At 42.5% G+C, this 277000-nt stretch overlaps 16 protein-coding genes, 1 long non-coding RNA gene and 5 other non-coding genes across 27 annotated transcripts; 9 read left to right on the top strand and 13 right to left on the bottom strand.

Annotated features, from left to right (window-relative positions):
• The first annotated feature begins 23813 nt into the window (after window positions 1-23813).
• On the top strand, window positions 23814-25859 carry ovca2 (OVCA2 serine hydrolase domain containing). Its single transcript, XM_047607057.1, has 2 exons — window positions 23814-24372; window positions 25114-25859. Exons 1-2 carry the CDS (start codon window positions 24216-24218, stop codon window positions 25635-25637), a joined length of 681 nt encoding a protein of 226 aa, XP_047463013.1. The 5' UTR covers window positions 23814-24215; the 3' UTR covers window positions 25638-25859.
• A 5302-nt stretch (window positions 25860-31161) lies between these two features.
• Window positions 31162-35813, bottom strand: LOC125020723. The gene is made up of 2 exons (XR_007114251.1): window positions 35616-35813; window positions 31162-32797 (listed from the first exon to the last, which is right to left on the bottom strand). It is a non-coding gene; the product is annotated as an uncharacterized LOC125020723 (long non-coding RNA).
• An 8509-nt stretch (window positions 35814-44322) lies between these two features.
• smg6 (SMG6 nonsense mediated mRNA decay factor) lies at window positions 44323-58292 on the top strand. 2 transcript variants are annotated; one of them, XR_007114314.1, is made up of 20 exons: window positions 44323-44467; window positions 45581-47912; window positions 48002-48194; window positions 48741-48851; window positions 49094-49200; window positions 49524-49602; window positions 51006-51116; window positions 51216-51431; window positions 52408-52469; window positions 52621-52766; window positions 52942-53055; window positions 53431-53599; window positions 53796-54015; window positions 54138-54317; window positions 54457-54624; window positions 55053-55197; window positions 55799-56061; window positions 56151-56232; window positions 56356-56551; window positions 56589-58292. XR_007114314.1 is itself a non-coding variant. In XM_047607158.1 (19 exons), the coding sequence occupies exons 1-19, from the start codon at window positions 44377-44379 to the stop codon at window positions 56484-56486; spliced, it is 4920 nt and encodes a 1639-aa protein (XP_047463114.1). In that variant the 5' UTR covers window positions 44323-44376; the 3' UTR covers window positions 56487-58292. The 2 variants fall into 2 exon arrangements, 1 of the variants encoding a protein (XP_047463114.1); XM_047607158.1 differs by having other exon boundaries at window positions 56356-58292.
• A 1913-nt stretch (window positions 58293-60205) lies between these two features.
• Window positions 60206-82169, top strand: taok1b (TAO kinase 1b). 3 transcript variants are annotated; one of them, XM_047606803.1, is made up of 22 exons: window positions 60206-60845; window positions 60961-61078; window positions 69277-69535; window positions 69950-70021; window positions 71453-71554; window positions 71638-71683; window positions 71770-71866; window positions 71957-72070; window positions 73080-73171; window positions 73302-73395; window positions 73561-73642; window positions 74555-74722; window positions 74929-75135; window positions 75368-75502; window positions 75655-75891; window positions 75977-76105; window positions 76552-76635; window positions 76839-76958; window positions 77050-77289; window positions 77383-77595; window positions 78013-78195; window positions 78420-82169. In XM_047606803.1, the coding sequence occupies exons 3-22, from the start codon at window positions 69404-69406 to the stop codon at window positions 78930-78932; spliced, it is 3060 nt and encodes a 1019-aa protein (XP_047462759.1). In that variant the 5' UTR covers window positions 60206-60845; window positions 60961-61078; window positions 69277-69403; the 3' UTR covers window positions 78933-82169. The 3 variants fall into 3 exon arrangements, with proteins under 3 accessions (XP_047462759.1, XP_047462758.1, XP_047462760.1); XM_047606802.1 differs by having other exon boundaries at window positions 60206-61078; XM_047606804.1 differs by lacking the exons at window positions 60206-60845; window positions 60961-61078 and adding an exon at window positions 61113-61606.
• Window positions 82170-83144: 975 nt separating this feature from the next.
• On the bottom strand, window positions 83145-86927 carry LOC125021035 (protein ABHD15). Its single transcript, XM_047606805.1, has 3 exons — window positions 85868-86927; window positions 84261-84490; window positions 83145-84170 (listed from the first exon to the last, which is right to left on the bottom strand). Exons 1-3 carry the CDS (start codon window positions 86594-86596, stop codon window positions 83489-83491), a joined length of 1641 nt encoding a protein of 546 aa, XP_047462761.1. The 5' UTR covers window positions 86597-86927; the 3' UTR covers window positions 83145-83488.
• Window positions 86928-91642: 4715 nt separating this feature from the next.
• Window positions 91643-104340, top strand: LOC125021456 (von Willebrand factor A domain-containing protein 7-like). Its single transcript, XM_047607537.1, has 17 exons — window positions 91643-91656; window positions 91946-92047; window positions 94815-94999; window positions 95115-95387; window positions 96077-96170; window positions 96672-96797; window positions 96989-97175; window positions 97268-97437; window positions 97645-97757; window positions 97862-97978; window positions 101630-101842; window positions 101931-102063; window positions 102135-102284; window positions 102453-102545; window positions 102632-102906; window positions 103004-103297; window positions 103383-104340. Exons 3-17 carry the CDS (start codon window positions 94826-94828, stop codon window positions 103821-103823), a joined length of 2853 nt encoding a protein of 950 aa, XP_047463493.1. The 5' UTR covers window positions 91643-91656; window positions 91946-92047; window positions 94815-94825; the 3' UTR covers window positions 103824-104340.
• Window positions 104341-117699: 13359 nt separating this feature from the next.
• Window positions 117700-127487, top strand: LOC125021454 (von Willebrand factor A domain-containing protein 7-like). 2 transcript variants are annotated; one of them, XM_047607535.1, is made up of 17 exons: window positions 117700-117740; window positions 118040-118102; window positions 121231-121415; window positions 121560-121832; window positions 122433-122526; window positions 122977-123102; window positions 123283-123469; window positions 123563-123732; window positions 123935-124047; window positions 124131-124247; window positions 124480-124689; window positions 124778-124910; window positions 125007-125156; window positions 125325-125417; window positions 125504-125778; window positions 125875-126168; window positions 126246-127487. In XM_047607535.1, the coding sequence occupies exons 3-17, from the start codon at window positions 121242-121244 to the stop codon at window positions 126669-126671; spliced, it is 2835 nt and encodes a 944-aa protein (XP_047463491.1). In that variant the 5' UTR covers window positions 117700-117740; window positions 118040-118102; window positions 121231-121241; the 3' UTR covers window positions 126672-127487. The 2 variants fall into 2 exon arrangements, with proteins under 2 accessions (XP_047463491.1, XP_047463492.1); XM_047607536.1 differs by lacking the exon at window positions 117700-117740 and adding an exon at window positions 119749-119921 and having other exon boundaries at window positions 121227-121415.
• Window positions 127488-140087: 12600 nt separating this feature from the next.
• LOC125021461 (von Willebrand factor A domain-containing protein 7-like) lies at window positions 140088-148004 on the top strand. The gene is made up of 15 exons (XM_047607545.1): window positions 140088-140282; window positions 140373-140639; window positions 140733-140826; window positions 140944-141069; window positions 142611-142797; window positions 142882-143054; window positions 143141-143253; window positions 143351-143467; window positions 144639-144839; window positions 144933-145062; window positions 145366-145521; window positions 146307-146399; window positions 146482-146750; window positions 146831-147124; window positions 147239-148004. The coding sequence occupies exons 1-15, from the start codon at window positions 140103-140105 to the stop codon at window positions 147632-147634; spliced, it is 2796 nt and encodes a 931-aa protein (XP_047463501.1). The 5' UTR covers window positions 140088-140102; the 3' UTR covers window positions 147635-148004.
• A 129-nt stretch (window positions 148005-148133) lies between these two features.
• On the bottom strand, window positions 148134-161463 carry coro6 (coronin 6). Its single transcript, XM_047607546.1, has 11 exons — window positions 161244-161463; window positions 159025-159224; window positions 155178-155300; window positions 152590-152719; window positions 152255-152433; window positions 151321-151440; window positions 151120-151224; window positions 150845-150990; window positions 150494-150551; window positions 149413-149640; window positions 148134-149011 (listed from the first exon to the last, which is right to left on the bottom strand). Exons 2-11 carry the CDS (start codon window positions 159220-159222, stop codon window positions 148889-148891), a joined length of 1410 nt encoding a protein of 469 aa, XP_047463502.1. The 5' UTR covers window positions 159223-159224; window positions 161244-161463; the 3' UTR covers window positions 148134-148888.
• A 2765-nt stretch (window positions 161464-164228) lies between these two features.
• Window positions 164229-182643, bottom strand: ssh2b (slingshot protein phosphatase 2b). 2 transcript variants are annotated; one of them, XM_047607202.1, is made up of 16 exons: window positions 182385-182643; window positions 178083-178126; window positions 171356-171468; window positions 171183-171247; window positions 170987-171108; window positions 170832-170897; window positions 170650-170715; window positions 170280-170474; window positions 170020-170113; window positions 169703-169831; window positions 169258-169304; window positions 168915-169061; window positions 168551-168751; window positions 167401-168445; window positions 165809-167083; window positions 164229-165579 (listed from the first exon to the last, which is right to left on the bottom strand). In XM_047607202.1, exons 1-16 carry the CDS (start codon window positions 182445-182447, stop codon window positions 165526-165528), a joined length of 3726 nt encoding a protein of 1241 aa, XP_047463158.1. In that variant the 5' UTR covers window positions 182448-182643; the 3' UTR covers window positions 164229-165525. The 2 variants fall into 2 exon arrangements, with proteins under 2 accessions (XP_047463158.1, XP_047463156.1); XM_047607200.1 differs by lacking the exons at window positions 178083-178126; window positions 182385-182643 and adding an exon at window positions 173612-173852.
• Window positions 182644-185345: 2702 nt separating this feature from the next.
• nsrp1 (nuclear speckle splicing regulatory protein 1) lies at window positions 185346-188522 on the top strand. Its single transcript, XM_047607046.1, has 7 exons — window positions 185346-185406; window positions 186201-186291; window positions 186426-186482; window positions 186589-186717; window positions 186896-187103; window positions 187359-187458; window positions 187545-188522. Exons 1-7 carry the CDS (start codon window positions 185387-185389, stop codon window positions 188386-188388), a joined length of 1449 nt encoding a protein of 482 aa, XP_047463002.1. The 5' UTR covers window positions 185346-185386; the 3' UTR covers window positions 188389-188522.
• Window positions 188523-189209: 687 nt separating this feature from the next.
• Window positions 189210-194717, bottom strand: LOC125021136 (calpain-A-like). The gene is made up of 22 exons (XM_047607045.1): window positions 194613-194717; window positions 194268-194529; window positions 194078-194165; window positions 193844-193959; window positions 193614-193747; window positions 193329-193521; window positions 193167-193241; window positions 192991-193076; window positions 192795-192866; window positions 192285-192442; window positions 192002-192159; window positions 191873-191884; window positions 191548-191750; window positions 191343-191436; window positions 191177-191245; window positions 191028-191085; window positions 190845-190900; window positions 190665-190733; window positions 190484-190562; window positions 190282-190395; window positions 189808-189860; window positions 189210-189373 (listed from the first exon to the last, which is right to left on the bottom strand). Exons 2-22 carry the CDS (start codon window positions 194502-194504, stop codon window positions 189347-189349), a joined length of 2151 nt encoding a protein of 716 aa, XP_047463001.1. The 5' UTR covers window positions 194505-194529; window positions 194613-194717; the 3' UTR covers window positions 189210-189346.
• A 7158-nt stretch (window positions 194718-201875) lies between these two features.
• LOC125020749 (calpain-2 catalytic subunit-like) lies at window positions 201876-210699 on the bottom strand. The gene is made up of 21 exons (XM_047606230.1): window positions 210569-210699; window positions 209851-209926; window positions 209602-209639; window positions 209333-209405; window positions 209146-209217; window positions 208884-208939; window positions 208502-208552; window positions 208253-208310; window positions 207545-208076; window positions 205283-205553; window positions 205143-205212; window positions 204937-205055; window positions 204713-204846; window positions 204417-204591; window positions 203711-203785; window positions 203525-203610; window positions 203358-203432; window positions 202852-203012; window positions 202461-202606; window positions 202359-202370; window positions 201876-202251 (listed from the first exon to the last, which is right to left on the bottom strand). Exons 10-21 carry the CDS (start codon window positions 205508-205510, stop codon window positions 201997-201999), a joined length of 1536 nt encoding a protein of 511 aa, XP_047462186.1. The 5' UTR covers window positions 205511-205553; window positions 207545-208076; window positions 208253-208310; window positions 208502-208552; window positions 208884-208939; window positions 209146-209217; window positions 209333-209405; window positions 209602-209639; window positions 209851-209926; window positions 210569-210699; the 3' UTR covers window positions 201876-201996.
• LOC125021866 lies at window positions 208386-208459 on the bottom strand. The gene has a single exon (XR_007114383.1). It is a non-coding gene; the product is annotated as a small nucleolar RNA SNORD65 (small nucleolar RNA).
• Window positions 208640-208718, bottom strand: LOC125021871. The gene has a single exon (XR_007114389.1). It is a non-coding gene; the product is annotated as a small nucleolar RNA SNORD49 (small nucleolar RNA).
• On the bottom strand, window positions 209027-209100 carry LOC125021865. Its single transcript, XR_007114382.1, has one exon. It is a non-coding gene; the product is annotated as a small nucleolar RNA SNORD65 (small nucleolar RNA).
• On the bottom strand, window positions 209482-209555 carry LOC125021863. The gene has a single exon (XR_007114381.1). It is a non-coding gene; the product is annotated as a small nucleolar RNA SNORD65 (small nucleolar RNA).
• Window positions 209733-209804, bottom strand: LOC125021870. Its single transcript, XR_007114388.1, has one exon. It is a non-coding gene; the product is annotated as a small nucleolar RNA SNORD49 (small nucleolar RNA).
• Window positions 210700-211357: 658 nt separating the features above from the next.
• rab34b (RAB34, member RAS oncogene family b) lies at window positions 211358-218217 on the top strand. Its single transcript, XM_047606438.1, has 11 exons — window positions 211358-211446; window positions 211755-211868; window positions 212162-212253; window positions 213548-213613; window positions 214614-214715; window positions 215036-215100; window positions 215222-215273; window positions 215369-215450; window positions 215897-215987; window positions 216093-216200; window positions 217467-218217. Exons 2-11 carry the CDS (start codon window positions 211821-211823, stop codon window positions 217523-217525), a joined length of 765 nt encoding a protein of 254 aa, XP_047462394.1. The 5' UTR covers window positions 211358-211446; window positions 211755-211820; the 3' UTR covers window positions 217526-218217.
• A 1160-nt stretch (window positions 218218-219377) lies between these two features.
• supt6h (SPT6 homolog, histone chaperone and transcription elongation factor) lies at window positions 219378-233048 on the bottom strand. Its single transcript, XM_047606437.1, has 37 exons — window positions 232904-233048; window positions 231754-231864; window positions 231509-231676; window positions 230627-230700; window positions 230345-230525; window positions 230170-230251; window positions 229806-230061; window positions 229614-229715; window positions 229373-229486; window positions 229143-229232; window positions 228819-228961; window positions 228502-228647; window positions 228296-228403; window positions 227924-228204; window positions 227676-227830; window positions 227037-227232; window positions 226778-226917; window positions 226542-226659; window positions 226382-226458; window positions 226156-226291; window positions 225372-225509; window positions 225028-225195; window positions 224801-224928; window positions 224489-224696; window positions 224252-224399; window positions 223982-224124; window positions 223745-223885; window positions 222749-222944; window positions 222465-222610; window positions 222251-222343; window positions 222030-222143; window positions 221773-221897; window positions 221341-221453; window positions 221182-221259; window positions 220909-221087; window positions 220461-220747; window positions 219378-220276 (listed from the first exon to the last, which is right to left on the bottom strand). The coding sequence occupies exons 2-37, from the start codon at window positions 231851-231853 to the stop codon at window positions 220084-220086; spliced, it is 5265 nt and encodes a 1754-aa protein (XP_047462393.1). The 5' UTR covers window positions 231854-231864; window positions 232904-233048; the 3' UTR covers window positions 219378-220083.
• Window positions 233049-233315: 267 nt separating this feature from the next.
• sdf2 (stromal cell-derived factor 2) lies at window positions 233316-236723 on the top strand. Its single transcript, XM_047606439.1, has 3 exons — window positions 233316-233579; window positions 234739-234935; window positions 235709-236723. Exons 1-3 carry the CDS (start codon window positions 233396-233398, stop codon window positions 236006-236008), a joined length of 681 nt encoding a protein of 226 aa, XP_047462395.1. The 5' UTR covers window positions 233316-233395; the 3' UTR covers window positions 236009-236723.
• A 1456-nt stretch (window positions 236724-238179) lies between these two features.
• On the bottom strand, window positions 238180-267972 carry caln2 (calneuron 2). The gene is made up of 6 exons (XM_047606110.1): window positions 266907-267972; window positions 261883-262007; window positions 255428-255571; window positions 253637-253749; window positions 246661-246814; window positions 238180-241276 (listed from the first exon to the last, which is right to left on the bottom strand). The coding sequence occupies exons 2-6, from the start codon at window positions 261998-262000 to the stop codon at window positions 241149-241151; spliced, it is 657 nt and encodes a 218-aa protein (XP_047462066.1). The 5' UTR covers window positions 262001-262007; window positions 266907-267972; the 3' UTR covers window positions 238180-241148.
• Between the last annotated feature and the right edge of the window lie 9028 nt (window positions 267973-277000).

Raw genomic sequence — 277000 nt, 5'->3', positions numbered from 1 at the left:
AACAGCATTTAAGGGGAAATTCATTTCTTAGTCTAGGTCATGGGAGTTTTTCATATTTTGTATTTGAAATGTCACATAAGCAAGTATTCATTAGTGTACAAGAAGAGGAACATATATAATTTTTGTGTAGTGTTGCGGCCAATTCTCCAGTGCCCCGGGCAATTCTCAAATCTCATTAAACCTATGGCTCTGTTTATTCCTTGAATTTAAACCATTGTAAATGGTGAACCAACGCATCTGATTAATGTGTGGAGAGCAAACACACCGTCTTAGATGCACATGATGCATTAAGTTTGATTCTCCTTCAGTGAGACAAATATGTGTGTTCATTATACAAGTAGATCAATAATACGTGCCCTCCATTATTATAATACGTCTCTGGAATAATAATTTTCAGCGTTATAAGGCCATAAAAAAGTAGCTGCGTAAAGCTCAACTCTCATGTGTCCATGTTATAAAGTTATACAAGTTCAGCGGCTCATCGCGAGCAAATGAGGGAAGGAAAGTGATTTGTATGGGTGCAGGAAACTCGAGTTAATACATCAGTTTTATACTTGAAAGTAATGTCCATTTGGGCCCCATTAGAATAAATCTACATACTTTTATGAAATTAAGATGACTACAGATTTGAGGAATTACTCAAGTAATGCATTTAATGTCTAACGTAGTCAGACTTTTTCTTGGATATTGCGGCTCCGATAACCGGTATTAAATGTGATTAAATGGGGAGCTAATTGTACCTCAGTAGTCTTAATTATATTAAATGTTTTCCATAGATGTTTGAGATCTGGGAAGATGTTCAGGAACGTTATACTGTGTATAATGTATAAACTGTGTAGTAGAAGAAGCACACTGCAGTCAAAAAGCAAATGAACTTGTAATGTTGTAATATTGACTTAGTATCTTAGGATCATGAATGAGAAAAGAGCTTATAATGAAGAGATCCATATCTCCTAACGTTAAGGTGGTTAATAGTCTGTTACACCGAAGACGAGGATGATGACATATGTGATTTAATGCAATATTTAAAAAAAAGCAAATATTATCCTGTTCATACATGATATCATTGTAACATGGACCCTGTTTTATGGCTGTTTTTGTAAAATGGATCGTTTTTTTGTACCACCAGACGTGCTGATAACTATCACTGAATGACTTTGATGCTGAAGAAATATTAAAATGATACCTTGAGGATTCATAGAGAACTTCTGAAGTGTCCTGGAGATGTGCGTCTTAAAACTGCAAACTCTTTCCTCCTAATTAGGAGATAGTTATAATTAGGAGATAAGGTCTCCACTTATTTAGTTATTTTTGTTGAATTACAAATGCCGACTTCCATAGCAGAGAAAATTACCAACTCACCCGAATTTCCAGTTGAGCCTTTGCCTGTTCGTTGAATTGTAAGTAACACAGGGTCCAGGTTTTGACAAAGAAGAACATGTGAAGTTAAAAACAGACGGTGGTTCTGCTGCACTTAAACTAGGGGTGGGTATTGGCAAAGATTTCACGATACGATACGTATCACGATACTTGAGTCACGGTACGATACATTATTGCGATTTTATGATATTGTGATATATTGCAATATTCTACATAGTTCACTGAGAAATTTTAGATGCAGCTTAAAATACAAGTTTCATATATATACATCAGATGACAGTGATAATTAATTGGACAAATTGATTAATTGCCTAATTAGCCTAATTAACAGTAAGCCATTTTTTTGACTTACTGTTACAATATCATTAAAAAATAACAATATGTTTATGTGTTTTTTTTCCAAAAACTTTCAAATATGGCTTAGCCAGTTATGCTAGTAGGCTAACGAAATGTAAAAATGCGTGGAGTTTATCAGGACGTTGGCCGTCACTGTCTTTGTAGCTCGTGACTCTACCGAACTCCAGGCTAATTAAAAAAAATAGGCAACGAGGTGGAACTGAGGCGGACAGCTGATGACTGCTCAGACATCTAGTAACCTGCGAGGCACTCACCTGTCACTCACAATGGTTTCACCCTTAATTTAACAGCACAGCAGCATTAGAATTCACACCTGCACACTCACAAAGAAGGAAATCATCTCTATATATTCATTATTTTCCCACAATTGCTTGTCATCGAGAAGCCTGCAGAGGGGGGGACCTGTCATTGGGTGAAAGACAGGGTTCACCATGGACAGGTCACCAGTCTATCACAGCTCTAAATACCAAAAACTTTTTTTTATGTTTACCAGACGCCGCACGTCTAAATCTTTGCTGTACAGCTTTCAAAGTCACAACTGGTCATTGGAGCGATTGCAGTTTTTACACGTTTGCACTGACTTAAATATTCAACCGCAGACGTTTCCACTTGATTAAAACACAACATAACAACGAGTTTGCGAAGTTATGCATCTTACTCTGATGTGGAAACTCCAACCCTTCATGGCACATAAACTTATGTAGAGAAATATATGTAAAGAGACAGACCTGGTTTTGAAAAGACAAATCTTTGCATATTTATAAATTCACTTTATTTAATAATAATAATACAGGAGAAATGAGTGCACTTAAAGATTTTCAGACCAATTAATTCAAGTTTTCTTGTTAGAAAACTATGCCAGACACTAATTCTTATTCCGAGCAGAATATATATATATTTTTAAATGTCTTACAACAGGCCTGGAGGGAATTATAAAACATCTACTTTTATGCACCTGGTAGTTCAGCCAGTCAACAACCAGATCATCTCATCCATGCATTCATGCAACATTCACACCTGTGGCCCATGGCTGGTTTCATGTCAATAATAGGACCTTATAAAGTGAATAAACGATCTCCAAGCCAGGTTTCACTCCTGTGTGTGAAATCTTTCCTGGCCAAATGTGGTCTTTTTCCCCGGCTTTGAGGTCAGCGCCGGTCGCCCACCATCTGTCCATCCAGTCACTCATCTGCCAAATGTTGTTTAGTATTATCTACTTACCGCTAAGTCTGGCAGGTAACCAGCCATTGTTTAAGGATTGTATTCCGTGATTAAAGCTGATCGGCGGAAAAAACAATCGAAACCTTTAGTAAACACTGTGAGAAATAGCACTCAGCGAAACATCCCGATTATACAAGGCTCACACATGGATCCGGATCTTTAGTAAACACCAGGAAATATCACTTCCTGTGACACAACACAATTATACAAGACTGTACAGAGCAGTGTTTTCCTCACAGGGGTTTACTTGTAGAGGTGAAGTGAGTCATCCGGGATTGTGTTTCGGATTCTACTTGTCCATCTCACGTTAGCTTCTTATTTTTATAAATTTCCATCCAGTTTTACTAATAGGATCCTGATTATCTGTCCTGAGAAACTGAGAGAGTCTTCTGGCTTCCTTAAACTGCAAACATATTTTTCCCCTTCCATCTGTCTTTCCAGCTTTCCTCTGTTGCTTCACTTCTAGTTATCTCTTTTTATGAGGTTAATTTCTGCCTTGACCGGAGGAGCCTTGTCTATTTCCAGTAAATACTGTGTTACCCCCGGCTAAGCAAAACGTATTCAAGGCAGAGACATTAATAACTCCTCTATGTCTTGCTCTCTTGCTCACCTTGCAAGGATAGGTCATTCGCAGAGATGATGGACAGGTGATCTGTGCGGGCTCGCCGTGACCTTTCTAACCTTTCAGCAACCTTTCGCAACCTTCTGACCAGCCGATTAGTGTCCACCCCGTCCCTCTCTGATTAGCCTCAAAATTGGAGCTATTTGGACGACCTTTTCAGCGTAAAGGTCTGCTCCCTATTCTGCTTTCCCTCTTCATACACTCCTTTCCACCGGCTTCATTTGCAGCAGTGCACCAGACACACACACACGCACACACAATCCAACACTCCACCTCAAGCAGCCCGTCTCCCATCTCTCCTTTTTGCTTCTGAAGGGTAACATGATGAGGCTTATCGACCACCGTGTTGTTAACCACAGCAAATTTGTAGTTGCGTTCTCCTACATTTCACCGTGTCCTCGCCGTGGTCTCCGGCCTGCGCGTGTTCTTCAATTACTCCACAGGTCACGTGCCGGCTCTCGCTTACAACCCAAACTCCTTCGCTCACTTTATTTCTTCGTATCTTTTATTAAAATTTTGTTTGTAGCAGAACAGTTTGTAATAGTAAAAAAAGATTTTTTTTTTCTTTTTTTTAATCAAATAGTTGTTTGATAAGATGGTCAGATAGTATCCTCCAAAGATCTCCAACAGAGCTCCCGGTGCAACTTCCTCCTCCGTGGTTAATTGACAGCTCAGTTGGATTTAATTTCAAATGGGAACAATTCCACAGCTGCAGATGGAAATGCTCAATAGATTACATAAAGTGGTTACTATAGACATGACTGTAAAGCATCAGCGGTGCCAGCCCACACACTGCATTTATTCTTCTGAGACCAACTCCAAATGAAGGAGTTCTTTTATCTCTCCAATCCATATCTTTTACTTGTCCTATCATTTATCTCCCTCTCCCCATTGTACTTTATCCCTGCCCATCTTGTTTTACAGGGTTTGGGGAAATGAGATACAGAGAGAGGGAAAGTGCGAGAGGGAGAGACGAAGACAAAGTAGTGTGTTTACTGTGGTGCTTCGCAGCAATGTGCGTCGGCTGCTCCCTATGGGAGAGCCCATTGGCCTTCACCTTGGAGTGTGCACATACCAGCATGCACCTGCCCACACAATGAAAAGCGCACAAGTGGATTTAAGTGGGTGTAGACGTGGCTATAAACAACTGCTATTTTTTTCTGTCATTAACACTGAATTGTTTCTTAAAGTGACTAAAATCTACATGTGTCTGTATCTTACAGGCTGTTTTACAGTTTGCAAAAGAAGCTGTTTGATAATGACACTACAGAGAACTAAGACCTGAAGCTGCACATCTCCCTCTATTTTACAGAACTCCACCTGCTCTCTTAGTTAAATTTCAATCGCAGCAGGAAGCAGCTTTTTTTTTTTTAGTTAAACTGCACCGAAAATTCCACTGTGCATTACCGGCTCAGCACCGAACAGCAGACCGACACATTAAAAGGACTTCCTAGTGAACGTAGCAGGAGAGCATTTAGCAGCTAAGGAGCTAGGTATTTAAGGGGGGATCCAGCTTTTACATTTTATTCGCCACTTCACATTTTATGTTCTTCCACCTGAATGTAACCATGTTTTAAATGATAAAGCTGCTGCATTATGTTCTCATCAACAAATACTACGAACTGAACAAAAGCGTCAGCGTGCTAATTTGTCTGCTTTCCAGTTTACCTGCACGAGTCCATTTGTTCCTTCTGGAAATGTCTTTCAAAAATGGATCACAAATATTTAGCTTCATTCTCTCTTTAAAAAAAAAAAAAAAAAAAATGACATAACAGCCGGGCACTCTTTCAAATACCACTCAAACAGAAGCAAATGACTAATTACATTGAACTATATTCAGTTGCAAATTTGTATGTACTCAGAGCTCTTAGAAGCGTTGCAGCGGGATGGTGCTACACTGTGATTTACTGACATGCTTTTAATTGTTTTTGACAACAGTGGAGGTGTGTGGCACAGAAAAATCAGCATGTGCTGCGCATGTCGACCATTGTGGCGCCGTCTTACTGATAGGAAAACAATGAGAAAACATTCGAAACCAAATTCGAGAAACCATTTGGTCATTCACTGCATTGTTTTTTTTTTTTCTACTCATAAACAGTTGAATATGCCAGACCAAAGCAAACAACCATAACTCACATAACCCCCCCATCCCCCTCCAGTAATTAGCCTCCCCCCTTCCATTTCCTCCTCTGTGAGCGCTTAATTTTTCCACAATGCAGAGCCGTCTCGCTAATTGTTTTAACGGCGCATCTTTTAACATCATAACATTTAACCATTTTACATTATAAGATAATAGTCTTGACTCAAACGCTTTAGCAATTATAGACTTCATGAATAATTCAGTAGATGTATTAATAATGCTGAATAGAACACCAGAGAGAATCCACCAAACACAACACAGTGACCTCCCTGATAACCTCTCTGTATTAGTGTCCATTATTTATTTATTTATTTATTTATTTATTTATTTATGTTTGGTTATTGTGTTAAAATTTGTTATATTTACAAAATTGTACAAGAAATTAAAACAAAAAAATCAGGCTATAGCCAGGAGTTCATTAACTAAGCTTTTCATAAAGACCAGGACCTCATCGACTAATGATATTCGCTGTTGAAGTGCTTGTTGACTTGAAATAATTATCCGTGTTAAAATGGGCGAAACACAATTTAACAAACATTTAGGATGTGTTACTGGTGCACTGCAAAAAAGTTTGAGTCAGTTCAACTTTGAATTGTAGTGAATACGGTGTCATATCGCCAGCTTTAACTGAAAATGGTCCATGTTGCTTTTTTGCCAGTAGTGTGAACACAGTATTATATGGACTCTCTAAGCAGCCATGCATTCACGTATTATTTCTTCTATTTTCCCAAAAGTTAATTTCCCCTGTTTCCTCAAGATCTTGAGTTATTTATCTCATTTTTTATCTTGTTATCTCAGGAATCTCAGAAAATTATAAAATTCGAGAGAGTTCTGTCGTACGTGACCTGCCGTGCTGACTGTTGGATGCCCTTAACACTAATAACGTAGTTATAACAATAATAATAGCCCAGCGTGATATGTCTACTGCCAGGCGAGTTGTTAGTTTTGTGCTTTAATGCTAGATAACAATAAATAACTCAGACCACGAGAAAACAGAGAAAATTAACTCAGTATCATGAGAAAATGCTGGAAATAATATGTGCGAATGTATGATCGCTTAGGGCTTCCGTAGGCATTGATTATTACACAGGATAAGATGTTATAATCCCTTGTGCCAAGATCCGAGGCCCGATCCGAAGCCCGATCCAACTGAAAAACTGACCAGCAGGCTAGCAGTCAGCGCACAAACAGCCAGGGAGACCATCCCAGTCCGAAACCCCACCCCTAGTCTGCTCGCCCTTACAGGTTAAAACTAAGAGGAATAACTGTGCAGTAGAGAAATTGCTAACCCAAGCTAAAGAGGAGAAAAAAAAAAGTCTTGTTTTTATGTAGCACTTTTCTACTTAGTGGTACTCAAAGCACTTCGCAATCACAATGGCATACTTACCCATTAATACACATTAACCCCATAGTTTGTGGACAACTCACTCTACCTCCTGCCACTGACGCCCTCTGAAAAACAAACTATTTGTGCCATATGATATCAAATAGTAAAAGTAAAAAAAAAAAAAACATTAAGTAGGGCTGCAGTGAGATAGAGACAGAGCAGTGAGAAGTACAGTGATAAAATAAGTGTGATGACTCCACGTCAGGAGTAATTAGGTGTGTGGAGACTCTGAGGAAAGGGAGAGGAGTGCTGAGTGAGCTGAAAACACACTCTTTAGTCTTCTCCTTTGTCACTCGTATCGAGCCAGTGGCACTGGCACCAGATCTGTATCACATTTAATGTAATCAACACTTTGTTTTCTGTCCACTGTGACCTGTGATTACAGCTCGACACCGAAAGTGACTCTGGAGATGGCAGGGAAGGTGGCCGAGGGACGAGTCCTCACTGTCGCCATCTCCTTGTTGTTGTCCTTCACTTGATCTTATTTCTGTCTCGGACAAGTGTGTTGTCTCTTTTGAAATAAAAATGAAAAAGCAATTCTGGTGTATTCGCACCAAAGAAAGAACCTGTGGAAAAGAATAAGGAGAAGCGGTGGCTGGGTTATTTGGGTTACTTCAGAGTTGGTAAATTTTGGATTATTTGTGGTTTGTTTTAGGCAGAAAAGAAAAAACTACTCGGTAAGGTACCGTTAAAGGCCACGATTCTCCATGTGTTACAAACCCAGAAAGCTTTTTCCACTAGAAATCCCTGAAGGCAAACTAAACTGTAACATTCAGGTCAGTGCTTTAAAGAGAAGATGAACTCGACTGCAACTTGGCAGGTGAGTGCGTTTCAGGCTGTTCAGTTTTGGCACGCAGTCATGTTGAAGGTTAAAATCAGTTGTGGAAAAAATGCACAAAGCACAAATTGTGTCCACAATTACACCATAATCTCCCTTGAATCATTATCTCATTATCCTGAGAAATCTGGCTTGCACACCTTGTTAATACTCCAGATTTATTAACTGGCTTTGCTTTATCGGGATGATCAAATGAACAATAACAGCAATTAACAGTAACTGCAAACATGGCCTTTTTTGGTTTCCTTCGTACAGTAGGTCTTTAGAGCTCGTCCTCCCAATAAAAAAAAAAAAATGAGGTCAATGGAAACGCTGAGAAAGTGTCTGAAAAACAAAACTATCTGCAAGACAGAAACGTGCCAGCACTCCTTTTCAGTGTGCACATAATATCTTTGTTAACATAAAATATTGATTACTGCAGCTTTAACACAGTGTATGTTGGGGTAACTTTGTAACTATTCAAAAGGTGCGTTTGAGTTTTAGTATTGCACTGTATGGGGTTTATCCATCTGGGAGCCTCTTTTCTCAATTTTTTTTTTTTTTTTTTACCCACGTGGCCCCAAATAATTGCTTGGTTTGCCCGTCCTGATTGTGTGCCCCTGTTCGTAGTGACATCTACACAGCCAAGTCAGCTATTTCCCTGTGAGCTGTGAGAAAAAATGTGTAGCCTACCAATAAATACAAGACAAGCTTAATTCTTGTAACTGAAAGCTCACATTTCCTCTGTGTTGCTGTAAATTACTCCTGTATTTTTTTTTCTTTTCCTCCTCTTTGCCTGTTCCAATATGTTTTCTGCACTGTTGGATAAAGTGAAAATTATTCATGAAAACCAATTCAGCAATATCTCTGCTGCATGCAGTCATACATAATGCACAGTCACTCCAAATACTCCTGCAGCAGCAGCACCAGCAGCACCAGCAGCAGCAGCTATGGACTCTTACTCCTCTCCTCACAGGACCTGAATACAATACAGAAAATACTAGTGAACATTACTGATTCCTAAAAGGAAATAAACATGGTTCGGCTTTTAAATAAACCCCCAGTTTAAGCTTTTTGAAAGGGAAACCATGGACCAACATTAAGATTATCATCCTTTCTGTCAGTTGTAAACATTCATCCAGGTTCACCGTCTGACTTCCTTGCTCAGTGTTTTGAAAATGACATATTATTAATTCTGGGGTGCTTACTTTCTTTTCCCTCTAAAAGAAATTGTTTAGACAACTTGACTAAGCTCGGTTTGTTTACCGCCTGTCTGTGTGATGCCTTGTCAGACTTTGTCGTAGTGTAGGCTCAGCAGCGCGGACCACGAGGGAATGCCATACCTAATGTTCTGTACATTAGAAACAGACCTTTTTGATTTGACTCAGGATGCTAAAGGCTCAAATTTGCTTTCGCTTCAGAATTTATTTTTAGCCCAGCTCTAACGCTGGCATAGCTTTCGAAGTGAATATATTTTCTCCCAATAAGGGAAACTTACATTAAAAGTAATACATTTCTAACATATGAGGTTTCTCTTACTAAGTAAATGACATCACACTTTATAGGTAAGATCCACACAGTTGTCTTTGTGTGTCTGTACTTCATGGGTCCACAACAGTTAGTTTTTACATAGTTTTACATGTCATGTGTGCTCGGTCTGGTCTTTTGTCCAAAGCACGGGGGAGACCAACAACTCATTTGCAACGTCGCATTTGGAGTTGCCCTGTTTTGTGATTAATTTCTTCCTTTGATTGCTCATTTATTTGCTTTTCCAGAATTCTGCTAATTATGGAGAGGAAAGCAATTGTTGGTACTCTGTTTTTTAATCAGTAAGTCTTGTGCTATAAATTGGCTTAGTGGATATAACATGGACCTTATAGCTGAAAGAAAACAGAATACTGGGCATTATTATATACTGGATGTCATTCAATGATCAGTGGAAATAACTGAGATTAGAGTCACTAAGCATCTTTACAACTTCCATCAGTCATTAACTTCTTATGTAGATATAATCCATGTATTTGTTTTATACACTTTGTGATTAAATTCTTGGCATGAATGTATATTTATTTCACCGTTTAATGTTTTAAATACAATTGACCCTCACATGAGCTTTAGTGGAAGCATCTGACAGTGTGTCCCTCTAACTGTGAGTTGTAAACATGTGAAAGAATGACAGATTTAAGGGAAAACGATAATTAACTTTCCCTCTTTAACAGACGAAACTCTCCCAGAGTCAAACGAGCAGTGCATCATTCTGCACAACGAGGGCCAAACACGTTAATTTAATTACATTTGTGGTATTTTTAATCAAAGACACAAGCCCACAGTGGCATCTGTTGTTGGAAAAATCTCCATGGACAACAGAAAGCACTAAATCAGAAAGAGCCTGGTGGGCTTTCATTGATTTACTGTAAAGGCCCTAAAAGACTCTGAACAAAACTCATATTTCCTGTGTCTCGACAAAAAAAAAAAATTGCACTTGAACACACTACAAAAACTTTAGCCAATGACGGTGCTTTGTGTGTGCTGAAAAGGAAATCACTGCTCATTGCAACAGACGGAAGTCGTCTGTAATCATCATTCAAAAGGAGAAAAAAGAAGAGGTATAAGTAGCTGGAAAGGAGCTATAAGCTGGTCTCTCCTTAAGCCGTAATTTGTTGTTCAGTTTATCCACTAGATGGTCATGGTGTTGAGAAAATATTTATGCGTTTGAATTTTCAGATAAGAAGATGAAAATGAGATTAGCCGTCTGTATTCCCTTTGAACTTTGTTGTTTTGTTTACGTCGTTGGTCTGCTAAGCCGAGCAGCCGGTGTCAGAGATCTCTGTAACCGACACGATGAGTTTCAACAGCTCAGCATGCCTCGACTGAAAAGCTGCCAGCGGAGGTCTGACCACTGACGGCTCGAGACACACCTCAGAAATTAGGGTCGCAGGCACTCGGCAACGGCCTGACGGTAGCAAACGGCAGATGGCTTGATGTGGCTCAGTCTTTACATGCAGCCTGAAGCCACGTTCACACGTACCAAAACTATCTTTTTTTTTTTTTGCATGAAGTTCGATCCATTGCAAAACCGCATCTAGTCATAGAAACGCTGCAGTACATATCCCAGGCCTATGTGTCTGCAACAGAAAAAAAAGGAAGAAGAGGCGGAGCATACGCATCAACCCTACGCATATGTACAAACATACACTCTGGATTACAGTCAGTGATCCTTTTTAGCTCATTGTAGCGGTGACGCGACAGTATATAATGGACCTAGTTGTCCAACAAGGGTCAGTATCTGATTCAGCACCGTCACAAGCCTGTGGTCTGCCATTGATGTTGTTGTTATGAGAGGTCGGGGACTAGAGGGTCGAGGGGTGGTGGCGATGACACTGTCGTGTTTGTATCAGGTCGCACAGGCTCCGTCTTTTTCACCCCGGATTCAAAGATGTCACCGGAAAAACCCGCATCCATCGTAATCCATCCTCATCAAAATGAGGAGAAAGATGTCAAGATAACACAACTAGAGAACAGACTGTCTGATTTAGAACAATACACGAGAATGGATGGATTGTCACTGGACTGCCAACAGGGCCTCGCCCAGTTGCTGCCGCAGTAAAAATCTGGGGAAGCGGACCAGAGCCCAGTGACTCTGTGGTATACCATGAGATATTGAAATATAACGGTGTCCCAGCCTGGACTGGTTCCCAGATTTAAATATGATTATGTCCTCTTTGTCTGTCATATGTTTGAAGGTTACTGAGACAGAATGTGAAGCTGTAGTTTCAAACTCAACAGCAGACAATCAAGCGTAATATTTTCACCACCTTCTTAATGTTATGGAAGTCTCCCTTGTACCGCAAGCGGTAGTAGAAGATCCTATGGGTCCTGTGGGTTGACGGGGAGGGGCCTGTGTGTATCTGGTCTGGTGTAGGTGGGTGGTACATGACTAAGCAACATCCACGAATCATCCATGAATGAGCACCAGGTCCAAAAGTTTCCTAGCAGAACCCTGAATCATCACAAAATGGTGACAGTGTCCAGTTTTAATGTTGCGGCCGATCGCTGTACGCCACATATCTCAACAACATCTTCTAAAACTGGCTTTGACAGATCCCTTCACATTCTGCGATATCCTACAAACGAGAAAAAAAAGTAGGGTGGAGCGTGCTTTCCACTCCTCTCCTCTCCACACTTTCTCTTCTGTTTTATAACCATCTAACCCAATCTGATAGCAACTAATGAGTGTGATTACTTTAGAAGCTGCTAATAGCTGTGGCTAATCTCCCCTCTGCCCCCTTTCATTTCATCTCACTCCGCTCCACCCGTATCGCGCCGCGCATCTCTCAGCCGTCTGACTTTTCCCTGGCATCATTACTGGATGTGCTGCCCCTGAATTTCCTCCCTCCTCATCACCTATTATCCATCACTAATGTCAGTAAATGTTGCACTTGAGGCGGGATTAGCCGCGATGTGTTTACGCGCTGTGTCTGAAATGCCGCGCGCCGCGCATGAGCCGCACCCGAGCGGGGCCGGCCGAGCCGCACGTGCCAGTCCGCCCCGTCACCCCGGGGCTGGAAGAAAGTGACATTTCACTCGGTGGGAACATTTTCAAACTTCAGCCAGACTTGAGAAAACACTGTCTCTTGATAACTGCAAACAAGCGAGAGCGGGGCCCAGAGAGCGCAGAGGTAATCACATAACCTTCAGTTATTTCCTAAAAGTTTACGTTGGGGTTTTCAAAAAGTGACAGCTAAAAGGCGGCGCTGGCTTCGGAAAGTCCCCGGAGCAGCTAGCGCAAATGAGCTGCTACGCAATTATGTAGACTCAAAATGGGAACATTGTGCCAAAATGAACGATCGATTGAGCTCACGGTTCTTGGTATTCTCGTTAATTGATATCAGTGGTGGAGTCGCAGGTGTGTACACCAATGTTTATTTTTGAAGTATAATCTATATATATCGGATTGCGTTAAATGAAATCTGGGAAAGGTCACACATTCAGCATACTCCAAGCTGATAAGTAACGTGCATAGGGATAGTGCATCAAACAGCCCTATAGGCAAGACAGGGTATATGAAAACAAGTGTATTTTCTGTCAGGATGGGCTAGGTATGTTTTTGCTGCACGAATGATTGTGATAAGGTTGCGGGAGAGGGGATGCAGAGCAATACTTCAAAGGGGAAAAGCACGAGGAGTCAAATCTCTCAAGGTTATCGCTCGACGCCGTCGTCCCTTTCTCTGCACGCATGTTGCGCTGCGATAAGGATAATTAATGCTACATAATGAGCAATGGATGCATGCAAACTCCACCTATTGTTAAAACAGGAAGTCGCCAAAACTGCAGCTCTCACTCACGACCCTGAGAAGTCGGAGATATTCAAATATGCAGTCTCCATTTTTTTCCCCCCTCCCTGACCTATAAGTGACTGGCGCTCGGGTGCGTGAGGACACCGAGTTGAGTCATCGCTGCAGAAATCCATTAAGAAGACTCTCACCTTTACAGTAGAGGGAGCAAAGCAAATGCATTTAAACCTCCCGGTGTGTTATTACTTGATTTGTATGCGCATGCAGGGAAATGACACAAATGCAGCAAACAGAGGAGGCGTGTAGGTGCAGACTGTACCTCAGGAACAGAATGTGTTTTTCTAAGTGCCGCGTCCACTTGTTGTTTTCGTATGGCTTCATCTCTTCTGTTCTGGTACATTTTGCCCCTGCGCCTGACTTGTTTGTCTAAGACTCACTTTAAGCCTCCTGACTCCCTCCCCCTCTCTCTGATTTGCAGCAGGAATATTACAATATTTCTGTTCCTCATAAATCACTGTGACAGGGAAAGGCCACATTACACCTGAGTATAGGAACTCCCCGCGTTCTTTTTTTGCTTCCTTACCTTTTTATCACGGCCTGTCTTTTTTTTTTTTTGCCCCCTTTCTCTTTTTTTGCCGCCTCTCTTGGGGATTGACACGTATCGCCCCATCAGTGCGGGGAGGACATCAACAACAGCCTCATCCCCTGGGTGTGTTTTTTTAACTCTCCCTAATTGGCGTGTGCATCGCGACAAAACAGCGCACAGCAACAGCAACAACCTTTAGTAAATCTAACTACCGTGGCCTGTGTGTGACACCGATCTAAAACCAGAGCCATGTCCTCAAGTATGAAAAAAAAAAGCAGCCTCAGAAATGCTGAGACGGAGGAGCTGAAAACACACTCTCATTTGGGAGCTGCCTTGCCTTGAAGCAGGTCAACAGACCGCACCTATTAAACAGGCGGCGTTATCCCATGCATCCCCAGCCTAACTACCGGGTCCCAGCTGGGTGATCGCAAACCCATGCAGATGCTCACAAGACTCTGGGTGCCTGCGGGATGCAGCTGTCTAGCCGGTGATGTCTTTCTTCGCGCATACAGGCGTAAACCATCCATTTCTACTATATGTAGTCGGTCAACAATGGACAAATGAGGTGACAAGCATGAGCCATTTAGGGCGGGAGTCTTCAACAGACCAAGGACCACCAAACTGTTGGGAGATGAAGTAGGGCCCCCCCCATTTTGCATTAAATATTAAACTGTAAAAATAATACACAGGTTAAAATATTCATTTATGTATATATAAATACATATAGCTGGCAACTGAATAGGCTCTCGGACAGAGTCAGTGTGTAATATGTGGCCCAGCAGCGATAGGGGCGGGGCCTACTGTGTACAGGAGGCTTAGATTGACAGGTCGGGTGTGGCGCTCTGTTTGAAACACTGCGCTGTCGAGGCAGCTCCTGTATCACTGAATGAGCTAAGTGCTGACTGAAAGATAACGTCTTCTACCTCCATTTATCCCTTTATTAAAATATGTTGGATTCATGTTACTGTGTATTAAAAGAAATTTAAATTTGTGGGGAAAAATTGTGGGAGAAAATTTCAAAAAATATATAAAAAAATGTCTAATCAACCAAAGATTTTGCGGCCCCCCTGCAGTACCTCCTGCAGGACCCCATGTTGAAGACCGGTGATTTAGGGGCTGATTTTCCCTAAAGGACCAGCATTTACCAATCAGGCATAACATTATGACCCCCTGCATAATATTGTGTAGGTCTCCCTTATAGCTCCAAAACAATTGTGAGTCATCAGAGAACGGACATGGGCAGAGGGACTGAACTATGCATACATATACAGTTGCCTTCAAATCAGCACAAAATGTTAAAAGGGGTTTCGAGTTCCGGACACACCGAACTGTCGTCAAAAACCTAACGGCAACAACGGCCAACTCTGACGTCACACCATGTCGCTTGTGTCTGGACCAAAACGTTTGAACACACTACAAAGACTGGACCTCTGGCTGTAATCTGTAGGGAATAACTCTAACCAGCAGGTGACAGTAGCATGAATTCGTCATTCAGAAGCAGAATCCTGTTCAGAGACAGCTGGGATAGGCTCCAGACCCCCCCCCCAGATGTGGGGTGTCTTCACGGCCCTTAGAGCAGCAGTGTTGGAGGGTAACTCTCTGTGGGTCCTTTCATTACCTCCTTCACATGCTTGTAATCATTTGGCTTAATATTAATAGAAAAATATGGATCTAGTTCACATTCACTGCAATGTAGCTCCAAGCCTAATATCCTCGTCTTCTTGATGTTGCTCCAACACCCAAGATTAGGTAGCCTCCTTACACCAGCCTTTTCGCCGCGTCCACGTTTTTCTTTTTGTTTGTCGACCAGGTTTGGATCTTCTGAGGACGTGTAGAAATGCAGAGCACGCTCACAGCTCCAACAGCTTGTGATGAAACCGTTGGCTAAAGAAAAGGTGCTGAAATATTCACAGTGTGCAACCTAGTTCAGGCACAATTCAGGGCTCTCTGCACGCCGACGAGCGTAACAGAACGAACAGAGTGAACGGTGGCTGTGGAACGAGCAGCAGCCACAAGTGAGACAGAGACAGACGAAGAGATGTGTTTGGTGTCAAATTCACTCCGTACGTCCTCACACCTGGTCATCTGTCTCTGTATGCATAGTATTTGCACCTGTATGAGCCTTTGTCCAGAGTTTTCGGGAGAATTTTGATCAAATGTAATCAACTTGTAATAATAGTTGTTACTTGTTCTGGAAAATTGTCTGCAGTTATGTTAAAACATGCACTTGCATTTGTTGTTAACGGGCTTTAACAGCTACCTGTTAATTTGTTTGTGTTTCCTTTAAAACAGTGTGACATCCCGCAGAGGTTTTTACATTTCAGTCTCGAGCTGTTGAAGGCAAAACTCTGCGGGCCGCTGATAAAGTTGGAAGTAAATGTGAGGAAGTACAGGATGTAACTTTCTCTGCGCCTCTTCTGTGAGCCCACATTACGTTTCCCATTTACCCGAGGCAATTGAAATAGCAGTAGACCTTTCAGCAGAAGTTGGACACGGATGTCTTTCTCCATTACATCTCTGTTCCTCTCATCAGTCTTCATCCTCAGCGTCCGCACGTCTGCTCTGCTCCCTCCCTGGACGCTTATGCTGCTGCTGCTGCACTGTTCTCCATCCAACTCCGCCGTTGCAAACTCGTGAAAGTTTTCTAAGCCCAAATGACCCAATATACTATTCTGTGGAAGTTTAGGGTCATTTGTCTCTCTGAATGTTGGGCCCCTGTCCAAAGACGGGCACGCTCGCCTTCTTCTGCAACATCATCCTTGAGCGTTTATGCTTCGCAGAGAACTTGGTTAATGATTTATAACACTTGCATTAACTGGTTGATACCGAAATATCTGTAACATTAAATTAAATAATTGAGCAGCATGTGGAGTGGGTGATGGTGTGAGGGTTAAGAGTGGGATTTCCCATGTTCACTGTTTGATTCCTGTAGCGTCTGATCATAAAATTAAATTTCTGCTGGCGACGTGGTTTATCCCTCCACCCTCTAGACTTTCATCAATTTGATCTCTTTGATCTATATTTTAATGAAAGCCCACAGTGAAAAGCATCAGGACCGCTCGCACTCCACTGTAGTTCTCCGAGCTCCGTGATGCATCAGAGCAACAGCACTGGGCAGCTTCCTACGCTGACAAACATCATCCCTGCTGGCACAGAGATTTTCAAACCCCTGCTTGTTAGGCTGAAATACCAGTCCTGGAGTCACAAGAGACGACAAAATACTAACTAAAATACCACCTCTGTCATTGTTTGTTTTTATAAGTGCGAGGTTCAGGAGTAGTAGAAGAAGAGTGAGTAAATCCTGTACTGAAATACACATATTAACAAGTATTAATTTATTGTATAACAGGGGTCTTTAACGTTTTTCAAGCCAAGGACCCCAAACTTATGGAGAGATTAAGTAGGGACCCCTGACCTACTATATGTGTTCTATATTAAGCTCGCCCTAGTGCTATTTATGAATATACATGATTATTATCATGTATTCAAAAATTACTCAGGCTCAAATATTAATTTCCTTTATTAATATTAATTTCAAACATGTGCAACAGTAGGGTGGCCAGATTCAACATTTAACTTTAAACACAGCTAAAAGTAGTAGGGACAATGAATCAACAAGCCATTTCTGTCTCAGTAGTCGGCTGATGTGAGTGAGCTGCATAGTTAGCTTCTCATCTGCTGATATTTCAGCATGCAGCTGGGATTTCACTGGATTCATGTTAATGGTATTTACAGAAATGTAACTATATGATAGAAAAATTGTGAGGGAAAATAAAACAAATTAACCAAATATTTCCCACATTTTATCACAATTGTCTTTACTTTCTACTCAAACGCAGACTAGTTTGAATGCATCTCTCCATCAATCATCAGTCAAGAGTTACGATTTGATTCGAGGAACCAGTTTCTGCTGAGGCTAAACAAAAGATATTAGCAGTGTGTCCTTGTGCTGATCATGATGCTTCGAGTCGTGTTGCTGACACTGGAACTGATTTAACGTGTGAATGGTTTCGTTTTAACAGTCTTCAGATTGTACAACCATGATGTAAGGTTCACTAAGCTCTGACTGTGACGACTCTCGGTTATCCAGATCATGGTGAAGTTTTAAAGTAGATGCTTCACCATTTATCCAAATGGCTTCTTCAGTTCCAAATGATTCAACCAGTCAAGCGCTCGTTTAGAGCTGAAGAAGCCGTTTGGTTGAGTGGTAAAACATCTTCAAGTTACCTTTTCCTTCAGAATTTCCTTGTAATGCATCTTTACTTTCATAAAAACTTTCCACAGCCTTTACACTGAGATCACAATCAATTTGATCTCAAGTGGGCCGGACCAGTAAGATGAGAGAATAATAATAACTAGCAGACTGTTATTATTTTATTTTATTTATTTATTTATTTAATGCAAAGAAGAACATGTAAATTAGGAGAATGTTTACATTTAATAAGCTATCCTTCAAAAGAAAAGAGAAATTTCTTAAGAAAAATAAGTGAAATTTGGGTACATTCCTGTCTGCTCTGTAGTCCTGGGTCTCAGTGTTGTGTTCTGTCCACTTATCTAAACCACTAAAATTAGGGATCGAAGATATTTTCATTGAAAAAATGCCTTGTCTTCTATGTAATTTTGTCACTTTGGCCGGATCCGACCCTCTGGTGGGCCCCTTTTTGCTCGTGGGCCGTACGTTTGAGACCGGTGCTCAACGCGTCCATGTTTATCACTCACGTCTAATAGAACTACTATTGTCACTGACGTATTTTTATGCCCCGGTCCTCTTGTTTATTCCTCCTAGCTGTAACAAGCTGTAAATTTATGAGCACAGTGAACTAAGCGTTTTTAAAATTAATATTTTGAGTGCCGGCTGGATCCACCCTTCTTACCCACTCTCAATCTCTCATGAATCATGCATCACTTAGTATCATGTTTTCTTTTTTTGCATCGTGTAAATACGGTGTACCCAAATGCATGTACGAATTTATCCGCTCGCCTCTGCGGCCCTCCTTCCCTCCTCTCCTCTAATCTCCTCTGTCCCACCCCTCTATAATTTTTCCATCTCTCTACCTGGACGGGCAGATTTGCTTACTCATAGGTGCTGGGCTCCTTTACCCGGGCAAAGAATTTCCCTCAACGTGTTTACAGAGATATCGCGTTGACGAGAACGGAAGGGGACAGACAGACAACCTGGAAACATAATGACTTGGGCCACGGCCGTCACCGGAGGGGTGCTTCCACAGCTGTAACGAAAGCAAACGTCCATACGATGTCACAGTCCGAGGATGAACAATGATTATCGTTTAAAAGGTAATCCAAATATCTTTGAGCCGCAGTATAAAGGGACATGTAAATCGATGAACACTATGTAGTTACAGATGAGTCGCTTTGATGTATGACGCGATCGATGAAGGCGCCCTGAATCTGAACAAATTTACAGTATGAGTCAGATCAGGGATGCAAAACTTAGAAGATGCAGCCCTGCACTTTAACACGACCTTTCGCTGTTACTCCCATGTGATTCACTGAAGTGGCACATTTCTGTCAATCCTAATGGCTGAGTCAACTGCAATTTTGTTCCCGCGCATTAACAGCTGGGATCTTGAAGACGTCCCTCCCTCCTCTGCTTTAAGATAAATACTTTTTGCCTGTTTCTTTAGTGCACTCATTAACCTAAGTGGGGATGCCACGTTGTCCGTTCTTGGAGCAACGCGACGCCCTCCAGCTCATATGTGACACGTGCAACATGAAATGAAATAAAAATGTGATTCCCTGAATTAAAACGGTCCAAACACGTGCGTGGGAGTGTGAGCGAAATGAAGGTGTCTGCAGACGGGTTTCTGCAGCCAGCGCCTCTGAGGTGGAAGGAATGGTGCCTCAGACTGTTGGCATTATTTGACAAAAGAATGATAATGGCGCCGCACATGGAGTAAGTGACACACTCGGTTACAAGAAATGGCAAGTCTTCAACTTCTGCGGCCTCACCTGTCACCTTTGTCCTACCCCATAATAACAGCTGCCAGCTGTCAACAACAAAACAGCCTTTTATCGCCGCGTCTTTGCGCTGCGCTCGTCTTGATAAGGGCCGTGCTGGCATCTGGCGGAATGGAAGGCGGCACTTGACAAGATAAATGCCTTCAATAAGCATAAAGGAGGCCTTTTTGGATCATCCATCTGCTTTTCTACGAGGACGTTCTCGTTACGTATGGCCTACATTGCCGGGCTCCGGCGAGGATCCAGAGCAGACAGGACATTCGTCATACTCTTCTCTGTCCTCCTTTATGTGCCCACAGACTTCAAGGATCGCATGGCAGAGTGACAGCGCCTCTAATAATGCCACTGCAGAGGACAGCCGCACAGTTTTTTTTTTTTTCTTTTTCTTTCCCGCTGCAGGACACAACCTGCGGGCCGTCTCGACCTCACTGAACGTGACCGCTCCCCCTCTTTGGGGTCGTGGCTCTGGCTGTGATACTTAATCTTTGAGTTCCACGCCACGTCCATGCTGTCCAGTCCTCAGCTGACCAGCTGGTACAGTAAGGATGGACACAAGGTTATCACTTTACAGATATTTTAATTTGTCGTTATGAAAGGTGGTGCTTTTGAATATTACACACGACTCCACTATTGCTCATTATTCTGTGCAGTCACTTGCTGTGGATTTGTTTTCTCTACACTCAGCTTCCTGCTAGCTTGCATCCTGTCTGTCTGTGTGGGGCACCACTGCCCCCCTGTGGACCGCAGTGAAGCGTGAAAGAAAACCTGATTAAGTGTTAAATCTGCTACTGAGACAGATTTATGACTCTGTCTCTCTTTGCCAAAAGCCACTGAACAAATGCTTATGCAAATCACAGATACAGTCACACTTTTGTTCCTTCAGGGAATTAGTTCTACATTTTGGTAATCATAACCTCCCCCCCTTTTTTTTTTTAAATCTAAAGTTGACCTAAATTGAACTATAAACAATTTAGCCACAAGATCTGTCATGGGTAAAACGCGACACTGATGTAAATCACTAAAATCACAAATATGTGTGTGAGCATTTAAAATTGTAAAAAATTTTCTTTTAAACCTCCTTTTTGGAAATAATCCTCACAAACCTGGTATCAGAGTAGAATAAATTACAATGAGGAAAAAAATATATAGCCCCATTAAGCTAATTGCAAACACATTCTGTTCATTACGCGTTCAAACAAAAGGATGTATGTCTTTAATACGATAGTATCATTAAGATAATTACCATTATAATATAAGTTTGTCATTAAATGCTTAAATGATGTCGTTATATTGTAAGTAATCAGATTTTAGTGGTTTATGGTGTTCAGTGTGAGTCTGTTCATTTGGAGCACTGACAGCTTCATCTATAGGAAAAGATTAGAGGCTTTAGAGTAGTAGATTGTACTGTGACGCTTAAAGGAATGATCAGGACATTTCCCAGGAAAGGACACCAGAGGAGATGCAGTCTGTCCACCAGTTGTACACATTACCTCAAACGCCACTGATCAGATTTTAATGAAACTTAAGGGAATTTAATCCGATTTTGCAAAGCAGGAAATGCCTAGTCAAGTGCAGTGGTTACTAATATACGACCAAGTCTGGAAAGACTTAAAAGTAAAAAAAAAATTAAATGAAATCAGTTTGTTTATACTCCAAAATATCCCTCATTCTCTCCCTCCCCGGGGGACCGACACATGTCTCTAACCAGAGCTGGAGAACATCAACAGCAGCCTTGTCCCCTGTGTGTGTGTGTGTGTGTGTGTGTGTGTGTGTGTGTGTGTCTGTGTTTTTTCACTCTTCCTAATTAGCATGTGCGTCACAGCGACGCAAGATGCACGTTTTCTCGGCAACAAAGGGCCTTTACTAAATCTAATTGACGGAGCCCGTGTATGAGATCAATCCAAAAAGTAGGGCATCGTCGTTACAGAAACCCACCTCTTGTTGACAGAGACAGAAGCAGTGAAAACACACTTTCTGAATCAGAAGCTTGCCCTCAGGCCACACCTACAAAGCAGTGGGTATCCCAACATCCCAGATGGATAAGCCCTGAACGCAGAACCCACGGCACAAACATGCTCAAAAGAAAGTATGAAATATTCTTTGTGTGTATGGGTGAGAAGTAGCAAAGACTAGCTAACAGAAATACATCGTTGTGTTTATATTGGATGTCCAGGGATTTTTAATGAAAGTTGGGCCACGCAGTCACACAACCATGCAGGGCAAGTCTCATTCATCTTTCTGCTTTTCCATCTTCTTTTTTTTTTTTGCGCAGCACGCCTTTATGGTTGACATTGCTTTGGGCCATCCCTAAACCCTCAGGAAGCCTGGCTAAATGCCAACGCCCGCATATCACTCTGAAGTGTGGTTTTTGAGATTTTCTGAATTCATATGTTTGTCAAAAGAGAATCTGGATCAAATATAATGCCTGTATGTTTGACAGAATCCTTTGGGACGACTGTGCTGCCACTGAAGTTGAAAGAGACTCTGATAAGTGGGCTTCCTGTGGCCCAGAATTAGCATTTCACTTTTATCTGTGTTGGCAATGAAGTTCTTTGTCTTTTTGTGTGTGTGTGTGTGTGTGTGTGTGTGTGTGTGTGTGTGTGTGTGTGTGTGTGTTGCAGAGACATGTGAAATATTTAAGCACTGAAAGATTGCATGATTTTTAGAGTAGCTGCTCTGTATTACCTGGTTCGTCTGAGGCCTTGCGGCAAAATAAATTCTCATCTCTGTCTTTAGGGGTCAGCCTCACATCAGCTTGCAATGACTCCAACCAACTGCCCCAGAAATGCCAGAGTGTGTCAGATTAAATTGCAGCTGCTGAAAATGTGGAAAGCCCTCTCACCTGGGCTTACTGCCTTCTCTCCAATAATAAATACTGGCTCTGAGGTTTCAGTGGTTTCGCTCAAAAGTATCAACTATCTGTGAGCCTGATTATCTTCAACTAAGCTCATCTCATCATGGAGTACAGTGAAGTAACAGTTACCATAATTCATGATCATTTTTGTCACGAGTCAGTCACGATTCTCACCAGAATTTCTCTTCTTTTATTGTCTGAGTTGTTTCTCAAAGTCAAACTTTAACCCATCACGCATTCAGCTTTGCAGTATTTATTCACAACTGTAACTCTTTATGCTGATTATCTCTAAATTTAATTTACAAGCCTCATGAAGTCCACATAACACTGCGACACACACCATCTAGCTCGCTGGTGTGATGGTGCATAAACTGTAACATCATTGCGCTTGAGCCATATGCTTAACGTGCTGTTTATCGCTTTTAAAAGCAGAGCAATGATTGTTTGATGTGACCGGCCGTCAACGCTTCAGCTGCTCCTACTGTTGACAATGAGATGCTTGCTGCTGCAATAAATATAATACCTTTTATTTACTTTAAACAACTTAAATGTTGTGTCAGATTTCATTGTATCCCAGGCATCATTTGATACACTATATGTGATAAACTTCCTGCTTTGATAAATCTCTTTGTAGCCAACATAGAGACTAAGAGACAGCTTCTTTCCTCGGGCTATCCTTGAGCTGTTTTTGCACCATCCTGCTCATTTAAATATTCATACTTGTATATTGTGTTTACTGTGTTTTAATTTTTTATTTATATCATATGTCTTGCGGTTACCATATGTCTTGCAGTATCATGTGTCAAAAGTTCTTGCCTCACGCCTCATACTTTGGCAACAGGCGCACAGGATCCAAAACTCCTAATTGGAAGCAAAGCAAAACAAAGCAAGAATTCTGCTCATTGGGTGTTTTTAGTTAGGTAACACAAAGCTTTGGTGAAGCCATGAGGCAGAGTACAACCCAACTACACAGGTGTACGTGCCTTTTAAGATATATATTTTTCGTTTTTATCTTCTTACTTTGAGCTTTATTACAGTTATTTTCACACATTTGTGCATCTGATCAATAAGAGCAGAGATTGACGTAATTAAGTTGATGTTACATAGAAATCAGACAGAAGCCTGGGATTATTCATATCAGTAATAGTTGCACTGATATTTATTTATTTATTTAGAGTTTTTATTTTTGGAGCAGATACGCCACGAATATCTAAACGTGCATTTCAAGTATTGAAAAAGAAAATATGATAATTCATTTGTTCTTGTTTTAGAGTTTCTATATTCTTCATTTTAAACCTGCAGCGTCATGTTTATGTTCAGTCACTTTTACTTCCTCTGGGTCTTAGCGGAAGTACTAGTTCACTCACTCCGACTGGTCCAGAAGAGTCTGCTGCAGTTGCTTAAATTTGGTGAATATCAACTTCCGACTAATTCCCTGTCGTCTTCCGGATATCCCATCGTGTATTCGAACAGACCAGTTACGGTAGTACATGAGGACGACTCGTTGTTCGCATATATTTACGTGAATATCCTGCACTTTTGTGGCTAGCTGCGTTGGCTAGCCTAGCCACCGTCTCCATGGCTCCTCCCCTCCGGGTCCTGTGTATCCATGGTTACCGCCAGAACGGCGGCTCGTTCCGTGAAAAGACGGGAGCTCTGCGGAAGCTGCTGAAGAAACAAGTGGAGCTTGTTTACATGAGTGCGCCGCTCAACGTGCAGCAAGCCAGCAAGCAAGGTGGGTCATTACGGTAACATGCCAGAAAAGAGAGAAGCTAGCACTAACATTTATGTTTTGTTAAGTATCGACTTTGGACATGGCATAGATTTAATGTACCTCACAGTTGCTCATCATGCTTGATGATTCTGAAGTAAATAGCTTTTACTATATCATTTTAAAATAATTTAGCAATATTGGTAAACTGATACTTTGAGAACGTTGTTTTGTAACGTGATTATTCATCAAGTGCCTCGTACACAGATTTCATAAATACCAATGCAATCTATATATTTTGATCATGTCTGGCACAAGCATATTCATGGACTGAAGAAGAGACGAGACTGATCATTTTGTAAATTCACTTAGACATAATGATATCACAGTATAAAGTGATTTAGCTTGTATAGCAGTTAATCTGTGGTTTATGATTGTTTCATTGTAAGGAGGGAATTCATTCATTTGAAGTTAGATTTCACCTAAAGTTAGACTTGGTTTGTCTTCATATGTGATGCAGGACAACGTCACAGGCCACTATAGTAAACATGTCTTCTAATAAGTTACTCTTTACATAATAATCATGATTATTTTTGATGCAGTTTACCTATGAAACTATGATCTTTTATGTACAAATTTGATCTTCCTTCCACACATGTGACCAATAGTGTAAATACCTTAGTACCAGGAATTAAACAAATTGTAATTTTGTTGACTCGTCTGTAAACCTGGCAGAATAACCACTTCCTTCTTCTGTCCCTCTAGATGTTCCCGATAAGGAGAATGACTCTGTTCCTGGACCTGGAGGCGATGACGACCCCAGGGGTTGGTGGTTTTCTGACACCCGGGCTCTGAGTTTCAGTGCTCAGCAGGAGTGCGAAGAAAGCCTCGGACTCGACGAGAGCGTGGCGGCCGTGAGAGAAGCTGTGAAGGTCCAAGGTCCTTTCGACGGCATCTTGGGCTTCAGCCAGGGAGCAGCTTTCGTGGCCATGCTGTGCTCTCTCCAGGAGCAAAAACTGGAGCCAGAGTTCAGCTTCCGCTTCGCCGTCCTGGTCGCTGGCTTCCGCAGCGCGTGTAAGCAGCATCAGAAATTCTACAGCGCTCCTCTTCAGATTCCCTCCCTGCATGTGTTCGGACTGGAGGACAGAGTGATCCCCGATAACATGAGCAGAGAACTCCTCCCTTCCTTTCAAGACTCTCAGGTCCTCATACACCCTGGTGGTCATTTTGTTCCTGCTGCATCTGCTCACAGACAAACATACCAGGACTTTCTCAAGAGGTTCCAGTGAGCCCCGAGCACTTACTGTAAATATGGCCGAAGGATGTTTATTATTTAATGTTCATAAACATCTTGTGAGAACATAAATGACTCCAGATGTTGGTTAAAAAAAAATCTGAGTCATTTTTGCCCTGGATACGATGTTTTTTCTCTTTAGAACAAGATATAAAGGCTGCTGTCCTTCTCAGGGAAAATATCTGATAAATAATAAATCAGGTGGAAACGGTTTAAAGTGACAGAGTTTGTGTTTTTATTTCTGAGCTGATAATACATTGCATTGTTAGAATCGATTGAGTTATAGAGCTAAAGACCATGAGACCTGAGCTGGGCATGTTGAGCTGGTCTCACCCTGAGCGACTGATAATACAGCTCATGACGCAAGCACAGAGTTCCCCGAATGCTTACGGGAAGCAAACATCGCCCATGACTTTAGTTTGCTCACAGCTGATAGCGGAGTAGATAGCGGAATGGATGGAGCAGTGGCAACGTTGTTAGTATTTACTTTTTAAATAGTGCGCTAGTTTTGTCTATACGACTATATTTGTCCTCTACTTGTTTTACTTACGGGACGGAAACTATACAAGAGGGTCACCTAGGCAACCACGGCCTGGAACGTCCACTAGCGAACATGTGTCAGTGACGAAGTGATGGACGGAAAACAAATCGCTTTAAATATGGACCAAGCTCTTAAGGTTCTCCCTGCCTGCCATCGCATCAACTCTCTGAATTTCATTTAAATTCTGTGGCCTCTTGCCGCTACACCTCCTCCTGTGTGTGCACCTCATTTACCTGAGGGCAGCTGATACTCGAGATTTGTGATGAAGCAATGCACACCACGATCAACAAAACATCTTGCACATCAGGATAAAACAGACCTAGTTTTCGACCGGCAGGTATACACTGATCAGACATTATATTATGACCGCCTGCCTAATATTGTACAGGTGCAAGGTCCAAAACTTCTCAGCAGAACATTGAATTGTCATAAGAAGGTCAATGATATTAACTTCACCTGTCAGTGGTCATAATGTTATGCCTGATCAGCATAAAAGGTCTGAAGCACATCTTCATTTCAAACACACTTTTCATTGACATAATGCATTCCTTAGCTCCTTACATTAACCCTAACCATAAACTAATAGTAAACCTAACCCTAAAACCCAACACTTGACAGGTTTTAACACTCAGAAAGTTCAATTCAATTGTATTTATATTATATAACAATAATTGTCTCAAGACGCTTTACAAAAACTGGCCTGAAACCTGAAAAAAACCAAAGGGTCAAGCAAAAATGGTCCCCACATCCTGATAAAAACAAGACACACACACTTGACCGTGCTGCCGTATCGAGTTTTGATGTTGAAAAGCACTTTACAGGCTCTGTGAGCTGATCCAATAAGCACTTTAAAGTTTCCTGAGGCCATGAGATAAATATGCCAACGAGAAGAGGATTTATTTTAGCAACTATAATAATCACTTGGATCTAAACAGAAAACTATTATTATAATTCTGAATGTCTCAATCTACAGTAACGCATCTATTTCCCCTCATTAATCTCAGTAGTGAAAGCTAAAACGTGTCCTCCCCTTCGCAAAGACAACACCACATTTTTAGATTCCGGGAACTCTCCACTGCCACTCTGGAGAATTAGGACTGAAGTATTCAGAGGAAGAGTAGAAATCTTGCTTTAATAAACCGAGCGATATTTTACGTAACTTTGTGAACTTTGCTTTACTTAGGTATGGGACTGGGTAAACAGCGGCCAGATAGGGCCTCGGTGCCACAGCAGATTATTCAAACGTGCGAACGAGGACGCATGACATTCACATGTAAAAAAAACGATGAACGCGGCAACAATGTTGGGCTGGGGTCTCCTTGTGTGGTTAGTGAGTCATATTCTCCCATATTTAATTGACGTCGCAGCGTGTGGGCGTGTTGGCTGCGAAGAGCGGCGGAGACTCATTTGAGGAGCCGCGTCTCGATAAGAGGTTTTGTTTGCTTTTCCCTTTATTTTAAAGGATGCGTGAAGGTGTTTCCTGGTGCGTGGGTCGTAATGGACAGGTTTACGCACAAATGCGCAAGGGTTCAAGGACATGTTGTTCTTTTATAGCTGGAGCATGTGCATGTCAGACGGCGCGCTCGTGCAATTGTTTCCAGATGTGCTCTCGCTTTCTCTCTACCTCTCTCCTTTTCTTTCATCTCCCACCTCACTTCAAACGTCCCCCCCTCCCTTCCACATCCTGTGTGTCATCGGCAACATACCCTATCACATGTCTGTTGCGTTTCTGACACGGACAGAAATAGTTTGTCTGGATATCTCAAAAATCCACTCTGGATCCAAAGATCCTAGAGGCGGCCGTGGCTCTGTTGCGCGCTCTTAAGTTTTTTTTGCGCCGAGATGAAATTCCGCAACAAAACGCGCGTATATTCGTCAAGGACCCCCCCCTCTCGCCGAAGCCCACTCTGTCCCAGTCAGTCCGTCTCACGTTTGTAACGTGCCACCTGTTTCAAACGCACACGCTCGCCCCCGCGGGCTCCTTTCGCCTCCCCCAGCCCGCGTATTCTTCCTCTCCCGTGCTCCCCTGTGGCCCTTGTGTCCCTCCAAGACCTCACGGCAGACACACACACAAACACACACACGCACACGCGCGCACACACACACGCTCGTACACATGGTTTTGATAACAAGTAGAGACGAACGGAGAGAGTGAGCGAGCAGGGGAAACAGTAAAAGAAAAACACAGAGGGTCACTCTTGCCAGTAAGTTTTACAACAGAGCCGTGACTCTCTTCTCAGGAATCCGTTCCTCCGGTTGCACAACAACCGGGAAATAATGGAATGAGAGACAGAGACAGATGAGGGTGGAGTTATGTACAGCCATCCACCCTCTCTGCCTCCCCCCTTTTCCTCTCTTTCCTCTCTCTCTCTCTCTTTCTGGGTGTTGTGGTTGAAAAGGGAGAGTTGAGGGCACATTCAAGTTTTCGCCACGATTGAAGTATCACTTTTTCCCCCGGTGGAGCGGAGCGTGGGGGGATGGAGCAGGGGGGGGCAGAGGGGTGTGTCAGAGCACAGATGGGCTCTATTTTGATTATGGAGCGTTTGTTGTTATGGGAGACGGAAGGAGGGGAGGGGCCACGTGGCTCTTGTATATATAAGACTTGCACTTAAACTCCAAAGAGCCTGGTCATCCCATGGCCCGGGCTCATCCAGACACTCACAAAGTTGACCAACCCTGCCTCGTAACTAGAGCCCACACCACTGACATCTTTCGCCTGGGATTATCAGCGGTTACGAGATGTTCTAGAGTGGACTTGACATTTCATCACCTGGCCAACAGCGTCTGGATTTACATGGATTTTCGTTCTGCAACTTTTTGCTATTTCTTCAGCCTTAGCCTTCAGCTAATCTGAAATGATCCCAGGAAAGATGATGCTGAAGACAGAGGGGTTGTTGTATAGTCTGGACGTGGAATCACTATCACTCCATTTACGCCTGTCTGCATGTCTTTAAGCGTGCTTGCATTGTTAAATTGGTATGCGGGTGCAGATGGACGTGATGTAACATCACTTTGGAGGTTGTCCAGCATCACATGGGACTTAGCAAAGTGGCTCTGCTCCCGTTTTGGTTGTGTTAGTCTGTGAATGTGCATGGTTCTGAACTAAGAAAAAAAAAAAGCCACTAGCCTGGTGAGGCGAGAGGTGGCTCGGAATGCGGCGTTTTTGACGAGTGCGATGTGTTTTGACACAAGAAAGTGGGAACGGTATATTTAGAGCCGTCAATTGAATTGCTATTTAAAGAGCGGCAAATGCATCTGATGTCAGCCAGCGACATGAAGCTGCACCGAGGAGATATGTTGTGTGATACCCGGGCCCGAATGACAGGCAGTGGCTGTGTGTGTGTGCACACATGTGGGTGTGTATCTACACCCATTTTTCTTTTTCTTTTTTTATTCCATATGGGTTCAATTTGGTCATTTGTTATTGCTTGTTTTCACTCTCACATACTTCTGGTTTTCTTCCACTTTGTGGTTCCCTTGTTTTTATGGACAAAGTGTTCTTTCGCTGCGGCCAGAACTCGTGTGGTTGTTGTCTCCGTCCAGTCGTACGTCCAGAACTGTGGCACTGAGTCAACAGCGCGCTGAATGCCTGAAATCACTTCGGACGTGATTGTGATTTATTTGTTTAGTAGCTGGATAGTCCATTCACCTGGAAAACCCCTTTAAATAATCAGTCCCAGACTCGAACTCCTCCAGCACGCTCTCCGCGTCTCGTCCGTTCCTTTTGAGTTTCTCTAGTCAAAGCCGCCACTTTGACACCGGTTCCCAGTCAGTTCGGATGTGTAGTTTGAGGCACAGGGGTGACTTGAGGACACCGCCGAGTTAAGGCAGAGTCCATTTGACGCATGATGTCATCTGCAGACGTTTGTCAGCCCGTCTGTTTTTCTGGACTGCTGCAGAGGCCGTGGCCGGGCCCTGGCGAGCAGAGCTGTGGTTTGGCCGTCTTTAAAGGTGCCTTACTGACACTACTAGGGTAAATATTAGTCATTGTGGCTGTGAAGGAGGACTGTGGTAAAGTCAGAATAAGAGGGAGAGAAGGAGAGAGAGGGAGAGAGAGAGAGAGAGAGAGAGAGAGAGAGAGAGGCATGTCTTGGCTCACATATCCAAAAACAACTGTGGACACAGTTGTGCAATCTTGTTTGGCTTCAGACAATGATGAAGTGGTTTGGAGGGAGAAAAGGGACATCGCAATAATGCCATCAAAAGCCACTGCCACTGATATCTGTGGAGACGTGCTATGTAGGTTAAAGTTGTGGACTTTTTTTGGAAAAGTTGGTCATGAAAACAGATTCTTTATACCAGAGTTCATCATCTTTACACTGATGTATAAACAGTACAGGGGATTTTCTGTCGCTTCCAGGCTATGATGCCTAGATTTTGTGAGAAACCCGGTGACGTTTGGGGTGCGCTCCTTTAAATTAGACATAGTCTGACATGCAGTATTTGTAGTGGGTGTGTGTGGTCTTGTTTTTATTAGGCGTGGGGGACAATTTTGAATGAAACACTAATGATGTGGGGTTGGCCCCCCACAACTCAAGACTTGGTTTCAGAATAAAGAATACAGTAAGGATATGGTGAGAGGTGGGGTTAGGTTCGGCACTTTGGTGAGATGGTTAGGGTGAGGGGCTCTGGGACACGTTGTGTCATTGGAGGGTCCTCACAAAGATAGCAAAACGGGTTTGCCTGTGTTTAAAAGATAGATAGAAATATCATTTTACTTCTCAGCCCTGAACAGTAAGAGTTTATGTGCTGCTGCTTAACTATCAGCACATGAGCTTTTACGGTGCAGGGAGGAAGAGGATAAGCAACTGATCCAACTTTACAATTGTTTTATTTTCTTCTCTGTAAATCAGCACGCAACAAATGTAGTCACATTTAAAAAGACTGGAGTCAAACAAAGCGGTAAATGGCAGTAATCCCTCGGCTGAACTCGGTTGCAGTGGAAAAATTCCTGCACATCTTCACTTATTAATGAAAATTATGAGCCTCATATTGTTGCAGCATTCTGCAATTTTAAGTTGCCTTTTTGAAAGAATACGAAGTCCGGTTCTGCCTCTGTGCCTGTTTCGTCTCTTCTCCAAAATGTAATGCTCTCTACATCTTTAATGCGAGAACTAATATGGTGCTGCCCCGCTCTCTGTGCTGACTGTACTCGCATTCAGAATTTCTGCTGCTCCCGCTCTCTAGATATCCAACAGCTGACACTTATAATTTAGATAACAACATTTCTGACATGTCTGTGTCTGGAGTCTCATAAAATATTCATCTTGCTTTAACCAACTTTTCCCCTCTGACTTTTAATAAGCATCCGTCACATCGATTACAAACTAACTGAGACACGTGTTTGATGGAACATCGGAAAGCATCCCCAGAACACTGCGGTGAATGTTTTTAATTTTTATTTCATTAAAATCAGACTCATGTTTTGCTTCAATGCTCCAGCTTAGAAAAAAAAGAAAAAAAAACATTAAGAAGACGACATTGGCAAATCCTGGCCTGTAGAGGGCAGTATAACTTTGAATATCATAGAGATGTGCTTGAGACTGAGTGGACTAAGTACTAATCTTTTGTTGTCAGAATACAGGATGTGTGTGTGTGCGTGTGTGTGTGTGTGTGTGTGTGTGCGCGCGTGCGTGCGTGTGCGTGTGCGTGTGCGTGTGGGTAAGCCCACCTGTGCAGGACCCAGTCTGTGTTTACGTCTGCCTGCAGGTTATAGTGCTGCCCGCTGGGAATTCCTGGCTGTGCTTCTTTGAAGTGAAGCTGCTCTCGTCTGATAAACAGAGAGCGGAACAGGTGTTGGAGCTGGCTGACTCATCCACCACTCTGGATGTGCTCTTTGCATTCATCACTGTACTCAATGTGCAAGCCATAAAGAAACACATTGTTCCTAATAAAGTAAAAGTGAAAAGCAGTGCGTGTTCGACGTGTGTCATTGTACACTTGATTGTTTGGTGCATTAAGAATACACATTAGGTGCGTCATGTCACACAGGATTATAACACTGAGTCAAGCAAATCAATACTTCTGAATGAGTGGCCTTTGACGTCATGTCACTTAGAAATCAAAGGTAAAGTTGAATATTACCAACAACTCAACTTTTTTCCCTCTTTTCTGACGACACCTGCCCCTAACGACCATGGCTGTAGACTGTTACCGTGGTGCCATTGCTAGAGTAACAATCTAAAGCCACGGTCGCCATGGAGACAGCAGGGTGGAGGAGGAACTGGAGTTGGCATGGTAACTAGAAACTGCAAGGTCTCATTGGTTTAAGGGTGGATGTTACGCACTTACATGGTGTAGGACTCTCCCAATGCAAGCCCACACAGGTTTCCTTTCCTGGGAGGAGAGAAGAAAAAAAAAAAAGATAGATCTCTAACACACAGAGTGCGCTCCTGCTACCAGGTCAGCCATTTTAAAAGTATACCACAGTCTGTCCATTGGGAGTTTCTTTTCATGCCTTCACTGTGGTGCTTGATGCATTGCCAGGCTTCAGTAGCCATGACTGTAGACTGTTACTGTACTGTGACACTGTATAAGCAGTAAGCAGTCTAAAGCCAAGGTGCTGATGCTCTGGCAGGAGGAAGGACGAGCACTCTCCTTGTGGAAGCTTGCATCTGTAAAAAGAGGAGAGGGTGAATGTTGATGAAGAGTACTGCAACCTAAAATGTGACACAGTTCTCAAATAGTGGATGGTGGTCGGTTTTTGTGGACCAGGGGACTAACTTTGACCTAAATAATTACCACTGGGAGACGCTGGGAAGATAAAATGTTGAAAAGCTTTGTTTTCTTTTACTATTTTAACCATCATGGGCAGGTCTTAGATTTATTTTCTTCTGTAATAAATTCCGATTCTGACTCTGTCGCATACAAGACAGATGATGCCATTATTTCCAGGCACACTTCAACATTGTAATGTGGAGGAATGTTTCGTTGGTTCAGAAAGTAGCTCAGTAACAAAAATGGTCTGGTATGTAGGCATTTTCCTGTTTTCCTAATCTGTCACTGAAAATTCATGGATTGAAAAAATATGAATTAGATTTCGCAAAGTATCCAAAGTCAAATAACTTTAAGAAGTATTTAAGAAAAAAAAAAACCTCTTGCCGTGGTTGGCATTAAGCCTCATCCACCGACTACTTTCCTGTGTCTGACCTAGTAAGCAAGTGCATCAGAGGGATAGAGTGAGGGACCAATGAGTGGATGGGCTATCGTGACAAGAACAGAGATACCTAGTAAACTGTGTTTCACATAATGAAGTATCTCAGAGGAGAATGACATCATAACAGGGTTTTTCTATTAGGTTGGAGACATGGATTATGACACTGGCTGCTGTCACAGACAAGTCACCCGATGAGGAATTTTAATTTACTGAAAAAAAATATGAAAAACATTCTTTTCTTTTATAGATAGATATATATATAGATAGATAGAGATAGAGAGTGAGAGCATCGAAGACAGACTTAGAAGCCAAGATGTTGCATTTTTATACGACAAAACTTTGCCTCGACTTGTAATTCATTCATTTATCTCTGTTTCAGCACCACAGCGATGGGACAGCGACTCAGCGGCTTCCTCGGAGCTGTCCGCGGTGCTGAACAAGACTGGTACCCTGACAGCCGGGAGGCAACACAAAAGTTTCGTTTTTTTTTTTAAAGGCTGCTTGGACGGTGGGGATCTTAATCTATTGCAAACTGTAGAGGTTTGTATTGTCTTGGCTCACAGCGTGTTTTACAGCCACTGCTCTGCATATTGCAGCCTGCTACCTTTCTACAATTTAAGGAGCTCGCTGCTCCAGTTTTTTCCGAATAAATACTGGTCAGGTGACGGGTATCGTCACGTGTCACCGTGTCGGACAAGCCCGGGGGTGCAGGCGTATGACGTCACACCACAAGCACACCAATCGGCTCTCGCCCCTTCCTGCCGCCTGGCTTATCAGAGCGCGTGGGCAGTCACTTGGTCTGGCTTGGTTTCCATGGCGCCGGGGAGAAACCGCTCGGACCGTATGTGTGTGTGTGTGTCGACGAGACGTGGGCGCGGATTCTTCCGTAAAACGCGAATCTCCACTATGTGTTTTTTTTTTTTTTTTTTTCGAAATAATATGTAAGGTATAAGTGTCTATGACCCTGACTTATTATAAACACGCACCGTTGAAACAGCCGCTATAATGATAATTAAATCGGTGTACGCAACACCTGTTTAATCTGTCCGTAAATTTTCCATTATGATATCACTTCCTATTATTTCGGATGACGTCTCTTTACTGACTCGTATAATTATTGATCAAAGTCGGAGCTACAGTATAAACAGAGACTTGTGAATGAACAACGGCCTTTCATTGATTCGCTCCACCCACTCCTCCCTCGTGTTCGCCGCGCGCGAGCCCCTCTCATTGCGCACTCACATCCCCAGATGATCATCCTGCAGTGTGCGCGCGAGCCTGCCCGCGTGCATGCGCGTGCGCGTGCTTGCTTGCGTGCTTGCTTGCGTGACCGCAATGCCTTTAAAAGGGTTCTAGTGGTTGACTGCGTATCATCTGCAAAGTGCGCAGGAATGACGCAGGGGTGACTTCACCGGCTGACTACGTCACAGAACTGGGAGAAAAAAAAAATGAAAAGAAAAAAGATAAAGGAAACGCCGACCGGAAGTGCACGGAGGGGGTGAAAGATGGGAGGGGGTGGGAGAAGGGTGAGAGAGGCGGAGGCGAGGAGTGTAGGTACAGCCACACCGGAAGAAAGTGATGGCTTTAATGTCATCACTTTCACCGGAAACCTCCCGGTGCCACGCGCTCCCGAGATTAGATAGAGGTGCCGTTTCCTTTCCCCCGCACGCCCTCCCCACAAGATATAGTCACACAACATACATAGAAAAAGGTGCACAGACAGACACGGACAAGAATTGTGACACAAGAGCGCGCCCCTGTGTCTGTGCACGTGTCCGTATTCACTGTACAGTTGCGTTTGCACGTCTTAGTTGCACCGGATGGTCTCCAGAGGATTCGACCTTAAACAGCGCCTTCCTGTTTAATTAGGAACCTGATGCATCCCATATGGCAGGTGAACATAAATAACTAACAGTACCCGGTGGTTTATGTGTTTAAAGTACTTGTACAGCGCGAGGTTGAACCGGAGCCTGATAGAGACACACTTTGGAGACATTTTTTTTTTTTTTTGTCTGCGGCTCGCATTTTCTTCATATCAGAGGTTCTCCTTTTGCAGGTTGCTGCCCACATGGGAGAGAAAATGACTCACACTGCAGCAACTTCCAAGCGGAGAGTTAAGAGGAGAATAATGTCAGTTAACGCAGACTTCAGGGCTTCTTAAAGGGGCGGCATGTCCCGTCTCTTTGCGCTTAAACCTATATCAGAAGTATGTTTTTTATGTCTTTGGATGAAGTAATAGAACATCTATAAAATTAGAAATAAAAAAAGGAACTTACCTGTGTCAAAGTTCCCCGTGTGGCCATGACTGCGGCACTTTGCTGTAGAAATATGTCTATCATATCTCTAAACTCGCCGCCTTCACCAACACGAGACTTGTCAGAACAAATCTGTGCCACGGTGTCTTCGCGCACAGACGCTATGGTCCCTCTTCTTCCAAAGTCGCTTCCCATACAGACCGGGCTCTCCCATCAACCGTAGGCTTTTTATAGAGATCCCGTAGTAACTCGTAGAGGGGACGGGGGAGGGAGGGAGGGAGGAAGAGAGAGGGAGAGCTCATTCAAAGATTCACCTACACATGTACGTGCGTATCCCACGTCACTGAACGGAGTGCAGCTATTTATAAAGGGGAGGAAAAGTATAGCCTGATTCACAGTGCAGTGCTTTAAAAAGGAGAGTGAAAATAGTATGCCTGTTGTGCTCGCGCTCCTTACGCCACGATAATGTCAAATATTTAAAGCTCGAGCTAAATATAAGCCGACTGGATCCTCGGACAGCTCAAAATCTCGTCCCATGTGTATCATCTTTCATTAAATTCCCACAATAACCGATTTATCATATAAACGGCTTGTACATTTTCGCAAGGGAGGCATTTCTCATTCTCATGACCTATCATGAAGACTCTCTAAACATGCTGTAATTACCTCTGTCAGGGGATATTTCTCCAGTGATTGTGTTCAGGTGGATAATTTGAGCCATCAACAAATATTATCTGCTGTACTTAATCAACCTTTTAATCCCAGGTCAATTTCCTCTCGATGCAGACTGTTTATTTGAGGACGATGGAAGAGACTCGTTTCGCGAAGAGAGCAGAAAGCGAGCACTTGATATTCGAATAAACGCGTTCAACTCGTGAACGCAGGGAGCAAATCGTGATGTTTAGACGGGGCGATGAATCACTGCAGCTGCATGACTGCTTAAAATCCCTGAAACTGTTTGGTGCAGCGCTTTTTTTCCTCTCTGCCAGTGTAAGTTTGGAGCAAAAGAAAACACACACACACACACACACACATATATACTGAAATTTCCTGCCTCGATTTCACATCTGTAGAAACCTCACGAGAGGTGTGACTGGCGTCGTGCGTAAATCTATTCAACTCACACATTTAGGGAGATTTGGGGGAGACCCTCGTGCGTAAAGAAGTGTGTCAGACATACGTAGGTGTATGCAGCCAGAGACTCCTCTGAATTAGACGCACTTTGGACGTAGGACCCAGACGGCTATTTGTTTCCCCCCATGAATTGAGAAAAGTTTCAGATTCACGCCAGACAAAAAAAAAAAAAAAAAAAAAAAAGAAAAAGTTGAGAGAAAACTTGATGTCCCCCGAACGCCTCCCAAAACTCTCCATGTGTGCACAATGAGCTCGCCTTTGAACATCAGAGCGATACTGTAGTCTCTCGCGATGATGTGATGTTTGAGGTGCCACTTTTACTGGTTCTTAACCTTCATCTATGGAGATTACTCCAAGGATAAAAATGTCACAAACGACAATAATTTAACAGTTTAATCCAAAGACAACAGCTGAGTCATAATACTCAAGGTTTTCTTCCCTTAGTTTACATGGAAACTTTAACCTGTGGCGTTGTGACATGTGTGTGTAATACTCGGGCTATGGATGCTTTGAATGGATAGCTGGGAAAAAGATAGTCGCAGACCATCCATGAAGCCAATGTTTACAGTCTACCCCAGTTATATAGTCCCATGTTAGGAATGCAGAGTTTCTATTTTTAATGTGTTTAATCAGCCAGCTGCTGATTCTTCCGGCTGGTGTAGAGACACCTTACATCCATAATGTCCTCTATTTGATCTGAGATCCTTGACACAGGTTGAGCTTCTCTCTTTTTTTTTTATTGCGTTCTGTGTTTGTGTCAATGACAGAACATTAGGACACTTCACCATTTGGGTTTCATGTTATCTTAGACTATGGGATTCATGGGCATTTCGAACTAAAAATGGGGTTCAAAACTGCTGTCAGGAGACATACACACTCGCTGGCCGGTTTCCCTGGATACACTGGTCAAAATGAATGCATTCTCATGTAACAGTCCTGCGCTATACACCCCACTCACGACGGTTATAATGTTTATTAATGTTGAAACATATTAGGAAAGGAAGTGATGCACGATCATTTTGAAGATGTTTTGCTGTGCTGTTGTTTCTAGTCTTCACCCTGTTCCACTGACTAAAATGGGGTTGTCAAAAAATAATAGGAACAACAACACAATACAGTTCAGTAATTCTGCAAACCACGGCCTCCATAATCTTCATGAAGCTAAGATTTAGTGCAAGACTGTTACATTAGAACGCATTCATCTCCACTAGTGTACCTAATAACCTGTCCAGTGAGCATATGTGTCCAGAAAGCCATTTCCCCTAGTCTACGATAACATGAACCACAAATAATGAAGTGTCTTAAGGTTCTTTATTGCCACTGTGGTTTTACACTCCTGGAAATTTGACCTTTACATTTACTCATCTGTTTAATTTGTCACTTTCAAACAGATAACGTGTTTTAAAAGTCACATGGCTGTCACACCTCACTTCATAATGCTTAAGATCAAATAGACGCAGTGGGATATGCTGTAAAGAATGTGCAGCTAATCAAAGAGAGCTTTGCTTGTACTGACGTCTGAAGGATTCCACATCATGATGAGATGTACTGATCCTACACCCATAACTTTAAAATCAATATTATATCCCAGTTTTACGTGATCACCACCGTACAGAGGAACGTAATAACCCTCCTTGCGGCACTGTAAGAAACCAGGACAACAACACACCCACAAAGGCAACTACAGCATTCAATTTTATCCTCTCCGTTTGCCCAGTGCTTGTACTTTCTGTTTTTAGAGTAAACTTGTCTCGGAAATAATTGCAGAACAGGAGGAGTGTGAAAGTGTCAGCCTCTAAACTGAAGAATCTCCACTGGCTGCAACCAGCCGGGAGTATCGTGAATGTGCTGACTTGTGCTGTAGGGTGAGTATTGGACAAGTGTGTGTACACAAGCACGCACAATCCCATTTCCTCATACCGAACCCCACATGGATGTGATGAATATGAATATGCACGCGGTGGGTGGGGAGGGTGAATGATTGAAACAGTGTAAATGAAGTCGTTCCTCAAATACTCCCGCTTTGCTCTAAATAAACAGCACTTTTCATTAGCGGCCCGCATCACTGTACATGTATGCGCTGTATGTACATGTTGTCTGTTCTGTTCTTTGTTTTAATAGTTCATCTTCACGACGCTGTGATGATGAAACGTTAACCTTTCGCTTCTGCCTCTGACGCCCGACCGTCAGCCCTCAGGCAGTCGGGCCCGTGTTCGGAGTGCGAGAGGCTTGTGTCTTTAAACTTGATCACGGATCGGGATGCAGATCGTTTCCTGCTCAGAGTCTCTCTCTGTTTTGTCATGCCCAGTTGTTGGGTCTCTTTCCATCTCCTCATCTGTATTCCAAACAGAGTATGCAGTCAGATAAGAGAGAAAGAAAGAAAGAAAGAAAAAAAAACCAACAACTCATCCCTCCCATAGTCTCTTCTCTCTGCTCACAGCCGCCTACCTTGCCTTCCCACCTCCCCTTCTCCCATTCTGACTCATACTGAAATCCCAGTGAGCATTCTCTCCCTTTCTCTCTCGCTCCCTCTCTCTCTCTCCCCCACCCCTCCGCCCTCATTTGTGTTTTCTCTCCCTTTGATTGCCAAGCTGGCTTCAACGCAACGAGCAGGGCAAGAGAGAATGAGCAAATGAAAAAGACGGAGAAGGATTGGAGGGACGGAGACGGAGAGAGAAGGAGGAGGAGGAGGAGGAGGAGGAGGAGGAAGGCTCTGTGCTGCCAAACGTGCTGTATAATGAGGATTCTGTCGAAGAAAAAATGAGGAGGAGTGTGTGAGGGGGCGGTGGTGTGTGTGTCTGTGTGTGTGTGTGTGTTAGATGACGGTTCGGAGAGAGAGTGGGTGTGTGTTTGTTAGTGAAACCCCTCTCGCCCCCACACCGGTCCCTCCGTCGTCTTCGTGCCTACAGCATCTGTGACATCACAAACCCACGCTCGCGCGCCGTGGCAACTCCACGTCCGCCCACTCGCACGCACACCTAAGGAACGACGGATATCTTGAACCCATACGCACTCAGAAACTTTTGTGCGCCTGCTTTCGTAAGCGGGCGGAGGAGCAAACATGCATGTAACGCCACATGTTCCGACTTCCCCTGCGACATGTGTTCCTAAGTGGCGGGGGCCAATTAAATTGCCCCCTCTGAAATTGACTTTCCTGCGATGCCATGACAAGATTATCCCCGTGATTTCATTACACGTACAGAGCATCTGTGGCAAACCGTGCCTAGAAATGATCCGGAGTCGGATGCCGTCCCTTATCATCCTCTGTAACTCCAACTGTGACTCACACAAAACTTCACAACATTATGCCAAAGTCATATGCTGAACGTAATTAACGCGCGATGCCAGCTCTGTGTGTGTGTGTACGCGTGGGCTGTCGTTTGTGCATGTGTTGACGGGGGGTGTCAGTATCAGAGTGAGTGGAGGCATCTGTTTGCTCCTGTTACTGGAATATTTGGTGCAGACCCCGAAGAATATTTATATATGTGTGTATTATGTGTGTCTCGATGTCATGTACACTGACATATGATACGTCTCAAAATTAAGTACAAAAGCACATTTTCTACAGTTTATCTGATGGAATCTACTCATCCATAGCCGGACCAGTCTTTATAAATTCAATCTGCACGATCGCTTTTGTGTTTCAGTGTGAAAAGTGCTTTCTGGAGACGTATGATATGAAAGCAATCCATCAAAATGTGATATTTAAAAGAAGATTCTTTACGGTCCTTATGCACAGAGGGAAACGTGACCTTTTTATAATACCAATCCATTTGTACTCACACATGAAGCAGTGGGCGCACTCTGAGTGGTCTGGGACCTCATGTGGGTAGGTGACTTGCTCAAGGGCACCTTAGCCACGGGTGTTGAGGAGAAACCGCTGGTTATTCAGTATTAAAACTGGCTCATGGAGACGTGCGTCTAAAAACGGTCTGTTCATAAAATAATGTGCTTTATTTCCGAGTCAGCTCCAGTCGTAGGCCCACGTCTCCAGGAGATACACTTTCTGGGATCAATTACACAAACATGTCCCAGATAGCGTGACAATAATACCGAAGGCAGATGCACACCACTTTGCTGTGACCCCCCCCAAAAAAAAAGTTTCATTAAAACAAAACAAGACACAAAACAAGAAATAAAGGACAATTTATCTGAGTGAACGCGGAGCCCCTGAAAACGCTTTGGGTTTGAATGTTTTACCTGGCTTCAGTAAATAACTGGGACACGCCAATACAATATACAGACAGTGTGGGTAAGGGACTGCGAAGTGGTGTGCTTTGTGAGTAATGAAATATGATTAATAACTTTAATTTACCCTGATCGAATGAGGTCATGAAACACAGTCAGTAGCTTCCGCTGCAACAGTCAGTGTTTTATTCTTTCTTAGACTTTGTTTAAAATTCTTCTCTGTTGAGACACCACTCCACGTACTCCATCTCACATTGTCTTTTCACTCAGTCCTCCCCTGTCACTCCCCCCTTTTTGTGAATTATACATTAAAAACCGGTTGAAATGGATATACTCCAAACATCTAGCACAAGCAAATATGCGTCACACAAGCCTCTGGCCTGAGTCTGTCTTTTTCTCTATTTTTTCTCTCTCTCTCTCTCTCTCTCTCTCTCTCTCTCTCTCTCTCTGCCTCTCCTACACGTTCTTTCATTTCGGTCTCTCTCACTACTCGTGGACGTGGATCTAATTTCAGTCGTCTCGCTCCCCGTCTCCCGGCCGTTCACCTTTTGTTATGTGTAACCTGTTTGTCAGTCCCAGCACTGTCATTCTGCTCCATCCTCCACCACAGTGTCCCGCTCCCACTGCCTGTATTCCCCCATCTGTCCTCCTCCTTCTCCACTCCAGTCGTCTCTAAAAGTCATCTCCTCCCACCTCCCCGCGTCCCAGAGGGGGGAGACGGAGAGAGAGAGAGAGGGAAATTAGGGGGCAGGAGAGATTGAGACACGATCGGGCTGGAGAAACCCCCTGGTGTCAGAAATTCACCTGCAAAAACTCGCTGCTTCCCCCGCGTTTCTCATCTGTATTCATAGTCTCTTCTCTCCTCCTGCATCACACCTCCTCACCTCTCCCTACCTCCCTCACTACCTCCCTGCCTCCTACCCCCCCCCCCCCCCCCCCCCCCCCCCCACCCCCCCACTCCCTCCTCTCTGTCCTTCTGTGTCTCTTGTCATCCTGCATTGCTCCACCTGCACTGTGGTGCAGCACTGACAATCAGAACTCTGCACGCATACGCACACATTCGGAGGCGCACACACACACACACACTTACAGGCTCTAACACACACACACACACACACACACACACACACACTGGGAGACACACACCCACCACTTCCGGCGGCCCCCCTCCCTCTCTCCCTCCCTCCTTCCCTCTCTCCCTCCCTTCCTCTCTCTCTCTCACATCTCTCCACTGCAGACACGAAACACTCTACAACCCCTGGTGTGCCAGCGCTTCATCAAGAGACTCTGCTAGCACTACATCTGAGCAGGGTTCTGCATTCACACACGACGTGGCTTATTGTTTATGCCATATGGAAATAGCTGCAGCAACACGATGACAAACAGAGATTAATAACAGGAATAAGCGCGACGATAACAGCGATGATCATAATCGTGATCGAGCCGTCGTAATCTTTATCGTTACTGCAGCGTTACTCCAACCGCTTTAGTGATAATAAGAAAGTATTGTTATTAATTATTATGAATTTTTATCTATAGGCGCCTTTCAAAACTCCCAAGGACACAGTAGAAAGTAAAACAAACAAAAAAAACACTACAAGACACTTAAAAGATAAGATAAAAAGATAAAAGATTTGGTTAAAACAAAAAAAATAATCCAGGGGGAACAGTGACAGTGGGCTGGGTGGGTGGGCTTGTAGTAACAGGTGGGTTATCAGATGGGATTTAAAAATACTCAGTGTGTATAATAAAATAACACAGCATAAAAATAACACATGCTGAAAGAAGTTCCCCCAACGCCTCGGATGAATAATTTATCGAGATGTTGGTGGAACACGCATGAAAATCCAGGAGTTTTGGCTCTGGATGAAGCACCATGGGAGACTATAGGAAGGACAAGAGAGTCTGGCCCTTTAATTTGGTGTTGCTAGGGAAATGAAGCTGTTTACTCTGGCATCAGCCACACAGATGATGTCTGCATGAACTCTCCATGTACCACCTCGACGTTCACGTGCACGCACACACACGCACGCACACGCACTTACACACATAAACCGTGCCCAGTCTTCCTGTCATTGCTGTTGGTGTTGGCATCTTCACGCAGTCTCGACTCAGTCATAGCCATGGACATGAGACTGAAGAGGAGAGATTTTGCACTTCATGAATATAAATGACGAGAAAAGAGATGAGAGAAAGTTTTGCTGTCGGGCCAGTCCAGAGTGTTGGAGGACATGCCAGCCGAGTTAAAAAAGACGACTAAATAATCAATCCTGACATCTAGTGGACATTATCTGGAATGTTGTGAAATGTATGTAGGGACTCTGTCTCTGTTTCTTTACATAATGTGTAGACCTTTAAGCCCCCTTCCCCCAGACCTCATATGTAGGCCAAAGCCTGCGTAAGAATTACGTAACAGCACTTCAAGAATGACATATATTTTGTCAAATTATATATATAAATCAATTTAAATCTTATTTACAACCATTTATTATCATTCTGTTATCAAAGACATATCTTTGTCTGGGTAAAGAGATTCTGTCCTTACTGCTATAATATAATATAAAAAATTTCCAAACCGCCATCGCAAAATGGTACACTTTTTCTACAGTTTATATACTACATATCAAATCATTAAAAGTGTGAGGGAAAAAACACTTGTATATGTGTCGTATTTGTGTAACGAAAGAGAAATTTACATTTATATGGCAGATTATGAGTCATAAAATCCTAAATATAGGACATTTGCTTTTAATGTCATATTTGCAAGTTTTGAATTTGCTTATTTTGTTTAAGTAGATAACAAAACTATATATCTATACACATTAATCAGTAACGGAGGAAATAGAGAAGTCTTTAAACCTTTATAGGGCACTCTTTGAAATACTTGGAAATTCTAATTTTCAACCCTAGTGTTATTAATGTGGGACATCTGAAGACTGTTTTACTTTTGTGAAAACTTTTTTTTAAAACTTTTATTGAAAAATCGAGATTAACAAATTAACGAATTTAACATCCTTCCGTGTCATTAAGTGGTAAACAAATGTAAACATGTATTTAGACCATTAGAACACTGATTCAGGCACTTGTCAACATAACATTATCACATTAGACAACATTAGGTCACTTTTTTGTGCTGCCTAATAATAAAGCAGTTATGCCCAGCGTTCATGCACAGGTGGACCTTGAAGACCACATTAGAAACTGATTTGACCTGAGAATGTTTCCTTGATTTGTTTTTCCTTCTCTGATTGGCTGAGTGAAAACCACATGCTTAGAGGCACAGGGACGCAATTTCAAATGTGTGCCAAAGTGACCATATATGGTTCCTAACCCCATAAAAGGTTTATGACGTTTTACAGGGAGGCCATACTACATTACCCGGCTGCCTTTGCTACATCGTCAGTCGCGTTTGATGCATGTGGGCCACCGTACTTACTTGTTTGTTTGAGTGAAAACAAAGATGGCGGACGAACTGGACCGAGTGCGAATCTCAGCTGCGGAGCTTAGAGCTGAAGCGTCGAATTCAGTCAATACCGTCGACTGTCAGAAAGGTGAGGGGAAGTCAGTTGCATACTTGGAAGGGAAACATTTGCAAAAACCCGAAAGCATTACGCAGAAAGGTACCTTAAGTTATCTTAAAGTGGTCTACGGAGTTGCTAAGTTTGTAACTAGCTAATGTTGTTAGCGAGCTAGCACCGTGCCTGCCCATTCTTCAGTCCCGCGCGGTCCCCTTCAACGGTACCCGCTATATTCACGATTTATTTTATCGTGTTTGAAATTAGATTCTTTTTTTTAATTATTACATATAAATTATCAGACTAAAAACTAATGTCTCAGCCTGAAGTTAAATCAAAAGATTCGACTGTTTACCAAGTTAAAGATAGTGAACAAGCTAACGTTACGAATAACTGAACTTTCCCTTTCCACCGAAACGATCACATTTCTGTTTGAAAAGTGATCAAAACATTAGTAAATGTTTCTTTTATTGTTGTAGGTTTGTTTGTTGCTGCATATTTGTTGTTAATGATTTTTTTTTTTTTTTTTTTTTTTTTTTTTTTTTTACATTTTACATTCATCAATGTTTACCATATGCTTATTGCATTTACCTTCGTGTCTGCAAAACGCCGTTAGATTCGTTGCCTACTTGATTGCATGGTGAACGGATCAGGGTTGTAAATATTAGAAGAAAAAAATATATAATTTTTGTCAATACTGGTTCTCCTTACCTTGTGTGCATACTGTGACAGTTTCATGTTTGAAGGTTCACATTTATTACTATAACTGATTGTGGCTTCCTGCTAACAATGTGTTGTCTACTGGAGAATGTGTTATATGTATTGCATGCAAGAAAAAGTTCTGTGTGTACATGTCAGTCAGTTTAATGTATACATATAGATAATATCTTTCAAACGAGCTTTCTAAATGTTGATAGAGTAAAAATGATGGGACCACCACAGCTAGCTGCACTAAAATGAATGTTTTAACCGATTTGAACTGGCGATTGGTCACCTTGTCACGTTAATTTGACAGATTTTCACATGAGATATTCTTTATTTTACTTAGAGAAAACAAACCATGACAGCTTAGTTATTTAATACTTACACTCCATCTTCTGTTTTTATGATTAATTTTCTTATAAGTCTCTTTATTTCTCTTTTGTGCAGAAGAACTAAAGGAACATCCCAAACAGAAGCAGCATAAGAGGCGCGAAGGAAAACGCCCCGATCTGCAGCGCTACCATCCGCTACCTGGACAGGGACGACATCGCCAAGACAGCGAAGAGGGAGACACTGGTCAAAACGATCCCCAAGCTCCAGATTCACATGATCAAGACCAACCACCATACAGAGAGAAAAAGTTCTCCTCTCAGAATATTTCAGTCAGGCAGGGCTGTACAGACGGCGGGGCAGGTACCAACGCAAGGGAAGAGGACAGAATGAGAGGGGACGGGAGTAACACTCAGAACTCTGGTAAGAGCAGCCACTCGCAGACTAAAACGAATGCACATGGCGAAAAAGGCTCCGTTGAAAATGACAGAGAACACCAGGAATCTGCTGAAGCTGCAAAGCCAACAAAGAAAGCTCGGAAACCTGACAGGGAATTTTATCAACCTGGGAGCCGGAGGAGTACCCAGGGAAAGGACTGTGGTGTTGGAAGGGAACAGGATAAGCCTCCCCCTACGAAGAACGAGCAAAAGCCGGCGCCAGAATCCCAGCAGAGTACAGGTGTAAGAGAGGGAAACAAAAAGAAACCTGTACAGAAACAGGGAGTGAAGGATAAAGAAGTTAAAGGTTTACAGGAAACAGCAAAAGTGTCCAGTTCCAGTGATGCAAACAGGAAACAACAAGGAAGCCAAGATGTGGATACACCTCCATTACCCATTGATAATTTAGTGGAGAAAGCTAAAGAACTCAGCCTGAAAGAAAAGAGCAAAGTAGGTCCTGATAAAGAAAGGAGGGGCAAAGAGGCAGGGCTGAAAAATGAGGAAGATAATGCAGAAAAGAAGAGAGAAAGGGGAAACCGCAGGAGGAGGGGAGCGGAGAAGGAAAAAGAGAAGAATCTGGATTCCAGAAGAGAGGATGAAGTAGATGGAGGAAAGAGCAATCAGAAAAAAACAGAAGAAAGAAGCAAGAGAGCTCCAGAAGCAGATGGGGGGAAAGCAGATAAGGCAGGAGAGACGCACCAAACTAAAAAAAGAGAAAATCGCAGAGAAAACAGAAAAGGAGACAACAACAACAGCAGGGCCAGAGACCCTGAGAAAGATGCAAAGACAGAAAGAAATTTAGGCAGAGGTGACAAAGACAGGTCCAATGCAAATATCACGACGCCAAACTCAAAACGCTATTCCAAATCAGACATTCGGCGCACAAGGAATCGAACTTACAGCAGTAGCTCCGCCAGCAGTGTTACCAGCCTGGATGGTCCTGGACGAGCAATGAACGTGGAGGCTACCAAGTGGCCACGGTCAGACCACAACAACAAAGTGGGAACGGTTACCGGTGGAGAAGGACGCAGAAGCCATTTACAAAGCTGGACCACAAATGAGGAATCATCCACAGAAGGGAGTGAGATGAGTGACAGAACAGAAGATAGGAGGAGGAGCAGAAGAGTTGGGGAGGAAGAGTTGAGTGCAGCGAGACGGAAGGAAGAAAGAAACAGACCAAAGGGAAACAAAGGTGGAAGTCGGGGAATCCTGAGGGTTTCTCTAGAAAACCAGCCAGGTACTTCTTCACAGAGCGGGGATGCCCAACATCGCAAGCCAGGCCCTGTTTCTCGTGGCAGGGGTGGTGGTATTCTGGTGCTTCCGGCCCGCACGGAAATCTCCAATTCACCTCAGGTGGGGCAAAGGCTCCTTTTTGGTGGAACTAGGGGAGGAGCAGCTAGCAGGAGCAGAGGAGGCCGTGGGGGAGGAGTGAGACGGCTCTGGGATCCAAATAACCCCGATCAGAAGCCAGCCCTTACCAGCACTCAACCCTCACAGCACATGTCTCATCAGCAGCCTTTGTATCTTCAGACGGGGACTGGATATGGACAACTTCACTTTCTTGACACAGATGATGAGGTAGCGGGCAGTCCTCCAGTCCACCAGGGTGAGCACTTGCGATCCCAAAAGGCGACTGCCATGGCCTACTACAAATTCCAAAACTCTGACAACCCCTATTGCTACCCCATGTCAGCCACCAACTCACACAGTCCCGGCACCACAAGCAGCGGCCAGCGCTATCCATATTCTTACCACATGGGACCCTACCAAATGGCTCCTCCAAACGGCATGTACCCGAGCCCAGGTGCCGGTCAGTTCTGCGGGAGTTATCGGGGAGCAGTTTATTCCCAGTCAGGCGGAGGAGGGGCTCTGACATATGAGGAGGCAGAACAAGCCAGAGGGGAACTGGGGAGGCTGCTGAGGGCCGCAGACACACAGGAGCTTCAGATCAGTAACTTGCTGTCCAGAGACAGAGTCAGTGCTGAAGGACTGGAACGCATGGGCCAGCTCAGGTGAGCATCTGGTGATGTTACATTCAAAAAGCAGTTAAATTGGGGGTGAAAAGCTCACATTTTATATCGTGTCCTCCTTTTTTTTGTAGAGCGGAGCTTTTGGGGCTGTACGAGCAGGTCATCCTGACAGACATCGAGTTCTCAGACACTCAGAACGTGGATCAGGCTCTGTGGAAGAACGTCTTCTACCAGGTCATTGAGCACTTCCGCCAGCTGCTCAAAGATCCGACCTATGACAACACCCCTCATATCAGGAACATGTTGCTCACGCTGCTGGACGAGGTAAGACGTGTGTGGGGCAATAAGGCCAAGTCAAGGAGGCAATTGAAAAGCAGTCAGTTTAGAAAAACTATTGTCACAACTATTGTCAGGAGTAATGACATGTATTATGTTGGGTCCAGTGTTTGTGTCAGTGTACATATATACAATATCATATATATATATGTGTGTGTGTTAATCATATATTTAGAAACGTTAAACATTGCATGGGGTCAAATTGTCCCCAAAGGTAATAGGAGGGTTAAGTAGCTATGCAACAAACTCAGGGATTGTTTAACCTACAAGTAATAGGATTGCACAAGATAATCCACTGTCTAATTGTGTGTTGCCTACAGAATATCATGGAATATTTGTGTCCGAAACCGTTTCACATGTTTGTTTGTTTCACATTTGTTGTAATGATAACAGGCATCAATAGATGCATCGTGTCTCTCTACCTCAGGATTTATAAATTGGAGACAGCTTGTTAAATATTTGTCCGTGCGTTCTGTGAAGATTACTAATTGTGAGAACCACATCTTTCTCTCCTTCATTGTGCGTGTGTCACAGGGAGCGCTGTTCTTCGACGCGCTGCTTCAGAAGCTGCAGACAGTGTACCAATTCAAATTAGAAGATTACATGGATGGCATGGCAATCAGGGCTCGGCCATTACGCAAGACGGTACAGCATTATTCTTTTTATTCTGTGTTTGAAGCTAAATAACAAGCCTTTAAAACAAAGACATGATTTCAGAATAATACAGAAACTGTAAGACACCGTTTATCATACTAAATGTATTAACCCAGTCAGTAATTAGACATCTTTGTTAAGAGCAATAGAGTTGGTGTTTGTTTTCTTCTTATTAAGTATGTGTACAATTATGTTTTTAATTTTCTTTTCTTATGCTTTTGACTTTGTTTCAGGTTAAGTATGCACTTATAAGTGCTCAGCGCTGCATGATTTGTCAGGGAGATATAGCGCGTTACCGAGAGCAAGCCAGTGACTCTGCCAACTATGGCAAGGCTCGCAGGTAATTCCTTAAACACATTCGATAGGTTAGGAAGTTTATTGACATGATTTTATTTTGACAGGAATACCCTTTTTGTAGTGCAACAATATTTAGACCAGTTTACTACCTTCCAGACAGCTAATTATCTCCAAATGTTTTAGTCTTGGACAAATTGTTCCTTCTGTTTTCATGAAACCTCCTACTTCTATATGACAGAAAATAACTTCATCTCATCTTCTACTACAGACGAGAACTGCATAATTTAAAAAGGATGCTGAAAATGTGTTTCAAAGTTTCTTGTTTTTGGACTCACGTGAATGCTTTTGTTTTTTTTTTTTTCGTAGTTGGTACCTGAAAGCTCAGCAGATTGCCCCGAAAAACGGACGACCATATAACCAGCTGGCCTTGTTGGCCGTCTATACAGTGAGTCATGAAATCCAAAACCATATTTTTTTTTTTTTTACTTCATATTCAGTTTCAAATTAACTAACAGATGTTACATTAAACTGTTGTGTTTTTGCTTTGAAAACATTTACAGTAGTGTTGGAAAAAACTGTGGTGATACTTGGCTGTTAATTGTAGACAAATCGGATTCAATTGATATTTGCCATTTAGATTTAGGTGAAGTTTGGTAGAAGAAAAAAAAACAGAATGAGAGTAACCGGTGGAGTTATGTCGCTGTAGAAATGAAAATCAGCCTCAGTAGAAATGATGAAAAAAAGGAAAGTGTGGAGAAAATAAAGTGAGCAGCTCACTAAAAGTACAGCACATCACCTGTTTACGCCAGTCAAAGTGTCACACTGACATAAACGTGATGATTCTGGAGCTGCTGAATGCAGTAGTATAGTCTCTCTACTCTGCTCAGGTTCAGTGAACTGCACCAGAACTCACTGGACTTTAAGCTTTAGTTGTTGTCATGATATACCCGTATTGACGATAATCGTGGTATTAAAAAATGAAAGTTCATGATCGGGTTTTTATTTCCTGGTGCACTTCTGACCAACAATAACATAATGATGGGAGGGTAGCGCTGTTGAGCTCCTGCCAGCTCAAATACATGACTGTCTTCAGATAGTTCAGAGTGCTTCAAATACTTTTCTTATTTAAAGAAGCCAAGTAGACGTAGAGATGTAGATGATAAATGTGAAGCATAATAACCAGTGTCATTCATTTTTCAAAGTTATTTTGTGATAGTGTTTATTTTGCACATGCATGCAGTACCCATATTTAACTTAATGTACTGCAAAATTAACATTTTGGCCCATGACCCTCCCCCCATATTCAGTTGTGTCCCTCCACTGGGAAGAGTTTGGGCACCTCTGGTGTAAATGATCCAGAGCCACTTGAACACAGTGTTTTACATCTGCCCCTGTTTTCTTCCGTTCTACTGTTAATTTGAGTGTAATTCATCTCCCAAAAGAGAGAAAATGACATAAATCAAGTTAAAGATGCATTTCCTGGATTTCCCATTTACATTTTTGTTGCTATAGTGATAATATCGTTATCGTGACAGCCCTGGTGTTCGTGGTGTTTGACTTCGTGTCTGTTTCTCTGATTACTTACTACACACTTCTTTTGATATTGACGTAGACCCGCTCAAATATGTTGAGTTTCAAATTGAATGGGCGAAAGCATTGCCTGCACATGTGTTGTTATGCACGTACTCTGTAGTCATAGGAGGGGTAGAAAGTTTGGGATTCATTAACTAGCTTTCCTGTCTTTAGAACTACTGAAAAATACAACAGTGTTTTGAGAATGATGATTTGGGAATTATTTGTCTAGTGTGTGTGATGCCCTAACCTCTTACTCTTGTCTCTTTCCCACAGAAGCGGAAGTTAGATGCTGTGTATTATTACATGCGCAGCTTGGCAGCTTCCAACCCCATTCTGACTGCGAAGGAAAGCCTGATGAGTCTCTTTGAGGAGGCCAAGCGAAAGGTGGGACGCACACGTGGAGCTTAGCCGGGCAGGTTTACAAAACGCCAAGATTTGAGGCAGAGCAAGTGCTTCTTGTTCACAGACTTTTTCCTGTTACAGGCGGAGCAGCTTGAACGAAGGAGGAGGCAGGAACACGAAGGAGGCTCCAGGGGCCCGGCGGTAAGAGGAAGAGGAAGAGGGGAAGAGGGAGCGCGTGTGGAGATCTGGATTCGTCCCACCGGACAAGCAGCAACCCCGTCTTCACAGAGAGGAGGCAGCGAGTCCAGCAGAGACTCTGAACAGGACGGAGAGCTGGGAACTCTCAACGCCACTGATGTAAGAACTCTCTCTTTCTCTCATCCTGTTGTACATGCATTGTTGATTTTGATTGGTGCCTCCTGCAAACATCTTCATATTTTCGAATGTTTAATTTCCCCTCTCATCTGTGTAATCTGGTTTATTTTTTCCTCTACTTGAATTCATTTTGTTTCCTTTACTCTGTTAATTTTCAGTGTTTCCTGGACTTTCATTTCACCAATTTATTTTCATTACCGTGAACTCTTTAGCCCGTTCTTGATTTTTTTTTTTTTTTTTTTTCTTAATATTCCGTTTTTCCTTGCAGTGATTCGCCATTTACTTATTCAGTGGAACTATTATTGGGACGTATATGGTGTAATTGGATTATTTGCTGCTGTTTGTTTGCTAATTTGTTTGCTGCTGTCCTGTCAATTATTGCAGTGCCCATTGAGAGGACAGGATGTCTCTACACAGAAGGCATAGCATTAGCAGGGCATTAGCGGCTCCGATGCTCTGTCTGTGACAAAACAGGATGTGTTCATGTTGGAGTGCAGGGGAAGCTAATGTACACTCGCTGTGTAAAACGATAGAAAATAGAGCTTAAAATATTCCCCCGGTTTGCTGGTTTACTGTTACAGATCATTTACAAGCTCTGGGCTCTGGTCTCATTCACATTTCAGACCGTCTACGTTTACATTCCTGTATGAGTTCATATAGAAATAGCAGCTTAAATTTGGCCCGTCTTCTGTTTTTATTATTTTTACGTGTTTAACAAATACATTTGGTTTGTCGGTTAGTTGACGTGTTTTTTGGGAAGAGGCACGTCTCTTTGTTGGCAGCAGCCTTTGCGTTCATTCACTCTCTTGGGTCCATTTTAACATTGAAGTGTTTACCAAACCCATTTTTGTTCCTTCTTCATCGGATGCAGGGTTTTCTTGTCATATGCTGTACGAGTGGAGAGATTACTAATGCTCATCTTTTGGCCTTCTCCTTTTTTTTTTTTTCCCCCCTCCAGCTAAATAAGAGATTCATTCTGAGTTTCCTGCATGCACACGGAAAGCTCTTCACTAAAGTGGGGTGAGTAATGTCCCATGTTTCCAAGCCCCTGTGTTAATGGCCCGTATTTGTTGGAAGGAAGGACAAAATTAGGGGCAATTTTTTATTTTTTTTCTCCCACCAGTTTGACATTGTGTCAGCTCTATATTGTGTTCGTCTCCCGTCTGTGCAGCATGGAGTCGTTCCCTGCAGTGGCGAGCCGCGTCCTACAGGAGTTCAGGACGCTTCTCCAGCACAGCCCCCCCCTCCTGAGCAGCACACACATGCTGCAGATCATCACCATCAACATGTTCACCATACACAATTCCCATAGCAGAGGTAATACTGAACGGACACACAAACGCAAATGTAATCATCTCCAAATGTCGAATAGTATTAAAGTTGATTTATCAGCAAATACACGACTAGTAAAATAGCACATAGTTGACACTTGTTCCACGGTTGCGCACAAATTATTAATGAAGTGCTGCTTCACATCCCTGTCTCCTGCCAGGTGAAGAGGGAGAGGTGCGGTCTGTTTTACAGGAGCAGAGCACGGCACTGGGCCTTGGCATGTTTGCACTGCTGGTGCAGCGCTGCACAGAGCTCCTCAAAGAGATTCCTGCAGGTAACGCGCTCAGTGCGCTCCACAAGTAGTCGATCAAAAGCCCCTTTAAAGGTCCACCTCTACACTCTGCATTAGGATTAAAAGACTTGAGCCGCTGGTCCGTCCCGCGGCGCGTTGGTCGGGATTATTCATCGAGCTGGCGAGCCTTGTGACTCATAGGCGGCTTGTGCGAATTTCAAAAAGTTTTCGTGGCTTTTGACGCCAAAATGAAATGGGGTTCGCCTTTTTAATTAAGCTGAACATTTTAAAAGAAGCGTCCGTGATAAGACTTATTGAATTTTATGTGAGACCCCAAACAGCCTCCTGTTCTTTCCACATAATGTTAATTTTAATTGTTGTTAACACCTCTTTTTTTTCTCTCTTGTTTAAACCCAGTCCCCATGGCAGATGGAGAGGAGGAGGGGAAAGAAGATGAGCTGGAGGGTATTGTGAGAGTCTCTGCCTTCCCATTGGACCTCAGTGAACTACTGCCAAGCATCAAAGTCTGGTCTGATTGGATGTTGGGACAGCCAGACCAGTGGAACCCGCCACCGTGCAGTATAGAGTAAGAGCTACAGAGAAACATTATTATTTGAGTCTTGTTCCTGGTAAATATATATTTAGCTGCCAAATGCACGTCAGTGTCTAATTGCTATGAGCTTTACACACATATTATCACATGAGCTAATTCTCCTACAACTTTCTGTCATTCTTTTAAATACTCTCTCTTCCACATCTCTCGTGACGTTCCCTCTATGAAGTTGCAGCCCTGATGTTTGGCAGTGCCTTGCCGACCTGTGTAACGTGCTGGCCCGCGTGGATCACGAGGAAGTGCTGCTCTACAAAGTTGATACTGATGAGGTGGAAGGAGACGAGGAGCTGACCGTGCTCCAGCTGAAGGAAGACCGGCTGCTTGCCGGCTTCGTACCACTTCTGGCTGCTCCGCAGGAGCCGTGCTACACGGACAGACACACAGACATGGTGAGTGGAAATCAAAGGTGTATTTTGTTAGACAGTAACACAGAGTGCCAGTATTTACTTTCATCTCTAATCATCTGCTTTCCCTGTTTCGCACAAATACTCCCGTCCTCTTTTTTCAATAGGCAATAGCAGCAAATTGTAAAAGAGTGACGGTGCTGAAGTACTTTCTGGAGGCGTTGTGTGGACAGGAAGAGCCTCTGTTGGCCTTCAAGGGAGGCAAATACATCTCTGTGGCAACGTCTCCTCCACCTAACCAGTCAATGGACACAAGGACCAGGCAGGATTCTGTGACGGAGAAAGAGGTGACTGTCTCTGCTACTCGTCCTCTAATAAAATTTATTCTCCGCTTGGTTATTTCAGGCCTTTTCCCCTCCGAGTGTATTTCTCCGCTTACTTGAAAAATTTTATGAAAATGAAAATGTGTTCATTGTCTGATTCCAGGCCGATGACGTGATAGTCGAGGCAGAATCGTCTCTCTCTGCATCAGAAGGAGAGGAGGAGGATGTCGAAGAGGGAGACAGCGAGAGTGACATCAGACAGCTGAAGGCGCGACGCCACGCCCTCGCCAACGAACTGGCGCAGCAACAGAAGCGCAGGGATAAAATACAGGTAAAGCGCAGGCACATAGACCAGTACCAGACAATAAATGAATTCAAATAAGCAAATAAGTTGTTGTAGAGATTGGTCTTTCTGTCCAGCATTTCATAAGATAAGGAATAATGAAAGGGTAATTGGGTGACGAGGAAAATAATTGTTTAATGCGCCCTTTAGCAACGTCTCAGTTGCTTATGCATTTTTCCTGGTAACAATCCATAGATAGACAACAAATTTAATCAAACAAAAGAAAATGACGTCCCCCATTAATTATGGAAAATCCCTGCGAGCTCGTGTTGAAATGTTCAGATCAGGCTTTGTGTGTTCTTTCTGATCGTCGATGTGTCATTCGACGGTAGAGCTTGAATTAAATATGCCAGACGTGCTATAGTGTGATACCACATATATGATTTTTTACATCCAGTTTATGTGTGTTATTTCAGGCGGTGCTGCAGACAGGTGGGCAGCTGGAGCTGGAAGTGAGGCCTCTCTTTTTGGTTCCAGATACCAATGGATTCATTGATCATTTGGGAGGCCTGAAGAAACTTCTTCAGTGCGGAAAATATATAATAGTTGTGCCGCTCATCGGTAAGACTAAAGAAATTAAAGCAATAGAGGGAATGTATTGACGTCACTGCCACCTGGGGTCTCCCTTTAGTGGCAAAAAACACAGTGAAATGTGTCAGTAAATACAGTGAGACCTGGGAAAATGTGGATTATCAGATCAAATTAAGGACAATTGGACTCGACAATGATCCACACAAACTAGTGTGGATTTGGAAAAGTGGATTAGCCTCAGTTTCAGTTATTTTAAGCTAGTTCTAATTCATTTCAGTTAAGATAAATGTAGCTAAATAAGAGATGCGAATGCTAAGAGCTTTACTGAGAAGTAACCAGATTGTTGCTAAAGTCGATCGCAAAACAACTCTTCACCTTTTTTTAAATTAATTTTACAGTTTAGACGCTATTAAAGCCTATAATTCAAACTAATGTGGCTAATCCCCGTGTTCACCAGTCACTTTTTGCCGTAACCACGGAGACTTCGCTGGCTGTGACGCAACATACATACCCTCTATAAATTAAAAGATGAGAACGGAGCAGGAGAACAAAACTGTTGCCTTCAAAATGATCAGAACGCAGGAAATTGTTGCCCGTGTGCGCTCATGGTTTGATTTGTTTCCTTTATCAGTGATCACAGAGTTGGATGGTTTGGCTAAAGGCCAGGACAGTTTTGGTGGAGGACTGGGATCCGGGGGACGCTTCAGCGGCGGTCGTGGCAACTACAACGTCACTGCAGCCCACGTGCGAGCCGTGCAGGAGAAGGCTCGGTCGGCGGTGGCTTTCTTAGAGAGAGGATTCGAAGCAAGGGAACCGTGTCTCAGAGCCCTGACCAGCAGAGGAAATCAGCTCGAGTCTATTGCCTTCCGCAGTGAAGACACCTCTGGACAACAGGTAGGAACCAGACGAAAAGAAATGAGGCTGCAGTGGTCGACTGCAGTATAAAACGTTCTTCAGTGACTCAGTTTTCTATTCTTCTGCAGGGTAACAATGACGACGTGATTCTGTCCTGCTGTCTCCACTACTGCAAAGACAAGGCGAAAGATTTCATGCCTCAACAGAGAAGTATGTAGCATTTAACTCTCATCTTGTTGCGTCATTGTTGATGTATCCTCAAACTCACGCAAACACGTCGATGCAAACAAAGCTAATTTCTCACGTCTCGTCGTCTCCCTGCCTCATTAACAGATGGGACAATAAGGCTTCAGAGGGAGGTGGTGCTCCTCACGGACGACCGCAACCTGCGAGTCAAAGCTTTGACCCGCAACGTCCCCGTGCGAGACATCCCCGCTTTCCTCAGCTGGGCCAAAGTGGGCTGAACCAGGCGAAGCTGGAATCAAAGGAACGCAACTGCTGAAGCCTGCTTGTCACTCAGCCAGGAGAGGAGACACACTTAAGCGGAGAAGGAAGAAGAAGAAGAGGAGATAACAGGGGAGAGGAAATGACAAAGAACGCTAAGAACCACTTCCTATGAAATACAAGCGAGTGTAGGGAGAGCAGGGTGGTTTTAATGAGCCTTTTCCCCTCTTGTGACGACGTGTGTGCGTGTATGTATGTGTTAAGATCAGCGAGCTTCCCCAGAAAGAGACGGCGAGACTCGATAAGTCTCAGGAAGGCTGGAGTAGAAGGGAGGAAGGAGGCAACATGGAGGGATTTGATTTATCCAGCGTCAAAACCTCCGCGCCTGTTTAGTGTGCGCTCTGCGAGCTGAATTAAAATTTGAAGCTGATGATAGGATGAGAGAGGGAGCGCGTCTATGATCATTTCATTGATTAAAGACGGCAGTAGTGACGGCCGTAGACGGCGCTTCCACACCTCTCTGAGGGCCCGGGCTTAGAGGCTGCTCTAAGAGGCAGCGCTCAGAGAGAGGAAGGTGGAAGGTGGAAGGTGGAGAGACGCACCGCTGGATGGTCTGCACCGACGCAGAGAAGAGTGGCTAATTGCAGCGAGGGTTCATCAAGAGCTCTCCTGCGAACTTGGCACATGAAAAGAATCACACGCAGGTGTTTTAATTCCTGCTAACCCAGGAAATGCTGATGCCTGTTCGGTGTCTAGGGCTGTTCCTCCAGCTTGTTTTTTTGGTGTTATAAGATGTCAGCAACCACAAAACATTGTTTATTATTCATTTTTCTTTTGCTTTTTTTTTTGTTGTTGTTGTTCCTTGGAGGCTGTTTCTCCATGTTGTTGACTCCGATAATGAGCCTCTGCAAAGTCTTCCCACAATAGCATTTGTAAATACTTCAGCTAATTTCATTTTTTTTTTTTTTTTTTTTCTTTTTGAGACGTTTAACCAATGTTTTGTTGGTTTGTGTCGAGTTTGGAGTTCCAGAAAATTTGGCTACATTGATATTTTTTTTTTTTTTTAGTGAAATCCCATCTTCTGCCATTTAAAACCCAAATATTTGCAAAAAAAAATCTTCAACCCAGTATTATCTAGGCTCAGTATAAGGACGTGGTCCACGGCTGTGACTTTGCAGGAGCTTTATTATCGAGGAATACCGGTGAATATTTTTACTTTCTATTCATAGCTAGCATCAGTATTTTTTTGTTCCTTCTTAATTTATACCATCAGCAGCTTACCTGCCTTCGGGGTGTAACATTGTCTCTTCTTCAAGCTCAAATATCCACTTTTTTTTTGTTGTTGAAACTAAAATACATGTGGTGTAATAAAAGTTGTAAAATTTCCATCAGATCCACACGACATCTCACTGACACGTTGTCCACAAAGGAAGTGTTTGTGCTTTGGGAAACTGTTCCATGAGATTCCCTCAGTGTGTATTTCTGTGAGCATTTCATAATCTACATGCGTGTCCTCTGTTGTGCTGCATCATGCAGACTTTGTCATATTGATTAAAAAATAATAACAAAAGTAGAGGTGGCTACCCAACCTTCTTTTCATCCTGTACTTTTTCAGCTAGACTTGTACAACTTTAGCAGTTCATCCCGTCATGTTTGTACGAACCGTCCGACTCGTACGTTCGTTTTATTTCAGTCCGTTTTGATGTTGCTTGTCGTATTCGGTGCAGTCTGTTGCGTCAAGTGGCATTGTTGCATTGTGTCGGAGCAATTGCTTAACTCACTTTTTCAATCTTTCATCATCCATAATTAAAACAGTTTCAAAACCATTGTTTTTGCCTCATTGTTAAGCAATTTAAGAATGTGATGTAAGAATGTCCTTTAGTTCAATCTAGATATTTGTCAACAATGCCTCAGCACCAACTTTAATTCTCTTACATAAACCTATGCTTTTCTGTGTCAAAATGTCTCCCTTTTTTATTTTATTTTTTAGAATCACTGGAGTATTTTCTGTTTAAAACAATCGTTGAACTGAGTTGGTGGATATAAACGAAGTCATAGATAATCCCAGGCGATAAATCTAAATGGATATTATCCATGCTCTAAATCACAAACAAACCAAAACCTTCACACGTGTGCCCTCATGTGGTTGCTGAAAACGACACAAGCGGAAATGATGGAGCCGAGGAGTATTATGTATGGAAGGGCACTCTCAAGTATCAACAGCACGAGGTTAATGGAGCCTTGTATTCGCTGCCACATTCATCGTGGACCCTGGTGACAATAAATGCGCATTATTGTAACTAATATCACTAAACCTCAGCTTAATGACGCTTGTCGCCTTCAGCGTTCGTTTAAAATAAGTGAGAAAAATGTTGATTCAAGTTTGAATCTGAAGGCTGTTGTGTTGTTTCTATTATTTTTGACGTTTTAGTCAGGGGACTAGGCTAAATATCAGAAACATTTCAGTGTTTAATTGTTTACCAACAACAACAACCTCCAAAATTAATATATATATATAATATAATTCAGTTACCACTTTTGTCACGCTGTTTCAGCTTAACCTGAACAATATAACTGTCATGAAGGTGGATTCAGTGCAAGCTGTTATATTAGAACAAATTAGTTAGTTCACTAGTTTATCTAATGACCTGATCTACAAACATCTACGGTAATATTTTGGGAGGATTATGTGCGCACATTATGTACATTATATATAAATATATACAGTATATACGTAAGTGTGTGCGTCAGGGACAGAAAGTTCTGTAGCCTATCCATCTGTATCATTTGCTTTAGTGCACTTGTGTGCCTGGATACAGACCACACAGGCAGGACCTGATTCCCATCATCATGACAACAGGGATACCAGGCAACCAATCGGAGACCTCCGAGCTCAGCTCTGGAAGCTGATTGGTCCCCGAGCCTGCAGCCTGTTGTGGAATGTCCATCTTTAACCTCTCTGCTGCCAAGCGCACCGCATGCACTACATCCTATACTTTCTCAATGCAGATTTGTGTAATCCTCCCTCGAAATATAGTGTCATGGCATGCGCCGACGAGGAGTTGTTTTGCACGAGACGTCTGGAACATCTGGATGAAATGTTTTTTTTTTTTTTCTGTGGATACAGAGTGAAGTTGTGTGTGTGTGTGTGCTTGCTTCCCTTATATAAACATAACACAATCAGTGACTGTAAGGAATGAAATGCTTTAGGACAGGAGTGTTGATCAGTCACAGACAGTAAGCATGACTGATCACCTGGCATCTGCACTTATTATTATTTCAGATCACGAGTGTCTAATTATAGCACTGCAATTGTATTTCGGCACACACCCAGACCAGCACAGATTTATGAGAGCAACTTGCCCTGATGTAAATACCGCTCTTCCCATCACGCTGGGGGACAGTGTGGCCCTCGGTCAGCCAAATGCTTCCTGGCATTTTGTCTTCGTAGTCGGATGTATGTATCTATGACAGGTGTGTGTTTTATCTTGTTTCTTTGGGCAGATGGGTCCCTCCATATGAGCTGGGTTCTGCTCAAAGGTTCCTTCCTGGTAAAAGGGAGTTTTATTTCCTTGTCAACAACATCGCCTTCAGGGTTTGCTCTGGAGGTTTGAGGCGGCATTTTTGCAAAGCGTCTTGAGACAGTTTGTATTGTTATTAAAGCTTTATAAATAAAAAAAAAATACAAAAAAATCATTGAACATACAGTTTTTAACACTGTCTCTGAGTTAAGGACTTGTTATTTATAGTGGGAGCCAGATTAATGCTGAAACTGTTAATCAGGTTAGGAGCTCAGAGACTGAAAGTGCACAAAGCCAAACACACACAGAGAGAAAGGAAGGAGCAGAGGAATTCATGCCCACCACCTGTTTGTCCCCCTCTTATTAAAACTGACCAGGTTGTGTTGACAGTCGCTGCTCTCTCCATCCACCCCACACACACCTCTGCTTGCAGTGATTGGACTGCACAGGAGAAGCAAACTCTGGGATTAGGGAGGGGGCGACGTTTTTTTTTTTTTTTTACCCCGCAGGGTGCAGCAGGACAGCCCTCAACGAGACTCTCCAAACGGGGCCACACGTCGCGTACTCTCTCCCGGGCCGAAAGCTGGCCGCGCGACTCCCGACTCTCTCCGTTTTCGACTCATTTGCTCCCAGATTTCCCTTCACGGTGAAAGGGAGGCGATTCTCCTCGCCGCCATTTTTAGGGAACTGCCTATCGAGGAGAGAAACTTTGCTAGCCGCTTGCTGTCCACCGCTAGCGGGCTCGGCTGTCTGTAGCTCGGCTTTATTTAAATTAACAGCGCGGACGGACAAAACAACGCGACATTTGCTTAAAGAACAACCAGACTTGACTTGGAAGTCGGGCGTATATGTGTTCGGGTAGGGCAACTATGCAGTTACATTAGCGAATTAGCATTGCTAACTTGTCGGCTAGTGAATTCCCACTTTGATTTTCCCTGGACTGCGTGGACCGTGATTTTTTTTTTTTTTTTAGGATATTTTTAGGATATGATTTTTAGCGTCAGCCGCGTCTCCGTGTTCAGCTCAGAGGGACTGGATTAATCAGCCTCTCTCAACCCACTCCTCGGCCAGCGTGGATTCATTTTGACCAGGTGAGCGTCGCTAACTTTAGCTCTCTGCTAACCGTTGCTAAGGATGGGTGGGTAGGCTGGAGACCTGGACCAGACACATCGGGGACCATCCGCTTCTAACCGGGAGCCGCTGTCACAACTCGTACGCTGTGTGTCGCATCGACAGATTTCAGGTCTCTGTGCTCATCGACCAAGTGCTCGCTGTTAGCAACACGGGCGTTTGTTTTGACTGCCAACGTAGCACATTGAGCAGTTATAATAAACGCGGAGAGACCCTGACACTGGGGCTGAGTGCGATGTGGTGATGTATGTAAATAACGACCCGAGGCTGCTTTCACTGAGGAGCCCTAGCTAGCTGCGTTAGCTTGCTAATCCGCTTTATGCAGCTATCTTTGCAGCCAGTGCCACTCCCTCGTTTTGTTTTCGTCCGCCGTGGCTGAACATTAAGTGAAACCCGGCTCTGGATGTGTCTGTTTTGGGAAGTTTCCTCATCCGCAGTGGGCATCGAGAGTCTCGCACTGTCTGATCCGAGTAGCCAGCTGAGTGACGGTAGGTGACATTGGTCAAGCCTCCTCCTGTGAATGTCGCACCTTGGTTTAAAATCCTGCTGGCATCGTGTATATATGTGTGTGTGTGTGTGTTTACAAGCAGCATTAGCCAGTCGGGTCTGGGTCGTGTTTTTGGTTATTAGCAGAGCTCGTATCAATCGGCTGCTGATGGCTGTGTCTGTCTGTATTTCTTTCTTTCTTTTCTTTCTTTCTTTTTTTTTGTGCACTGACGTGAGTCGCATTCCTCAGTTTTCTGTGTTGATATTGCGTAACGCTGACTACCACTCATCCAGCTCTATCCTACTGCTGGATTTATCTGTGACTTTACCGCTTAAGTTATGCGTGACACGGTGGATCGGCCACGCGAGGATTTGACATAACATTATAGTTAAATCATACAATAGTCGTGGCACCGTGTTCACAATTCATCCAACCACTGCTTTTTTTTTTTTTTTTTGGAGAGACCCCTCAGATGTCATGATCCAATGCTGATTGCTGATATACCTTAAACACCTACACATGCTTTATGTCCTGTGTGCAGTACACACTGACTCTTTGCCAAATAAACACTGCAGTGTGAGCGTCCACCTCTCTTTGTTGACGTTGCCCATGCAGCCTGTGTGCTGGACCTGAAAGGGGTTTATCCTCTTACTGTATTATGACAGATTTCTGCCCGGGCCGCCCGCACCCTGCATTTTCTCCGTAACCTGTGCTGATCTGCACACCTGCCATTTGTCTGCGCTCGGAACAACAGAGCATTCACGGGAATTCACGAGAGCAGCTCCCATTCTCCACAAGTCCCCTTCAAGGACTCGCTGCTAGCTGGCGATGGGCTCGTGCTCAGCTGTTATTGACCGCGAACGTGTCGATGCAGAAGAGGACTTTGCAAATTTGTGTTTAGTTGTGTGCCAGTGTTATACCAGGGGGGGTTTGCTGAATGCAGGCAAACTGCATAATGGATTTAAACGTCTCCCAGGAAAAATGGATTAGACGCTGGAGCAACGCTTGCCCTTTATTATCAAGTCTAGATGCGAGGCGGTCGGCCACTGCAGGGCAGGTGCAGATCAATTGCAATAATATACCTAACTTGTAATCGCATTTAGCTTGTAGACAGTGAACCCCCGGGGTTTTAATTATGTTTTTGGACCTGAGTGACGCCGAGCTGTCGCCGTGGAGCTGCTCCTAAATAAACTACAAAACCCATAATCTTTTGTTATGGAGGAATCCGGCACAACAGTAATGTTTTTGTGTAACAACGGAGCTCAGTGGGACTCACAAATGAGCTAAATTAGGCTTTGGACACACAAACAATTCTTGTTATTGTTGGTTTTCACAAGATTTGTTGACGGTTAAAAAAAAAAAAAAAAAGAGTTTTCTCTTGACGTCTTTCATCTATATTAGCCGGTAAACATAAGATAGACAACAGTAAACAGATAATAACCATTGCGGGGGTCTGCTATTGTTTTATATTATAGAGTGGACATTGACATTTCTGTGATTTTTGTCTCGCACTCTGAGATACACACAAGGTTGGTTTATAACATTATAACATAGGTTATATTATAATGCAAGTATCCCTCGCGTCCGGTTGGACAATCTACATAACTTGAGATTCCTTTGTGAATTTCATTGTTTGGACGACTCGTTGTTGGAGGTGTGACTCCTTCCACACTCGCGTCTTGTGTTGAGGGGGACATTTGGCGTGTTGTTGAAAGTCAACAGGGGGAGTCTATATTCAGTTCTGCGAGAGAAAATGGGATGATTCAAATCCTCTTAGCGTTTTGGTCACTCCATTCCTCTCTCCAGCAAAAAATTGTGATGTGTTGTTGTTGACCCTGGGTATCTAGAGACATTTCACTTCCTCCACTCAGTGAAAGCCACAATCTGTAATCAGACTGGGGAGCACGGAGCATGGACGCCACACCCTCCATCCTGGGGGACAGAAACGTGTCTGAATAACAGAGCACATGTAGGTCACGAAATTAACATTTTTCTCCGAACAAGCGGCCATTATGTTGCAGTGTTGTTTTTATTGGGCGTCTGACTAATGATTAGTGTGAACAGCCCGATCTGTTTTTCTGGCAAGCGTTTCTTTTTTAAAATCTGTCCAACACGCTGGACCTGATAGGAGCGATTCTTCCACGTTTGAACCAGCCACGGATGTAATTTCCAAACTTTAGACCGGGGAAGTTTTTAATTACGCAGTTGTTATAACACACTGTTGATATAGTCGGGCATTGTTAGAGTTTAACACTAAGAGACTGAGAAGACTGTGTTTCATGTGGACTTGGCCCGATTACATCAGGCTGATCAATGATCAATGAATTATTTAACAATGTAGCATTTAGCATCTTGCTGAAGGACATTTGAAAGCATATGAATGAAGGTTCGTGTGTGTGTGTATATATGTATAATATATGTGTGTGTATATATACACACACACTATGTTGAGAAGTGTATGAATGAATTCTGTAAAAATTAATTCCCACAGGAGGTGATTGGAAGTATGACTCCTGTTAGGCACAGTATGCAGAGACTTAATAAACAAAAATCAAGCATTACATTATGACCACGTTCTTAATATTGTGTAGGTCTCTTTTGTGCCTCCACAACAGTTGTGACTCATCAGAGAATCGACACGAGTCTTCTGAGAGCGTCCTGTGGTGTCTGGTAACACAATATTCTAAGTAGAGTCCTTTGGGTCCTATGGGTTGAGGGGAGGGGTCGGGTCTCTGTGAATCATCCCGTAGATACTTGATCAGTTTGAGATCCAGTGAATTTGGAGACCAGGTCAACACCCTGTGCTGTTTTTCATGTTTTTTTTGAGTTGTTCCTAAACTGTTTTTGTGTGTGTCTGTGCTGGGGACGGCTGCTGGCATAAAGGAGTGTCATCGCTATGGGGTGGGGTTGTCTGGTCTGCTCTAGGTGGGGTACATGTCAAGTAACATCCACATAAATGCCAGGTCCAAAGGTTTCCCAGCAGAACACCGATTTGACACAAGGTGATTAATGTTATTCACTTCTCGTGTCAGTGGTTTTAATGTTTTGCCTGATAGGTGTATGTTTAAGTGTGCCGCTGGTGCGTAAGGGCGGTGGCTCGATGAGCCGACAGTCAGATATGTTTTGTTTTTTGGATGCCCGTCCGTTTTTGCGTCCATAGCTTCTCGCAACGTTGTCTCCGGCCAGAGCGTTCGTCAGACGCTGAGCCCGCGGTGGGACGAGTCGGTGAGAGACATCACTCTGATCGTGTGTTCACTTTAGCGAAAGAGCAGAACCGATGGAAGTAAACTGGAACAAAAAGTTCAAAGGGCACACAGACGGCTCCTCTGGTTTTGCCGCTCCATCTTGAATGAATAAACTGTTGACCAAAGGATCGGTATGATTTGCGCTTTCGGTCCAGTCACAGGTGACGTCACGGCCGACCTTTGTTGCCAGTGGTTCTTTGATGTCCACCGGACAACTTAAGGATTTTATATTAATCTGTTTAGCGTGATCTCATTACATGTGGTGGAATAATAACCTTTATAATGTACGCTACGTCACGATTTCATTTAAACTAGTAGTTACAGTTAAATTTGAAATCATCAGCGTAACTGTGGCCAAACTATTTCCTGTGTTTCTCATTTTCTTGTTTATTTGATCTGTTCTTTGCTTTTCGTGAACCAGCCGACCGCGGTATCGCTTCAGCGTCGCTCCCCAGTAGCCGATTCTGCGCGGCTAAGAGAAATTCACTGTGGGAATCAATAAGCTATTTGATTATTTATCATCCCTCTCCATTTCTCTCCTTCTCTCGCTCTTTCCTCTCCGTGACAAACCCTTGCCACTCAGCTTTGTGCGTCGGCTGCCTCTTCATTATGCTCCTTGATGATTTTACAGCGCAGAAGAAATCAATTCACATAAGTCATAGAGGGAGAGAATCCATTTTCAGAAGCAGCAAAGCAGCAACAACTTTTCATGCTCGTCTCGAACACGCTGCTCTTCTTAGTAATAACGCATTCGTACGCACACCTCGCTTCCCCTTCTTTACTATCCCAGCATTTGTCTCGTAGGGAGGATGAGGGAGATAAATACCTGACTATTTGTTTAGGTTTTCTTAGAAAATGTACTTTAACTTTTTCTTCGAGCCATGTCGTCCTCCCACATGCTGGGACCTAAAATCGTCCTGCCAATAAAGCCACCGCAGCCTCATCACGGTAGAATCTGAAACACTGAATTATCCAGTGTCAACAGGAAGTGAAATTAAGGAAGATAAGGTTCCTTGTTTGCATCTTTTAAAACACAGCGTTTTATGATGGATGGAGGATTTATGGGAGGTCCTTGACTGGATGCATTGAGGATAAGTCTAGAAACACTGCCCGGAGACGGTAATAATCGGACTATTGGACGAATGACCCCAACAGACGGGATGATGTATTGGCTGTTAAAAATTTAGCACGCGAGGACCAGATTGTCATAAGTAAAGTGTCTTTTTTTGGTGTCTTTCCTCGTGCAGCGGTTCCCAGGCTGGGTAACAAACCTTACTGTGAACGTGCAGAGTGATTTTTATTGCGAAATTAAAGTTGATTAAACCATAAACATGTGTAAATATTAACACATTTAATAGGTGTTAATACTTTTACTGCTTTGACTCATGAATATGGGTGTTTTTTGGAACAACACAAGAACAAAAGCACTTTAGTTGTGTACAGGCTATAAAGGAGAGTTTTAACCAGTTCGTGTCGTTGGTGTGCGAAATTGGATTCTTCATTTGCACTGGAAAAAAAAGATAAAATTTGTTCGAAGAAAAGGGCAGTTTTTGTTCTTTTAATGTTGCTTAAAAAATAAAATTACACCTACTCCTCCTTTTTATGGAGCAAATTCAGCCAATTTAATGGGATTAGAAACATGATGTGTATTCAGCTTTTAAACGATCCATTTATTTTATATAATTATTATTATTTTACCGGTTTCACAAGTACAAAACCTCTAGAAGACTTTGAAACACAGACTTTAACCAACGGCATCCTGAACATTTTGGTATCACAGGAATTAGAAAAAACCCTTATGAGACAAGTAACTTTTTTTTGTTAATTGAGTGCAGCTTTAATTAAGACGAATTAATCATACGTCTGATAAAAGGAGGTTAGCTTCATCTGTTAATTTCAGCTGCGTCGTGAACGTAGTCGTGTGGTGAGGGATCGCCGTCTAAATATTGCCCCCAAGTAAATACTAGTGAGAAATGTTATGCGTTCGGTTTAATGGTGTCTCCTCGTAGCCATGGGCAGTGTGTGCTGAATCAGGCCAAGCTGTATGAGGAAGTGCAATCACATGTTGGATGGAAAATATGTTCCAGGAAAAAGCACAGAAGGTATATTTATACACGGATTCATCGCCGCAGCTTCGTCTGTGTGTTCCAATGATTCTGGGTGAGAGGTGTGTGTTTGCCGAATCAAAAAGGAACCTAGTGTCTAAATCTGGTGGTCATTTGTGTTCTTGTGCTGTTAAAACGAACACATTGTCATAGTTTTATTGTGTGGACTAGAAGAATGTTGATGGGCTTGATTAGCAACACAAATTAACGTATCATGTTGTGCAGATCACTTTTCGTAGTTTCACTTTCTTCTCAAGCGTCGTCTTCAAAAACAAAACAAACACAATCCCTCCCGGCCGTCGACACATTCACCCATTCTGTTTAAAAGCTTTGTCCAGCTTTCGTCTGAAAGTCTTTTCTAGACGAGTGCTCGTCTTTAAGTCGCTGCGCACACCAAGAACGAAATGAGAGAGGCAGCGCTGCGTTTAGATTCACGAGGCTCCTCTGGGGACTCTAACTGCGACTGTTGTGTGTTGCTTGAACTCATTTAGCAGCCAAACCGTCTGCTTTACAATGATTATCTAATAACGCTGCAGGCATTATGACAGAACTAAAATGTGAATGACTCTCTGTTCGCTCGGATCCGACGCAGAAAGACTCGGACCTCTGTTTGTGTTATTTAAGGTTATTCCCAGTAGCAGTTTTTAGCTTCTTTTCCACCGAGATATTTGTTGTCCTCGAGGGACGAGTGTTTTATAACAGTTTTAGTCTCTTTTTCACAGTCAGCTGGATACTTGAGTCGGATAGACAGACCTTGTGACACTGAGTTAGAGTTGTGTGGTTTTCCTTCGCTACATCGGGTCGCGCTGGTAGCTATTGGTGGCTAAGGCTAACAGGCCCTCTGGAACCGACGTTAAACTGAAAGTATGAAGCTGCCCGAGCTTTTATGTAATGATATCCGCGTGCTGTTTTGGTATGGAGGAGTTTTTTTTTTTAATCTTCAAAGATAAAAGGGTGCACACCTAAAAAAACATAATAATAATTTAAATGCGCTGTGTTGAAGTCAGAGTGGGCTACAAGTTAAAAAAGAGCGCACCCGGTCTCTGATCCGATGGGTCGCAATTCAGCACAATCATTATGGGTTTTCGGTTTTAAAATAACAACTACCCAGTGTGTGTTGACGTTAATTGAATTCCCTGTGTGCGATGCGACTCCTGAAGCGGCGCTGCAGGTCAGACGGGTTAATCTGGGCAGCCAGACGCACGTGGTAAAAATGACTGTACGATGGCGAGACATAAGGCGTCAAACCATAACTTCGCTTAAAACAACCTGCAGTTAAAAATACAACCGATTCAAAACACAGCGATGACTCACTTGCACTGAATCTAAATCAGAAACTCATCCAGAAATCTGTTTTCATGGCTAAAGGCGAACTCCGAACACGAGGAAAGTGTCAACTGTGAGCTACCATGTAATGTGTTTGAGAAATATTATTAACTTGCTTAAAATTTAACGCATCTTTGTTTTTGTCTTTCCACCTTAAACCCTAAAGAAACTGCTTCTGAACATCGTTGTGACTATTTTTGTGATACGCTCACTAAAGCATAGTAGAAGTTGCACTGTTGTTACGCCACAGCTTACACAATATCCGCGCCCACACACACACACACACACACACACATAGCCGGTGTCGTGTGCTGCTGATGTGCACAGTATTAATCGCACGTGTTTTACACGAATCAACTGGAGCAAAAATTGATGCGCCCAATTTCCAGCACCGCGTTCTGATTGATCGCCCGGTGCCGCCCGCCCCTCATTACTGTACAGACCACCTCGCACAGCGGCGGACGTGAGATCGATCCCTGGGCTGGGACGTTCGCGTTGGCCGGTCGTTAGCAGTGGCTTACGGGTCCGCGTTAATTGCTGAAGCTTTCTGAACTGACTCTGCAGATAGTTTGGACTTGGAAATGAGACGAGTGGCCAAAACCAGTATCGTTAAAATAATTCTTGAGCCTTTTTTTAGACGGTGTGGCATCATATATGTGGATTATGGAAATATAGATTGAAGTAATTAAGCAGGGTGTGTGTCGTGTTGTGAACAAGGGTTATAAAATACTCGTAGGTTAATCATTTCCCCCCCAAATCCTCGCCTCGAATGTTAAGCTCGTAAAATCCCTGAAGCAAATTCAATCTAGCCGATGCAAAGAAGTATTATACTGGAAATAAGTGTCACCGCCTTTTATTTTGTTCCCCTTTTAGATTGGACAAATCTGGCCATTGGCTTTTCAGGACTCTTAAAACTCCTCCATCTTCCCCTGACGGAGAAGCAGCGTCTTTCATCTCGCTAATGCCCCCCTCGTCTCTATTTCCGTCCTTTTTAGGTGCCCATGTGCTGCTTCCCTCGGCTCATCCATTACCGCAGATGAATCTTCAGCTGCTCCGGCACAGCTCAGCACCCAGATAGTCCCGTCGCCTTCGCGTGGGTGATAAGGGACTACATTAACCAGGATGCCCTCCTCCGTAAGGGCGGGGAGCCTGAAGGACCCGGAGGTGGCCGAGCTTTTCTTCAAAGAAGACCCAGAGAAGCTTTTCTCCGACCTCCGGGAGATCGGCCATGGCAGCTTCGGCGCCGTCTACTTTGTACGGCATCTGCATCTTCACACTGACTCACAGCGAAATGCGTTTGAGCTTTATCTAAAGGCAGCAATTGTGCCTGTGAAATGGTGATATGGTTTGGTAAAAAAGAGAGAAACTGCACCCTTTTTTCAGCAGATAACGTGCTGTGGTCATTTCTGTGAATAATGCAGTAACTCAAGGCTATTTGACAGGACAAGTAAAGCTTATTTTAAAACCTGTTTATTTCATTATCGTAAAATATGACCCTTAACATAGAATCAGTTTGTATGAAGTTATTTTTCTAGCCCAGAATGGGTTTATTATGTGCAGTGGAGTGATTCTTTTCTATTCTGCTCTATTCTCATTACAAGCTGCATTCATTGATCTCCATGTAATGTTCAGAAAATGCATCTCATGCTTGAAATGTGTGTTTTCCAGGCACGGGATGTCCGCACAAATGAGGTGGTGGCAATTAAAAAGATGTCCTACAGTGGCAAACAGTCTAACGAGGTGAGACACGACTGATTATATTATATATATATATGTAGTAAATCGTAACGTGACTGTGAGATTTTCACGCTGTACACTATTGAGAACTGAGCTCTTTCACGTAGAAGCTCATGGTCACGTCACAATGACTCAAGACAGAGGCCTTGATCCACAGTGTTGTTAAGTGTTGTTACAAAAAAGAAGCCGTCGCATCTGTTTGCACATTTATTTTCTTCACCAGCTCCAAAATACTCTTAAATGAGGAGGAACGTCTTATATCAAAAGTTGCCTTTTTTAAAAAAAATTATCCTAATTTAAAATTCTAATAAATGATTTACATTTTGGTTTTTAAGTATTTTATATATTTATGTCAAATCATGACTGAATCCACATTGATGCAACTCAGGTCACTGCTAGATCTTCATCTCTCTTAGTGCTTTTATAAATGGAACCATGGTCAATTAGTGTATATATATTTTTTTTTTCAATCAGCCACAACATTATGACCACTGACAGGAGAAGTGAATAACATTAATCCTCTTGTGACAATTCATTGTTCTGCTGGGAAACTTTTGGACCCGGCATTCATGTGGATGTTACTTAGACATGTAGCACCAACCTAGACCAGACCAGACACCCCCCACGCCATAGCAGTGACACTCCTTGATGGCAGCAGTCACCTGACACAAACACACAAAAACAGATTAGGAACAACTTAAAAAAAACATGAAGTACAGCACAAGGTGTTGACCTGGCCTCCAATTCACTAGATCAAGTGATCAATGATCTGTGGGATGATCAACAAGGGCCCCTCCCGTTAACCCATAAGACCCAAAGACCCCCACTAACAACATTGTGTTATCAGACACCACAGGACACCGTCAGAAGGCCCATGTCCACTCTCTGATCACTCACAAGGGAGACCTACACAATATTAGGACGGTGGTCATAATGTTATGCCTGATCGCTTTATATTTATTAAAGCAATAAAAGGGGAGACCATCCAAGGGGGTGAATATGTTTTATACTGACTTTACATGTCATAACATAAATGTGCAACAAATACAGATTGCTAATATAAGTGGAAGTCCTCCAGGGAAAACCTAAAACTCCTATTTATCTTCTCCCAAAAATATCAGTACGCACTAAATTATTAGTGAATCAGCTATTTTTCTTGAGAGATTCTACTTCTCTCTTTTCTTCCAGTCAGTTCTCAGGTCACTGGACCTCACAATCCCAACGAGGTCACTCTCGTGTGCTCACTTTCACTGTCGTTGCTCCAGGTCCAGTCCACGGCGCTGATGATTTCAGATTAGCTATAATCAGATTACACATAATCTGTGAAGAGAACCACCTTACTCCTATTTGCACTTAAAGACGTGCCTGCACACACACACACACAGTCACCCTTTAGTGCATGAAGCCGACTAAAGCCTCCTCTTTCTCCGACAGAAATGGCAGGACATTATAAAGGAGGTGAAGTTTCTCCAGAGGATCCGGCACCCCAACAGTATAGAGTACAGAGGTTGTTACCTCCGCGAGCACACGGCATGGGTAAACCACCAGATTACTGCCCCACAATTAGCAGGTTATTTAAAATCAACTGGCTATCGTTGACATCCTCTGTTGTTCTGCAGCTGGTGATGGAGTACTGTCTGGGCTCAGCCTCCGACCTGCTGGAAGGTGAGCACGAAAACGTTTCACAAAGATGTGTGATGCATGATTGACAATACGACCGAGGCTAATCTGGGGTCTGATATCTCCCACAGTTCATAAAAAACCTCTACAGGAACTCGAGATTGCTGCCATTACACACGGTGCTCTGCAAGGGCTGGCCTACCTCCACTCCCACAACATGATCCACAGGTAAGAGATTTTTAACTTAACCGTCTTAAACATTTCAGCCCTCCGTGTGTTCTGCTGCTCTCACACATATTCGTACTCGGTGTCTCTCAGGGATGTGAAGGCAGGTAACATCCTGCTCACTGAGCCTGGGCTCGTCAAACTGGCAGACTTTGGCTCGGCCTCCATTGCCTCACCTGCCAACTCGTTTGTGGGAACGCCGTACTGGTACGTGAAACCTGGAAGAACTTAAAGTTGGAAAGTGTTGAATGAGCGAGTTGAAAGCAGCCAGCGGACATAATCAAATCACTTGCCGCTCTGTGGTTGTTGGAGACGATGTACGCTCAGGATTGAGACATTATCGGATTACTCTTGAGAGCATTTTTTTGTTATTTGATGCAAGATTCAGTTCACTGGTGCACAATCAGTCATAATTTGTTTTGCGGATTTCACCTGATTTATTTAAGCTATTGAGTAGGGCTGGGCGGTGTTTCGGTTCATACCAAATATCTATTTTCGTTACGATATGAACTTTAAATATACCAGCATACCGGTGTATTTGTTGACACCACAATTTCAATGTAGCGCTACTAAATACGCATGGTGTGTCACTGTGAGGTGTGGTGATGATGGAAAGGTCCGAAAAATTAAGCGTCAGAACGAGAAGACTTGTGCCAAAAAAAGGTGCCATGTCGGTTGTTTTGGTTTCTTTTTTTTAAAGGGTGACCAGACGTGCATAATGTGCAATTCTATCTTTTTATGAATGAGACAGAGAAAAAAGGTTGCGCGCACACTACAGTTATTACGGTAGCCCGTCGTGCTGCTAAGTGACATTGCAGACTTTGCAGTTTAAATACGTTTAAATATGAATAAATATGTCAGAATAAATGAAACCATAATTGTCCCTGATTCTTCATTTCATCTTGATAACATTTAATTCTTTTTCCACATCAGCAGGCAGCGCTAACACAGGGTCATACACACCTGTTTTACTAATCATCACAGTCACATAGTCCGTCCTTAGTCAGTCCACTGCATTAATTCCTCTCTCGACCAGTACAAAATGTCATGAATACCTGATAATGCATGAAAAAAAAAAAAGATTTTAAAAATACCATCATGTACATTTTTTGATACCACCCAGCCCCACTACTGAGACAAAGAAAGAAAGAATTAAGATGATGAAGTTTCTTAAATGTGTTTTTAACCTGCTTCTTATCCGTCCTTCTCTACCCAGGATGGCCCCGGAGGTGATTCTGGCTATGGATGAGGGCCAGTATGATGGGAAGGTGGATGTCTGGTCCTTAGGGATCACCTGTATAGAATTAGGTTGGTAACAGCACATTTGTGTTGCGAGTGATGTCTGTTAACCAAGATATGTTTAGATTCAGTTTTTCAGCTGCAGCTTTAACCTCAGACTAACATGTTTATCTACTGACTGTTGTCCCTTCTGTTCCAGCGGAGAGGAAGCCTCCCTTGTTTAACATGAATGCAATGAGTGCCTTATACCACATAGCGCAGAATGAGAGCCCCACACTGCAATCCAGTGAATGGTGAGATGCTGCACACACATGTTCCAACAATTTGAGATGTGAAGTAACGCTGACGTTGCGTTGTATTGTGATTGCATAATTTCAACAGGATGTTATTGTAATTTTGTTGATTTTACACCTAAAACGATGATGTTTTGACCGGCTGTATTGTCGTCTTTGTTCCAGGACGGATTACTTTAGAAACTTTGTCGATTCTTGCCTTCAGAAAATCCCCCAAGACAGACCACACTCTGACGACATGCTGGGAGTAAGTGCACACATAGAGCCACGCATAGAGCCACGCATAGAGCCACGCACAGAGCCGCGCACAGAGCCGCGCACAGAGCCACGCACAGAGCCACGCACAGAGCCACACATAGAGCCACGCATAGAGCCAGGGTCGGTGTGTTAAGATGGGAGACTGACAAGCCCTCTGGTGATAAATCTCTGTCTGATGTATGCGCTGTCCTCTCTCCCCTACAAGCCCCCATTTAGATCCACTGATCCACTAATCCTCTGCTTCCAGATACTCTCTCGACCAAAACGTTTTTTTTACAGGACACAGATGTAATTACTGTAAAGATGTGACTTCTGTCCACCTTTAAGTAACGGAGCAGCTGTCATTTAGCCCACTAATGGACTCACTGCTGCTAATGGAAGTTGTCCCTGGGGTTATGGAAGCACTGTACACTGTTTTTTCCCCTAAACATTATCCATCTTAACCAAAACTGAAACCAGTCCACTATTATTTGAGCAGCTTCTCAACGTGATCTCCTCCCAAATTTACTGTGACCATAGTGAGGGAAGATGGATGCTAATCTTTTCTGGCATAATCCGCTAGATTATTCTTGTACATGTGTCATTTATGTAATTAAAGACAAATAACATAAGCTGCACGCACGTACATCACTGATAGAAACATTAAATAAACAGCCATGCGCGCATTAAATGAGATGAGCTGTGTTAACCTGCACAGAATTCATCCACCTCCACTTTAGATCCAGGCTACATTAACGTGGAATTATCTAATGGCTCATTCTGCTCTCTGAGCTAACCTGAACACTTTCTCCGTCGGGTGTTGGACGTTTTCCCACCATTACATTTGCAACTTGTGGCACAAAACTTTCCCATCTTGAACTGTTGTGCATTCATGACGTTTTGTCTCTTTTCTGTCTCCTAGCATGCGTTTCTGCAACGTGAACGTCCAGACTCTGTGCTGATGGATCTCATTCAGAGAACCAAGGACGCCGTGCGAGAGCTGGATAACCTGCAGTACCGAAAGATGAAGAAGATCCTCCTTCAGGAGGCCCACAACGGGCCCACGACAGAAGCCCAGGATGGAGACGAGGTACGTGGATGTTTGCACGTTAAAATCTCAACAAAAGTGTCTGTGCGAGAATAGGAGGAAATATATCTGCCACCTTCCACTTTCCATTTAGAGAAAGTAACCAAGCATGCACTGCTTTGTATGCATGTCCCTCTGTGTCTTTCGCTCTCTCTCTCTTTCTTTCTCCCTTGCTGTCTTTTTCTGTGCCCTTTCCGCTCCGTCTGCAGGACCTGGAGCCGGGCGGAGGCCGCACAGGAACGGTGAACAGCGTGGGAAGCAACCAGTCCATCCCCAGCATGTCCATCAGCGCCAGCTCCCAGAGCAGCTCTGTCAACAGCCTGAACGAAGCGGCGCAGGACACCCGCAGCGAGCTGGACCTGATGGAGGGCGACCACACGGTCATGTCCAACAGCTCCGTCATACACCTCAAACCGGTAGGTTTCCGTGACGACTGGTCCGTAATGATGTCTCTCTTGCGGCTGAGGTGGCAGCTTTGTCCTATCAGACAAAATGAATGAAATTGCACCTCTTTGTTTTTTGCGTTCGTTTCTTGATTCTTACTTTTTTATCATTATCATTTCTCAGCATGTCCGGTGCCTCACTTTTATATACCATAACAAGTATGGTAAAATATTAAAAAATGACTGTGTTGCCTTGTCCTTCCAGGAGGAAGAGGAGAGTTTATCCACAGAGCAGGCAGCCAGCAGTCAACCCACTGAGCCCCAGGAAACACCAGCTGCTGCCCCGAGGAAGCACTACCGCAACAGAGAGCACTTTGCCACCATACGCACAGCATCACTCGTAAGAGCACACTGGCTCACTCTCCCGTGCATTGTTCTCATTAGTTTCTGTTACTAGAGACTGGATAATCCGCCCTACATTACACTGATGAAATATTAATAAAAATATGAGTCGCAGATGCTGATTTTTGCTCCCGCGTCCACATCTCGCAGGTCACCCGAGAAATGCAAGAACACGAGCAGGACTCGGAGCTGAGGGAGCAGATGTCGGGATACAAGCGGATGAGGCGGCAGCACCAGAAGCACCTGATGGCCCTGGAGAACAAGCTGAAAGGGGAGATGGACGAGCACCGGCTGAGGCTGGACAAAGAGCTGGAGAGTCAAAGGAACAACTTCACCCAGGAGATGGAGAAACTGCTCAAGAAGCACCAGGCTGCCCTGGAGAAAGACGTATGTGCACAAATTAAAACGCAGCTAAGTTTTTTTTTTTCCTTAACATCTGAAAGGACTCAGTCATTATTTCTTTTGGCTTCAGCTGAAGACGTTTAACAACGATGAAAAGAAATTCCAGCAGCACATCCAGGTTCAGCAGAAGAAGGAGCTGAGCAGCTTCTTGGAGTCACAGAAGCGGGAATATAAACTACGCAAGGAGCAGCTGAAAGAGGTAACACACACACACACGCGCGGCTCCACCGCTCTTCTCTTTGTCGGATTCCTTCAGATGTCTCGTTTTGTTTGAGAATCGAATTAAAACCGAAATATGTTCAGTTTATTATCACACATGACAAAGAGCAGTAGGAAATCATCAGTTGGTGCATTCAAGCAATTATCAAGTTCGTTACAGACAAATCCAATTAACTAATTAATTCATTAAGCATCTCTTCTCTGGTCGATGTAATTGCTGGCGCCAGACATCTGGACGAGGCGCAGCTAGAAGGATCTCTGTGTTCAGTCGGGCTTTTGCAAATTAATTTAACCGCAGAAAAACGCAGCAACAAAAAAACGCTTGAGCGCTCACTCGTCCCGCTTCTTTTGTTATTAATGTGAATAATAGTCGTAAATCTTGACAGGCTGCTTTACTACTAGACATAAATAACAACTGTTTTGCAGGAGCTGAGTGAGAACCAGTCGACTCCCAAGAAGGAAAAGCAGGAGTGGCTGTCCAAGCAGAAGGAGAACATCCAACACTTCCAGGTTAACATGTTCCTCAGACTCTGTTTACACTTTAAGTGATGGTTCAATACTTTATATTGACTGATGACTAGAATCTCTAATATTGAGAATCCAAACACTGCTCAGTGTGGCTTATCTGCACCCCAAACTTTTATTTGTCAAGTCACATTCAGAGATTGAATATTGAATTGTGAGCTCTATAGTAACTATTCGTCCATTTCCAGGCAGAGGAGGAGGCCAACCTGCTGAGGAGACAGAGGCAGTACCTGGAGCTCGAGTGTCGGCGGTTCAAACGCAGGATCCTCATTGCAAGACACAACGTGGAGCAGGATCTGGCTAGAGAGGTACGCACACACAGAGCCAGACACCTCCACCACTCAATATATTTTCTTTAATGTATTTTAAAGGTGCTGTTTTTTTTTGTTTTTTTTTCAGGAGCTGAATAAACGGCAAACGCAGAAAGACCTGGAGCACGCGATGCTCCTCAGGCACCACGAGTCGATGCAGGAGCTGGAGTTCAGGCACCTGGGGACCATCCAGAAGGCCCGGGCGGAGCTGATCCGAACCCAGCACCAGACGGAGCTCACCAACCAGCTGGAGTACAACAAGAGGAGGGAGAGGGAGCTGAGGCGCAAGCATGTCATGGAGGTCCGACAGCAGCCCAAGAGCCTCAAGGTAAAACGTCACTGACCCCGTGACAAAACCTCACGCTAAAAGGATCAGCAGCAGCCCCCTCGTTCATCGTTTTTATTCCATTTCCTTCTCCAGTCTAAGGAGCTTCAGATTAAAAAGCAGTTCCAGGAGACATGTAAGACCCAGACCAGGCAGTACAAGGCCCTCAGGAACCATCTGCTCGAGACCACGCCCAAGTCTGACCACAAGGCCGTGCTCAAGAGGCTGAAGGAGGAGCAGACCAGGAAGCTGGCCATCCTGGCCGAGCAGTACGACCACTCCATCAATGAAATGCTCTCCACACAGGCTGTGAGTACCAGGGGGAGGATGTAAAACATGTGTATGTAACATCATTTTTATATGAAAAAGGCCTCATGTGGCTCATATTTTTAGATATATCCAAAAATGTCTGGAGGAGATCTCACATTGACTTTACATTCTCATAGTAAAATGTAACAAAACTATTATCTCGATTCGGAGACGTTTCACTGGAGAACATGTGAATAAGAAGACAGTCACAAATGATCAGCAGTTTTATATTGATTTTATATGTTTTATGAATTAAATATTAGTGTACGACCAAAGTCATATGAGTGAAACAATTGGTTTGTATTAGCAGCTTTACCAGGAAAAAACCTACACTGAACAGAGAACAGAGTGGTGCCTACAGAGAATAGACGCTGTGTCTCTGTCTTCTCTCCCTCTCCTTCACATTCCTGCCTCCAGCTGCGGTTAGATGAGGCTCAGGAGGGCGAGTGTCAGGTTCTGAGGATGCAACTGCAGCAGGAGCTGGAGCTGCTCAACGCCTACCAGAGCAAGATCAAGATGCAAACGGACGCACAACACGACAAGGAGAGGAGGGAGCTGGAGCAGAGGGTCTCTCTGAGGAGGGCTCTGCTGGAGCAGAAGGTGAGAAGACGTTCACTTTGGTGTAAAATGTTCAATAGCTTGGTTATGGACTCATTTTGTGTTGACAATAATTTCCAGATTTTTGATCAGACATGATGGTTTGGAGTTTTCTTTGTGTCTGTAATTATTATATCTTTGGAGCTTTCACAGCAAACAACTGTCATCATTTGTCTCGTTTGTCTCTCTTTTTCAACGGTTCATTTTTATTTTTTTTTTCTCCCCAGATTGAGGAGGAGATGCTTTCCTTGCAGAACGAGCGTCTGGAGCGAATCCGTTCGCTGCTGGAGCGCCAGGCCCGAGAGATCGAGGCCTTCGACTCGGAGTCCATGCGGCTGGGTTTCAGCAACATGGTGCTCACCAACCTGGCTCCCGACTCCCAGGGGGGCTGGGGGGGGGGAGGAGGTGGCGGAGGCCAGGGGGCCCAGGGGGGAGGCCACTGGCCCGGAGGAGGAGGAGGAGGTGGTGGAGGCAGCCACCACAGTCACCACCACCAGGGGGGCTCCAGCTCGCAGCAGCCGTGGGGTCACCCCATGCTGGCTGGGGGCCCGCCGCCCTGGAGCCTCCACCACCCCGGAGCAGTGAGTCAGAGGGGTAGCCAGGGAGGCGGGGGAGGGGTGAGGAACAGCCCGCAGGCTATGAGGAGGACGTCATCAGGGGGGAGGAGTGAACAGAGCATGAGCAGGAGCGCCAGCATCACCTCTCAGATCTCCAACGGATCCCACCTGTCGTACACCTAGAACACAAACACAAGCTGCACACTAACTGTCTTAAAGTAAAGAATCTCGCGCACACTCGAGGCGACACTGTACACACACACACACACCATGCACACACATAGCACGCACACACACACTCTACACACACACTCTACACACACTTGCTGTTATTTACCGCAGTACATCTCACACTGCACACTTCTGAGATATCGGTGTGCTGCTGGGAGCCTGTGGAAACCCGAAACACTCGAGGCCGATCCAAGATGGCGGGGGGTCATTTACATCCTGCCACAGTGCAATAGTGTATTTATTTTTTTTGCCATGTTAGTCTGTATTGCCATCGACCCAAAGTAGAACCGTGGAGTTAATCATCAGGAGGTTTGCTTGTAGTTTAAAGGATGCTGTTGATCACACATTATGGGAAGATTTGCGTTCAGTGTGCAGTTTTTTACTTCATTTAAAAGTTGAAGACGCTTCCAGACTTCTAGAAAGTTTAATGAGATTATTGGTCACGTGCAGTAAGACGCTTTCAAGTGACGCGAGACGAGGAGGAGAAAGGAAAGAGGCCGAGCGTGAAGGACGTCGTAAGGTGAGAACCAGGAGGGTTTAGCTGAGGTTGCAGTTGCGGCGCGGGGACGGCTAACAGTAAACACTTTTACTGCTGTGCGGAAGCTCAACCAGTCGAACCGAGGAACTGGAATAAAAACATAAAACGATAAAAAGCTGCGTACGTTCAGGTGCCGGTGCCACTCAGGCTCTCGGCTCCTGGAGTTCAGAGCTGCGTGAGGAATGTGAGCGAGTTTGCTTAGATGCCAAAGGTTAAAGGTGCAGAGTCATTGTAACTATTCATTCCGTGCTGTTTTTCTATTTAAAGACGTTAGTGCCAGAGAAGCTCAGTTCAGTTCAAGTTAATGCCACACGAAGGTAAGGAAGGAAGGAAGCCTTTCCTCCCGCAGGTGTGTTATCGGCTCAGCTTTTGGGTTTCCACAGGCCTCCGCTCTTCACTCACACCTGCCCAGTGGACGGCAAGTCTGGGGGATAACGCAGCCTCGTCAGTCCACAGCCCTCCCGACAGGAATGGGTTTTCAGCAGCACCTAACCTCTACTTGAATACTTTTAAAAAACTGGTGTTCACTCTTCACCTGTTTGCAGAAACCTACTGGTCTAATCTGAGTCTCACCACAGGGTGTCGTGACACAGGCCTTTTCTTCCACACTAAATATCCTGCACACATGCACACAAAGTATTACGTCTCATTCCCCCAGTTAAACTCTGTGTGGATTCGGCCGGTAAATGCACGCACAGGGAAAGTCGGATCGGAGTCCGATGTAAATGTCAGCAAACGGGGGGAACATCCCGCGGTCTTTTCCGTGTCACGTTTTGCGTCGAGGCCTGAGAACGAAAGCAGCGTGAGGAGGAGCTTCACTAGCTCTCTGCTTGGTTGGTGACTGCTGAATGTCTCAGTGGGCGGAGGGGGCGGTGATGCTGTGATCTCCGCTGCCATGCCCCTGCAACCTTCCCCGGTCTGACACCCCGCTCTGTCTCACCCCCCGATGACCGCGACGTCGCCCGTCTCCCTGCTACCCTTCTCCTCTGTCTTTTGTGGTCGTCACCCCCTCCCTTGATCTATCTGGGGAAGAGCTCTTCAAGTGAGAAAGAAGAAATATATATATATGTATTATGATATAAATCTATAAAAAAAAAAAGGTAATAATATAGAGGAGTAAAGATAAAGGTGGCAGTCTTATTGCAAAATGCAGAGAATATTCATTAAATGTTTTTTTTTTTTTTCTTTTTCAGAGGTGGAATGTACAGGAAACAAGTTCATATTGTATATTTTGAATTTATGGAAATCTAATTGACAAATCAGTGACAAAAAACGAACTAGTGACGTGGGCGCAGTGATGTGGCTTTAGACCGGCGGCGGTCGTTCGATTTCCAGCCGCAGAGTTTTCACTGTCTCACTTTCAGCTGCGAGTTCTGAACCTCTTTGCAGATGTTCCCTCACGAACATGACGAACAACACAACTTTAGGTCAAAACGCCTCGAGTAAACGGCAAAGTTTTGTTTGATAGTGTATGAGGATGATTTTGCACATGAATTTGAATTCTAGTTAGGGTGTAGCCTTTGCTTTGGCACTGGTGATGTTTTACTGACATTATTATACCGGATGTAGAAGACTGAACGTGTCTGTTTAGGATCTTCATGTTTTTTTTTTTTTTGTTTTTTTTTTTTTAGAAAGACTCTCAGGCCCTAAAGTAAAGGTTATAATAACGTAGAAAAACAAATGTCTTTTAAAGATCTCTAAAAATCTGACTTGTAAATCCGTATTTGGTGCACTGTACAGCTTGAAATTGTTTCCAAATTCTTGCACAAGATTCTTCTAGCTCTCGGTGTTATTTGGACGTTTATTTCAGATTGTTGAAGCGCCCTCCTTCGTTTTCCGACAACACACACACACACACACACAAGGCATTTTTCACGCTGCACTTAAATATTTGCCTTGTTTTAAAAGACATCTCCCCCGCACACGGATCGTATAAAGTGTTTCTTGGCTCCAGCAGGACGCCACGCAGCCATCGCACCGAACATCTTTTTATTTTATTTTTTTTTTTCCTCCAGCTCTTTATATTGTTTTTATGTCGGAAAGGTTTTCCTTTTCCAGATGATGTCTGCAGAGGGCCAAACCAGTGGCAGACTTTTAGACCTTCTCTTGTGTTTACTAGAACTCCCAGGTGTTTTGTGAGGCAGTCGGGACAGAGTCTAGCTTTAGACCTTGGTCACTCTAAACTGGATCGGTTGCACTGATTGCACAAGTGACTGACCAGATTAAAGAGTCTACTGTGACCCCCCCTACCCCCCTCCTCCTCCTTCCTCCTCCTCCTCGGTGCGTAGAGGGCGGCGGATGCCAGTGGCTGAAGGTAGGCGGGAGGCAGGGTTACATCTCTGTACAGTCTGTTTATCAGTATTCCTTTTATCTCTCCTGTCATTTGGTGGATCTTGCTGTTTTTATTCTCCCTGGTCCAGAGATCTGTATTAAACTGTATTAAATTGTATAGATTGTGCAAAAAGCTGAATGTCACATAGCAGAAGAGAAAAGATATTCCTTACAGATGACAAAGTGATTTAAAATGTATAAAAGAAATTCAGAGGCAAACTTTAGGGGTTAAATGTATTATTTTGTTTGTAATTACTATTTTTTGTTCGAAGAGGGCTACTGGATAAAGAATCATCTGTAATAAAGTAATTTTAATATTTCTTTGTGCCGTGGTGTTCTGTTTGTAAGGTCAGAGTTACTTAAAGAAGTCCTTCATGTGAGTTCTTAATGCTGTGTGGTGTTCATTTGAACCCTTTGAAGGTTTTTAGTTTTATATATTTTATATTAAAGTGCCTCTAGGACCTTGTTTTGTATCATATATCATACGTCAGGTACTCGTGACAATTTACTGACAATATTTACTTGAAACAAGTTCAACATTTCTCTAGATCGTTTTTTTTTTTTTTTTTTTTTTTTTTTACCAAACAGGACTTTTTTATTACCTTTTCATTTGCCAAATGAGAACCAGTGTCTGTTGCTGCCTAGGCAAAGATGAGAAGCTGAAAGAGAAGCCTTTCAGAATTTGTTACTATAACTATAACATATGGTTGATGATAGTCATTTAATTGTGTTAATTTACTGACAACAAAAGACGAGAATTGCACATGAAAGGCTTGAACAGAAAAATCACATACATATCTCAAATTTAAACTAATATGGAATAAGATATAATATCATGTTTAAATAATAACTTTAATAAAATTTGAAAAACTGGAAAAAAATGTGGCAGATATGATGCAGCCTGCCTCACGACACGAATATATATACCTGTTGTATCATTTGATCCACAACTTTTTTTTAACACGATTTTCCTCTGAAATAATGTAAGTATGCACTAATTATATATCGCTCCAATAATGAAAATATTCATATTAAAATATCAGCACTGACATATGTAATGTTCTCAACATGAACCTGAAAATAAGCAAAGATTATCAAAAGTAGAAGCAGCCATTTTGGAAATGGCTGCCATAAGACTGCTACTTCTGACTGCAGAGCACGGACATGTCCACCAGGGGGCAGATGACGAGCCTCAAATAGTTAACAACAGGGTTTTCAGGAACATAATGCTTACGATTAAATATGATTCATCTGCTGATAAAGTGTTTAAATTTAAATCAGTGCTATAGTTTTGTTCAGAACAGTTTTTTTTTTTTTTTTTTTTACTTTTTGATGGTTAATAGAATTGTTGGTTTGTTGGCTTAGTCTAAATCCCAATAAATGAGCTTTTTAGGATTCACATTTTAAGGATTATTGTTGGGATTTCCAACTATGGAAGACAGGCAGAATCTTTTGTGGTAACATTTGGATTTTTCTGTTCTTTTCTGACCTTTGCTGTTTTATTTTCCGAGTCTCACATTTAGTTTCCCGATGCGCTGTAGATTTTCTTTCATCATCCTGATTGAGGATAACAATGGAAACCCTGTCAACCGTCAAAACACTTCTCTCCAGACCTCCACCCTTCATCATCTCCTCATCCTCAGCGTGTATAGGACCTCTTCCAGTTGAAGGTCCCCTCCTCTGCATCCACGCAGCTCTGCTCATGTGCTGGTGGCCTTTGTCTCCTTATCACGGTGGGTCTTCTCCTACGATGAGAGGCCGCGTTGTGGGTCCTGTTCCTCAGACCAGCCAGACTGTTTTCCTCTGGGGGGCCACACCTCTCCTCCCCTTTCAGGAAATCGGCCACCACTCTGAAGTACTCCAAAACCACGATATGGCTCCAGATTCCTTCCCCCTCCCCCTCCTCCTCCTCCTCACCGGCCTCCAGAGTGAACCCACAGTGCCCTCCTCTGTCCGTCAACAGCAGAAGGAAGTAGGGATTGCTCTGGAAAAGGTGCAGGGGCAACGCGGAGGCAGGCGTGAGGACGGGGTCGTCGCCGCTGCAGATGCAGAGCACAGGCACCGCCACCTCATCAGCATCTCTCAGCGGTTCGTTCCTCTCCCAGTACGTCTCCCAGTCCTCAGCTGGGTAAGCCCTTTCCCCCAGTGCCCAGGTCACTGAGGGGGCCAGAGATCCTGATTCTGAGTTTCCAGGACTCTGAGACGCCCCTTGATGCTGAAGCTGGGCCGAAGAGCAGAAAAGAGTTTCCTCAAAGTCTTTGAAGGAGGTGGATCTGAGGGCCCGATCCACATCCAGAACTCCCCTGAAGGAACTTCCATATCTTACAACAGACACGTGGAGAAAGCGCATCCATATTAATTTGTGTTTTAAATTCTGTCGGCATGCGTTCCTTTTGTTTTATTTCTCTCACCTGCTGAGCAGCAGTTTCCGCTGAAGTAGCGCCCCCCAGCGATAAATGGGAGGCATGGCCGCTTCAAACCACGGCTGGCCCAGGAGCACAGGTGAGATGGCTGCAGCCGCTGTCAGGTGTGTGCTTGATCCACACTCGCCCAGATAGGAGAGCAGGATCCCGGAGCCCGAGCCCGAGCTCACTGCCACCAGCGCAGAGGACGGGTGGCAGCTGTGGATGTACGCCACCGCCTGGAAATGGAAGATATTGAGGATGAAGTCACTGTCAGGTAATGTTAATTTTAAAATTTACATTAAGTTTTAAACTAGTGTCAACATCAGGATAAATGCTCATATCGTGGAGGAGGAGGATATCTATTTAGAGGTAGAGATGGAAAAACTAACACTATATGTCCATTGGTCTGTCATGTATATGTAATTTCTGTATGATTCCAGTCGTTTTGATCATTTTTTATAGTCTGGATCCATTCAATTCACATATTTCCTGTGTAAATACAGGGTGAGTTGAAGCAACAGTGAACTGAGCCTCACCTCAACTTGCACAACCTCTCACAAAATGTTTTAGCAACTTGGATTAGATTAAAACCATTGGACAGTCTGCGGTTCAACCTGTGGCCAACTCTCTGTATGTCACTTATATAACGGCCGTACACGCTTTTTGTCGTTTGTCCGAATTGTCCATAGCCTTGTGAATGTATTCCATGTATGTGTGTAACACATTTAGTTGATCTGACATTAACCTGCACTGAAAAAAAAACTTGAGCTGAGGCAGCAAGTACTTCTGCCTCATGGAAAGAGGGCGCTAGTGAGCCACGGATTCATGTTGTTGTTCTTCTAAGATGAGTCAACTGTGTGGACACTGGGATCTTTTCTCTGTGTGAATGTTTTACATTTACATTTTCTTACTTATCTGGCTTGTATACTGCCTTGTTTGTTTGCAATATATGTTTCCTATTTATTTATTTATTTATTTTTAATTTTTATACTCATATTTATCCTTTAGTCCACCAATATATGCACTGTCTGTGCTGAATGTCTCTGCTGCTGTTAATCTATCTATCTATCTATATATATATATATATATAAGCTTGAAACAGATTCAAAACTAGACCTTCAGTCAAAACAGGAAGTGGTAAATGATGGAAGAAGATGTATTGTTGACCAGTCTGGATTAAAAATGGATCAAATCATCAGAATATGAAAATGTAACAGCTCAATATTACTATATATACTTGATTAAGGAGACTAAGGTGAAATGAGACTTTGAGATATGAAACTTAACCAGTTAGTGTGGGAGCGCCCAACTGAATGATGAGTTTAAGCTATTTGGTTTGTAATTGTAAATCTGTGCCTCACCAGCCATAAACCTCAGCTGCACATCACTGGCAGAGGGACGGAAAAAATAACATTCATGTTTTTTCATTTTTTTTTTCATTTTTTTTTTTTACTAAAACATCTGAAACTAGTGAAAAAGTCAAATTAGATTTCCCAGACAATGAAGTGTTGTGTTTAAATTTCAAACTTAGTCGATAGCCAAGAGCAGAAGCACTTAATCACAAACAGAAACCTATAAACTGTCAAAAAGTTGTGCACACCTGCGAACTCTACCTGCTCAAGATCCGCTGGGTCTCCAAACTCAGTGAGTCGAGCGGTGGTCAGTGCGCATCCCGCCGTGCCCCGGGGGTGAAACACCACCACGTAAAACCCCTGACGCACCGCCTGATGGCACAGTGCCTTTAGGTGCGGAGTCACTCCTCCCCAGTACTGAGGGATGAGCAGCAGAACAGGAGGAGTCGAGGTGAAGCATCCCAGCCCCTTTCCCCCTGGATGGTGCTCCTTCCTCCCCTCCCACCTCTTCCTCACGCCCGCCTCACCCTGCCTTGTCCCCACAGCCCAGTCCAGAGCTACAATTCCCCCGTCCCTCAGCAGAAGATGGTCTCTGTTAAACCTCAGTGTGTCTCTGGGTTCTCCACACAGCAGGCTGTACATGGTCTGGAGATGGGGGTCTCCCTCTGGCCAGGCGGCTAGTCTGGACCTGGTCAGGGAGCCACAGTGGCGGAGCAGATATTTGGCCAGAGCAGTGGGTTTGCAAAAGATCCTGAGTCCATCTGAGATCTGTCCTGACGAAAAATCCGTCCCCGGTGAATTGGTCCTTGTTGTCCTGTTTAGTGGCAGCTCCAGGATCCAGCAAATGATCACCCAGAGTTTCCAGCCAGCAGCTCTGACGCCAAGCTTCGTCCAGCAACGTACTCTGGGCCAGCGGAGAGCCAGAGAGAGAAGGAACAACAACATGGATGGGAGGAAAAAGAGCAAACAGTCCCATACTAATGAAGCCATTGGTTCAAAACAGAAGGCAGCGTTTCCTTTCAGTAGCTTGACTGTGATTTCTTCAGTGACGTCCAACCTGCATTTTTTTTTTTTTTTTGTCCCTCGTTGCTTCAGGATCAGTGTGGAAATCCAGCCAGCCAGGTGTCTCCTTTCTCCAGGTTCTTACGAAGAATAAAGAGAACTCTTCAGTGACGACACAAACATATATAGGTTGCTGTTTCTCAACTCGTGCTGCTCTTCCTCCCCTTCCCCCGTATCCCCTCTATAAATCATTTACTACAAGTACAAGTTCAGATAGAAACTGAGCAAACACAGACCTCGTAAATCTGCCCCATTAATATCTGATTATAGTCTCTGATCTTGTTCCTTAATACCACTTTAAATGTGAACCGTACAGTTTTGGATTTGCAATTCTTGTAAATATTTCTCAGAAAGCCGTGCTGACTTACTCATATGTATAAATCAGTACAGCTCTACTTTATTTATTTTTGCTACTGCACTACTTTAGACAGGAACTACCATCGAAAATTTCCTGATGTACACAAGATCAAAATAAATGATTCTTAAAACTTGAATCCATTCTAACGGAGGGTGAATAAAATTTAAGAACTAATGAGAGATAACAAGCAGTACTACACGACTCACCCCACTTGTAATGTGAACTTTATTTAAGGTGATAATGACGCTAATGTACAGACTGGTAACAGTACTGATAAAGATTCAAACAGCTGTGTGTTGGCATACGCTGATTAGCCATAACATTATGACTGCTTTCCTAACATTGTTTTAGGTCGCGTGCCTCCAAAACACTTGTGACTCATAAGAGCATGGACAGAGTGGGGGTCTTTGAGTCCTATGGGTTGAGAGGAGGGGCCTCTGTAGATCATCCCACAGATACTTGATCAGTTTGGGATCTAGTGAATTTGGAGGCCAGGTCAACACCTTGTGCTGTTTTTCATATTTTGCATGCTGCTGGGGATAACATCCACATGAATGCCAGGACCAATTGTATTATCACAAGATGGTCAATGTTACTTACTTCCCAGTGGTCATAATGTTGTGGCTGATCACTGTATTGTGTACTCTGTGTGGGCCTGAGATGCAAAAATGAAAACTTGAGAAGAGTGTTGGAATATCAGTGTATGCCAACACACAGCTGTTCTGTTTCTTCCTTACTTGTCCTTCTGTGTTAATTTGAGTCTTTTTGAAGTGCTGGTGTGGTTCTGGTAACACTCCCAACGTATTATTATTGACTCTTTTTATAGTTAAAATTTAACACTTCTCCACACCAACTAGTTAGTTCCTCTCAAAACTAGTGTATAGTGTTAAGTTGACCCACGTCAACCCGGGTTTTTTGTTCAATGTGAAAGGGTTTTCGACCTTTACACGATGATGTTGATGTACCTGCCTGCCACATTCAGATTTAGTCACTGGATGGCCTGTCAGACTGAGTCATTGTAGAAGCTCCAGGGCTGCGAGCAGCTGAAAAACAGAGCAAAGTTTTGGTCTACTCCCATAAGAGGCCGATCTCTGAAGGGCAGATATTTTTGTCCATTTTTTCAAGCAAACAAGTCAAATGTGTTCTTACACGATCGTTAATGGAAGCACATAGGTGAATTAACCGCCCTGAAAGCACACGAAAGGCGGGTCGCCCCGGGTCTGAAAATCCTGTGTCAACCTCGGTATTTTCGATGTGAAAGTGGTAGTAGGTAGGTACTCTTTCACTTGTGAAGGGGCTTATCTTATTTTTTTGAGAAACACGCCCTCCTCTTACATCAGATGGCCATCATCACGATGTCTGCAGGAGCAGGAAATTTTTGGCTTTAAAAGTTTTTAAAGTGACTACCACCACTCATTATTGTAAAACTTCCGTTCTGTAAATAGATCTTTGCTGTCGTAATCAAAACCACAATTTCTCATCAATTGCGTGCTCATTTCTGCTTTAGGCCCCGCCCATTCCAAGTACAGATACAGATACAGATAATGCTGTACTCGCTCATCCCTGTTAACCTTTTAATTGTCCATGAATTAGCATTTACTGACTTTAGCATGGCTGAAAAAATGTTTGCGGCAGCTTGGTGTTACAATACAGGGCTATACGGGTCATGCGTCAGTCAATATTAACATCAAACATAACATTATATACAAAACAAATCACTTTTACTTACCGGGCAAATCTTTCTCGGGATGACTGTTCACGTACAGGTATAATAAATGGGCAGGGTTAATAAATTAACACCTGAGGTGTCATATCCAGGTTCAGGGGTGGTAGTAGAAATGAAGAGAGTTAAATGTGTTGAACTGACATTTACAGAGTTAACTAACACCCCACACTCCGTTTTAACTATTTGTCCTCAGAGAGCTATATATAACACATTTAACTCTACAAAAAGTATAACTCTATTCTTGCTACAATTTTGAAAACACCAGAAGTTTAACTTTTAACACTATTAGCTGTGTACAAATCTACCCTGACGCCAATAGTTGAATTTAAAACTACACAAATTATATACAAAGCTAAGAACAAATTACATTTAAAAAAAAATAATGGGTACAACCCAAGAAAGAGAGGGAATCTGATGCAGTCAAAGACATGAACCACACTCAAGAGCATGTGTATATCTGTGAACAGGGTGAGGTTGTGGGACAATTTACCAGAAAAAATTAAAGAAAGTAGATATCATTCTATTTAAGAAGCAGTTTAAAATGTATACACTAAAGAAGTAATTGGGAGATTTAATTGTATTATATTTGGTACTTATTTTGTAAGTCGTATCATATTTCCAGAACTACATTTAGAGGGAACCGCAAGCTTTAGCTTCATCCTACAACTACATCCTAGTCCCTTTTTGAACACGAAGAAAATGTTGTATTTAATTTATATTTGTTATTATTGCTCTTCCTCTCCTAACATGTCAATCCTGTATGTAAGTACAATTATACAACTGCAATTATACAATTTGAATTCATTCATTCGGAACAAGAAGAACAAGAAGAACAAGAAGAAGAGGAAACACAATCAAATTTTCCCAAACACCGACCATTCAACTCTAGTAATACTCTCATAAATCCTTTATATATTTTGTGTACAAAATTAAGGGTTGATGTCATTCTCACATAAGAAACATTAGGTTACCCTTTATAAAACAACTGTACTTCTCTTAAGATGCTGCTACATGTCTAAACTGCATAAGGACCCAGATAAGGTTTCACTTGCTGTGTGGAAAACCCACCTTTTAGCTGAAATGTGACAACACCCCAATTTGAAAGGTTAAACTCAACCAACCGAGTGAAGCAACAATAAACACGGATATTGTGCTTTATAGAACTTCCTAATGCTAATACACAGAAAAGAAACTGGGGGAAAACGATTACCTAGAATGAGGCTGACAAGCCAATGAGTCATGATTCGCTTTAACTCGAACAGGCTACGTGCTGGACTGGGTCATTTGTTTTAGTATCCAACTGATATTACTGATGCTCAACAAAAGTTTGCTGTCCAGTCTTGTGGTGCTAATTCATGATGCTTTCAGTAAGGAAGCTGTAAAAGTTACCATGGTGAAGTAATTTGTCTTGTAGAGAAGTAATGTGAGATTACATGATCAAGTCAGAGTCGTGTCATGACCTGCGCCCCATGTTAATCCTTTTGCCTTAATTGGGTCTTTCATTGTACTGAAGAACAATTAGACGTCAGCTGTTGTATAATGGCAAGTTTATTGCACAACCTGTTTTCAGTAAAAGTGAAAATGAAAGAATTAAGTCACAGCGTGTTCCTACGGGGATTTATTCTTTACATAACAAAAATCTACGGTGGATCATCAACATGTCTGTTTCAAAGCGCAAACCAAAGAATTTAGAAGAATTAAAAGTAGTAACTCAAGAAGAACGGGACAAGATTAGCACTCAACAATGTGAAAGGCTTGTGGGGAACATACCAGTCATGATTAGAGCTCTACTGGGTGCTAATGGCAGGAGTACTAAATATTAATTTGATGATGTGATGGTTTATTTATTGTTGGTTCTGTTTTGAACACATTCTTTGTTATTTGTTGACGTTGATACAATATTGAGGACTGACATACTGAAACTGTCAAGTTTAATGGAAGTTTAGCATCTTTGTCTCCTCTCCTTCCCCAACACCAAATGTTACTGTATATATATTGAACCTACCTGAGGTGGTAGACACCCTCTACCACCTCACAGGACAGGTACAGAAATGCACAGACGTGGGAAAACACCAGGTGTCCACTTTACTTCACATGTAGAGTTGACAGCAACAGTGTTGACTGTGCTAGCTCCTGTTAAAGTGTACGATCCTGATTGCATATGTTACAAAGGAGACTATACTGGTTCCTGTGTAGGTGTAAAACCCAGTGCCCTCTAATTGATCACAGGGTCCTTTGAAGACCTCAGGAGATGTTACCTGAGAGCGGGCATCCACCCCATAAAGGTGGACCTTGCCAGAAGGTCAGGGTCTTTCTTCACATTCACCGCTTGTGTGTAGACTGACCTTTCTTTAAAGAAATCAAACCCTTGTCGGCCGGCAGAAGTCTCTATTTCCTTACTCACCAGCAGCAGCAGAGAGAAAAAATTCCACGACACAAGAATTTAGTTTTGTTAGTTTTTTTGTAAACAATAAACAAAATAAATAGAATTTATATATGTTTGTGTTTGGCTAATGCGGCCACAAGATTTTTCCACATATATTTCATGATATTATTCTAATAATATTTTTTCTAGTTTTTATCTGTAGTAGATGTTTGAGCTGACTTTAGTTGCACGCAGAGGTGAATCATTTTTTTCTGGAACATGAAGGAAAAGGAACACTTTCTGTCTCCAAGAAAACAAACACATCACATTTGTCAAGCAAACAGAAAGCTATAGCTTGTTAAGCTGTGAACAATGGACTAGTCTATAGTCTATTTATCTCACACTCAGAAACGTTTTTATGACAGAACTAAAGCAACAGGTCAAACAAGTCTAGCACATCCCTAACTCCACCTTCACCATGGGGTATTATAAATGACGCTGGCACAAGAAATAATTACAAGAACTCATCAAGACCCAAGGTAAAGTATAATTATATATAATCACATATACGCTATTTGAATGGGAGGATTGAGATTTTTAGGTTTAGGTTTATAGTTTATTCCTCACAGTGACATCTGCAGAATTTTCATGATGTAAATAGTCTTTTACAATATAATTCAGCATCAGTTGACCAGAAAACTTCAGTGATGTGGAGTTTGGTAACTTTATCGTATCACAGTAGTGTAGTTTTTTGTGGAAAGGTAAGTGATATTGATATTTGTGTGCAGTAAAGATGATATTTTACAGATTTTTTTTTTTTCCTACCAGGATTGTGAAGGTCAGAAAGTTACAAAAATCTCGAGTCAACCTGCTCACAGGACACCCGTTAACCTCTGGGGCTTCGAAGGGATCTGAAGAGAACAACGACTGGTTAGTGCAAGCTTTCTTGTCTTTGGCCTCGCCAAGTATTTTAGTGTATTTTATTTTTTAGTATATAAAGTGTTGAAAAGAAGTTTTTGAACAAGTTTGGCTAATTAATTGATGATGAGTTTACTGATGAAGAACAGCAAAATTGTAAAATTCATCCGTGTCTGTTTCTCCACAGCAGAGGTTAACACTGAATCTGTGAATAGTTCAACTATTAATACTACTACTCAATTACTGCTGTTGCTCAAGATGCACGCGATGATTCATGAGTTCAAAGGCATCGATGAACACATATTCAAACATTCGTTTTAGTATGACTGACTAACACTGATTAGGTCTCTTTGTTTAGGAAGTGAAAGTATGTCAGTGGTTGCTTTAACTAATACTAGTCATCAAATACAGGTCCAACAAGTCCACCTCATTAATGTCTTCAACTCTCCTGATACCTCATGTTGTATGTCTCCCACTTTACCTAATGTAGTTATTATTTAAATCTTGAAATAACAGCTACTTTTTCACAAATCCTGTTACTGATACACAATAGGCCTGGTTTCAAAACAAGAAGACACTTGTTTTTCCAGGAAGAAGCTGAATAAACTGCCCAGGGTTTATTTTCAATGCGCTCACTCAGTTTAGCTCTTGCCCACAATTAGACATACCTGCAGTGCTGTTATAACAAGTAAATCTTGTGAAATGAGGCGAGCATGAGCTGAGACTCCACCCCAGGTGATGAACTTCAGGAAACTATTCACAGAGAAGTTTTAAAAGAAAAACACACACACACACACACACACACACACACACACACACACACCAGAAGCAGTGTGCACAGGACAACATCAGGACCTAAGGTAGAGGCAATTATAAGATGTTTTATGCCTTTTTAATTGATAATTTTTATTTCATATATTTATACATTGTTTTTTTTTAATTTGTCATGGAAGATTCATATATATATACACACACCTCTATATCTATCTATCTATCTATCTATCTATCTATCTATCTATCTATCTATCTATCTATCTATCAATCCATCCATTTAAAATGAATTACAATTAAATATTAAGTCACTCTGAATTGGCCACAACTGGCAACAAATTATAATTTTTTTTATCCGACGTTTGGGGTTCTTTTAATATTGTAACATACATACATTTGTTATGTGCATTATGTATGCTAGAAGGAATGTTGGACAAGAACCTGTTGCAACCTCTGAGACTGTCAAAGTGTCAAATGCAGTGTACACGAATCTCTCAAATGTGAACAGATAAATGACACTCACCACTGATGAACAGGTTTGTCAAGACTACAATAGTCATCACTGCCGGTAATGACTTTCATATAACGCCATGTTGCAGTGGATTTTCTCAAAAGCTAAAAGGTACCCCATTTTGGTAAATGTTCCCTTACTTGTTAAAGGAAGATGTATGATTGACAAAAAAAAGGCTCCTTTCAAATTGAAAAAGTGGGACGTTTCTTTGAGACGTTCTCAGAAAGTTTTAATTGTAACTTGAACCTGGTGTCTGCATCACACAAACACTGACAGTACATTTTCACCAGGTGTACTTGCGAGAAACACAAGTGACATTTTCTATGTGACGGTAAGTATTTTTAGAAGTATTTGAACCATGTAGCTCAGCGTCAGATTGTTCATGTCAAGGAATGGGGGAAGGTTGTTGAGGTGAGGACCCAGACGCAGGACTAATGATGAGGCGGCAGGGAATCCAGGGAAACAGGGTTTTTAATAATTAACAAAAAGCGCTGCGCACGGCAGGAAAACCAAAAATACAAAAGAATCATCAAACATGGCAAGGTAACATGGAACACGACACGGACCAAGGACGAGGGAACATGGAACATGGCGTAGAGACGTTAAAGTAACATTAACAACGTGACAAAGGGAAAGGCAGGGCTATATATACACATGAGGACTAAGGGATGACAAGACACAGGTCAGACACATGAGGGCAATCAACGCAGGTGAAACCAATGAACAATCAAGGGACAAACAAGGAACGCAGACAGGAACACCAGAACTTAACAAAATAAAACAGGAAACACAACATGACATGGACAGACATGACAAGACCACAAAGAAACACGATGGACAGGAAACATGACAAAACAAAACAGGAAACTTCAAAAAATGATCACAAAATAAAAGACAGACGTAGAACCTTGACAGTTCAGAGGACTGTGGATTTAATCCTTATTCCCTCCAGTTTCACAATGTTACCAGAAATGTTAGTCCTCATGGCTGAGTTAGTCAAACCAAGGTACACAAATGCATGTTATTCAGATTTGTATTTGACATATTTTATATATTTTTATTAAATAAATAAAACATCAATAATAATAATAATAATTAAAAAAAGCAGAAAACTTAAGTCTTTACAAATTTATATATCGTTCACGCAAATGGGAGGGGCGTGAAGTCAAAGTAACCTTTGACCACCAAACTCAAAGGGGTTCATCCTTGAGCCCAAGTGAGAGTCCGCACCAAATTACAATAACTTCCCTCAAGACGTTCCAGGGAAATTGCTAAGACTTAACTATAACATTACAAAGCATTACAGCAGCATACTTATTCGAACAGGTCACATCCCACTCATCCCAATTACCATTCAATTTCTTCAGTTTGGGCAAATCCATTTTCAACATTAACAGACCCTTATGAGCCTTGTTTACTTTGCTTTGTGCAGCTTGTCACACATATTACATATTTTCTGTTAATTTTTATTTTATTTTATTTATTTTTTTGAGACAGGCTGTGCAGCAATGTTTGGGTTGGCTGCATTGTGTCTCCTGCTCCTGCAGACTGGAGCTCACGGGTTTGGTATATTTGGAAGCTCTTTGACTCATCAGAAGATCACTGAGAGAGCCCTCTTAAATGCCACTGTTCAGGTGTGCCGTTCTCTGGCTCTGGCTGAAGGCAAAGACTTCACTTTTCCTGTAAGGGTTTAAACCAAATCAAACATTTTTCTTTGATCTGAATACATATCATTTCCATCTGAAATAAACGTGTTTGTGTGTGTGTGTGTGTGTGTGTGTGTGTGTGCGTGTTTAGCCGCAGCCTTTTACTGCTGAGTCCACTGCAGCTGCTTGTGAAGCATCGAAATCAACCAAGAGTTTTCTCCAGACCATCTGCTCAATCAAAAAAAATAACTGGCAGGTAGACATTCGTTTTTTCTTAAGCGCACGCCGCCACTTTGACAACGAGGAGTTTGAAGACGGAAGGAAGATCATCACTGACGGATTATCAGCTGTGAAAGCCAGCAACAAACGAGAGAACTTTGAGGCAGCAACGACAAAACTTGGACAAATATTACATTCGTTACAGGTAATTCCCGTTACAGTTTATATTACCTTGCAATTCTGCACAAACTAATTTCATTTTAACACGCATGTCAGTGGTATGGAAAAAGAAAATTGAAACTGTCAGACTTTGCAGTTGCCTTCAGCTCTAATAAGTGTCACTTTACCTGTGGATCACCAAATATCAGGCAATGTTAAGTGTCTGGTGAATGTTGTGAAGCTTTTAGCAGCTGAACAATTTCTTTCAGGCATTGATAAAAACCAAAAACACTACTCAGAGTAATTATTAGATAGGCCCAAAACAAACTTCTAAATACTATAACTATCACCTTGATATCCACAGAAGTATTGTAGATTTGCTCTAGTACCAGATTCATTTTAATTTGATACATGTGTGTAAACCCCTATATGGGTCACATAAATTGTAAAAACAGCACACCTCCCTGACATCCAAGAAAGAAGAAAAGTCAGCTGCCTGTTTTCACTAGCTGTGGCTGTCATTTTGATGGACACAGTGAGTGTAGCAATCACGCAAATGCAAAACTTACGTAAACCGTGTTGTGCTGCTCACATAGTAGTTTGAAACGTTTTACGAAACAGTTTTAACCTTTGATAGAAAACACATTCACAGTTTTCAGAATGTTTCTGATTTTGGGTTGAGTTCAAATACAACAAACACATCTTCTTCTTCCATCTTCCATTTTAAACCTGAAGGATTTCTACAGTCACAGTAACTGGGTGGAAATGGGAAACAAACGTCCAAACTCCAATCTGATCAGAGAAGGCAGCAGCATTGGAAACATAGCAGGTAAAGAGATCATACACACCATCCAGCCATAACATTAAACACAAAGAAACAGAAACATAGGGTCAGACGGTGTCATACTGTAAATGAAGAGGTAATAAATGGACGACTTGACTAAATGCAATTAAAGAACCTACACTGCAAAATTTGCTTGGATTTAGGACGTTATAAGGCTGTTAAAAAGACCTCTGAATCCATGCTGTGGTATTTGGTAGCAGATCCTTTAAGTCCTGCAGGTTGTGAGGTGGTGTCTCCATGGCTCAGACTGGTTTGTCTGAGATACGGGGAATTTGGATGCCAAGTCAACACCTTGAACTCGTTATGTAAAAGGCTGAACATGGTCAAAAACAATGCTTAGACAGCTAGTACGTTTTACTTCCCAGTCATGTTATGGCCAAACGGTACATTCTAAAAGCTCTTTCACTTTTCCTACTGTTTGCACATCAGCTGCATGTACTGCTGCCTGCAGTGTCCAGTGACAGTAGCGTTGTGTTTAATCTACAGCCAAAGGCAGAGAAACCTGTCGCAACTGTGATGGAGACAACTGCAGGAACAACATCCTGGAGGATGTCTTAGAGCAGAAGATACTCACCTCAGGATATTTTGGTTTCCTCCCTTTCAAACCCAGAGGTAAACATCCTCACATTAAGTGGACATGGCCTTCATTATTGAAACTAGTATGATTTTACAAAATCTGTGATGGCAAATATAGGTTACAGTCTGGTGATTCTTTTCTGATATTTTTTTCTGATAATTTAAATAAATAAATAAAAAACTTTAGTCTCTGATTTGTGAAAACCTTTTATTCTGATGTTGAACAGGAAAATGCAGTCATGGTGGTAGAGCTGATATAACAAGTTTCGTTCCGCCCAGAGGTGGGATTAACAAAGACTCATTTGACGCCAGCCATGGACATCTCCACGCTGAAGCAGCAAACCTGGCAATAGCTGCAACCACGGAGCTGCTTGAGGACATTCGAGGGGCTGCTGGTGACAAACCCTTCCTACAGTAGGAAACCCATTCATTGAGCTACATTTACTATGCTTACTGTGAATGAATAAGTGAATAAAAAAGCTTATTTGTCCACATTCACTCTTCAGGATGATGGGAATCTCCAAGGGAAAACCTCTTTGTTTTGTGGTCGACACAACAGGAAGCATGAGTGATGACATTGATGCAGTGAGGACCGTTACTTCCTCTATAATCAACAGTAAAGTGGGAACAGAAGATGAGCCCTCAATTTACATTCTGGTACCGTTCAATGATCCTGGTATGTAATTTCTCATCATGTCTGGTTAGCTTTTTCTTGGAAGTGAAGTGATGGGTGATAACGTTATTCAGTGTTTGCCTACAAAACTGTCACAATGGAAACAAGTCACTGGATTTGAATGTGCTTTGGTAAATTGCAATAGTGCCCCCAAATAACAAGGTAAATAATAATTACATATTTCTTTCTTGCATCTTTTTTTGATCATAGATTTTGGGCCAGCCATGAAGACATCAGATCCAAACGTCTTCAAAGATTATATTCAGTCACTGACAGCAAGCGGTGGTGGAGATACACCAGAAATGAGTCTTTCAGGACTTCAGGTGCTCTATTATCTTTAACACTGGAAACTTTGAGATTTGATATCAAGAAAGTAAATTAACTCAACTATCTTTTTTTTTATATATATATATATATATATATATAGCTGGCGTTAACGTCCGCACCTTCTAATTCTGAGATCTTTGTCTTCACGGATGCCCCTGCTAAAGACGAATACCTGAAAGGTTCAGTGATCGCACTCATAGAGAGGACCAAGTCAGTGGTGAGTAGTAGTGTGTCAACATAAAATCACATGTTGCAACTCTACAATTAAAACATTTTCTTATAATAACATCCATTGATCAGCCACAGCATTGAAACCACTGATATGAGAATGTGACATTTCAATGTTCTGCTGGGAAACTTTTGGACCTGGGATTCAGGTACCCCAACCCCATAGCATTAACACTCTTTGATGGCAGTTGCCATCTCCAGCAAGAAGCACCCTGACACACACGCAAAAATAAGACAAGGTATTAACCTGGCCTCCAAATTCATTAGATCCTAAATTGATCAAGTATCTGTGGTATGATCCAGAGGCCCCTCCCCTCAACCCATATGACGCAAAGGCCCCCACTAACAACATTCTGCTAACAGAAACCACAGGACACCCACAGAAGGCCCATGTCCATTCTCTGATGAGGGACAAGTGAGACACAATATTAGCAAGGTGGTCATAATGTTATGCCTGATCAGTGTATGTTAACATGAAATCTACGAATGGATAAATCTAATTTTTACCTGATGATTCTATTTGTAGCATGAGGGTGTATGCAGAGAAGAAAGTTTTTATTTACTACACTGCCATTAAGTAGCATACATAGTGCTGAGTGGATTTTTAATTCAGTGGCTTTTATTAAATATATATCTGCAAAAGGTTGCTTACATTGGCTTAGAGTCAAATTAAAATATGTAGCATCTACTCTACAAATCTTTCACCTTAAGTTCCACAATAAATGACATCCACAAACTGGTCCTTTTGATTAGTACGTGTTTAAATCCTGCAAAGACCAAATAAAAGTGCACTGTAGTAGCAAAGATTGGATGCTGCTGCAGTTGGATTTCTAGGCAACTTTCAGTGCCTCTTAATGTGTTTTTGGCTTGAATACTTGTTTCCCCCATTATTATTTCTTTTTGGCATATATTATTTACCACATGGAGGCTTGTGTTAATAATTTGTGTGTGTGTTAATATGTATTATTTACTACACATTAACACACACAAAATAATAACACAAGCCACCAAGCACCCTTTTTTATTAATTTTTCAAATACTATGTTACGTGACCGATATGAATTTTTTAGGGTGATACCGATACCAAATTGTTTACATCAGAATTGGTTGATGGCTGATACGTGCTGATGATTTTTATGGGCTGACAGTTGGAGCCAATACTGCTCTTCCTGCCATTTACATGGCGCCCTCTCCCGGCCACTTCCACCAGCTCCTGCATGGAATCCCCAGGTACATGCCCGGAACGCCTCTAAAGGAAGGCGTCTGGGAGGCATCCTCACCAGATGCACGAACCACCTCAACTGACTCCTCTCGACGTGGAGGAGCTGCGGTTCTACTCTGAGCTCTTCCCGAATGTCCAAGCTCCTAACCCTACCCTAAAAAAAAATCATTCCGGCCACTTGTATCCGTAATCTTGTTTTTTTGGTCATTACCCAAAGTTCATGACCATAGATGAGGCTTTAAATGTAGATTGACCGGTAAATTGAGAGCTTCACCTTTGGCTCAGCTCTATCTTTGCCATGACAGGCCGATTAAGCACTTGCATCGCTGCAGACGCCACTCCAATCCGTCCTCCAATCCACCCTTTTCCATGGCCTCAGACTTGGAGGTGCTGATCTTCATCCCGGCCACCTCACACTTGGCTGCGAACCGCCCCAGTAACAGCTGGAGATCGTAGTTCAATGAAGAGCACCACATCACCCACAAAAAGAAGGGACGAGATCCTCCAATCACCGAACTTGACACCCTCCACCACCCAGCTGCACCAAGAAATTATGTCCATAAAAGTTATGAACAGAATTGGTGACAAAGGGCAGCCCTGGCATAGTTTAACCCTCACTAGGAACGAATCCGATTTACAGTCAGCTACACAAATTTGTGCTCCTTTGGTACAGTGACTGAATCGCCAAGGGGGCCATCCACCACATACTCCGAGAGCACCCCCACAGGATGTCTCTGGGGACAACACAAAACACGTGGACTGGCTGGGCAAACTCCCATTTCCCCTCCAGCACACTAGCAAGAGTAAAGAGCTGGTATTGTTCCTCCTCGATCTAAGGCTCAACTATCAATCGGATCCTCCTTTCCTGCACCCTGGCATAGATTTCCAGAGGAGGCTGAGGAGTGTGATCCCTCTATAGTGTAAACACACCCTTATGCCCCTTTCGTAAAGATGAGAACCAAAACCTTGGTCTGCCACTCCAGAGGCATTGCCCCCGATGTCCATGCAATGTTGCAGAGGTGTGTCAGCCAGGACAGCCCTACAATGTCCAGGGCCTTAAGATACCCAGGGCGGATCTCATCCTCTCCCGGAGCTCGGTCACCAGGGAGTTGTTGGACGGCCCAACCCCAGGCCCTCTGACTCTGTTTCCCCTAAGGAATACATGTTATTAGACAATAGCCCCCAGGTGAGCAATTCCATTTTCCCAACGAACACAGTGTGGGCAAATTGCTGCCTGCTGCCCCTAAGGGGCACGGATGGTTTTCCAGAACCACTTTGGAGCCGACCAACCAGTCTTCTTCCATAGCCTCACCGAACTCCTCCCAACCCTGAGTTTTTACCTCAGCGACTGCTCTGGCCACAGTCATTGGGTACCAGTCAGCTCCATCCGGAGACCCACAGATTAACTATGCCCTGTAGGCCTCCTTCTTCAGCCTGACAGCTCCCCTCACCTCCGATGTCCACCAGCGGGTTTGGAGATTGCCGCTGCAACCAGCACCAGCAACCTTGCGGCCGAGTGGGTACTCTGAAATGCTGTTTGGTGCATTATTGCAAACAACAGTCAGGACCCATTCTCTGACCCAAAGGTGCAGGGAAGCAACCCTTTCTTCCACCTGGGAGAAAACCAACATGCAGGCAGAGAATCTTGGGGCAAGCAAAAAACCCTCCACCTATCATCTGGAGCAACTCCAGCAAAGAATAGAGTCCAACCCCTCTCAAGGACTTGGGTTCCAGAGCCGATGCTATGTGGTGAGGTGGGGCTGACTGTATCTAGTCGATAACGCCTGACCCCTTCCACAAACTCCAGCTCCTTCCCTGCCAGAGGGGTGATGTTCCATGTTCCAAGAGTCAGTTTCCATGACCGAGGACCGGACCGCCAATGCACTGGATCCTTCCTGCACCAGGCCACCAGGGCCACCAGGTTTTAACATCAACACTCCTACCAAAAGCTTAACAACAGGACAACAGCCAAATCCCTAAACTGTGGACAGTGGTTGAGTGAAATCCTGCATTATTAACTTGTCAGAGAGAGAAAAACAATGTCAGCTAGCAAACTCCTACTGAACAACAACTCCTACTTGACAACAACAACAGTAAAAGTTTCTAAAAAATAAATTTAAAAAATGACCAAAATAATTTTTTTTTTCAATTTTTCGGGGTGCTCAACAGGCCTATGAGTAAAAGCATTTTCCATCTTCCAGTTGCACGCACTAGGCTAGCGGGGGAGGGTCAATGTCTGGTTCCTCAGTGTCTCCAGCAGCACAGAGCTACCTGTAGATGTGCCTGTCTGTAAATCTTGCAGGCAAACGCACCCACGTATCGGCCAATATTGGGACCAGTAGTACCAGATCGCCCAGTATATCTGCCGGCCGATATATTCGTCGATCTCTTGCTCAGATGCTTTCTTCTGTTTTTCAGGTGAACTTCATGATTACTAACATTTTTTCTGGGTTTCGTCGGCGAAGGCAGCTTGAGGACAGTCAGCAACAACAGTACAGTCGGATGGCGGCTTCAGATACCCAGCTCTACAGAGACCTGGCTCAGGCTTCAGGTGGCCAGGCTATTGAGGTCACAAAAAGTCAGCTCCTGGATGCCACTAGCATCATAGTAGAGTCCACGAGCTCCTCCCTGGTATAAACAACTTCTCTGCTGGCTCTTACCAGTAATGTCTCTGCATTCATAAATTTCAACCTTGTCACAGTTTTGCTGTATTTCTTAGGTGACCCTCCTGCAAGCAGCCAGGAGCTCAGGAAAAGAAGAAAGTTTCACTTTCTCAGTGGACGAGTCGGTAAAAAACCTCACAGTCTACATCACTGGGAGCTCTGTCAGCTTCACCCTCATCAGCCCCTCAGGTAATCACATCTTTTACATCTGACATTAAAGATTAATTCAGTTTAGTTTAAACTCCTGGTTTTGTTTTAAGGTGTGTCCCAAGAAAGCAGTAACACGACAGGTTCCCTAATCATTACATCCCAGTCAGTGGGAAACTTCCAGACTCTGCAGCTACAGTCTCAAGTGGGACTGTGGGAAATGAGAACCACGTCAACCAATCCCTACACTCTGAAGGTTGTAGGTGAGACATCTGTGAATATGTACTGAATCACATAATGTTTTATTATTATTATTATTATCTGTTTTGTTGAATTGCTTGATCAGCCACATCCCAAAAGAAAGTGCCACATGGCCTTGTCTACAGAAGTTGTTTTCTCCAGTTTGTTTGATTTTCTTTTTGTATGTGCAGGTGAGAGCCCCATCGATTTCCTCTTTGACTTTTTGGAGGAATCACAGGGCCCTTTCGGAGGGTTAGATGTTGTAGACAATCGTCCCAAAGCTGGTAAGATAATAACATGTTGTGAACTGCCAAATCACCTTTACACTACATAAGAAAATCTGAGTGTGTTTGTTTTCTTTTCCTTGAAGGTGTCAATGGGAGCCTGTTGGTGATATTATTTGGGAGTGACTCAGCCACTGTTACAGAGGTCACTCTGGTTGAATCATCGGGCTCAGGGCAGGTTAATGGCACCGTAGAGGCTCAGGGTGGAGGCGAATTCTTAGTTCGGTTTGACAAGATACCGTCAGTTGAGTTTGTGGTGCTGGTGAAGGGGCAGAACAGCGATACCTCCAAAGCATCTCCAGTCCTCTTTCAGAGACAGTCAACCACCAGCATAAGAGCTTCTGTCGTCACTATTACTGCTGTGAGTCAAATGCAGCCACTTACATTCATATTATCTATTTTTTAAGTTATGCTCCGCACCCGGTTGTCTTTTAATGACTATTCCCTTCTGGTTGTAGGAGGATTCAGAAAGTGTGCTGGTACCAGGAACACCACTTTCAGTTCCCTTCTCTGTGACAACTAGTGGCTCTGGAGGAAACTTCACTATTCAAGTTACCAATGACCAAGGTTTTAATTCAACTTCCCCTTCGAGTTTAGCCGTGGAGGATGGAAGCAGTGCTAACGGTACAGTGACCATCACAGCACCTCTTAACACCCTGTCTGGTACCGACGTCACCCTGACCATTGAGGCCGAGGCTCCTGGAGGAACAGACACCAACTATGTTGTGATACGTTTCACTGTTCTCACACCGGTAATGCCTCTTTTGAAAATTACTTTTCAAAAAATGTTGCTCGCACTTAATTTCAGGCCATAATCTAGTTTTCTCCCCCTCATAGGTGACGGATTTCACACAGCCAGAGTGTCAGCTGCTCAGCCTGCAGTCCAACTGCTCTGAAGACTGTAGCTCAGCTGCATGGGAGGTCTCTGTGCAGGTGGACGACGGAGCTGAAGGGACAGGTGTCAGCCGTGTAGACCTCAGACAAGGCAACGGGACCATGAACATCAGCCTGGCAGCCGACAACGAGAACATAACGCTCGTGTCTTACCGTTCCTCTTGCTGTTCTCCTGATGTGGAGCTGCTGGTTGTGGATGGGGTGGGTAACATAGGCTCCTGTTTCTACACGGTCCGCACACAGGCTGTGACCACTAGTAGCCCTCAGGATCCAACAACAGCAGCACCAACAGCAGCAGCAGTTGTATCTTTGTCTACCAGAGCTGTTCAGTCTTTTCTTCTTTGCATTAGCATCACAATCCTAGGGTTCCTCTGGATACACTGAGTGTCTGCAAGTTGAAGTCTGGGGCACAGTTATATTTTCTGTTGTTGTTAGAAAAATCAAATACGCACTGTATGCGTAGTCTAAGGTGGCAGTGTTTCATTCACATGTAGCTAACAGCCCTGCAATAAATGATGTTAAATGAAAGAAAATAGTTTGTAAAGCCACACAAAATGCTCACGGTCTTCAAATAATAAACCAAGAAGAGGGTCGCCAAGAATTAACCAGGACTACAGTAAATGACTTCAAAAGGACATCACATTACTCTGCGAGGTGTTTAACTACGTGATTAATATTGTTGTGATTTTAAAATCAGTATGAATTATATGTGATATAATTGTACATGAAAATTGTGTAAAATTGTCTTTAATAGCTTAAAGGGGTTCACACATCATACAGCCCGTCATAAATTCAGTGAGTGCTAATAGACCGCGGAATGTCATAATTGCATTTTATTTGATATAAAATGATTAATGCATCCAAGGCTTGCTTATTACATGAATGATTCGGAGAATAGTTTTGGGAAATTAATACTGAACATCAAAAGTAATAATATTAAAATAAAAAATTAAAACAAGTTTTGTGTTTTTGAGCGGTTAAATGTTAAGAAACTGCAGTAGTAGTGTTGGTAAGACGGTGGTAAAGGGGGACTGTATAGGGTTGGTTCTTTGCGGTATTAAGCTTCATCTGCACCTGCATTGTGTCAGTCAGGACACAATAACAGGAGATTGAAATTCAGTTTAGGCAGTTTACTGAACAGATAGAGGCATGGGTGAGTTACAGGCATGGGATTGGATGGGATGACAATAAATCACACTGAATAGGTATGTGTGTGGTTCTATAGACTAGAACAAACTGCAGAATGCAAAATGACTGTCCAGGTACAGGTATAATAAATGGGCAGGGTTAATAAATTAACACCTGAGGTGTCATATCTAAGTACGTAGTAGAAATGAAGAGTGTTAAATGGGTTGAACTGACATTTACAGAGTTAACTCACCTACACCCCATATTTCATTTTAACTTTGTCCTCAGAGAGTGATATATAACACATTTAACTCTACACAAAGTATAACTGTATTCTTGCTACAATTTCACCAACACCAGAGGTTTAACTTTAATGAGAATAAAAGTATGATAGTACATATGATATCATGTACATGTATACTCACTGTATTATTAGATCATAGCTGCAGTACTATTATAACAAGTAAATCTTGTGAAATGAGGCGAGCATCCCTAAGACTCCACCCCGGATGATGAACTTCAGGAAACTGTACATAGACAAGAAAAAAACACACATTCACACAACAGAAGCAGTGAGGCAGTGTGCGCAGGACAACATCAACACCTAAGGTAGAGGCAGTTACAAGATATTTTTTCCCTTTTAAGTGATGATTTCTATTTGATATATTATTGGAAATGTGTCACATTTGTTGTGTTAATAACCCATCCATTTAAAAGTGAATTAGAGTTAAATTAAAATAAATTAAGTCACTGTGCATTGACCACAACTGTCAACAAAAATATTGTGTTTGGGGTTCTTTTAATATAGTAACAATATACATACATGTGTTAAATGCCTTATGTGTACTAGAAGGAATGTTGGACAAGAACCTGTTGCAACCTCTGAGACTGTCAGTTTCAAATGCAGTGTAAACAAATCTCTCAAAGATGAACAGATAAATGACACTCGCCACTGATGAACAGGTTTGGCAAGTCTAGAGTAGTTGTCACTGCTCCACTGCTGGTCATGACCTTCATACACTCACTGGCCATATTATTAGGCACACCTGTTCAATCGCTTGTTTACACAAACAGTTAATCAGCCAATCATGTGGCTGCAATTCAGTGCATTCAGGCATGTAGAGGTGATCAAAACAAGTTGCTGAAGTTCAAACCGAGCATCAGAATGAGGAAGAAGAAAGGGGATTTAAGTGACCTTGAATGTGTTGTGGTTGTTGGTGCCTGACAGGCTGGTCTGAGTATTTCAGAAACCGCTGATTTACTGGGATTTTCATGCACAATCATATCTAGGGTTTAGACAGAATGGTCAGAAAAAAAGAGAAAATATCCAGTGAGATGCAGCTGTGTGGACAAAAATGCCTTGTTGATGTGAAAGGTCAGAGGAGTATGGGCAGACTGGTTGGAGATGATAGAAATGCAACAGTATTTCAAATAACCACTGGTTACAACCAAGGAATGTAGAATACCATCTCTGCTTTCACGACAATGGGATGAATGGACAAACATGAAAGTTAAACTTTGGTGATATAATACATAGTTTTCCCTGTGTAAATCATATCAACACTTGAGCTTTATCATTTGGGCTGATAGTAAACAGAGCACGGACATGGAGGAATATGGGTCAGAGGTCTCTCTAGCAGTAAACATCTTTTAAAACACTTGATACTTTTGTTATCTGAAGCTTTGCGCTACAAGTTTTAACAATTTAACTATAATATTACAAAGCATTGCAGCAGCGTACTTATTTAAACCAAGTCAGGAATGTAAAGTGATACAAACACATCCCAGTTATCATTCAGTTTATTCAGTTTGGGCAAATCTGTTTTCAACATTAACAGACCCTTATGAACCTGGCTTACTTTACCTTGTGCAGCTTGTCATAAAACTTTTTGTTTTTGTTTTTTTGAGACAGGCTGTGCAGCAATGTTTGGGTTGGCTGCATTGTGTCTCCTGCTCCTGCAGACTGGAGCTCACGGGTTTAATATATTTGGAAGCTCTTGGACTCATCAGAAGATCACTGAGAGAGCCCTCTTAAATGCCACTGTTCAGGTGTGCCGTTCTCTGGCTCGGGTTCAAGGCAAAGACTTCATTTTTCCTGTAAGGGCTAAACCAAATCAAACATCTTTCTTTGATCTGAATACATATAGTTTCCATCTGAAATAAACGTGTTTGTGTGTGTGTGTGTTTAGCCGCAGCCTTTTACTGCAGAGTCCACTGCAGCTGCTTGTGAAGCATCAAAATCAACCAAAAGTTTTCTCCAGACCATCTGCTTGATCAAAAAAAATAACTGGAAGGTAGACATTCGTTACATCTTCAGCTCACGCCACCACTTTGACAACGAGCAGTTTGAAAAGGGAAGGCAGATCATCACGGACGGATTATCAGCTGTGAAAGCCAGCAACAAACAAGAGAACTTTGAGGCAGCAACGACAAAACTTGGACAAATATTACATTCGTTACAGGTAATTCCCGTTACAGTTTAAGTTACTTGCTATTGACATATAATTCTGAATTAATGTTGATGTTGTTGAAACTATGCACTAAAATTCACAATCCATGAGGTCAGAAGCACATATTTCTAATATCATTTTTAATGAGATGTCGGTGGCATGGGAGGCCAATCAGAAAGTAATTGTCACTCTACTTGACAATGTTAGAGTCACAGTGTCTGGTGAATGCTGCTTAACAATCAAATATTTACATTTACATGGAAATGACCAGGTGGTTATGACACAAAATGTTTGGCGTTCAAGTGTCTGCCTTAAGTTGCGAGAACCATGTCATCAAGCTAACACGTTAGAAACACATTACTCCTTACTGCACATTTCTCTGTGTACTTGGTAAACTCGTCTCCCATTTTAACTCTACATTGTAATAAAGATTGTGATGGGCTTGCACCTTGTTCTACTGTTCACATGCAGATAGAATCTCTGTTTTAACCTCTGTTCGTTTGGTTAAAACGTAACCAGCTTCTTTTTCCATCTTCCATTTTAAACCTGAAGGATTTCTACAGTCACAGTAACTGGGTGGAAATGGGAAACAAACGTCCAAACTCCAATCTGATCAGAGAAGGCAGCAGCATTGGAAACATAGCAGGTAAAGAGATCATACACACCATCCAGCCATAACATTAAACACGAAGAAACAGAAACATAGGGTCAAACGGTGTCATACTGCAAATGAAGAGGTAATAAATGGACGACTTGACTAAATGCAATTAAAGAACCTACAATGCAAAATTTGCTCGGATTTAGGACGTTATAAGGCTGTTAAAAAGACTTCTGAATCCATGCTGTGGTATTTGGTAGCAGATCCTTTAAGTCCTGCAGGTTGTGAGGTAGTGTCTCCATGGCTCAGACTGGTTTGTCTGAGATACGGGGAATTTGGATGCCAAGTCAACACCTTGAACTCGTTATGTAAAAGGCTGAACATGGTCAAAAACAATGCTTAGACAGCTAGTACGTTTTACTTCCCGGTCATAATGTTATGGCTGATCGGTACATTCTAAAAGCTCTTTCACTTTTCCTACTGCTTGCACATCAGCTGCATGTACTGCTGCCTGCAGTGTCCAGTGACAGTAGCGTTGTGTTTAATCTACAGCCGAAGGCAGAGCAACCTGTCGCAGCTGTGATGGAGACGACTGCAGGAACAACATCCTGGAGGATGTCTTAGAGCAGAAGATACTCACCTCAGGATATTTTGGTGTCCTCCCTTCGAAACCCAGAGGTAAACATCCTCACATTAAGTGACCTTCATTACTGAAACGAGTATGATCTTACAAAAATCTGTGATGGCAAATATAGGTTATAGTCTGTGACTTTTTTCCTGATAAATACAATAATTTAAATAAAATAAAACACTTTAGTCTTCGGTCTTAGGTGAACACCTTTTATTCTGATGTTGAACAGGAAAATGCAGCCATGGTGGTAGAGCTGATCTAACAAGTTACATTACGCCCAGAGGTGGGATTAACAAAGACTCATTTGACGCCAGCCATGGACATCTCCACGCTAAAGCAGCAAACCTGGCAATAGCTGCAACCATGGAACTGCTTGAGGACATTCGAGGGGCTGCTGGTGACAAACCCTTCCTACAGTAGGAAACCCATTCATTCTGCTAGATTTACTATGTTTACTGTGAATGAATAAGTGAATAAAAAAGCTTATTTTTTCCACTTTCACCCTTCAGGATGATGGGAATCTCCAAAGGAAAACCTCTTTGTTTTGTGGTTGACACAACAGGAAGCATGGGTGATGACATTGATGCAGTGAGGACCGTTACTTCCTCTATAATCAACAATAAAATGGGAACAGAAGATGAGCCCTCAATTTACATTCTGGTACCGTTCAATGATCCTGGTATGTAAATTCTCATCATGTCTGGTTAGCTTTTTCTTGGAAGTGAAGTGATGGGTGATAACGTTATTCAGTGTTTGCCTACAAAACTGTCACAATGGAAACAAGTCACTGGATTTGAATGTGCTCTGGTAAATTGCAATAGTGCCCCCAAATAACAAGGTAAATGATAATTACATATTTCTTTCTTGCGTCTTTTTTTGATCATAGATTTTGGGCCAGCCATGAAGACATCAGATCCAAACGTCTTCAAAGATTATATTCAGTCACTGACAGCAAGCGGTGGTGGAGATACACCAGAAATGAGTCTTTCAGGACTTCAGGTGCTCTATTATCTTTAACACTGGAAACTTTGAGATTTGATATTAAGAAAGTAAATTAATTCAACTATTTTTTTTTATATATATATATATATATAGCTGGCGTTAACGTCCGCACCTTCTAATTCTGAGATCTTTGTCTTCACGGATGCCCCTGCTAAAGACGAATACCTGAAAGGTTCAGTGATCGCACTCATAGAGAGGACCAAGTCAGTGGTGAGTAGTAGTGTGTCAACATAAAATCACATGTTGCAACTCCACAATTAAAACATTTTCTTATAACAACATCCATTGATCAGCCACAGCATTAAAACCACTGATATGAGAATGTGACATTTCAATGTTCTGCTGGAAAACTTTTGGACCTGGGATTCAGGTACCCCAACCCCAGGGCATTAACACTCTTTGATGGCAGTTGCCATCTCCAGCAAGAAGCAGCCTGACACACACGCAAAAATAAGACAAGGTATTAACTTGGCCTCCAAATTCATTAGATCCTAAATTGATCAAGTATCTGTGGTATGATCCAGAGGCCCCTCCCCTCAACCCATATGACGCAAAGGCCCCCACTAACAACATTCTGCTAACAGAAACCACAGGACACCCTCAAAAGGCCCATGTCCATTCTCTGATGAGGCACAAGTGAGACACAATATTAGCAAGGTGGTCATAATGTTTTGCCTGATCAGTGTATGTTAACATGAAATCTACGAATGGAGAAATTTTTACCTGATGATTCTATTTGTGGCATGAGGGTGTATGCAGAGAAGAAAGTTTTTATTTACTACACTGCCATTAAGTAGCATACATAGTGCTGAGTGGATTTTTAATTCAGTGGCTTTTATTAACTATATATCTGCAAAAGGTTGCTTACATTGGCTTGGAGTCAAATTAAAATATGTAGCATCTGCTCTACAAATCTTTCACCTTAAGTTCCACAATAAATGACGTCCACAAACTGGTCCTTTTGATTAGTACGTGTTTAAATCCTGCAAAGACCAAATAAAAGTGCACTGTAGTAGCAAAGACTGGATGCTGCTGCAGTTGGATTTCTAGACAACTTTCAGTGCCTCTTAATGTGTTTTTGGCTTGAATACTTGTTTCCCCCATTATTATTTCTTTTTGGCATATATTATTTACTACATGGAGGCTTGTGTTAATAATTTGTGTGTGCGTTAATATGTATTATTTACTACACATTAACACACACAAAATAATAACACAAGCCACCAAGCACCCTTTTTTATTAATTTTTCAAATACTATGTTACGTGACCGATATGAATTTTTTAGGGTGATACCGATACCAAATTGTTTACATCAGAATTGGTTGATGGCTGATACGTGCTGATGATTTTTATGGGCTGACAGTTGGAGCCAATACTGCTCTTCCTGCCATTTACATGGCGCCCTCTCCCGGCCACTTCCACCAGCTCCTGCATGGAATCCCCAGGTACATGCCTGGAACGCCTCTAAAGGAAGGCGTCTGGGAGGCATCCTCACCAGATGCACGAACCACCTCAACTGACTCCTCTCGACGTGGAGGAGCTGCGGTTCTACTCTGAGCTCTTCCCGAATGTCCAAGCTCCTAACCCTACCCTAAAAAAAAATCATTCCGGCCACTTGTATCCGTAATCTTGTTTTTTTGGTCATTACCCAAAGTTCATGACCATAGATGAGGCTTTAAATGTAGATTGACCGGTAAATTGAGAGCTTCACCTTTGGCTCAGCTCTATCTTTGCCATGACAGGCCGATTAAGCACTTGCACTCCAATCCGTCCTCCAATCCACCCTTTTCCATGGCCTCAGACTTGGAGGTGCTGATCTTCATCCCGGCCGCCTCACACTTGGCTGCGAACCGCCCCAGTAACAGCTGAAGATCGTAGTTCAATGAAGAGGACCACATCATCCGCAAAAAGAAGGGACGAGATCCTCCAATCACCGAACTTGACACCCTTCACCACCAAGCTGCACCAAGAAATTCTGTCCATAAAAGTTATGAACAGAATTGGTGACAAAGGGCAGCCCTGGCATAGTTTAACCCTCACTAGGAACGAATCCGATTTACAGTCGGCTACACAAATTTGTGCTCCTTTGGTACAGTGACTGAATCGCCAAGGGGGCCATCCACCACATACTCTGAGAGCACCCCCACAGGATGTCTCTGGGGACACCACAAAACACGTGGACTGGCTGGGCAAACTCCCATTTCCCCCCAGCACACTAGCAAGAGTAAAGAGCTGGTATTGTTCCTCCTCGATCTAAGGCTCAACTATCAATCGGACTCTCCTTTCCTGCACCCTGGCATAGAGGTGTGTGTGTCAGCCAGGACAGCCCTACAATGTCCAGGGCCTTAAGATACCCAGGGCGGATCTCATACTCTCCTTTGACTTTCCATGACCGAGGACCGGACCGCCAATGCACTGGATCCTTCCTGCACCAGGCCACCAGGTTTTAACATCAACACTCCTACCAAAAGCTTAACAACAGGACAACAGCCAAATCCCTAAACTGTGGACAGTTGTTGAGTGAAATCCTGCATTATTAACTTGTCAGAGAGAGAAAAACAATGTCAGCTAGCAAACTCCTACTGAACAACAACTCCTACTTGACAACAACAACAGTAAAAGTTTCTAAAAAATAAATTTAAAAAATGACCAAAAGAATTTTTTTTTCCAACTTTTCGGGGTGCTCAACAGGCTTATGAGTAAAAGCATTTTCCATCTTCCAGCTGCATGCACTAGGCTAGCGGGGGAGGGTCAATGTCTGGTTCCTCAGTGTCTCCAGCAGCACAGAGCTACCTGTAGATGTGCCTGTCTGTAAATCTTGCGGGCAAACGCACCCACGTATTGGTCAATACCGGGACCAGTAGTACCAGATCGCCCAGTATATCTGCCGGCCGATATATTCGTCGATCTCTTGCTCAGATGCTTTCTTCTGTTTTTCAGGTGAACTTCATGATTACTAACATTTTTGGGTTTCGTCGGCGAAGGCAGCTTGAGGACAGTCAGCAACAACAGTACAGTCGGATGGCGGCTTCAGATACCCAGCTCTACAGAGACCTGGCTCAGGCTTCAGGTGGCCAGGCTATTGAGGTCACAAAAAGTCAGCTCCTGGATGCCACTAGCATCATAGTAGAGTCCACGAGCTCCTCCCTGGTATAAACAACTGCTCTGCTGGCTCTTACCAATAATATCTCTGCATTCATAAATTTCAACCTTGTCACAGATTTGCTGTATTTCTTAGGTGACCCTCCTGCAAGCAGCCAGGAGCTCAGCAAAAGAAGAAAGTTTCACTTTCTCAGTCGACGAGTCGGTAAAAAACCTCACAGTCTACATCACTGGGAGCTCTGTCAGCTTCACCCTCATCAGCCCCTCAGGTAATCACATCTTTTACATCTGACATTAAAGATTAATTCAGTTTAGTTTAAACCTCTGGTTTTGTTTTAAGGTTTGTCCCATGAAAGCAGTAACACGACAGGTTCCCTAATCATTACATCCCAGTCAGTGGGAAACTTCCAGACTCTGCAGCTACAGTCTCAAGTGGGACTGTGGGAAATGAGAACCACGTCAACCAATCCCTACACTCTGAAGGTTGTAGGTGAGACATCTGTGAATATGTACTGAATCACATAATGTTTTATTATTATTATCTGTTTTGTTGAATTGCTCGATCAGCCACATCCCAAGAGAAAGTGCCACATGGCCTTGTCTACAGAAGTTGTTTTCTCCAGTTTGTTTGATTTTCTTTTTGTATGTGCAGGTGAGAGTCCAATCGATTTCTTGTTTGACTTTTTGGAGGAATCGCAGGGCCCTTTCGGAGGGTTAGATGTTGTAGACAATCGTCCCACAGCTGGTAAGATAATAACATTTTGTGAACTGCCAAAGCACCTTTGAACTACATAAGAAAATCTGAGTGTGTTTGTTTTCTTTTCCTTGGAGGTGTCAATGGGAGCCTGTTGGTGATATTATTCGGGAGTGACTCTTACACTGTTACAGAGGTCACTCTGGTTGAATCATCGGGCTCAGGGCAGGTTAATGGCACCGTAGAGGCTCAGGGTGGAGGAGAATTCTTAGTTCGGTTTGACAGGATACCGTCGGTTGAGTTTGTGGTGCTGGTGAAGGGGCAGAACAGCGATACCTCCAAAGCATCTCCAGTCCTCTTTCAGAGACAGTCAACCACCAGCATAAGAGCTTCTGCTGTCACTATTACTGCTGTAAGTCAAATGCAGCCACTTACATTCATATTATATATTTTTAAGTTATGCTCTGCCCACGATTGTCTTTTAATGACTATTCCCTTCTGGTTGTAGGAGGATTCAGAAAGTGTGCTGGTACCAGGAACACCACTTTCATTTCCCTTCTCTGTGACAACTAGTGGTTCTGGAGGAAACTTCACTATTCAAGTTACCAATGACCAAGGTTTTGATTCAACTTCACCTTCGAGTTTAGCCGTGGAGGATGGAAGCAGTGGCAATGGTACAGTGACCATCACAGCACCTCCTAACACCCTGTCTGGTACCGACGTCACCCTGACCATTGAGGCCGAGGCTCCTGGAGGAACAGACACCAACTATGTTGTGATACGTTTCACTGTTCTCACACCGGTAATGCCTCATTTGAAAGTTACTTTTCAAAAAATGTTGCTCACTCTTAACTTCAGGCCTTAACCTTGTCCCCCCCCCCCCCCCCCCATAGGTGACGGATTTCACTCAGCCAGCGTGTCAGCTGCTCAGCCTGCAGTCCAACTGCTCTGAAGACTGTAGCTCAGCTGCATGGGAGGTCTCTGTGCAGGTGGACGATGGGGCTGAAGGGACAGGTGTCAGCCGAGTAGACCTCAGACAAGGCAACGGGACCATGAACATCAGCCTGGCAGCCGACAACGAGAACATAACACTCGTGTCTTACCACTCGTCTTGCTGTTCTCCTGACGTGGAGCTGCTGGTTGTGGATGGGGTGGGTAACATAGGCTCCTGTTTCTACACGGTCCGCACACAGGCTGTGACCACTAGTAGTCCTCAGGATCCAACAACAGCAGCAACAACAGCAGCAACAACAGCAGCAACAACAGCAGCAACAACAGCAGCACCAACAGCAGCAGCAGTTGTATCTTTGTCTACCAGAGCTGTTCAGTCTTTTCTTCTTTGCATTAGCATCACATTCCTAGGGTTCCTCTGGATACACTGAGTGTTTGCAAGTTGAAGTCTGGGGCACAGTTATATTTTCTGTTGTTGTTAGAAAAATCAAATATGCGTAGTCTAAGGTGGCAGTGTTTCATTCACATGTAGCTAACAGCCCTGCAATAAATGATGTTGAATGAAAGAAATGAGAGGTGTTTAACTACGTGATTAATATTGATGTGATTTTAAAATCAGTATGACTTATATGTGATATGATTGTACATGAAAATTGTATAAAATTGTCTTTAATAGCTTAAAGGGGTTTACATGTATAACTATGAGGACATGTAATTTAAACTGTTAGACCTCAGTTCATCATACAGCCCGTCATAAATTCAGTGAGTGCTAATAGACCGCGGAATGTTGGTTAATTACATAATTTCATTTTATTTGATATAAAATGGTTAATGCATCCAAGGCTTGCTTATTACATGAATGATTCTGAGAATAGTTTTTGGAAATTAATACTGAACTTCAAAAGTAATGATATTAAAATAAAAAATTAAAACAAGTTTTGAGTTTTTGAGGGGTTAAATGTTAAGAAACTGCAGTAGTAGTGTTGGTAAGACTGTGATAAAGGGGGACTGTATAGGGTTGGTTCTTTGCGGGTTTCAGTCAGGACACAATAACAGGAGATTGAAATTCAGTTTAGGCAGTTTACTGAACAGATAGAGGCATGGGTGAGTTACAGGCATGGGATTGGATGGGATGACAATAAATCACACTGAATAGGTATGTGTGTGGTTCTATAGACTAGAACAAACTGCAGAATGCAAAATGACTGTCCAGGTACAGGTATAATAAATGGGCAGGGTTAATAAATTAACACCTGAGGTGTCATATCCAGGTACGTAGTAGAAATGAAGAGAGTTAAATGGGTTGAACTGACATTTACAGAGTTAACTCACCTACACCCCATATTTCATTTTAACTTTGTCCTCAGAGAGTGATATATAACACATTTAACTCTACACAAAGTATAACTGTATTCTTGCTACAATTTCACCAACACTAGAGGTTTAACTTTAATGAGAATAGTTGATAATGTAAGCTATAACGCACACACAAATATATGTATATATATATATATATATATATGTATATATATAAATAAATTCACAGACATTGAAATTTATGGATCTAGTTGAATTTAAATCTACACAAATTATATATAAAGCTAAAGACAAATTACTTAAAAAAATGGGTATAAAGAAAGAGATGGAATCTGATGCAGTTATATATCAAAACGTGCGGCTTGATTGGGATCCGTGTGCTATTACTTTTCTTTCCGAAATACAAAAAAAAAAACTGCAATAAATTTCCCATTGGAAATGAGTGGGACGGCCAAAAAAAAAAAAAAAGCACGCAAAAAACACATTTTTATAAAGGTCTAAACCAAAAGCGCGCATTACTCTCTCACACACAGGTTAACTATGCTGACCGTAAGCTAACTGTGCTAAATGTGAGTTAAGTGTGCTAACTGCAGGTTAACTTTGCTCACTGTAAGCTAACTGTGCTAACCATAAGCTAACTGTGCTAAATGTAGGCAAAGTGTGCTAATTCCCATGTTGACAGAGATGGTCTCCCCAGCATTAGCTCCCGTAGCCCCTTCAAAAATTTCCAGAGGGAATTTTCTAGTTATTATTCTTTCTCTCCTAACATGTGAATCCAGTATGCCAATACAATAATACATTTCAATTCATTCATTCAAAACAAGAAGAAGAACAAGAAGAAGAACAGAAATAGGAAGCACAGTCATATTTTCCCAAACACTGACCGTGAGGTCAGTGATGATGAGTCATGATTCACTTTAATTCGAACAGGCTACGTGCTGGGCTGGGTCGTTTGTTTTAGTATCTAACTGATGTTACTGATGCTTAATAAAAGTTTGCTATTTAGCCACGATGCTTTCAGTAAGGAAGCTGTAAAAGTTACCATGGTGGAGTAATTCGTCTTGTAGAGAAGTAATGTGAGATTGAAAGATTAAGTCAGAGTCGTGTCATGACCTGTGCCCCATGTTATTTATTCCCATCAGTCTTAAAATGATCCTGTGCTGTCTTTATATGGTCAAAGCAAAAGTATTTTATTTAACGTGATGTCCTAAATTGCTCCTTTCATTATACTTTAGAACAATTAGACGTCAGCTTTTTTATAACGGTTTCTTGCACAACCTGTTTTCAGTAGAAGTGAAAATTAAAGTCACAGTGTGTTGCTATGAGGATTTATTCTTTACAACCGTATCCATGGGTTTCTCTTTTATCCTCATACCTCATTAATAATTTAAAAAATATGTGTTTATTTAAAAAAACAAAACAAACAAACAAAAAAAAAAAACAATGAAGCAACAATGATCACATTTGTGAATCAATGTCTCCCACAAATATACAGTGGTCTAAAAAAGTTTTCGGACAACCCATGCATTTGTGAAATATTGTATTAAAAATCACTTTTAGGTCTTCAAGTGCAATTAGTTTTAGTACACTCGCGGACAAAATACTAAACAAATCCTAAATTGATTGGTTCTGCAACAATACATAAGATATTTTGAGTAATGGCTCATTTTGGTACAAGTGATCCACTAATGAAGTCTGTGCTTTTTACTAAAAGACACGTTTTTCTGTTGCTGTGCTTCATGTCTATATACAGCCGGTACATTTGAAAGTCATACAAGGACAAAAATGTCTAAAACAAGGAACCTAGCGAAAATCTGTGGTGGATTATCAAAATGTCTGTTACAAAGCGTAAACCAAATAATTTAGCTCTACTGGGTGCTAATGGCAGGAGTACTAAATATTAATTTGATGATGTGACAGTTTATTCATTGTTGGTTCAGTTTTGAACACATTCTGTTATTTGTTGACTATGATACAATGTTGAGAACTGACATTGAAATAGAATTTGTATTTGTCTGTGTCGGTCCTTTTGAAACACAAAAAAGATTTTTCCACAAATATTTTCACGATAATATTTGAGACTGTGTAACCTTTTATCCGTGACCGTATACTATGTACTCTTTTTTTTTTTTTATCTGTAGCAGGTTTTTGAGCTGACTTTAGTTGCATGCAGAGGTAAGAAAGAGGACCACTTTCTGTCTCCAAGAAAACAAAAACATCACATTTGTCAAGCAAACAGAAAGCTATAGCTTGTTAAGCTGTGAACAATGGACTAGTCTATTTATCTCATACTCAGAAACATTTTTATGACAGAACTAAAGCAACAGGTCAAACAAGTCCAGCACATCACTAACTCCACCTTCACCATGGGGTATTATAAATGACGCTGGCACAAGAAATAATTACAAGAACTCATCAAGACCCAAGGTACAGTATAATTATATATAATCACATATACGCTATTTGAATGGGAGGATTGAGATTTTTAGGTTTAGGTTTATAGTTTATTCCTCACAGTGACATCTGCAGACTTTTCATGATGTAAATAGTCTTTTACAATTTAATTCAGCATCAGTTGACCAGAAAACTTTCAGAGATGTGGAGACTTTATTGTACCACAGTGGTGTAGTTTTTGTGCTAAAGTTATTATTCATTATTATTATTATTATTATTAGTTTTAATATTTTTTGTGTGTAATTTATTTTTTTTCTGCCATTATTGTTAAGGTCAGAAATTTACAGAAATCAACCTCTGGGGCTTCGAACAGGATCTGAAGAGAACAACGACTGGTTGGTGCAAGCTTTCTTGTTTTAACAAAATGTTAAAATATGTCTCAAGATTGAACGGAAGGTCAAGGATCAGCTTTACTCTGTGCAAATGCAATACCATGGATAATTATTTTTTATTCAGCTGTCAGTCGTGTGTGTGATACAGGTTGTGTGTGGAGGGCTAATACAACACTGGAGGAATATCAGTGAAAATCTACAATATTGAAAAGGATATTCACAAAGCTTTTAAACTCTGACTTCCGCTAATTAATTGCCCCCAGCGAAACTGATTTAAGAAGAGTAAAATTCATCTGTGTCTATGTGTTTCTCCATAGCAGAGGTTAATAGTGAATAGTTTAACACTAGATGAACACAGATTCAAACATTTGTTTTAGTCTGCCTGACTCACACTGATTAGGTCTCTTTGTTTGAAAGTATGTGAGGTGGCTAGTGAAAGTATGTCAGTGGTTGCTTTAACTAATGCTATGCATCAAATACAGGTCCAACAAGTCTACCTCATATCTTTATAATTTACCTGACACGGTACATCGTAGCCAAGAGATCTGAATCTAGGTACTGAACAAAGAGGAAAACATTGATCATTTCTGAGATGTATTGTGAGGACGGATAACCAAACATTCTTTGCATCTTTCTCAGAACGCCAGACAAATTGTCCGAGTCTAAATGATCAGGACAGGGCCGTGGATACCAACTCGAACACTCTCTAAAACTCAGCTTTGTTGAAACAAAAATGTCAATGTGTGTAATTTTCTTAAAGCCCGTCTCAATGATTCATTTTTGATTTGCAATTTCTTTTTTTCTCAATGTCACAACATAATTATTATCATTCATTTTCTTAATAGTTATAAGATAAATATAAGACCCCTAGTATGAGTAAATATTAAGCTAAACACGTATAGTCATGGAATAGTTGTTCACTTATAAACATTTTACATTTTCTTTCGCAATTCATTATTTAGGACATTTTTAAGGACATTTTTAGATCATACCGTGCTGAAGGCTTTCGAAACATTTATTACATTATTTGTCAAATGTTGTTTAAGATTTTTTTTTTACATATCTGTATCTGTTTTTTTTTTTATCCAAAAAAAATAACTAATAGATTAAACTAATGCTGGTCATGAAATATACATGTCCAATATGTCTCTAACTTTATAAGTTACCTGACGCAGTACACTGGAGTCGAGGGATTAGTTTGCAGCTACTGAAGATGATATAAAATGATATAATCTCATTTTTGAGATGTACTTTCAAGACAGGTGTCTAAGGTACCTTTTCACTTCTCTCACTCACTTTAGCTTTTGCCCACAGTTAGACGTGGCTGCAGTGCTATCATAGCGAGTAAATCTTGTGGAATAAGGCGAGCGTAGCTGGGACTCCACCCCAGATGACAAACTTCAGGTATTTTTGAGGGGAATTTTCAAGACAGATAAGCAAACGTACTTTGAATCTTTCTCATGAATGCCTGACACATTGTCTGGGCTGCGAATCTCTTTCAGAGGAAACTTAGTAATCAGGAGAGGCTTGTGGAGACATCTTAAATGTTCTGTAACACTCTTGTATAGCGAAACAAAAATATCTTCGTGTGCAAATTTCTATAGAAGTTCATATGACATCATGTACATGTATACTCGCCGTATTATTAGATCATAGCTGCAGTGCTATTATACCAAGTAAATCTTGTGAAATGGGTCGAGCATCCCTAAGACTCCACCCCGGATGATGAACTTCAGGAAACTGTACATAGACAAGAAAAAAACACACATTCACACAACAGAAGCAGTGAGGCAGTGTGCGCAGGACAACATCAACACCTAAGGTAGAGGCAGTTACAAGATATTTTTTCCCTTTTAATTGATGATTTCTATTTGATATGTTATTTTCATTTGTGTTGGAAATGTCTCACATTTGTTGTGTTAATAACCCATCCATTTAAAAAATAATTAGAGTTAAATTAAAATAAATTAAGTCACTGTGCATTGACCACAACTGTCAACAAAAATATTGTGTTTGGGGTTCTTTTAATATAGTAACAATATACATACATTTGTTATGTGCCTTATGTGTGCTAGAAGGAATGTTGGACAAGAACCTGTTGCAACCTCTGAGACTGTCAGTTTCAAATGCAGTGTAAACAAATCTCTCAAAGATGAACAGATAAATGACACTCGCCACTGATGAACAGGTTTGGCAAGTCTAGAGTAGTTGTCACTGCTCCACTGCTGGTCATGACCTTCATACACTCACTGGCCATATTATTAGGCACACCTGTTCAATCGCTTGTTTACACAAACAGTTAATCAGCCAATCACGTGGCTGCAATTCAGTGCATTTAGTCATGTAGAGGTGATCAAAACAAGTTGCTGAAGTTCAAACCGAGCATCAGAATGAGGAAGACGAAAGGGGATTTAAGTGACTTTGAACGTGGTGTGGTTGTTGGTGCCAGACAGGCTGGTCTGAGTATTTCAGAAACCGCTGATTTACTGGGATTTTCATGCACAATCATCTCTAGGGTTTACAGAGAATGGTCAGAAAAAAAAGAGAAAATATCCAGTGAGCTGCAGCTGTGTGGACAAAAATGCCTTGTTGATGTGAAAGGTCAGAGGAGAATGGGCAGACTGGTTGGAGATGATAGAAATGCAACAGTATTTCAAATAACCACTGGTTACAACCAAGGAATGTAGAATACCATCTCTGCTGTCACGACAATGGGATGAGTGGACAACCATGAAAGTTACACTTTGGTGATATAATACATAGTTTTCCCTGTGTAAATCATATCAACACTTGAGCTTTATCATTTGGGCTGATAGTAAACAGAGCACGGACATGGAGGAATATAGGTCAGAGGTCTCTCTAGCAGTAAACATCTTTTAAAACACTTGATACTTTTGTTATCTGAAGCTTTGCGCTACAAGTTTTAACAATTTAACTATAACATTACAAAGCATTGCAGCAGTGTACTTATTTCAACCAAGTCAGGAATGTAAAGTGATACAAACACATCCCAATGATCATTCAGTTTGGGCAAATCTGTTTTCAACATTAACAGACCCTTATGAACCTGGTTTACTTTACCTTGTGCAGCTTGTCATAAATATAATTTTTTTTATTTTTTTTTTAGACAGGCTGTGCAACAATGTTTGGGTTGGCTGCATTGTGTCTCCTGCTCCTGCAGACTGGAGCTCACGGGTTTGGTATATTTGGAAGCTCTTTGACTCATCAGAAGATCACTGAGAGAGCCCTCTTAAATGCCACTGTTCAGGTCTGCCGTTCTCTGGCTCGGGCTCAAGGCAAAGACTTCATTTTTCCTGTAAGGGCTAAACCAAATCAAACATCTTTATTTGATCAGAATACATATCATTTCCATCTGATATAAACGTGTTTGTGTGTGTGTCTGTGTGTGTGTGTGTGTGTGTGTGTGTGTGTGTGTGTGTGTGTGCGTGTGCGTGTTTAGCCGCAGCCTTTTACTGCAGAGTCTACTGCAGCTGCTTGTGAAGCATCGAAATCAACCAAGAGTTTTCTCCAGACCATCTGCTTGATCAAAAAAAAGAACTGGCAGGTAGACATTCGTTACATCTTCAGCTCACGCCACCACTTTGACAACGAGGAGTTTGAAAAGGGAAGGAAGATCATCACGGACGGATTATCAGCTGTGAAAGCCAGCAACAAACGAGAGAACTTTGAGGCAGCAACGACAAAACTTGGACAAATATTACATTCGCTACAGGTAATTCCCGTTACAGTTCATATTACTTACTATTGACATATAATTCTGAATTAATGTTGATGTTGTTAAAACTGTACACTACATTTCAATCCAAGAAGTCAAAAGCACAGATTTCTAATATCATTTTTAGGGACATGTCAGTGGCATGGGAGGCCACTCAGAAAGTAATTGTCACTCTACTTGACAATGTTAGAGTCACAGTGTCTGGTGAATGCTGCTTAACAATCAAATATTTGCATTTACATAGAAATTGCGACCAGGTAGTTATGACATGTACACAAAATGTTTGGCGTTCAAGTGGTAGCATCTGCCTTAAGTTGCGAGAACCATGTCATCAAGCTAACACACTAGGAACACATTTCTCCTTACTGCACATTTCTCTGTGTACTTTACAGTGTTTGGCAAACATGTCTCCCATTTCAACTCTACATAGTGATAAAGATTGTGATGGGCTTGCACCTTGTTCTACTGTTCACATGTAGATAGAATCTCTGCTTTAACCTCTGAAAGAAAACACATGCACCCAGCATAGTTTTGTTTTGGTTCGTTTGGTTGAAACGTAACCAGCTTCTTTTTCCATCTTCCATTTTAAACCTGAAGGATTTCTACAGTCACAGTAACTGGGTGGAAATGGGAAACAAACGTCCAAACTCCAATCTGATCAGAGAAGGCAGCAGCATTGGAAACATAGCAGGTAAAGAGATCATACACACCATACTGCAAATGAAGAGGTAATAAATGGACGACTTGACTAAATGCAATTAAAGAACCTACAATGGAAAATTTGCTCGGATTTAGGACGTTATAAGGCTGTTAAAAAGACCTCTGAATCCATGCTGTGGTATTTGGTAGCAGATCCTTTAAGTCTTGCAGGTTGTGAGGTGGTGTCTCCATGGCTCAGACTGGTTTGTCTGAGATACGGGGAATTTGGATGCCAAGTCAACACCTTGAACTCGTTATGTAAAAGGCTGAACATGGTCAAAAACAATGCTTAGACAGCTAGTACGTTTTACTTCCCGGTCATAATGTTATGGCTGATCGGTACATTCTAAAAGCTCTTTCACTTTTCCTACTGCTTGCACATCAGCTGCATGTACTGCTGCCTGCAGTGTCCAGTGACAGTAGCGTTGTGTTTAATCTACAGCCGAAGGCAGAGCAACCTGTCGCAGCTGTGATGGAGACAACTGCAGGAACAACATCCTGGAGGATGTCTTAGAGCAGAAGATACTCACCTCAGGATATTTTGGTTTCCTCCCTTTCAAACCCAGAGGTAAACATCCTCACATTAAGTGACCTTCATTACTGAAACGAGTATGATCTTACAAAAATCTGTGATGGCAAATATAGGTTATAGTCTGGTGATTTTTTTCCTGATAAATACAATAATTTAAATAAAATAAAACACTTCAGTCTTCGATTTGTGAAAACCTTTTATTCTGATGTTGAACAGGAAAATGCAGCCATGGTGGTGCAGTTGATATCACAAGTTACATTACGCCCAGAGGTGGGATTAACAAAGACACGTCCGACGCCAGCCATGGATATCTCCACGTTGAAGCAGCAAACCTGGCAATAGCTGCAACTACAGAGCTGCTTGAGGACATTCGAGGGGCTGCTGGTGACGGACCCTTCCTACAGTAGGAAACCCATTCATTCAGCTACATTTACTATGCTTACTGTGAATGAATAAGTGAATAAAAAAGCTTATTTTTTCCACTTTCACCCTTCAGGATGATGGGAATCTCCAAAGGAAAACCTCTTTGTTTTGTGGTTGACACAACAGGAAGCATGGGTGATGACATTGATGCAGTGAGGACCGTTACTTCTTCTATAATCAACAGTAAAGTGGGAACAGAAGATGAGCCCTCAATTTACATTCTGGTACCGTTCAATGATCCTGGTATGTAATTTCTTATCATGTCTGGTTAGCTTTTTCTTGGAAGTGAAGTGATGGGTGATAACGTTATTCAGTGTTTGCCTACAAAACTGTCACAATGGAAACAAATCATTGGATTTGAATGTGCTCTGGTAAATTGCAATAGTGCCCCCAAATAACAAGGTAAATAATAATATTTCTTTCTTGCGTCTTTTTTTGATCATAGATTTTGGACCACCAATGAAGACATCAGATCCAAACATCTTCAAGGATTATATTAAGTCACTGACAGCGGACGGTGGTGGAGATGCACCAGAAATGAGTCTTTCAGGCCTTCAGGTGCTCTATTATCTTTGACACTGGAGACAATGAGGTTTGATATTAAGAAAGTAAATTAACTCAACTCTCCTTTTTTTTTATAGTTGGCCTTAACTTCCGCTCCTTCTAATTCTGAGATCTTTGTCTTCACGGACGCACCTGCTAAAGATGCATATCTGAAAAGTTCAGTCATTGCACTCATAGAGAGGACCAAGTCAGTGGTGAGTAGTAGTGTGTCGACATAAAATCGGTCAGTCACCGATCAGCCACAACATTAAAACCACAGATGGGAATCTTTTGGACCTGGGATTGATGTGTACGTTACTTAACATTGTTTACTAGAATCATAATAAAGACTTAAGAAAACAGATAAAAAGTAATAATCTATCCATCAAATCAAAGGTCTTTTTGTTTGGGAGCAAGTGGCTCAGATGTTTTCTTCTATTTTTTTAGGTGAACTTCATGATTACTAATGTTTTTGGGTTTCGTCGGCGAAGGCAGCTTGAGGACAGTCAGCAACAACAGTACAGTCGGATGGCGGCTTCAGATACCCAGCTCTACAGAGACCTGGCTCAGGCTTCAGGTGGCCAGGCTATTGAGGTCACAAAAAGTCAGCTACTGGATGCCACTAGCATCATAGTAGAGTCCACGAGCTCCTCCCTGGTATAAACAACTGCTCTGCTGGCTCTTACCAGTAATGTCTCTGCATTCATAAATTTCAATCTTGTCACAGTTTTGCTGTATTTCTTAGGTGACCCTCCTGCAAGCAGCCAGGAGCTCAGGAAAAGAAGAAAGTTTCACTTTCTCAGTGGACGAGTCGGTAAAAAACCTCACAGTCTACATCACTGGGAGCTCTGTCAGCTTCACCCTCATCAGCCCCTCAGGTAATTACATCTTTTACAGCTTTTGCAGACTTTAAAGAGAAAATTAATTGTTAAATATTAATTCAGTTTAGTTTAAACTTCTGGTTTTGTTTTAAGGTGTGTCTCAAGAAAGCAGTAACATGACAGGACCCCTAATCATTGCATCCCAGTCAGTGGGAAACTTCCAGACTCTGCAGCTACAGTCTCAAGTGGGACTGTGGGAAATGAGAACCACGTCAACCAATCCCTACACTCTGAAGGTTGTAGGTGAGACATCTGTGAATATGTACTGAATTACATAATGTTTTAGTATTATTATTATTATCGGTTTTGTTGAATTGCTTGATCAGCCACATCCCAAGAGAAAGTGCCACATGGCCTTGTCTACAGAAGTTGTTTTCTCCAGTTTGTTTGATTTTCTTTTTGTATGTGCAGGTGAGAGTCCAATCGATTTCTTGTTTGACTTTTTGGAGGTGTCGCAGGGCCCCTTCGGAGGGTTAGATGTTGTAGACAATCGTCCCACAGCTGGTAAGATAATAACATTTTGTGAACTGCCAAAGCACCTTTGAACTAGATAAGAAAATCTGAGTGTGTTTGTTTTCTTTTCCTTGGAGGTGTCAATGGGAGCCTGTTGGTGATATTAATTGGGAGTGACTCAGCCACTGTTACAGAGGTCACTCTGGTTGAATCATCGGGCTCAGGGCAGGTTAATGGCACCGTAGAGGCTCAGGGTGGAGGAGAATTCTTAGTTCGGTTTGACAGGATACCGTCAGTTGAGTTTGTGGTGCTGGTGAAGGGGCAGAACAACAATACCTCCAAAGCATCTCCAGTCCTCTTTCAGAGACAATCAACCACCAGCATAAGAGCTTCTGCTGTCACTATTACTGCTGTGAGTCAAATGCAGCCACTTACATTCATATTATATATTTTTAAGTTATGCTCTGCCCCCGATTGTCTTTGAATGACTATTCCCTTCTGGTTGTAGGAAGATTCAGAAAGTGTGCTGGTACCAGGAACACCACTTTCAGTTCCCTTCTCTGTGACAACTAGTGGTTCTGGAGGAAACTTCACTATTCAAGTTACCAATGACCAAGGTTTTAATTCAACTTCCCCTTCGAGTTTAGCCGTGGAGGATGGAAGCAGTGCTAACGGTACAGTGACCATCACAGCACCTCCTAACACTCTGTCTGGTACCGACGTCACCCTGACCATTGAGGCCGAGGCTCCTGGAGGAACAGACACCAACTATGTTGTGATGCGTTTGACTGTTCTCTCACCGGTAATGCCTCATTTGAAAATTACTTTTCAAAAAATGTTGCTCACACTTAACTTAATCTAGTTTTCTCCCCCTCATAGGTGACGGATTTCACTCAGCCAGCATGTCAGCTGCTCAGCCTGCAGTCCAACTGCTCTGAAGACTGTAGCTCAGCTGCATGGGAGGTCTCTGTGCAGGTGGACGATGGGGCTGAAGGGACAGGTGTCAGCCGAGTAGACCTCAGACAAGGCAACGGGACCATGAACACCAGCCTGGCAGCCGACAACGAAAACATAACGCTCGTGTCTTACCGTTCCTCTTGCTGTTCTCCTGACGTGGAGCTGCTGGTTGTGGATGGGGTGGGTAACATAGGCTCCTGTTTCTACACGGTCCGCTCACAGGCTGTGACCACTAGTAGCCCTCAGGATCCAGCAACAGCAGGAGTTGTATCTTTGTCTACCAGAGCTGTTCAGTCTTTTCTTCTTTGCATTAGCATCACAATCCTAGGGTTCCTCTGGATACACTGAGTGTTTGCAAGTTGAAGTCTGTGTGCACAGTTATATTTAAACATTTAAGATTCATCTCATCCCAAAATTCTCATTGCAAACAGCAGCAGAGACATTCAGCATCACAGACAATGCACACAGTGCACATATAGGTGGACTAAGGAATAAAAATGTAAGAATATATTTTTCTTTGCTGTTAGAAAAAATCAAATACACACAGTATCCAAAGTCTGTGTCCCCCAAGTCTATGAATGAATGAAGACTTTCATTCACATGTAACTTACAGCCCTGAAATAAATGATGAAAGAAAATAGTTTGTAAAGCCACTCTCAAAATGCGCAAGGTCTTTAAATAATAAACCAAGAAGAGGGTCGCCAAGAATTAACCAGGACTATGGAAAATGATTTGCAAAGAAAGGCCAGAATGTAATTTATTATTGTTATTTTTTAATCTCACTCTGCACTCTTCAGGTGTTAAACTATGTGATTAATTTTGTTGTGATCTTAAAATCTGTGTAAACTATATGTGATATGATTGTACATGAAAATGGTGTAAAATTGTATTAAATAGCTTAATTGGGTTTACATGTGTAACTATGAGGACGCTGACTATGTCAACATGTAATTTAAACTGTTAGACCTCAGTTCATCATACAGCCCGTCATAAATTCAGTGCTAATAGACCGCGGAATAGTTAATTACATAATTTCATTTTATTTGATGTAACATGCTTAATGCATCCAAGGCTTGCTTATTACATGAATGATTCTGAGAATAGTTTTTGGAAATTAATACTGAACATCAAAAGTAATGATATTAAAATAAAAAATTAAAACAAGTTTTGTGTTTTTGGGGGGTTAAATATTAAGAAAGTGCAGTAGTAGTGTTGGTAAGACTGTGGTAAAGGAAGACTGTGTAGGGTTGGTTCTTTGCGGGTTTAAGCTTCTGACTGACGGGGTGTCAGTCAGGACACAATAACAGGAGATTGTAATTCAGTTTAGGCAGTTTACTGAACAGATACAGGCATGGGTGAGTTACAGGCATGGGATTGGATGGGATGACAATAAACCGCACTAAATAGGTGCGTATGTGCGAGGTTCTGCAGAATACAAACAGGAAAGAAAACCCATAATGAGCGTAAGTCCAAATACCAATGAGCTTAGTGTAGTCAGTTTTAGGGCCACAGCAACAGGTGAAAACCATTTCCCCCCCAAAATCCAGTTGATTCACAAGGAAGCAACAGATACAAGGCAGGATGGATCCATGCTTTCATGTTGTTTACACCAAATTCTGAAATTAAGACTCGTCAGACCAGGCAATGTTTTTCCAATCTTCTACTGTCCAGTTTTGGTGAACCTGTGTGAACTGTAGCCTCAGTTTCCTGTTCTTAGCTGACAGGAGTGACACCTGATGTGGTCTTCTGCTGCTGTAGCCCATCTTTTTCAAGGTTGGACATGTTGTGCGTTCAGAGATGGTATTCTGCATTCCTTGGTTGTAACGAGTGATTATTTGAGTTACTGTCGTTTCTTTCTGTCATCTCCAACCAGTCTGCCCATTCTCCTCTGACTTCTCACATCAACAGGGCATTTTCAGCCACACAACTACTGCTCACTGGAGTTTCTGAAGTACTCAGACCAGCCCATCTGGCACCAACAACCATATCAAAGGAACATCTTGTCTTGTCTTATATCTAAGCTTAACAGTCTCATAACTAGACCTTCAGTCATACATAAACATTTAACAACCCAATATTACAATATATATATATATATATATTGGGAACCTTAAATACTCACATAAATCCTTTATATTTTCTGCTTAGATAATTTAGGGTTGACGTCATTCTCACACAAGAAACATTAGGTTACCCTCTGTTAAATCTGTAAAATATTTTCCACATCTTTATTGCAAAATCTGTGAATATACCTGCTGCTGCATGCCTAAACTGCATAAGGAACCACGTAAGGAAAACCCACAACGTTTTAGATGTATCAGCTGAAATTCAGCTGAAAAGCTTCGTTATGCAAGGTTAAACTCAATCATCAAGTGAAGCAACAAAAAACACAGACATTGTTAATTGTACTTTAAAGAACGCCCTAATGCTAATACCGGAAAAGAAACTAGGGGAGAACGATTACCAAGCATGGGGGTCTATCATACTTTAACCCTGAACATTTTTGAGATGTATTTTGAAGACAGTGTAGGTGTGCCAACCCCTTTTTAAGGGGTGCTCAAGCAGGGGCAGTGGACATAAGAGTATGTTGCAGTGTGTGGCTATTTCATGTACTGGAATGAGCAATTAGAGTGCTGAATTTCCTTTTACCAGCAATTACACTCGCTTGTTATCTAACCGACAGTTTGAACACCAGCACACCCTTTCTCTCACCCTGTCTCACTCACATGTGTATTGTCTTCCGGACTAGACTTTAATAACTTATTTACTCAACTGCAGTTTAATGCACAATGCACATTTGACAAAGATAAAAAACTGCATTCATTCACAAATGTAATCAGAACCTGCAGAGACAGCTGTATGTCACCACTCTTTGGCTATGGACCAATTCCAATCCGCCTGCTAAAGACTCACGCCCTGAACCGTCACTGACTGTAAGTTATGTAAGCTGTAAATTATTGTGTGTAAGAGTTTAAAGGGCTCCAGATCCTATGAATAGAATCATTTAACATTTATAATCTACATGTCGCTTCTTACAAAAAAAAAAATAGGTGAGTACTCTGAACCTGGAACAGATGCACTTCTGTGCCCTGTGAAATGAGCATCTTATGAATCTTCTTATGTCTTATGAATTTCATCATTTGTTGCTCACCCTCTTTTTAAACAAAACAAATGTCCTTTGACAGATCTGACCAAATCAGCAGACTGCAAGAATCCCAACGTTCACACAGTTGTGACAATCAACGTTAATAGTCCATAATAGGTCTTTAAGTTTGAGTGTCAACCCTCTGCAGCAATCTCCTGGTCTGAGGCCACCTAGTCGCCAGCGTTAGCTCCTGCTGTTGCTGCGCCATTTCAATTCAAACTGATGGGCTGCGAAAAGCAAGGCATGTGCTTGCCGATCAAACAATAGGTGAAAAGTTCAGCCAGTGTGGACAGTCCCCTCATCTGCATTACATTTTGCTGTGCATGTTGAAGTGCGCCTCAATAAATTAATAAATAAATATAATTAATGGCATACATTTATTGGTATATTTATGGCATATATCTGTAGCTATTTTTTAGCTATTCATTTATTTTTAAATATGGCAGAGTTGGACCTCCAAAGAGGTCAGATCTGGGACTGCTGGCAGCCTGGAAGCCCACCAAGGCGACTGGAGTAAGAAAATTCTGTGACAACAAAATTCAGTGTGAAAGTGATATGAGAATGCATGACACATTTTCTGGACTGTAAATCTCATTCAAAGGAAACTAAATTTTCAGGAGAGGCCTGTGGAAACAAAATGCTCTGTAACACTCTTGTTTAGCGAAACAAAAATATCAATGTGTCACATGTCATAAGCTGAAAAAACTCAGTCAGTTAGACCGTAGCTACAGTTAGTTAGTTATCATAAATAACTAACTAACTAACTCTAGCATAGCTAGAGAAAGACTCCACCCCAGATGATGAACTTCAGGAAACTGTTCACACAACAGAAGCAGTGTGCACCGGACAACATCAAGACATAAGGTAGAGGCAGTTATAATATGTTTTATGCTTTTGAAATTGATGATTTATATTTGATATATTATTTTAATTTGTGATGGAAATGTTGGAATTTCTGTGATGTTAATAGCCCGTCCACTTAAAAATTAATTAGAGTTCAATTTTATGTCACTGTGAATTGGCCACAACTGTTAGCATTTTTTTTTTTATTTATTTTTTTTTAAATTGGATTTTTGGGATTTAAGCCCTGCGATAGGCTGGCGACCTTACCAGGGTGTACCCTGCCTCTCGCCCGGGACAGGCTCCAGCGACCCCCGCGACTCTAGTGGGGATAACCGGTAGCAGATGAGATGAAATGAGATGAGGCGTTTGGGGTTTAATATAGTAACAGTATAATATACATACACTTGTTATGTGCCTTATGTGTGCTAGAAGGAATGTTTGACAAGAACCTGTTGCAACCTCTGAGACTGTCAAAGTGTCAAATACAGAGTAAACAAATCACTCAAAGATGAACAGAAAAATGACACTCACCACTGATGAACAGGTTTGTTCAAGACTACAATAGCCGTCACTGCTGGTGACTACCTACCTTCATACAACAACATGTTGGTCCGTGTAAATCCGTGTATCATTCGTTCTTTCTATTTTCAATTGTCAATCAAAAATCAAAAAATGAAAAGGTGATGGATTATTTTGTTTTTCATTTTTTTAATCTAACGCACACACACATAAAAAAAAATGCCTGGTTTTTCATATTTAAATTTGAGACTCAGATGAAAAATACGAAATGGAAAAACAGGGCCACAGGACTGAATTTGATTTTAATATTTAATTGGTCGGGTTACGTGACCTGGAAAAGGCTTTGCGCATGGCTGGAACCACACACTTTTTGATCAAGGACTTGTTCAACAGTGGTTAACCCTATTCACATCAAAACTCCCGGTCTGTCACATCGTCAGAAGTCCTGGGTCGGACCTCCCGCTCTGAGAGCTGCATGCCTGTTTTTTCCCCTCTCATACGTCATCACTATACATTTCAGCACAGTACATTGCGGATAAACAAAGGGAGACATGGTTAATGCTTTCAGTTTGATGGTGACCTGAACAATCAAACCCCCGCTCTTTCAAAAGTTTGTTGATATTAGAATAAATCATTGTGCATTAAGCTGAGGTTGGGTAAATAAGTTATTATTTACAATAGTTAATATAGTTAAATAGTAATTAAGTCAAGAGTTAAATGCACGCACACACCAGGGTGTACCCCGACTCTTGCCCGATGCCAGCTGGGATAGGCTCCAGCGACCCCTGCGACCCTAGTGCAGGATTGAGCGATACGGAAGATGAGTTGACTATGCACGAGTGAGTGTGGGAGGGTGAGAGAAAAGGTGTGTTGATGTTCCAAGTGTCGGTTAGAAAACAAAGTGTGTAATTCTCTTAAAACGAAAAGTGGAGACTCTAATAGCTCATTCCAGTAAGCTAACATGAAATATACATATTCTTTTATGTCTACTGCCCTTAACAAGGGGCAATATAGTTTAGAGTTTTTGCCTCACTTGGCTTCCCCCCCACAAAATTCTCATGCCACGCCACTGACACTAAAAGTGACAGCTATGAGTAAATTATTTTCAGATTAAAACAAAACTAAAATAACTTGAAACTAAATACTAAAATACTTTTTTTGCCATATATAATCTTGATTTGCAAAAGAACGTGTTGGGTTTCATGGTTATTATTCTTGGTTGTAAAGTCTTATACTTAAACATCTTTTGTGTGGGTTTATTAGTTACCCTTAGTTACACTTTTGATTTAAAATTTTTTAAAAAGAAACTATTATTGTCAGGCTACCACCTGACTGGCACACCAGGAAAGATAAATAAATAATTAAATTAATACATTTATCAAACATCTCTAACTAAATAAAATAAAACCGGCACACTATGCTTTAATATTTTTTTGCACTTGAAAGATTTTAGTTTGAACTTGAAGGATATTTTTGTTAAGAAATATGCTTCTCTGTATGTGTTAAACATGCTGTTTGTTCCTGAAGCATGATGCATTTGTTTTGATCAGTACGTTTATTATTTGCAAAAAAAGCAATAGTTTGTGAATTATGTATTGTGTTTGAAAACCACACTGACAATCGTTGGGCGTAAACATGTGTTTTGTGTTTGTGAGATTTTGTCATGATTTTAACTCCATAGTTCCTGATTTATATATCAATCACAGGAATGAGAGTGGTGTGAAGTCAAAGTAACCTCTGACCACCAAACTCAGTTCATCCTTGAACCCAAGTGAAAGTCTGCACCAAATTATAGTAACTTCCCTCTAGATGTTCCAGGGAAATTGCTTTCATAAAAATGGACAAGCCAAAAACATGGACGTCAAACTCTGGTGATATAATACATACATAATACATAATACTTTAACTTTATCATTTGGGCTGATAGTAAACAGAGCATGGACATGGAAGAATGTGCGACACTGTGAGGAGAGCACTTCAATCTTTAATCGTCTGGGGTCTCTCAAGTAAACATATTTGAAAACACTTAGATGAGCTTTAGATTAAGTTAGATAAGCTTTTGTTTTCTGAAGCTTTGCGCTACAAGTTTTTACAATTTAACTATAACATTACAAAGCGGCGTACTTATCTGAAAATGTCAGGAATGTAAAATGATACAAATAATAAATGAATAATTTGTATTTTTAAGGCTTGTTTACTTTGCCTTATGCAGCTTGTCATAAATATTACATATTTTTAATCTTCCCTTGTTTTTTGAGACAGGCTGTGCAGCAATGTTTGGGTTGGCTGCATTGTGTCTCCTGCTCCTGCAGACTGGAGCTCACGGGTTTGGTATATTTGGAAGCTCTTGGACTCATCAGAACATCACTGAGAGAGCCCTCTTAAATGCCACTGTTCAGGTGTGCCGTTCTCTGGCTCTGGCTGAAGGCAAAGACTTCACTTTTCCTGTAAGGGCTAAACCAAATTCTTTGATCTGAATTCATATCATTTCCATTTGCAATAAATTTGTTTGTCTGTGTGTTCAGCCGCTGCCTTTTACTGCCGAGTCAACTGCAGCTGCTTGTGAAGCATCGGAGTCAACCAAAAGTTTACTCCAAACCATCCACTTGATTCAAAAAAAGAACTGGCGGGTAGACATTCGTCATCCCTTCAGCTCACCCCACCACTTTGACAACGAGCAGTTTGAAAAGGGAAGGAAGATCATCACGGACGGATTATCAGCTGTGAAAGCCAGCAACAAACGAGAGAACTTTGAGGCAGCAACGACAAAACTTGGAGAAATATTACATTCGTTACAGGTAATTCCCATTACAGTTCATTTTACTTGCTAACGACATATTCTGACTTAAGCACAGATTTTTAATATCATTGTTAAACTGGATCACATGTTAGTGGCATGGCAGAGGTCATTCAAAAAATAATTGTCACTCTACTGAACAATGTTACAGAGTGTCTGGTGAATGCTGTACAGCTTTTAGCTGCTAAACATTCAAATGTTCGCTCCATGGGTCGATGAAGACTGATAACAATACAGTAATTATCGGATAAAAAGCAAAAAAAAACTTCTCAATACTATAATTATCACATTGCTATCCCTAGAACTAACACTTAAGTGTTGTTTGTCTGAATGTATACTTACAGGCAGCCAAACACTGTCTTAATGAAACTCCAAGGAACATGCTGATGTGTTGAGTTGTGTGGTTTTAATCAGGATAAAGTGTGAATAAATGATGCCCTTAATAAACTATTAAGATATATGGTTGCTCCTGGAAAGATCTTGAAGAAGAAAAAAGCTTCCCCGAAAGTGAGCAACCTCACTTCCTGTTTCTGGGGTTAACAAAATAAGATACTTAAAACAACCTTTACCAAACAGAAGTATGACTTCAGACACTAGCCATAAGAACAGTTTTATTACACCATCTTTTACAATTTTTATTTTCTGACTTTTCCGTCATTGCTTGGAAAGGTTCTTGAGATCAGTCCTGTGGGCCAGTCATCAGATTAGGTCTTTCCGTTCTCCATTTCCATCGACCCTGGAACCCACTGAGGTACTCCCTCCTCCCACGTGTTGGCTAAACTTCGAACTTGCAGCCAGTGATGTCTGGAGTCGATTATAACAGTGACCTCAGCTAGAAGGTAGTCAGGGCCTCATGTGTGAGCTTCACAGACCTGAACTTTAGGAACAATGCGTCCAGGATCCGACGTGCAACCCCAATCATCCTCTAACAACACCCTCACTTACGCAAAGAAGACTGTCAGGAATTGAATAGCCACATGCAACAAGCATCAAAGACGTAATTGGAAAATTGCTTGTTGTTGCAACCTATGGAGTTGACCTCAAGTTCAAAGCAGGCTTCTATAAAATTAGTGCCACAATTGGACATAAGCTGTTTAACAGGTCCCCTAATTGCGAAGAAGCACCGAAGGGCATTGACATAAACTGGATGAATCCACCGATTCCATGACCTCAATATGTATGGCATGCGTGGTCATACATGTAAAGATGATTGCTCAACACTTGTTGTTTGCCAGTCCTCCACGCATCCTCCTTGAGGTGACACACTATAGCCCAAACACATCCAGTCCTACAAAGATGAACAGGGGAGCTATGGTCAAGCGTGAAGTGAAGTACTTTGATGGCAGAATTGTTCACGGTAATGGGGCAGGGAGGTAACATGGTGTTTGCCAGGAATGATTAGCTTTGGCTGACTTTCCTCTGACGTGAGCTGCAACTTCTTCAGCCATCCTCCAATGTGCCGAAGACCTTCAGAATCAATGAAAGGACAGTTTGCTGAGGGCACACTGCTTTGGAATATTTATATTATATTTATATTTATATTATATTTCTGTCTTTGGACAGCAAGAATAATCCTGACCTTAGCATGATCTAGCTGCTCTGGACTAAGGTGCAGCTTGCAGTTGTGCCAACCATGGCAGGGGGGTTCTTTTGCTGCTTTTGTGAAAGAATAAGCAATGTGAGAGAGTCAGGCAACAGCTCTACAGAGTGACTTCCAGCCAAGAGGAAAACCACAAGCTTTTTGACTGGTGCGGCTCTGGTTGCGTGCTCAGCTGGGTTAACATCAGAGTAAACATAGTTCCATTGGCCCTTGTTGGTTGAACATCTAATTTATATTTGGTTATAGATGTAGACGTAGAACCATCAATAGTTGTGCCTATATGGCCAAGTACCACTTTGCTATCCTTGCCAGTGTGTCAGCTGCTCAGCCTGCAGTCCAACTGCTCTGAAGACTGTAGCTCAGCTGCATGGGAGGTCTCTATGCAGGTGGACGACGGGGCTGAAGGGACGGGTGTCAGCCGAGTAGACCTCAGACAAGGCAACGGGACCATGAACACCAGCCTGGCAGCCGACAACGAGAACATAACGCTCGTGTCTTACCACTCGTCTTGCTTTTTCTCGTGCCGTGGAGCTGCTGGTTGTGGATGGGGTGGGTAACATAGGCTCCTGTTTCTACACGGTCCTCTCACCGGAGCCCACAACAGCAGCGTCTACCAGAGCTGTTCAGTCTTTTCTTCTTTGCATTAGCATCACAATCCTAGGGTTCCTCTGGATACACTGAGTGTGTGCAAGTTGAAGTCTGGGGCACAGTTATATTTAAACATTTTCTGTTGTTATTAGAAAAATCAAATACGCACTGTATGCGTAGTCTAAGGTGGCAGCGTTTCATTCACATGTAGCTAACAGCCCTGCAATAAATGATGTCAAATGAAAGAAAATAGTTTGTAAAGCCACACAAAATGCTCAAGGTCTTCAAATAATAAACCACGAAGAGGGTCGCTAAGAATTTACCAGGACTGCAGTAAATGACTTGAAAAGGAAGGCCAAAATGAAAATTAAATTTTTTTTATCTCACTCTTCACTCTTCAAAGTGTTGTTGAATTGCATAACATTACTCTGACAGGTGTTTAATGACATGACTAATCTTGTTGTGATCTTAAAATCTGTATAAACTACGTGTGATATTAGATTGTACATGTAAATGGTGTAAAATCTCCTTTAATAGCTTAATGGGGTTTACATGTTAAATTATGAGGATGCTGACTATGACAAGATGTCATTTAAATTAACTGCGTGTCGTCACATGTTGGCTAGAGGCAAAACAGAGGGAAGCTTGAGGCAATACCGTCAACCGGAAAAAAGTCGTAGCTTCACTAACTTGAAGCTTTATCGCATAACAGTCACTGCCAATCTTAGAGGACTCTGGCTACGATTAAAAATAAATAAATAAATAAAAATGATTTGAGTTAGACAATCATCAGCCACTCTATATTTTCAGTGCACATTTGATATCATTTAAATTGTGACTGAAACAACGTTAAGTTAATCATTATTTGGTGGGTTCTAGATTAATGCTAATGCTAACTGTGAGCTAACGCAACATCAGTTGAATGTTTCAAGGGTGCCCAAGCAGAAGTTGCGTTTACTGCTTTACCCTCCACTTACTTGTAATGTCTTTGTTGGGGAAGAATCGTCTCCTTTTTTGTGCCCTCCTTTGGGCAAATCGTCCATCCAGTAAGTGAGAGTGTAGGGGTCTTTTTTAAATAACAGTCACGAGTGTATTAGCATATTCTCTGCGGCAAAGCCCGGCCCCTCAAAAAACGTCTTGCTGTTTGCAAACTGTGAAGGGGTCTACAGAAGTCTTTTAATTTTTATTTGATTTAAAATGATTACCGCTTACAAGGCTTGGTTCTTACATGAATGATTATGGGAGTAGTTTTTGGAAATTAATACAAAAATATAATGAGCAATATTAAAAGTAAGAATACTAAAATAAAAGATTAAAACAAGTTTTGTCCACTGTGTGTTTTTGTTTTTGAGGGGTTAGATGTAAAGAAACTGCAAAATGAAAGAAACAGAATTTGAGAAAGATACCATCAGTAAAAACATATATCCTATACCAGCAAAATGAAAACAAATGAACAATGAAAACCTGTAAGTGCAGCATCAATTTAATGGCCACAGCAACAGGTAGTTGCGCCCACAATATAAATTTTGACAATAACACCCTGAGCAGAAAACAATTTTCTTCCAAAAAACAAACATCCAGTTGTTCCACAAGGGAGCAACAGAGAACCACGAAAAAACAAAAAACAAACTAGAGCTCCCTCTAGCGGAGGAATAAATAACCTCTCTGACAGGTATGACAAAGTCACAGTTGGGGCATTTCTCTTCAAGGCTGAAAATATTCTTTATATTCAGTGGAAATAATCTATTTGCTCACACATGCATGCACAGCGATGCTCTACTGAGAAGCCGGCAAGTTACAGTAGACACCGTGTAAAGGCCATAACAAGAGTCTACACTTGAGGCTTCACTATTCTGAGGTGAATTAACATGTTTCCTCTGTGTTTTAACGCCTTGTTTCTTGTGTGAAAAATTATATATAAATATAACAATTTCGTTTTAAGATGGTAACAGACCTCATGTTTGACATTGTGTTACCCAGGGGACGTCTTGAAGTGAAGTTTGATAATGTGTATACATGTTGTTCTGAAACGACGACTTCCTGAGAATTGTCTCTGAAGTGTTAAGATATCATGCTGGAAATGAGGGCAGCGTGTCCCAGCGTCCAAGTGATAACTTCACTATCGTCTCTGTAGTGTTTTTCCACATGCCAAATAGGAAGCCTCCCAATATGTGTGTGTATAAATGAGGTTTTCTTGATTTTAACTTTAATGAAGATGTCATGCTGAAGTTTTGTATCTCTTTGGAGATTTCTCCTTAGTTTTACGTTGACAGGGTGACTAGTTATTTACCAAAGGTCAAGGAGGAGACTGGGAGACAAGAGATGCTGCACAGGAATGATGCTCTTCAACACAGCAGTGAATGAGTAACCTGGGTCCAACCAGCCACAGTACAACTCAAACTCAAAATCAGCATGATCCATATCCAGATGTTTCTGATCAGGCCAAAGACGAGGAAGAGACGTTCAAACCAAGGATTCCAGTGCAAAGGAAGAAGTGTTGACTAGGTTAAGTAAGAACTGTCTGACCCATCAGCTGAAGCATTGGAGTATGAGAGGACAATATTTATTTCCCCATGCAGAGATAATGCGCATCGACCTGTGTGAAAACTGCAAGGATGTTAAAGCATGCACGAGTGCTATCTTTGAGGTGTTTGGCCACACTTACATTACACTTACAACACACATAATAATAGATCTTGAATTAAAGAGATAATGGGGTTTTGCTTCCATATGTGTGATGGGTCTGAGAGTTCAGGAGCTCCCAGAGGAGGCACTTATATGGTACATTAAGGGATCATTTTGGATAATGCGTGAACATGTCGTTCTGGAACCACAACTTCCTGCGAGCAGTTGTAAGTGTTAAGATATCAGGCTGGGAAAGAGGGCAGTGTGTCCCAGTGTCCATGTGATAATATCACCGTTTACGTCAACGTACATTGTTGGGGATTTTAATCATGCGTATGATTTAAACTGCTTTAACTGAATCCACAACTGTGTGGGTCTGTGGCTTTTTTCGACACTACTTTAAAAACCCCACAGGCTTTCTTTTCCTAGTTGGCTCATTGGATAAGCTGACTTGATGTGTGAAATCAGTGCAGTGCTACCTTAAAATAAGATTTCTCAACGTGACGTGCGACAAGAGGATCACATTATCGTCAAAACTGACCTTATTTAGTTCGTTGAATATTGGATTTAGATCAAATCAAAACCACAAGACAAGACAAGCGGCCTGTCTTTGTGGTACTTGAAGCTGTCTCACTGAAAAGATTATGCAAGATGTAAGTGACATTGTCAGACTTTTTAATTCTCAAACCTTGCATAAATTCAGTTGAGTGCTCTTTAAAAATAATCCTTCACATCATGAACTATGATACAGAAGCAGGTCAAAATGTGGTTTAGTTTACCAGTCAGGTTTTTACCCCATTAAACAAACTGATGCAGAGGAAAGGAGTGTAACTTTCAATTGTAACTGTAATTGTGTCATTTGTTGATTTAAATGCAGGAAGGTCGGGAAAAAATTAAGAAATGGGCGAAAAACGGACGTCCAAGCTGAGGCCTCTGGTGTCACAATGCCAACCTGCACTAAAGACTAACTGCGTTCAGTCGTCTTCTTAAAGGTTTGACTGTGTATTTAGTGAATAAAAAAGTGCTTACCACCCCACAAACCATTCATAATGGCTAAATCGGGCTAAAATAGAGTGATACTACATGAAGAGCAAATTGGGAGCCGGACATGATGTCAGGGCTTCTAAGGGAGCTGAGCCAAAAGAGACGAATCTTTGAAAATAGCAGGAACTCTCATCACTTGTCTCCTCCCCACCCTGCTCACGGGCCATTATAAAGCACGGTTTTTTCACACCGTAAGCTAAACTTGCAAGGTGCAGCATCAAGGTCAGTACTTTTTTTTTTTTTTTTTAAATTTGTGATAACTGCCGTGGTAATGAATGTGTTTGTTTGCTGTGATTCCTTATGTTTATGCTAATTGGCCAAGTTTAGTATTTTTTAGCTGCGAGTTTCAATGAGTTAAGTGAGTTGTTTACTAAGTGCCCTTAACTTGACATGTCAGAGGTCTGTCATTTGAATAGAAAGGTTTTCAGAATTCAAGTATTAATTTTAACCACCATCTGTCTCATTCCTTTCAGTCTCACTTAAGCTCACTTGTCAGCCCCCTTTGCTGAGAATAATTAATCAAACCAAAGCATCAATGACTTGTACAGTCTATATCATGATGCAGCTCTGAAGAAAAATGAACTATCCTCCTTAGACTCTCTTACAGATCGAGGAGCGATGCCTTCAGGGTTGACTGCGTTGTGTCTCTTACTCCTGCCCACTGGAGCTCTGGGATTTGGGATCATTTCAGGAGAATCTTTGAGTCATTTGGATATCACTGAGCAAGCTATTTTAAATGTCACAGCCCAGGTTTGCTTAGATCTGGCCCAAGCTGAATGGGACCACGTCACTCCTGAAGTAAGAATTCGCTTTAGCGAAGCTATTTTACATTAAACCAGTGCATCCCCTAAACCAGAGTTAATAAGATTTGACTTTGTGCGTTTATAGATTCTCACTGTAAGAGCTGTCGCTGAAGCCTGCGGCGCATCGGGATCCTGTAAGACTTTTCGTCAAGCCATACATTTCATCAAAGTAAGGAATGTTCGCGTGGACTTTCGATATCCGTTATCCTATGAATTCCACTTTGACAGTGAAACATTCGATGAAGGAAGGAAAATAGTTGCAGAGGGACTGCTGGCTATCAAAGCCAGCCTCAACCAGGAAAACTACAAGGCAGCGAGGCAGAAACTGGGGGAGATTCTACATCCTGTACAGGTATTTTATAGGTCATTTTAAAAATTTAAAAAATGTATTGCTTTATACAGTTTAAAACATGGATTATTAACTCCTCTTTTATCAACTTTGAAGGACTACTACAGTCACACCAACTGGGTGGAGATGGGGAAGACACGCCCAAACTCCAATCTGCTCCGATTCGGCACCATCATCGGTAACATCGCAGGTAAAAAAAGATGATATGTGATGTCTGTGTTTACAAACCGGTAGCACCCTTCGTTGTGGCTTGGGTGAAAGCATTTAACGAAAGAAATCATCTCCCAAAATGTTTTCATTTCCACAGATAAAAGCAGAAAGACATGTCGCGACTGTGACGGAGACGACTGCAGGAACAACATCTTGGAGGATATCTTAGAAGAGGGCATCCTGACCTCTGGCTACTCTGCTATCTTGCGGCCACCTCCGGAAGGTAAATCGTTCATTCATCTGGTAACTCTCAGCCTCTTCATCACACTGTCACATGTATTAGGTTATGTAAAGCTTCAGTTTAGAGGGGATCAGTACGATCTTGAGGTCCTTTATGCTTCCAGTCCACCACATTTTAGAAGCAAATGTCTTTTCTGTGATATTAATTTGGTCTGTGAATACATAGTTTTTACATAAAGTGCACAAAACATAGGCTCGGTTAGTAAGGTATGATGCATTTTAAACTTTAGGACATAAGTTTTCAACAGGGGGTCTGCGACCACTAGGGGGTCCGCAGAGGTGCTGCATGGGGTTCGCAAAAATGTTGATTGATATAATCAATTATGATGTACATATTTATATATTTTTTAATTCCCCCCCCCACAAATTAAAATTTTTTAAAATACATTTATGAATACACATATTTCAGTAAAGGGAAAATGGAGGCAGAAGACGTTGTCTTTCAGTCAGCACTTCACTCATTCACCAATACAGGAGCTGTCTCAACAGCGCACCGTTTGAGACCTGTCAAGTCTCAGTAGGCCCCGTCCCTATCGCTGCTGAGCCAATCACAAGGCCGCATATGGTGAAATCCCAGATGCATGCTGGAATATTATCAGGAGAGAAGCTGATCAGCCAACTGAGGCCAAACTGGCTTGGTGATTCACTATCCCTACTACAATTAGCTTTGTTTACAATAAAAATTTGAATTTGTCAATTACTTGCACTCTACTGCAAATACGCCACATGTTTGAAATAAAAAAAAGAATATTTGAGGCTGTGTATTATTTAAAAATTTAAAATTAATGATTTTAAATGATTCAATTATAATAATAATAATGTATATTCATAAATAGCGCTATTGGATATGGAACAAACATAGTAGGTTATATGGGGTGTTCCTATTTAATCTCTCCATCACTTTGGGGGCCTTGGCCTGAAAAACGCGGCTTTGGAATAATGTACCCAACAATAATCACTTCTTCCATCACAGCGATGATTCAGATATACCTTACTCAACCTAAAACACACATTTCCCACCGTGTGCCGCAGCATATAAGAATAATAACCACAAGTGCATGTCCTAATAACACCAGTGCTGAGGTGTTACTAACTGACCTAATTTCCACAGCCTTTTAAGACACCTCATTGTGTGTTGTGCTGCCTTGAAAAGCTTGTTGTGCATGTAAAAGTTCTTCGTATTTACAAAGGTAAAAGAAAAACAGTTTTCTGCACTTTTCTCCCCCTGTTTCATTCAACTATTTTCCTCGTTGTGTTTTCATTTCCCTCCTCCTACAGACTTAAGGACATTACTTGACCTTGTCTGCAGTTGTTATACAGTGTCTTACTGTAATGGCACAGGTTGTTATGTCACCAAACAGAACATCGTGACGTACATGAACCCAGTGAAAACCTTCACTAATTGCACACAGTGATCTATAGAAATAAAAGAACATATTTGACCAGTACACTTCTGTTTAGAAAGGCCTGATATTGTTAAGAAAGGAGTATTTATGATCTTTCTCTCTCCCGTTTGTTTCAAAGGAAAATGCCTCCATGGAGAGATACCTGGTGTAACAGGTATAATAAACCTTAAAGGTGGGATCAATAAAGACTTTTTGGGCTCCAGCCATGGACACCTCCACGTTGAAGCAGCACATCTGGCTATTGCTGCGACTATGGAGGTGCTGCAGGACATTCGAGGGGCTGCCGGCGACGAGAAGTTCTTAGAGTACGAAACCCATTCTGCATGTTTCACTTGTGGAGTTTAGGGAGGTGTATGTCTTTGTTTTATCCATCTCTCTCCCTCTGCCAGGATGGTGGGAATCTCCAGAGGATCCAGCGAAACTCTTTGCCTTGTCATTGACACCACAAAGAGCATGCACGATGAGATTGAAGAAGTGAAAACCATCGCTTCAGACATCATCAGTCAAGTGGAAACGGAGGACAAGCCATCGAGTTATACTGTTATACCTTTCAATGATCCAGGTAGGATTGTTAGGACGCTACATCTGATGCTGTCAGATGGATGATGTGAAACACGTTACTGACTCCTGTTCTTAAATGAACTTCAGAAATCGGGCCTCTGAAACACACTACAGACCCGGCAGACTTCAAGAATATTATTAATTCACTACATGCATCCGGAGGAGGAGATCAAGCAGAACTAAGCCTTTCTGGTCTTCAGGTGCTGAAGTTGTGACGTGTGTTTGACTATTTTTTAAAGCTGATGTGTATGTAGTTTAAACGTTAACCATCTGTGCTATTCTACACTCCATATGCAGCTGGCTTTAACAAGCACTCATTCAAACTCCGAGATCTTCCTCTTCACGGATGCACCTGCTAAAGAAGTAAACCTGAAAAGCGCAGTGGTCGCACTGATAGAGTGGACACAAACAGCGGTAAGTAGCTACTTTGAGCACATGCACACATAAGACGTTTAAGGTCTTTTTTTTGTTTGTTGGTTTGTTCAAATGTCCTAGTTGGTGTACCCTTGGTATTTTTTGAGTCAGCCATGGAGGTGTGCACTTAAAGTATCTAGCTGCTTGTAGCGACGCTGTGGTGGAAATTGTCTCTGCAAGATATAGCACTCTGGACACATGCCGGGATGGACACATTCATCTCTTATAGTGTTCGCATAGACAGAGATTATCATGCGACTGACTAGCTTCCCACAGCTAAGAATACAAATCATAAAGGTGACCGTGACTAAACCACGTTCCTGTAACGCAGAAATAGGAAAAGGCCTCCTTTTATGACGCCAAACACCTAGTCAGTGTCTCCTCTTCCATCTTAGACACTCGTGTCCAGTAAACCTTGAAGAAGGGGATGATAATAACCTGAGCAGAAACGCTATCTTTGTGGTTGAATATAACACGGTATGAAGAAAGGAGAATTAATGATCAACTAGTAAAGAGTCAACTCTTAGAGCTGACTCATTTGCGACTGACACATTACTACTAAGAACCCAGGAAGCCTGAAAGGGTTACAAACCGTTTCACAGATCTGTCGCCTAGGACTAGATGTTAGTATACCTTATTGCATACTTGAGATGACACAAAGACTCTGTGGGATGTCAAGTGAGTGACAGCATCCTTTGGGTCATCAAGTGGCCGCCCTCCAGAGGGTTCGGCAGTGAATCCCAGCGTCCCAGGTTCACCCCCTAGACGCCATCAACTCACTTTAAGGCCCATGTGGAGTCCTTTCTCTTCTGGAGACGTCCTTGACTGCCTGTGAGCACTGTGAGCCCCGATGATGTACACGTGCCTGAACGAATTAAAAGCTGCTGTCAGGGGGCCGATGGTGTTTCACTAGTCCCACATCTGCCTCAACCTGGAAAAAATTTTTCACTTGAAACAAATTGTCAGTCAATACAAAAGCTAATTCGTTTTTGGTCTTTTTTGGTTAATTTCTTTTCTTCCGTGATCGTGAATCGACATCTGTTGAAAGCACGGATAAAGTTTTTTTGGCATATTATTAAACAGAGAAACGACCTGCAGATGAATTAATACGATCATTTTTAAAATATAAACGTTTTAATAATAATATTTTTTACTCTGTTAATCTTTCCAGGTGAACTTTATAATCACTGACCCAGTGATGACCAGTCGTCGGAGGCGGGGCGTTGATGAACAAGCCAGATGCATATCAGCAGCGGATGCCCAGCTGTACCGAGACCTGGCTCAGGTGTCAGGAGGTCTGGCTGTTGAAGTCACAGCAAGTGAACTTCCCGTGGTCACAAGCCTCATAGCCGAGTCCAGCAGCGCCTCTCAGGTGACGTCACAACGATCTCACTAGTCTCTATCTAGCTAGTGGTGCCAGTTTAAAGATTTCAGCTGCTTAATGTAATTTATTCTTATCCCCCAGGTGATCCTTCTCCATGCAGCCAGGAACCATGGAAAAGACACCTTCCATTTTCTAGTTGATGAAACAGTACAAAATCCAACAGTTTACATCACAGGCCGCTCCGTCTCTTTCATGATCAAAAGCCCCACAGGTATTTCTATATTTCTGAATCTGTTGCCTTAATGTAAACTACTGTGAAGGCGTTATGTGTATTACTTGCATCATTACGCTATTATGTTGATTTGAAGTCCACACAACGTATAAAATATTAATTCTAAGACAAATGAGAAAATACATGCAGAAGATTTTGTTTGACACAGGAATCAGTTTTTTTAATGTGTGTTTGGCGATGTTTTCATTCATTGTTTGTAGTTATGTTCTTTTCCGATAATGTGAAAATGTACTAGTGTTTGAAAAAGAAAAAAGAAAAACATCAGTGTGTTTTTGTTTGAAGGTGCTTCTCAGCTGAGCACCGAAGCGATTTCAGTGGATTCACTCTTCATTTCGTCTGAGTTGGTGGGAAACTTCCAGACTCTGAGGCTCCAAAAACAAGTTGGAAATTGGGAAATAACAATGGTGTCGACTGAACCCTACAGTCTGAAGGTTGTAGGTGAGACACTCAGTCAACAGGGATTTTCGATACTACTGGCATCAGCGATACCGATACCGATGCTTTGTGTAAATACACCTTAATGTTTCTGGTAAACCTAAAAAAAAAAGTAGTGTATTTCAAATCATAGCGTCATAAAGAATAGTAAGTAGCTGAGCTAATACAACAACAGAAAAACCAAACGGAGAACACAATCATACAAAATATGTGATACTGTTTCAAACACAAAAAAAAGAAATAAGTAAAACTTGCATCTTAATTCTGACACCGTGCTCTCCTCTTCTGTCCTCCTCATCGTAAATGCCTCATATTCTGTGTTGTGGTTTAACCTGTGGTGTTTCACAAGGTTTGGTGTGTTGCCAAAACTCAGTAGTTTAGTTACTTTCCACTGTGTTCCTACATTACCTCCAATGACTGAAGTATCGAAACATGATACTTTGATTTGAGAATCAATTTTAGAGCATAAAGGCCTGGTATCAGTATTACAGTATCGATCCACACGTCTCTATCAGTTAATGCTTTTGTCTCTGATCTCATGTCTATGGCCTATGCTTATTCCTCGTCTCATGTACAGTTTCAAGTGCAGTTATGAATAAATCAAAAAGGGCCCTTTTGGACTTGAACATGAAAAACAAATGTTTACAGCGAGCAATCATTTTAGAGTTGAAAAATTATGTTAGTCTATGAATTGTTAGCTCAAGTCTATATATGTGCCCTGTAACTTCATTTAAAGACGCATTTGTCTTCCTCTCATGACTTTTTTCTCTTTTTTTTTGTAATTGCAGGTCAAAGTCCTATCAACTTCTATTTTGAGTTTGTGCAGCCTGTACATGACTTGTCCCCACAATTTGATGTTCTTGAGACGCGTCCCATAGCTGGTAAAGAAAACTGCGATGATGTAAATCTGCTCATTTAACATGACGCACTTCAGGCATGAAAATTTTTTCTTTTTCTTTAAAGGTGTCTGCAGCAGCTTGCTGGTGTGCGGGAGTGACTCTGCCACGTCCTTAGCGGTCACTCTGGTCGATGTGATGGGATCAGAATTGGTTACCGTGGAGGCGGTGCAACATGAGGATGGTTGCTTCTTGGCCAAGATCAGCGAGATGCCGTCAGTGACGTTTGTGTTGCTGGTTTATGGACGAGATGACAGTTTTGCCTCCATCGGTTCGACAGTAGTCTTCCAAAGGCAGTCATCCACCAGCTTCACACCTTCTGATGTGACAATTGCTGTGAGCGCGCATCTACTAAAACTTTAAATGTTTGCTTCGTTAAAGAGTGCTTCATTTTAACAAACACTCTCTCTATTTAGGAAGATTCACAACGCATCCTGGTACCGGGAATACCGCTCTCTGTACCCTTCACTGCAAAGTCCACGGCAACGTGGGGAAACTTCATCGTCAAAGCCAGTAACAGCAAACATTTTGACTTATCGTTCAAGTCCAGTTTAGCCATTTGTGCTGATGGCAGTGCCTCCGGGACAGTGACCATCACTGCACCCCTTGACGCCCCGTCTGGTACTGACGTCACCCTGACCATTGAGGTTGACGCTCCCGGAGAAGGAGCCGCCAACTATGTTGTGATGCGTTTCACCATTCTTTCAACGGTAGTGTCAAATTTGAAAATTACATTTCAATAAATGTTAAGGCAAAGAATGATCGCTCTATCTCTGCCAGTGTGTTTCTCATTACGTGTTATTTAATACTTCTTCTACTCATAGGTGACTGATTTCACTGAGCCACAGTGTGAGCTGCTCAGCCTGCAGCCTGGCTGCTTTGCCGACTGCAGCTCATCTGAGTGGGAGTTCTCCGTTCAGGTGACCGACGGGCCTGATGGGACGGGTGTCGAACGTATAGGCATCAGAAGAGGCCACGGGACCATAAGCACAAGCCAGAATCCTGAGAACAAGGACTCAGTACTTGTGTCGTACACGGGCTCTTGCTGTTCGCCTGAGGTCGAGCTGCTGGTTGTGGATCGAGTGGGTAATGTAGGCTCCTGCGTATACACAGTCTGGCCTTCGGAAAGCTTTTTGTCCACCGGAATGCCTCACTTAACCTATATTGTCATGAGCATAGCGGCAATAGGAATGTATTTAATGACAGGACTACGCAGCTAGTGACCCCATGTCAAATGTATAACTCCATAACGATTATGTGTTTTCATGTTCAGTAGTATTCCAATATTATTCCAAATATGACAATATTCCCAGTCCGATTTGGCTTTATGCTCTTTGATTATTTGGAATCGGGGGTTTTTGCAGAATGCATCACCTGCTAATTGAAATGTGTAGGATATGCTGATGTCAGCCGGGTTTTTAAGAACTATCTCTCGAAATGTAAGCGGCGCATTTACACTATGTCTAGCACCTGTCACTAAAGTTCACAGTCAATCTCTATCTATTGTAGAAAAAAGCATCTGTGCATCAGTTAGCAATGTTGACCTTTTCCAGGAGGTGGTTGATCTGAGCGTGCAGGGCAGTGACGTTAACGCAATATTTCTGTTCACGAGGCATCTAAACAGCTAAGAAGGAATATTGTCTCTTTGGAATAAGGTTGCTGCATTTAGAGCATCTGTTGCTCATGTGACTCAGAAACAAGAAATGGATGAGGCAGATATTTTTAAAAAACACTGTCTTTATTGTTGTCATAATGTGTCTAATGTATAATCCTCGACATCCAACACAAAACGGCTTGCTTTTCACATTTTGCTACATTTATTTGCCCCTCCTGTATTCCTTTATCGCTATTTACATTTTGAAAAGTTTTATTTATTTTGAAAAGATGTATCCTAGCGAACTGGTCGTCCAATACAGAGGGCGAGTCGGCTACAAGTGTTGAAATGTGTCCACGCGTGGTGTGTATGTTTTAAGGTGATGCGAGTGTTTAGTGACAGTACAGGTGTGTTTGTGGATGCACTTCGCTAAAATAAAATTAAGAAAAGTTGCATTCCACGCTGAAAGTCTCTTGACGTTTGTTTCTTTTTCTGCAAGTGTCATTTACAAATAGCGACAACATTGTCGACATTCTTCAGACCTTTAACCCAACTTGCACGTGTCCCTCAAACCTACAGCCAGCAGCACTCTTTTGAAAACACCATTAAGATGTAACTATAATAAACTATAATGCATTAAATGTACATTGTGTTAGAACTGAGATAGGGTATTTTGTAGAATCAACCACAAAACATTTGATATTTGCTCAAATTCACCGGACCATCAATTGTCCACATTCTTACACAAAGGTACCTTTTAAAGGGGCAGCGTCATTAGAGTATACAGTGATTCCTTGTCTATGCAAGGGAAATGTGTTTCTATAATAACAGTAATTCTGAAATTCAGACCAGTTCTTCAGAAGATGTGTTTACATGCACATCAGGCAGTGCCATTGGTGTACTGGGAAAGCTTATTCTCCAGGTCACAGATTCTCTTCTCCTGAGACAAAACTGTGGCCTTCAGATTCTGAATCTCCTCCAACAACCTCTCAAGCAACTGAGGCTGGGCAGGAGGAGAGGGGAGAAAAGAGTTGAAGAGGAGGAAAAAAGGGGGAAACAGAAGGAGAAAGGGGAAAATGAGAAAAAGACAAGAAGGTGAAATTAAAGACAAACAGAGAAGGGAAAATAAGTCAAGGACAGTGAGCAACTAGTGGAAATAAACCAAAACAAAGATGGAAGCTTTGGGGAAAACCAGTTGTGGGCAGGTGCAAATTAAAGAGAAATGCAGGTAAAAGGGGTTAAACAGAGAGACTCGGATTACAAGCTGCAAAGCTAAAAAGTCAGAGACATAAAGAGAAGCAGCAGTAAGCCACAACCCAGCTTTGAGAGCTCACGTTGTTAATACAAAATTATACTCTAATGTCGCTGGATGCACGCACAGTACGTGAGGTTTAAAGAGCTTACCGGCAGGCTGTTGGTCTCCAAAGTGGACATGCTGCGTCTGGTGGTGGGTCTGGAGTCCAGCACATTCTTCCTCGCCACTTTGAGTTCTCGGCTCTTAGGCGGCACGTAGCCGTCTCTCATGGACACCAGAATGGGATCTTCATCGCGCCCATCCAGCCACTCTTCAGGCTCCATGGCGGGGTCGGGCCCTGCTGTGTCTGGGTACAGGTCATCCTGGAAGAGGTCCGACTGTGGGAAAAAAGTCAGGCAGGGGAAGGAGAGAGGCGCCTAATTTTATCTTTGTAAAATACTATTTTTTTTTTGGTTTTGCAAAGTAACTTTAATGTTGTAGTTGGTGACAGTGGCTTTGGAGAAAAACATATCGTGGAGAGAGAAATATACTTATTCCCTCTGGATGTCAAAAGGTATTAACCTCCTGAGTCCCGAGCTTTTATTTGTCATGCATTTTTAATTTCACCACGGTATTTGGTATCAGTGGGACCTAAGATGTATTTAAACTAAGCATCATCTTTGAAAAGGAAGTAGTAGTTTTGGAAAATTATCATTCATTATAACAATTATTTTTATTATAATTAAGTCATCCACTGTGTGACAAAATATAAAATTGTTAATTTTAATACCTGAAAATGGCTGAGCAAAGACAGAATTGTGAAGAATGAAGTCCCAACGTCCTCAAACAAGTACTTGCTAATCAGCAGCTTTGTAGCTCATTGCTATTGATAAAATTTGTTAAATTTGCACATCGTATCAAACTAGAAACGTTAATAAGAATAAATTTTTTACCGTAAAATTTTATGAGGTTCCTCGTCCACTTATGTCCTGTGATCGTCTGTAGAGCAAATCTCATGAAATTCCTGCTACCATGTTTTTACACCGACTAGTGACCCTTTGCTACCACTAGATGGCAAACTAAAGCATCCATTTATGGACAATGAGTCTAAATGAAGCACAATAAGTTGCAATAAAACCTAGAACTTAATGTCCCCATATGAGGATGCAGGGTCTCAGGAGGTTAATATGTGAAGTAAACCACGTCAAGAGCTAAACAGTGTTTCCACGGTCATGGGTCAGCTGAGCTTACTTTTCTGGGCACTGTCATTGTGATGGGTTCACACTTCTTGTCATGCAGCTTGTATAACCTGAGGAGATAAGACAGGGGACAGAGGAAAAGTGTGTAAGTTTATGCCTTCTCTCTGGATGGGTAAAGACGTTTGTGAGATAAATGCAGTGAATTAAGCTGCATTTAAAAAGAGTGTATAAGCCTCACTGTAGCACACTGAGATTCAGGGAATGGAAGTTGATTTAATATAATTTAATCTCAAATTTTGTCTGAGTTTCTTATCCACCCTCAAATCAACTCTCCTTTTATAAATTATGATAGAAATAGAAGAGCAGCATTTTAAAGAAATGTATTGTATGGTGCGTATCTTACCTGGCGATCTCACATTTGGTGACGTCCACACCTCTCTTGGGCATGAAGCCCATCCCCCTCTGGGGCTCCTTACAGCTGAAGGTGTTGACATAGTGAACGTACGGCGGCTCCTCCGTGATCTCAAAGTAGCGGATACTGCTGTCCCCCTATACACAGAAAACACACAAACATAACACTTATTAAAAACAACCAGGACATGGTTTTTACTAAGGCTGAAAATGAGACAGCTTTATAGTTAATTCAGGATTGATTTCAATAAACCACCATTTCTGTACCTTTCCACAGAGGTAGACCATGTTTGTGTCCGCATCATAATATGGTAACAACACGCCGTTACTTGTGTCCAGCTCCAAAACTGCGATAGGCTCCTCGAAATTTGTCTGCGGAGAACAACAACAACAACAACAAAAAGATCAATATTAATTTGTGCAAGCGTATTATACACAAACACTGAGTGAAACTTAATCCTTTCTTACCGGGTCCCAGAGGCCGAGCTCTCTCTGGCTCATCCTGGTGAATCCTGTGGTGAAGATGTTTCCATCTCTGGTAAAGATGGCCCTCATTGGTCGGATCCCTTCATGTGGAGCCAGACGTTCCTATTGGTCAGCAGAGGGACCGATATTATTACTAATATTACTATAAGGTCCTGTCATCTGGGATTATGAGAAATCAAACATCTCTCCAACTAATTGGGTCAACATCAATAAGATGTCATAACGTAAACTACTTGGAGGAGATAAGGCACTAATTCTAGTTTCTTCTAGACCGTCTGATGAATTATACCCTGGGGCATAGGTCTTCAACAGGGGTTTCCATGACACCTAAGGGGTCCGTGGAGGTACTGCAGGGGAGGGTCGCAAGATCTTTGGTTGATTAGACATTTCTATATATTTCTTTTAATTTTCCTCCGCAAATTTAAAATTTCTTTAAATACACATTAACATGAATCAAACATATTTTAGTAAAGGGATAGATGAAGGTAGAAGACGTTATCTTTCAGTCATGAGCTGTCTCAACAGTGCACCGTTTCACGCAGAGCGCCGCCAGAAAAAAAGAAAGCCTATTCAGTCCTCAGGTAAAATAAAAACTTGAATCGGTCAATTATTTTCTTTATCTGTCCACTGTGTATACCAGTCAGGCACAGCATTTGCACAGCCACCTTACTGTTGCACATGTTTGAAATAAAAAACGAATATTTGAATCTGTGTATTATTTGAATAGCTTAATATTGAATGCAAAATGGTAATAATGTACATTTATAAATAGCACTAGGCCGAGTTTAATATAGAACACATATAGAAGGTAGGGGGTCCCTATTTAATCTGTCATCAGTTTGGGGGTCCTGAAAAACATTGAAGACCCCTGCCCTAGGGCATACTGTGTATTTTTTAGTATTTCCTACTCACTCACCGCCACTACCTCCCTCTTGCGGGGGTCGCAGACACGCAGACGTCGGTCCTTACAGGTGGTGCAAAACAAGCTGCCGTTTCGGTTCCAGCTGATGCTGTAGATGAGGTCTGGGTGGTCGTCCATGGAGATGATGGGCTCGCCTGTCCCCACGTTCCAGACAATTATCAGGTTATCACTGCCTGTGGGTTTGATGGGGACAGACAATGAAAAGATCTCAATCCAAATTCTTTTTTGAGCACGTTTTGTTGTTAATGACACGTCACTTTTCACGCAAGCTTCAAAAAAAATGAAGGTGAGAACTTGAGAGCACGTGTCTGTGTGGGTGTGCACCCTACCCGCAGTGAGTAGTATGTTGCGTGCGGTGGGGTGCCAGCTGACAATGCCGACGCGTTTGGAGTGACCCTCCAAAACCACCACAGGGTCAGTCAAGGGGCGGGTCAGTGCGTGATCTGGGATCTGCCACACCTGGAGAGGACGGAGACAGAGTGTCCTGTCATCTGCACAGCAAGTGATGCAGTGCAGATGTGAAAAACTTAATTGTATAAAGAATAATATGAACTAAAATGCCTTGCTGAATCTATTTAATCAGGTTCTTCCTAGTTGCAACATCAGCTTTATTTTCAGTTTATAAAACTCTTTGGAGAGTGAAAGTAGACATTAATATTTCTTTATTTCTACCTAAACTTCTATCTAAACTTCTAAACCAATAAGGGAAATGTGTCATAGTTTAGATGTTACTACCACATACCAGAATTACAATAAACACGGAAAACAAGAAGTGCTTGTCTAGGTGGGTGATGTCTAAGTAACATCCACACAGATGCAAAGAGTTTCCCAGCAGAAAATGATATTGTCACGGTCAGTGGTCATAATGTAATGGCTGATCAGTGTATACTGCTGTTGAGAAAAACTCAGGGGCCCCACATAAAAACACAAACAAACAGCAGCAGGTGAAGACTGATCCACATGCTCAAGAGGAAACGCACATGCAGTTGCTCCACACTCATAAACACACTCCAATGAGACTCCCCGGATAAAACAATGACCGGTCTCTGTGAACTCAAGAGTCTGACATCACAGTTCTGGCCTTTTCCACTCCAGCGCAGCAACGCTGCCAAGACAGCTGCAACTGTCGGTCCGTGTGCTGGACGCAAACAAAGCCCAAATACACAGACATGCAGCCATGAAGGAAAATACACACACAGCACTCGACCCCGGTCCGGCAGCTGCCGCGATTCAGTCGCTCGGTTTCACAGAGAGATTCCTGCTATGACAAATGCGCGAATCTGTCGTCGGTGGCAACTGTGCTGATACACACATGTTGGGTCAACAGATGCGCTATCCTCATACAAGTCAGAAAAATCTTATGACTGACACGTGTTGTCATAGACACATGTACATTTAACACACCAGTACCAGTCTAATGTGATTTAAGGAGCACATGGTCTAGATATTAAAAACTATCACCGAAGTCTAAAAGAATAACCTAACTTTGAGGAGTTCTCAAAGTTATGTGACTTATGTGTACGTATTTGTGTCAGTGGAGCAGCTCACCGTGACACTAATTAACACTAAAGCTTGTTTTTTATTTCCTGTTTGAGAGTTTGACCGTGGAGAGCTTGAGCTCTTCTCGTCACTATCACTATCAACATTTTTTGTTTAAAAAATCTTTTCACAGTTTTGTCCATCTCTGAATGTGTGAGAGAAACCAACCTGGCAGGACAACCAGTGAAACCAAAAGCAAGAACTAACTTTAGATGGCCTCCACATGATTTGTCTTATTCAGAGAGTTCATATTGTGAGATAAAGTTTTTCCTTGCCACCGTCGCCCTCAGGCTTGCTCTGGAGGTTGCAGGCTGGTTTTTGTGAAGTGTCTTGAGACGATTTGTATTGTTATTGGCGCTATATAAATAAAATTGAATTGAATTGAATTGAATTGAATAAATATCAGAACAAAGCCTTTGTTTTTTTTTTTGTCCCCTATCATTTGAATCAGAAGTACATCAGGAAATAGACCCCAGACATAACTCCATCTAACACTGTATACCATTACCTGACCCGTTAATAATTAATTTAAGAATAAACAAACAATAAAAGCAAAACAGTTGAAGGGAGATTAAGGTGTCGTCACTGCTTCATTTAGCTTCACAAACATTAATAACTTCAAGTCATTCTGACAGTGTGAAGATCAGGTTCCTGTAGCCGAGGCCTCACACTGACCCCTGCTGACTGAACACAGGAGTGAGAGCATCAGCTAGTTTTCTACTGGGATAAAAACTCAGCCAGCACATGCTCAAGGTGGGAGTTTACAAGTGAACGTATTAATTAAGAATTCAAAAATGAATCATATTTAAATTCTGACTTCATTGCCAGACCTCACTTAGCTGCACTGCAGGTAGGTTTGCATAGAGATATGAGTTTAACACATTACCTCCTGTGGATATGAGGTGAATGAAAGCAGGTACAGCGGAACATAGATGGATGGTCATTATTTAAAGATTTGAAGGTGATTGAACCGCAGGAATGTTTTCTGGATATGGTGAAAGAACACTGGCACAACACAGCATCGATGGACAGACAAAGTCATGCTGCAGACACTCTCATTACCTCTTATACCCTCTATACATAACTTTTATGCATACAGGTGCATGGACAGCATTACAGTGACAAGGTGGGCTGTAGACAGACAACAGCCTCCTGATCAGGTTAACAAAATATGACGCAGAGCAGGTGGGTGGTCCGGCAGACAGGTGCCTGATTCATTCTGCTTATTGTTCACTCAACAGACAGGAAGAAGTGAGAAATAATTCAAGCTGCGACTACCTCTTATGACAGCAGTCTGAGTCACAGAAAAACAAACTCCTCCACAGTTTCAACTTTTCTCTCGCCCACTCTTTACCACACACGCAAACCCTCTGATTACCATCGCGGTGCAGTCCTCCGAGCAGCTGGCCAGGATGTTGTCGTCATGAGGGCACCAGTCGATGTCGAGGACGGGTCCAGAGTGACCGACCACCAGCGGATAGTTCTTATCCACACGACCTGTCTACAACAAAAAAGGGCTGAGTTAGGAGTGTGTAAGTATCATGAATTACCATCATCAATAAAGACATGACCATATAAAAAAAAAAACCAGCAAATAGCAAAGCGCCTATCTTACAGTCCAGATTCTCTATATTTCTGCATAAAAAAAGATGATATATTTGGAGATTGACAAAGAGAACCAAATCAAACATATGCAACTGAAATACTATACTGTGCATTGATTTATTCAAGAAAATTAACCATTTGTACATTTACTTGCAAAAGTATGTGAACCCTCGTTTTCTGTATCTACTGTGAACCCCTTGTGTAGCAATGAGAGCAACTAAATGTTTCTAGTAACTGTTCCTCAGTCGTCTACAGCGGCTTAGAGGAATTTTCGCCCATGTCTTTGTCCAGAACTGCTTCAGCTCTGAGGTGTTGGTGGGTTTCCTCACATGAGCTGCTTGCTTTAGGTCTTTCCAGAACATTTTGATTGGATTATCATCAGGACTTTGACTTGCCCATTCAAAACATAAAATTCATTCTCCTTGAGCCACTCGGGGATGTTGTCTTGCTGCATGACTCAGGTTTCTCTTAAGATTCAGCTCACGGACGGATGTCCTTGTCTTTTGAAACTCGCTGCATTAATTCAGAATTCTTTGGTCCTTCATCGATGGCACGTTGCCCTGACCCAGATGAGCAAAACAGGCCCAAACAAGGACATTACCATCCCCATGTTTCAAGGGTGAGATGAGGTTCTGACGCTGAAATGGAATATACAGGACAATGTAAACTACAGCATGGCCTGTGAGGGTGTACTTTAGACAATGGAAACATCTTACATGATTATAACCAATGAATGTGAACGCTGCTTGGCATAGAAGAGAGTAACACCACGTCAATGAAAAGGCCCTGTCCCCTTAAAATAAAGCATAGGTTGCTGTGTTGTGTGTTGTTCTTTGAACAATTTAAAAGATACAACTCTGGGATTTTCTCTGCTCCTCCCAAGAGAGAGAAGGACAAAAAAAACAGTAAATGTATGTCTTCAGGCCATAAAATGTGTGGACAAAGATGGAAAGCTGCAGGACACTGATAGTGAATATTTGTGACGTTTGTGGCAAACACTTAATGAGGATGATGCTAACGTTAGCATAGTTTGTCTTTCACTAATTTCTTGGTCGGCAGATGGTGTACGGGCCCTATCTTTTTAAAAATTTTCCATTAAACGTCACCGATCATCGCTTTGCAAAGACAAAGACAGTGTCTGACTAATGGTAGTCATTTCGCCCGCTTTCCAGCCGATGAATGCTAGCAACACAAAATAAACAGTGACTACAAGGGGATTTTGTCTTTACTGCTAGTGGTTTGTTTTCACTCAAATGGGGATGTGGCCTAATTTGCTACTGTCATCTATGACTTAGCCTCTAGGGGCAACTAATGGCCAATGTTTATGGGCTACAGGTGTGCCCCTAATTTGTTTAAGGTATTTGCTTGACTCACACACCATCTTAACTTGCATGCTGATATGACAAAGCATTTAGCCTCTTTAGAGCTCAACCAAGCACTCAGAAAACCAAAGGTTTCCAGTGTAAAATAATGTCCATTCTCTATGGCTTCTGCTTATATCTGCTGAGAATAACATTAAATATACAAGCAAGTATAGTTTTCACCATGTTCTTAGCATGTCTGCCCAGGTCATGGTATTTCCACAAAACGTTAAAGAAAGTCACGTGGACTTTTCTTTAAGATTATTTTGCTATTCATAATGACCAGATACTTGCATGACTAGTGCCTGTTAACTTAGCTTAGCATGTTAGCATGCCAACATGGGCTAATTAGCAGTGAACACAAAGTTGCACATGTTTGGTGTGTGTATCGAGGGGCCTTCAACCTTCAACTACTCAAAACACATATAATAGATGGGATTTTGATGTTCACAGTGTTTCCCAGTTCCTATGTTTTTTTTTTGTTTTTTTATCATATGAACGTGTGTGTATCAGCTTTTGAGATATCATTCCCTCAACACACACCCCGAGAGCAGTGTATTTATAGCCGGGTGACGAGGCGTTGAAAGGGGAGTTTTTCTGGTGGCCTGTTGGGGACTCGGAGGGGGGAGAAGGAGGATAGAGATTGCACTGGTGTATTAATAGCGCGTCTGTTCACCATGACTTCAGTGTATAATCATGTCCATTTCTCAGCGTCTCGGGCATTAGTCTGCGTCTTCCTGCCCGTCTTCGCTAATTACCAACGCTGATGTGTCGATGAATCTCAACAGCGATGACCTCCTTACACCCACGATGTGTCTCGTTAAAAAAAGGTCATTCCACCAACCACAGTCCAAATATAACTCTGGCATCATCTCAGAGTTGAGTGCACACGCTACACAGCAGTATTTTATAATATTTTATCTTTTAACTGAAGACAGTTAACTTCCTGTTAAAGCTGAAATGCGATTGGCTGTTGTCCTTGGAAGCCTGGCTCAAATGAAACCTGCTGAGTGGAGACATCTCAGGGGCCGGGTCAAAATATATTTCAGCAGACTTATTTGTGTAGAGCAGTGTCAGCAGTTAGAGATTATAAAATAAATAAAATATGATTAACAGAAGCCTCTTGGCAATATTTTTTCTTACACAAAACTACTGCAGTTCTATATTTTACCATAATAACTTGACATTACCTCCCTGCTCATTATAATACACATACACACTTTGTTATCTTTCTGGCATCTACTGTTCATTTTAAAGTAATGTCGTTATCCTCACAAGGCCTCGGGAACTTTAATGCATCACAGTTTGAACCTTCTTCGTTGTTTTCTTACATTGTTCCATCTACAAGTTTTTCCAACACAATGGATGACAGCAAATATCATATCCTCTCCTCTTAGATGAAGTACTATAATTAAGCATTTGTCACAGCAGACATTATGAGTCATCAAACTAGGAGAGGCCCGTCTTTGTGCAGGCTAATTCATGGCTTACTGTACCGCCTAAAGGAGGTGAGCCATCATTTATACCCTTGTGCTTTTACTACTGTGACAAAATGTCTGCTCTGGAAGAGCTTCGCAACTTATTTCATCAGCCTTAAAACTGTACAGCCTAATGTAACCATCACTTGGGAATGATCACTTTTAAATAGCACCTGTCGTCTTGAGAAATTATAAATTGCATGTCTCACAGGATGAGACACCGACTTTTCAGTGCATTTCAGATGTCAGGATGAATACTTAAAAAAATCTCAAGTCACCTCCAGCCAGAAAAGTGAGAAATGAACGTGTAATTTCCTGTTTATTTTTAGTGTCTGTTCTCTCTGCCTATGTAAGTATGTAAAAGTGAAGCGGCCACACTGGTTAAAGTGCATGCATGATCTTTACAAACACATTAACACTGAAAAAAAGAAAGAAAGAAAGGCTACAGGCTGCAAACTCTTAACTTCTCTTTCTTTTGTTCCCTATTTAGCTGCAACGTTCTCCTTCTCTTTCTTCATGGAGCAACTCACAGAACAAAAAGACAACCTGTAACCTTTGCACACAAGGAACAACGCACACGCAGCCCATCCAATATTAGCTTAGTTGTTTCAGTGGTGGACAAACTGACCAACGGACCATCAAGACTCGTGTTGCTAGCGAAGCTGAAAATGTATAATCTTCCCTGAACCACAGTTTTCATTGATAATCTTCAGCATGTGATGTTCTTCTCTGATAAGATACCAGAGTTTTGGGATTCGTAAAACGTTTTCCCCTCACTGACCTTAGAGAGGGGCAGCACCAGAAAGGCTCCTCCTCCGCTGGACTCGATGATGACCGCCAGGAACTTTGGGTTGACGGCGCAGAAGGAGCTGTCCCACGTCACCTTGGAAACACGAATGTCATCGTAACCCTGCTCGGCCTTGACCGCTTGACCGAAGACGTGGCGGAACTTGCTCTGCCGCACGATGCTGCGACTCATGGCTAAAGGTGAGTATGGTAGGAACACAAAAAGTCAGAAGGAGGCATGGATTTAAACAAAGGAAGAGGACGAAGGGTGGAAAAGAGTCACCACGAAACTATATTCATCATTAACATGCTCTAAAAACTTCAGTGTCATTACCCAAAGGTGCCTTGATGTATTTGATTTCCCATGAAATATTTAGAGGTGGCTATTCTGATGATTTCTTTTGAAATGTTTCTGCCGGCAAAGGTTTGATCAAATCTCATCCCAGTGTCAAAGTCTGTATTAGTCACGGAGGCGGGTTGTAGAATCGTCTTTGATTTCAAAGTTGAAGATGAATCGGTAACTGTTTTGGTATTACAATTTCTATTTTTTTGTTCGTGACTGAACCAACTACACAGCGGGCAGCTGACCGACACAAGCCTCCAGTCTCTTCACGCTGCACATCAATCAGGACTTTGATGCACTTACCCATGAATATTTTATGTTCAAAAGACTTACAGGAGCTTTAAATAACAAATAATGAACTTTGTGATGGGTTTTTAGGCTGTTTGTTGACTGACAACCTGCTGCTGAGTGGTTATCCCAGGCAGGGAGCCAACAGGACTGTAATCCTCCGAAACACAGGGGATATTCTGTAACAGAGCCTTCCATCGGTGTAGATATTAATAGTTGATTGTCCCACCGAACACTATGTGAGAGCTAAACATCAAAGAGGAACGCTAAGACACAGAGAACAGATAAATGTCAGGCGAGAGGACTCGACAGATGCAGTGTCGATGTGAAATGAGCAACACAACTCATAGGCTGCAATGGATATATATATATATATATATATATATATATATATATATATATATATATATATATATATATATATATACATAATCAGGCCTGTATTAGTCCCTGAAGACTGGTTCCACTTGTTTACAGGACAGAGTTAAACCCTCCTAACAATTAAAATGAAACTTTCTGAGAGCACCAACTCAGCCTGACCTTCTGACGACTGAAGCTAAAGACCCTGGGATTGATGACTAAACCAAAGTGGTGAGAGGAGAGAAGCTCTCGCCGCTTTCCTGGAAACTCTCCACATAAAACAGATTACATACCACGACAGTGGGGCATTTCAGGACAAACAACTTAACCGCATACTTAGTTTGATATTTATTGACACCCAATCTAACACAGTCAGAGAGTTTATAATACAAAGGAAGAAGGAGCTCTCTCGCTGCCTGCAACGTGATCTGCACTGCATGACTCAAACCCCTGGCATAAATGATTATTTTAGATATAGAAGACAGATATAAAAAGTATGTTTTTTTTCCTGTTGTTTTAGAGCCAGCTAGTAAAATATATTTTAGCTAAGCTCATCTTCAGCAACGTGAGAGCTTTCACAGAAGCATTGTGTTAATACTTTTGGGACACTTAGGAAAATATTCTGACATGTTCCTGTAACTCAGGTTAATTAGATAGTCTTCGGGCATGGCGCAGCTCTGGAGAGTCGAGACAGAGCGAAAGAATGACACTGCCACTTTCCTAATATAGACATGACAAACTGCACTGTCCCACCCGGGCCACTCGCTCCTCCCACCATCCCGCTAGGTCTCAAATAGTCCCAGTATTAGGGCAATAGGGTCTGTGGCGTTTTATCGTCAATGAAACGGACTGTGCATTTAAACAGCCATTGCGCACGGCATACACAAACACACATAAACGCAGCGATATAGGCTGTCACGGGCGCAGGAGGTGTGAGGGACGGGGGGGAGGGAGGGAGGGAGGGGGAGGTTAGTAATGCACTCCTTAAAGTAGCCCACAGCTGCTATGCAGGACTCAAGATCTGCTCCCCTTCACAGGATGAAAGTGCACAATCACAGTGTTCCAGCTCTGTATTTCATTTTTTATTTTTTTGCGGTTGACAAAGGTAAGGACGCACTGACTCCTCTCCAGCAGTGCAGTGAAGAAACTGACGCACCTCTCACCCCACTGCAGCACAGACACTGACACACATATTAGGAAAGACAGTGCACAAGGCAGCTCACCTCAGGTTTTGGGGAGACCCCTCTTCCCTGGACAACTCTCACGGTTTTCTGTCGTCTGCCTCCTCCTTCTGCGGCTCCTATTCCTTTGAATTATTCCCTGCGACCCGGCGTCCTGGAGTCTATGCGGACCTGCTGAGGAGACGCACTGGAGAACTACGTGACGCTCCCCGGCCGGGAAAGAGAGAGGGGAGAGTACCGGGGCCGAGCAGGAGAAAGGAGGGTGAGGAGGGTGTGGGCAGGGTGGGTGAAGGGTGGGTGCCGTCTATTTTGGAACGAGCTCTGTCAGTGCAGGGAGGCGTGACGCACGCGTCTGAAAGGGAGTGAGCGCGTCCCCGAGGGGGTCACCGTCACTGTTGGTGGGGACGAGTGTTTACAGTAAATAAACACATCACTCAGGTGAACTGGTCTGCTTTTTTTGAATGAATGGGAACTGCTTGATTGTAGAAAGCGGCACAGAATCAGTCAGGAGACTCGTGGGGAGGCTTCCCCAGCTTCAGAGAGCCTCTTCGCACTAATCTCCTGGACTTCTGGCTTTACCTCGAACTCTATTTCTCAAAATGCAACAATGGTAAACGCCCAATACAAGACAGAGCTACTTATCCTGATATTTAGTCTCTTAAACCCGCATTTCCATAATGCAAATCATCACTAGCTTCTCCGTCTTGTGGTATGCTTGTAAGATGTAATGCCGAATAGTAAATGGACAGACCAGGACATAATAAATCAGGCCTCGCATCTCCGATTCTGCAGCTTTCAAGCTTTAGCTGGCAGCTAAGAAGCCCCAACCATGACTGGTAAACACATCAAGAGAGTCCCTTTTTTTTCTTCGCAGTGACAAACAGATTACAACAAATAGAAAACCTGAGGGAAGGACGAACTGAAGTGTGTTTTTCTGACTGAAAACTGGGATCAGCTGGTGATTTTATTAAAAATAAATCAAAATGATCTTTGAGCTCTCAGAAAGCCAGCTGCACAGAAAAGGCCATATGCTGCAGTGAAGACCTTTGCACTAATTCGTGCAAAGCCCCAAGGGCGGACGGAGGGGATGTTACAAAGTAAACAGTGCTTTAGTTTTGAGTCTGAGTTATCACATGCTGAACTGAATATCTGAAGTGCATGCTGAGGTGGGCTCTAGCTGTGTTCTTTTGCTTGCTTTCAAGGGAAATGGGCTCTTCAGCACGCATGGAAAACAAGATCTATTGCATCCTGGCATTGCAACTGAGAGAAAGGCATTTAGAGGAATGACGTTTACACTGTGGGACGAGTGGGCTCAATATGAAACCTACTTTTATATATAAAATATACAAGTGATACCAGTTTTGCTGTGGAGGCAAAGAACGACATTTGTATGAAGCTGACAGCAAAACGTTTGCTTGGTAAGAACTCATAACACCACAAATAATAAAATGTCACAAGGCAAAGGTTTCTGTTTATTAATTTCCCCAGTAGCATGTGAAAACAGGCTGTACAGATGCAGTTTGTGCATCTTTTGAGTCAGTCTTGAGTCAGTCGTGTGTGTGTGTATATATATATATACATATATACAGTATATATATATATACATATAAATACTGTATATATGTATGTGTCTATGTACATATATGTAAACAATGGACTTTTTTGAGGGGCGGGGCTTAGCTGGAGACAAAGCATCTCAAACATTATAGCCTGTAAGCACCAGTTAGCATATTTCAATGGACTGTTTCGGCAAGAATGGATGAGGAAAATGCATATTTTAGAGAATATATGAATACACTCACTGTCCAAGACTGTGACTGTTATTTTAAAAATGTTGACTGTGACTGATGGGACTACATTCACCGGCCCCTACACTCTCACTCACTGGATGAACGATTTGACCAAAGAAGGACACAGAGGGGATGAAGTCTGGTCTGTCTTTATCAAGTGAAGCCTCTCCAATGAAGATAGTGCAAGAAGTGAGTGGAACCACTGTGGAGCTTGACCTTCTGCTTGGACACCCCTGAAACAGGCAACAAAACTTGCGCTAGTTCGCGGTTAGCATTAGCATTAACTTAACAAAAACAAGAATCAGCCAAATAACAATTAACTCAACGCAATTTGTCAAGTCGTCCATCACTCACTGGATGGACAGGACAGGTGTTGACAAAAAGGAAAAGTTAAAGGCCTACAAATTGTTAGACACATATAACAATGTCTTGAATGGACATGCGCAAGATTTACAATAGAACAAATTTCAATGATCACTTTAGTCCATACGAACACAGAGAGGCTGCCTTAATCAACTGAAGCCTCTCCTACAAAAATATAACAAGAAATAAAAAGAACAGGTAATCTTACTCTAGTCTTACCTAAAATACCTGATATTAAGTGTGCGTTGTTGCTGACTGTCTCACTCCAGTCCTTTCCTTTTATCACCAAAGCCAAACCATAGTTGTCTACGACTTAAACCAAAAAATACAGCGAAATGACATTTTCATGGTTGAAGGTAACCATGTTGGTCTCAAGCTTCTCTGTTTTGCCTCCAGCTAACGTTGTGATGTCATAGTGACACAGGCCATTAGGAGAATTTTCAAGTCTGTCATTTCCATTTTAAATGTTACCCTCAGTCAACCAGAAGATTCAAATCAAGCTCGCGACCTTTTGCTGCATGATGTCCCATGTCTGAGCAAATCCATCCAATGAAGCCACACGAGGCCAAAATAACAAACTGTGGTCTGAAAAACAAGTTAAACACCTTAAAGAGATATTGTACCTCAAGTATTTTGTAGATTATCTGCTTTCATCCATTTTAAAACTATTACTATCACCGCATACTCACATCATATGGAAAACTACAATGAGCGTTTTTTAAATATATTTTAAGGTCAATATAACGAATAAGTACTTTCTAAATAATATCATGATTTACTATATAATAAAAGAGTTTAATACACCGCATATTTATCTTCTTGAGTCATTCCTGTTAGAATATTACTGAACAAAGACTCACAGCAAACACTACTCTTAATAATTTCCATTGTTTAATGGTCACAGTTGAAGCACATAATATAAAAGACTATTTACACGGAGTTTAAAATAAACCAAAAAAGTTTTTGACGATAAACACACATACCCAACAGCTGCTACCAACTAAGCATGCTCCCCAAAAGTAGCAAACACACATTTTTTTTTTAAAAAAAAGAAGCCACATTTAAAATGAAAACGGGAGTAAAGTGCATGTATGACAGCCCTCCCTGTACAGACATTTCTGATAGACTGCAGAGAAGCTTCATTTGCCAGTCACAGGCACACTCCTAAAAAGTGTACAAAAAGATTAAAAAAAAAAAAAAATGTACACACCCACATGGTAAAGTTGTGCTACACAGTCGCACCCACGCACAGACACAAACCAGATATAAAAACACGTCGATTTCCTAAAACTTCAACACTCACAAGATAGACCTTTACATCCCAAAGAGAACGGAGAAGAAAACTTACAAATATACAATCTGCCTTTAACTCCCGACCCCCTACTCTAACCTAACCTTTCGTCCCACACTGAAAAATATGTGAATAAAAAACGAGTGGCAACAGAACTGTGAGAGGACAAAAGACCGACAACCTAAGTTTATCCAGAGGCGAAGTTAAAACAGTTTTCTGATTGAGAAGGACATTCCAGGATCTCAGAGCCTGACGTTTGTGCAGCTCAGATTTGGTTGACTTACTGAGGTATTGTGAATTCAGAAACAAAACGAAACAAAAAATAAAACTAAAGCACGTCTTTCCTTATAAAATTGTGTTTCAATAAAGTGGTGTGCAACTATTTCCAGCTCCCATCACCAGCTCCGGATCCACGATTCTCGAGGGAATACGAATGTGTGATGTGTGCGGGTCAACCTGAGGACTTTGGTTTGAATTGACTGATTTGATATTTCTGCCACATTAAATCTGTTATTATCATGTGGTAATTTTGAAACGAATCTTTTTTGAAGTGATTTTGGGCGTGGTTCCTCTAACTGTCAGATTGTACCAGAGGAAGAGCTGCATCATCATTCAGCACCACCAGCAAATGTCGATGAGGAGACATGAAAGAAGGAGGAGAATAAAAACCGAGGCTACATTCCACCTGACGTCAGGTTGGACGAGTCAATCAACCAATGGCGATCAAGTACACGTCAAGTTGAGGAAGGAGAAACCAGCAATGATGCGGAGAGTGAGGCCGTGCAGGCTCGGGTATTTAACGTCTGAAACGTGAACGTCGGGATGATTGTTTTTGCTGCCTTTTAAGCACTTCTGCTGAATTCGTCTCCTAGTTTAAGTTTCAGTTAACCGTCACAGCCTTGTCACTGTCCTCGCACTGAGGCTCTTGGTGGATCTGTAGGGAAAAAAACAAAACAAAAACGTACAGAAGCTACTAAAACACATCCTTTAAGGCAAGAGGCATTGGTCTGTTTTGCTGAATCAATCCAACATATGCACATCATTTCCATTTCAACCAGGTGCATCGTTTTCTCTCTCTCGCTCTCTCTTTCTCACACACCGCACAAACAAACACACACACACACAAATGGTGAGGGCTACATGGTGTGGTAAAGGTTACTAACAGTTCTTTTCTTAAGCCGCCTCAGTGGGTGAGTCCTTCCATATTGCTGCCTTGTTGTCAAGAGCGTCGGGCCGAGCGAGTGCAGGGAATCCTGGCCGGCGATCGGGACTTTTTCTCTCTGCGGACTGTGACGCGCCGGTAGAGAGACTCCTGGGGAGGTTTCCCCAGCTTCGGAGAGCCTCTTCGCACCGACCTCCTGGACTTGCGGCTGCTGGTCGGTTGAGGAAGGAGAGCCGTGGACCCGCTGCTTCTTGGATTCGTCGCTGACTGCGTGGACCGGCGGCTGCGCCGAGGGCGGAGCTACAGCGGATCGGCTGAGCTCCCACTCGCTCAGGTCGTTGGCGAGCAGCTCCAGGCAGCCCAGCTTGGCCAGAGAGGCCGAGCGCTTCATGAGGGACGGGGGAGTCAGCCCCGCCTGCCGAATCCTGGCTTCCACCTCTCGGGCCCTCTTCTGGATGCTGCTGCTTCGCTTCTGGTCCACGCGCCTGGACTTGCAAGTTCCACCCATGCTCACCTGCTGCAGGAAGGCCCCCAGCTCACACAGAGTCTCCCATGTTTCCCTCATGATGATATCACCGTGGGGCGCCTCTGCGGAATAGTCCCTGTCTGTGACTGACTCGAGCTCGGTCACGCCCTCCAGACACAAGAAGTTCACGGAGGCAAAGGGAGACTGGGCAGAGTGGTGGAAAGGAGAAGAGGTAGAGAGGAACGCATTATCAGCGGGATGGAATTTATGTCCCTTTGTGGTATTGTCATTACTTCCCAGGGCCCCCGTCTTAGCACTCTCCCGTTTAGCCGGTCCGAACTTCCCATCCTCCTCTACCTGCTCCTCTCGCGCCGTTCTTTCTGCCGCCTCCTGCGAGCAACTCGATGCATCGTGGGTATTGGACACGGGTGCAGAATGGATGCTGTGAGGACGGCGCTGAGGGCAGGAGGTGCCACCGGAGAGGGCCGGCGGAGAGGACGAAGGCGACGGAGCCTCCTGCTTCTGTTTCATTCTTTGCTCCAGCTGCTGCGTGACCCGCCGCACAGACCCCCTGGTCCAGTCGCTGTAGAGGCGAGCGGGCGCCGCTTCCTCGTCCTCGTCTTTGTTTTTCACTTCCTCCTTTACGTTCTCGGCTTCCTTCTGCGTTGAAACGTGTCCGTCTTCCATTTCCTGCTTCAGCTCCTTTCTCTCCTGGTCCTGGGCGTCTTGAGGCTCTTGTTGGCTGATAGGCGCAAGAGGTGAAGTCTCTACGGGCTTTAGTCCTGTGACCTGCACAGGAACATGCATTTCCTACAAAGAAAAGGAGGATAACAAAAATTATAATTTAGTTTAGAGAGTCGATATATCCATAATTGTTTAGAGAAGACATTCAATTGAAACATTCAGATGAGTCAGATGTTGTGTGGTATATTCTACCTACATAACACCAGAGGGCGCTCTTATACACACAAACGCAAGCATAAGGAAACAAATCCTAATCTGACACAAGATTTAACTGCATTGTATTAAATACATCTAAATGTTTTTTACTCTGTCACATCTCACTGAGCAGTTTTCGACATTAATTTCGTTGCGATGGAAATACGTTTGCCACGAGCGGCTGTTACCTTTCTTTTCTCCTCCTCCTTCCCCTGACTAGCAGAGACCTCCTGAGGTGGTGGCGGTTGATTCTCTTTGCCGCAACTCTTCAGCAGGGGCGGCGGCTGCCCTGCAGCGCAGAGCGTTTTACCATCTTGACTCATGCCCTTGAACTTTTCCCTGGCACTGAAAAAGTTGATGTGGTCTCCACTGTGGCCGAACAACAACACGTTGTCGTGCGGAATGGCACTGGGATAGCTGAGGATATTGTTAGTTGAGCCGTTCAGAGACGAGCCGCATATCTGCTGGTCGCAGTCCGTTTTATCGACAAGCAGTTGCGGAGACAGACTGCGGGGACCGGCCTGTTGTGTGCTTGGTGTTTGCGTTGACATGGACTCAGGCACCGAGACTAGCGCTGGCTTTGTCACAGGCGGGGAGCAGGACAACGCCTGCGGTTTGCTGACCTCCTCCATGCCGGTCGGAGTTGGGGACGGAGCGGGGGAGAGGGGGAGAAGGTGGAGGGAGGGAGGCGGGTGAGGCTGCCCCACCGAAACACTTTGTGCAACAGTAACCATGTCTGTCTTTTGAGGCTCGGGCACCACGGTGGCAGCCCTCGGCTGGGAGAGCGGCTGAGATGAGGACTGCTCCTGAGAGCCGGGTAAGCCGTTGGAGAGCCGGGGACATGACAGAGACACAGAACCAGCTGTGGATTCAGAGCAGCGGGGGTCCAGCTTGCTGCTCTGGGCTACGGCAGAACGAGGAAGAGCCTCGAGGCTTCGAGCTTCGGCCTGACCTGACAGACCCGTCGCCCCCACGGAAGAAGAGCTGGGCTTATTGGACTGGATGCCAGTGTCGGGCTGGCTGGTGGAGTGTGTGGCTTTGCCAGCGCCGGCGGAAGTTCCCAGCGATTCCAGCAGTTCTTTCACGGAGGGACCGGGCGCGTCGTTGACCTGGTTGTGGGGGTCTGAGCGACCCAGGCTGTGGGGCTGGGCATAGGACTTAGACAGCGGCTCGTGGTGCTCGGACAGATCGCTATCGGAGTGAGAACGCCACAGTTTGTTGTGCCTCTGCTTACTGTAGAAGAAAAAAACATGAAGAAAAATATATTATATTCTACAGTTAGTTTAGTTAGTTTTGCTTCATTTTCATTTTACACTGACCAACTACTTGTATCAGTACCTGGCCAGGAGTATGCCCTGATACTCCTCCAGCTGTCGCATAAATGAGGGGTTGGGTTTGGTCACAGCTCGACGCTCCTTGACATAATCAAAGGCTTTTTTCAAATCCCAGCCGTACTCCTTCATCGCATACGCGATCACTGTAGCTGCAGAGCGACTGATTCCCATTTTGCAGTGCACCAGGCACTTGGACCCAGAAGTCCTATGGTTCATACAAAGAATAAAACCATTATAATTGTCACTGTTGTATTAAACATTTGCAAAGGTGCTGATTAGTAAAAACAACATGAAAGCAGACAGAAAAATGTGAGGTAATATACATTTTTATTCTAACAAGGTGAGCGCATCAGAGATTTCAAACTCACCTGGCTCTAGATATGAACTTGTAAGTTTCATTCCAATAGGCCAGCAGGTCAGTGGCCTCCTCATCATAGACGCGGATGTTGTGGTACTCAAACACACCGGGGAAGAAGTTATCGATCTCCCTCGTTACATTCAGGATGTACTGAACTCTGCGCGACAAAGAGGCATGAACGAGATGAGAGGTTAGAAGGAGAGGAGAGAGGTGGCTGGATGGACAGTTGTTACACGGAGCAAGTGGTCACATTTGATTTCCTTCCAACTAAATCATTTTTCTCATATGAACGCTTGATGTTCTCGCTAACTTCAGCGCAGTTTGTGCCACGTGAGGGTTTTTGTCCTTCTCACCCGCTCTTCTGCAGCTCCTCCAAATTGGATGCATTCCACTCAGATCCCTGTAGGAAACAAAGGCAATCCTGAGACTTGTTCTGAGCCTTCCACTGAGCTGTTCATAATGCTAAAATCCCGTGGCAAGACATGCCTGACGTCCAGTCTGCACTCCAAAGCAAACATGCACAAAGTAGCTTAAAATTGGGAGGAACTCAGGATTACACAGTATCTCAATTTCATTCTCAATTTGCATGTAGAAACTTTCTATTCTATGTATTCTGACGAGGGGTGGAGCCAGAAAAGCACGTTGCTTCCCTCCACTCCTTTAATTACCAGTAATTAAAGATACTTATTTTTCTGTCTTTGTTTCTTTTTCAATCGTAGATGCATTTGATGCATGTCTTTCCTTTCTTGAATGTTCGAAATTAATAAACTAAACTATCCTATGGAAATATCAACCTACCAAGAAGACGTGATCAAAGATTTGCGTAGGACTGTCCATCTGGCCCAGAATCACAATCATCTCATTGTCGATGAACTCCTTGAACTCTCTCAGGTTGCATGTCATGTGCATTTCCAGCTCGGTTCGGATCTATACAACACATCCAGACACAAACACAGGCACGACTGAGACCTAATATGCAGAAGACAGACGACTACAGACGCCTAAAAAGGATCATGTCATATTTTCAAACATTTCCTCTGTGAACTTAAATTAAAACTTAAATTATAATGGCGATTACATGCGTTTCAAATCCAGCAATTGAAGTATCAGCTCACCTCTTTGCAAGTGACATTCTCAAGATCTTTCTGCATCATGATCTCCCTCAAACTGGTTTTGATCTGACGCTCTGTCAGCTCTCTTTCTGTCGGTCTGCAGAAACATGACGTTGAGGCACAATACATGAGATAAGTCCGTTTATCTGCTGTCGGGAACACTGAAGATTTTAACTTCTATGGTTCAGCTTTGAAAATTTTCCACAAGTAATTGTAATCGTATTGTCCAGTGGAAAAAAGAGGTAGGGATATGTCACACTTACACATCAGAGAAGAGCACGGGTGAATCGGCGCGGTGCGACTGCACGTCCTGCATGGCGTTCCACTCGTTGATGCGAGCCTGGTCGGAGCAGACCCTGCTTTGATAGTAGCTGACCCACGTGAGGAACAAGCTGCCTGGGAAGTAGTTGTGACATCGCGCCACCTCGCACGCTTTATGGAGCGACTGTAAAGCCGACCTGAGGGTATTTTATCGAGAGAGAAAAATCAGATTGAAGGACAGGAGCTGAAGGGGGATGGATCAGATCATAACTTATAAATAAACGTCCCTAATTAGATACTGAGATTGACAATACGAGCGAATGCATACATGTCCCCTGCGGCATGTTATGGGAATAACACTGTGTGACTTACCACATGGCTTGCACAGACACAGGCTTGAATACATGTATTCTGTTATCAGTTGACACACTGAAGCCTCTGAGGGCGAGAAGAAGAGGAAGCAAAAAGGAATGAGATAAAAGGAAAAAGAGATACTGTCAGCCGTCTTATCAAAACGGGTATTTAAAGCATGCCCACGTAGGAAATGTTCTTACCCATCTCCGTCCAGATGTATTAAGGTGTCACTCCATAAGGGCAAAACTAGCCCTACAGAACATGAGCTGGAAGGAGAAAAATCATTATGTTACCAGTCAATACTCAAAAGTAGCAGATGAGATAAGATACACGAGTGCGTGTGCCGCTGTCTCACCTATCTACAGGACTAAAATCCATCCCCAGCACCACACTCTCCTCGGTGTCCTGGCGACCATTAGTTGACACCACCACCATGTAGCGAGTGATTTGGGCATGGACGCTCTCCAAACGAACCGCCTGGACAAAGGAGACGACAGCTGATGACTTAGCTGCTGAGTCTGTGTGTAGTGTGTGTCTCAGTGCGTACCCACCAGTTTGATGTTGTCCTCTGGTCTGAGGAGCGTGAACATGGTCTGTAGATGTTGCTGGATGTCTCCTGGTAAGAAGAGAGTTTAGTGAGTGTGAGGAACAACAGCTATGCACAGATGACGCTAACTAAGCAAAAAGGCCTGTTGAGAAGAGTCAATGACGGCGAATGTCTCACCTGCATGTTTGCTGCGCAGCTGGGAGAAGCGAGAGGCAGAAGAAGGGGAGGACCCATTTCCTCGAGGTAAGAAGAGAGCTGCTCCTTTGACTGTCAGGAAACTTTCACTGATGCTGCACAGACAGGAAGAAAAGACACAAGACAGCCATCATGAATCCATCCTGCGAAGCTTTTAGTTCATTTTTTACTTTTGTTTCTCCATAATCAAACACACTATAATTGACTCAGAGTCGATTCATTTTTTTTTTTAAATCGCTGCACTTGATATGACCTCAGCTCTCTGCAAATCTTAAAAACAATTAAACAATTAGTTCATTAACTGACTGATCAACTAATGATCAACAAATCTTGTTCAGTCGAGTCAAATAAATATGATAATCACTCATTCTGGTAGAGCTTCTCAAAGGCGAAGGTTCTGTGACTTTGTCTTATCTAATAGTAAACTTTCCTTTTCTGACAAAATAAACCATACCAAGCAGCCATTTACCATAACCTCCTGGGACCCTGCGTCCTCATATGGGGACATTAAGTTTTAGGTTTTATTGCAGCTTATTCTGCTTCATTTAAACCTATTGTCCTCGTTAGTGGACGCTTTAGTCTGACATCTAGTGTTAGCAAAGGGTCAGAACTAGTCGGTAAGAACATGATAGAGGAACAAAACCCCATCAAATTGTACGGATAAAACTTATTTATTTATTCTTATTAATGTTTTGTACTTTGATATGACTTGCAAATTTAACAAATTTTATCAATAGCAGCGAGCTACAACGTTGCTAATTAGCAAGTACTCATTTGAGGACGTTGGGACTTCATTGTTCTGTCGTTGCTCGGCCATGTTCAGGTATTAAAATACAACAGTTTTATATTTAGTTACACATTGGTGACCTTATTATAACAGCAAAAACTACTACTTCCGGTTGAAAGATAATACTTAGTTTTTATACTTCTTAGGTCCTACTGATCCCAAAAACCTTGGTGAAATTAAAAATGTGTAGAAAACTAAAGCTCAGGTCTCAGGAGGATATAAAAGTTGAAACAGTTTAAAAAGTATGTTGATACTTTTCAGTGTTTTCTTGGAAAATACCCAGGATCTCCTGAACAAACATCATATACAAAACAATAATGGGAAGATTAAATGTGCAATTATGAGCTGAAGATTGAAAAAAAAAAAAAGAAAGAAAGAAAAACAGCTGGACCCAATTACACGCTGGCTCAACCAAACCGAACATGTTCAGAAAATGAAAGAAACACAACAGACAAAAAGTTATGTGCCTACTTTAAGGCACATAACTGAACAGCTAACATGCACAGGACTGGCAGCCCCGGTTAAGCTGCTTGGCGTTCCTCCTCTCCGAACAATGGACTTATGTAATAAACTTAGGACACTAAATGTATTCCCTTCATCTTCACACCGCTCTGACGTGTTTCGAATTATGGCCAAGCACCAATTATGCCGCTCGATCTTCAACAAAGAGTTGCTGGTAGTGGGGTTAAGCTCAGGTCAAAATGAACGCTTGCATTGTGTTTTAAGGCGACAGTCCACACCAGTTCACCACTAACACTACTGCTCACTGGCTGTTCATATGCTTCACTCCACATCAGGGACAATGACACATACTGGCTAAATAACGACGGAGGACAATCAGAGGAAGAAGTACCAGTAGGTCTACATCTGCTGAGGGGACAAAAAAAAGGGAGGAACAAAGGAATGTGGGATAAACGGAGAGCAGTAATTACATAAGTGATATTCAGTGGCTTTGGTATCGTGTTTTAAAGTGACGGAAACATTGATGCTACATATCTGTGACACCCACGGCCTTCACAAAATTGAGCAACTCTAATATTCCCCAGGTTAAACTCTTCAGCAAGAGTCAGAAAAAAATATGTATCAGATCAAACTAATTTCCCTGCATTTGCTCACTGAAGAAACTGTACGGTACACTGTGTGCCCTGCTCGCCTGTGCCCCCTCGACATGCATTTTAGGTACAGCTAAAGACAGAATCAAACGGGCGGCGGAGGGGACTATAAGGTGAGCGAAGCATCTGGCATTTTTCATAAAGCAAAGGGAAAGAAACCTCTGCCTGCAGCCAATGACTCGGACCGCTGTCACTTCCTTCCCTTTAAGTCGTTATGGGAAAACCGCAAGTCTTTGTCACATCCCACCACTGCAACCACACACTGTAATGTGGTTTAAATGAAAACATGAACTGAGAGGTCAAGAGGACTGTCCACATTAGCAGTGTCAGCAAACTTACAGCTGATAAATTTCCTCCTGAGAGATCACGGAGTTCTCTGTGAAATAAGGTCTCATCTTCAGCGCACAGCAGCTGCAGAAGCAGCCGGGCGACGAGCTCCGAGGGGCGGTGGCGACGCCAGGAGGCATCGCTGCTGCGGCGGAGGGAGCAGGGAGCGCAGAAGCCGGCTGTAGTTACCAATAGTAGAGTTGTGGTGTGGAGGTGGAGGAGGAGGAGGAGGAGGAGGAGGAGGAGGTCACTCCACAGATCGGGTAGTTGTAAAAAAAAAAAAAAAAAAAAAAAAGCTCTTGATGATGGTCACACTTTGACGTCTTAGAGTTCAACAGGACATCGAGGATTACGTCAATTATTCGTCAACGCGATGCGACCGAAGAGATTTAAAAAAAAAAGCGCGGCACTGTTGCGCTGAAAAACGGCAAAAGCAGTGATATATTTAACATGTGCTGCGGCAGAGCAGGTGCCTCACAGCATCTGCTCGGTGGTACTGTTTCATTCGTCTGCAGCAGGCTGCGGTAAATCCTGCTGCTGAGGGGGAGGAGACACACATGCTCCAATCCTTGAAGGCAGCAGTCCGTATGAGGGACGTGTAGTGCCACAGCGAAAAGAGCTCTCATCCAGGAAAACTGACGAAAAATAAACTTGTTCTACTGACACTCAGAATATATTAACAACCACAGCCTGAAGATGTTATGTATTTCATGTTTAGTTCCATTTGTTCCTGATATAACTTCAATCACTGGTTCATTCCTTGTCATGTTGTTTGTATAAATGATGTCAAATAAAACTACCTACACCAACAAATTACACAACGTCGCACGCCTGTCTCTATCTCGACCTCAGTCAAGAAGAAGGTGTGTCCTAACCGTAGGCATGTGTAATTGTCATGGTAACAACATCAGCATCATAAACTTCCATGACAACGCTTTCCCTGATTATTCAGTAATTACTGGCCATACCATGTGGGGAAGAGCAAACACCGATCACATGTGATGTTTTCTGAACTGAGCAGAACTTTTCTGCTGCAGGAGAAAGGGCGACAAAGTTGTGTAACCAGCAGCCTTTCGGTCAACAACACCTGACACCTAACGTGCTTCCAGCAACAGCACATCAACAACAACAACATGACAACGGAAAAAAAAAAAAAAAAAAGTATTGAGAAATCAAAAAGGAAACATCGGGCGCCCTCTGAAACTTGACCTACGACTTGGTGCTTGTTGATCCCTCGTGGTTTCAGTTTCTAGGGCAGATCACTACGTAGACACCAGCTGATTCGTGTCCCACGATAAACAACAACTGCACGCGGTGTTTTTCTGTTGAGTGCGTCTGTAGCCTCCTCGATCGAGCAGCCAGGTGGCGTGGTTCATTAGCGAGAGGAAGTGGGTTAATTAGCGTCACGATGTTACAGGTCTCGACCTCCTTTCTGAAGTCTTTAAAGGCAGAAAATTGTTTGATATTCATCAGTTTGCCCTCGAGCCTCAGGTGGTTTAACATGTCAAAGCACATCAACTGAAGGACGCAAGAAGCAGAAGCTTCGACCGCAGCTTGATGAGACTAAACATTCGTAATCACATCAGCCTCCGTTCAACACTTCCGCAGATTTAATTTCTTTCATGAAGTCGTTTTCTCCTTCTCTGACTGACGTTCTCGCCAAATTGACCCCTTCAGAAACAATTCAGTTTTATTCCTTCATTAAATATGTGTGGCTACTTTAGAAACAATCATGGACTCTCAGCAACCCACATGTTTATGTGTGTGTTGTCTCTCAAGTTCCACCCGACCGTTCTCCCATTCGTCCGCTGAAATTCACACCATCCAATGACAAGCAGCAAAGACAAGGATTTAGTTTTTACGTGCAGACAGACACCAGACTCTCCTCTGCCGCTCTTGTGTTTCCACCTATACAAAACACACACACACACAGTCGCCTTGGTGACCACAACATCACGCAGCGTATATAATGAGGATACGCCCATGGCTATATGAAGCATCTATACGAAGCGCGCAGACACACAGATAACACACAAACAGGAAGTCAGTCTGATTATACTTAAGTCTAATCAAGCTGCCAGCCAGTAAAGCTAACAGATCACAGATATCGGAGTGAATAAAAAAAGATTTACCGGACGAGTCTTTCAGGCTCACAAATATGAGGTGAATGGAAATGAGCAGAAAAAGCAGGGTAATAAATAAAACCAGTCCTTCCCGTTTGAGTGATTCTATTTTAAAAATCTAAATAAAGGCTCGCGCATATCGGAAAAGATCAGAGATCTCCGATCGCAGCGCTCTTCCTCCGCCCGTGACGTCGCTGCTCCTGCTGATGTCACCGACTTCAATCAGCTGCACTGCAGTGGACTTTGCTTACGCAGGCGGACGCCCCGCATCACCGGAGCCTTTTTCTGAATGAACGTTAGCACCTGTGTCAGAGACGAGCTCTGCTGCTGCAGCTGCCGACTTCTACGCCGCTACAAACACAGACGTCAGCAGACGGTGCGAGTGGAAACGCAAAACTCCCTTTTTGTTTTTTTTTGTTGGCCTTTTTTCCAACTCATTCAAAATCTGGGGCGTGCACACTCCACGCTTAAAGAGACCACAAAATAGTTATTGCATCTCTCTATTTTCTCTTCAGATAAAACCCGGGAATAGGATTCATAAGTAAGACTTTTGGAATGTTAAATAAACAAATCAAATGAACCTGCAGAAAAAAACAACACACTTGACCTTCAACTAGTGAGCAGCAGGCAGAGCGGTATTTTAGCATGTGTGTGTTTGGATTTCAGCCGTTATTGATGCATGTCGTTTATTAAACCCGTATCCTCCACTTCCTGATCGAGCGATGCGGGGAAGGAAAGCGGGAAGGCGGACACCTGCCCACATCTTCGTATCTTTCCGCAGCTTTATAACGCAATACAACACAATCACGTCTCAAGTGTTTGGTTTAACCCTGAAACTAAACACTGCACACCTAATCTATTCCACTCAGAAATGTTGACGGTACAGAAGTGTTCTCTTTATTCAGAAGCTAAAAACACTCTTATTTCCGTTTTATAGCGATAAATTAAACCGCGTTCAGACACGGTCGAGACAACTCAGTCTTTATATAGTCTTGATAGGTGAAGAGAAAAGTACTGAGTAATGATTTAGTCCAGAAAAGTAGTGAGCAACTTTATCCAGAAGTAAGAGTGCTCGTCTTTACACGCGGCAACAATTCACACGTGACAAATGAAGACGTGTGACGTGTGAAATGGCATTAAATGGCAACTGAAAATACACGGAAATAATATGCAGCTCCACACAAACGTTTGAGGAAACGCTACGGCCGAGACGAGGCCCAGCTCCCCACCAACAAAGGTGTAATGTATTTGTGTTTGCGTGTGCCTCAATGGGACAAATCTTATCGGCCTGTGAAAGTCCCAAGGTCATGGTGCTATTCAATCATAGCATCCACTGGAAATGTCCCATTTATCCCAATATGAACGTCTGTACGTGTGCACGCACGTAACAGACGATGATGTAAACGCTCAAATGATCTCAGGACTTAAAAACAAGACATCAAAAGTCATATTCACAACTCAAAGTGACATCTGATCGTATAACTATCTCTGTGTACACACACACACTCACGCACACACAACCACAGTATGCAAGTATAGATTTCACTCCCAGCTGCACAAATACAGACAGTCCTCTCAGTTGGATGGCACAGAGCTCCAATGACCAGACAGACACAGAGGCGCTCTGACTCTGGGAGTGGTTACCACTCTGCTCCTGGATCAGCGGCGGAGCTTCCCTGACCCACATACTGAGAAGTGACTCACAAAAAGGCACTGCTGCCCTCTTATGGGCAGTCAGCGAGCAACTGGTAATTATCTCATTCTTTTAAGGATTTCATCTCATATTAAGGACAGCGGAGACACAAGCGTGCCCACTGTTGCCGTGCAGGACAACTAAGGGTGTAAAGTCGAAGGAAATTGCCGATGGCCGGGGGACCAAAACCAGTTGCACGTGTGTTTGAGTGAAACAGGACAAACCAGATTTCCAACTCCAGTTCAGCTCCCAAAGCGACGAGGATCGTGGCGGCACAATAGCACAGCAGGTCTTTGTCGAGACACGGCAGTACAGGAAGCGACGCACACGTTTAATGATTAATCATTATCTGCCTCTTCAGGCAAAAAAAACTATTTTCTCCCCCGCTGGTCCCTCGGCCAGGTCAGCTCAGGTCAGAGGTCGGGACGAGAACACAGCGGGCCCTGTGTTTTGACGTGGTGTTTTGCATGAGGATCCCCGCGTCTGTTTAACTGCTCGGCTTGACAAGACGTTTCCGGCACAATGCCTCTCTGAACCAAAGTCCTGATTTACGGCCTCAAACTCAGGCCGCGTACTTTAAAATGCCGAGGTCACGGAGGAGAGCGATGAATAAGATTTATTGACGACGGAGCGGGAAGATGTTGCGCTGCAGCTGCCAATGTCTTACCTCCTCGGCTGAGAGCGGCGGTCATCCTCCCCGCTACCGGACTCCTGGGGAGACAAAATCAGAAAAGCAGATGTAATAATGTAGACAATAAGCACAATAACTGAAGGCTGCAACTTTTATTTTAATGTGTTTGTTTTTTTTTGTAATTAATTTATCACTCACAACTTATGTGACAATAGACATGACCATTACTGGGAAGTATTTGTGTTTTCTATACCAAGTTAATACTGTATATTGTATATATTGTACTGTATATTTAAAAAAGAAATCATAAAGACAGACAAACATATATACGCACACAAAAAAGACATTAAACGCACATAAGCATCCAACTTCAGTACTGAGCAGAAACAGCAGAGTTCTCTCAGCTTCAACTCACTTTGCACCCTCTCCAGGAAAATGACCTCAGTCTGTTTTTAAGGTGTGGCTGATCACAGAGTAACGTATTCACACACAAAAACAAGCAGCAGAGGACGAGGACGGACAAAGACCTGGATGGACGCGTTGCGGGATATGAAGCTGCGCTAAATGACAAAGCTAAGGCTTAGCGTCAGATCAACGCCTGGCACTTATCTGGTAATGCGCGGTGCTTATCTTATTTGCACTGCATGCAAGGCTTAACTAGCCTTAACAACGTTACAAAAACATTAACAGCTTCGTAAAAAGGAAGAATTGGATTACGGGTTGATGATGGGCTGCGATGAGCGCGGAGGCCAAAACACGGACTTAGTGTGTTTGCTCTGAACAAAGCTGGATGATATGGAAGAAAAACCCCATCATTGTATTTTTTGTGGCAGCACAAAAACGATGAATAAATACAAACTGTGTCCAGTGTTTGATGTGCAGTCCTAATGTAAGTAGGCTATTATTAAGTCTACGCACAGTTGAAATAGAAAAAGGGTCTGGAGAGCAGAATTTACTGCCAGGTCTTGTGACACTGTTGCAGATCCAGTTCAATGTAATAACTGCAGTGGGTGGTGCTCAACGTCTCCCGGCCACAGTATCCAAAGCAGGTTTCCATCGTGAGCGCTCAGATTCAAACGCTCAACAGATATTTAAAACAGATCCTATGCACTGATGAACAACTTATGTAAATGATGTGATGCTAGAACCAGTGGGTCCCCGGAAAGGACCTGGTCCATTCAAATTATTTATCGCCACTGGTTCAAATAAGACTACAAATACAAAACGCAGATCAAATGCATGATAAATGATAATATTAAAATGCTTTTGTTGTGTAGTTTTTAATAGATTTTTTTGGCATGCTAACGCTAACTACATTGACTTCAGGTACATATTGTGTGTCAATTATAAGTAATCAGATACCACTCTGAAAACTGCATTAACCAATTATATTGTACTTCAGACTCCTGTAGCAGTGTTTATTTTAGTTCATCACAACAGACAGAGCTTCAGCTGCTGTGTCATTGTGTTGTGCGTTGTGATTTCACTCAACCTTTGTTTACAAAGAGATTTTACATATATTAAAATTTGGGCATTTTCCAAATCGTATGGAAATGCGAAGTCGGAAAGAGTCTGGCCAGAGATGTACAGGAACAGAACTCGGCCTGAGCTTATGCGTCACAGCCGAGTATATCTGCAGTATCAGCCAACGTGAAAACAGTATCGGAGCAGGTCAACAGCTGAGCGTGAAAAGCAGTACATGTATTTCCCCTTTAAACATCCTCAGAAGACACATTTAACATAAGAACCGTGTGGAGGGGGGGGGGGCATCTCATGACAGACTTGACACAAGACTTCACGTCACATGAGAACAATGCAAAGGAAACCAGACGTGTGTCTGCACAGTTTGTTGTCGCGGGCTGTGTGCGCAGGTCACAGCTTAAAAGCATATTTCCTGGAAGAAAACACTTCACATCCTTCACTGCCCCCACCTGCCTCACCTTACTTAATTATACCTATCTTCTCCTGTGACTTACACAGCTCACACTCCTGCTATGTCGAAAGACCATCTGGCTCGCGATCACATCTCTAACCAATTACGCAAACGGTGGCGCACACCGCGTTGCTTTACACTGATTTCTCAATGGTATGAGCGCGAGATGCATCTAAAGATGATTTTGTGCGCGCGCATGGCTCGAGTCATTCTGAAAGAAAGTCGGGAGCAAATGTGCCTGAAATGTGTGCGCGTATTGCAAGACTGTTATCATTGCGTCTGCTCACAGAACCTGTTTGCCTCCGAGGATACAAAAGGTGTGAAGGAGGGGGTCATTTTTGAGGGCACGATACTCGGAGAATGTCGATGTCTGACATTCTTAGTAAAATATAACCACGGTTTAGGACACAGCTGGTGGGTGGAAAACCTTTTCACACTCAGCCGATCTAACCTTCCGCTGGGTCCGACCAGAGACAACAAGATCCGTGTTCCCTTACTGGGCAAACAGCTGTAACTTTATTTTACTGTTGGGTTGGGAAACACGCCAAAAAATACAGTGAAGTGATACACATTTGGCAGCCATTAAAAGGTTTGCGTTGCATATCCACTTATTATAATGATAATATATTATTTTTATTATTGTTAGAGGATGGATACAAATCTTTAAACAGGAATGCCTTATGACAATATTACGTTTTTATCATATGATCGTGATGATGAATCACCTTCGTTTGTAAAGTATCTCATTCACTAACTCTTTAAAAACACGCGACGCAGTGCGTTGAAATTCCAAATTTAATACACACGTTTAAACGCAGCATTTCGTTCCCGTCAGCTCCAATTTCAGTGAAAATTCGTGCCTATTAACATAACAGCGATGCACTAAATCATAGCTTTATGAAGGTTTATGGCATGCAGCATTTGTTTAAAATAGCCGAGAGAGCTGTTGATTCAACTGTGTTTTCATTTCGGGGGCTGTGGTTTTGTAGCACTGAGTCAGTACTTAAGTCAGCTGAAAAGAAAAAAGAAAAAAACAGAAAGACTTTTGTGTTTTATTCAATACAGTTCAACAGCACCGCAAACGATATTCGCCGCAGTGATCGCATTGTTAAATTACCACCTTTCAAACACCACTTATACACAAACTGAACACTTTAACAGTTATAAAGGGGCTTTTATGCACTTTTTTTTAGCGTACCTAATGAACTGGCAACTGAGTGTATACCATGATGGTCACTGCTATGATGTCACAGGCGTGACGACAAAGATGCATATCTTTTAACAAGATTGCCTTGTGATAACACCACAGTTTAACCTGTAGTAATGCGACGTATCACCTCGATTTGTCAGGTATTTGAGTCACTGATTATCAAAAAGCACACGCTGCGATCGGTTTGAATTTGGATGTGCAGCATATCAGCATTTATGACATAATACGTCAGCTGTGCTCTGACGAAGATAAAACACTGTGTACAGAAAACACAGTGCACCGGCGCAGGAAGTGCAAGCAGTTGCGTGAAAACAGGCTGCGAATAACACTCGTGATAGAGATACAGTGTGTGTGCTTTTATGTGACTTCCTCTCCCTGTCTATGATTGTCTGCTAGGGTTCCCTGAGTCTGTAGAAAGCAGACAGGGTAAACCACCTGCTCGTCTGCTTTGCATGGGCACCCTCCTGTCTACACTACACATCTCACAGGAAGCCAGAGACACAGTGGTAGAAAATACCCAGGCTAGGAGACAGTCTGGGCAGGAGGCAGACGGAGACACATGTCCACAAGCTCGTTTACATACCAGGCCAGCACACAACAGTGAATGAGTAATAAATGCCCGTATATGTGCGTGTCACAAGGCGCTTATTACGAGCGGAAGTGCATGAAATATTTCTTGTTAGGCTGCAAAAGTAGCAGCTCTGTAACTACAAATCACAAGACAGCCAGACACGTATTATCGTGTCCAATAAAAAAAAAAAAAACCTTTTCAAGAGAAAACCTTTTTACGCCTGGACGGTGGATGGAAGTGGACATTGTAAAGTAGCTTACTGCCAGCTGAACCTTTGCACAGGCGGAAATGTACGTACAGTGTCAACAGTGGAGTTCATTAAACAGAATGGGGAAGTGCTATTTCCTCAAAATCCAACCCGGCGAGTTATCTTGTAAAAAATGTAGCAAAACATTATACAGAAGGTTAAATTAGCAGCGAGTAGCGACACTGTAGCTGAAAAATGATGAGAAGCTATAGTTGGCGCATGCGCACGAGTACAAAGGCAAGGCACTTGATGACAGTCGGTAACCGACAAAAAGACAGCGGAAACCGAGCCGCAAGTCGCCTTCGACAGCAGGGAGATTTGGGTTTGGCGGCTGTGGAAGCAGTAGTGGAGGAGAGTTTAATGAAAGCGGCTCTTACCGAAACGCAGGGGCTGGAGCTGGTGCTGGGGGTCGGTGAACGCTGCACGGTAACCAGCGCCATTCAGCGACCGGGAAGCGGACACCTGAGAGGAAGCGCCGGCGGCGAGACGAGCATAATTGTCTTGTGGGGACAAAACCCCGACTGAAACAGACTTCTCGGTCTCCTCTCGTTTTTTTCCCCTGCCTCTTTCTCTCTGATCGTAGAGTGTTTGACTACTCCCCGGCTGTTTCCTCTGTCAGCTCCACCTGCGCATGCGCAACTACCCTTAGCTTGTCAATCCCGATTAACCGTTTGTGTGCTGGAGGTAAACAAAGGAGTTATCAGTACCAGTCAAACAATAAAGTAGTCTGCTGATGAAGTAGTGGTGAGATACATTAGAAGATGAATACATCAGTTTAATCCATCTAATTAAATTCACAAAATGTGTGGTGCTGTTCATATTGTTTAAATATTCACAGTTTTTCCACTCTGGCTTTTCATTAAAGAAAGCAACTTCCTGCAGCTCAAAGAATCCAAGGAAACAGCAGCATTCACAATCTCGCATTCAGTTTGGGTACGTTTTCAAAGAATTCCAAGTAATGTTTATAAAGGGGCACAGAGACACAACTGGAATCAGGACATTTCTGTCCTCTGCAGACTTTTTTAATTGGGCTGCTTCCAGGCTATTAACATCTACTTAAAGAAGCCATCACATCACACCAAACATCACTGGTCTTCACTGGCTACCTCTGAGTTTTGGAATATTTTTACGATTTTATTGCTTTTTAAAATAACCTTACACGTCGTCTTCAGCATACATCTCCAGTTACTGTGTTCCCATGAACCTGACTGAATCAGGGCCCTGCTTTATGGCCCCTCAGTTGTTAAACTCCCTATTTGAAATCATACAAACTTATCTCTTTTTAAAGAATTACTTTTGTCCGTACAGCATTTTGTAACTTTATTTAATAACCTGGTATAAAAATGAAGTTATTGTTGTAGAACTGATCAAGAGAAAACACACGGTGATATTTAATAAATCCTGGGCTGTAGCCTACCTGTCTGAACCTGTAACACTACACTTTCATCTTCATTGCCTAAGGACACAGATCAGCTACTGAGCAGCAACTGGCCCACAACAAATCACACACTCATGTGTGTGTCATCAGCACATGCAACACAGCCCAGATCCCAGTGTATGCAGGTATGCACAAACGAATAACACTATTATTATGTGTAAGACTTAATTTCTCTTGCCACCTACACTTATAAATGCATAAGCCTGATAATCAGATAGAATTTCAAAACAGTCACAGATGTGAGTGGTGATTCAGAGGCTTGGCGTCAACCTAAAACAAAATACAGCTTGGCTCGCTCTGTTTGTACCACAGGGATTAGCAGTGAGGCCAGAGAGGAGATGAGATGCAGATTACGACAGAGATAATGGAGTTTGGATTTAGAGTCACTCAGAGGAGGCAGCGGGGACTCAAAGCTACAGCTTTAATCACAGGTGAGCCCTGTGCTCTTTGATCTGACTTTACACAGTGAATTACCACCCAGGTTTACAAGAGAGCAACTGACGAGTGAGAATGAGTTGAGTCTCTAACAGCAGCCAGTATTAGTATCTTAGTGATAGCATATTCATGTTCATCTTTTAAGAAAGTATTTCTTGTCGATAATGCTCCTCAAAAATTATAAGTCAATATCTACTTCCTTTTATTCTTGATAATAAATCTGCTGCACCCCCTGTATCTGTGGTAAGTGGAAAATATGTGTTGGATGTCATAAAACAAGTTAAGATAAGATAATCCTTTGTATCCCATGGTGGAGAAAGTTGCAGTGTTGCAGCGGTTTAAAGGCTAGTGCATACAAGAGATGAACAAGTAAACAGTGAATAAATACAAAAAATAGATATAGATTGCATATATTTTATATATGATCCAGTTTGAGTTGAGATTGTCCAGTCAGTGTGTGCGGTCTACTGAAGCAGTGAGCTGCTGAAGGCACTGAGCAGCTCTGTTATGGTGCCATGAAGGGTGTGGGGCTGAATTTTGCTCTCAACTTCCATTCACCCGCCATCTCCAGAGGCTCAAGAGGGCAGTCAACGCAATGTGTTTTTAAAGAAAATCAATTAAATTAAATTTGAGTTTTCTCAAGCCAAGACCATAAATTGAACATAAAATCCCACCTAGCCTACTAAAGTTGCATTGTTTTCATGACAGTCAGTTATGTCAGTTATTTGGCTTTCACACTGTGGATACAACATGAATACAAAATGTAAGAAATAATTAAAACTTATTCACATTTTAAGAGGTGAACATTCTTCAAATGGTCACGTTAGATGTACGTTTGAATTTGCTTACAAATTACACCTGAGAGGAGATACAGTATACACTCATTTAAGATTAAATGGAAATGAAATGAATGATTCAACAGCAGTAGAACTATCGTTATGAGCATTATATCATAAAAATATGTTTAAGTTATGATCACTTATTTTATTTTGTGTTAACTCCTTTATTAACTTCTAAGTATGATCAGGAGAGACTTTTTTTTCTCCATGTGCAGGTTTGGATGAATATGTCATTTACGAGAGACTGGTCGATTACATTTTGGAGATATATCGCCATCTAGTGGTAACCATAATAGATACACTACCTCCATAATAGCAACGTTTTCGCATTCAGTATAGCGTCGTATGCTATGACAATATGCCCATATATCGATACCCCACCCCTAATAAATAAATAAATAAATGCACCAATACTAAAAAAAAACAAACAAACAAAAAAAAACATATTTTGCTCAACATGGTCAGTTACTTAAATGCGCGTTTCGGTCAGCATATTCGCCACAGACAAACAAGCAATATTTAGTTGTAACAGAAGATGGATTAACTGCATAGATATAACTGTAGTCCCACTGGCGTGGAAATGTATCAGAGCAGCATTTCTTTGTATAATATTTCTAAAATGTATTGTGTCGAATCTGCCGTACTCGGTCGCAGTCCGCAGAGCAAGATGGCGGCCCCTACAAAACAGTAAGTCACAAACATGCTAATCTACTTATAACAGTGCGTGATTAACTGTTAGTAATAACTTTAAGTTGGCTGGGGAAACAGTTATAATTGCGATAAAGACTGCAATTCACTGTAGCAGCTGCAGTCGGTTAGCACTTGTAAAAATAACAGAGGTTCCCTTGCATCAACTGCAGTTAGCATCATTGGCGATATGCTAACGTTATGCTAACCTCCCTCATAACTTAAATCAGCTTGTTATCAAATATAAGATGTGCACACATTTTCCCAAAATATGCATATTCATCAAACGTCTTGATGTTACCTTGCGTGTTGTCAGGAAGAGTTAAAAAACATTTGTAGTTCGCAGTGCAGTTATTTGGTTGTTTACCAGTTTGCTTTATGTCCATGAAGCCACCGAGCTAATGTCCAAATTAAACATACGTTAAAACCATCAATAAATGTGGGATCTCTTGCACCTGTAAAATGGAGAGAAGAAACTTCTTAAGTGTTTGCTGTTGCAAAGTATCCGGATTATATAGTGGTTTGGTGCTAAAAAAATATAATTATTTAAGAGACACATTGATTCTGAAAGCTGGAGACATACTGTATCTCTGATCCTCCAAACATTCAGGATGAGACTTCCTTTTACATTATGCTGTCCAGTGAAATCACTGACTTAGTGTTTGGGGATCCAACATCCTTGTATTTGTTTCACTGGTGATACCTCTTTTCCAGAGAATTGTCAGTATTTGCATATATTGAAATCTGAAGTTTAGGACAGAATTAAAAAGAATCTGTTTCTCGATTACCCTCAGATATGGGCTGATCTTGCCGCAGAAGAAGGGACTGTCAAAGACAGCAGCTCTGCAGAAACCCTCAGTGTTTGGGGATGACTCAGATGAGGAGGTGGGTAAACTCTTAGATTATTTTTATAAGGAGGTAAATACTGCGTCCCTTGCCAGCAATTAATACATTTAACTCAAGACTTTTCACTCCGTCCAAATACACTGAATGAATTCTTGGTATGTTTTGTTCCTTAGACCTCAGTTGGGGAGAGTCTGAAGAGAGAAGCCATCAAGAAGAAGATGATGAAGCAGGTGAGAGAAAGGTGTCATGTGTTTTTTTAGTCCGGTTAACTTTGTGTTCTGATTTATATTTCTCTGACCTTTGTCAATCTTTCTCTTGCTCTCTTTCTGTCTAAAGACACGCCTGGAGATGCAGAAGGCTCTGGAACAAGACAGCACTGTGTATGACTACGATGCTGTGTACGATGACATTCAAAAACAAAGACTTGAGAGCAACAAAAAAGTTCTGGGAGGTGCTGACAAAAGGGTAATCTCATTTATATTTTAAACTTGTGGGCTGCATTTGGAAATCAGTTTAACTTTATTATTTAGAAGAGTTTGTTGTGTAACATTCGCACGGTGCAACAAAATGTAAATTATGAGCTATGAAATCCTCATGGACAATAAGTGCATGCCTTTTCTTTGTGTGTCCCTTTCCATTTCAGCCAAAATACATCCACCAGCTGATGAAAGCAGTCGAGGACCGAAAGAAAGAACAGGAACGGAGAGAAGAGCGGAAAATTCAGAAGGAAAGAGAGGCAGAAGGAGAGAAGTTTGCTGATAAAGAGGCTTACGTTACATCTGCTTATAAGCAAAAACTTCAGGAGCAGAAGGAGGAGCAGGAGAGGGAAAAAAGAATCGCTGAGATGGAAGGTTAGGAGATTTTATCTTTTTTTTTTAAGTGAGTTCTGAGCGATTTTTGTCTGGATGCTGTCTGGATGTTGTAAAAACATATGTGCTTAAATGTACCGTCTGAAAACAGCCTATGATCTTTCAGATATATTCAGAAAGAAAAAAGTTAACAAAATAAACTTGATTCCTTTGATTCCCTTGATATATTTTATCCTTCAAAAGAGTTTCTCCTTTATGTCAGACAGTACACACAAATCAATAATTTTTGTTCCTCAGCTGCTTTGGATGTGAAGAAACAGAAAGACCTGAGCGGCTTCTATCGACACCTGCTGAATCAGACTGTAGGAGAGGAGGCGATACCGGATCGCTCTGTGAAGTCAGTCACAGCTTCTTATTAATGCACCAGAACTACACTGAGCCATTACTAGTATCTCTTATGATTTAATATCATTTCCTCCGCAGAACTGAAACCCCGAAGGTTTCAAAAGACTCCGAGAGGACTTCGCCCGTTCCCTCCCCGACGTCGCACGACAACATCCCAAGTTCGTGCAGTGACAGCGAGGAGGGGCAAAAGTCTGGGTTCAGCAAGCCTGCAGGGGGCTCTGCACACTCGAAGCGCCAGTACAGGCAGAGGTCGCCATCATCGGGGAGCGGAGAGGAAAAGGAAAAGGAAAAAGAGAGGGAGCGAGACAAGCATAAGAAGAGCCACAGAGACCAAGACAGAGACAGAGACAGAGGGAGGGACAGAGATAGAGAAAGAGACAGAGACAGAGACAGAGAAAGGGACAGAAACAGAGGAAGGGAACGGGATGACAGACACGGGGAAAGGAGAAGTGACAGGGACAGAAGGAAGGACAGAGACAGAGATCGAGGCAGAGACGATGACAGAGGCAGGGGCAGGGGGGACGCAGAGAGGGAAGACAGACACGGTAAGAGGGACAGGAGCCCCAGAGAGAGAGAGCGGGATAAGAATGGGGAAAGGGAGAAGAGGAATCCTAACGAAGAGAGGCGGAAGGACAGGCACCCAGAGGAAGAGAGGGAGCAAAAGAAAGAACCCCAGAAGGAGAAGGCAGTGAAGAAGGAAGAAAAAGATCCAGAAACGAAGGAAGCAGTCGTGGTAGAAAGAAAGGACAAAGAAGATGAACAGAATAAGGAAGGTGAGGAGAAAGAGGGAGCGGAGGAGAGGGCGAACAAGTTCGCAAAGCGCAGCACGGATCAGGCCGTGAGTTCGGCAAGAGACAGGTACATGGCCAGACAGATAGCACGCTCTGCATGTAAGAGCTACATCGAGAAAGAGGAGGACTAAGAGCTGTCCAGCACACAACGAATACATACCTGAATTGCACTCAACCCATTGTCTCAGTTGAATGAATAACATTAATGCATTTTTGTTTTGTTATTTTTCTTGAATAAATCCCATGGAAAGACAAAAACCAAAAACAAGTTTCTTCTTCTGTCAATAGTTTTGTTGCCAAAGTCCACAGGTCTTTGCTTTGGCTTTATAGTTTCAATCACAACAGCTGAGCTCTGTCATTTTCAACAAATGTCCCTCACACTGGAGGGAATGGCAATTTGCTGCCGACCGTTTTCACCTGTGAATTTATGCACATTTGGTACGTTGGTGATGGGCGTTTCCTGCAGCGGTCCAAGTCAGATTGTCCCAAACGGTAGAGGTCAGTAGCACATAGGAATAAGCTAAACATTGTTGTTAACAGGATCTTTTCATTGCCGGTTAAGGTCTTTCCATGGGACAAAAAAAAAAAGCGTAAAAGATTGCCACAGTTTCCTGAAACCACTTGTTGAAACAGTGCTCTCATTGTCCAGGAGACAGGGATTGGTGGACTATTGATTTAAATGAAATAAGAACGCTCATCTGTAAATATGAGAACATATTAACATCACATACTGGAATGTAAATAGGGAAACTATATCTTATTGCTCAGTTTGTAGGATGGACTAGATTGGAATGACGTGGGTTGTTCGTTCACTTTTCTATCAGACGTAGTCGGTGATGAATTAATAAAATATTTACTGGTTCACAGATTCCTCTTTGACTTCCTGTTCTTCAGACACCTTCAGTTCAGTGTTAAATTCTATATAAAGAAGAATGACCATTACAGAAGATAATTCAGAGTAACACATTTTATTCAGTTTTCTCTGTTGTGTTACAGTGTTTTCGTACAAGAAGACAACAGTTCCAATAAAAGCAACGCTCGTGCTGCAGGAATCTTCTTTCATGTGTCTCCTGGCGTCTGTGACAGCTTTTAGTTGTACATGGAGTAGTGGGACCACTGAAAAAAGAAACGACAGTTTAGTATTAGCATCTAGCACGCTATAGTACTAGTCATTGTATATTCACTCAACACATTCACTTTTTGGTTTTGTATTTTCTGCTGTGTCACTACATTTGTGGGGAAAATATACGTTTTTATCTCAGTTAAGTGCTTTTCATACACAATATAAAAATATATAATAGTGTAACATACGGCAGAAAAGGAGGGCCCACTACCACATTTACTAATGTCCAATATAATATAACATATACTGCAAGATCAGTCATTACTTTTACAGTAGATTTTCAATGTTTGACTTAGAATATGTATATATATTAATGTATTAATGCTATTTTTAGGTCAGATAATATGATTTATTATTAACATGCGAAAATACATCAGCAAATGGCATCATGTGATAATAACTGAATAAATAAATAAATAATACGCACGTCCTCCCAGGTCAGAGTGATGGTTCCATTGGTTGATTTGTCATTGAAGGTGTCTGCAAAACAAATCACTCAAATTTATTTAATGCACTATGAGTTTAACCCTTTGGCCACACCAGTGATTTTTTTTATGTGGTAGTAGACAATAAAAGGCTTAATTTCTCATCTTGTACCCGTTTTCTAACCATCGCTAGTCATTCAATTTGTAAAATGCACAAATTTGCCCATGTGTGGACACATAATATAAACAAATACCTTAGCTGTAGCTTTTATACTGTGTGAGAAATAGTTTTTATAAATAAATAAATAAACATTTTAATAAATATTTTTAATCGCGATTAATCGTATTTGTGGGGAAGTCAAAGGGTTAAACACATTTTCAAACGGATAAACAAAACGGATTTACTTGCTCTGATCAAATTAACGCCCGGTTCTCTGTGTTTCTGTAAGTGACGCTAAAGCTGCCAGGTCACTCACCTGAAGTGTTTTCCAGACGCAGCATGAGAGTGATGAACTCCTCCAAGGAGGTGGATGAGAATCCTGAATAGCGGAACATCATCAGGCTGACCATGGAGTCGTTCGTATCTATGCCTGAAATAAAACACAAAGTGACAAATACTCCGGTTAGTATTCCAGATGTAAAGCAGGTTCCTGTGGTACCAGTTTATCGTAATCGTACCTGCAGACTCGATGGCCTTGTGCAGCTCATATTCAGACAGAGATCCGTTGCGACTCTGATCAGAGCGGTGGAAGAGATCCTGAAGAGAGATTTTTATTTTTAAATCACTAACTGCTGATCACTGAGTATGTGTAACACGTCTCAGAAAGTCAGGGCTTTCATTATCTTGTTTATTTATTACCTTGAATCCGTTAATCTTCTCCCAGAGGATGGAGAACTCAGTGAAGGTCATCGTCATCTTTTTGTCAATCTGTGCTTGAAGTTAAAGATATCTCACAGAAGATGTGGCAAACTTATTGCGTATGAGACTGTTTCATCCTGACTGCCTGAAAAGTTTTTATCTTTCAGCATTTAAGGATACATCCACCATAGCGATCATGCTGCTGCAGGTGTCCACACTGAAGCCGTTCGATGTCCCTGTGGTAGAAAAGGTGCTTTTATTAAGAGATGGGTCAGAATTCGCAAACAGCGAATCAAGATTTTGAATGTTTCCGGAGCACACGTGATGGAAACAAACAAACAAAAAAAAAAACAATCCACGCACCATGAGGAAAGTAGTCATTCAGGAGCTTCTGGAGCTGCCTGGCACTCAGCTCTCCGTTCTGACAACAGACACAGGAACCATGATTCATGGAGGTCAGAAATAAAAGAGACAGACGTGAAGTAAAGAGAAAGCAGAGAGAGGTGTCACACCTGATCGGCGTAGCGATTGAACAAGGAGCGGCTGATATCAGTAGTTCCCTCTTCTGGCTTCTTGGGGACCTTGAAGAGAACAAAGCGTGTCAGGTCGACACAAACATCCGTGAGAGCGAGAGGCTCTGAAGTTTACAAGATTTAAAAAAAAAAAAAAAATTCATACCTCCTTCTCCTCCTCCATGCCATGGCCGTGATCGTGATCGTGATCGTGATCATGGTCATGGTCGTCATCAATATCAACTCCTCCAGCGTAGGGGCTGGACACAGAGGAAAATGCTTCTCATTACAACCCTTCTGCACGGCTCTAGATACTGAAATGTTCTTTAGAATAAAAAAAGCCTTCGATGCAGCGTCTGAGCGGCCTTTACCTGATATGAGCTTCGGCCTTGGTGTAGACAGTGAGAACGAACTCTGCATTGGTGTAGGGTTCCATGGTGGAGGGGACGATCACGTACTCCCCGGGCTGCAGGCTGTGCAGCTCAATGACGTCCCTTGCACGACTGTACATCTGCTGGTCCTTCACGGGCCTTTTCCCTCTAAAGAAGGAGGATCCCAGAGGTCCTTTTTTGGTCTGGAATGGACATGAAACTCATCTTAGAAAAATGAAATTCTTTCCTGCGCTTTATTTATTGGTGATGATTTGGTTGCGAACACAAGGCTAAAGTGATGACATGTGCTCTTCTGTTCACTCACCCCTGGTGGAACCTGTTAAACATGAAAGAGAAATTTTATTATATGGTTTTCAGATCAGTTGAGCAGTTTGCCAACATGAATTTTGTCTTATTAAATCGTTGCTTGAATATTTCAAGGACAGTAGTTCACCTCAAAGATGGTAAGGGCAGTTGGGTGGAACTCTCTGTCATTGCGATTTTCCTGCTTGGGTTTCTGCATCAGGGAGAGCATGACGTTTTTGTCTTCCCGCTCCGTCTTGTCAATGATTTTCACCTCGATGCGATACTGAGGGTTTGTTGCAAAGGTGGCTACAGGTAGTGAACATTAAAAAAAATCAAGTGAAATTTTAAAAGAGGGTTAAAAGGCAAAAATAAATAAATAATATAAAAGATAAACCATATTGTTCCCAGTTTGGTGACTGAACTGGACTCACATTTGTTCACGTTGCCACCCGCGCTTATTCCTGCAACCCAGCTGCCATCGTAGGTCATGGATTTCCACTGGCAGGAGAGGTCGCCGTCCAGGAAGTTGGGATTCTCACAGCAGATGGAAAGAAGATTGAAATAGTAACAGAAGTCCTTCAGCTCCATCCTGACGGACGTGTAAAATTAAAATAAAACGTTAACACTGAGCATTGTAACTTTGCTCCGAGTATACTGCTGCAACACATCCAAACCGAAATAGTTTATTCATGATTATTATTTTGCATTCAGTATTAAACTTAATCCCTCATCCCTTTACTAAAGTGTGTTGGATTCATGTTAATGTGTATTTAAAGTTAAATTTGTGCAGGAAATTAAACAAATATATACAAAAAATGTCTAATCAACCAAAGATTTTGTGACCCCGCCCCTCCCCCTGCAGTACATGTGGACCCCTATGGGTCACGGACCCCCTATCGAAGACCTGTGCATTATTGTACGACAGTGCTGCTGTGATTTACCAGAACTCTCCATCTTCGTGGTTGAAACACCTCTCCCGATCTTCTTGGCTCACGCTTTTCCACATGTTAGAGCTGAGCACAAGAAAGACGTTGAGGACAGAACAGTGGAGTGAATTTTATTTTTGCATTCTTTCTTCAAAGTAAATCTATTGTCTTTTTTTTTTTTTTTTTTTTTGGTAGGAATAAATTCCAGTACTTGTCGCTCCACTTTCCATTCCACTCCTGTTTGCCCCAAGGGTTCATGATCCGCACCAGCCTCACTTTGGAGCCGTAATAACTGACCTGGTGAATAAATGAACAAATGGATAAAAATAAAAGTCATAAACTTATGATATCTCTAGGTCTGTACGAGCATGTGGTGTCATCGTTTACCTCAGCCACAGATGTGATGGAATAAGCATGTGCGTCCACCAGTCCAGCGTGGTTAATACTGTTGGCATTCGATCCCTGAAACAGGCCGAGGCGGAAAATTAACTTTAAAACTCCAAAACGAAAGTGTTATTAAGGCAAATCTAACAAGAAGGACACTCTTACCCCTTTTGGGGGAGTTCCACAGCAAATCATGGAATTGCACGCGGTGGCTCTGCTCAGCTGGAGCCACAGCTCCTCATCATTGCCGTAGGAGAAGTCTTCCTTGAGCATGTAAGTCATGCTCACACCTCCGCTGAAATCCTTGCAGGCGTCCGCTGGCAGCCCAGCACTCATGTCTGCATAGGAGCCGCAGACCCTGAAGGAGAGAGCAAATATATATAATTTGAAATAATAATCTCCTTTCTGATGTTTGCGCCACAATTTCTTCACGGTGAGACAGTTACATACTTGGCATAGGCTTTCTCCATAAGAGGACCCCAGAACTCATTCCCCCCTTTGGAGCTCACAAGCAGCAGCTGCTTGTTGTACGTCGGCAGGTAGTCGTCAATGACGACATCCACCCACTTACCGAACCTCCAGAACTGAAGACAAAAATAAATGATAATAATTAATAACCACGACCGATCGTTACTTAGTATTATGAAAGCATTCTTTGGACACAATGGTTAAATCTTTACCCTGAAGTGAAATATTCCTGCGTAGTTGCTGAAGGACTGGTCCATGGGCACGACTTGGGCCATCAGCTGCTTGTGGAAAGTCAGTGAAGAAATTGCAGCGAGAAACCAGCAATTACCTGGGGAAGTGAAGAAAACGAATACTTTTCTCAAGCTCGGCCACATACTTCTCGTGTGCACCTGAGCAGGTCGGCATTTGTTGTTGCCTCCAGCTTTAAGCCATAAGTCTTTCCTTACCCACATGGCCTTGGCTAAAGTCAAATCTAGAGGCGCCTTTCGAACAGAAAACTGGTGCGGAGTTGATGTTTTGAGCTTTCAGGATATCCTGGACAAGACAGTAAACAAAATGAATGTGATGGGGATAAGAATTTAAATGCACATACAGGTGGGGGAAGAAAAATACAGCAAGAAGTTTGGATCATGTTACCGAAGGACGAAGCCATTCCACATCATTCCTCTGAGTGTAGGTCAAATTGAGGTCACCCAAGGAGCTGTTGCTGGGCGGGAAGGCGCTGTCCATGAACAGCCTTCCTCTGCGGAGGTTGTCATCCTTCAGCTGCGCATAGTCTTGGTTGTTATACTTGGCCGGGTTGGACTGGCTCCCCTCGCTACCGTCCTGGTAGCGCAGGTTGATGATAGAGGTGCAGGATCCAGATGTAGTCATGGCGACCAAAGGCTTCAGATGGACTCTGAAATAGAAAAGCAAATTATTGTAAGTGAGAGCGCAGTTTAAAGTGCAGAGGCAGTTTCAGAGCTGAGCACAGATCGTTACCTGAGAGAGGGAGATAACCAAGTGCTGGTTTTCTGCTCTGTGCAGTGCGCTGCTCCTGCCTTATATTCACGCCGTGTTATGCAAGTGGTGGGTTAAACGTGCCCTCGGGGTAATAGGGAGGCCTCAATGGGAGGGGACAGAGGAGCTGAAAAAAAAAAAAAAAAAAATGGTTTCAGGTTAACATTAAAGGCACCTGAGATTCTGATCGCTCTTGACATGTCGTGTTTTGTTAATGCTCGAAGTCAGACAAAACTGGCAGCAGTCGTTAGTAATCAAACGTGAAATTGCTCATTTCGTTATTCATTTATTTATTTATATTTTCTTGTATTTCTTCAGTTTCTTACCTCCTCTATCTATGGTCCAGAATAAATCAATTAAGTATTATATGAGGAGGAATATGACTTTTAAATTTTTTTTTTTACTTTTATAAGTGCATAAACTTGGATGGATTTGTTTGTTGTATGTTTTATAGTCTAATTTCAATGAACACGACATGTTAAGTCCATCCTATGTCATGAAAGACAGAACAGAGAAGACTGCATCTTTACCGATCAAAATGGTCTCAAATCATGTTTATCAAAAAACACAATACACACACACACATATATAGATAACACACACAATAAAATCCTGAGAGAGAATAAAAAATATACAATTTTGAATAAAGACAAGAAGGATCTTCTGATTTGGGAGTTGAATTGTGGCAGACGCAGCCTTTTGAACACATGAGAATGAAGCAACAATAGTGGGTAAAATTTTAAGGGTTGGTTGTGAGTTATGGATGCTATAAAATCTCATCTAAATATCTTGTCCGTGTCATATGATGCACAACCTTTCAACAAGCTGTACGATTAATCCTCCAAGCGAATTGAAAAAAAAAGATGTTTTCTCTATAGGGTGAGGGTGGGAATGGTAAAACTACCCCTGGCGCTTCCTGACAGCTGTCATGCACACACACACACACACACACACACACACACAGACACACAGAAAAACAAAACAAAAAAAGCACACACGACGTGTCAGCAAGAAACATTTGCTCGCTTTTACAAGTACGAGTTAATGATAGGTAGAGATTTAAGAAGAAAAAAAGGTTGATTTAAAGCATGCAGAAGTTGAGAGTTGTTTTTCTCATGCTCTGTAAATCACAATGTGTGCATATATATATTGGATTTGCCTTCCTCCTAGGAGTAGTTATAATAATAATAAATAATAATAATAAAATACAGTTTGGCAGCTCTTTGGTTCAAGAGCAATAAAAACAGAAAAGCAACACGAAGACATAAAAACCACTTATAGCAGCTATACACAATAAAATATAATATACGCAATAAAAGTACCCATTAACACACACAAAGAATGTAATTGGTACAGTGATGACATTAATCAATGGCTTAAATGTACCTGTTGAGTTTCGGTGGACTGGGGACTGTTGCACAACGGTTTATGAAGGAGGGGGTGAAGGTGGCGGGGGATTTGATGGCTTGAGGATGTAATCGTTTTTTTTAATTAGTACTTGTTGTGATGTTTGTCTCCGTGTCCCTTCACAGAAGACATCGTGGTGAACAGTCTGTATCCAGGGTGGGTGTGGTCCTTGGAAATGTATTTGGCCTTCTAGTACTAGTTCATCTGATCTGTCTGATTTGTTTTCATAACATAACACTGAGGAAACATTGCCATCTTATATATGTATATATATATATATATATTTTACTTCGTGAGTCTGAAGCGTGCATATCCTAGCCTTTGGTTTCCTGTGAATGGGCCACATACCAACCTAACAACAGCGTAATTATGGTGCCCCATATTTCTTTTGTTCTCCAACTGTTTACATTGTCCATGTTTACATTTTCTTTTTTTTTCTTTTTTTTTTTTACAGTGTAAAGAATGCACAAATCCAGCTTAAACATTTTCACCCCACGTCTGAAGTACTTATTTGCGGTACCATGATCTTAGGTGCCCAACCCTCCGCATTCCATTCACAGCTGACACTTGCGTGCACAACTCAGGTAGAAAGTCTGGACAGTCTGTGCTTTACTGGCTTTTTTTTTTTTTTTTTTTTGTGTCATCCGTGGAACACATCACACACTTTTGATCCATGTCAGCTCTAATATGCAAATAGTCAAAAGGAATTCCGAGAGGAACGACCCTCTGCGGTAATAATAATTCTTCTGTCAGCTTTACTGTCATGTCATGTCAGACTGTCGTGTCAGTGTCTGCAGCACAGCATGCAAGTAGGGATTTGTACCGTAAATAAAGACATCTCACAGAGGAGAAAACACCACAGGCATGAAGCTTTGTTCATAACTTGCATGATAATTATTATTATTATTATTATTATAATACTGACAGGAAGCGAATAATACATAAATTATTGATCTATTAAGAAGGAGTGGGATAAAATAAGTTAATGCATCCACCCATTCCTTTTCAGACATGTAGAGGACGGCCTATTTATTTTTTTTTACTTCATTTATTTATTTTTTTCATTTATTGTTACTTATGTTTCTTGTGTCCATTCCTGTTTCCTTTTTTTTTTCATGTTCTAACATCTTCCTCTGGTCTTATGTACACATGAAGCAGCACAAAATGAAATGCCAACAACACTTTGGCTTTAAAAACGCTAAGAGTGAACCACACACAATATTAAAGTCTAAGTCAAGCATACGCACACACACAGAGACACTATGCACATATGCACCCGTGAAGACGGATGAAAGGTTAAAACATGCTAAATTACAAGTACTATATTAGAACACACTTTGTCTAATAAAAGGAGCGGCTCTAAACGGGATTAAACGCCAAAGACTGATAATTATTGGATCATTGTTCCAGAGTTTGGAAAGGTTTGCCGCTGTGCTTCAACCTGCGATGTTGGGACTTGAGGCAGCAAGTGCACAGCAGAAAACACGGACGGCGGGAAGAAGCCAGAGGCACCGAGAGACACAGGAAGAACATGCAGACTCCACTCTTTTTAGAATAATTAATGTTAATTAATTCCACGTTGATTCCGAGTAACTGAAGCAAGTTGAAGCATGGAGCTTTGCTGATCATTTATTAACCTGTCAATTTACAGAATATGAACTGAAAATGGATAATAACTGAACTAATGGCTGCTTATGACCCCAGACACAATAATATACATTCACCGGCCACTTTATTAGGTACACCTTGCTAGTGAAAGGTTGGACCCCTGTTTGCAGAACTGCAGAACTTCAGTGCTGCCTTGAATCTTCATGTCATATTTTCAACAAGGTGTTGGAAACATTCCTCAGAGATTTTGGTCCATAGTGACATGACAGCATCACACAGTTGCTGCAGATTTGTTGACTGCACATCTATGATATGAATCTAACGTTCCACCACATCCCAAAGGTGATGCTCTATTGGATTGAGATCTGGTGACTGTGGAGGCCACTGGAGTACAGTGAACTCATTGTCATGTTCCAGAAACCAGTTGAGATGAGTGAGATGATATGAGCTTTATGACATGGTGCATTATTCTGATGAAAATAGCCGTCAGAAGATGGTACATTGTGGTCATAAAGGGATGGACATGGTCAGCAACAATACTCAGGTAGACTGTGGCATTTAAACCATGCTCAGTTTGTACTAAGGGGTCCAAAGTGTGCCAAGAAAATATCCCCCACACCATTACACCACCACCCCCAGCCTGAACCGTTGATATAAGGCAGGATGGATCCATGCTTTCATGTTGTTTACGTCAAATTCTCACCCTGACATCTGAGACTCGTCAGACCAGGCAACATCTTTCCAATCTTCTGTTGTCCAATTCTGGTGAGCGTTTGTGAACTGTAGTCTCAGTTTCCTGTTCTTATCTAACAGGAGTGGCACCTGGTGTGGTCTTCTGCTGCTGTAGCACCATCTTCTTCAAGGTTGGACGTGTTGTGCGTTCAGAGATGTTATTCTGCATTCCTTGGTTGTAACCAGTGGTTATTTGAGTTACTGTTGCCTTTCTATCATCTCCAACCAGTCTGCACATTCTCCTCTGACCTCTCACATCAACAAGGTATTTTTGTCCGCACAACACAACCGCAATTCACTGGATATTTTTCTCTTTTTTTTTCTGACCATTCTCTGTAAACCCTAGAGATGGTTGTGCATGAAAATCCCAGTAGATCAGGAGTTTCTGAAATACTCAGACCAGCCCGTCTGACACCAACAACCACACCAAGTTCAAAGTCACTTAAAACCCCTTTCTTCCTCATTCTGAGTCTCGGTTTGAACTTCAGCAAGTTTTCTTGATCACCTCTCCATGAATAAATGCATTGCTACGCATGCTATTTATGTTAACAAGCAATTGAACAGGTGTACCTAATAAAGTGGCCATTGAGTCTATATTCAACAAGAGACACCCATTTAAAAAAAGGGATAAAGGGATAAAGGCAGTTTACTCTGGGTTGATAATTCTTGCTAAACGTTCACACATAGCAGTAAGCAGACTTCAAAAAGACAAACGAGAGAAAGGAAAATTACCTATAATAACTTGATGTACACCTCCCGCCTGAAGAGAATGTGACAGTGACTTGCGGGTAATTATTTATGATCCTGACATTTTTAAACCTCACGAAAGAAAGAACCGTGGAATTTATTAATAGCAGTCTGCTCTTTAAAGATAAAAAACTAGGCTTACACATCTAAGAAGACCCCTTATGCACAAGCCTGAAGTCACAGGTGTCCCATTTAAGAAGCTTGTTCTTTGTTTTCCTGCTGTGACACGCCACCACACTTTTTTGTGAGAATAACGTCTTCGACCTGTCAAAGCGAAATGCAAAGACTTCCCTCGGGGGAAACAGAAACAAACTATTCTCAAACCACAGTCTTTACCATGGATCTTCTATTTAAATACCGTGTTGAAGTACATGTACTGTATCATTTAATCACCACAATGCTTTACATAACGCGCTCTCTGCTGCACTGTTTATGTGACAATTATGACATACCATCCAACCGCGTATCCAGCCTGTGAACGGATTTATTGGCAAACGTTTTATGAAAGTCATGACTGATTCATTTCCATGCATTTGAACGCACGCGATGTAGTAATTCGCTGAAGTGTGCAAAAATGTTTATAAAGTCACGTTTGTTTGAGCTGAATTTTAGTTTTTATCCAGTTGCGCAATCACTGGAAATTACAAATATTGTGGTATTATTAAAATATGCTATTACTGGCTGTGTGTGGTCCTGAATTTCCTGCACTTAGGAGATCATTACACTCTTATACTCTTCACACTTGTTGCAGGAATAAGGTTTTCTCTCTAAACCAGGCAAAATTAATAAAATGTTGAGCATTGGGCGCTAACTTATTTACACCAATTGCCAAGTGGGTTCATCGAAGCCTTTCAGAATCGAGATATGAAATTGAGCTGTTTTAAAAGACTGCGCGTCGCTCCTGTATTCTCGATCATTCGCAAGAAGTGCCAATTATTATTGCATCGTTAAAATATTGTTATTGGCTCCGAAAGCCAAAATGCATGCACCTGTCATAATAAACAAAGTAGGTACAGAGAAACAGTGCACGGACCTAATGTGAGAACTATAAAAGCTCACGTGATGCATTCTTTGCAGACTGCCACGTGTGCAATACTGAAAGCCTACCATACTTTAGAAGTAATGGCCCAGCTTTCACATACCAGTCATAATAACCGTAATAATCAGCTCTGTACACGGTTTGCGCTCTGTACAAACAGGTTGGAATAACCATCACTCATCCTTCACCGTTGTGCAAACATGCTTGATGGCTCCATGTCTGGGAGAACAGATATGAACAAACTTTGGTCAGATGAAAATGACCCTTTAGTCCAGGAGCTGAGGTGCAACAGTGCTACACAACTCATTAAAACTGAGTTAGTAAACTAAATAGAAATTCGAGTACTTCACCTGCTTCTATTTTCCAGACTCACAGTCCTGTCTCGGGATACTACAAACCTCTCTGCTGACTTATAAAAAGTTTTAAAACTAACTTAGATCAACTGCATACGTGCACTGCAGGAGCTATTTATGAAATGGTATTATGAGAACCGAACCCTTTTCATTCTCCTCTTTCTGAGAACTGACACTCTGCCTCGCTGTCCACAAAGATGTGGATGTCACAGTCTATTTCTTGGGTGTAGACATCAGAGTCCTCCACCTCCAGGCTGAAACCCACTAAACAGACAACACAGTCCGTGTGGTCAGATTAAAGTTTCAGATGTGACGCACACCGACGCTCCTGTCATCATACTCGACTCAGGCCACATTCAGTCTGTGTTAAATGGGCGCGTTATTGATTCCTGCTCATAAATTCACTGGACTGTGTCCAGGTAGCTTCCATCTATGTAACGTGAGCTCATACGTCAGTGGTCAAACACCTGCAGGACACAGTTGTGCATTTCGGAAAACTTAAATCAAACATAAGCTGACTGCAAATCATTTGCTTCTTGCGTGTTTGTACTATCAGACTAGTCTTCACTGCTTGAGTGGGGATTAACGCAGCCGTGACTGAGGTTAGATTCTGACATGTGTTGAGTGAATATATGATTACAGCAATTTTTCAAACACCTAATTGTGTTTCTCAATCAGCTACAGACAGCTGTTGACATCTAAAATGAGTGAAATGTATTGGCACAGTCACTGCACTGTAATTGCAAAACTGATGAACGGTTTAACGAGTTTATCAGTGAAGCAAATGAGACTTGAGCAGAGAATGTGTTTCATTTAGACTCAGTCATTTATCATCATCAAGCACAGGGTAACATTTTTTTTTTAAATATTTTTTATTCACCGTCATTATTAAGTACACAGCAAATTGAGAAGAGTTGAATTCTTGGTGTTAAACTACACATACACTAGTAGAGTTAATAATACTCTGGGTAGAGTTAATCCATTATAATTAACTCTCAGTCGATAAATAGTTGTTGTCAAAATTGTGTGTAAAAAGTGGTGCTAACAATACATACATAAATACACTGTGCCTTACTGTTGCATGTTCTAATATTTGTGGTGCAAGTTTAAAAATAAATGTTTTTTAACTGTCAAACATGACTACCTTTTTATTTTTTAAGTTTATTTTCAAAGTATTTTTTGTAGGATTATATAAGAATTATATTGACACCTTTTAAGTGTTATGGGGGAAACACTTGTGTAGTTAAGAAATAGACCTCAGAGTGAGTTAATTGCTAACACTACATAAAAGTGTTAAAAAACACTGGTTGGTGTTAGGCAGTGTGTTAAATTTAACTACAAGAAGAGTCAAATTTACATTAACTTGGTGTAAAGGTACCAACACTCGAAAAAGTGTTAAATTAACACTCTGAGGTGTGGACCCATATAGACACTTGAGTTAAGATCAACTCTTACAGTGTTAATTTGGGTATGCTGATTTTTACTGTGTACGAGCTGCTTTTTGTCTGCTCGGCCTCAAGTGTCCCCCGTCCACCTGCGCCTCGGCCTCGGCCTTGGAGTAGATGGTCAGGAGGAAGCTCGCGGTCTTGTCGGGGTCATAGGTGCAGGGAACGATCAAATACTCCCCGGCCTCCAAACTGTGTAACTCAATCAGTTCTCTCGTCGAGGAGAACACGCTACGTTTTATCAGTTGGATGTTCTCCGAGGCCGAATACGGAAGATGCCCTTTGGGGGTCTGTGAGGACCAGAAAAAGGAGTTCATTTATTATTTCTTCATTATATCTGGAAGCTTCATTCATTATTTATTTAGTACAAAGTTAATAAAAAGGATTCTTTGCTTACCTTCGGCGGCAGCTGTTTAGAAGGAAGGATCAGGACAAGAGATTAGATGTTTCATTTAAACACAACACACTGATTAATCATTTGTTCACACAAACCACTGACCTTATAGATGGTGAAGCCGATATAATGATATTCAACTTTGCTGCGGTACTTTTCATCGGGTTTCTGCATCAGAGACAATAACACGTTCTTGTGTCCCTTCTTTCCTTTTATTGTGAGGCGATACTGTGGATTGGTCCAAAACTCCTCTGAGGAAAAACATGAGGTGGTTATTTATTTTTTATTTTTATGTGACTGGGAAAGACAAAATAGACTAATTAAATATATAATACTGTGACAGTGAGTCTTTACTAGGAGTACTACAAACCTCTCTGCTGTGTTTGTGTTATGAAAATAAATTAATACTAACTTCCTAGATGAAATGAAGGAGAGAAAACTATGAAGACTAACTAAAGGAGTCAGTGTTTATGAAATAGTACTATGAGAACCAAACCATTTTTATTGTCGCAGCCCCCGGCGGATTCTCCGACCTCCCAGCGGCCTTCTTTCAGAGAGCAGTCCCAGAGACACTCGGCGTCATCGTCCACAAAGTTGGGGCTGTCGCAGCAAATGTCCAGCTCCTCGAAATAGTCACAAAAGTCCTCCATCGTCATCCTGAAACCGTCATTGACAAGGAACCGTTTGGAATCAGAGCAGGTCAGTGGCATGTGCAGCATCACTCAAACCAACCAGTCAGTCAGTATTTCATCAAAGACCTTGAGGATCTGGGAACTTGACTTGGATTAAAATTTATCAAAGTGAGAATGAAGAACTGTCTGTTTGATTGACAGTTTTATTTTCCTAAAGTTTTGACAGTGTTACTGATGGATGGCCGCCCACGAACATAAATCAACTGAATAACAGTGACAGAGGAGTGAAAAAAAAAATATTCAAAAGATGGTGATTGGTTTTTTAAGAGGATCTTTTGCTGCTCAGAACCATTTGTTCTGACATATTTACCAGAATTCTCCATCATTGCACACTCTGAGACACTCCCTCCGCACGTCCCTTCTCACAGTGCGCCACAGCTCCGACCTGCAGCGCAAAAACCAGAACAGTCAGATACGTCAAGAGCTTTGGCACGCCGCTGCGTTCAGGTGACATCATGTGACAGAACGAGCCCGCACTTGTCATTCCAGGCTCCATTCCACTCTCCCTCACCCCAGGGGTTCCAGATTCTCACCAGGTTCACCTTGTTCCCGTCACTCTCGACCTGTTGAATTACAGAACTTGTTTATTTATTATTATTATACGGTTTTACATCTGAACTGTATTGAAACATTTATGCTGGAAGAAAAAAGAATGTGTTACACCTGCTGGGCTCCTGTGACGGCGAAGGCGTGACCGTCCACCAGACCAAACTCACTGAATATTTCCTTTCCTTTTTTCTGAAACAGATGCATTTCACACATTTACAGAGGTTTCTGATTTTTCCCCCCACCCTTTATCTTCTAATCCAGGGGTCTTCGATGTTTTTTCAGTCCAATGACAAAGGAGAGATTCAGTACCTACTATATATGCTCTATATTAACCCAGTGCTAATTATAAATATGCATTATTATTATCATTCTGCATTCAGTATTAAGCTATTTAAATAATACACAGGTTCAAATATTATTAGTATTTATACTTCTTTTTTTTGTTCTCGTGACATAGAGATCCATTTTGGCCTCAGTGGTTGACTGATGGGAACAAGCTGCTCTATTAGCTCCTCTTCTGCTAAACTTGCAGTGTGCGTCTGGGATTTCACCTGGGGACTGAATGCGCTCTCAGCCAATTTGCGGGCAACCTGACAGAGTCAGCATGTAATCGTGATTGGCTGAGCGGCGATAGGGGCGGGGCCTACTGTGTACAGGAGGCTTAGATTGACAAATCTAATGTGACGCCCTGTGTGAAAGAGTGCGCTGTTGAGACAGCTCCTCTATCTCTGAATGAGTGAAGTGCTGACTGAAATATAACGCCTCCATTCATGTGTATGCAAAGGAATTAAAATTTGCGAGGGCAAAAGCCATCACTTACTCCTCCAAAAGTCCCGCATCCCATCATAGTTTGGCACTGGATGGCCCTGTCCATGACATCCCACAGGTCCGGTTTACTTTTGGACAGGACGTAGCTCATGTGAACACCCCCACTGAAGTCCTTCAAGGCCTCCGGTGGGTTGCCGGCGATCATGTCTGCATAGGATCCGCAAATCCTGCAGTGAAAAGTTAGACGAGCACCTTTGAATGCACCAGTGTTGATCTTGGTGCTGAGCCACAGCAAAGCTGAGGCGTTTGCTCAGGGTGGATCTACAGTGCGCTTGGATGATCACGTACTTGGCGTAGGCTTTCTCCAGCAGAGGAGCCCAGAACTCTTTCTGAGAATTGGTGGAAACTGACACCAGTCTCTTTCCGCGTATCGGCAGCAAGTCATCGATGACAACATCCACCCATTTTCCAAATCTCCAGAACTTGAGAGATGCATTGACATTAGTGAGAAGCTAAATATTTCTACCTTAAAATAAGATCTCCTGTGTTTGTACGACCGGAGAAGAATTTACCCTGAAATGGAATATTCCAGCGTAGTCATCCTTGAAGCTTTGATCCAGAGGCACCACTTGCATCATCAATGACTTATGGAGGGTCAGCGCTCCAATAGCTGAGAGGAACCAGCAATTGCCTGGATACAAGCGCAGAGCACACAACTGCAGTTGAATTATTTCATACCTGGGCTTTAAAATACATTGCCTAATTAAAGCTTTCATACCAACATCTCCTTGTTTGAAGTCGAACCTTGAAGTCCCGTCCACAACAAAAGAGGCACGGCGGCTTATCTCCTGTAAAAGATCAGTCATTTGGATCTTTTTTCTCCATCCCCTCTTACGACATTCACAAAAGCTTACTCACGCGTGGTCGAAGCCACTCCACCTCTTTGAGCTCCTCAGCCGTGGTTTCCTCCAGCTCTCCCAGAGATTGCAGGTTTGCCGGGAAAGTTTCATCCACAAACTCCCTGCCCTCGTCTAGCAGAGTGTTTCTGAGGTCCTTGTAATCTTGGCCTTTGAATTTCACAGGGTTGGAGGGGCTTCCCTCGCCTCCGGCCTCACAGAGAGAGTGAATCATCTTTATAGAGGCCATGTTGCATGGAAGTGGCGGTGGCAGTGCCTGCTCTCACCCAAACCTGAGCTCGAAGCCGGAAGAGAAGGATACAGCAATTACAAGCACTGTATGAAAGAAGAAAAACAATGAGGCGTGTTGGCACACGTCAACTGCATACCGGGGGTAAAGCCGTCGTATAGCGTGATGGGGGGTGTGATTGGGCACAGCGGGCAACGTCAATTAACTTCACTGCATTGTAAAACATATGCATGCCAGAGGGATTGAATCACACACAAACCAATCACAGAGAGAAGGAAGTTGACGCGTGTAATAACAACGAGCCCGGATTAATTTGCCCATCGCTTGCCAATTCCTGGAAAGCAAAGACTCTGTTTGCTTTGCCTTCAACTCTCAGATCCTGAACGCAACAGTGGTTCAATCCCCGGAACTGATGCGCAGCAAACATGTTGTAACATTCAGAATCGGTATCCAGTACCATGGAAATGTTTGCTCCACTCTCATTGACAAACAGAAAATTAGAGGGAAACATGGCGTTAGCATCAGATATCAAATGGTTAATCTAAGAAAAGAGAAAATGCTCTGCAGAAACTGAATCAACTGTTTAAAAAGATGACAATGCTGTAGACTAATAGAACGGCCTCTGAACCAAGCACTCGAGTTGGATTAAGACATGCCAGTATTTCAAAGACAACAGAGCACAGTGGTTGCGGAACACACGCATTATCCGATTAAAAACTGTGGTTAACGTATACATGCCGGAGGAAATCAAATTCCAGTCGCATTAACTGGGTGTCTCAATTACGTGTTTACATGCACTTAAGTTAAGTGTGTAACACGGGAAAGTCATATCTTGATTTCTGTTGCATCACACCTTTCCCACCGTAGCTATTAAATTTCCACAAACATGTTACAACTTCTGGGATGCATTTTTTGTGCACCAGGACCCTGAACCCAAGCTTTGCAAGAACCTGAAAGACCAAAGAGCCCAACTGTCAGACTTTCCTCCACGAACTCACTGAACTGTAAAAGCGCTTGAAGATTAATGTTGACATCTCAGGAAGGCCCCCTATATCGCGAGACCATATAGTGATAACATAATTACAAGGCTTTGCACAAACACGTTGAGAACATGCAGCTCGGAGGCTCTTCTTAAAGAATGAGCAGAAGACCATATTGAGGTTTAAGATCAAAGCCAGTTTAACATTACTGGGAAAAAATAAAAAGTTACTGCTAGAGAAAACAAAACCCAACACCATCTTGTTGATATGTTTAAGGGGGGTATTATTTGTCGGCGCACATCACTCTCCACCCCTTCCAGCTTCACAATGAGGGTTTTGACAGAATACTGCATAAACCAACACAGGATGTTTTTCCAAGATGATACCTCAGACCAGCATTTCCATCTTGCTGTAAAATCATCCATCAGCTCCATCACACACCCTTTAAAACGCTTTCAATTGGAGAGCTTTCTTAGCTACCCTTTCATTAACGACGATTCTGCCACGAGCACTTTCAAGAGGACATTTAGATGACGGTCCCTGAAGAAAGTGTGAGAAAACTACCTAATACTCACTTTTGAACACTGTTGAGAAACGAAATACATAATTTAAAACCTACTAAAAACTTGGAGCAAGACTCTGATAGAGCCAACATTAGAGTCGCGCAGGTAAAGGCAGTCATCACTTTTGTAACTTCTGTAGGGTCTTGCTGTGTTTAGACTAAAGAAAAGTGATGAACTGCAACTTTACTGCAAAAAAAAAAGGTAGTCATAAGTCAATAGTGTCTTATAAGGGATTATTTATTCGGTGCGTTTACATGCAGAGCTTAATCGAGCTATGGTCAAAATTCAACTTCCTGACTACAGTCCTTGTCTCAGTTTACATGCAGCGCAAGAAAATTTAACAACTGATGGGAACATGTCGTCCTCTACACTACACGGTTATATGCATCTTTTCAGCAAGTTAATACATTCATGTGGCAGACCGGTATCTCAAACAACCACCATAGGTACAATAATGCATTTTTTAATATTTTAGGTAATGTTCGTCCTACTTCTGGTGCAGATGAGTTGCGCAATATCCCCCAGATGGTTCCTGTAGTGGCTACATTTAGCTTTCCTCTTTTGTGGCTGACTTTCTTGGACGTTTTATCTGGGGTCACACCCCAGCACAATGGTTGGGAGCATGCGCACACATTCTCCGTTTGCAAACTGCGGTTACTGTATACATGCCGGAGAAATATCGAATTTCAATCGCATTATCTGGGTGTCTTAATCAGATCATGAGAACTGATTTTAATTGGAGTAACGTGTTTACATGCATTCAAATTCTCCTGTTTTAGTCCAATTAAGGCAATAATTTGTTTCCCCCCCCCCATGCACTGACTGTGTGGCTCCTACATCCTGTAAATGGATCCTCCCTTTTGAACATGTGATATTGTGTCTCTGGATAGACTGAAAAACTTCAGACGGTTGGTTACAAAAAATAAGTTTCAATTTTATTAAACACTGAATCAATGTAAACAGTGAATAGTTTTAACATATGCCAGCCATCTTCAGAACAATTTCCATTTGTCCTTTTGCCACCTGAAGAAGAGATAAATCTCAATTAGTCACAAGAACTGAATGTTTATGCAAGTCTATAAAGAACATCCAAAAATCAAGCATTAATACAAGGCTCATTACTAAACAGGCCTTCTGAACATTTTATTAGTAGATATTCTTCTCCAGTTAAAATGTTTCTGCTTATGAATGTATCTTACCAAATAGTGCATCCAGGTTCACGGAGGCAGCACTGCAGCAGCCACCAACCAGCTGATTCTGAACGACAAAAAAGTAAAGTTTAAGTTTAATAATGAATAATTTCATTCACTGCATGTGACGCTGGCATTTAATGTTCAGAAAACCGAGAGTCACCACTGAACAATCTGACGGTAATTCCAGCATTTTCAGTTTAGGCTTCATCACAACAATTATAATCACGACTCTTGGTACAACATTTTAAAATTTACCTGTCAAATCCACTTGACTGCAAACATGAAGCGACGCTGGCAGGAGTGCACCTGTAATTACAAAACAAATATGAAGGGAGGGAGAAAAAAAAAAAAGCAGACAAATGGATTCTGAAAACAATCGAATACAACTTCAAGACTCAGAAAAATGGATCAGAAAAACATCGTCAGTTGTCGCATCAGACGGCACTTCCTATTCCAGGTTTTCATCATTGATAAAGCAGCTCAGGGATTCATTGATCGCTGGGCAAACGTGTTTCAGTGAACTCACTAATGTACAACACGAGCACTTACACAAGTTCACAGCGGAGTGTGAATCCCGTTTACAGTGTACAGAAATGAGACCACGAAACAAACATGACGCATCTAATATTTAACTTACAGTGATCATCTCAAGGGTGCAGCTGGATTGACGATCTCTTCTTAGCAGATCTGAACCTTTAAACCAGAGGAAAAAAAAAAAAGATCTAAATTGTGAATCAGAATATCAAATGAATTTCAGACAAAATGTCACCGTTACTTTGTGTTCAGAAAACCAATGATCACCACTGAACAATCTGACGGTAATTCCAGCTATATCAGTTTTGGTTTCATCATAACAGAAGTGGCTTCCATTTTATGATGAAGTAAAAATGTAAATATACCTGTATAAAACGAACCGTCGTCTGCTTTAGCTGCGCCGCGTTAGCTGGGACCTTACAGCTGGATGGATACAACTTTTAAGAGAATGAAAAAAAGACAACGTTAGAGAAACAAAAGAGTAAACTACATCTTTTGTGAAGCTAAAGATTCTGAAGAGTGGACTAAATATCAGCCACTCTGCCAACTTACCCATCATTCGCACACTGTCATTAGGTAGCGTCTTCTAGCCTCAGCCTTTACAGACAATCGTAAGTTCTCTCAGCTGCAGGAGGAAACAATCGGATTAGCACTTCATCCATTTGTTTTTACAGCAAGCAGACAGAACTGCATCATGTCATGTTCAGAAAACCAAGATACACCACTGAGCAATCTGACGGTAATTCCAGCTATTTCAGTTTAGATTTCATCACTACATATCACACATTTTACTTGAGGAACAAAACTTTATAAAAACAAACCTTAATCTTTCCTTTCTGTCCCCTTGAAATGGATCCGTCTGGAGGAAAGAAAAAAAAGAAAAAAAAACACGTTTTTTTAATGACAGCAAGTCATTTGTCACCGCAGAGAAGGATGTAGTGTATGAGACTCAGAACAGTGATAATGAAACATCGTCAGTTATCGCATCAGACGGCACTTCCTATTCACAGTTTTCATCACTGACGCCTGTGGTTAAGACGGACATTTGGGATCACTTCACTGTCACTCACCTCCGGGGGACATAAGGAGACTCCAAGATGTGACATTTGTTAAACTCATGGTGTGGACTGGTAGACCAGCATCCACCTACAGAAAACACACAACAGGGAAACACAAGTAGTTTAGAACACAAACTGATCAGTTACATTAGTGCAGAGAAACATTTGCAAGTTAAAATTATAAAATTGGTTCAAGTATAATTTAGTATCATGGTCAATGCATAAATGTCTATTATCTGTAATGTGCAAATATAAACGTAGTGTAGGTTAAGCTTCCAAGAGACTACAACATGAATAAAAGAGCGTAGAAGAATTAGCGGAAATTCAGAAAGTAGCATGACTGCTAACAGTACACGGGGAATGAGAATTCATCAAGTAAATGCCTGTAATTATATCTTATATCATTTGTACGAGGTTTATGGACAGAAAAATGAGCCAGTGTGGCGAACAGTAGGACTTTGATAAGCTACAAGTAGATGTAGGCCCTTAGTAGCACATTCAAGCATGTCGAGGAAAAACGACACAATAAGAGGATATCCGTCTAATGTTTGCAGTTTAACACGGACCTCTACCCAAACGAGCCAAATTAAACACAATATACATTTTTATCATGTATACTGTGCATCATCACTGCCCTCCACGTGGTCCACTAAGCTATCGCTAATGTGCAACTTAAACTACCGGATCTTGGCAGAAATGCGCTTAGGACACGAACTAAAGTTCAACTTACGTTTGTTATTTGAAAAGTAGTGTGAAGCTGCATTTACTGAATGCAGCTCAGTGATCAATAAAGACTCCCTCAGCACCACACAACGTGAAGCAGCGCTGAAGAACTCAAAAGGGCCGGTGAGGCGGGTTACGAGCGCTTATAAACTGCAACTGTCGCGGAGATAATACGTCACTGCTTCTTTGCTTCTAGCGGCGCAGGACGAGGGAAGACGCGCTCAGTCGTCGCCTGCTGGACAGGAGGAGGATCACCACGTCACGTTTAAATATTGAAAAAATCAATTTACAGCATGTATGCGAAAATTATTGTATTGTTGTAAACTTTGGATGCAAATGTTTGACTTTTAATGTTTTGTTTTTTTTATTATACTTTAAACCCTGTATATTAAAAATGGAAAGAACCTGTATTACAGCATCACCAGTGATCATCACTAAGTTTTATTCATATTTTTTTCTAACATTTTGCTGTTAGGATACATATATTTTGGCTTATTGAATTAAATTTTGAATATTAAATTGCTGGAGTTGTGCACTAAAATCACTTGTTTGTATCTCGTATTCCATGGCTACAGTCAAATGAACTTCACAATAAAATGGTAAATAGAAGAATACTTGAATCAAAAATACATTCATTCAAAAAAAGATGGCAATACATAACTAAAGCTAGAAATTAGTGATAGAACAGGCCATGGCCTCAGAGTGGCGCTGTTTAACTTGCCTGCACCCATGACTTTAGGTCAGGAGTCTATTAATTACCAGTTTGTGTGTCTGCTGTCAGTGTGGAGCCTCCAGACTTCATCACTTGGAGCGTCGTTTTGTCCTGGACCAGTCTCCTTTGCTGCGGGTAACACATCACATCTCCACGCGCACTTGTTTCTGCAGGTAAAGTTGTTAAATATCCTCATGCAGCCAGTTTGTATCTTCAGTGTTTTGTTCAACTTGAAGTTTAATCCTGCTCCATCCGTCACTCTGAAAAAAAAAGTGGCCGCTGAGACTCGTTAGTTTTGGGGCTAATGCTGCATCAAGAAAACAACACATTTGCTTCATCTAATCCAGTTGAATCCTGAGTAACTTTTGAACATTTCTGACAAACTTTAAAGGCAGAAATAGTTTCCTTCTGAGAGATTAAAAAAAAAAAAAAAAAGAACAAGCTGTGTGTCATCTTGATGTGAATGTGTTTGTTTGTAGAGATCGTGGCAGCTTGAAGGTGTGCATGTGTGTGTGTGTGTGTGCGTGCACTGATCCTCTGCAGCAGCATGTTGCCACCTGTGAAGAAGGACCGGGTCATAACTCACCTCCCAAAGGTTAGTGAATCTCTCTCTCTTGCGCACACACATGCAGACTCACACACACACACACACACACACACACACACACACACACACACACACACTGTAATGCAATTACAACTAACAGTGTTACTATTGAGGATGAGGTATTTAGGGTCAGTGTTTACTCCTCTGAAAATAGATGACTATAAACTTTCTAAATGCCTCTGCGAGCTGGGAAAGTTTCACCACTCGACTGAAATCATTGTGTAGATGTTTGGTTTGTCTCTTTCTATTCGTTCCTGACCGTTTTCCTTCTTTCTTCACAGTGTTTCAGTCCAAATGCAGCGCTACACACCAAAGATGGCTTCCACCCGGAGGTGAAGGCCCTGTGTCAGGTTCAGAAGAAAGGCACCGAGAGGTAAGACAACGTTACGCTGAGTCATAACGCACCGCGTCTCATCCTGCTACTAAACACTGGGATGTGGGTTCAGAATAAGTGAATTTGTTGTGCTGGGGTCATCGAGATCAAGCCATGTTGTGTGTGTCAGCTGACAGCCTTGTATCCTGTGGTCTGCTCAGAGATGAGCCTGGTAACGTGTCTCTGTATTAGTGCTGAGAACTGAAGCTGAGAAACTGGTAAAAAATAACAAATACTCGTAAAATGATTGTGACTTTTTAAATAATCAGGAATAAAGAGAGCAGCGTGTCTGAAAACAAAATTATTCCAACTTTATGGGCAACAGCAGCTTCAGTGACAATAGTAGTAACAGTAGTAATCTCTTCATTTGTTTGTATTTAGCTGTAGATTAATACAAGTTTGAGCTCAAGGCTCAAAACAAATTACAATACCCATGTTTATTACAGACTGTACAGTATAACCCAGTGTTAAGGTGTGGTGCACTTTTTATTTACTGATGGACAGCAGTGTTAGTTTGTTGGAAGGATCCTTGCTGTTGAGCATTTGTTGTTAGTAAGGAACCACAGGGCGGTCAGTTGTGACTTTTAAAAGGTGATTTTTAAGACTTTAAAACAAAACCGAGCTATTAGCAGCTCTGCATTTAGTCTTTCTTTTCAAATGCAAACACAGGGTTTAATAAGAACTAATTAAATAAGTGATACGTTTGATCATTACGTACAGGGCCGCCACAAGCGGACAGGCAAACTAGCCAATTACCGAACTGCCAGTGACAATGATGGAACCCCTATAGACACTAATGGGGCCGTCTTCTAGTGGCTGATTGCTAGTGGGGACTGCTGACATTCGGTCGGTGATCAATGACACAACTTGAAACCCCCTCAGACACATTGGGAGTCTCCCTAATGGGGCCCCCGAGGTGCCTCTTGCCCGGGGCCCCCAGAGTGTCTTGAAACAGCCCTGATTACGTAATAAAGATAAGGAGGTTTTATTGTAATTTCAGTACAGTGTAGTAGATGCAGTATAGTGAGACGAGAGGAGACGTTAGCTCTACGATGACACAGGGACAACATAAGGGACTGCGCATAAAGCACGACTTGTGCAAACTTATGCAGACAATACAAAAGAGTGCAAACAATGCCTCAGGCACAACATAATGTTCTTTAAGTTGTCCATTAAAAGGCTTATTTGTTCACCATTTACTTTCTGCAGCATCATGTCAACAACTGTGCATCATTCTTCATGTTTTTGTGTGTTTAACTTTAATGACGTGACAGTATTTACTTTCTGTTTCCAGCCTTAATATCGCCAAGGTCATCGTGGTGGGTGACGTCGCAGTTGGGAAAACGTGTCTGATCAGCAGGTGAGAAGGAGTCATAAATAATAAGAGACTCTAATACGCCAATACATTAAGACCACTGACGGGAGAGGTGAATAACATCGACCACCTTGTGACAATACAATGTTCTGTTGGGAAATATTTGGACCTTGTATTCGTGTGGATGTTACTGAGACATGTAATACCCACCTAGACCAGACCAGACACCCCCACCCCATAGCAGGGACACTCCTTGGTGGAAACAGCTGTCCCCAGCAGCTCAAAAAACATGACAAACAGCACAAGGTGTTGACCTGGCCTCCAAATTCACTAGATCCCAAACTGATCAAGTGTCTGTGGGATGATCCACAGAGGCCCCTCCCCACAGAGGCCCCTCCTCTCAACCCAAAGGACCCAAAGGCCCCCCACTAACAACATCCTGTTAGCCAACACAACAGGTCACCCTCATTCTCCAATGAGTCACAACTGTTTTGGAGGCACAAGTTCAACCTACACAATATTAGCAAGGTGGTCATAATGTTATGGCTGATCGACCTGATCAGTGCATGTTCACATCTTAGTAATATGGCTTATGGTTGAACCTGAACCGAGCTTCAAGTAGAAGATATAGCGCCAAAAGAGGAAAATATTACACAATCCAATATCAGATTAAAATGTGTCATGTGAGGCCAGTTCCTTTTCAATCTCTGAAAACTTTCCCGCTACAAAAAAAAAACCTTCATTTACTTTGAAACATGTGACTGTAGGATAATCTAACAAATGTGGGACACATAAAAGCCTGATTTTAGTCACACATAGAAACGCACATGGTCCACCTGTGCATGTTTTCCTATTCATTGATATTAAGAGTTTAACTGAGTTTAGGTGGGTTATTTTAGGACACGGTGGAATCAGTTTATGCTCAGTATTATCCTCCGACATGTCATGAGCTTTTAGACCCTAACCGCCTTAACTAAACTAACTGAGACTTCCTGCTCTAATGTGGCCCCTTTGTCTGCGTAACCTTTGTCCCGGTTCCCGAAAGGTTCTGTAAGGGTGCGTTTGACAAGAACTACAAGGCGACCATAGGGGTGGACTTTGAGATGGAGCGCTTCGAGGTGCTCGGCGTCCCCTTCAGTTTACAGCTGTGAGTACTTCAGAGCCTCAGCCCAGGACGCATCCGCTTCACTGAACACCCAGCGTCACCAGGGCCAGGCACATTTACAATATCTGTTTTATGCAACACATCGACATGATGAAGTTAAAAGTCCTGAACAACAAGACCAAAGGTAATGTCGTAACCGCGTGAAGCGGTGCAGCATCCTCCAGATAATCTGATGTTCTTGTTATTTAGACTGTTGAGTGGGGATAAAAATGACTAAAACTATGGTTACGTAAGTGCACATATAGGATTAATACAATGTCACGGTAATATCCTGTGCAGTCTGACTGGTCTGTTTGTTTCAGGTGGGACACAGCAGGTCAGGAGAGGTTCAAGTGCATCGCTTCCACCTACTATAGAGGAGCACAAGGTGAACTCCTCAAATCCTCTGTGATTTATTACTACGCCTCTTACTTCCAATCGAAAATTATGCCTCCATCTTATTGGTTTTACTTCAGTTCAAACCTGTTGTTGTCTTTACGTTCCTCCAGCCATTATAGTGGTGTTTGACTTGAGCAGCACAAGCTCATTAGCGCACGCCAGGTAAGAAACAGTCTACGCCATTACCGTGCACCATTACTCCATTAAAACGCCATTAAAAGTTCTTTACGATTCTGCACGTGGGTGTGTTTGTGTAGGCAGTGGCTGGAGGACGCAATGAAGGAAAACGACCCGTCCAGCGTTTTGCTGTTCCTCGTCGGCACCAAGAAGGACCTGAGCGTGGGTGAAATTCATGAAAATTTACAGGCGGTTGAGAGAGAGAGAGAGAGAGAGAGAGCTGAAATGTTTATTCTAGTTGATTAGTTGAAGGACAGAAATAAATACAGCAAAAAAAAGTCTGAGGAGAGATTTTGAGGATTTGCTGCTTTTCTTTTTTCTCATCTTTGGAGTTTTGGTCTGTTAAACAAAACAAATTTGACTAGAAAATTGTGATTTTTTTTATTTTTCCATGTTAACTGGGAAAATAATCAGTGGATTATATGTATAAAACTTCATAAAGGGTGTGAAAATAAATTCTTATTTGATCACTTCTGTTGTTATTAGTCAAACAGCTGCTGGGGGACTTCCTGTTGATCGAACTAATCGATTAATCGACTGGTCATTTCAGCTCTGAACAGTTTACTTTTATTCTAACTTCTAGTTTGTGGTTCCATCTCTCTCCTCAGTCTCCTGATCAGCTGGCTCAGGTTGAACAAGAAGCCATCAGACTCTCTGAGGAAATCAAAGCCGAGTACTGGGCCGTGTCTTCCAAGTCAGGTGGGAGATAAGCGCACAGTCATCGACCGCATGTTTTTCACTGGCTGTTTTATCTGTTCTTTTGTTTCTCATTGAGCTCTGCGTTTTGTCTCTTGCTTGTCCCAGGAGACGGAATCAGGGATTTCTTCTTCCGTGTCGCTTCTCTGACTTTTGAAGCCAACGTTTTGTCTGAGCTTGAGAAAAGCGGGTCGAGGCGCGTCGGAGACATAATCAGTGAGTCGGTTAATGCTCTGTAACTCAGCGGCTGCATGACTTTTTCAGCTTTCTGCTTGTTAAGATAAAGTTTACGTGGTGTGGGTCCATTGAGAGTCTCAGAGTCATGTGAAAAATATGTAATTTTTTAACAGAACTTCTCTGAAACACGCCTAAAAGTAGAGTTGAACACAACCGTAAGGTTATTTTTCTATTTTGCTTCATGGTCCATAAATTTTTGGTCATTGGGTTTTCCATTCAAAAAAGGACATTAAAAAACAACAGGAAAAAAAATAGTGGTTATTTGATTTTCATTTTAAAATTCAAAAATTAAAATGAAATAAAATACAAATTTTAAAACTAATAAATGGAACAACAAAAATTTTATATACAAAAACCCCGAATAGTCAGATATATTTGGGCAGAACCACAGTACCGTCGTTAGACGTGCTCTTACTTTGAAAACGGCAACGTCCGGTTGCAAAATATAAAAAATGGCGCTTTTTTGTTTCATTTCTCTGTCTTCCACATGTCTAACACAAAAAACTAAACCATTTACACTCTCACACACACCTGCAGCTCATTTATAGTCACAGATCAACCTAACACTTTGCCTGGTGAGAGGAAGTTGGAGCACCTGGAAAAAAACCTACGATGACATAAAGAAAGAAATGAGGATGTTTCTATGCGATTTGGACCTGAGTCTCGACCAGGTCTTTCCCTAACCCTTCAATTCTTTTTTTTTGATCCATCTCTTGAAAGGTCCATTCTGGTTCAACAACAGATCATTTCACATTTTAAGCCACCCAGAGGCAGTGAAGTGACCCCAAACCATAAAATTGTCAGCAGCCACCATGCTGTGGTGTGTTCACTGACACACTGTGCTTTTTGTTGTTGTTTTTGTTTTTTGGACAGCCAAGGCTTTTTCCGGTCACACCTGTCAGGCAGGTCGAATATATAAACCTGTGGTGTGGTAAAGAGACTTATTTTTGTGGCAGTCTGCTCTTGGTTGAGTTTGTTTTTGTTTTTTTTCCAACATTATTTCAAAATGTTGGGTGGAAAAAAGTACCTGATGACAACCCCTGATAATTATCTTCCAGATCTTAGAGTGTCATAAATGTAGGATGCACTTACTTTTTCATTCAATTTCTGTAACCGAAAAAAAATGTTTTATTTGCAGGATTAATAGAGACCCTGAGTGGTGACGATAAAATACAACTTAATTCATGTTGTCCATCTGAATACCAAACATCTAAAAGGAGTTTCTTCTTTTTCTTGTTAACGCAGGGATCACAGACAGCACAGAAGCAGACCACAAACCCAAAAGGAAATCCAACTGTTGCTGAGACCAGACACACGGCTGCCTGGATAATATAACTCGAACACTAACACACACACATGCAACAGGAAAACTCAGTGCGGCTTCAGCCAACAGTGAAGTTGTATTTGTAGCATTCAGCACATGGCCTGAGAAGCAATTTGCACCAATCCCAAGTTGCAGGTTGGGCATAATGAATTAGAGTCAGGAATGTTTACTGCCAACCACGGCAGCAACAAGATTATTCTCCACCACATCTTTTTTCCCTTCATAAATGTGCGTCCGAAGCAGCGTTTTTTTATCCTGTTACTGACGGAAACATCCAAACCCGACTGCATTCTTCTTGTGGTTTTTCTCACCGGCCTCATGTCATGTGTCTCTGCGCTGCTAATCGGATGCGTACGCCGGCCCCAGTGACCGCGGTCATACCCCTAATGCATCTCCATCCTCTGACATAAGGTTTCTCACGAGCTAGAAAATGGAGGGATTGTTTTCCCCCGCTGGGGGAAACAAGCAGATAGTTTATATCTATGACGAACCGATTCCCTCAGCGAGCCAGACAGGAGGAAGACGTGTCCTCATGGGACCACGCGGCGTCTCGTGTTAAATGCAGCCGTTTTGGGAGCTACCCAATTCAGTTTTTTTTTGTTTTTCATTTCATTTTGGATGAATAAAACTGATCAATTTTATACAATAAAAATCTGCAGTATATACTCTTTATTTTACGGTTTGTGACAACTTTTATTACCACCGTCCCTTTACTTCTGACTGCCAAATAAGCTCCAACAAAAGACAGTTTTCTATGAACACTTTTATTAAAGGGATCACAGGTAGAAAAGGCCGTCCACAGCGCCACAGACATCATTTCTCCCCCGGTCACCGGCTCCGACGGCGGCAACGTCTTATTGACCTGGCACGAGGTGTCAAACCCACAACGTGTACTCGGGGGAAAAACCATAATTATTTTTAAAACGATGCGCACGCCGTTATGGGCCCATGACACTTTGCAAAAATGAAGCACACCATTAGTCAAACACCAGTGCTGCTTGTTTGTACCGTGGCACAAAATGGAGAAACTGAACGCACGAGTTTAGAGGGAAGCGGAAGCGGCCTCACAACGGCCACAGGACGATCACAAAATGTTTTTTTAATAGTATATTCATTCCACTTATATTACCGCGTGCAGTTCAGAGTATTATACAGGGTTAGGGGGTATAAACATGAGGAGGAGGAGGAGTCAGTTCTGTTGATAGTGTTGCGATAAGAACAAAACAAAAAAACCCAAAAGAGATTAACTGACACATTTTAATATTAGGTGTGAAAAAAAAAAAATCCAGTTTTTATACTCTGATACTCTGTGGGAAGAGCGACACTGTTTCAGGCTGAATCACAGCAGCGCTGCAGGAGGACACATCCTACGAAGTGGCAGAAGTGAAATGATCACAAACATTTAAAATACAAGGAGTTGAAATATGAGTAAACTTAATATAAAAACGAGCCTCCGACAGGCTGTCGTGGATGTTTGCTGCACAGCGAGGTTCTCAAAAAGAAAAAAAAAAAAAACACGCCGTCAGATATCGTTGCTAAAATCAACAGCGTGGGTTAAAACGCACTAACGCGCCGCCTCGCAAACACACGACGCCGTGGAAAAAAACAGCCACCGTTTCTAACGCCGCGCACCGTCCACGCGGCACAGAGTCGTAGAGTCAGCAATACATTAGAGGCTATCTACAGGAGCCGAAATACATAGTCAGCCGGTCATAATACAGCACGTGGAAGAGGCGGTCAGCAGTAACTCGATGCTTCTTAAATCCCCCCCCCTCTCTCTGAAAGTCTGCAGTCACAGGTGTGTTTACTGACAGATGTGAAGAGTCTTAAGGTTCAAACAGAAAGAAAAAAAAAACTGTCTTTATTCATTCTGACGCATTCCATACAAAATTAAATTTTCCTGATTGGCTTGGCAAAGCGCTCTTTTTGGCAACCGCTGGCGAAACGCCACCAACCACGACGGGAGAGAGGGCGGACCGTTTCCCCTCTGTCGGAACCATTCACGGATCAAACTCAAAACCAATCGCCAAAAGTAAAGATAGCAGGACAGCTCGCCTGTCAGTGTCTGTGTAGGTCCATATCCTACGTGAAAATGGCCATCAGATACTTTTTTTTCTCTCTCTCTCATTGTACTGACTTTCTTGGTCTAATGTAGAGTGTTAATCTGACTGCACAAAATACTACGGAGCCAGAGCAGAGCGGCTCGAGGTGAGTATTTAAAACATTTGGTGTGAGATGGGCAGACAGGAGAAAAAGGGTTGATTTGAGCCATGATACCAGGATGTTTACTGTAGCTACAATATGAGCAGGGAGGGGGGGAGAGAGGTATGAATGAACATCAGCTACAATATGGGGGGTGGGGGGGTGGGGGGGGGTGAATGAACATCAGCTGGATGGAGTGGGCTTAACTTAGTTGTTGGGAGGAGGGAGGGGCTGATGGGTTGCGGGACAGAAAAAGGGTTATCCAGATGACGGAGCAGTACAATGGATGAAGTCATGTACGGGGGGGGTGTAACGACCCCCCCCCCCCTCTGTGCCCTATCGGTCCATTTCATCCAGCAGCGGTGTGGCGTCTCCGGCGATGGACATGGGCGTGCTCTCGATCATGGGGCTGGGCGACGGCCGCGGCGTCATCCTCTGGGCTTTCTTCCGGCCTTCCGCCTCTTTCTCCTTCAGCCACTGCTCGGCCATCTTGCCCCAGTCCACTGCGGAGGCGTTGCTGCCGCTGGGCCTGCAGAGGGGGGAGGACAGAAGGGTTTTATTCGACAGCGTAGGAAACGACTTATATTTTACATGATGGAGACTGTAACTTTAGCACCACCTAGTGGCAAAAAACAGACATTACTGCGTATTGCGCCACTTCAGGGGCAGCGGACGTAATTTAAATCAGGACAAATTTCCCCTCTTGCACTCACTTTGGCTGCTGTTGTGGCGTGCGCCCTCGGGACGAGGTGGAAGACGACGGCGTGCTCGACGAGTGGCCGTGGTGGCTGCCGTGGTGGCTGCTGTGGTGGCCGTGGTGCTGCATGTGGCCTCCGTGCGGGTGGCCTCCGTGTGCGTGCGAGTGCGAGGACTGGGGCGTGGAGCCGGGGTACTGCGGCGTGCCCAGGGCCTGCTGGCTCGGCGTGGTGTAGGAGTAGCTGGGCGTCATCATGGGCGTCGCTATGGGCGTCGCTATGGGCTGCTGAGGCGTAGCGAACACCTGCAAAGGAGGGGGAATTGATATCGAATACGGAACACACACTTGGATGTTAGCTACATATCAGCTGGTGCAAGTGGACACCTGCAGCCTATAAAGAATTAATGCGAGGCCTCTATTTAAGGAGTCGGCGGCGTCGCCAACTTTTTAAAAACCGCCCTTACGTGATAAGCAGACGAGCTCCCCCCTCCTCCTCCCGTGCTGCCGCCGTAGCCGTACTGGCTGGAGCCCCACTGTGCAGGGGTGGTGTTGGGGTTCTGGCCCTGGCCCGTGACCGCGGCGATGGCATTGAACATCTGAGAAGTCATGTTGCGTGGGAGGGCGCTGACAGCTCGCGTCAGGTCTTGGCAGGAGGGAAAGGAATACATTAGAGATTAGTGAAAACGTACTATAACTCAGCGTGTGTTTGTTTGTGTGGAAGCGAGAGCGGGACTCACCTGCGATGTTGATGTTTGCCGGGGTGGCGTTCAGGGAGGCAGGCGTCCTCGTTCGGCTGCTGTTGCTAGGTGTGATGCCTTCGGCGGGGGAGAACAAGTTAAATAATCGTGACACACACACACACGTAACACACACTACAATGTGTAATGATTTAATACCTGGCACGGGCTCTTGATAATGGTCCTTAAACCAACGGAATAGTCCGTTAACTGTTGGAAATATCTGTGAGCGGTAGCGGAAACCGTCCGGGGTGATGGTCACGTACTCGATTCTGAGGGAAAAATCGAAGCAACAAAACTGATTAGGTTTTATTTTATACGTACCTAAAAAAAAAAAAAACAGGAATAAAACATGTCTTGGCAGTGGAGCTGTTGTGTGGGAGTGTGTATAAGTAGTGTCGTGAAAAAGCTGGAGCAGAAAGTGTGACTTGACTCATGAAGTATCAAATTTGCTAACATGAGCCTTGGTAGTAGCTGCGGACTGTTGCCTGTCACCATATGTCGCTCTGATTTGTGAGTATTTTCAACAATGAATGGCTTCATCTGCTGATTTTACCGCAAGCTGAGCCCCCTTTGATCTTTCCTACTCACCGTGGTTTTCCTCGAGGCTGGTAGCCCAGTATGAATTTCCCTGGCAGGTCTTTACAAGCAGATATAAAGTAGGGTATGAAAGTAGGCTTCTCTCTCTTTACCCTGAGCAACGTCTCCTCCATTTTCTGTCAGAGAACAAGAGAAAAGGAGGCGTGAGTGGAGCAGCTCATGGCGTAAACAAGCAACAGAGTTCTTGAGTTGCGTTTTCCCACAGTGAGAATAACACAGTAAAGAGGACAGAGAAATAAAACGGATACCTCCTTGCTGCCTCCGTTACACTCCTGGAAGTACTTGTGTCCCAGCAGATCTCGGGCGAACGACGCCATCGGCTGAATGTACCGAGCGGTGATTTCATCCAGATCTTCAAATTCCTGCAAAGAATCAGACGCGCTCTTTAAAAGGCCGCATTACATTTTCTGTTCGTTTGATTATGAAGCGTGTGATAATAGCAAAACAGAGGAGAGAAGGAACGACTTACTTCATTATTGATCCAGAGAGTGTGCCCTAAGCTGAACGCGTTCTCTTTGCCTTCTTCTCTCACATCCACGTGTTGATAGATGCCGTCAGCCACCTAGAAGACGAGACTCAGCATTAGACCTGAACACGTTGCGCCTATCAAACGATTCTCATTCATATTTAATGACATGTTTGCTTTAAATGTCACATCTTAACTTAGTCTGGTCGTTTCTCACCTTCCATGTGACCGTGAGGTGATTTTCTCCTTTGCTGCTGGGTCTGATGATCAGATCTCCCTGGTCCAAGGTCTCCATCATCTTCTCTGCCTGGTTGAAACTGATGTTGTGGAAGTTGGGGTGGGCGATCACACGCTTTATATACGCTAAGGAGACAGAGACACTCCAGAATAAGTAAATAAATATTTGAATTTGAACGTTAATTCAAATTTCATGAAGGGATAATTCCCCCAAAGGAGAGCAGCTTCATTTTAATTCACTCCTAGTTGCGTCGTTATACTGACGTGTTCGCTGCTGTTTCTTTTTGAGCTCCTCCTCCTGCTTCTGGTCTTCAGACTCGGTGTCAAAGTCGTAGTAGCTGTCCTTGGGCAGCTTCCACTCGTTGGCCTTGTCCATCAGGTCTGAGGTGCGGCACGTGAGGTCGACGCTGAATTTCTCAATGTCGATTTTCATGATGCGGCAGTGAACTGTCATTCCCACCTGGAGGAGGAGGGGGAGGAACAAACAAGAATTACACGAGCGCCAGAAGAGAAAGACACAGGAAGGACAGACAAAGAAAATACAAAAAGATTTTATTTTGCAGGTTTAACAGACAGTAGCTGGGTTTACATATATCCAGACATGCACAGCGATATATACTACAATCAGTTAGAAGCCCAAACCGACTGAAAACGCTCCATATAAACACCTTCACCTGAACATACAGGCTCAAACCGAATGAAGTTTCATTTAGGTTCACAGGGGTAGAATATTCCTTTTCCTGAACCGATCAAAAGTCATGTAAACGGTGAATCATTTGAATATTGAACTGTTTAAAAAGGTGGAACAAATTCAGAACCACTGGAAAACCTTGAAGACCGACTACTGTAAGGCTAACACAAAAGACAACACAAAAGTGGAATCAAGCTGTTGCTTTAGGAATAAAAGTCTAAGAACAATAGCAACTACTGTGCTGATTAGAAGAGAGATCAGTCATGGGATTATTTTATAGGATTTAGATGATCCAGATCCACACTCTATTTCAGAAGGTGGTGGTAATGCACCTGAAAGTTGTTTGCCAACCACCATTGCAAAATAAAAATAAAAACGTGACTTTTTCATCAATCTGTACAAGTCACACGTCTGTATATTGGCCGTTCCAATTAAAAGTAGTGGTGCATGTAAACATCAGATTGGAAAAGATCACGTCACATGTAAACAGCTGACCTGAAACCTTCAAACGGAATGAGGAAAAGTCTCCACGTGAACCCAGCTAGTGACGACAACCAACAGCGTCTCACCTTGACCCTCTCCTCAGGGTGTTTGACCACTTTGTCACTAAGGAACTTGGTGGGAATGAAGCCCTGGACGCCGTTATCTAACCTGCTCCGCACTCCAATGGCCTGACCCGGACATGAGCCGCTGTCAAAGTGATTCCACACCTAAAGCAAAGGCACAGAAACAAGAAGCAATGAATTAATAAATAAAACGACTAAGCTAAGCAGAAGATGAAATCTCAGGTCTGGTATGTCTGGTACCTCGCTCAGCTCAGGGAAGTTGTCCTGCTGGCAGAAGGGACACTGCCACAGGCCGGTGGAATCGTTACGGATGGCCTGATCGTAGCTCTCCCCCTGAGGCCGCCGGTGAGCGATGCCAGTCACTATGCTGGTGATGAGCTTACCTGGAGGAAAGGCAACACATTTCAATAAGTGAACCGGCTGAACGCTGCCGGTTAGGAATGAGTTAATTGCTTTATATACAAAACTACAACACATGTGAGTCATCACTGAGAAGTGCCGCGTTATTACCGATATAAAAGGTCTCTGGAGTTTCCTTGGTGAGCAGATTGAAGACCTCCTCAGTGTTGGGAACTCTGTAGGGAACTCGGAGGTCTTTGTACCTGCAGCTGAGCTCTGCGCGGATGTCGTACAGAGTAATTCCCTTGTTGCCATAACCCTGCATGCACAAAAGAAGGAAGGAAAAGATGAGTGGCTGTGAAACGTAAGGAACATTTTGTTGTCCAGCTGAAAAAACAACACACTGACCTGTCTTTCGAGCTCTTCAGCGAAGGCATCCAGGTCCAGATCCTTGAGACGTTCTGGGTTTTCCAAGATCTCCTCCAGAGCTCCGGCCGGGTTGGCATCTTCTGCCGACTCATCATACTCGAGGGCGTCCACAGCCATCTTGCGCGCCCACTCGTACGTCTCGGGGTGAACGCGAGAACCGTCCAGCACCTCGATGTAGGAGTCCGTACTGCGAGGAGAAAAAAAAAATGATAAAGTTGGTTTAACGTTACGCTAAATTGCAGATCACAGCTTTGTATTCTGGAAAAGATGACGTCTGAACGCGCTACCGACCTGTCCCCAAGTGACGCAGTGTCGATCTTGATGAAACCGGCACAGTTGATGAAAACTTTCGGCCCCATGTGACACATTGTGACGAGCTGCGTTCTGTTTTCCAGACGAGTGTTGTTCTGTTTCAGAATCTGCTCAAAACAAAGCGGTTGTAAGATCAGCCGGTGAGTTATTTACTAATCTGATGTAGTAACACAGATACGCTTTCTATCAACAACACAAATCCATACCTTGAGAAGGTGGGAGCCCTTCCTCGGGCCCAAACCACAGACGTATTGGACCAGGCTCTGGGTGTGAGGATGAGCAATGCCCCTGTTTACATCCACTCCGACCTCATTGACGCGGTTGATGAACTCACAATAAAGAGCATTAAGCAAATCCTCCTTCACCACATGCTCCTGAGAAAGAAGTCGAAGAAAATCACAGCAGTGGATTTAAAAGATGAGCTTTATGAAGCACTTTACATCATCAAGTTTAATTTTAATAACAATCACGTGGCAGAAGTAACAGATCTTATGCTTGATGCATCTAACCAACTGGGCAGAAACACAAATACGTGTCTTCAACCTCTCACCTGCAGGGGGTGCAGCTTGAGGCAGAGAATGTCCTCGTCAGTGCTGCAGACCTGAGCGTACTCCACCAGGGGATCCTGGATCTTCCTGGCTATTGACACGGCCTGACGCAGCAATGGAGGATAATCCCGAAAATCCACCTTCACAGAGAGAAAGCAGGTGGTCAGGAGAAAGTGAGCAGCAAAACAGTGGGAGGAAGCAGGACGAGGACACCAGTGGAGACCATCACCATCCAGGGCCTGGAGGTGGAAGTGGTGGACAGCTACAAGTACCTGGGAGTCCACATCGTAAATGTCCACAGCAGTGATGATGTGGACAAGAAGGGTCTGAGCAGACTCTACTTTCTGAGGAAGCTCAGGTCTTTCAATGTGTGCAGTGAATTACTAGAGTCTTTCTACCAGTCTGTTGTAGCGAGCGCCCTGTTCTTTGCTGTGGTTTGTTGGGGGAGTAGGATCAACAAACTGATCCGAGTGGCTGGACATGTGATCGGTAGGGATTTGGAGTCATTTGTCTGAGTGAGGGACAGAAGGACGCTGGATAAATTGCTCTCCATGATGGACAATCCATCCCATCCTCTTCACCAAATATAAGAGGGTCAGAGGAGCTCATTGTCCAGTAGACTGATTCAGCTCTGCTGCGACAGAACTTATTTTATTCCCTACTCCATCCTGCTGTATAACAGCTCATCTTTCTGTAACAATTTAGCTACTTTGATCAATTCATTTCCCCTGTGTCTCCCTTAAGTCTAGTCTAATTCTACGACAGTTGACATTTTTTTTTCTTTACCTCAGACTTCTTGCTGTTCATGTAGAGCGTGGCCAGCTCATTGTCAACAAGTTCCACTCCCACGGCGGGCAGAGAGGACTCCTGCTCGAGCTCGCTGATAGTCCTCTTGATGTCCTCCATAATCATTTGTGCATCTCTGCACACAGAAAGTTTTTTTTAACATCTCAATACCAACTCCAACAAGTAAATATCTTCCAGCAAACACACAAAGAACTCAGTGACTGACCGGTTTTCTCCAGCGACAGCTACCACGTGGGGTTTCTTGCCGGACAGGAACTTCTTGAGGTTTTCAATGTCATGGGCCTGCAGAGGACACAAACGTGAGTAAACGTCTCAAACATCGACATAACGTAGTAACGGAGTATAGTTATGTTCCCAGCGTGTACCTTCTTCTCTCTCTCATCCTCCCTGAAGGCATTCCTCCTCTTCATGAAGTAGGGCAGACGCAGGAAATCCACGACCTCTCCTTCCCCGTTGATCAGAGCGCAGAAAACCGGTGTATCTCTGTCAGACAAAAGTTATTAGAAACAATGCATCTGAAGTTTGCACCTCCTTCATTCTTACGTTTTTAACTCAAGCTAATGATAGATCCGGAGGATAAAAGTTCTGTGGGGGAACATACCTGCTTGGTGCATAGGCTACACCCAACACCCGAATGCCTTTTCCCTGGCTCTCATCCATCAGATCATCATCTTCCTCAACCTGCTGATCTGGCCGATAAGGAGCCACCTTGAGCCAGTTGTACAGCCGGCGACAGCAGGACTTTAAAAAGCAAAAGGAAACCAAAGAGTTCATAATGATTTCTCTGGTTAAAAAAACAACAATTAAACTAAATATTTGAGGATTTGTGCTGTGTTGATTAATGCTCGTCATCAACTCACCCTGACAATGCTCTCTTTGGCCTCTGCAATAAGTTTGCTCTTGAGTTCCTTGGCCATCTGAGGGTAGAGGAACTGATTGAGAGACCTCTCTATGGCCAAAGTTCGCTGCCTGTTCCACTCCTGCACCTGGTGACTGAACTCATCCCTGTAGTAGAACTGTTTGATCTCGTCAAAGTACGTCTGGTCCCCAGCATACCTGAGCAGAAGAAGAGGAAAATGCAGAGAAGCAGGAAGCTGCATAAATATCACGAGTCATAATTCATAATCCGCATATTCTCCTGACAAGGGTGTGGATAAAAAAAAAAAAACTGCAACTTAAAATTTAAAGAAATTAAACTCGGGGGACGTATCCTACTTCTCAACTCTTTTTTTCCTCTAGGTTTCTATACAGATGCTAAAAATGGGACAATTAGTCACATCAAAGCCAGTGGTTGATAAATGTCCAAAGGCCAAGAAATGAACATCAACTGAAAAACTGTGAGTCATTTAAAAGTTTTACTTTGTATATGTGTGCTTTCCCCTCATCCAGTTGAATAAAACTGAGCTGATGTGGCGTGCAAACTTCTTGTTTGATGTCCCTTGAGTTAAACATGTTCCCAGTCATTCAAGAAACCAACACCATCAAAAAAATGTACTCACCCTTTTACCCCTATAAGGTCTATACAGATGTCAATGGAAAGCAGGCCCTCGTCCTCTGCCAGGCATATCTTCAAGAACTGTTCCCCGTTCAGTTCTTTGACAGGCTTGTTCTTAAGATACTTAAAGGAGTAGGCGTAATGCGCCTCGTCTACCTCCTACAGAAGATAAGCAAACGTCAAGTCTCGATGAGAAAGGTGTCTTTTCTTAAGGATCAGATGTTTCTTATCTGCCAATAAATGTGCACATACCTTTCGGCCCTTCTTTGTGGGTTTGATGTTGATCTTCGCCCTCTCCTGAAAGGTCTGTCGAAGAACGTGTCTGACCAAAGGCTCCCGAGCGATCTGCATGGCGACCATGTACCTGGTTCCTTCCAGCACTGCCTCTGGAGTGGAGAACTGACTGCAAACGTAATCCTTGGCCAGCTCTATGGGCTCGGCGGGGAACTGCTCCGTCTCGTGACGCTGGTAACTGTCTCTCAGATTTTCACCGAACTGTTCCGGAGTTAATCCAAACTTCTTGGCCAAGCCATCTGCGGGAAGGAAGAAACAGAAAAAGAAATGATGCAGCAGTGATAATTTAACACTGAGGTTAAGGTACTCGAGGTAGAACAGGAGACTAACCCAGTCCAACACTCTGACAGATGCTGTACATATCCCTACGAGATGCCAGCTTAAGGTCTGGTCCTTTCTGTTCTTCTTCTTCTTCCACCTCCAGTTCCTCCTCTTCACCTAAAGTGGGAGTCGTGGGGCAGCTTGTTAAAACAAGGCAAACAGCGGTAAGGGTTTAATTTCAGACCACGATCGTCTAATAAACACGTCCATCTCACCATCCTCTGACACTTCTTTGATCTTCTTGAGCCTCTTCTTGCTGGCTTTGGCAGCATTCTGCATTTTGGGAATGTCTCGACCGTAGTAGAGCAAAAAGTGATTGTACACATCACCCAGCTCTTCAAGAGTCTGCACATCTTTCAGCCTTTACAAAACAAGAGAATAGATTTGTGCTCAATAAAAATACATCAGTGAATAGCATGGTTTATGGTAACGTACAATTTTTGCATATGTTAATTTCATCCGGTTATTATTTGCTCATTAAAATCACGTTTTCTTCCCCCTGCCTTACGCCTCCAGGTTTTTCCAGACATACCTCTCCATATCAGCAGTGTCCAGAGGACGGATTCCATCGGCCAATGGTTTGTCAGGGTCAGCAGAGATTTGCTCGAACTGATAGGACTGCATCTTCTGAAACAGGCGGGTCAGGTTCTGCTTCCTGGTCTTCAGCTGGGTCCACTGGTGGGTGGAAGATGAAACGTTATAGTTCAAGAAAGCTGAAGCTGCATTCGTACGATAAGACGATGAAAGCAAACGACTGAGCGAAGTCCAACTGTTGTTTAACTAATTGGAAATTCCATTACTAAAAGATTAGGTGGCAAGATATTTCTTCTAATTTGGGGGGAAAAGAAAACAATACCTTTTCATCCCACTGCCACACTTTCCACAAGTCATTGATATTTAACTCTGGCTCCACATATTCTTTCCTGTAGAAAGCTATGAATGGAACCTGTAAAAAAAAAAAAAAAAAAAAAAACATAAGACGGAAACATAAGACGTTTTTAGAACGTCACACTTTATGAGACATGCTGACAAAGATGTGAAGGCCTGACATCAAACGCAGGCAGGATGAAAGAGAGCTCACTGTACCTCAAACTGTTGATTCCTCATGAAGTTGAGAGCTTCTTTGATCTTGGCAATTGTGCTCGGGCCTTTCCTGCTGAAGTTTGTAGTTGTTCCTCTGTCTAGATAATCTGTACTCTCCTGATGATGGCACAGAAAATGCAGATACATTTTTGTAATGATACAGTATTAGTGATGAGAGTCGTAGGTGTCGTTCGGTATTTGTGCATTTTACTGTGTACGTTCGGTAAATGGGAAGAGGTTGTACCTGCATGGAGATAGTAAGAGTGGAGAAGCCATGTCTGAAGATCCACTCTGCTTCCTCTTCCAGCTCGTCGTCCTCTGCAGGTTTAACAGGGATGGATCGCAGCTACGAGACAAGGGTGAGGAAGAGGACATCAGGCAAACACATAACAAACACGTCTAAAATACATTAACCTGAAAACACACGTCTACACACCTGGAACCTCTCTGGCATGTCTGTAGACCGGATCTCGTTGTCCTGGTCCGTCATGTGACTGCTCTCCAGCTCACTGGGCTCATAGATCTCAAAGATGCTCTTCCTCCCCTGTCTCCTCTTGGTCTGTTTCTTTGGACGGTCCCAACTCTCTTCATCTTGATCCTCCTCCTCCTCCTCACCTTGGTCGTAGGCGTCTGCGTCAAAGTCGGCAAAGTCGAAGTCCCCACCGAAAATCTCCTGGGCCTCCTGCAGGGCACTGTGGAAAGATAAACCAAGATTAAAATGCAAATTCTTAAAATTTGCATTTCATGTTGCATAGTTAACAGATTATACATTTATATTTTGCACTGGTGGTAACACTCACGCGTCTGTGTATCCGGAGAACTTCTTCCCTCTCTTTTTGGTGATGGGCTGGCCATCATCATCCACAATAAAATCATCTATATCTGTGGAACAAAATTGAAAATTTGAAATTGAAAGAATGTTTACATTTCCAATCTTTTATCATCTTTCGATGGATATAACAATCTCTAGCCAACCTGACTCCTCGTCCTCTCCTTCTTCATCATCATCTGGGCGTTGGAGGGGCTCGTCAACAGCCTCGCCTTCCTCCAAGTCACCGTCACCGTCCCCGTGGAAGATCTCGTCAGCGATCAAGTCCTTCTCATCATCGTCCTCTTCGTCATCATCCAGTGTTTTTACACGGTCGTATTTCTTCTTCTGTTAAATAAAAAATAAACAGGTATGGTGTCAGTACAGCTCGCTTAAAACTTTCAATTTCCAAGAATAGCATGAAATTAAAGATGAGAGACAATTCTTACCCTCCTTTTCACTTTAACACCCAAGTTTTCCTCAATAAGGTCCAGATCATCATCATCCAGGTAGTCGTCATAATCTGAATAGACAAACAGTCTCAGTCAGAAGACACAATTTAAAACTCATCCTGCCAGTTGTTTAATATGCACATTCACTTTCTCTGATAATGAGAAAGATGTGAAAAAAGGAAGGAAAATCATACACCACAGCAGCCGAGAACCAACATCTGTCCAGGTAAACACAACAAACATTTGGTTGCATGCGACTCCGCAACATATGGAGCCAGCAGCAGAGGAAGCAACCTGCGGTTTGACCTGATTAACAGATACCAGAAGTACATACTGTGCCCTGCTGGCATTGGAAACTTTGTAAATGATTTTAGATTATATTGGTATTAAATTGTGGCCAAGATTCAAATTATGTTGAAATTTTACAATCGGAAAACTTGAAGGAAGATTATGATCAAGAAACTACTTCCTAAATTATCTTTTTTTCCTGCACTCTAATTTTGACTATTTGTCAAGCAACTGATTGAGCAAACAGATTCTGAATGAATCAACCCATATGATTTTACAGACAACACTAGGCTCCGCATTATAGGAAATCAATAATAAGAAAGAAATATAACAAAATAATTTTTTCTGATGTTATATTACACTAATTAATTACCCATTAAGACAACCTAGTACCTAGTTTTCAGGTCACTGCCAATCTGTCCATCCATCCATCCATCCATCCATCATACTCAAATAATAAACTGTAAACGACACAAAGACGCAACAACAAATGCAGTTTCTGTCTTAACCGTTTTCCAATTAAAAATTTAAGCTATGGTTTATATGTATATCTGCCACCCTTCAAGCAAATTGGCCATGCCATGAACTTACTGCGCTTTTTCCGACGATGCTTCACTTCTTCTTCCGAGTCACTCCCACCTCCACTTGCGCTTCTTCCAGCCTCTTCCTCCTCCTCCCCTTCCTCATCTCCATCATCGATTAGCCCGCGTAAATTTCCTTGCTCGTCCTGGTCCTCTGTGTTCTCTTCTTCCTCTTCATCTGTTGAGGAAAGGCAGTTAAGCGGTGCCGAACACAACTCCAAACTCATTCCCCGAGATAACGAATTCAAATCTTACCATCTTCCTCCATGAACCTCTGCGTCTTCTTGGGCTTTAGATCTTTCTCTTCAAACTCCTCCTCCGACTCCTCTGCCTCGCTCTCAATAAAGTCAGACATGACTGCTGATCCTGGGGACACATGCAAAGTTGCCATTAATAAACTAAGGTCAGCTTCTACGGGTTTCTGTCATAATTTTCTTTAATTACACCTATAATAAAGTTTAAGATTGAAAAATAATATTTCACTGAAAGTAATACACATACAAAGTTTAGTACTTTGTTGCAGGAGCTGATGAATGTAATGTCACTGGGGGTAATATTAACACTAGACTGTATTGCAAAATTGTCTGCAAAAGATGAGATTTTGCCTGTCTAAAAGTAATTACCTATGAAGGCCTGAATAGTTAAGCATATTGCGCATTATGTGTAATATTTACGTATCACACATTAAATTTGGAGGAAGAAAACGCTTACAGAAATGTTCGGTGTGTATTGTGTTACTGACAAACCTCAGCGATCCGTGTTAATAAATGAACTGGTGACTGGTTGTTATTTACCGTAGTTACAACTAACCTGATCTGAACTGACGAGCTTTAAAACGCTACACCTAACGATGTCGCAATGCGCATACACACACACACACACACACACACAACATGGGTTAGCAACCAGTCGAGTTATCTTCAAGCTAATGATAAAAAAAACAGCATCAACTGGTATCTTTAAACTAGCTGACTAGCCGATGGTCGACTACGTTAGCTGGTTATATCATAAATTCATATGAAGTGTGAATTCTGGGTCTAGCTGACGTTATTTTCTGTGGTAGTTAGCAACCACTAGGCTACACATATGCTAACAAGCAACCTTGTGGCAAAAGAGTCGGTATTTGACGATCGCCGTTCCTGTGAACAACGATACGGATGATAATTAATTACTTTTTAATACACAAACAGTTTCACCAAATTTACAGTTTTTAGAGGATTAAACCAAGGCCCCCAGGCCAACTTCGCAGTCCTATTCTCGGCTAGTTAATGCTTTAGCGTTTCAGTGCGTTAGCCTGACATTAGCAGGACCGACAACAACAGCCGCGAGCATCAGGATAACGTTAGCTCCGTCAACGCGGCAGGCAACGTATATTACCACGGTAAAAACCAAGATGGACACTTACACGCCCGAGTGCGGTGGTGTGCTCCGAATATAATCACAGCAATAACTGTTCTGTGTTGTGTTTTGTGTTTCGGAGCTTGCACTTGTAAAAAATGGCCGAGGACTAGCGGCGTGATGACAATTCCGGTATGCGGTAAGGATGGGAAGTAGTTCCAACCTCCTCAATACCGACGTGGCGCCACCTTCTGGCTCATCTTAATTTTACAAAACAATAAACAACTTTATCACAACCCCGCTACAACATAACACCGTTAATGTTGTTAGAGATGATCGGATATTATCACACTGCCTCTATATATTGCACAGGGATGGCAAATAAGCACCCTAAAACGAAGAAGCATATTCGATGCAGACCGCCACCACTCCGTGTCGCTAGGGGCGCTGTTACCTGGGCGACACATTGGCACGCTGAACCACTTCAATGACGTAGCGAAAAATAATACAAATCTGAGAGGCATCGGTAGCTGCTTTTTGTACCTTAGGTCTAGGAGGAATGGGTAACTTAAACTGGGTTCTTCACCCACGTCTTCTCCCAACACTTTTCTTGTTGTTATCCTGTATACTGAGCCTTTCTCTCGGCACGGAGCTGAGCTTTGTGACATGCGGATCAGTCGTTAAACTGATGAATATTAGGCACAATGTGAGACTACACTCTCACGACGTACGCTACGGGTCCGGTGAGTTCACTCTCCAACAATAATGATAGATTATTGGATAATAATAATAAACCACAGATCTTGATCGCCTACTAACACTTATCTCTGTAATTAAAAGTGCATTGTTGTACGAAAACGACCGATTTCTGTGGAGGTTATCAATGTCAGCTTGACATGTTGACCTCATTATTAGTGTAATCAGTGTTACGTATACATTTTTTTTTTTTTGTTTTGCTTGTTTTGTTTTTTTAAGACGAGTTGCTCAATATATGACCTGTGTTTAGTTTAATTGAGAGAGGGTTGATTAAATCACACACAAACACATCTAGATGAGTCTTGATGACTTCACATCTCCAACACACCAATAATAATAATAATTATGTAAATTAAAATCAGTGAAGACCCTTCAGGTCACACAGCAGAAAATCACAGCATTTATAACCAGGATGCACCACGGATGTGAGCCAAAGAACCTAAAGAGCCGGGCTTGGTTATTTATGACTTACCCAAACGTTACATTTAGATGATCATAAGCTTTTTGTTCTTTTAGAAGTGTCCGCTGACATGAGGTTTTAGATTTTATCTTCAAAGTCAAACCCAACACAGAGACACTATGTTAACTCAGTGTTTTTTCTACAAACAGATTCATCCAAAATACAGGGTTCCTGGAAATGGGTGAAAAGGGTTTATCTGGGTTTGATCTTAATAATTTGTATGAGCTACATTACCTAGCTATAGTCGTCTGGACATTATTTGGTGATGTAACAGCATATATACTCAGATTAATGAAAACAATTGATTCATTTCAGAATTTATTTACATGATTCACCTATTTACTCAAAAGCCATAAAGTAGTTTGGCAAAGTAAAGTAGTAGTTTGTTTAGACAGAAGACAAAGCTAAATAAAAGTCAGCTAGACTGGTTGAGTTTTCTTGCCACTCACCCAACCAGATTCTTCTTGGTAATATGTAACATGTTGGCGTGGTGCCCACTTTAAACTCACAGGACCAGAGTCTGTTAATGATTCACCTGCATTCATTAGATGTTCAGAGTAACGTGGTAGTGTCTTGTTTTCCCCCACAGTGAGTGGGTTTTTAGATATGCCGTGACCCTGATGACTGAGAATGTTCACGTACCAGACATATTTTTCAGTTTTCTGCTGACCATGTTTGTGACACAGGTAGCGGTCAGCAGTCTGTAACAGGGGTTTCCTCAGTGGAGGACAGTAACAGCTACTGGAGCGTCCGCGGAACGAGCGGCGCCTTGTGCCACCGGGGGACGCCGGTCAAGTGCGGGCAGACCATTCGCCTCACTCACGTCAACACGGGCCGTAACCTGCACAGCCACTACTTCGCCTCCCCGCTGTCCTCCAACCAGGTGGGTGGCGCGAGAGGTGAAGGATTATACAAAGGAAAGGAAGTCTACAAGCAAGCAGATTTTAATTTGGTGTGTGCATGGTATGTGGGGAAAAAAAGTGACAAAAACCTAGACCGACAACATGAACTGGAGCAGAGCTGACAGCAGCTTTTACACTTACACAAGGAAACTCAGCAAACCTTCTGGGAAAACTGCCTCAGGTCAGAAAAAACCTCGTCGAGCTTGAAGGAAGTGTGAGCACACTGTCTGCCCGAAGTGTAAGAGGACTGGATGACGTGTGCCATGAGAGGATACAACTTTATAAACTTTTAGACATTTCGGTGCATGTCTGTACTCGGGTGGCTCTTCGCGTTATGCCTCTTGTGTGTGTGATGAATGTGAGTGGAGTTTAAATTAGCAAACAGGTTTTCGCTCTCTGTTACTGGCAGTGGATTTAAATCTTATCAGTTATCCAGAAATAGAGATTACTGCATGTTTTTTTATTTGCAGGTTTTTCAGAACACTCAGTTTAAATCACTATTGAAGTGAAATGTTGCCACCACAATAGATAATGAGGAAAGAGACAAGACAAAACCAAACATGTTGTTCGTATGTATATCGTCTAGGACAGAATATGAATGAATGATTAAAAATAATAATGTATTATATTTGAACATATTTCCAGACATATATTCATTGTGGAGTGCAACTAAACTAATAAAGCTTTCACAACAGCAAGGTTCCTCTTTCTTCTATACTTCCCTGATCTCTAATCGTGTTGTCATTGTCCACAGGAGGTGAGTGCATTCGGCGAGGAAGGGGAAGGAGACCACCTCGACGAGTGGACGGTCCAGTGCGGGGGGTCCGTGTGGAAGCGAGAGGAGGCCGTGAGCTTCCGCCACAAGGCCACCGAGGCGCTCCTGTCGGTGACGGGGGAGCAGTACGGACGGCCGATCCACGGCCAGAGCGAGGTTCACGCCATGTCCAACCCCAGCCAGCACAGCCTATGGAAGGCCATGGAGGGCATCTTCATGAAGCCCAGCGAGAGCCCGGCGGGCAACCGGGACTACAGTCACACACACACTGAGTTCTGAACTCCCCCTTTCTCCCTTTTTAGCTCTACCAGCAGCCCCCCTTTCTCTTCCCCCAACAATATTTTGTCTGCGGACATCCATGTGGAAACTTGAATTTTTAAATATCCAGCAGCTGCACTCAGGCTTCACAAAGTGTGGACAGCATCATAATTTGCCATTACAGGTACAAGAAGAAACAAAAAACAAAAAAAAAGCTGTTTTACTCTATCAAGACTAATCTGTACTACAGGTTTATGTCCATCTGGGGCAACGCTCTCAGCTGTTATTTATTGCCACAGTACAACATGCAGTGAAGCGCATTTACAAGTCATCAAGTGAGATGTTGTTACTTGTGCCTTTATGCTCTCGGAGAAAGTCGTGGGTGTTTACATAGTGGAGCAGCACAGTGTCTTTATTGTGTCTTTATGGTATTTGTAAACAGTATTCTACACAAACCACCGATAAGCAGTGTTACTATAGAGTATCGTTCTCTAAAACCATTATCCCTCACTAATTGGAATGAGAAAACAAGCATTTTTGTAGTGTTTTTATTGTGTACATCATTGAACTGGATGATGTTTACTGACATTGTTTGATCGGCTTCGGGGGGTTGGAGTGCCCGGGGAAACGACTGCGTTTTACATTCGTGGAGTCTTTGCAAATGTGTTCCAGAGGTTCATGTGAACAACAAATTTACGATGGATACCTCACATTAAAGAGTTTTTTTTTTAATGCATAATATAAGTGTGACTTCTTTATTGGATCTTAACGCAAGTTGGAAAGCCCTCACTTTCACCCACCACTATGAATGTTGGCTAAAGTAAGGCTAGCTGTTAATGTCTTTCGGGACCATTACACTTGGAATAATGCCTTGTTTGTCCACTTAATGGCATGTTTTTGGTTCATTATCTCGCAGTTAATGGGGTTCAGGTACATCTGCAGTGAGGCCATTCTCGCTTGTGTTTGACCTGTGCTCCCTAATTATCATGAATTAGAGTGAGCGGTGATGCCACCACCACCGATGCGCAGGAAACTCCGCGTCTGACACAAAGCTGACAAATGTGTTAATTCACCTCTAGCCATCACACACTTAATCACTCTGAATCCGGTTAAGATGCCGTGCTTTAAGGCGGATTGTTTGTGTTGGTTTGTGATTGTCCTGCCACATGTTGATGATCTCTGGAGCCGTGAACTTCCTGCACTCGGAGAATCTTCTCATCTGTTAACCCCTCACGATCTATTGTTGGATCCTGAGGGACACTCAGACAAAGACCACACTGCTTTGTCATTCTGTTTTTAAGGGTGGCATTTAAAATGACACCGTACACTCTCTGTGAAGATTACAAATGACAAGTAACGCAACAACCCTACTTTACACACGTTGATTAAATCATTAGGTGAACGTCCTTTTCACCGGGTTATTGTGAGGTCAGTGAATGTGCCAATTTGAGGACAGTATAGGACCCTTCACAGTTTGCAGACAATGTGACGTCATCTCAAACACTACAGCCTGTAAATACCAGATAGTTTTGGCAAGAATGGACGAGGGAAACGCATATTTTAGAGAATACACTCACTCCCCGAGACTGCGATTTAATTTTAAAAGCAGACCCCTACACTCTCACTCACTGAATGGACGATTTAACCAAAGGAGGACATAGAGGGGACGAAGTCTGGTCTGTCTCTATCAAGTGAAGCCTCTTCAACAAAGATATTACAAGAAGTAAGTGGAACCACTGTGGAGAGCAACGTAGTAAATGCCACTTCTGCTTGGACTCAGCTAACGTTGCGTTAGCTCGCGGTTAGCATTAGCATTAACCTAATTTCAGTCGTAATTGAAGTTATGATTTAGTCTAACCAATAATGTCATCCAGGCTGAAACTGATGATGCATTACATATTAATCTGACCTGATAAGTCTGCACATTGTTGATTGTGTCACTCCACTACTTTTCTTTTAATTCTCAAAGCCAAACCAAAGTTGCCTACGACTGACAGTGGCTGTATATGATAAAACCTAAAGTTAGTGTTTTTGTTTTTGTGGTTTTAGCCCCCCGAAATACAGCAAGATGACATTTTCATGGTTAAAAGTAACAGTGTTCAGGCTTCTCTGTTTTGCCTCCAGTTAACACCGTGACGTCACAGTGACGTGGGCCACATCGTTCACAATTAAACACAGTAGCCAAACATTTCTATCAAAACCAGGTTTTATTGCATAAACATATATGGATATATTCATTTTAGATTAAACAGATTAAATGTGTTATTTGCATTTTTAAATATCCATTCAGTTGGTAACTATTGCTGTTTTCTTCCTCCGTTTTTAAGCAGCATGCCAAGGTTGTATTACATATCTGTGTTTAGTTTTGTCTTTATACAATCTACAACTGGTAAAAACATATTTTGGTAAAAACAAATCTCAAAAGCAACCTCCAAGAACGTGAAAATCATGAACCGATCCTGTCCTGTTACAGATGTACAGTATAGTAATGTAAACTTCAAAAAGGTATCTCAAACAAGTTTCCCTTACATAGCCATGCAAGGATGTCTGAATGACACACTCACCCGGAAAATTGTTAAGATAAAGTGGTCTATGCTGGTTTCAAAAGGGCCATGGTGCTAACAGACAAAGTTGAAGACACGGTCCATTGGTCAAATGTTGGTGTGTTGAGGATATCAAAGACGAACTTACGAGGGAAAGTGTAGCACACGGTAAAACGGTAGTTTATACAGGACAATGAGGTGGTGAGAACATCCTATTAAAACCCAGTATGACTAAAACACACAATGTATCTGGCTTCTGTGTAAGCATCCACGGTGAGGCCTACAGACTCTACTCTAAATGATGTGAAACAGAGATGAGGAGGATGTGACCTTGTATTTGCATATTTATGAAAATGCCCTCGTCTGCACTCTGATTTGATTAATCGCTGGTAGAAACTAGAAAAAATGGCTATTACAGTATAAATTGGAAAGTCAAATATGTGACAGAAGTACATAGATACCTACATTTAAACCAAGGCTGTGCCACCACAACGAAAGAGTAACTGGATTCCCTGTCTTTTAAAGACATGGAAACCTAAACAACAACATGCATACTGATTTACAGTATTATACATTTTTGCTGTGATACTTCAACTTACAAAGCTATTTGTTTATTTTAAAAGAAAGCCCTCTCGCCTTCTTTAGTTCTTGTCTAACCTTGACAATAATCTCCCATGTTTGCGCATTTTGGTTTGATTAAAAGGTCTTAATGGGAACAAACCAGACTCCTAAAATGCTATTTAGGAATCAACATCCTATATGTTGCTATTGACAGTAATGAACGCCAACGTGGAACTCAGTATCTACATAGGGCTGGGCAATATTAATACAATATCTATCCATTTCACATGTAAAATAATAGAAACAATTCTTGCTCGAGCTGTGTAATTCCTTTAATGTGTTTATCAAAACTCGTCGATTGCCCTGTGATCCAACAGAATTTGAGGAAATAGCAAAACACGATACAATATAATGTCATAGATAAACAATGACATTACTCTATTGTCCAGATCAAGACCCCCATAAAACACATTCCCCATTTATTCTGCGGCGTCATTGAGATGTTCAACCTCGGTCGGCTCCATTATAAAAGAAAGGGAGCGTGATGGCAAACACCTTCAAGGTCTCTCCCGAACTTTTTTCATCTCAGTAAAACTGTAGAGCGATTATGTCTGGGCCATAAAATATGGCTCTGACCCCAGAAACTATCAGAAGCAGTCACCTTCGGTCTTCGATCCAGTCCTGAGCAACTGGTGCAACAGCATACTTTGGGTTCGTGGAAAGAATATTAATGAACGGTCACCAGCGCAGACCCAGCTGACCTTGCCTTCACTGACACAACAAACAATCGAAGCGCATTCACAGCAGTGGCGTTTCTTCTTCTTCCTGAACAAGCCTGGCCGTTCAAGCTGCAGTTCTCGTTTCAACCAGCAGACCGCAACCTTTTTCAAGACAACATCTGTACCAACAGTGTCACAGCTCTACTGTATATCCCTGATATAGCTCACTAGTTTCTGTTTCTTCATACATTCACCCATTGAGAGGAATAATACATTACACAAGCTAAGTAATACTATATATACAGTGAAATCCACAGGGACGTGGGAGTCAGAGAAATGTTTGGTATGGCAGTGTATATACTGGCATGCATTTGTGTGCATTTACCACAGCTGTTGGGCAGCATAACAATAAGATATTGAGCTGAAATCTTTTTTTCCAGCACATGACAAAAAAAAAAAAAGAAAAGAAAAAGCTTCAGTCTGGTCCTGTTACTGTGTGATTTTTTATAGCTTCACAGATATTTCATTTGAGATCTTTCTCCTTTGTATATTTTACCCCTCTCAGACAGCCTGAGTTTACATTGTGTTTATCGACAACACACCACATGAATGTTCAGGCAATCAATCAGTAAGTATGTGGTGACAGCGGGACCGGGATGATTCTTAAATGGTCCCTCACTGAGTATTGAGTTGTGCTTTTTGTGGATACACATAAAGATTCAATGTGTTCCCAGACTAGTGTACTGAGCGAAGGACGTAAATGTTTCACAAAAAGTGCGATGCCCATACATGGCGACGTAAGATGTGAGGAATCTGACGATGCATTTAAATACTGTGCCCAACATTCAGCGCCCACATTCACTCAGCTCACATTCAGCGTAACTCCTGGAGGGTAAATATGCAGTCCTCATTATAACTATTGTTTGTTTTTGAAATTAGGAATGGCTCAAAGCACCTGATAAACATTTTCGGTAATTAGAAAATCAAGTTTAAAGGGTGGTCTCGGTCTCAAAAACTGCGAAATAAAAACCCTCCATTTATTCCAGTGATTCATATAAAAACAGAATTCTTTTGCAGTTCAGGTTCCCCATGACCAGTAAGTCCAGTAACTCTACATGGTGACATCTTCAATGCAAAACAAAAACATATCTCTTCATTTCTCTTACATCGTCCATTGTTCAAATTAGACAAAACAATCAACAACAACAACAAAAAAAAAGAAACTCAACTGATTGTTTAGAGAAGTGCTTGGGTTGTGGCTGGTCCAGCTTTGGCTGCAAAGACAAGATGTGAGGTCATGGCTGTTCTGTCCACTCCCCATGCTCACAGTGCAATTGGTTACTCCATGCCGTTCCGCAGCATCTGATTGGCTGCGATGAGCATGACACTGATGATGAAAGCCATGGCGAAGGCGCAGATCAGGCTTTTTCTGACGCACGTCTGCCGGTTCTTCTTCTTAGGATGAACTGAGAGGAGTGGAAGGGGAGAGAAAAACACGAGTCAACAAGAGGTTTTTCTTGTTATTTAAATACTTAAATTACTAGTTTATTGACCTCATCGTAATGAAAAGAAAGAAAAAGAAAATACACAAAGAATGCAAAGAGATCAAGAAGATCAATAGCAATCTTGTCCTTTGTTTAACTTAAGCATAAAGACTGGAACCGGGGGGAAAGAATTAGGAAGAGACAAGTAGTGATGTGGTGACGCGAGAACATGGGACTTTGAATGAAATCCAACGAATCGTTGCAATAATATGCAAAACAAACGTAAAGTTGAAATAATCTCGACCACTAGGAGCAATTGATAGGTTGAATTAAGCTTAAAGTAAAGAAACATTGTTCACATCTTGGTTCCTATCACCCAAATCACCATGTTGATAGTGGGTTTTGAACATTGCATGAAACCAGATGTTGTGTTGTGTTGTGATGTCTTGACGGCATTTAATTATCAAAGAGAGACTAGGACATTAGTACCATCTTTCCTCTAACAGTGGCCGGTATTCAATTAATTGATTGATAAATAATGGCCGGGGGCCATGGTTTTACACGAACAAATAAAAAATGACGTCAGACAATTATTGATGTAGTAACAACAAGTGCCAACAGATGGCAGTAGCTACATTTAAAGTGACACATGAACCTTATTTTTAAACGAAACACTGTCAAAACAGCAGAGAGCTTTAGCACCGTGGCACAAAGAAAAAACTTGACGTGAACCTCGAGAAGAAGATTTTGAAATATGCAGAACAAAACACAGGAGAGGAAGCTGCAAAACGCTTCAATATTGTCGCGCGAAGAACAAGTTGTTCTGACACTGGTACGGTTACCCTCTGGTAGCTATGGCCATTTAAGTTGCTGGAAAATGTTCATGTGCGTACGGTACAATTTTAAAACCTTGTCAATTTGCCCAATAAATGGACCCTGTTTATTTTCAAACTGATACAAAGGTGTCATATATTCATTCGTCCGTTCTGACCACCTGGGCTTAAGCCTTTTATTAATCCTGCCCGGCTGCTGTTGCGCATGCACAGGTGTACCTGCTGAAGTGAAAATAAATAAATAAATAAAAGAACAGAGCAAATGGTAGGAAAACTTTGAGCACATATAGTACATACAAGGCCCTGGCCACGTTTGGAGATATAAGAACCTTCTTATGTATAGGAAGGTTGTCTGTGAAGGTTATCCTGTCACGGATGGTAGCAAGAGAGGGAGGACCCATATACATGACACTAAGAGGAGGCAGGAGCTGACTTTAATTAAAAACTAAACCAAAATTAATTTAAGGCGCTGCAGGGACAGCAGGGTAATCCAAACACATGAATCTAAAAGAAACTGAACGAGACACAGGTGAAACTAATGGGGGGCGGAGCACTCAAGGAGAAACCAAAGTCAAAGTTGGGACAACACAGGAAGTAAAATAAGGCAAGAATCGCCTAAATAAAGGTAGCAAACACAAGGAATACCAAACAGAACAAATGAAATCATTTTCGAATCATTTTTTATGTGTACAAGGCTTCAGTCTAGACAAGTTCATGTAATGTCTTGTTTAAACTTTTGCTGGACTGAAAATAGGTCACCAAATAGCCTCCCTTAAAACCATAAATAGTGATTTGTAGACTTTTTTTTTAAACAAATAAAATGTAGCATGCACTACAGCATGAGCTTCACAGTTGATTATGAACAAGTTTAAAAGATTTGTCTTATTCTTTGTTGTTTGAAGCCAGGTTAACTGTTTCTTCAGTGTTCATGCTAAGCTAACTCGTAGTACCTCTATCTTCATACAGTTTTTTTTATTACAAGATGAAGTTTCAACTTGAAATCAAACCATGTTCCCAAAATGTTAAACTATACATATAAAATGTCCAAGTAAAAACACACAATACGAGTCAGTGAGTGGTTGCAAAAGGTTCAACCATTGGGGATATTAACGCCTGCCCATCACCATCAACGTGACTCTTCAAAAGAGACGGGGGTTACGATCTCATATAGAACCAATCAAATAACCACCTGAGCCACTTCCACCAGCTGAGTGACACATGTGGACAAAATCTACCAATCTAACACCAAAAGGACCTTCGGCTTGAGACTGTTGTGTCACATAGTGAAGAATTACAGTCGTGCTCATATGATATAATGGTTTGAACTAAAACTCTGTCTGATCTGATTTAAAACAGCCAGTTCTCCTAGGTATTTTCTGTTGTATCATAAGAAAAATGAAAGATTTGAATCTGGTTCTCAAGGGACACGCATATTTTTTTTTGTAGTTTGTTCCAGTGAGTGGAGTATGTCCAATGTAAAAACATGACAGGCACAAACCGGTTATAAGATGGAAAAACAAGACAAAAGCAGAGTTTTTCTGCTACGTATTTGGCTGAAAGGCCCTTTTTACTCCCTCATAGATATAATCTCTGGAGTTTCAAAGAGAGAAAGATGTGTAGAGACAGATGTGTCCTCCAACAAGCCTCATAGCAAGAATAACAACCAAAAGTTTCCTCTCTGTCAGCTCACTTGTCTCTGTTTGTTACAATCACACGCTGCATCAATAAATCCAGCTCTATCTTTCGGATCTAAGAGGAATTGTGGAGGGGACTGAGGTCTCACCGGACAGGAAGAAGATGGCAAAAAGAAGCAGGTAAGTTGAGGATGAAGAAAGAGGGTTAAATAGGGAAAGAGCTGTTCCGTACACAAGAGGTGCTGTACCTCTTCATCTCTTCTCTATCCTCGACTGCTCCTCTTTCTGCGTCTTTGTGTTCTCTTCATTTTCCTCTTCCCAACTCCACACTGCGCTCTTTCCCTCAACACCAAAAACTTTGTGAAGCAGTGCCAAGCCAGCAGTTCCCTGATCCCTTCTTTAGCCTCTTATCTCCTCCACTGTCCCTCCTAAGCTAAGTTTCACCGTTTCCTCTCGGCTGTCTCTTTTTAGGTCTCCTGGAAACTGTAGGACAGTACCCAGTGGATTCATTAGGACTTTCCAAGTTTTCTTGCACGTTTGATGTGTCTTATACTTTTGTCCTAGTCTGGCTTGGCGAGATGACGGTGAAAAGCAGAAAGGCAATTTTGAGATTCTCTGTTCTCTATTTTTCCGTAAGCAACATAACTTGAGTTAGTTATGTAAAAATAAAACTAAAAAGACGTCTGTATCTCACTTGGGCAGTCAAGCAGGAACAAACTTTGAGACCTCTTGGATGTCATTTTGAAACAAATAAACTAATCAAATACCCATAATCTTGACATTAATAGAATTAATCATTGAAATATATACACTTAGTACGGTCTAAAATTTGACATTTCAGACTGTAACATTGTCTCTTCTTCTCTGCTATAGCAGCAGACAAACCTTGAAAAAAAAGAAAGAAGTCTTAGAAAGTCACTCTAAAGTGTAAGGAAGTTTGGAAGTGTTATTTATTTATTCTTTTTTAACCAAATTCAACACTTTGTCTATTTCATTTTATTCCAACTAGAGAAGTCAGGACAAGCTTTCTCTGTGCCCTCACTTTAATTTAATCTTTCCTCTCTGTCTTCCCGCTCTGTCTCCTTCTGCCATCTTGGTCATCTGAGACGTCTGCACCATTCAAGGTGAATCAACAAGAAAAGCTTGTTCAAGTTTTGCAAAAAAAATAAAAAAACGAATAAAAAAAAATGGTTATTTTCCTTATCGCAGAGAATAAGTGAGACAATAAATACCACTTTCATCTGAGCCCCATGTGTGAAGCACAAGCAATTAGCTTCGTTTAGAGGAGAGAGTGGAAGCAGAGGTAAAGATAATTTCCGATGCCTATAACGGCTCACTAATGACCTCTTATTTGTATGGTAGTCCTGCAGCTGTCAAAACAGCAATCTGTGTTTTAAGGGTGAGTTAGAGTTATAATTATTTACTCAATACTTTTAACTGTGAGTCTGAACCAGCAGACATTAGGAACTCAGAGGGCTCTCTAATAGTTTAAGGGGTTTTATTAAGATGTCCCATGACAGCCTTTATAGATGTGAGAGTCCGAAACCATTTTTCTTTTTATGGATGTAGCCAATTGTCTCAGACTCAGACTAGTCGATCGACTCTCATAAACAGCCATCCACCAGCCAGCGCAAAACCCCACTTGTGGAATAAATTAGAGTTGGCAGGTATTGGCAGTAATTCACGGATCTGGAAACAAACTAATTTCTTCTTGCTACTTAATGCATAGATGTGAGGGTTATATTGATCTCCCTGTCTGAGAGTGTTTTTTTGTATCTGTCTTGAATTATTAGAATGACACAAACTACAAGTACAGGTTTATTGTTGGTGTTGTCATGAGAATGTTTTGGTCACAATTTATTGCCTAAAAACGTTTTTGTAAACCGATCAGGTATAACATTATGACCACCTTCCTAATATTACTGCACAGTCACATCATCTCAGATATGGAGATAATAAGATAAACCAGCACAACATCGTCCACAGCGTGAGATTGACCTAAAGGTCAGAGCACTTTCCCATGAAACTGCAAACTAGCTAGTACTGAATACCGATATGTTTTTTGTTATGATATGAATTTTTAATTTAATTTTTTTCTCAACATTCGTTCAGAACGCTGCACCACGAGACACTGTTTCCAAACAGACCATTTTCAGTGTAGCATTTCTAAACACACGACTGCGTCACTGTGAGGTGTGGTGAAGATGGGAAGGTCCGAAAAAGGCAGAAGAGGCCAAACGCAAGAGGATTTGTGCCAAAATAAAAGGTGACGTGTCGGTTCCCCTGGTTTGGATGACTTGTCCCCAAAAATGTCCACAATTTTAGCTTTTTATGAATGACAGAAAAAAAAGGTTGCGCGCAGACTACAACTATTACGGTAGGCAGTCGCGCTGTTATTAACATTACAGACTAGCAGTTTAATTATGTTTAAATACGAATAAATATGTCAAAGTAAATGAAACCATAATTATCCCAGTTTCTTCATTCATCTTGATAACATTTAACTTTTTGCAGTGCTAACATGGGGCCATGCAATCCCACAGATACTTGATCAGTTTGGGATCTAGTGAATTTTGAGGCCAAGTCAGCACCTTGCGCTGTCCTTCATCTTTTTTTAAGTTGTTCCTAAACTGTTTGTGTGTCTGTGTCTGTGTCCGGCTGCATCCTGCTGCATATGGCTGCTGCCATCAAGGAGTCTGGTCTGGTCTAGGTGGGTGGTCTAAGTAACATCTGCACAAATGTCAGGTCCAAAAGTTTCTCAGCAGAACATTGAATTGTCACAAGATGGTCGATGTTATTTACTTCTCCCGCCAGTGGTTTTAATGCTGTGGCTGGTCTGTCTATGTAGCCCATAAAGTTATTTGTGACAGTGAAGTTCAGAAGAGAAAAGCCTCCTCACCTCCCTCGTACTCAGGGCAGTTCCCTGAGGTTTCATTGAGGCTCTCCTCCTCAGTGATGATGATGTTCTCTATGTCCTTCATCGTCAGGTGGTCCCGGAAGGCGTGGAACAGCACCTGCTTCAGTTCATCCAGAGACAGCTGCTGCATGTCGAACTGCAGGGACACGGCAAATCAATGCAGAGACTCAGTCATCAACACGCTGGCTTTATGAGGGCAGATAAATATAGAAGATAAGAAGGAGGTGTGAAATGTACAAGCTGCACAAAACGATGGCACACGTGTGTGTCTGCGCTTTCCTGGGCAGACGTGTAATGCACGAAAACAGCGCGCGTACAGTGAGGGGAAAGTGTGTCAGATCTAATGTTTTGCATGCAATCCCTTGTGTGTGTGTGCATTAATATAAGGAGATAAATGTGTGCGAGCACAGTTGGTTTAATGGATGCGTCAATTAATACGGAGATAATGACACGTGTATTTCCTCGGAGGTTGTCCTAATTTCAATTCACAGTTTACAGATCAAACATGTCTGAATTGCCTCTGCCCTGTTCCATGTGTATTCATCCAAAATAATATAATCCTCCACGTGCCCCCCAGGAGATAATCCCCACCCCACCCTCCACAATCCACAGATACACATGCATGCAACATCCTCAAGCCTACCAGCATGTCCTGTAAGTCTAGATTGTTTACCTCCCTGACAGCCCCAAATACAATCAGTCGCTTGGTTTAGCACAACAGATGGACACTCTGAGGCAGGTGTGGAGAAGGGGAAGAATATTAGAGGTTGACAGATAGAGCAAGAGAGAAACGCTTGCGAGATAAGACAATTGGAAAGTGTGATGAGGTCAAAGAAAAGGGAGGCAAGTGGGGCGCCAGATGGAGAAAACAGAGCTGGCAGACAATAGTGGTAGAGATGTAAAAGACTTGTGATAGCAAAGAGGGTATGCTCATTTCGGCAAGGGAACACTAATCCTGCTCGTGCTTTATTGCCGTGCATGCCTAACACGAAAAACAACAGATCAACTATTGTTTGTCGAAGTGAAACTCGCTCAGGAGAGGCTACGAAATCATCTTATCAGAGGAGTCGCGTATCAAACCTCCGTGCTTCTTTAGTGCCGACTGAATCGTGAGGACAATAATACAGGCCGGATTATTAGTTGACTTACGGTTCAGGTTCTGCATCTTGCGACACAAAACCTGAAACGGTCCGCATGGCTATGTGTGAAGTGTAGATAGGCAACCTTGTACAGCTTAAACACAATGAAACAAAGGCATCTGGACTTGTGGGAGTATCTTTGAAGATGTTTCCCCCACTCTGGTGACTAGTGGAGGGTTGAAGGTTTTAATTGGAACATCTGTGGAGGGCGAACACCTGAAGCTCACAGGGTTTGATAACTACCCGATACTTACCTGCAATTACAGGATGATATTTAAACACACTGATGAGGTGAAATTCTGTTTTTAGTTGTTGTGTAATGACCCATTAACAGCTGGAATCTCTCCAGACTCATGGCTCAAGGGGCAAGTGGGCTGCGATTCTGTAGGTAGAGATGTGCTTCAGGTGTTTGGAATTAAAAGCTAAACTCTGTGAAGTGACAAATGTTCTGCACTTGTACAATACTACATTTGCACCTTAGACGAGTGGTGTAACATCTTCAAGAAAACCCCAACAAGTCCCATTCCCTCTCTCAGTGTGACTTAATACCAATTATCTGCTGCTCGAGGTTCATAATCAAGGTGAATTACGCACGCAGTGTCAATCTTCTTATCCAAGATTCACTGATTCATTCATTTAAAACTGTTTTTTGGTGTGTATTGTGTAGTGTATTGTATAATTTAATCCCTGGTATTGTTTTAGTAATTGTGTTCCAGAGTTACACTTAAAGATTTCAACACTGCAACGAAACAATCAGTGAAATGCAACTGGGGCACAAGTGCACAAACGGGAAAACGTGATATCATCATCTTCTGACATGTATGCATACATAGGATACAGAACAGCTACACACACACACAGGTTTTATGCTACTGAGTCAGGTCTTGATTTATTTTTACCTCGCCGCTCGTCTCGGCTCTGCAAATGTGCATCGATACCAATCTAAACCACTCGTGCCGGCTTTTCAGGTTTACATTGTAATTATGGAGACATGCATTCGGACGCATAATCACAAACTGATGCATGAACGGGTAAAATGACAAACACACACACACACACCAGTAATAGCAAACCTGGGACACTGCAGTAAACAAGAATAATTCCACATAACTACACAGACTGACACCCTCTGGCTTTCTATCCACTCCCCCGACACAAACACCAGCATCACTGCAGCACCTTAAATTGGTTGCAGGGGTAAAAAAGAGAAACGACCCAGAAGAGGATGATTATTCACAATTCGGTGACCATCACACTGAAACAACTTTCACTCTTATTTTAGTTTTGAATAGCAAACGAGCAAAAGTGACTGCGGAGGATGAAGACAGAGAGGAAGTCAAACAAGCAAACGGGACCGAACGCAGCCGAGGGTCCATTCATCTCCACAACGTAGGGCTCCCTGTATGACTGACAGATGGTTTGGGGATGGATTAACGCTAAATAGCAACTTAATCCCAGTTATTAATATTTTATGAGGCTGTTTAAGGTTCGGATGCGTCAGTAATGTTTGCAGTCGCTGATGCAATGGGTCTGTATTTTCATAATTCCTCTCTTTGGCAACAGCTGGAAGCTACTTGACATCCTTTCCAGTCATACTGCTCACATGTTATATAATTGGTCTCTGCTACGTCGTTCTTCTGTAAACACACAACAAACGGCATCTCTGCCTATTGGAGAGAGCGAATCTCTACGCAAAACGCTCTCCGTGACGTTTCTCTTTCTTTTTCGTATGTGAATCGGTCGGAGGATAATCTGTGGGAATAGTTCATACGGTATTATTACGATTACTAGATTATGTGTGAATATACTTTATAAGATTTATTTGTTCGGACAAGCTGTGGTCCCAACTGCCCTGACTGCAACACTGTGTAGCACTCCAGGGCAGATAAACAGGGAGTGGCAGCAGCAGCAGCAGCAGCAGTAGTTGGAGCTGCCTGATTTCTTTTCCCCTCCTCGCCATGACTGGATCTGTCTAGAATAGATGCAGGGGAATGGAGGAACAACTTTTTGGACTTTAGCCGCAGGACAGGCGACATGACAGGTGAGGGAAGGAGCACAGAGAATATACAATGTTCCTGTCCGTCTGTCTGAGGAGGGAACGGCCGCAGTGGAGCTACCTGTTACTAACCGACAGAGTGACGTCTCCTCCTGAAGGACACGCACAAACACACACTGAGTGACGAATATTCCAGAGTTTGCCTGTCAGCGCGTTTCACCTTTCGCCGGATCGACCCAAATGTGCAACACGTGCGCGCGCGTGCATGCGAGCGAGCATTTGACAGGACGGCAGCAGGGGACCACGGGCAGTGACCGCTGACACAGTCAAGGAGCCAGGACACATCAATCAGAGGAACAGGTGCTCACCCGCCGTCCTTCCTGCGTAATCCCGCCCGCCCTCACACAGCACAAGCTTGTTTCGTCAGTCGTCCACCTGCTTTGTCTCCTGACCCGTCTCGAGAAAAGTCACCCAGAGTGACAACCTGCGAGCACTGTTTCTTTTATCCCGTACTCCCCCCCCAACCCCTCTCGACTTTATTTTTATGTCTAGCAGGAGGGATGTCAGAGTTAGGTGACACCTTCAAGTTCAAATGATTTTCTGGTTGTCTGTCTGGAAAATAAGACCGCTTTTGTGGATGCCACGGCTAAAAAAGGAAAATTTATGCTTAAAGATGCAGCCATGTGGTTTAACAGTATGAAGTGGGCAGCTATTATGGAGCAGAGAAATAGAATTGCTATATTTGGCATGAGTGGTCATTAGACAGAAAACTGCTTCAGCCGCTGCAGATAGCCCAGATTACTCTGCTGCCATGGTTTTCTTTTGGTTTCTATTTTCATTGATTAAAAAAAAATAAATTAAAAAAAAGCACCAATGGGTGTTAATGGAAGAGAACTTGAAATTTGACATAAATCTGACTTCGTTCGTAAAGCGTCTCTGACTCATATTAGTCTTGATTCTCGCTGATTACACCAGTCAAACAAGTTTATTCCATTAACGCTCACCAGAGAACAGGCTGAGTGAATATTCTGATCCTGTGCTCTGAAAGGCATCAGCACACATTGAATCACATTCGACAAACTATAAATAGTTTCAAGAAAGGCTTAAAATTCAAATGGTGTAAACTGTTTCATATCAGTGGCGCAGCAAGTCTAATGAATCAGCTAATGGTAGCTTCTTACCTCTTCTGTCATGTTTAAGGGCACACACCTGTTGAATCACTATAATCTGCTGCAAACTTTTTTAATTATTTATTTATACAAAAAGGAGGCTGATAAATATAATTTTTTCTGAATTTTCAGTCTCTTAAAAGAAAGGTAGAAAACTGAGGTGAATGCAATTTGCACTTAGCAGAGGTCGACCTCACCAGGTAAATGACAGTGTAGGTTGTTGGTGTGCTACCAATTCCATTTTATTTTTCTGCAACAAATGACTTTCAGTCACACAAATAATAATAGCTGTCTCATTCATAAAGCTGGAAGTTCAAGGATGAGCCACAACATTAAAACCACCTAATAATGCGTAGGCCATCCCCGCGTGACCGTTGTCAGAGGATGGACGTCTGTGGAGCGGGAATGTAGCTGGACGTGGTCTGCAGCAGTGTTTCGGTAGGTGGTATGTGTCAAAGTAACATCCACGTGGGTGATACAGGTTGAGCCACTGGAGGACTTTTGGGGCTGTTGAGTTGCACTGCAAGTAGACTTGGTGAGTGGGGTTGTACGTGCTCTGGTGGTGGAAGTACCGGACAGTGCTCCTGAGGTGTCTTAAAAAAAGTTGCAAACATTTCTCCAGGATGAATGTAATGCAAAGTTGGCCACTGACTTTTATTTTTTTTTCAGCAGGCCACTTTCCTCAGCTCAAATACATATCTTGTAAGCTGTAAACACTGTTCTAATATTGCTTGTTTTTGCCTCAGACAACGACTGTCTTTAGGCGCTGCAGCTTAATTTGCGATGGAAGTCTGGGCGCTGCGGCCTCCTCTTCTTCAGATTAAATATGCAAGTTGTCAGCAAAAATATTGCATCTCGAGTCAGGAGTTTTTCCAGAGAATATATTTGAAACTCCCCAAGGTCTATTTCCGACCGCGCTACAGTGGAAAATAAATAGAAAATACTTCAGTGGTATGCTGAATCAAACGAGCTGGACATAATCACGGGGACGGGCGCAATTGATTCAACACACCCGCAGAAACGAAAGGGAGGGAAACGTATTTACGCGCAAACGTCCAGACCCCCCGGTAAAGTCAGCCATCACACTATATATCTCTCCCTGCGCAGACATTATCCGAACTGAGTCATTATGATGGATACATCGCGGTGAGCCTCCTCTGTCTTCCTCTTTTCAACACAATGGCTCTGCCTCCCCTCTTGTCTTCCCTCTGAGGTCCGTGAAATATAAACACACACACACAAAAGCTGCTCTGAAAATCCTCAGAGACACACTTCCTCCTACCACTTCACCCCCCTCCTCTCCCTTCCTATATTCTGTTGCTTTCCTCGCACGCTCCCGCTCCTGTTTCTCCTCTCCTGCCTATCATTTCTTTTTTCCTATCCTTTCTCCCTGTTTCCTCTTGGTCTGTCTCCCTCTTTGTGGGTGGTAAACATTTTAAATCACCCCTGGGACGCACAGTGTCTGAGACGTTCATGAATCACAGTCTCTCTTACTTGTTTCATTTCATCCGTCCCCACTCCTTTGTGTGTTTCCTTTATACTCCCGTATCTTTATGTGGGGCATCCCCCCCCACCACCACCACCACCACCTCATCCCCACACATTGTCCAGCTCGCCTTTCTATTCTGTCATCCCTTTCAGCCTCGCCGGTTGGCACACCGAAGCTTCATCTATCCGTCACAGATGCAGCGCGTCTCACTTGTAAAGAGGGTTCTATTTCACACAATGGCCCTGAAGTCAAATCTACATTTCCTGCATCAAATTAGTTTGTTTTCTGACGTGTGTGTGTGTGTGTGTGTGTATAGCCTAGGTTTTTTTTTTTTTTTTTTTTTTTCAATTACATTTCTTTAAGGAGGCTGCACACAATGAGATCTAGGATGAAGAATGTCTATGCAAATGTGGTCCAGTATGTGTTCGCAACCTGAAACACACACACACACACACACCTCCTCACTCCAGTGAGTCACCCTCTAAATGCTGCTCCTCGCATTTGACTCGAGGAAAGCAGCTTCCTGAGCGCTGTCGCCCTGCTCGCGCTCAGCCCCCTCCCCGCGCGCTCACAACTCGGCACTTTTCGTTACCGTCGCACGTCTTCCCTGAGAGACAGTCGCACAAACTCAAAAGGAAAGGGGGACTGATTTAAAAATAAGCACATTCAAAGACATGCAGATGCACTGCAGCCCCTAATTAACACAGTGCCCAGTCTGGACACTTATAATAGCACAAGCTCAGACTATCCCTGTAATCTCCGTAATACCCTCTGCAACACCGTGAATGATGAACACGCATGCACGCCCAAATCCTAAAACATACATAAGCTTGCGTGAAGGAACATATTTAATTCACAGCGGGATCGGAGTCAAAAGAAGAAAAAAAAAAAGTCTGTCGGGGAATAGAAGAAATAAGTAGGGGGAGATTATATGTGTGTGTGTGTGTGTGTGTGTGTGTGTGTGTGTGTGCAGAGTCCCTGCAGACACCCAGGGCTCCGCTTCAGGATGTAAAGACTCGCCCCGCCTGCTGCAGTCAGAGGTGAGGCCGAGCAAGCAAGAGGAGGCGTAGCAAAGGATGAAGCAGATAAATGACGCCGTGGCGCGTGAAGCAACAAGAAACAAACCGTTCCGCCAGACGGGGGGGAGGAAAGTTTTGCCTCTCACCTGCCAGAAGATGTTGTCTATGGTGTTGCCCAGGAATCCTTCCCTGTTCTCCGTCGACAGCAGCTTGGGCCCCAGTATCGTCATGAACTCCTCAAAGTCCACCTGGCCGTCCCCTGAAGGTGGACACGCACACACATGCATGCGGCGAGGCAGGGAGACAGGACGGCACAAAAGAAAATCAGACAAAGGGGACGAAAGCGTGTTAGTTTGCAGAAGAAAAAAAAAAAAAAAGAAGACTGATCAACAGATGGGTCTGCTCCCAACCGTGACAGACACTCGTGCGTTATTAGCATTCATTCACCTTTCAAATAAGGTGTGTGCACCTGTGCAAGTGTGAGCCCGCAACTTGTTTTCATGACTGTTCACACATCATTTGGCGAATTTAAATTCAAAGGACATATCTCGTCAGTGTTTGCATTATGTATTCTGCTGCTGCATGTTGTTTGAGATACCAATCAACAGGCACCATCCCATGGAGTTATTACTCACTGAACACATCTCCATGACAGCGCAGTGTCATCAGCACAGACCTAAACACCTCATATTGCCAATATTGACATCACACTCTGTTTACAACATTGTATACTGTTATTAGTGTTAGTGTGTCGGAATAAGGGGTCGTATTAGAAGCATCGGTGGTAGTTTACGCAAGTTTCGGTGCTGTTGTGTGATGACACTATCTTATGTCAGTGATTTTTCTTTTCCAGAAAGAACCTTATAATTTGGTACCAATTAAAAGAAATGACTATTCAGAAAGTGCTCTTGCAATAAATTAAGTCTAATTAATTGCTGCGGAAGCTCAAGAGTCTATTAATCAGTTCACAGATGGCTCAAAACGGAGCTTTGAATTAACATAATATAATCTCCTTTTTAACACCACATCGGCCAAAACCTGAAGGATATCAGCCGATCAAGCTCAAATTTAATGATATAAAATACATCTGTGACTCCTGATTAGAACTGACACTCTAATTGTGCCAGCGGCTGCAGCTGCTTCCACGGCTTTATTAGGGGTGACACGGAGATGATAGAAGTCAGGGGCAAAGGATTTGAAGAGAGATGCCTTCTCTCCTCAGAACAAATGGCACCGCCGCTCTCAGATGGCCAGACAACTCGTGGAAGCAAAAAAAAAAAAAAAAAAAAAAAAGCTTTTAGCTTCGACCTTTGATATTTACCACGAGTTGTGGTATCAAGTGCGGGCAGATAAGAACGGGACGAGAGATCGACTAGTTTCATTTGCGAGGCAGGGGCCGCTCACGAGTAATCGCAGCCCTCTGAGAATTTACAAGCAGAGCTGGAGTTTAAGGAGTTTAGGAGCAGGAGGAGGCAGCCTCTCTCCTTACTGGCTATGGAGAATTCAGATTAGGCAACTGACCACCTGCTGCTGTTAGGGTGCTTTATTAATGGTTTTGAGGAAACATTTTGAGGGAAGCTGCAACTAAAAATTCTATTTCGCCTTAAGTGAGAGAAAGAGGAATCACTGTCTGGGTTTCATTTAAGTGTTTTTCATTTACATTGCATTAAAAAATCCGAATATTCACCCAACCAGCTTTACTTTACTTGGATGGAAAGTTCCTCTTCGGGTTTGTCCACCAGAAATTAAAATTTAAAGGAGAAAACTTTCTTCTTTTTTTTTTTTTAATTTAAACACTGCAACTATAATTATATCATGTTAACCAGACTCGTCTTGGTTGACTCTCAGTTTTTCACGTGTGTGTGTGTGTGTGTTTGCCTGAGCGCTTGCACGCTCTGTGCATGCACCCAAGTGTGTGTCCTTATGTGGCGTCTCACCATCCATGTCCAGTCTCTGCATGATGATGGCCAGCTCCACTTCGCTGGGCATGTAACCCAGGGAGCGCATGGCCATGCCCAGCTCCTGTTTGGAGATGAAACCATTTCCATCACGATCCAAAACGCGAAACGCTTCACGGATCTCTGCACAAGAAACACATCACAGTACTTCACAGTCTGTCTTCTGCTCCTCTTTTTTCTTTCATTAGGAAACACATATACAGGCCAACTCTGTAAGAGTATGTTAATATATAGTGTAGTATCCTGTACACTATTAATATTGTGGTGGGACCATTTGCTTGTCTGACTATGTGTGGATGTCTGATTAGTTGGGGACAAGGTTGGAAGGTGTGAATTTATGCTTCACCTTTGCTTAATGTCATCTTTCATTTTTCTCACCTTGTGTTTGAGTTATATATATTCTGATGTCTTGGTTGGTCTCTGGCGTGTTTTGTGATGTCTGTTCTGTGCGGTAACACTCTGTAACACTACAGATTTTAACAGTCCTGAGCAACTGAAATGCTCTAAAAACAAGAGGAACTAAATTTCGGAAACACAAGATTTGGTTCGTGCATGAAGCAAGATAAGAAACTGCATTTAATGCCGCTAACAAAGCAGAAAAGCCACTGTTGTGTTTCCAAAAAGGGAAAGAAACGGGAGGAAACAAAGGGAGAAGAAATGAGAAGAGGGGACAAGCAGGTAAACAGGTGGTTGCACAGTAAGGGCAACAGAAAAAACTCACTAATGGACAAAGACAAAGGGGGAGCCGATGCTGTATATGCACAAAGGGCTGGTGGGATAACGAGAGACATATGAGGCTAATGAGGGAGGAGAAGGTAACAAGACACAGGTGAAAACAATCAGACAGTCACAAAGGCAGGGAGCAAAGCGATCTGGAAGGGAAAATGAGAACAGATTGAATAAAACATGTTCTCATACGCTTCACATGTAAAATGCTACTTCATATTTTATTGGCAGTTCTTGCTGTTGTATAAATAATGATTGTTTCTGTCTCTTAGGGGTAAACGTATACGTATCACGTTGTTGTAACTGTACAGCAAATCTCAACCATTTTACTAAAGGAAAGCCACGAGAGTTTTAATGAAACCCAGGACGTTGTAGCACTGAAAGGGCAAAAAAACAAACAAAAGAAATGCTGGTAGGTGCCTCCATTATCCACGGTTCCTTTTGCCAAATTCACCTTAGATAGCGTGGAGTGACAGGTGAACCCAGATGGAGTACAGAGAGCGGTGATGGAGAGAAAAGCTCGCTCCGTGCACAGACTCACGAATTTCACACAGAAGCGCTTGGGGTGTAAATGTAAAAGTAGGCTGCAGGCGAGTAAAGCCTGGAACAAAGCGAACACCGGCGAGTGAATTGCTTTAAATGTGGACTGTCTATATGTAGTAGTAGTAAAGGCAGATGCGGCGTGATGTTGTCACAATACAACAAACCTTTTAGGGGGGAGGTAGAGGTGGATGCTTGGACCCTCAAACCATGTGACTTTGAGTCCAGGAACCGTTATTAGCATCTCACCCCGATTCAGCACATTGGAACTCTTGTCCAACCCTGAAGTGGTTAAGGAGGATGATGCACGAAAACACGTTGATTAACTAGCTACGAGTATTTCTAAGTCAAAGAATATTATGATACGACTGTTAGATTCCTCTCAGGCGTGAAGAGTTTGCTCTCACTTTGGTCATTTGTTTGTGCAGTTTGCGTTCAGTTTCACCACTCCCAGAATTGCTTCGAGCTATTGCGTCTGTTTTCAGCTCCCTTAAGCCACCGTGCTCAGGACCAGACAGCAGGCAGACGTATCGTAGGTAAACACAGAGGAGCAGGATTGATTTTCCTTGGTTGGTAGAGACCAAAAAATCAACTTTAACCATACAAACCACCTCATTTAAAACTACTCAGTAATTCTGCCTTGATAATAAAGCAGAGTCTTGCCTTGCAGGCTGGGTTCCGTAAAGCGATTTGAATTTGTATTGATGCCATGAAAATAAAACTGAATTGAATGAGGGCTAGTGGTCAGGGTTCATAAACATAATGTAATGGATATATAAGGCATTTACAAACTCACCTATTATCAGCCACGTTTTGGTTGTTTAAACAAATTGTAACCGCAGCATTTTCTTGATGTTTCCATTGTCTTCAGTCTCACGAAACAAAACCAAAAAATGTAACACTGAGTCATCAGATGATGTTAGTGATATGAACTAATGCACAAGACAATTTAATGATTAACCTCCTGAGACCCAAAGTTTTGTCTGCAACGCATTTTTTAATTTCTACAAGATATTTACGATTAGCAGAACCTTAGTATAAAAACTGAGCATCATCTTTGAACAGGGAGTAAAGAGAAGTCCTCATATGTGAACACAGATTATTTCATTGTGTAACACAATGAAGTCACCAATTTACATCAAATGTATAAAACTATTTCAATACCTGAACATTGCTGTATAAAAACAGGATTGCAAAACAAGTCCCAACGTCCTCAAACGAGTACTTGCTAATTTGCGAGGTTGAAACTCGTCACTATTGATAAAATGTGTTGAGTCTGTGTCTGTATGTCTAAAACTAGAAAAGTGAAAGAACTAAACAAACACGTTTCAATTGTAAAACATGATGAGGTTTTGGACCTTGTCCACTTTTGTCCCCTGATCAGCTATAGAATAAATTAATGTATTGACCCTTTGCTGCCACTAGATTTCAGACAAAGGTGTCCATTTATGAGGACAACAGGCCTAAATGAATAAGCAAAATAAGCTCCCACAAACCTAAAACTTATTGTCCCCATATGAGGACGCAGGGTCTCGGGAGGTTAACTGATTTCCGCATATTTGTAGATGGCGCTGGAAGTTTCTTTCCCATTAACTGGAGGTGCTGAAGCATTTCTGTCCGACAAATCAAGGTGAGGACGATCTCCTTCAGTTCCTCCTCTCCCTCCCTTCTCCTGTGTCTCCTGCGTCTTTATATACTTATTGTATTTTACAAACCCCAAGGGCCCCGTCCCAATCCCTCCGCACAGCGCAAACACCACCAGCACTGCCAAGAGCGTTTCCGACTCTCTCCTCCCACATAAAAGGCTTCCTTTTAGCTTGAAATTGTAAAGTAAACACACACACAGCTCGCAAGGTTTGTGCGGCAGAATTACTCAAACCTCCGAGGACCTTCTTACAACATACCCTGGTCAATCTCTGGGTAATTACCTGTCAATCAGTTACCGCAGTCGGAGAGGAGGTTCAAGGGGGAAGGAGGAGCTGCGATTCTGGGTGGAGGTGGTCGAATTTACCGAGCTGATAGAGACGGCGGAGACCGGATTCATATTATTTTTAGCCGTTTCACGAACGCGTGCTCTATAATTTTTTGTGGCTCTCTGCATAATTGTGTAAATCTTTAGACAAAATTGAAACAGTTTTCCCCTAAATGAATCCATTGTCCTAACTTAAACTATGAATTTTACATGAGGTTCATCTCTCCGTGTCTTTGTCAGGTTGTGTGATTAATATTCTCAACGTACTGCTCTCTCCTTACTTCCCCCTGTGTTTTAACTCGGTCTCAGATCTGCCTGGTGTGCCTGTCTTTTCAAGCCGAAGTTCAGTCACAGCCCCCATCCAAGCCTGTAAATATCCCCAGTGGTTGATAACTAGACTCGAACACCATGCCTCTGCCTCCATTTCTCTCAATGAATGGAGTGAAAATCAGAGACGAGGGATTGGGAATGTGGGAGAGCGTGTGGCTGGCGAAAACAAACCGAGACATATTTGTATGCAGCTCCACAGTAAGAGTACATTTTAAGCAGAGTGCAAATGGGCTGGTCCCTGTTGTATTTCTGTGCAAGCGCTGCATGTGTGTGTGTGTTTGTGTGTGTGTGTAAAGATTCGGCTCTGTCTGTAAATGGCTGTGTATTATCGAACCTCAAAGGACTATACACGTTCCTGCTGTGATGGATGAAAAGCCTCAAAACTGGAGAAAAGCAAAGAGGGGATCCAACACAGGGGGGGTGATTAACTAACCTTGTATGTGTGCTAACAGATGATCCGAGAAGAACCTTCAGCTTCTCTCTGAAGTGGGATTAGAGTTTGGGGTTGTCAAATGCCGGCAGCAAGTGCCACGGACATTTTGTCCACATCAAACAGTCCCATTGGTTTCAGTGGATCTGTGGCGGTCAGCGTCTGGATAATAGCTCATCACAACGTCTGAGAGTCTGAGAGTTCAAATGCAACTCATACAATCGCTCTTCGCAGGTCCAAACCTCTTTCGCCTTCTCGCTGACCTTGACAAACAAAACGTAGACTGACCAGTGATCGTCCATGTAACAGATGTGCTGTCACTTCTCTGAAGCAAATGTCTTAGTGAACTGGGCTCAGCCAAGTCGTGCACCAGGGACGTTAGATTAAAAGATTTATACTACAAAGTGCTTTATACCAAAGCTCATTCGAGCAAACTACAATGGGCCACTCGTATAAACACAAACAAGCTGCCTCAGTCAGAGACGCACTCTCAATCTGTGACAAGATTGGTTTTATTCAAGAGCAAAGAAACTCATGTCAGAAATACAGAATATCGTTAGCTTAATGGTGTAATCACCTAAGTCGTTAACCTAACTCAGATTTGAACATTTTCAGAAAACAAGAAATAGTGCATTGGTATTTTCATTGGTATTGTCAAATGATGACCTAGACAATTATGCTATTAAGCTAACGATGTATATTTAGTATAGAAACCTTAATTTTCCTCACACACTCAGCACATGTAAAGTTTGTCGTAGGATGATCTCTAACAAGGATCAAATGTTCAGGAGTGTGTGATTTACAGTCCCAGAACCTGCAGTCAGCCTTGCATAAAAACAGGCACTCGTAAGCCAATTTAGAAGAAAACTGCAGTTTGTCACAGCACAGGTTCTATTTTTTCATCCGGGACCACTGATGATGATGAATTTCTACTCACTACTCACCGAGATCTGGGGGCGAAACGCTTTAAATAGTAACAGAAAGCACTCAGACAGTTGTATAAGTTGAATAGAGGGGTGCCATTTGTCAATTTATCCAACCTGTTACTTTCATTTGGAGGTATTATGAGTCCATAATGGTCGTCCTAATCCCCTAATGCATAGGTCCACGGCCCCTAGTGGGTCTGCAGAGGTACTGCAGGGGAGGTCGTGAAAATTTTGATTGATTAGACAATTTTCATATGTATTTTCTTAAAATTTTCATTCGCACTTTTTCCCACAGAAATTTAAAATTCTTTAAATACACATTAATTTGAATCCAACATTTTAAAGGGATAAATGGAGGAAGAAGACGTTGCCTTTCAGTCAGCACCTCACTCATTCAGTGATACAGGAGCTGTCTCAACAGCGCAGCTTCACACAGAGCGCCACACCAGACCTGTCAATCTAAGCCTCCTGTACACAGTAGGCCCCGCCCCTATCGCTGCGGAGCCAATCACAAGGCCACATATTGCACACTGACTCTGTCAGGTTCCCCGCATTCAGTCCGCAGGTGAAATCCCAGTGTCAAACTACGATATTAGCTGAAGAGAAGCTAACAGAGCAGCTCGCTCTAATGTTTAAATTTATAACTTGAATCTGCCAATTGTTTTCTTTATCTGTCACCCTACTGTTGCGCATATTTCAAATAAAAAATGTATATTTGAACCTGTGTATTATTTGAATAGCCTAATACTGAATGCAAAATGATAATAATAATAATAATGTACCCCTGCCATAATACTTATGCAATAATACTGCAAGCATGTCAAAGCTGAAGCAGGAAGTAAGACGTTGCTTTGGTGACAAATGTTAATAAAATGGGGATTTGTTTCCAATGTATGAGTCAATTTAAATGAATCTGAAAACTTCTACTTGTTGCCCTTTTCATCTTTCATCTTTGCGTTTTGTTCCTCACATACTTCACAAACTTACTGTTTTTTTAACATTGTTTACATACGCAACAAATTTCTATATCAGATTAAAACTGTGTAGTTTTGTTTTCCTGCAATCTATGTTTCACGTCAGATTCCTATAATAAAAAAAATAAAGTTTTTTCTGATTCTGATTCTGATTAGACATTTGCTGACGACATTAATTTTCATGCAAGTTTGAATTGATTGAATTACCCACAAAAATCAATACATTATTGTTCTAATTAAGGTCTGGTCATAAATATTTTATTCGTGTCATACTCTGCCTCAAACCCTTTGACTGATTGTATTTCCCGACGACCCTAATTGAAAACCGATGCAACACCAAGCTCTGACAAAACGAGCGAACGTAAAACTTTTCCCCGGGAGAATTGTACCACTGTAGCTGCGTTGTTTCAGCCGTGAGCAGTGAATTTGCTGGCACCTCACACTACATTCCCATGCATACATACATTCCCACCACCCCACACCTCCCACTCCCACTCCCACTCCCACTCCCACTCCGTCTCTGTCAGCACACTCACCTCCCAGCTCCTCTGTGGAGATGCTGGTGAGCTGGAAGGCTTCGCTGCCCTCCGTCAGGGAGCTGCTCAGGTAGTTGTCTGGATAGAGCAGGCCCGCCCGCACATGGTGGAATGGCATCTTCTCCCTGCACAACAAACACACACACAACCTAAATAATCTTTGCACGAGTGTGTGAGAGAGAAAGAAAGAGAGAGAATGACTGTGTGGCTCAGTGTATGCATGTGCATTCAAACCGGTGCGACCGTGAGCCCTTATTTAGAAACACAAGCTTCTGTGCAGGGAACAATGTTCGTTCCACGCTGCTAATGTTCAATTCTGCGAGAAACCGCTGTCTCCTCTTTTCAGAATCACAGTGACATTATGTAATCACATTATAATTCAATGGAGTCGCACATAATATACCACTGTTAGTGGCCTGATAAATACCATCAGAGCACAATCAGGTACTCAGTCTCCAGTGATCTTTCTCTCACCGCCTTGTTCCTCTGTTTTTCTTTCTTTGTTCTGTCTCCTGGGTCCACGGAGGAGCGGCAGAAAAGTCATGTCAAATATAGTTTCTTCTGACCTTCTCGTCAGACCTCCTGACATCCTGTCCCTTCGGACGATCCGCGAAACACCTCACCAGGTGACCCCAGGGCTTGTATGATCAGAGCAAGGGCAGTTCACAACGGCTGCCCCTCTGAGGGTTTACCCAGTGTCGTTTTTTGACACTCGGGCAACACGCTTCATGTAGTGTTTTTTGCCAGAAGTACACGCTTAACTGAACTGAGATGAGGTGAGGAAGTGGAAAGATATGGAGGGAAGGAGGAAGGCAGAGATAGAGATCCCGGGAGAATTTTGTGAACCGGCTGCTCCCAGAAAGGAGAGACAGCGATAGAAGTGGGGATGTCTATGTGCTGGGAAACATGGTTGAAATATTAACCTCTCCTCTCCTCTCCTCTCCTCTCCTCTCCTCTCCTCTCCTCTCCTCTCCCCGTTATTTGACACTTAAATCCCCTGATCTTGGAACCAGAGCAGAGGCGGGACAAGGACACAGTGAGTTTAAAGACAAAGACTGTGGAAAAGGTTAAGAGCAGTGGGACGGTCTGCTCTGGTGATCTGTGGAGGGCACCCGGTGTGTAAACTGCACGTGTGAATGACACAGATATGGAGAGCAGACATAAAAGTGTTTGAGTGCGCGCAGTTTGTGAGACCTGAGGAAATTTGTTTTTCACTCCATCTGCTCCTGAGTCTACTCTTGTCCCACCTGCGCATTAAAGGTGCTCAGATCACCACGGCAACACGTATCCGTTCTGCAGACGTGAGTATTAGCCGGCAAGATGCAAACTCACTCGCACACACACACACACACACACACACACACACACACAGGCCTCATTGTAGCATCATATCTATCATCACGTCTTCTATTCACAAACTATAAAACGCAGTGCTGGGCTCGCTCAGTGGATTCGCTGACTGTGACTTATGTGCTGTTTACCATTTTTCCATAATTAAACACACAACAAAAAAACACTTGCAGTCACAGTCCCTGCCATTTAGGGAGAATTATAGCCTTGCTTTAAGGTGCTTTGGGAAACATGTTCAAATATAATCCTAATTTGGCAGATACAGTTCACTTACAGAGCTGGCAGCTAAGACACGTGCGGCAACAAGTTAGCCTTAACACAAAATGATGCACCAGTCAGACCTGTTCATCATAAAGGCAATTACAAAATGAGGACTCATGCGTGTATTATTTAATGGTTGTCATATTCACACTTATTGGTTGCTAAATTAAGCTGATTTATGCTTGATCAGAACAGCTGGCGGGATGGTCCTGTTAATTTGTCTGAGGTTCTTACTTTGCATTATGACAGCTATTTCCAAGAGGAGACAGTTGACTGCGGGAAATATTTAACGTCTAACCACTTGTTGCTAAATTGAATAAACCAGGTGAAGTGACAGCAGAAGATAAATCTTGATCAGTATTCTAAATGCATTTGTCAAATTGCTGTTTGAATCTAAATGCACATGAAGGATAGGCTGCAGAGCTCGAGTCTAACGACGTGTGCCTTCATCCACATTTAACGCCGACTTCCTCTCCTCTCCGTGTTGACATTACCTTCCAGTGAGACATCCATAATGAATCGTGTGCATCACCAGATCAGCAGCGGTATGTATGTGAAGAAGCTGCATGCAGAAGAATACGTGCTTATTTACGGCTGCGTGTCTTGTTTTTAGTGATCTCTTGCCACATATTCAGCTGGAAAAATAATGACTAAAATAGAACGGGAATAAAGCAGTCACTGTGAGAAATGATGCCGATTTAACTGGTGATTATTAGCCGCGGCGCACTAAAATTCCCCAAATTCTCCGGGATGCATAAATTATTCAATCAGTGGACAAATTAATAAGACATATGATATGAGATTAATATGAGAATGCATTTCAACAGTCCATCTGCTCTCACAATTGTCCCCCTGACAGAAACACCCACTCACTCGTGGCAAAAACCAGCAGCAGACACCGAAATCAAATGGTCACACACGGATTCTTTCTCCCTATCTGCCTATTATTTTTGCCATATATTTTTGGATTGTGTGTGTGTTTTTTTTTTCCTCTCTCTACTTGTTAAAACACTCAGTGTTGTCACAGAGATGGACATGAGAGCTGACAAGGACAAGCTTTAGCAGAAAGCCTTCATCTGATAAGCTTCGGCGGCCGGCCGAGAGCGGGAAGTGGAGTAGCAGAGAGACAGGGAGACAGATAGAGAGACAGGTGTGTGGTGGGGGGTGGAGGAGGAGGAGGGGGGGGGGGGGGGGGGGGGGGGGCGGTTGATGTAAAGGGGATGAAAGGAGCGAATGAAAGTGGGCTGACTGACAGTGTTTGAACCGTGGGGTCACCTGCGCCCCAGGGAACCCAGTTTCAAGTCCGCGGGGGTGATCAGAATGAATTAAAGCTCGGGGAAGCTCTGAGATTTAGCAACTGAGATTTAGCCAAAAGCTGAGGATGGGGGAGAAAGGAAAATCATGTTTTTTATTTTTTTTTCTTTCCATATTGCTTCCTCACTATGTCCCCGTGGAGAAAAATGCATTAGCAGAGTGGCGGGAAAGAGCTGAGGGTCACAACAGTATTTTTTTTTATTTTTTTTTATTTTCCAGCAGCACATGCACAGTGCAGCCATCACAGGCAGCCCAGTCCTAACCAGAAAACACATTTACAGAATAAGCCCTTCTCTGATCAAGGGGAGCCTGTTACAACAGCTTCATCCTCAGCCACCAATTAAATATCAAAACATGCAAAAATGTGGGATTTAACCTCAGCTTCTCTCTGATGTGCATGAGATCTGCAAACTGTCCAGGGGGAGAATATCAACTGATTTTTTCTTTTTTCTTTTTTTTTTTTACTTCAAGCCACTAAAACGTCAGTTCGCTCTTTACTATCTTCTCCAGTTTTAGAGTTGAGGCCCATGCCACCTGCCAGAAACAATGAAACGCCAAAGCTGAGCAGCTGAAGCGTCAGCGGTGTTTGATGAAGGTCCACTCTGTGATTTGTCTCCCCTGGATGCTGGGGACCGCACATTGTATCCATCAAAGAAGGGCACGTGTCACATCAACAAGCAGCCAATGATGAAATAGCATCTTATTAGATTTATAGTTTATATAACTGACAATGAAAACGATTAATTGAGTTTTAATAATTTGCTTTCCAACCTCTGCACAGTGTCACATTGACAGCGTCCTACTGAAGTCACCTTGGCCAAAGATGGACATTCACCACACAGCTGGTATGATCTCTGCTGACTTTGTCTTACCCGTCAAGGCTGCGCGCTAAAAAACATTTTCTCACCAGGGGTGCTGGACAGGCTGTCCATCCTGTCACCTAAGGCTGCCTCTCTCTCTCTCTCTCTCTCTCTCTGAGTTCACCCTGGGTCATCCAGCTCGCTCTGTGTGACCCCATCAGCCGCCGCGCTAACTGACCAGCTCTGGTGACCCAACACCAGCCCGAGCAGAGGAGGTGAGGACGTGTGCGCCCTTGATCTTCTGCGAGGTGGTCAGAAAACTGCGTGTTAGATGGCAAAGGGGGGTGGGGTGGGGGTGGGGTGAGGGGGGGTCCAGTGATGGTCTGCCACACCACGCGTGTTTGCGGCTGAGGGACAACAGCTGGACTCGCCACCGCCTGTCGCTCCGAGCTGCTGCTACATGTCACCCTCACTGCACCGAGTATGGAGTGCCAGAGAATTACCGTGCCCACCCACCATTCAAGAAAATAAAAAAACAGAAGTAGAAGAGGGACAAATCTTGCAACCCACACCCTTATTTTCTTTTCAATGTACGAACCACAACAACTGACACTATACACCGTCCACAGTCGGGTGCCCTCCAGGGTATCTGGTGATGAGTCTCTGCAAAGCAGGTGGCGGATTTGGCCATCATGCTTTATGACTGTTGACTTTTTGAGCATCTGGCAACGAGGATGAACACAAGTGGGCTTTATGCTGCAGCCAGCCCCATTTATCAGAACCAATGTGTGAGCTGCTACAGCCTGAATGAGCACGGCTGATAAAGCCCACAAAGCATGATGCATGGTGTGTGATGGAGTGCTTTACACCCCGCTGCGTGTTGGGACAATTATACTGTAATTACACTTATGGCGTGTGTGTGCGATGGACCTATAATCACCCTAATCACACCGATCAAACCCACACGGTGCGCACCGACGCGCGCGCGACGCGCACAAGCAGCTGGAAGGAGATTCTGAGAAACAGTTGAAATAAATGGAAACAGACATACACGGCTCTATGTGCCAGTTTGTCAGCCATTAAAACAGCACAGCTCGGAGACGGCAATTCACTCCGAGGTCTGTATGCACACGCACAAGCACGCCCCGCGCATTCACACAGATTACAACAGGTGCAGTCGCCCTGCGCGGCTCTGCGGCCATCGGAGGGACCGAGGCAAGGGCGCTCGGTCGCGGCAATCACCTTTAACACGGAGATCCAGAGGGGACATGCTAATTGGCCGTCAATTGCATCGCTTACCTGCCCGTGAAACGACCGGTCCTCCGGTGTGACAGTCAGTCCGTTCGGTTAGAGCACCGTTGGCAGAGAGACAGAAGGTGTTTTCAGTTGCCAAGATGTGTTTAGTCCGTTTGCATCCGTCCTGTGCTCTTGAGGAGTCCGTCCAACAGCCAGAGATGGACTCATTCAGTCTGTGAGTGGGACCTGCCTCGGGAATTCACCCGTGTGTCATGTGCTCCCCACTTTCCAGATAGTTATTTCAAAAAATATCAACTGGTTAGATGAGGAGGAGGAGGAGGAGGAGTAGGAGGAGGAGGAGGAGGAGGAGGAGGAGAAGGAGGAAGACGGTGATGGTGGTGGGAAATTTTGTCCGTTTTAGCTAAAGCCCAGATCCACATGAATGGACCCCTCTCCCGTAGTCTACGCGCCACTTGTCATCGCCATGTCTTCAGAATTTGGGGTGCTGTTGAGATGGAGCAGTTGGTAGGTAGAGTGCCAAATCTTCGTCCTATCAGCTCTCCCAGACAGACACCACCCAGCCGCCCACGGGTCTGGGTCTAAGAACCGGTACTGCTGCGGCTGATGATGATGATGATGGTGATGATGATGGAGAAGATGGTTGCTTCTTATAAATTCGACAATCACGATTTAAAACCAGTCTACTCTGTCGAATCAGCACCACGCAGAGGGGAGAATGATACAGCGCAGAGCGGACGAGCGGCGGAGGGGTGGGAAGGGATCTCCCGGTGTGTTTATCCGGACTACTCCCGGTGACAGTTAACCCATTTATCGATCCTGTCCGGTAAGGGAGGGGCCACGTGGGGGCCAAAGTGGCACGCTGTAAATAGCCTAGGTGAGCGGGAAAATATGCGACGCCGTGCACGCACTCATGAAGCTGCCCTCCTCTCAGGTGTGTGCGCGTGTGTGTGTGTGTGCGAGGAAAAGAGAGAGAGAGAGACAGAGTCCGTGAGGTCCGAGCAATTAAGGTTTCAATGGATCAGCGAAGAAGTCTCACCTCCTCAGGGGAAACGCGCGTGTGAGTGTTTTCATTTAGCCTTCCTTCACAGCTGTAACAGTCATTGATGACCAGTTGTGGTGCTTAGGAAATTACATCAGCCGCAGTACTTAAATGATGCAGTATGTCTCGTCTACCCCTCACACACACACACACACACACACACACACACACACACCCCTCCTCCCACCACCCACCCCAAACCTTCATCTTCCTTCTTCATCTCGTTCTTCATCTGTTTTCAGCAATCAAAACACTTTCATCCAACTAAACCTGTCCGTCTGCCTGTTTTTAGACTTCCCCTCTCCCCCTCCCCGATCATCCCGATTTAAACACCCCACCACTACCCCATTTACACCCCCTATACTAATTATGTAATAGCCTGCCCCCACCCCCCCCCCCCCCCCCCCCCCCATCGGTGGGACCGCAGCGGCTCAGTTGCAGCCTCAGCCTTGAGGTTGCAAACTGTGTCTCCCGCGCTGCTGCGCTGTCATAATTAAAAGTGGTTGGGGCACCTTATTTAACCGCTCACCCTGTTCTATTGTCGCTAACAGCAAGGGGTTAACGCATTATGTGTACGCCCCGGGGTTATACCGGTGTGACGGGCCACAAGGAGGCTGTCTCTGACGAGGAGTTGAGGCATCGGTGAAAAGTAAAGACAACACGAGTGAATCATGTTTCATCCCGGTGCTCTAAATGCACTGAAGGCATATCTAATGAGGCTTTGCAGAGATTCCTGTAAAAAAAAAAAAGAAAAAAAAAGAAAAAAGAAACACGAACAGTCTGACGAACTAAGTCAAAATTTTTACCCTTAAATTCACACAGAAATGAAATCATGTGGAAGAGAGCGAAGTTTTCTCTCGGAGCCTCTGTCGCTGTCCATGGTGCTGAAGGGCTTCTTTTGTCCAGCAGAGGCAGGACGAATGAAGGTGAAGGGATGTGCCTCATGTCAGCGTTTTGAAACAACCCGGCCTGCATGACTACATTTTACGCATGTTCAGATTAGATTTGGGCACGTTCAAAGGCACGAGGATTATCTTGAAGGGGAGTTAGCCGGCTATTATCTTTTCACGGAGCGTCCCTAGGTCTATAATAAATCCATAAAGGTGTATTGATAATCACTTAAATGTTACTCCAATCGCAAAATAGCATTTGATGGCCACTTCCCGACCTTTTGACTTTGCAGGATCCCCTGTTCATTTGTGTACTGAACAGATTGGTGAATAAAATAAATAAATAAAGAGGACATGGTGTGTGTTTCCTTTGTCTGGGATGGACTGTCTATTTTAGTATTTTTATCTTTTTTATAATGTTTTTATTGTGGCAATTTTACCGTGGAGCACTTTGGAAATCTTTGTGTTTATTTAAAATTGTGCTTTACAAATTTGTAATTTGTAATTTGTCATGCATTGTCTGCAGAGTTTACATCTGTGAAGGTTCTCAGTAATCCAGGTCATGAACAGACATGGTCATACGACTTTCAAATGGATAATATGCACTCACGTTCCTATTTAAACACCAACTTTACATAAGACTTTAACCAGGTACTCAAGACTTGACCAAGAAATGAGATTAAGTAATTGGTCAGATTATTTGTTTGTAGTTATGTGAATTTGTGCTTTTTCTTTGTCATGCATCGTAGTAAATGTGTCGTTATGGGCTTGTTGGTCAGACAAACCGAAATGTTTGAAGGCACCACAGTGTGCCCTAGGATTTTGATGGATATTTAGAGAATTAATTGACAAGATAAGTGGCAACAAAAATAATTGCACGGGAGAAAAAATAAAAAAGGGGGATGCAACTTGAAGGGTCCCTTAATGTCAATCAACATGCAGAGACCACAGACTTACAGCTTCAGCGCTTGTGGTTTTGATGAAGGCGCTTAACGTGCTGTCAGAAATCCATTCATCCATCATCCACACTCACTTGCCGGTTCAGTAGGTAAACCAGTCAAAACAAATGCATTCTAATGTAGTAGTCTTGCACTAAATCTATTTTTCATCAATGTTATGGTTTTCAGTAATTGCTTAAAACAACAGTGTTTTCATTTTGGAGGCTGTGGTCCGTGCTGCTGTTGTCGTGTCGTATTGTGTTTCTGGTATTTATTATTTATTTATTTACTATTCTGTTTCAGCATTAACTGGACGTTATAACAGACGTGGAGAATTAGTGCAGGACTTTTACATTAGAATGCATTCACTAGCGTACCTAATGTTTTGGCAGGTGAGGGTATATCTGTTTATCTTTTAGAGGGTCCCGGGGGCCTGGAGCTTGTCCTGGGAGACATGGCTGTGTGAGAGGCAGTGTCAGGCTGCCAGTTTATACAGGGAGACAAACAGCCCGTCACACTCACATGCACAACATGTCTTTGGACTGTTGCATGAAGCTGTAGCAGCTGGAGGTAACTGAGAAAACATGCGGACCCCACACAGGTTCTCCCGGCAGGTTCAAAGCCAGAATCTTAGAGCTAATCACTGAACCACCGCGTCGCCCTGCTGCTTATCTGTAAAGTCGACCCAAAACTTCTCGTAGGTGAGATCTTGCAACCGTGAGGGTGAACGTGATTCACGTAATTCACCCTCATCAAACTACGGCTCCTCTGAACATTTTTCTTTGATCTTTCACACATCAGTAGCTTTAAAGGGGAGACTTTTACTCTTTGAATCTCTACTGAATCAATACTCTAGAGATGTGCTTATAAAAAAAAACAAAATAGTGAACTGTGCAAAGTTTAAAAAAAAAAAAAAAACTATCAAATTAAATCCTCTACTGGATCGCATCCAATTCATTGTGGCCACATTGCAGGAATCCATCTGTGGTCCTGAATATCCACTTGCCCAAGTTTTTTTTTTTTTTTCTCTCTCCTCTCAGGCGAAGGACACAGCTGTGCAGTGACTATCTGGCCAGGTGACAATGTTAATTTCATTTCAGTTTTCTCAGGGGCTGAGAAAACTGATTTACTGTGTTTCATTCAGGGGCTGGTGACACTTTATTCAATGTACAGTGTTTGCAATTCATTCACAAGAACAAAAAAGAATATCTCACACAACAGCTCTTTTTTTGTGTCCCTCCAGTGGTACCTCTCCACTGAGTCCACTGAGAACCTGACGTATGTTGTTATGATGTTCAACATCCTGTCTCATTGTTTTGCATTTCCCCTGCTGTCTGAATAATACACTTCACCCTAGCGTATCACATGGTTTGTGTATTCGCAAATGGATCCCGCCAAGTGACCTAAGAGAATTGACAGTTGGCAAAACCTCAGGCTTCTGCAAATACAAAGAGAGGAGTGACTGGGGGACGTCTGAATAGTCAAATAGAGCCACAGGGATGTGTAACATGGGCTCTGACCTCATAACAAATCAATACAGAGACATCCGCGATTCAAAACTTGCTGCGCAGTTTATTTTTTGTAATATTTGCTCCGTGATACCATTTATTGCTCGCTAATAGAGATGCTCTTTTATCCCGTCTCCTGAGCTTTAATCACTACATAAATGAGGCCGTGGCGAAGGGACAGCCCGGAGGGACAGACATAACACCCTGTATTAGTTTATTTTATTTTTTTAATTAGACTGTTGACGGTGGTGAGCGCCAGAGAATTATGCAGAATGCCGTGAAATGTTTTGGAGGAACCGAGTTTGAACCTGTGACCTGCCGCCGGGATGGCCAAAAAAGCTTTAATCCATTCAAATTTATTCACCGAATCTAAAGTAGCCGCATTAAAGGAGGAGACGAAATCGTGCAGCAGCAGCAGATCAGAAAGTGACACGGGCCAGGATGAACATATAAACTGAGAAAGAGTCTGTGCTGTTCAGGTCACGGTACAGCACCTCTGAACAAGAACATTAGCGTTTCAAACTTCATGTTCAGATATGGCTATTTAATTTCCCGGCGACTGTGCTAGATGGTGATAATGTGGCGTTTTAATTGCCTCCTTCAGACCGGTTTATTTATCATAATGAAAGGATTATCTAAAATGGCGCTAAAGTTTGCGAATTCAGTTGAGCCTGATAAAATTCAAATTGATAATGATAACGGGAAATGAAGTGAAATTCAGCGTCTCGTACACTGCGGCGCAAAGCGGTAGACAGCACAGGTTTTTCTCCTGAACCAATGTTTGTGGTACTTCAGATAGTTTCTATAAATATTCACTTCACTTCACAGAGTTGGAACTGACAGAACAGCAGCGCCTTGATCTTGTTTCCTGCTCCATCACGAAGTCGCAACCTCAGAAAGCAGATTACGATTTCAGATCACAACCCGACTGTATAATACATTCCCCCTCTCTCCGAATCCAACCTCCTTTTCATTAGCATTTAAATATCGTCATCATCCGTTCCACTCCACATTCTTGGCATGCTCAATTCAAGTCCTGCAGCAATCATGACCTTCCATGAAGGAAAAACCCCCCGGATCCTGTCGCCCAGAGTTTGGCGCTGCAGGCGTCATTGAAAATGAAATTTGAAATCCCTGAGGAAGTAAAATCATATTCACGTACAGGACTGTGAACAGGATTAAAACTATCAGTGATACAGAGATAGCGACACAATACGGACAAAGCAGAAGCGGGCAACTGAGTCAAAGAAACCAATATATGTATATATATATATAATATAATAATCTTGTGTGCTTAGAAAAACAATTCCTCAAACAAATGAATATGTGTTCTGAAAAAATATACAATACCCTCAAGAGCTAGGGGTAAATACTTAAATATCTCCTGCGGGAAGGCTGCTTCTGCCATGCCGCATGAATAATGCAATACTGGCTGGATTTAACATCTAGACCTTTGGAGGAAGGAGTGTGTGCGGGCGCATGCATGTGTGGAGGGATACGGAAAGCGGCCAGCTGCTTTTTCCGATGTGACACTGAAACATTAAGCGAAGGTAGCGAACATCAGGAGAAGTTTAAATTTGCACAGTGAAGAAGATGGTGCTGTTGTGTGTAGGTTCTAATGTGAGTGCTGAACCAAACTGAACTTAATCCCCCTTTGTGACTCTTGAGTTCAGTTTATGATGAAACGGCGTCAGAATTCAATCGTATGAACGGTTTGGAGGATGCAGGCTGTGATGCTGTTGAACTGGGTTCAAAAAGCCTCGTCTACTCCAGAATGAAAACACAGTTTAATCAACAGCTCTCTCACTTATGTTGAATAATGCTGAATCTCATAACCTTCATGAAGCTAGGATTTAGTGCATCGCTATCATAACAAAATGCATTTGTTTTCTCTAGTATTTCTAATGAGCTATCTGGTGAGCACGTGTATCATTCATTATACACATGAACGGTATATGGAGCGTATGCACTGACGTCACTACCGAGTGGGGACACGCTCCCCTGAGTAGCAAAAACAGTGAAATGTATCAATAGCGAGATCGGAAAAAATGTGGATTATCAAATCAAATTAAGGGCAAATGGATTCGACTATGATCCACACAAACTAGTGTGGATTTGGAGAAGTAGATAAGCAACAGTTTCAGTTAGTTCAAGTTAGTTTTAGTTCGTTTCAGTTATGATACATGTAGCTAAATAAGAGATGCTAATGCTAAGTCGGGCCGTAAATATCGTCAAATTTACAGACAGCCCTCCAGAACGTAACATAAGAAGTAACTTAAGGTATGATTTCATCAAAAAAACAACAAAAACAAAAACAATAAAAACAAAAAAACAAACAAACAACATAAATGAATATTACTTGACATTAAATGTGAACCACAACACCGGGTTTCTGTGCCTGGATTCCAGTTGTTTCTTCATAATGCTGCGATCCATTTACTTTACATTTTTCTTTGGCAGTCGGAGAAATCTGTAAAAATATATCTCCAACTGCTTTTCAAATCTGTTTCTAATTAATTTTGCAATTTACATGCTATTAAAGCCTACGATTTAAACTAATCTCCCTGTTCAACTGTCACTTTTTGCCACTCAGTGCCCGTAGCCATGGAGACTCCGCTTGCTGTGACGTCACGTGCATGCCCTCTATGCACTCATGTGGTTATTATACACTTTTAGAAGCCCAGTCCAACTTAAAACCGACCTGCAGGCTAGCAGTCAGCCTCCAGCTAGAAGCCACCCAGAACACACCTGCTAACTAGCCACCTCCAGAGGGCTTAACAGTGAGTTCCAGCGTCCTGGAGTCATCTCCCTCCATGCTACCACCACACAACACCATTTTCCCGCAATGGATGACTGTCAATCACTTAGTCCTTTATATATTTAATAAAGCATATGTACCAAACTACTTAGATATTTTTGCACCACCATCTACAATACTTCCACTCCTTTGCTGAAATATATGGACGAGCCGCTTCCATCAACACCACACTCAGAATTTGGCAGTTTGAGATTGCATGGCTGCATTACTAAGTATATTCAGTCTAAGCAATTTTCCGCTTTGTGTTCGCATAATGAAAACAGTGTTTCAGCAGTTACACAGTCGGCCCAAGAGTGCCTTTGAGAAGTCAATGGAGCTTTACCTGCTCACTGTTTGTGAGCTGCGTGCGACACATCTAAAGTAAAGTGAGTTTGACAGCCTGTGATGACATTAGCCACGGAAACTTTAACATAGTTAGCTGGCTCTGCTGCTCAAAGACCCTAAAATTATGAATTACTGCCCACTTCAAAGGAGTGAAAACAAGATAACAAGTTAGTCGAGCACTCTGACTACCCGGACGACCCGTGTGCACCTGCTCAAGACATGATGGATGTATCCTCAAAATGCTTCCATTTGGAGATTACTGGGTGACTCATCATCTCCCATAAATAGATAGATTCACTTAGGAATACACACAGGCAAACGCACACACAGAGACACTATTTTTCAATACATCATCCGGCTACTTTGTCAGTTACTGTTGTACATTGCGGATAAATCTGATTCAAACATCCATGCCTCGCGTTTTTCCGCAGAATTCATTTCCTCGTTTAATTATCTAGCAATTTTTTGGCAAATTAAAAGCTCATTTTATCCCCGAGTTTCCCCAAGCATTCAGTATGAAGCATCTAAACCCACAAACATTTTCTTTTTTTAATGGGTTTCTGTGGACGTTTTAGTGCTTTGCGTTAGTCTAAATGTTATTTCAGAAGCTTTTTCTGACATAAGGTGCTTTTTTTTTTTTTTTTTTTTAAATCAGGTGATAAATGTGTCACTTCGGGGATAAAAAGCTTAAATATAAAGAGCACATAAGCTATAGGAACCCTCAATACAAATATATCGGAAGCAGCCTTTCAAAAATCTCCTATCAGCTGAACCTTAGCAGACACACACCCACCCACACATGGCACGAATAAATCTCACACCTTGGTGGGTTAAAGCTGTTCTAGTCTGTTTTCTCCTCTGAGCCAGGCAGCTGCCAGTCCATCATCCCTTCAGACGCTCAGATTCAGCAGCAGCCGTTTTCTGCTTATCCTGTCTGGTTCCGAATGGTTTGAGTTTCCGACTGAATTTATATCCAGGGGGCACGAGCGTGCAAAGATGGATGGAGCCAACAGACTGAGAAATGGTGGACTGTTTTGCTTTCGTGCGTTTCTGTGTCTTTCTGTGCGGAATTAAAAGCAACAGTTAGTTCGCACAATTAAGCCCGAGCTAATTTAGGACACGGAGGGGTAAGGATAAACAAAGAACAATGCAAGAAAAAGCTGAATCAATGCAACAAGATAAAAACTGACAGTGCAGCGAAGTTGCCACGTGCAACTCATACTCAAGCACAAATTCACAAACACACACACAACCACACACTGGTAACCGACCCAAATGAGGTTTAATTAAAACACGATTAAATTACTTTTAATTCATGATATGGTAATGCTGCTGGCATCAGTGCTGCTCTCAGAGGAAGTCTGAGGGATAAATTTAACGGGATTACAAGTTCATCTGAGCTCCGAACTTCACGACTTACAAAGTAGGCAAACAATTTATTACACAATGGCAAGAAGCGCTACCCATCAGAATTGAAGCAAATTGTTTAGATGAATGCGTTTTTTTTTTTTCATTGAGACACAAAGAACAACTCAATCCGTTCAGCTGGCAAATACGTATGCAGGAGGCAAATCTGAATCATATCCAGCGTATAATAACAAAACTGTCAAAACATAAACAGCAGTGCGGATGGGACTGTTGATATTCGAGAGACGTCTGAAGATCTACAGGTTAAATTAAATTCATAAAGCACCTTGCTGCTCCGGGCTCTCTATTTCAGCAGCTTTAAAGGTAGTGTTGCATGGACAAAATGTTACTTTATCTCAAACTTTCAGATCTGGCCTCTGCAGCTTGAAGTAGGTCCTTTGGGTTGAATTTAAATGAGCAATACACTCCTGTCTTCATAGGCGGCATCTACAGCAGACGACCACGAGGACAAAGCAGTCTGGAGCTTATTGCAAGAGGAGACCGTTCCCTGCAGCTAATAATTCGCTTGTCAATAATGCATGAAGTCATATAAATCACGAGACGTCTGTTTACCTGGCCTCGCCAAGGTCATTCTTCCTTCTCCTGCACACTTAATTTCTTCCCAAATATGGCTGTCCGAACATCCCCCTCTAATCATCTTTTCATCCTGGCGTCCCCCATTATCTGCCAGCTCTGCCTCAACCTCTTAAATAAATGATGACCATCTTGGCATGATTGTGAGTTTGTTGTGCCGGAGACAAAAAAAAAATAAAAATCAAATATTTCTACTCTGCTGAAGGTCACATCTGTGCACGTGTGCGCGCTGCAGAACTGTAAACACGTGCACAACGCGCGACCGTAACACACACTCACTCAGCCCCCCCACCACCACCACCACCACCACCGAATCCCTGCTGAGCCATCGCAAGTCACGGCTCTCTAAATTAAATAACATCAAATTAGATTAAAGTAAATGAAACATCACTGACGAGCGACGGGGGGACGAGGAAACGGAAAAGGCTGCGTTCAGGGACGGAAAGGAGAGGGAGGGGGGGTGGGAAAGTTGGTGCAGATTTGAGGTGAAAGAAAGGTTGTGGAGAAGGAAAGGTGAGACAGGAGGAGTTAAGGAGAAGATGGAAATGAAGGACGAAGTAAAATGAAGAGCAAAGAGAGAACAAGAGTGGCTAAAGTACAAACACTTGTATACGAGGA

This window comes from Mugil cephalus, chromosome 15 (assembly GCF_022458985.1).
Source record: "Mugil cephalus isolate CIBA_MC_2020 chromosome 15, CIBA_Mcephalus_1.1, whole genome shotgun sequence".
Lineage (NCBI taxonomy): Eukaryota > Metazoa > Chordata > Actinopteri > Mugiliformes > Mugilidae > Mugil > Mugil cephalus.
This window is presented reverse-complemented; position numbering and strand designations above follow the sequence as displayed.

Bases quoted from the DNA above. Each gene is read 5' to 3' on its own strand.
- ovca2 (XM_047607057.1), top strand. From the start codon at position 24,216: ATGGCTCCTCCCCTCCGGGTCCTGTGTATCCATGGTTACCGCCAGAAC. The intron at 24,373-25,113 runs GTGGGTCATTAC...CTGTCCCTCTAG, and splicing joins GCAGCAAGCCAGCAAGCAAG to ATGTTCCCGATAAGGAGAAT.
- supt6h (XM_047606437.1), bottom strand. From the start codon at position 231,853: ATGTCTGACTTTATTGAGAGCGAGGCAGAGGAGTCGGAGGAGGAGTTT. The intron at 224,400-224,488 runs GTCAGTGTGTTG...TTGTGCATGCAG, and splicing joins CTGAAGAGCTCGAAAGACAG to GGTTATGGCAACAAGGGAAT. The intron at 221,898-222,029 runs GTATCCGTTTTA...GTTCTCTGACAG, and splicing joins GTAACGGAGGCAGCAAGGAG to AAAATGGAGGAGACGTTGCT.
- LOC125020749 (XM_047606230.1), bottom strand. From the start codon at position 205,510: ATGGCCTCTATAAAGATGATTCACTCTCTCTGTGAGGCCGGAGGCGAG. The intron at 204,847-204,936 runs GTAAATTCTTCT...GCATCTCTCAAG, and splicing joins CTGGAATATTCCATTTCAGG to TTCTGGAGATTTGGAAAATG. The intron at 203,611-203,710 runs GTGTAACACATT...GTAATTCAACAG, and splicing joins CCGTCACAGGAGCCCAGCAG to GTCGAGAGTGACGGGAACAA.
- caln2 (XM_047606110.1), bottom strand. From the start codon at position 262,000: ATGCCATTCCACCATGTGCGGGCGGGCCTGCTCTATCCAGACAACTAC. The intron at 255,572-261,882 runs GTGAGTGTGCTG...TTTCTTGTGCAG, and splicing joins CTCCACAGAGGAGCTGGGAG to AGATCCGTGAAGCGTTTCGC. The intron at 241,277-246,660 runs GTGAGGAGGCTT...CACTCCTCTCAG, and splicing joins CTGCCCTGAGTACGAGGGAG to TTCATCCTAAGAAGAAGAAC.
- taok1b (XM_047606803.1), top strand. From the start codon at position 69,404: ATGCCCTCCTCCGTAAGGGCGGGGAGCCTGAAGGACCCGGAGGTGGCC. The intron at 74,723-74,928 runs GTACGTGGATGT...CTCCGTCTGCAG, and splicing joins AAGCCCAGGATGGAGACGAG to GACCTGGAGCCGGGCGGAGG. The intron at 75,136-75,367 runs GTAGGTTTCCGT...TTGTCCTTCCAG, and splicing joins CCGTCATACACCTCAAACCG to GAGGAAGAGGAGAGTTTATC.
- LOC125021136 (XM_047607045.1), bottom strand. From the start codon at position 194,504: ATGACTACATCTGGATCCTGCACCTCTATCATCAACCTGCGCTACCAG. The intron at 194,166-194,267 runs GTAACATGATCC...TGTCTTGTCCAG, and splicing joins TGGAATGGCTTCGTCCTTCG to GATATCCTGAAAGCTCAAAA. The intron at 193,077-193,166 runs GTAAACGATGAC...TTTATTCACCAG, and splicing joins CCATCACATCTGTGGCTGAG to GTCAGTTATTACGGCTCCAA.
- LOC125021454 (XM_047607535.1), top strand. From the start codon at position 121,242: ATGTTTGGGTTGGCTGCATTGTGTCTCCTGCTCCTGCAGACTGGAGCT. The intron at 124,690-124,777 runs GTATAAACAACT...TGTATTTCTTAG, and splicing joins AGTCCACGAGCTCCTCCCTG to GTGACCCTCCTGCAAGCAGC. The intron at 125,418-125,503 runs GTAAGATAATAA...TTTTCCTTGGAG, and splicing joins AGACAATCGTCCCACAGCTG to GTGTCAATGGGAGCCTGTTG.
- smg6 (XM_047607158.1), top strand. From the start codon at position 44,377: ATGGCGGACGAACTGGACCGAGTGCGAATCTCAGCTGCGGAGCTTAGA. The intron at 48,852-49,093 runs GTACAGCATTAT...ACTTTGTTTCAG, and splicing joins CTCGGCCATTACGCAAGACG to GTTAAGTATGCACTTATAAG. The intron at 54,318-54,456 runs GTGACTGTCTCT...GTCTGATTCCAG, and splicing joins ATTCTGTGACGGAGAAAGAG to GCCGATGACGTGATAGTCGA.
- rab34b (XM_047606438.1), top strand. From the start codon at position 211,821: ATGTTGCCACCTGTGAAGAAGGACCGGGTCATAACTCACCTCCCAAAG. The intron at 211,869-212,161 runs GTTAGTGAATCT...CTTTCTTCACAG, and splicing joins TCATAACTCACCTCCCAAAG to TGTTTCAGTCCAAATGCAGC. The intron at 216,201-217,466 runs GTGAGTCGGTTA...TTGTTAACGCAG, and splicing joins GCGCGTCGGAGACATAATCA to GGATCACAGACAGCACAGAA.
- coro6 (XM_047607546.1), bottom strand. From the start codon at position 159,222: ATGAGTCGCAGCATCGTGCGGCAGAGCAAGTTCCGCCACGTCTTCGGT. The intron at 151,225-151,320 runs GTAAGAAAGGAT...TGTTCTCCGCAG, and splicing joins AGCTCGGCCTCTGGGACCCG to ACAAATTTCGAGGAGCCTAT. The intron at 150,991-151,119 runs GTACAGAAATGG...TTCTGTGTATAG, and splicing joins TGGTCTACCTCTGTGGAAAG to GGGGACAGCAGTATCCGCTA.
- sdf2 (XM_047606439.1), top strand. From the start codon at position 233,396: ATGGGTAACTTAAACTGGGTTCTTCACCCACGTCTTCTCCCAACACTT. The intron at 233,580-234,738 runs GTGAGTTCACTC...TTTGTGACACAG, and splicing joins CGACGTACGCTACGGGTCCG to GTAGCGGTCAGCAGTCTGTA. The intron at 234,936-235,708 runs GTGGGTGGCGCG...CATTGTCCACAG, and splicing joins CCCCGCTGTCCTCCAACCAG to GAGGTGAGTGCATTCGGCGA.
- LOC125021035 (XM_047606805.1), bottom strand. From the start codon at position 86,596: ATGGCTTCATTAGTATGGGACTGTTTGCTCTTTTTCCTCCCATCCATG. The intron at 84,491-85,867 runs GTAGAGTTCGCA...TTCCATTTCCAG, and splicing joins ACCCAGCGGATCTTGAGCAG to GCGGTGGCGTACATCCACAG. The intron at 84,171-84,260 runs GTGAGAGAAATA...GTCTGTTGTAAG, and splicing joins CGGAAACTGCTGCTCAGCAG to ATATGGAAGTTCCTTCAGGG.
- LOC125021461 (XM_047607545.1), top strand. From the start codon at position 140,103: ATGCCTTCAGGGTTGACTGCGTTGTGTCTCTTACTCCTGCCCACTGGA. The intron at 143,254-143,350 runs GTGCTGAAGTTG...CTCCATATGCAG, and splicing joins TAAGCCTTTCTGGTCTTCAG to CTGGCTTTAACAAGCACTCA. The intron at 147,125-147,238 runs GTAGTGTCAAAT...TTCTACTCATAG, and splicing joins GTTTCACCATTCTTTCAACG to GTGACTGATTTCACTGAGCC.
- LOC125021456 (XM_047607537.1), top strand. From the start codon at position 94,826: ATGTTTGGGTTGGCTGCATTGTGTCTCCTGCTCCTGCAGACTGGAGCT. The intron at 96,798-96,988 runs GTAAACATCCTC...GATGTTGAACAG, and splicing joins CCTCCCTTTCAAACCCAGAG to GAAAATGCAGTCATGGTGGT. The intron at 102,285-102,452 runs GTGAGACATCTG...TTGTATGTGCAG, and splicing joins CTACACTCTGAAGGTTGTAG to GTGAGAGCCCCATCGATTTC.
- ssh2b (XM_047607200.1), bottom strand. From the start codon at position 173,739: ATGCCTCCTGGCGTCGCCACCGCCCCTCGGAGCTCGTCGCCCGGCTGC. The intron at 170,114-170,279 runs GTAAGTGTGACA...ATGTTTCTGCAG, and splicing joins CCCGTGCTCTTCTCTGATGT to ACCGACAGAAAGAGAGCTGA. The intron at 169,832-170,019 runs GTGAGCTGATAC...TGTGTTGTATAG, and splicing joins AGAATGTCACTTGCAAAGAG to ATCCGAACCGAGCTGGAAAT.
- nsrp1 (XM_047607046.1), top strand. From the start codon at position 185,387: ATGGCGGCCCCTACAAAACA. The intron at 186,292-186,425 runs GTGGGTAAACTC...TTTGTTCCTTAG, and splicing joins GGGATGACTCAGATGAGGAG to ACCTCAGTTGGGGAGAGTCT. The intron at 187,104-187,358 runs GTTAGGAGATTT...TTTGTTCCTCAG, and splicing joins AAGAATCGCTGAGATGGAAG to CTGCTTTGGATGTGAAGAAA.